This window comes from Uloborus diversus, chromosome 4, assembly GCF_026930045.1.
Source record: "Uloborus diversus isolate 005 chromosome 4, Udiv.v.3.1, whole genome shotgun sequence".
Taxonomy (NCBI): domain Eukaryota; kingdom Metazoa; phylum Arthropoda; class Arachnida; order Araneae; family Uloboridae; genus Uloborus; species Uloborus diversus.
Window position 1 is genome coordinate 80757431 of NC_072734.1, and position 288358 is coordinate 81045788.

General features: G+C 33.6%; 3 protein-coding genes across 3 annotated transcripts in view; 2 read left to right on the forward strand and 1 right to left on the reverse strand.

Annotated features, from left to right (window-relative positions):
- The first annotated feature begins 58990 nt into the window (after positions 1 to 58990).
- LOC129220309 (uncharacterized) lies at positions 58991 to 184820 on the forward strand. Its single transcript, XM_054854707.1, has 19 exons — positions 58991 to 59070; positions 106255 to 106298; positions 114881 to 115019; positions 121889 to 122097; positions 130398 to 130581; positions 133299 to 133397; positions 136450 to 136560; positions 136773 to 139397; positions 141016 to 141230; positions 142352 to 142538; positions 147575 to 147676; positions 151513 to 151623; positions 156750 to 156887; positions 158519 to 159031; positions 165634 to 165866; positions 166565 to 166751; positions 178255 to 178356; positions 183242 to 183352; positions 184552 to 184820. Exons 1-19 carry the CDS (start codon positions 58992 to 58994, stop codon positions 184638 to 184640), a joined length of 5478 nt encoding a protein of 1825 aa, XP_054710682.1. The 5' UTR covers position 58991; the 3' UTR covers positions 184641 to 184820.
- Positions 184821 to 231672: 46852 nt separating this feature from the next.
- LOC129220270 (PI-PLC X domain-containing protein 3-like) lies at positions 231673 to 242654 on the forward strand. The gene is made up of 2 exons (XM_054854654.1): positions 231673 to 231800; positions 239295 to 242654. Exons 1-2 carry the CDS (start codon positions 231674 to 231676, stop codon positions 240188 to 240190), a joined length of 1023 nt encoding a protein of 340 aa, XP_054710629.1. The 5' UTR covers position 231673; the 3' UTR covers positions 240191 to 242654.
- Positions 242655 to 244343: 1689 nt separating this feature from the next.
- The window catches only part of LOC129219988 (uncharacterized), a 101655-nt gene continuing 57640 nt past the window's right edge, over positions 244344 to 288358 (reverse strand). The window contains exons 9-23 of the mRNA XM_054854311.1: positions 286430 to 286487; positions 286252 to 286338; positions 284626 to 284702; positions 277070 to 277174; positions 276214 to 276355; positions 275707 to 275848; positions 266261 to 266391; positions 265363 to 265491; positions 260464 to 260607; positions 260301 to 260379; positions 259516 to 259613; positions 257463 to 257725; positions 253203 to 255158; positions 249835 to 250019; positions 244344 to 244476 (exon numbers count right to left, since the gene is read on the reverse strand). Of these exons, the coding sequence (XP_054710286.1) occupies positions 249854 to 250019; positions 253203 to 255158; positions 257463 to 257725; positions 259516 to 259613; positions 260301 to 260379; positions 260464 to 260607; positions 265363 to 265491; positions 266261 to 266391; positions 275707 to 275848; positions 276214 to 276355; positions 277070 to 277174; positions 284626 to 284702; positions 286252 to 286338; positions 286430 to 286487 (3577 nt within the window). The 3' untranslated portion in view covers positions 244344 to 244476; positions 249835 to 249853. The remainder of the gene's footprint in view (positions 244477 to 249834; positions 250020 to 253202; positions 255159 to 257462; positions 257726 to 259515; positions 259614 to 260300; positions 260380 to 260463; positions 260608 to 265362; positions 265492 to 266260; positions 266392 to 275706; positions 275849 to 276213; positions 276356 to 277069; positions 277175 to 284625; positions 284703 to 286251; positions 286339 to 286429; positions 286488 to 288358) is intronic.

The window sequence follows — 288358 nt, forward strand, 5'->3', positions numbered from 1 at the left end:
TGCACGGGTTTGAACGCCCACATTGAGAACATCGAAATATTTTCATCGACAACAAGTTTTCAGAAAATTTGTGCCTAAAAGCAAGCTTACCCATCACATTAATATTGTTTCTTTTTTTCACCACTTATTTTGTTTAAGGAAATTTTAGACATTTTTCTTTCTTTTATCTAAGCCTGATGGTTGTGGAACTTGCGTCATTTGACATAACTTTTATTTTCGAGATAGACCGTGCAACGCAGGGTAATGCAGCTAATAAATGAACAAATAAATACTCACCTGCAGTTCAGAAACATAAACAGCTGTCGGTGAAAACTCTCAGTGACATATAGACATAGTTATTGTAATTTTATGCTAGCGTGTTCTGCCCAAAAGTCATGATATTACCTCAGTTTTAGTTTAAATTTCAAGGTTTTTTTTTTCTAAATCGTTCTTGGTTTATGAAACTACAAGAAGTTCAAGTCTTTTCAAGTAATTCTAGAATAAGAAAGAAAACAAAAAATTAATCAAGAGCCATTTCTCAACATCACGCAAGTTTTACCTCCACTGAAAGAGTAAAATAAAAAGAGCCATGTTTAACTAAAAGTGAAGACATTTTCTTTTATTTTCGGGGAGAAAAAAAAAAAAAAAACATGACTTTGTCTGTCATTGATATTTCAGAGAATTTTCTTCACAATTATGTTCAGAAGCTTCTCATTCCTCTACCATAATTATGATTTTCTATTTTGTTTCTTATTTACCTTAATTTATATGCAGAAAAGCACGACAAGAAAATAATTTTTGAAGAACGAAAGCCCTTAGTGTTTCTACTTAATTCAAAACTTCAAAAGGCCATTCATCTTCATCTTAATTTACTTTATCCGTGAAACTAGAAGCTCGTCTTCATATGCAATTCTTCCGTTCTTCAGAACAGAATTACCTTACATGAATAGAGAATAATGATGTTGCCATCTGGTACGAACTAAATAATGGAGATTAAATAGTGGATGGGTCGTGGCGTAGCGCTAATTTGAAAGAAGCAAATCTTTTACCTAACCTTTTACGATGTAATTGAAACAGATGTTATACATTTCTGGGAAAAAAATCTACAGGGAATTATACAAATCCGAAATGTAATTAAAATTTTAGACCTCAAATGTAAGCTTTCCACCGAATTTTCTTTTTTTTTTTTTTAAACCTGTTCTCGTTTTTATAATTGTTTGAGACAATTATTATTATCCCTTATTATTTGCATATTGTCATTATCAACCTGAATAACAATTGTTTGCAGTAATTACACTTAAGACATTGTAGGTGCACAAAACAATTTTTATTCCTGAAATAAGCTTCCCCCATGGATTGTTGAAGTTGCTGCATTTATTAAGTCTAGACGTTTAAAACAACTGGAAAATAACTTCAACCAAAGAACTGATTTTTGCTCCTTTTCAGGAAGATGTACAAAAAGTTATTCAAAAGTCAGAAATCATTCGAAATTCAAATGATTTCCGAAAAATTGTGCACAACAAGAAAAAAAATGCATTTTTACTGAAATCTTAGCAAAATAATCATTCAAAATACCAAATAGATGATGAAAGTGCGATAACACTGGTAAACGCATGATTTGTCTCTGTGTAGAACTGGTAAGACATTAGTGGCTGATAGCGTTTTTAAGCATCTTTAAACATATGTTACGATTGCAATTCACATTTATAATTTTTTACGGCTTCAAACAAAACATTTCAAGCATGTATATCAGTTTCTACAATTCCAATATATATATATATATATATATATATATATATATATATATATATATATATCGTCGTTTTGTATTGTCTTAAAGAATCTCCTTTCATTTTTCCTACATTTCATTAACGTAAAAACTGCAATGAACTCATAAAACTCAAAATTAGATTATCACAATGTCATTTAGACTTTTTTCTGAAACTGTTGATTTTCTGTCTCACAAGATCACCATTACTGCAAAAAACTGCACTGAAAAAGCATTATGAGCACTATAATTACTGTCTATTTCAGAAAATTGGAAAAGTATTTATCCCTATTGGCAAAAAATTATCCGGCATAAAGCGACATACCGGCTTATGAAACACCGGTTCAAATTCAATGATGAGTCCGGAACAATATTTGCTCCTGTAATAAAAATGGAGCCGGTGTTCCATAAGCCGGTACAATGCCCATTCCGGTTATATTACCATAAACTATTCCGGTTACTCAGGTAATAAAACCTGAGCCCGAGTTTCCATTCGCCGGTACAATGCCCATTCTGGTTATTACCGGTAACTATTCCGGTTACTCCAGTAATAAGACTGTTGCCTGAGTTCCATAAGCCGAGCCGGTACAACGTCCATTCCGGTAATAACATGAGTATCTTATCAACGTTATTTTTTGTTTTTCTCTAAAGCTTCCAATTTTCTAATTCAAAAGAAAATCATTACTTAAAATACACCACCAGCTCAGTTATTCCATCCGAGGACTGCAGTTTCGTGCTTTTTAGCATTCATCAACCTGGAATAGGAATCACATGAGCTGGTGGCGAAAATCCTCTTAACTGAGCCAAGAGAGCCAAACAAACTGGTAGCTAATGCAGAATTAGCACACCAGATGAGTGACCGCAGCAATGGTGCGGTTCAACTCATAAGATTGAATGATGGCAAGGCATGGTATTTTGTAGTAAGTTACCGCCCTAAGCCAGGGCTAAGGCGGAAATGCTTAAAATACACCACCAGCTCAGTTATTCCATCCGAGGACTGCAGTTTCGTGCTTTTTAGCATTCATCAACCTGGAATAGGAATCACATGAGCTGGTGGCGAAAATTCTCTTAAGGAATGTCCTCGCATGGAATAACTGAGCTGGTGGTGTATTTTAAGTATTTCTGCCTTAGCCCTGGCTTAGGGCGGTAACTTACTACAAAATCATTACTGTTAGAAACTATGATGTTGCAAGTATTACGAATTAACAAGTATCAGCATGTTTGAAAAAGTGCAAAAAGTATTTTATCTCAATGTTACTTTGTATTTTGTCGAAAACAACTCATTTTATTCTTCAAAAGGACATACTTCATTGCTGTAAGAAACTATTGCAAACAGCTTTACGAGGTTGCAATTAGTAGTATGTTTGAGAAAAATGGAAACAATATTTCAATTTGACGTAATTTCGTCTTTTGTCCAATGCAGCTGGGTTTTTTTCATCACATGGGACTTAACTGTAAGAAAGTGCGCTACACATTACTGTACGAAAGGTTACTGTAAGAAAGTGCGCTACAAAACGTATCACCGATAATTCAATAAATATTTTATATCGACTTAACTTTGTATTTTCTCTGAGAAAGTTGATTTTTTACTCCACAAGGTCAATTCGGAATTTGAATGCATAATTTTCGGTTTTAGCAAACAAGAAATGTTAATATAGGTTACGGAGGAACATATAAAATGTCACTTCTTTAACATTTCGTTTCATTTAAAAGTCTTCTTTTAAACTGTTTCCCGTTTCTTTCTGTATACGCCCCATTCTTCCTTTCTTAATCAATAGAATTCGAACCGGATGAAATGTTTGGCGAAAATGGCAACAAAGATGGTGATGTCATCTTTAGGTTTCCAACACACCTTAAAACGCCTCAATATTTTTTAGCCTACTTTCCCAGTAAAAGTCAGAAAAAGACGAAAAAAGCATGAAAGAAGGCTTAATGCATCTTAAAAATATCGTAAAAAACAAAAAAAATTCAAAAATAAATAAAATAATTAAATAAATATTGAAAAATTAAAAATTGGAAAGTAGGGTATTGAGATGGGGAAAAATGTCTGTCGGTCTGTCGGTATGTCGGTCTGTCGGTCCAGACTTCGACTCCGAGAATTTAGGGGCACTTGACTCCGACTCCGACTCCTGTGCCCGACAATTAATCCGACTCCCCGACTTCGACTCTGACTTCGTAGCTTTGGCAAAAATTTATACACGGAGGACAAATGACTGACTCCGATTCTTAGATATTCGACTCTGACTCCTTTACCCCAAAATGAGATTGACTCCGACTCCGACTCCGCAGCTATGGTTTTGACTGTAAAATAATTTATGTTGATCTGACTTGTTTTTATTTTTACGCTAAAGATTTAATTTAGGTATTCAGTTTTCGGCGAATAAATTCGAAGTCATTTATGTTTCTACATTAAGATATGCGCAGACGATTTTTTTTTTTTTTTTTTTGACAATGAAAATTATTTCTTTAAGTTGACATTTTATTGTTTTCATTTATTTTGGTACGTGCATTAATTCATTTAAAATATTGTTTTTGGCAGCAGGGAAAAATGAAATGATTTTTTTTTTTTTTGATATGATGTATTTACTTTAATGAGCTTATTAATTTTAATTATTAGGTTTTTGTTTTGAAAGCTGTTAAAGATTTTTTAATGGAAAAAAGTGTATTAACTGCTTTGTTTGAAAGTTGCTGCTTTTCCTTTTTTTGAAAAAAATTGCGATTTTAGCTATTTTTGAGAATATTGATCAGGTACTAGAAAGTAGTATGGGTATACGGGAAAGTAGGCTCGTCTAGTTCTAGACAGAACTTCTTGTTAAGATCCTACGTACAAATCTATATAGCACAAATAGCTAAATTTCATGACAATCAGCATTTTCTTTAGTTTTTTTTAAACTCGTTATAAGATTCTGAATTTATAGGGCACGCTATAAATTCTTTTAAAAAGTTGCTCTTCCCAGGGAACCACTCGAATAGTGTGTTGTTCCTTTTCACTTAAGCAAATTCCATAAATAAATATAATTCTACACTTCAATAAATAAATTTAATTCGTACTTTAAATAAAAGAAGTTATTTAATTGCATAAAATATAAATAATGTTCTCCCCCAACACAAAGGATGAAGAAAAAAAAAACACATTCACAACTCCATCGAAAAACTAAAATGTTCTGTAGCATTTCTTTTGCTGTTGCCAGTACAAAAAAACAATACAAATTGCAGAAAATTAATAAAAATAAAATAATTTTGAATTTTGACATCTTGAATTCAAATTATGTTTTCCGCAAAAACGAGTGTGTGTATGTAGGCGTGTGTGCTTGTGTGTGGGGGTATGTGTGTTTGTGTGTAGAGGGTATGTGTATGTGTGTGTAGGCATGTGTGTTTGTGTCTGTGTGCTGGCATAAGTGTGTGGGTAATTGTGTGTATGAATGTGTGTGGAGGGGTATGTGTATGTGTGTGTAGGCATATGTGTTTGTGTCTGTGTGCAGGCATGAATGTGTGGGTAGTTGTGTGTATGTGTGTATATGTTTTGTGTGTATGTGTAGGTGTCTATATGTATGCATGAATGTGTGAGTAGTTGTGTGTATGTGTAGGTGCCTATATGTATGCATGAATGTGTGAGTCGTTGTGTGTATGTGTTTGTGTGTGTGTATGTGTGCGTGTGTAGTTGTGTATGTGTGCGTGTGTAGTTGTGTATGTATGCGCGTGTGTAGGACATGGATGCAACCTGGAGACGGCTCTCGCTACAGGAGCAGCATCGTGAGGACCCGTCGACGGTGCTGCTGCGAAGGGTGGCGGTGAGAATATAAAATGATAGGACATCAAAACACTCAAATGAAAGCAATAAGCAATCGTGATTGCTCAAAAAGTTAAAAACATTTTATAGATTGCAGACGATAGCAAAATAGCAAATGAAATTCAAAGCACAGCAGACGATAAATTAAGAAAATGTCATAACCACAGTGTAATAATGAAAAAAAAGTTTAAATAGGTAGCAATCGAAAGAACATCTTGAGATACATTTTTGACGCAAAACTTATCCGCTTTCTTCTAACGTTATCAAGATATGGGACCTTAAAGTCTGCCGAAATTCAAGAAAAGCCCTAAATTTAAAGACTTGGCGAGAAATTGTTCACGCAATTTCGCCGCCTGCATCCATCTGCAAATCGTGTGAAAAGATGTCTTCCTTTACGCACTGAAATCCGCTGAATTAGGCGACGTTTCTAAAAATTCAGGCAGACTTTAAGACCTCCTGTTTCAATAATGGGGACACGAGGACAAATGATTTATGCGTCCATGAACATGTTTTACAATTCTCTTTCGATTGCTACTTATTTACATTTTGTTTCTCATCATTACACTATCTTGTGGTTTCTGGTTAGTTTTAGGAAACTAGATTAGCAATGAATTATAGTTGGTATATGAGGCTTTGAGAAGCAAAGAATGCAAGTGGAGATTTTCAAGTTTCGAGTAAAACGCGTTTAAACTTCCGGTCCTAGGTAGGCTTTCAATGAAAAGTTTTTCTATATCACGCTCACTCTGTATAGTAACACCTACTAGGGCTACTAGTACTATCTCTTGCTCCAAAACAGAGGAGTGGTTCTCCTACCATTTGTACTGGATATCTTCAAATTTAAAATTTTGGCACTTGTATCCCTTTGCCTCTCACTGCCTCATATAGTCGTGTCTCTTAAACGCTAAGAAATATTAGAAAATTAAAATATAATTCTTCATTTTATGACCCCTTCAAAACATACAATGTCAATTGGGGTAAAATGAAACATGGGGTAAATAGAAACAAAATCTATTACCACTATTGCGGTAATTTTTGAAACTTAACTGTTGGCGAGTGAAGACTGAGCAGCATGTAGAAAAGATCCCGAGAGTTTCGCGTTTTTTCAAACAATTGGGTTGTTTCCCATTTTTCAAAAATATATTTTTCTGAAAGAGCATGGTCAAAAACGTGGGGTAAGTTACTTTTTTCTTAATTTTGACTAATTTTCACTCTTAAAAAATAATCTTAAACGACACTCAGCGATTCAGCCGTTGTTTTCATTTTCTCTGCTGACGTCAGATGTGAACAAATTGCTAGGGCTACCTAAGACCCCTACAATATACGAGCCGGCGCATCAGCTTAAGATTAGCCTTTTTGGATCGGAGCGCGTGTTTCAGAGGTTGTCTTTTCTGGCGAGTAATTGCGTTTGGTGATTCGCAACTCCAACGAACTATAGGGGGCACTGAAGTCACTGTCTAATGGCGGAATTGAAAACTAAAACAAACGCACATGGTAACGAAGAAAATGCTAAAAGTGTTGTGATTTTTGTTCGGACGTATGATTTTTTCGCTTTATTCTTTTTAAATTAATTTTCAAAGTCTTGTGGATATTCTGGCCCACGTAGAAAGAAATGAGAATTCAAGAAGCATTACTAAACGTCAAACATTAATGCAAAGTACGTAGTTCATAGTTCTAAGCAGCCATTTTCGCGATGTTGAATTCGATATTTATCAATTCTTGATAAAACTAAATAATAATTGTGGCCTGACAAGAATAACAATTAATGCTAGAAAATTTAATATGACATTACAAATTATTACCAAAAGAAGATGATACTTCTTTGCTTTGCTTTGGCTAGCACTTGTTTTCCATTTGTAGCTGAGTTATTTCTCTTGAATTCCCGAATCGGTTAATTTAAAAATTTTCTGTTTCGATTTTTCTAATTTCTGAGTTACGATTTAATTGTGTCATGTTATGCAAATCATCAACAAAATTCTCACGGATATATGGTGGTAGTTTTCTTTTCAGTTGATTGACAATTATTTCTTTTTACTTATCGAATTCTGTAATCTTACTACCATTTTATTCCACTCATGATAAAAATTGAAAATGGTTTAACTAAAAACGCGAAATCTCGCCAAGGCTACTTTGCTCGCACAATACCAAAACTATAACCCTAAACAAATTTGGCGATACCTTTCAGCTGAGAATAAAAGGAATAAAGTAAATTCTTTCTCGGTTAAACATTTTTCATTTTGTTCTATGATAATATATTCAAGAAAATATTTTGCATACTGTCCATTCCAACTAAATGCTGCTGTAAAATATGGTAAGTTTAATTAATTTAAGATTAAAAAAAACCCATATTCTTACAAATTCATACAAAACAATAAAAATTTTTACCTTGTATAACGTTATCCAAGTTTGTTAATCCAGTATTTTCGCTTTTACCAATTATTAAGGAAATAATGAAAACTAACATTATTTTGAGAAGCTCGAGAATACTACTAAGTGACGAATTAATTTCTGTAGCTGAAAGCAAACTAAGACACATCGATTGCGTTAGGGTGCGTTCGACGAACCTCACCGGTTAACCAGTAAGTAACCGGTTACTTACCGCAGCGTTCTATGATCAACCGGTTACCTCACTGGTTACCATTCTAAGCAGTTGATTGGTTGATTGGAGCACGTGATCATTAGTTGTCACGTGATTAACTAACCGGTCGCTCTCGGTCGTGCTCATCGAACGCAACCTTAATAAATACTCAGAACAAACTGCCTGTGTTTACGTCAACAGACACACGTGGAACGCTTCATTTGCAGTTTTGTAAATCACCGCAAGGTAGCGTATTCGAGCGCTGGAGTTCCGAATTGTTCATTGCGAGCGATTATTAGCGGCACGTTAATTGTTTATTAAATAAAGGGTTATTTTCGGCAAATTTGGTGAAACCCCGTGGTAATCCTATAGCAGCGCAACAATGTAAAATCCGATCCAAAATGGCTAAACTTAAGCTGATGCGTCTGCCTGTCTATATAGCGGATCTAGGGCTACCTAGAACCATTATATATACAGGCCGATGCATCAGCTTAAGTTGGCATTAATATTAGTTAATTAGTTATTTAATTATAGTTAAGCCATTTTGGATCGGACTTTTCACTGTTGCGGAGCTAGGGTTACCAGAGCAAAATTTCGGATTTTTGCCAAGTTGGCCAAAAATAATACTTCATTTAATAAACAATTCACGTGTCGCTAGCGGCCCTAGGGCTGCCTAGAGCCGCTACAGGTCGACGCATCAGCTTAAGTCTAGCCATTTTTGATCCGATTTTTCATTGTTGCGCTGCTAGGGTTACCACCGCAAAGTTTCGGATATCACCAAATTTGCCGAAAATAATATTTTTTTGAATAAACAATTCACGTGCCGCTAATAATCAATCGCAGTGAACAATCACCAAAGGGGCTACCACCTTAGGGCTACTAGAGTAAAGTTTCACGACAGTGACAAACTTTGCTAAATGAATGTTTCATTTAACTAATGATTCTCGCTAATAAATTGTTTGTGGTGAAAAGATTATAAAAGGTGATTTCTTGCTAGAAAAGACATCCACGCGCTTCGATTCAAGCTCGCTTTCATCACTTGTGATGGCACACGGTGAAACATTTTGGTTTAAAAATCTGACATTTAAAAGAAATAATTAAAAATTAAATGTTGGGAAAATAAAAGAATTTTCTAGGCCCATGTTATTTATTCTGCTTATTCTACCATTTTCATTGACTAAAAGCAGTACTTTTGGCTGAAGGAAACAACGTCATTGTGTAAGCGTCATCATTCTCTGAAGGCAAAAGTTGTATTTTTTTAAAGTTTAGTGATTTTACATTTTATTCTCCAGCATAGCTACAAATGAGAAGTAAATAGTTTTGTTTCCTAGCTTACTCCATGGCACTATTATCCTTAAACTGGCTTAAAATGAAATCATGTGATGCACATATCAGCTCGTTTTCTTAGAAGTATCTTACAGCATTTTAAGCTTTTTAAGACAACATTTGAACTGTGTACATACCAAATTGGGACACATAGCATCGTAGAAGATAATTAAAAAGTTTTTTAGGTCTCTAGACAAATACTTTACATGAGTAATGGATATTTCAGGTGGTTTAGCATTCAGTGTCTGTTGCAAGTGTGACTGTACGGTCACGTCCGCCATACGTACAAATCATTTTTTTTTAAATACAAGAAAACTTTTTAAAAAGGTAATACTTTAAATTCTGATACATATTTTAAGCCAAATATTGAAAATTCCTGCAATAAAGTGCAAATTTATGCGTAAAATTATCACACCCGTGCAAATGATTTCAGCAAAGTATCAATAACAACAATAACTGACTATAAAAAAATATAAGAGTCGAATTTTATCTTACGAAATGATGAGTAGAAAACATATCCCCAAATGGCCTCATAAATAATTAATAACAGGGAGGGAAGTTTTTCCGTAACTATTTTGACCCAAATACACATCATAACTTTGGACTTTCTCGATTTTTAAGTCTGCAATCTTGATTTTCTGCTTTACGGCCTAGGCAGAGAGCATTAGTTTTGCTCATATCTTTACTCGACAACGTGCTTGTATAAGATTGGTCATTTACCATTTCTTCTAACTCGTTAGTTCTCTGAAAATATTAAGGTCATAAATAGAAAACGGATGATAGTTGAGGGACAATATTTATTTTAATTTCCTTAGCATTTCAATCTAATATTCTCTCTTTGGGAGAACCGGATGACCTTGTTTGAAATGAATAATTAAAAATAAGAAAATTAAAGTAACAAAATCAAAATCATTCGACGATACGTATTAATAAGAGTTAAAGAACAATAAAAACACAACAATAATGATAGTAATAATGTTAATAGTAATAATAATAATAGTAACGTTAATTTCTACTATTAAGGTTACGTATTATTATCATTACGTACTGTTAAGGTAAGGCTACTTTTTTACGTATTAATAAGAGTTTAAGAGCAATGTCAACAACAACAACCATAATAATAATGATAATAATAAATGTAATCGCAATTACTACTATTAAGTTTACTTATTATTATTATTACGTAATATTAAGGTAAGGTTACTTCCCTACGTATTAATAAGAGTTAAAGAGCAATGTCAACAGCAGCAGCAATAACGATAGTAATAATAATAATAATAGTAATAATTATACAGTACTAGTAACTACTGCTATTGAGATTACGTATTATTATTATTACGTAATCTAGACCGGGGCACGTTTACGCATTGGGTACGTTTACACAGTGCCTTTTTTTCAAAACGAGTTATAAATGGAGAGCCAACAGTCATACCAGATTGATGCTACTCCCCAGCAAATATTCTCACAAGTTTTTGAGCATCCAGTCAAGCTTCGGTTTAGCATGCGGATAGCGAAATCTGTTCTCTATTTTGTGTTAAACGTTTTGAAGCTTATTGTGAATAAATAATATTTTAAAAAACAAATAAATATATAAAAAATAGCAGAATTTGATCCTTTTTTGAGAATTGTATTTATATGGATCGAAAAGTTATTAAATTTTGTTGCACATTCAAAATAAATCCAAACTTGCCAACGGGGCACAATTACGCATTTTCATCAGGGCACATTTACGCACGTTCTTACTGTGTCTTACTACTCTGTCTTACTTGTAAACGGATCCCGGACGCGTTTTTCGCTCTGTAGGTTATTTAGTTTTGAAAATCACCATTCATTTTTAATTAAATAACAGATTCGCATCTTGTAGCTTACAATCATATAGTGTTGTCTTCATGCCTGTTCAACTCTAAATTTATACACTATTCAGCCTGTAATACATTCTCCTTATCTTAAACACGGTAAGACATTACGTTCAAAATACTAACAGAACCACGTTAGATGTCAAAATAATAAAAAGGCTTGTCCGGTAATCCAAGTATTTCTCCCACTAGGCCTTCCACATCGTCATATATTGACTACTCCAACTGAGACCATTTGAAAAAGTAGGACGAAAGTTTAGGAACCAGGAAAGGATTGTGAGCATCCTCTTTTTTCCTAACTGATACTCCGATTAAAGAAGCCCTCAGAGGAGAGCATTTAGAAACTACAAAGAAGAAAACAAAATGGGCAGAACAAAACAAAAAGGAGAAATTACTTTAAAATTTAGAAGTTTCTATTGAAGCAGAAATATAGGACATCAAAGAAAAAAAGTATGAAACAAAAACCTACGACAGGGAAAAAGTACACTGTGTAAAAAGGAAATTAATGGACGATTCTGTTTACGAAGTAGAAAATTGTGCTTGCATTAATTGTTTGAAAGCATACTACCAATGGAAAAAAGGACAATACAGGGTTCAATGTCTTAGACGTCAAAACGCAGTCCTATGACAAGTATGCGAAAAGAAATACTTTTTTTTTGTTAGTAAAATCTAACAGAGATGAAGAAGATGACTAAATAGTTTCTGTTTTTTATAAGCAATAAGCCCAATGATTGTAGTTTAGCTTATAAAATGTTCTTTAATTAAATATTTGTAATTTTCTTATTTTTAAAGTGTTTTAAGAGAAATAAAACATTTAAATTTGGTTAAATATCTATATCACTTACTTCTTGGTATCATTTTTATTGTGCGTAAAGTGCCCCATTCGATGCATAAACTTGCCCCGTGTTCGGGGCAAGTTTAAGCAAACAGACTAAGACTTAAAAAAAAAAAAAAAACATTTTTTTTTACGGTTAAAAACACAAGCTGAGCAACAATTGAATATACAAATTTTGACTTCATTAACTGCTTTATAAAACCACAATGTCTACAATTTCCTGGGTTTAAACATAAAAATTGGAAAATTCATTGAAAACAATCCTCGTAAATGTGCCACGATCCACCCTACTATTAAGGTAAGGTTCCTTATTCACGTATTAATAGGACTTAAAAAGCAATGCCAACAACAACAACAACAAAAATGATAATGAAAATGAGAAAAAAAAGAAGTATTATTAGGAATAGTATGTAATTATCACTATGAAGTCTAAATTTATGCTATTTTGATTTAGTCGGCATTTTCACCGAACGTAACCCTCGCGTAAAACGAGGGTGTATTGTATTTTCCTGCATACTCTTTTTGGCTTGCAAAGAATTATCGAATTCAGATGTTAGTTCCTTAAATTATTTGAAAAAACTCAAAGATCTTAAGGTTTTCCACGTTTTTCTACGTTTTCTGGCCAGCTTCAGCATTTTTAGACGATTTATCCTCAGGATTTTGTGGTTCTGAGATATTCAGAACCCATTTTTCTGTTTGAACGGTTCTCTGAAACTTCACCTTGAAATTTGGATCAAGTAATGAAGGGGGCTAAATACGGGGCACAATATTTCATTTTCAAATTTCAACTCTTTATTTTAATTCCCATTTTTAAATTTTCATGTTCAGTTAACATAATGTAACTTTATTTGCGATATAATATGGAAATTGGTTTAAAGAAATTGGATGAAATTTTGAAAATATTTCGAGAAAATTAAGAAAATGGAGAAAAGTAAATCTTTTGTCAGAAATAAACTAGTAACTATTTCTAAAGTCGAAACTATGAAAGAAAATTTTTCTTTTGGAGAAATTGATAGTATTTAAACTAATCATAATGATTATTCAATCATTCATCGGCTCTGGTCAATTAATCAGCCAATTATCAACTATCAATCGATAATCGTCCAATTTGTTTTGTTTTCTACAGTGCTCAAAAATGAACAACATCAGCTTTCATGACAGGAAGTAATTTTTTTATCTGAAAACATATTTATCGAAAATATTGTGCTCGCGAAATTTAAATAAAATGCAAGCATTCTAAATATGTTATTTATATTTACTCTATCAAATTAAGCAAGATAATAATGCTTGAAAAACATTTACCTACAAAAAATATCCTGTGCCTAAGGCAGGGGTCAAACAGTGTCTTTTGTGCCAAATAAACAACCCTCGACCTCATATGTATACCCTCTACAGGGTGTTCCGTTTTAACCTGCAAGACCGTCATTTTTGCAACCGTTCGTTAGTCCTAGATGTATACTTCCAATTGCAAAAATGTTCAAAATCAAATGCAGAGTTAAGATATTGAATGTTTGAAGCAAAAATGAGTCAAATAATGAGTCAATAAAAATGAGTCAAAAAATACAAAATTTAACTTTTTATCCGGGCCCCAGGTCCTCTTACTTATATTTAGGGAAATAATCTCCATTGAAAAATCATTCCAACAGAAAAGGTTTGACATTAGTGCGACCAATGTTCACCGAGCTATGAAACGCAGCATTTTGTGACACACCACTTTACAATCGCCATCAATAACACAATAGCACCTTTTGGGTGAAAATATAGCAGTTAACAAGGGTTTATATAAAATTATATGTGTGCATAGAGTGTGGTTTTCAATTGATTGAGGTTTTGCAGTGTGTTTCTGCGTATCATGACATAACATTTGCATTTATTATTGAATAAAAATGAAATTTATAAATACTTTGTTATTTTACTTTGACAATCTGTCATTCTTCTGAAAGAGCGATTAGTTCCAATCTCATCTTTTGTTTGGTCCCTTAAAACTTTAAACTCGAATATCTCCTTCAGTTTTGGTCGCACAAATGTCAAGTTTTTTGTGTCAGTAGTAGTTTTCAATGGAGCTTATTTCTCTAAATATTATTTAAGGGGACCTGGGGCCCGTATAAAAAGTTAAATTTTGTATGTTTTGGCTTTTTTTTTTCTTTTTTTTTTGCTTCAAACTTTCAATATCTTAACTCTGCATCTGATTTTGATCATTTTTGCAATTGGAAGTATACATCTAGGATTAACGGTTGCGAAAATAAAGGTCTTGCAGGTTAACCCCCCTAGGATAACACCCTATATACATATGGTATAGATAATATATTTACATTGTGTACGCTTTTCACGATGACTCAAGGTGATTGAGACATTTTAAATTATGTGTAAGATCAGAGCTTAATTTCTAGGAAAAGAAGTGCAGATTACCTATAGTCCGCACATCTTATTTTTTTACGCAATAGGCTGGATTTCATCTAAAATGTTAAACTTTACATAAAATTAAAAATAAGTTCCGCTCATGTGAGCTCCCTTGCAAATTAAGCTTTGGTAATAATAAAACACAGCTATTGTAGAAATCCAGGGGAAAAAGCAGAATATACTTTTTAACGTATATTCAGACACATTCAAAGTTTTTGTACTTAAATGATTTTCCAATATACGTTAAATATGAATCATAGGAAATCATTTTTTTTTTAATTTGCGAAAACTAACACATAATACAACTAGCTATTATTACAACAGGAACTCGATGACAACGTTTTGAACAAAGTTTTGAACCACGTAACTTTTATTGATAAATTTAATTGTAATTAACATCGCTGCAAAAGAAAATTAAAAAATGATGCTATTTTTACTCGTGTGTAATGAATGGCTTTAAAAACAAACACTATTATGTCCTCTAAAAGTAGGAACAACGTCTCGACCCCATAAATAATGTTTCACATTTGGAGTGGTAACCTACATGTTGGAAAGCCCTAGTCTAAGATATCAAAGTGATCATGGAGTTACCTTTTTGTGTTTTTTCCCCCTTTACCTTAAAGTTCACTGCCGATTCTTTCATCTTAAATATTTGATAGAATGTAATTAAATTTGCAGAATGAATTATGGATATAAACTTTATTACGATTTTACGGTTTACGTTTCAAAACAATTATTTTTTTACCAACGGCGAAAAGAAAACGAAAAACCGGGAAATCAAAGAAAGAGAACTTACATTAAGAGTAGTAAAAGCGAAAGAGGGTAATAAAATCGATCTTTTGCAAAAAGTAAACAGGAAACTTTATTCACAGAAATGAATGTACAATGCGTCTTGTATTTCAATTTTATTACAAGTCAGGGGCGGACTGACCCGCCGGACCATCGGCTCACGCACGTTTGAGCCTATGCGTCTTCGGTTCTTTTTTTGCTCCCACAAACCTGTGAACAGTTCTCTCTTTTCTTTTTTTTTTTTGTTCTCGGTGTTTTTTTTTTCTTTCGGGAGTGAGAGTTGGCGCCCTCTTGAAGGATCCAGTCCACCCCTGTTACAGGTTGATCGTGACTTGATTATCTAAACTAATATACGGTCAGTTGGGATAAAAGGAAACATTCAATAAATAGAAAAAAAAATAAATAAAAATAATTTAAAAAAATGGTAAGTAAGGTTGTGAGATCATAACAGAAAAAGGTGTGTCTGTCTACTACCCCTCCCCTCAAATTAAAAAAAAAACATTTTGAATGAATAGTCCGACCCGTTCAAACTCTTTTTTTTTTGCCCAAAAGATCTCTGTGAAAACACCTCATTCTCATATTTCACTTTTTGATTTGAACAATTTTTACTTCAACTTTAATAACTTGAAAAAAATTTAACATTAGCACTTACAGGGAAATTAATCTAAGGCAAATATATATCCCGAACTTAAGACTGATTTGCATCAAGCAAACTTCGTTGAAAAAAGCTCTTGATGAATATTTTTTAAATTTAGCTATTTTAAGGTTATTTTTTAAACATTTTGAACATTAACACGTACTAGAGATTTTCAAACCTAAGAAACCAAAAACACTAAAAACAAATTTTTGGTACCAAAATATTGAAGTAATTTTGCAGATTTTAAATATCTTCTCAACTTTTGGTTTCAAGAAAGAAGAAAAAAAGTTATGAATATAAATTGAAATACAATATTTGGAAGACATAACATTGATGCATGTCAGAGATAAACATGCCTGAACCAAAATGAAATGAACCCTAAGTGCAAATGTTTTTACTAAGGATGCGGAGTCGAAGGGAAAATGTGCAACTTTCGATACCGATTGCTAATGATTGTTGGGATTATTTATTTTTATTTTCCTTCAAAAAATTTAATTAAGTAATTTCATTTTTGTCAATCTTTATCTTCTTTACTTATAATAAAGCTGAAAGTATTTCTGTCCGGAAAATCTCTGGATGTCTGTAGGATGTCTGGATCGCTGTGACGCGCATAGCGCCTAGACCGTTCGCCCGATTTTCAAGAAATTTGGCACAAAGTTTGTAGCATGGGGGTGTGCACCTCGAAGCGATTTTTTGAAAATTCGATTTTGTTTTTTTTTTTCTATTCCAATTTTAAGAAAATTTTGCCGAGCAAATTATCTCAACTTGGAATAGTAAATCACGGAATTATCATAACGTGGAACCAAAACATGGGCGAGCTATTTAACATAGCAAATTGGCGAGAAATTCATCATCTATTATTTGTAAATATACAGGAGAACCAAATGACCTTTTAATTTTCTACTACGGGCAAAGCCGTGCGGGTACCACTAGTGAGAAATAAGAGGTAATTTAGTGTGCTTTATTTTGTATCAGAAAGAAAGCGATGTGCAGACGATTTATTTATGAGGAATATTTTTAAAAGGACTTTTTATTGTTGAGTTATTCAATTTCTGAAGTATAGTTGTTTATTTACTCAATTTGTGGCAACGGATGAAAATAAAATCCAAGGCGCTTTATTTTTATCCAAAAGCGGGAGCTAAAACGAATTTTTTTTAATGGGAGAAAGAAATTAGCTGCATTGTTTTAAAGATGCCACTACCTTATTTGTTTGGAAATTCATTTTTTACGTACTCATTTATTGAGAAGAGAGAGGTATATTTTTGTTTTAGAAACCAGCTTCTTATGTTAATAAGGTAAATTTTTCATATTTTGTAGTTTTAGCGAAAGAAGAGCGTTAAGAGAAAATTGATCAGATGCTAGTAAGCCGATGTTGTTTTACTCGAAAGTAGGCTTGTTTAGTTCTATAACCGGATTTCCTTCAATATTCTTCCGAAAAGAACACAAATTCATGAAATTGACATTTCGTAGCTTTTTATGTTATTATTTGCGTAAAAATTTCGTAGAAGTTAGTAATAATTATTTATTTAGTTTAAGAAATTTATTCTAGTGGAGAGATAAAAAAAATAAATAAAATTATCAAATACTAATTTTAAAAAGACTAATTAAAAATACGTATTGAACTTTTAGTTCTCTTTTGAAAAACGGACCAAGAGAAGTTATTTGAAACAAGAATGAAAGTTTTTGAAGATGCTGATGGACTGACTCATAACATACTTTTCAAGGTGAGAGGCTTTTTGTTGACAAGCTTCAAGTTGACTTATTTAGGTGATTTATGTTTTTCTTTGTTCCCAAACCCAAATTGTAATTAATAGTATCTTTCCGTTCTCTTGAAGCTAAAACTGGACGGGTTCCCATTAATTATTTATGGCCATCATTACCAAAGACCACCTCCCGCTGAAATTCAGCCCTCATTAAGGAATCCATTACTCAACAAATAAAATCCCCCTCGCAACGGGACTCCATCAGAAAGAAACACTGAACAAAGTTTCCGACCCTTCTTACCAACTCGGAACAAAGAAAAAGAAATGACAAACACTTCAGACAAAAATTCTTTCCAGAGCCGAAGTTCGAGGTTAGAGGGAACACCAATTTATTACGTTGGTCACCTATGGAAGGAGAAGTCGAAAAAATAAAAACACTCTTCGCAGGTTTTTTATTGGGACACGTTTAACTGTCCTCGTGGTTTATCTTTCCTCTTCTTCCAGGACTAAAAGGATTATGGGTGAAAAATACGCAGTTCGAATTTTAAGTGCAAAATCTCGCGTGCGGCCGGATACTGGTGTTTGTAAAAAATGGCAGCCATCGGTCTTAAAGTATAGAATTGATATGTGATGCAAACTAAATGCCATGGCGGGCGAAACGATTTTCAGTGGTTTTTCCCAAGTTGGGGGAAAATATTTTAAACCGAACGCATTTGTTTGAAAAAAGAATGGTTTTCTCTTTGGGATTTGCAATATTTTACTTTAAGTGCACATAAAAACGTTTAATATTTATTTTATTTAAAAATTTGAAACATCTTCCAGTTTTACGGACGGTATACATTGCGTAACTGTGATACATAAACCAAGAGCCTTAAGCAAAAACTAAATTTAAAAAACCAAAAATGAAAAAGAGCAAAATATCTGTTCAGAAAGCCAGAGAACCAAGTTGTTTCTTCTAACTATAGTTAGTTTTCTTTCCTGATTGCTGATTGGCCAAAGTGATGATAACAAAAGATGAGCGGCAGCCCTGTAATCCTCAGAATTTGTTCATATGTAAATAGTTTAAAATTCGTCTAAAATGTCAAAATTTTCATCAAATTGAAAATGCAGGATCTGGGCTTTCGTGAGCTCCCCAACAAATTAAGCATCGTGTATACATGTACACGTAATATGGTCTTTCTGTAAAGCAAGTGGGAAAAGTCTCCCCACCATAGAGAAGGTCTTAGCTGTAATCAGAAATTTAAATAAATATTTTAAATTGAAAAATCAAATAAATCCATTTCAAAATTATTAACTACGAATTAGAATCCTTAGCCAAGGATCGAGTAACGCTCCTTACGTCGTCAACAATGAAACTCGCGCCATGACATGATTATTTGATAATATGTTTTGGTAATGTTTAGAATGCAAGGAAAATTGTGACAAGCCTGAACTCGATCCGGTTATTAACTGTTTTACTGTTAAGACTGTCATTTCAGAGGAATGAACAAACAAAAAAGTGGTCGACAATGAACGTTATCTACGGGAGCTTAGGGTTAAATTTTCAACTATCACCTGGCAGGCAATTGCTTCGTTTAAATGTAGGAGCAATTTTCACAGGTCATATCTTGATGGGCAATTTTCTACTTAGAATATTTAAATGAACAGAATAAAAATGACAAATACAGCAAATATACAAATTAATTTGAATAAATTATGGAAATGAAAAATATGTGTTACTCTATTTTATGATCACATTCTTAGCTAAAATATTGAAAATATTTCGAAGTTTACCGAAATGTAACAATGTCTTTAAAACCATGAAAAATATTAGTTTCAACTATTTTCTGAAGTATTCTAATATTTTTTTAGATTCATTCCTTAACTTTCAAAACTCTGAACTATCATTGCGCTGATGCAATTCCCTATCATCTTGTCGTGGACATGTCCACTGATAGAATCACAGATAGAGAAACGAATCAATAAGTAATTTTCAACGAATTCCATTTTATGTTTCAATTCCATCTTCCCCGAAGCGAGGATTACCTAACAATGTCTAAAAAAGCTTCAACAGTGTAGATTGGCAAGACTAGTGATTGATACCGAAATAAACTTCAGTCGATTCGTTCTATTCTAAAAGTCATTTTCAGGTGCTTACTTTTGTAGTAAAAATATTTTTTGATATCTTTTACGGTTGACTGTTAGACTTAAGCCTAAACGAAAATTATTTACTGTTAAGTGTTTTGAAATTAGTAAATACGGTAAGAGGAGATGGGGCACGTTGATCTGCCCTTTTACTTTTCATTTTTTAATCTCATCAAAAAATTAAATGAGCAGTTTGATTATCTACTATGAGTTTTATTAAATATTTCTTATCATCCTAGCTTTTTTGAAAATGCTCAATTCATTAACATTAATTTTTTAACAGAACTCTTTGAAGCGGAACTACGTTGGTACACATTACCAAAACTACTGCGTTAACAATTTTATTGGTAAATATTATCCAATACTTGTAACTAACTTATGTTCTTTTGCGATTAGCATGTAAAATAAAAGTTTAAGGAGCAATATAGCATGTTAAAATATTAATTTGACTAATTTCTATTTTTGCGCTTTTTATTCCAGAACCAGCTAGGGGAAGGTTGCCGTCAATGAACCACATAACAGTTTTCGGCTTTTTTAGAGAGAAAATCCAACTCAAATTTTACGTTAATTATAGGAACAAATTCTCAGCATATTTCTCTTTTAAAAATAATTTTCACTTTCATGATAAATATACACAATAAAGAATGAAAATTAAAAATAAATATGTTAGCATGTGGTCCATTCATGGCTACCGGTTGCTATGGATGGACCATTGAGTTCCCATCACTGGACCACATTCTCAAATTAAAAAATTAATGCGTAACTTACAAGTATTTATAATAGGTGATCCATAAGCACTAAAAATAACAATAAGTTAAAGACAAATAGATTTATTTTCTAAAATGTTTTATTTTTGGATAAGAGGGACATAAAGAAACCCCAGCACTCACATAATACAAAGCTGTTGGCATCACACTTCTTTCACCACTTGATCTTTTCCCAACCTTTGCAACACTGTTCTTAACCTCTTTTGAACTGTTGAGAATTTTGTTAAATCGAGTTTGAAAATGATAGTTCGACGCAAGATTGTACTTGCTCTCTAAAATGTCAGAGAGCTTACTGACCATATTATTACTGAAACCAGAAGCTGAAGTCTCAAACTACCAGAGAATATAGTACTAACAGACTTTTTGTCTTAATTAAATCTGTGAGACATGTTTTCTTTTCCTCAGCCTCATGAAAGGCCAATTCCCCCAATTTTTCGGAAGTACATAGTTCCGAAAACGTCTTCTCTAGTTTCAAAATATGATTCACCAATCATATTCCTATTTCGGAGGACTAATCTCCTAAATTTCTAATAAGTGACTAAGGTTTCAACAAACCGGTTTTGATCTTACATCCGACTGTTTAAAAATGCTTTCAGGACTCTTTATTGTCTGTAGAGTTCGTTACGGTCCCATGCCACCCTTTCTGTAAGCTACTGTAGCACGTTACATGCTCTCACTTGACCACTGGCCATATTTAACTAATTTTTGCATTTTTCTGGAGTAGCAAAAATATTTGAAACTATTAGTATGTTTTAAATTTTTAATCAATTTTATAAAAATTTTGACTTGAAATTATAATAAAGTATAACAGTTTTCATGAATTACTGAGATTATTTTTTTTATTATCATAGTTATTTTTAAACAATTGAGCAATTTTCAAAGGTAATTGAGTTGAAGTTTGAGATTTATAGTACATATATATTTGAGATTTTCCATAAATGAACCACTTTGTCAAGTGGTCCATTCGTGAAAACACCTCGTGGTCCATTGATAACAACTGCGTCATTTTGAATATTTTTATAGGTGTTACTGCTGTGACGAATCATGATGAAACATGAATTATGGGGAATGGTACCTAAAAAGGCACTCTTTTAAGTCAAAGCTCACGTTTAATTGATCAGTGATATTTAAAGCATGTTATAACTAAATTAAAATCTCAATAATTAGTAAGATAATGGTAGAAATCTTTTCTGACCGATTAACAGTAGAATAAAATAATTTTAGCTACTTGATGGCTTTGCAGTAGACTGCTTTCAGACAAAGGAAGGTACTAAAACTGATTTCGTGTCTGCGCAAACTCCAGTACGGGAAATATCTTCGCGGTCTAGTCATGGAACCGGTTCATTGAGGGCAACCTTCCCCTATATTTCCTCAAGCATCAGCACAATTTGGGGCTTCCTCAACTTCACTGTTGTTATTATGTACTAGAATTTTGCTTTTCTAATTCTTCTAAAAGTTTGCGTTTTTTATAAATTTTCTAATGGACTTACGTACCCCGGGTTCTCGGTCTGAAGAAATGCTGTCATGTTTTTTTTTTTTTTTTTTTTTTCATGACGATAAATAAACGAACTACAAATAATATTACGAACTAAAGAACTTACTTTAGTAAAAGATTTCAATTTATTACTCCATTCTCCATTTAAACTATTTGAAAAAATAAAATTGCAGACTTATGACAATTACCTAACACTGAAAAAATAGCAATAAAATTTTGTTTCTGAATTGAAATTTGTTTAATATAACTACCGTGTGATTTTGTAATATTATTTGTAGGACTATAGGAGCTTATTTGTTGATCAAAGGTTAAAATAAAAAAATACTATTAGTATTAAAATTATCGGGACCGGAAAAAGAAAGGGGTGAATTCTTAAATTTTCCAGCACCGGAATGCCAGTACAAAAACACTAAATTCTAAAAGAAGCTCAATCAGGGAGTAGCTTGGGAGATAAGCCTGCCATAGACCTTGGTTTTAATTGATATTGACAGTATTAGTATTTTAATATACAAAGATGTAAATAATGCTTTGACCAAGAGGAGCAAAATCGCTGTGGCAAAGGTTGAAAACTCTTCTGCCTAGAAAAAAAAATGTCTCCTGTTTTTATAAGAGATTATTGGACGAGTGATGCATAAATAATTTTTTTTAATACTAATAATCCTTAGCGTAATTTTAAACATTTTATTCGAAAACAAATATCCCCCCCCCCCCCAAAAAAAAACAGTCATGGAACGGCGTTGCGGTGCTTCCGGTACCAATTCAAACTTGGTATATAATATGCGTGTGTATATATACCAGGGCTGTGGAGTCGGAGTCGGACTGATTTCAGGGTAAAGGAGTCAGAGTCGGGAGTTAAAGGTTTAAAATTTCGTAAGGCGAAATCGGAGTCGGTCATTTTCTCGCAAAGTCTGTAACTCTGCCAGTGCTTGCGGAGTCGGAGTCGGTCATTTTTTAACCGACTTCAAAAAGGAGGCGGTTATCAGTTCATACCGTATGTATGTTTTTTTTTTTTGTTTGTCCACTCACAGCGTCTCACCTAGTGAACCGATTTTGATGATTCTTTTTTTAATGGATAGGGGATGGCTCAACTTAGGTCCCATTACTTTGCTTGACCATATTTGTCCTTTAGAAAAAAAGTTATGGGCAAAAAACAACAAATTTCATGCAATTTCCTTATTAAATGATTAAATATATAAAACCCATTGTTATGAAAGTTTGGTGCCATACGACAGTAACATTAATAGTAATTGTAGTGATAATTTTGAATGAAGGCTTCTCTGAAGCAAGCATCAAGTTTCTTCAGGGGGATATTTCGATAATCGGGAATCTGGCACTGTCGTCTCATTTTTGGCATAAATAATTTGATTTTGGTAATCCTGCTGATTTATAGTAAGCCTATGAGAATTATCGAAATCTTCCCTTCTTCAGTGCTATTGCTCCCTAGTGGGGGTAAAACTAACCTGGAAGCGAGGTGATGCAGTGATTAGGATCTGCTTAGCCTTCACAATGCTACCATTTGGTTTGCCTCAACTACACAGTAGTATTTTTATCGTTATCATCTACGCCAATAACAGATGATCGGGGATAAGTAAGAAAATACAGGATTGCATAACAAGAAACTTGTATGTTGTGAAATGGAAACTAGTTAGGGAAAACGTAATACTTAAATGGTTATAATTAAATTAACTACACATGAATTCTAGAGAGGAACACACATAAGTTTTTAGTGCCAATCGCCTAAAATTTAATGCGTGTTTATAGTTTTTTTTTTTTTTAGTATGGAGCATTTTTGTGAAAAAAATAAGACGAAGTTTCGTGATGGTAACTTCTTACTATTCCTGAAATACCTACATTTACACTAAAAAGAATGAAATAAAAAAATTTTGAAAAAAAAATAGAACCGACTTCAAAATTGCTCTAAAAAGTGAAAAATAATTTTATTCTTTAAACACCATCGATAATGCTTTTAAACATAATTTTTGAAGTTGGCGCAAAAACGATAGATAAGATCATTCACAGCCATAACTCAACTACAACTATAAATTTAACCAGGCATAGTTTCTTCACTACCACATACATTATGCATTGATAACAGCATATTTGAGTAACGATATAAATGTTTCATTCGTAACTTTGGATGCTTATCTGAAAAAAAATATGAACGAAGCATGCTTACACTGGATTTTACGTTTTGTTTTTGCGCCAACTTTAAAAATTATGTTTAAAAGCATTATCGATGGTGTTTAAAGAATAAAATTATTTTTCACTTTTTAGAGCAATTTTGAAGTCGGTTCTATTTTTTTTTTTTTCAAAATTTTTTTTCTCCGAATCAGCAGCCCTGATATATACTCTCAAAATTTGTTTTTTAAGCAAATTCCACGTACTGTTGTTCTTCAAGTTCGATTGCCAGCCGGACGTCATTTTAAACATTGGGATTTTTTCACACATCGAGTACCCTTGCCAAAGAATCTGATCCCTTCTTGTGATATTGAGCAATAAACCCTCCATAATATGCTAATTAGTATGAGGTGCACAGATACAAATAAAAATCGTCTTTACTTTTATCTATCACTGACGTAGTTTTAAGTTTTGGCAAAGAAAAGAAAAAGCTTTATGAAATAAAGAATTAGGTGTGATATTTTTGAGTTAAAGTTCATTAATTAAGACAAAGATCGTATCAGATCGCCCCCAAAGATTGGTAAGAATTTGATTGAGTTACTGTAACTGGATGATGTAAATAATCGAAAAAATATATATTGTTTGACTATTTATTCATATTTACTACTTTGAAACTACAACAGAAAATGACTACAACTGAAGTTGCAAGAGCTGATTGATCAACTTATTTTCTTGAGCCGTAATTTTCTCAAAAATGAAGATATAGGTGATTTCGCGAGACGAAAATTTCGGAAAATCTTTATAAACAGAGCCGAAAGTTTAAAAATCTACGCCGAATAATATTTTGCGAGGATTAAATTTTCGTGATTACGGCAAGCCGGCGAAATTCGCGAAAATAAATGCCTTAACGGTATTTTCATCCTTTTGCAGCATTTCTTCATTGGGTTGCTTTTCCGCCCTATGGATCACTTATTAAAATCGAATATTCATACATTATATGAAATTTCAGTGTGTGATATAATGATGTGAAAATATCAGTTATCTAAGTTATTCAGGGTAATTTTTAAATAATACTTTTTTATTTTCTGAGAAAAACTGAAGTTTTCGAACTGTATTAAACTGTTTTAAATTAAGAAAAAGCAAATTTTTTCCACGTTTATCAAAAATAATAATGCGTAATAATAATAATTGTAATAATTATTATATAATTGTAATAATTATTATATAATTGTAATAATTATTATATAATTGTAATAATTATTATACAATTGTAATAATTATTATATAATTGTAATAATTATTATTATTATAATGATACCACAAAAATATTTATTATGAAATGGATTATTTCGTTTTCTATTAGCATGCAAAACTTTTCCATTTGTGTTTATTCATAATATTGCATAAATCACTTTTGAGATGCTTTGTATGCTAAACTCTATTCAATACAAATAAAATTTCATTAATATTCTGAATGCATTACAGACATAAAACGCTATTTGCCTATTCTTTATTCAAAAGAAATATAATACTAGTGGGCATGATTATGATTGAACAACTTGTCATTGTCTGTGTGCGAAAATCTTTTATTATACTATCTCAATCCGTTTTCTTTAGTTTGACTTTCTTGTTCTGCAATGTGTGCCTCCATTGTGGATCCATTAAAGATAATTAGAGGACTTTTATCTTTTCGTGGAAAACATTCAAGAAATATTATTGTTTGCTTTTCAACGGTGATTGACTTTTTAGTGCAATAACTCTTCTCTCACTCTCTCTCTAACAATGATTTATTGTTGTCGGCGACTTAACTACAATAATTGAAAATTTTGAAAACCCTGTTTTGAATGCACGTGTTCTCTTTGGGGCTGTCGACAAATGTTACCAGGTTTTGAGGAGGGGTTGGTAAAATTGTGACAATTTGTGACAAGGGGTAGGGAGGGGGTAATTGTAAGTGTGACATCACACATTGTTTGAAAGAAAATGTTGATAAACAACAGCGTGGCGTGTGACAAAGGGGAGGGGAGGGGTGAAGAGTGACACTTTATGACACATGGTGTAGAGGGATTATATCTTTTGAAAAATGGTGGAAAATCATTTATGAACAGACCCTGTGATAGGTGATGTGATAGTTTACCTTTTCTGTAAGGAAAGGGCTCAATGTTTATGGTCATGGAACCTTATCAAGTTCATTTGCTGTCACTAGGAAAGATAAAGAAGAGCTTTTACCCCCTCCCCCCTAAATTAAATATTCATTTTTATGTTAATACAGTTCAAAGAATATAAAAAGTTTAGTACGCTTATCAAAAACTGGAAAAAAAAAAACCCTGTAAGGAAGTGAGTTCGTCTTTCCTTTTTTTCAACTTCATTTCAGCCGGAAGTTTCACCATACTTTTGCGTTCTTTCCCGTTGAATGTCGGTATGAAAACTTGCAGGAAGATAGGTAGGAATAACAATTTCAAGATTTGCTCCGGCTCAAAAAAATCGTTAGATCCGGCACTGGACTTCCTAGGAACCTATGCTTTACGATTGATGCGTTTTAAATAGATAGCTGTTCAGAAATGCTTATCTAAAGCCTCATCGTAAGAATGGTTCATTTTTTCTTAAACGCATCAATACCCAAATAGTAGTTCTTTTGATAAACATTTCAAAATAATTTTCAACAGTGCGACAACCATTTTAAGACGTTTTTGAAGCATGAAAACATTAACTGTTCTACCTGGGATTACTCTCTTTTCTAAAAATTTTAATTAATAATTAATTTTCCTCCTTTTCCTTACTAAAATAATTGTAATTCGTCAAATAAAAAGTTTTTCTACGCTAAAAAAGAAAGCCAATGAACATTTCTATAAGTTTATTTGTTAAGTAAAGATTCGAAGTACAAGGGCAATTCGGAAAGTAACATCCGAATCGCTGTAAATAAGACAAACCAGCACAGAGGAAAAATATTTATTTACATATCAAAGATACAACTCTCCTCTATTTTTCAACGTAGTCGGCAACATTATTTAGGGACTTGTCGTACCGTTTTACCAATTTATCAATTCCATCTGCATAAAAAGTGGCCGTCTGCGATTTAAGCCAATGTGTCACTGCGCTTTTAAGTTCTTCGTCGTCAGCGAAATTCTGTACTCCAAGCCACTTCTTCATTGCAATGAACAGATGGTAATCAGAAGGAGCCAAGTCTGGACTGTAGGGAGGATGGGGAAACATTTGAACTCTTGATCAAAAGCTCTTGCGTTCTTACAGCAGTGTGAGAGAGCGCGTTTCGTGCAGAAGCATAACCCCAGAACTCAATTGGCTGTGACGTTTGTTTTGGAAAGAAATCTTATCACTCCTCGCACCTCACATTTCGCGGGACTTTCTATGCTGGCACTCATTTTGTCACGCTATAACTAGCAAACGCTTGGTCCTACAACACTCTCGCTCTCTCACTGGAAGCGTACTGAATCACAGATTGCTCGTGCATTCGATTGAGGGCGCTCCGAGCCGCACTTCCAGTGCCATGCCCAAAGGGCGGTTATTTTCCGAAATGCCCTGGTACATTGAATTTAACATTGGATTTGTGGGCAGAGACACTGTAAAAAAAAATCTGTAAGGATTACAGGTTTGGGGGCCCGTCACAATGCATTTTTGGGTCCCTTTGTATATCATTATCATTAAAACATTTTTCACGTGCATTGTTGAATCCTTTTCGGGCCCACATGGTCGCAGGGGCCCCTCGCAGTTACGACAATTGACACATGGTAGTTCCACCTCTAGGATATATGTTAGTTTTTTGAGCAATCACGATTGCTCATTGTTCTCACTTTACCATCCTTGATGTTGTGGTTCCTTTTTCAGCTTGGACCAGGTGCCTCTGCAGCATCACAGCCCACCGACGCGGCTCCTCTGGTCCTGAGCACTGTCCCCCAGAATCCACTTCTGATGGACGGTGGCGGGCATGCCTACACACGCATGCTCAATTGCTCATACACATTCACACTTACACGCGCGCGCACACTCAACTTTACACACGTAACCAACCAGGAGGAGGTGCAGGCTTGGGGGGACAGGAGCCGTTTCTAGAAACAATAACTCCAATGAGTAGGGTTTTGTCGCAACTCGTGATTGCGAAAAACATAATTTGAATTCAAAGTTTCAGAATTCAAACTAGAGTTGATTAGGGAAAGTGGGGGTCACAGGTCTTTATTTATTTATTTATTTATTTTATTTATTTATTTTTGCGCAATTGGTACACCAACTAGAGGAACTCAAGAGCAACGCAAATCCCACACTAAACAAAAAAAAGTAAAATTTTGATCTTGCAACAACATCATTCTTACCCGTACAATATATCTTACTATTATTGCCCCAACAGAGATGCATTATTATTTCCTCCAAATGAATAATTAAACCAGTGTCAGTTTTGTACCGCCTTTACCGTCATCAGGATATGTCTGATGTTGAGTCCCAGCGGACTGTGCCACTTTATCATATTAGTCAGTCCGCTCTTGTTGAAAGATACTAAACACTTTACCCTTAATGATCAAAAAGTGACTAGATATCAATGAAGGAAAGCGTTAACTGGTCTAATTATGAAAACATAAAATATGTATTTCAAGATGAAATTGAAATTGCTTTTTTGTTGCCATAGACTTGAAAATTAATTTTATTCAGTAGCAAGTGACCAGAAATCTTTTAATTTTAGTTATATAGTTCTATTTTCATTTTTAAATGCCGCTTGATTCAAGGTTTTTATTTTTGTGAAAACAAGAAGGCAATCCTTTGACACTGCGCTAAAAGGTTGCTTGCCTATCGGTATAAAAGTGTTGGCTGGCTAAGCAGCTAAAGACTGCGTTCTTGATTTCTTAGAAAAATAAAATTCCTGCATGAAGCGGGAAACGAAAAATAAATAGAAGGATGTATTACAAAACTAAAAGTGTCTCCTGGATACTTGCTACTAAATAAAAAATTTTATATTCAAGTCTGCATTTAAATGTACAGTTCCTGAAAAACTCACATTTTTTCAAATCTCTCTAATATCTGGCACAAAAGTGGAAACTCTCTTGTCCAGTGACTGCAGTACTCATAGGTATTGATCAACAGCAAAGAAAAAAAAACAATTAATAAATAAATTTTTTGAAAAGGGCAATTTCAAAAAAATAAATAAATAAATAAATAATACAAATTGATTAAAAACTGTTAGTTTCAACAGGTTGTAGCAAAAAAAGATAAACTTATATTTTTTATAGTTACACATAGCTTTAAATGGAAAATGATTATCTTCCAAAAAAAAAAAAAAAAAGAAAAAAAAAAACGTACTTGTACACCGTTTTGACCATAAAGCAGTTTCAAAACTTTGTGCCATTTTGCACTTGCGATTTCTGACACTCTCTTTTTACACAGCTTAATATCTGCTGCCGTCTTTTTAATTTTGCTCCATCGTTACAGACCTTTCCCCTCACCTCCAATAAAATATTAAAAAAAAAAAAAATGTAACGTGTAACCCAGCTCCTCACAGCATTGCTATGCAGCGTTGCTCATGGCACATATTTTTAAAAAACTAATTATCACACGGTCTAATGGTTTCCATATAATAAAAGGTCATATTTTGCATTAATAACCACATTCAAGCTTCTCGTAACAACATATTTCTACACAATACCATGAATTGGGAAAAGATACATTCTCAAATATTATTTGCCTCCACTTGTAAACGGAACAAAGATTTCTCGGAAAACAGTTTCCATGAAGTGAATATATTAGAATGAGCTAAGGGTTTCGTATGCCAAGTAAGTGATTGATTAGGGGAGAAAATGAACGAAGATGATTGCAGAGGAATTCAAATAGATTGTTTGCACGTTAATGAGGGTTGCCCAATTCATCATGTTTTCGAAGTTTTCTGGACGTATTGAGAGAGAAAGCAGAAGAGAAAGCTTTTCGGTCTTCTTGACTTCTGCTTCAGCGAAAATGGATACGACCTTTTAACTCCGCTTTTCTGAGGAAAATTTGTTAGAGTTTGATATAATCGGCGCTGTCTGGTGTTTTAGTAAACTTTCCCGTTAAAGTAAATAATAATAAACCATGAAAAAAAAAATGTCACTTTTCGTAAAAGTATCGCGGTAAGTTAATAATAATAAAAAACTATAATAATATAAATTTATGATATTATTGTAAAAACTTATAACACTAATAATAATAGTAATAATGGTAACATCTTTACTAATAATAAAGCTGAAAGTCTCTCTGGATGTCTGGATCTCTGTGACGCGCATAGCGCCTAGACCGTTCGGCCGATTTTCATGAAATTTGGCACAAATTCAGTTTGTAGCATGGGGGTGTGCACCTCGAAGCGATTTTTCGAAAATTCGATGTGGTTCTTTTTCTATTCAATTTTAAGAACAAAAATATCATAAGATGGACGAGTAAATTACGAAATTATCATAACGTGGAACCGTAACATGGGCATAAGCCAATTGGCGAGATACGAAATAATCATAACGTGGAACTGCAACATGGGTACAAGCCAATTGGCGAGAAAATTCACCATACATTATTTACGAAATTATCATAACGTGGAACCGTAACATGGGTACAAGTCAACTGGCGAGAAAATTCACCATACATTATTTGTAAAAATGCAGGCGAACCAAAAGACCTTTTAATTTTTCTATTACGGGCAAAGCCGTGCGGGTACCACTATTAATAATATAAAAGTAACAATAATAATGGTAACATAATAATATAAAAATAACAATAATAATAATGATAATGGTAACAATAAGACTGTAAAAAATAATATGAAAATAGATATCAATAATAATAATAATAATAATAATAATGGTAATAATAAGACTATAAAAAATAATAATACGAAAATAAATATCAATAATAATAACAAATTGGCCTGTCTGTCCCTTCCATTTTAACTTTTAAGCTGATATTTTGATTTGATCGAAAAAATTTTTGTTTGAAAGTTGTCAAAGAATACCTCATAATCAAGTTTCATTTTTTGGCTGAAACATTTTTTGTTTGTCAACCTCGGCGAGTTCAAAAACCTTCAATTACATTAGGTCATATGCAAAAGTTTGAAGTACATGTAAATACTGGTGTAAGAGGCAGATTTGTTTTTACAAATTTTATCAGAAGTAACTCCTGCCGTCTAACGTGCACAAAAAAGAATATTCGCCTCTTTCAAAGGCACTTTTTCAGCAATTAAAACCTTTTTAACGTTATCTCTTACAAGAGAAATTCAAATCTTTTCATCTTCAACCATTAACGCACCTTTTTTTGTACCAAATGGCCGAGAAAATTACAGAAATTTCATATTTAGTTTTCGTTTTTTGCTTGAGGAATTTTAAGAAAAAAACTCATTTATGGAAGTCGGAAGATCTTTTTCCGAGTGCTTAACATTGACCACAGGTAAGCGATAGTTCGATTCATTCAGTGGATTAAATTAATCATAAGAAAGGTCCGCAAACTATTTCATTTTTTGTACGTAATATTTTCATAGAGATGTATGTTAGTTTCATAGAGATGTTTTGTTTTTTATTCAAATTATTTTTATGACATTTTTATTTTCGTTTGGAAAAGGGTTTAAAAAACCATATGGGAAAGAACTTTTAAAAACCTTTTTCAGTTTATCAAATGTGGTTTAATATATTTTTATACTGATATTTAAGAATTTTTCAATTCTTTAAAACTTTAATTTAGTACTTTTTGGCAGTTTTTTTAGCCTACTTTCCCAGTAAAAGTCAGAAAAAGAAGAAAAAAGCATGAAAGAAGGCTTAATGCATCTTAAAAATATTGCAAAAAACAAAAAAAAAAAAAAAAGTCAAAAATAAATAAAATAATTAAATAAATATTGAAAAATTAAAAATTGGAAAGTAGGGTATTGAGATGGGGGAAAATGTCTGTCGGTCTGTCTGTCTGTCTGTCTGTGCCCCCATAAAAACTTTTGAATGAATTGTCCGATTCGAACAAACTTTTTTTTGTTCGAAACATCTCGGCGAGGACACCTCATTCCCATGTTTCACTTTTTGATTTGAACTATTTTTTGTTCAATTTTGAACAGTTCAAAAAAATTTAACATTAGCGCCTACGGGGAAATTCAAGGCAATTCCGAACTGTGAGGCGAATTTGCTTCAAACAAACTTTTTAGGAAAAAGCGTTTGATGAAAAACTTGTATATAAAATATCTTTTTGATTTGAACATTTTTCCGTTCAATTTTGAACAGTTCAATTCCCTTAACATTAGCACCTACGGGGAAACTGAAAGTCAATGTAGATTCCGTACTTGAAGGCGGATTTACTTCAAACAAATTTTGTTGGAAATAGCTCTTGACGCCAAACTCCAGATTTCGACTCCGAGAATTTAGGGGCACTTGACTCCGACTCCGACTCCTGTGCCCGACAATTAATCGAACTCCGATTCCCCGACTTCGACTCTGACTTCGTAGCCTTAGCAAAAATTTATACACGGCGGACAAATGACTGACTCCGATTCTTAGATATTCGACTCCGACTCCTTTATCCCAAAATGAGATTGACTCCGACTCCGCAGCTATGGTTTTGACTGTGAAATAATTATTGTTGATTTGACTTGTTTTTATTTTTACGCTAAAGTTTTAACTTTGGTATTCAGTTTTCGACGAATAAACTCAAAGTCATTTATGTTTCTACATAAACATATGCGCAGACAATTTTTTTTTTTTTGACAATGAAAATTATTTCTTTAAGTTGACATTTTATTGTTTTTATTTATTTTGGTAAGTGCGTTAATTCATTTAAAAAATTGTTTTTGGCAACAGGGGAAAAAGAAACGATTTTTTTTTTGATATGATGTATTTATTTTAATGAGCTTATGAATTTTAATTATAATTTTTTCGTTTTGAAAGCTGTTAAAGATTTTTTTTTATTGGAAAAAATTGTATTAGCTGCTTTGTTTAAAAATTGCTGCCTTTTTTTTTAACGCATCTATTTTTTTTAGATGAGTGAGGAATATTTTATTCCTAGAAATCAGCTTAAAGTATTTTAAAAATATGTTTGAAAAAATTCGCGATTTTAGCTATTTTTGAGTATATTGATCAAGTACTAGAAAGTAGAATGGGTATACGGGAAAGTAGGCTCGTCTAGTTCTAGACAGAACTTCTTGTTTTGGTCTTAATTTCTGCGTGAGGTAATCCTTGCCCAGAGTTGGTCTTGTTGGGAACTCATGCTCCTTATAAGGCTAAATCGCTTTTCTTTGCTAAAACTCTTAAAAAACTTAATTGGAACTTAAATTTACTTTTGTAATTATGTTTTTATTGTTTTTATGAATTATCTGATGAATGTGCATGTGCAAAAGCTGGAACCAATTGAATCATAAATGAACAAGATATTAGATCATGAACCTTAGGGTAGCCTTATTTAGCGCACTAACCTTTGTAAACATTGAAATCTAACTGAGCAGAGTGTGTGGCACTTTGAGTGTACTAAGTACTTTAACAGTAGCTACCAGTATGTAGCCGAAAGAATAAAGTGTTTGAAGCAGAGAAATTTTTCTGAAATAAAATAATTATCCCATTTAATTAGACAAACTATTCCTTTCATGGAGCTCTGAACGAAACATTGTAATTGAAATTAACAATTTATCTTTCTTTATCTGAAAATTTGTTAACGTGAGAAAAACATAAAATGAGCAACATATTCACATAAGTTGTTCTTGTTCTAACTCAGTTTCAAAACTCATTCATTTCCTATACGAACAACCCGATTCATTAGACCGATGTGTCGAGAGAGAAGTTTTAGGTCACGGTCACAGACACATAGAACTAGCCAGCTGAGGAAAAACCTCCCGCTGGAGATTATCATCTCCACTAAGTTCGTAACAGTTTTAAATGTTTCCAAAAACGATATTTTGCAATTCGTTTCTCACCGGGTTACTTTCTTCTCACTTCTTCGATTGTTGGAGCCTCGCCTAACACCGGCTTGAGAGAAAAAAAAATGGGAGAAAGAACCTTCATTGTGTCATGAGCGTTTGTGTGGGCGTTTGGGATAATTGCGTTTTTGTTATCTCAGCTCCAAGAACTATACGAAACTATTTAATAAGTAAGTGAAGAAGGTTCTTCTCGGCACTATCGTTACCAGTAAAGATTCGCTTCCTACTAAAGTGTTTGAAATAAAACTTCTTTGTATTATTATTTTTTATTTGTATATCTTACACTGATTGAAGAACATTCCATTTAGACTGTTATTTGCAATTGTGAGTGAAGATATCATTTTGATAAATGATGTAATGATAGGTTCGTTTCAATATAATAAATGTTTGCTAATATCCTTGAAATCTTCTGCTGAAATAAACAAAACTCCAATCTGTCATTGTAGCGTGCAAACTCGGCATTGTACACGCGAGAAATTTCTAAATATTCGTTTTTTGAGCAATCACGATTGCTTATTGTTCTCATTTGACTGTTTTGAATTCCTGTCATTTTATTTTCCACCAGCACCCTCTGCTAGCACCACCGTCGCATCGACCGACCTCCCGATGCTGTTCCTCTTGCGAAAACCGTCTCCAGGTTACGTCCATATCCTATACACACACTCATGCCTGCGCACAGACACAAACACACACTCCTACACACACACATACACACACTCATGCCTGCACACAGACACAAACACACATGCCTACATACACACACGCACACGAACGCCTACACACACTCGCGCGTACACACACAGCATTGCATACACAACTCGCACACACATGCATACATACACACCCACACACCCACACATATGCGCCTACACAAACGCACACACACGCGCATTCATACACACACACGCTCGTGATTGCGAGAAACATAATTTAAATTCAAAGATGCCAAAAATTCAAAGGGGCTTAAAATACTGATTTTGCACAGGGACGAATAATCCAGAAATTATTTAGAAAGCATCGCGAACAGAAAGTAACTCTTCCTCTTAAAATTTTTCAGTTTTTTGAAAGTGTCTTTTTAGGATTTTTCAAAACCAATTACTACAATTTAAAGTACATAATATTATGTATTAATTAACATGTAAAATATGTTTTTTAGCATATTAAGTCAAAAAAATACCTGTTCATGATTTCTCCTTTTGCTGTTTATGGATTACTTCACTCTCCTTAGAGCTGTTTATCCAAAATCGAATTAGTATCATTACCCCTTGAGGTATATTTATAGACCAATTGTCTGAATCCGTAAATTACTTCTTGGGGTATAACAGATACATTCGAACACTCCCCTTGAGGAATTTGAGTACAAAATTTCGTTCGCTTTCAAGTAGTGGTAGTTTTCAGCTAGAGTGGTCACAAAAAATCAATCACACACACAGACGTTTTTCAAAAAGGTCAAAATGGATTCCCTTACAAACGTGTAAATCCGTCGAAATTTGAAAATTTTCGAATTCAATTTTTTTTTTCTTCAATATAAAAGACATAGAAAGAAGTGAAAAGGTTTGCATGCGAAAACGCAGTAAAAATATAAAAAAAAGAGAGAAGAAAAAAATTGTGACCAACGAGAAACAAAAAGCTGGAAAAGGTATGAAAAATTAGAAAAAAGAGAGGGGGAAAAAAAGAAATGCTGAAGGCTCCGCTTTCTCTTTAGTAGGTAACAATTCCAACAGGATAATCTTAACAGATTTGGGAACACGTTACGAGTCTGTTTCTCTGTCACCGAGTCCTCTCTACTTCTCTCTTTGTTGAAAAAATCGAAAATATCTCGGCTGTAATTGAAATGAATGTCGAATGGTCTGAAATTGACTGGTGTACATTGGTTGTGAGAAAGCATTAACCTGATAAATATTGCGTGATTTAAACAATACGGAAGGCAAAAGCAGTAAAGAAGGCAGGCACAAAACCTAAGAGCTTTCCAAATCTGTTATTTTCAGATACTGTTTTTTTTTTAAAACTGTTATAGCAAAATATCAATGACTATGGTAAAACTTGTTATATTATATGTAAGAAGTTATGGTCTTATGATTGGTAGTTTCAAGTATTGTAACCTACTAATAAATTTTCAAACTTTAAGTTAAGAACTTATAAAAAGAAGTTGTTACCTGATTATTTAATATCATTGGACATTGGATTATTTAAATCATTGAGTAGTTAGAAATTTCAGTCAACTTACGCTTAAAAATGGGTAGCCTTCGACGGAAAACTGATGAAAGATTATTTTTGCTAATGCATAACCTTTCAAACACTTTTTTTGTAACCGTACAGAGGATGCTGGTGTAACTTTACACATAAATCAGTGATACGTTACAAAATAGTAACATTACTATGGTATAAACATCCCAAAGCGATATGTTACTTTACACCAGTTATATAACAGTTAAATTACTCCAGAACATTGGAGGCAGTACTGCTGTCACCGTTTACATGGAATAAGATCACATGAAATTTTTTACAAGGCTCGTTAGAAAGAAAGTTATTTACTATTCCTTTTTTATACATCGTCGTTTATAGCTAAAGTATGGTATAGGCAGAATCTTTTGTGTTTTCCTTAATTAATTCTGGTTAGAACGTTACGTTATGTCTGGTATTTATTCAGTATTTTTAGTGTACGGTTCATGAAAAGTAACCATTTTCGAGCTCTTTCTAAAGAGAAATACAGTAATAAACTCAAATGTTCATTGCACAATAATTATTGCATAGAAAGCCAAAGTGTGAAAGTTCCTGTAATTGCATGTCGTGTACAAAAACGCCTTTTTCAAAACAAACAAAAAATCAATGTTTTTTCCCTCAGCAACCTCAAGCTATTAGAAAAACCACGTTCTTTATGCCTTTCAAAAACCTAGCAAATTAGGAGAATCATAAGTGAAGGTAGAATAATCATTCCATTGTTGTTTTATCTGACATCAACTGGGCATTTCTATGAATGGCGATCGGAGATAGTTCATTTCTAAACAACAAGAAAGACAATTTTCCGTTTGGTGGGAAAAGCCTTTCATCCTTTCTGCGCTTTAGAAAAAGATGTTTATGTTTACTAATGATAAATTACGCCAAGAAAAATGGGAAAAAAAGAAACTACCGGGTTATCAAAGTGATGCTATCAATGCAAGAACTTGAATCATCATGCTTGAATAGAGCCTAACGAAGTCGATGTTTTTAAGATTTTTGCGCAGATTATTTATTGAAGTTGGCTTTAAAAACCAGCAAAGCGATAAAACTTGATACCGCGCGCGTATTGCAATAGTTATAATGCAATATTGATACTTATTTTTATTGCTGACCTCATAGAAATGCATTTAGATATTTATCAGTACAGCCATTTCCTAGTTAAATTGCAAACTTTCTTGCAGTATCACTTTTTATTTGGATGGTATGTCTCCATGTAGATATCATGTTGCAAATACTCTGAGCTGATTAGATTAAGTTGAATTGGTAATTTTTATTTTCATTGTTGACCTAATAGTCCAAGAGCCCATGAGTGTCAGGCCTACATCATAGTATAAAGGCTAAAAAATTTTCTGCGTACGGACATCACAGCAGGTAAGAAAAGTTCGATATTATTTAAGCTGAGTCGCTTTGGCTTTGGCGGGAAACAGGTAGCAAAGGTGCGTAAAATTGATGCAAAAGCTAAATATAATAGATTCGCTCCATGTCATGTGACCTGGTGGTCCCCATCCACCCATTTCGATTTGAAGGACGTTCTAGAGAGGTGCTGACATGCCTTTAAAACTAACCTATGCAAAGTTTCAGCTTCCAAGACACAATTGATGAGGATCGAGGATACTTCAAAAATAAAAAATAAAATGTGGGCTCCAAAATGGCCTCCAATGGGGGAACTGTGCTAAACATGGTAATTCGTTTCACAAAGCTGATCGGATCATTTTGGAGCCCTTTTTTTTTTTTAAATTTCGATCCTTGATCCTCAGGATTTGGAACATGGGAGCTGACAATTTGTATAGGTGAGTTTCAAAGGCATGTCTTTGCACCTCAATAAAATTTCGTTCGAATCGGAGATGCTCGGGTGGAGACGACGAGGGGACGAGGTCACTTGACATGGAATGACTCAGTTTTTGACGCAACTTTTGCTTCCTGTTTCCCAGCAAAGCCAGCTCAATTCAGTTTAAGTAATAGCGAACTTTTCTTACCTGCTGTGATGTGCTTACGCAGGAAAATTTTGGCCTTTTTACTATGACGTAGGTCTGGCGCTCACGGGCTCTTCTATATACATATATAAAAATGGATGTATGTTTGTAGGTGCGTGGGTGTGTGTGTGTGTGCCGTGTATGTTCCTTATACAAATCCACAGTTTTCGTCGAATTTCTTCCAAATTTGACACAAAGGTAAATTGTTGCTCAGGAATTCATATAGGCGGATTTTTGGAATTTTAAAAAGACCCAAAGAGGTCTAATTTCATATTTTGAGTCATAAAATTGCTCTTTTCTGCACGAACGAATTTTTGTATAGTTATGAATTTAGTCTAAATGAAAAGCCCGTAAAAAACTGCCCTAGATGAAGTTGCTTCAAAGATTAACTTTAATTGTTAAATTTGTAGACCTTGGTTCAAAGCAAATGAAAACGGTTATCAACATATAACTACCAGGAGCTATTTTAAATGCAATCAACACAAAACGTATTCTGAACGATGGCCATCAATGCTGTTTAGCGACGAGCGTTAAGGTATGTTTGGCGAGAATGCCGTAGATATAAGAAATGATGCTGTACATCGTTTCTTAATCTGCAACCTACGAAGCCAAGGTATCGATGCTACTCATGGTGCTACTTAATTTGAATGGTGCCGTTTAATTATAATTTTTAAATATTGTTTAATTATAAAATCCACAACAGTAAGGTTGCGTGTAATTTTTTATCAGTATTTTTCCCGTTAATAGCAGAGAAAATACAAGCACGAGTAAGGTAATAATATTGCATTCAATATTGATGTACAATCTTCGACTGTTTCAGCATTAGACTACTTTAATTAAAACCACATCTATTTCATCCTTACAATAGAAATTTAATTTAATGTTCTATGATCCTTATGAAACCAACTTGCAATATATAAATTTTTTTAATACTATTCCTTGATTTACGTCGAATCTTTGAGTAATTCGGTTCAACTATAACAGATAACTTAATTCAATTTAATAGAAGTCGCTCCAGGCTGTCAAAGAGCAGGGGTAAAGGCACTAATAAAACGAATAAATTGCAATATAATCATAGTAATGCACAATAGCACATTCGGAATTTATCCTTCAAAGGGGAGGGATGTGGTTAAGGTTTTCTTTACACACACACACACACACACACACACACACATATATATATATATATATATATATATATATATATATATATATATATATATATATATATATATATATATATATATATATAAATGGATGTATGTTTGTGGGGTGTGTATGGGTGAGTGTCTGTATGTTCCTTATACAAATCCAGTTTTTGTCGGATTTCTTCCAAATTTGGCACAGAGGTAAATTATTGCTCAAGAATTCATATAGGCTGGTTTTTGGAATTTAAAAAAGATCCAAAGAGGTAAAAGTTTATATTTTTAATCATAAAAGGGCTGTTTTCGACATAACGAATTTTCATATTGTTATGAGTTTGGTCCAAATGAAAAGCCTGTAAAAGATGCCCTAAATGAAGTCTCTTCAAAAATTAACTGTAATCGTTAAGTTTGTGAACTTTGGTTCAAAGCAAATGAAAATTCTCAGCAACATATAACCATCAGGAGATATTTTAAATGCAATCAACACAAAAAGTATACGTAACAGTGACCGTTAAGCAGGGCTGTGGAGTCGGAGTCGATGAGTCGGAGTCGGACTGATTTTGGGGTAAAGGAGTCGGAGTCGTTAGAAAACATGCCGACTCCGACTCCGACTCCGGGCTTCTTTTTATCTTTCCTTTTCACTGACTCTCCTAGCATTTTTTAAAAACTGACTGCCAATTGGTTCGATTACATGTATAAAAAGATACTAATGAGAAAATAACTGCCATTATGGCAATCAGCTAGCTTGAATGCTTATCTCTGTAGCCGTCCCCTAGTTTGCTTGCTTTCTAACTTAACTAACAGCAACTGTCAGCAAACGGTTTTGTTGCCTAACATTTTCAAGTAATCACTTTCAAATAAAAATAGAAATATAGTGTTTTGTTCGATCTCAGTTATAAAATAGTAAAAGAAACGTAACAAATTAGTAAGTCGAGGCCCGTAGGGTGATCGGCAAATTCAAAGAAGTTCTGGCGCGAAAGCACGAATCCAAAAAATTCGATGAAATAATCTAATGTTTTTTTCTTTATTAAGACTATTTCTATAAGCTTGGTTCTCACTAAAAAGTATGGAACAAAATAAGTGTAAATGGTTTCTTGATTACAACAATCAATAATTGCAGTTAATCTTAAAATCTTCATATTAAGGTTAATTCTAAAGCAGCCAATAAAATTTAAATTAAAAATTTAGTGAACAAGAAATATAGGTATAGTAAAAGCTATTAGTATAAATTTGTATACCGCCGCATTTTGTGTAAAATTAGCTCCTGACGTATATGTGCCCTATTTTCGACGAAATTTTATTGATGATATATAATTTAAAATATATTCGCGAAAATTTTCAGAAGTGAAATATTTATATTTTTTATAAACTCTGAAATTAACTTTGGGTGTCATCTATCAGATGGGTGTAACCCGGGACAAACTACCCCCTCTCAAGAACTTGGATTTAGAAAAAAAGCTTTTTTCCTCTCAAGTTACAGCTTTCAAAAATTGAAAGTACACGATTTGATCAATATCTATCTGTTAAACATTAAAGGGGGCAAATTACAGATAATCCTTTTCAAATTTTTTAAATGGGATTTTTAAGTCATCTCACTTTTTAACTCGTAACTATTGGAAAATTTGATTTTTAAATTGAATTTCCAACGTTGTATGCGTCTTGGGTTTACAGTAAAAAACAAAATGCGAAATTTTCAGAAAAAGGAATTAATATTTCCATCTCTGTTTAGAGGTTTCCCCCCCCCCTTCCCCTGAAAGGAGAGGTGGAGTTGAAAAAATACAATTTAAAAAAATTTAAAAAATCCAAAGTCGGAGTCGGAGTTGGAGTCGGGCGTTTCAAAATCCAGTAGACGGAGTCGGTCATTTTCCTTCCGACTCCGCAGCCCTGCCGCAGTCGATTAGCGACAAGCGCAAAGCATGTTTGGCAAGAAAGCCAAACGGAAAATAAATGCTGCGGTAAAGCGTTTTTTGAATAGCGTCCTGCGAAGCAGGAATGCATTGTGGTCTCCGACGGTTGTACTTGCTTTGGTAATTCCATAGCAGTAACGGTAGAGGGAAATTATAGATCAGTAATGGGGATCAGTATAGATCATTTTCTGGGCTGTTATTCTACATGAACAGCCCAAAAAATACCAAAATTAGCTCGATATCGATAATTCATTCATTATCCATGTACAAGCTTCAACAATTTAATGTTGGATGGTCCTTAAAACCAATATGCATATGTTCTTTATACTATTCCATGATTTACGTCGGATCTTTACATAATTCGGTTCAACTAAGTTTAATCGCTGAAGGCTAACAAAGAACAGGGGTAAAAAAAATACAAATTTCTCAAATAAATTGCAAAATAATCATATTTGTGCGTAGTAGCGTATCTGGAATTTGTTTTTCAAGGGGGAGGGAAGATGGTCATGACGTTTCTTACATGCAAATAAACTACCATACTAGGATTGCCAATGTGGGCTAAAATTAAAGATTGTGCACCTTTTTTATCCGCAAAACCACACGGAAATATAATTTGGCGGAATTCATATAGTTTGGGAGGGTTAGAGTTTTAAGTTTGGAAAAAATGCAAATAAATATTAATTTAAATTTAAACTGTTTTAAACTGCAAAAAATTGTACGTTTTTTATATAAACAAATTTCTTCATTTGAAATTTTATATTGCCTTAACGTTCGAGTAATAATACACCTGATGAAGCATCTTCGCCGACTAGCAATAATTTTAAATCTGTTAGTGGGTATGATGCAACTTTTGACACAGAGATTACTATTTTAAAAGGCATGATAAAATATTGCGCCACAATATGAAGTTTTTTTCTTCATCGTGAAATAAGCTGAACAAAGCTACATTCCCAATTACAAAGCTCAGTTCGATAACTGCAATTGTAAACAATCGAAAAATATTGGAAGTTTGTAGCTACCACTAAGCATTTCAACCGTCATTGAAGAAGTGCTGTGAGATATGAATGGAAAATTATCACTGTAATAGCTTAAATTCTCCTTAACAGTATAGGGATAAGGTGAAACACTTAGTATCTCACGTGTAACCACAATTGACCTTTTTTAAACTTCAAGAGATTGCAATCTTCAGTGAGAATTCCGTCATGAACAACAAGTTATTAGAGCAGTCGATTAAGTGCTGTAAATGCACTTGAGATGTAACTATTTTCGAACATAGATAACTTTATGTTACTTGCTCGGTTGGTTTCACTCACAAAAGCAATACTTCTTGCTGTTGGGAGGGGGACTAAGAACAATATTTAGGAGAAAATTTTGAGTTAAATTTATGGAGCAGAAAAATTTAATCATTTAAGTTTGAACTTTTTAGACTACGTTTCAAAACGTGAAATGCAATTCGTTTGCTTTTAAACTGTGGATAATCCAAACAAAATGTGAAACAAGCATCTGTAAAATATAAACAAAAGATTTGTCTATGTTTACTTCAAACAAGATTTTTTTTTTAATTTCATGGCCTGCAAATAATTTATACAAAAAAAAAGTCTAACACGGATAGTGAACAAAATGCGTACGCATACTTCTTTCTCTATAACGCAGTTTAATTAACGATTTTTCAATAGTTCGTCCAATAAGTTCACGTCCACCTACTTCCATTTTTATTGTTTTACACAACTTAAAATAATAATTGTAATGTAGTCAGTTTAACCATTCCCACCTCTCACGACCACAGACTCTCTATAAATTAAAATTTCGGTGTTCTCTAAGGCTAAGGAATACTCTGTCTAAAGCAACAAAACTTAAATACGTGCTCTCTCTACCTGCATCAGTGTGAGATATCATGAATAACATTTACGGCAAGTATTAGGTTTTGAAAATTTGAACTAGAACTTAAATCTTGACGAATTTCAAATCTTTACAAGACATTAATATTACTGTCTAACTATCATTTTTACCTACGAAAATAAAAATTTGACGTCAATATAAGAAAATAAAATGTCTTTTTAGGCAAGTTACACTTATCCAATTTTACTCTATGGCGTGGCACTAAATCACCAAGGAAAGAGCGAGCAGACACATTTTGTAAAGTTTTTTTTTTATAGTAAGCAAACTTTTCTGCGATATGTATTTGCCTGAAAACATACAAAATAACCTATCACACCAAAAAATCCGCAAAACGGAGTGTTATCGTCTATTAACAACACAGACTGAATTCTTTATTTATTTATATTAAAAGGAGTATTTTAACTATGTAGTGGCACATGTAATCTATTCCAGTTCGGAAAAAATACCGCTGAAGATTAAAGCATATGATAATACAGGCAATTTTAAAAAATTGGTACCCTTATTGAAATATTTGTTGTTCGTCGAAAATTTTTTTGGTGTAATATAATGACTAAGTTCTTGTAATTAACGTTTGAAATAGAAATTGAGGCCTCCTAATATTCAGTGATGTATTTTAGTTAATATTGAACTTATTTTTATTTTAAATATTTTGTACAATTACCCAAGTACACGTGGGACAAAGTGAATGGGTCAAAGTGGAATAGCTTACTTCGTTTACTCATTCATTCATCTACTAAATCACTTGCGTATTCATTTATTAATTCATCCATTTACATTCTTTCATTTAGTAAGTCACTTATATTTATTCATTCATTCACTTATTTTTTTATTCATTCACTCTTTTACTCCTTTATTTATTTTTCTTCCTACATTAATTATTATTTTATTTAATTATTCAATTATCGTTTCATTATCTCTTTATTTATTCATTCAAACTTTTATTTACTGATTCATTTGATCAAAAATATTTTTTATAATCAAACAGAAAATTTTTCATTTAGAAAAATATTTTATTTTTCACTTTGCCTCATTAAAAAAAAGGGCGCAAAACTTCCAAATATTAAAAATTATGCTTCAATGCAAGTTTTATTACAAAATACAATTTTCTTTATATACTATTATTTTCAAAACAAATTTCCTCTTTGTTCATTCTGAAAAAGCTCAGTCATCTTAACTATATCACTTTGCCCCACATTTCCCTATATCTAATTAAAGAGGACACTGGAGCCCTAAAAAATTACATTATTGCAAATATGTCTCCAAATTTGCCGAATCGCCAGAATTTTGTTTCAGAATAAGTGGTTTTTCGGGAGGTCACAGAGATTTTCCGTGACTTCTCATCGGACTGCCCCTGACTAGGACTGGAAATTTAATTTAAAACCAAGCGTTCTGAGAAGAGAGTTAACCTTCAATCTATTTCCCTCCTTGCGCCCCTGATTTACGACTGAGTACATACAATAGTTCATACCGTGTCTCTAACACCGGGGATGCGCAAGGGGGGGGGGGTTATGGCGCAAGTTAACACTGTCACAATTATTGAGGAGGATTTGACTTTTTTTAAATTCATTTATCGATTTCTTTTTTATTTGAATTATTTATTTTATTTTCTTCTGTTTATATTTTATTTCATTTATTTTTTCAGTTTGTGATGTGTATGTGCTATGTCATTGGCGTCGCACATACTTTTCTAATAAAATAATAATAATAATAATTGTAAAGAAAAAATATTTCTTAAAAATTAAAACAAAAAAAAAAGGACCAAAAAAATATCAATAAATAAAAATGGGAAAGACGATTGAGATTTTTTTTTTTTGGGGGGGGGGGGGAGATTTGCGCCATTGAACTTGAGGGGGGGCACCCCTGTCTAACACTTTCAGTACAACCTCCACCTGCCTTTTAAAACCGTTAAATATACGGGATTTGTTTTTTAAGTGTATAGGTAAAAAACACGATAGCAAAAGTCTGGAAATCATTAGATTTTAAATCTTTAATTTGAAAAGAATGTTTTTCTGCAAATAATTATCCAGATAAAAAAGCTTAAGCGCCAAATTGTGATACACACAACTGCTTAAGGTTGATTTTAGTTCTGAAATTGGAAGTACAACCAGAATGGAAACTTATGGGAGTTCAGCTCCTACACTTCTTCTCTTTTTTTCCCGCGAATTTTTAGGACTTAAAGGGTAAGCAGCGGAGGCCATCAATACTGCCCTCCGAAATCCACCTTTATATCAATTCCGACAAAAAAAAAAAAAAAAAAAAAAGTAATAACTGGTCATTTTCATCCATTAGAGAAATAATTACACACACGATTTAACCGAGAGCAAAACTTGGCTTCTCTTTCTACTAGTGGTGCAATATCGATGTCGATAATTTCCAAACATTCATGTTTCTATAATTGGTGTTTGAGGGCCGGTGTTTTTTCTAACATTGAGGCTTTATTTCATGTTTGGTATTTTTTCGATGATGATGTTTTATATTTGAACCAAAACTAACCTGTAAAAATGTGAATATGTTTGCAGTTTACAGTTACGATAAAAACTTTATTATTAATTAGTTGTTGTGAAATCTATCACATCGGAAAAGGTGTTCTATTGTTAGTTGTCTATAGAAGTAAATTAATATCGCAGAAAAGTTAATAATCCTTTTTTCGAATCAACAGAAAAATTTTACGAAGTTCTCTGTCTGATTCACATTAATAATTAAATAACTTATTTTCAGGTAGTGGAAATTGAAAAGATGTTACGAAATTATTTCAATTTGTACTCAGATTTCAAATTTCTGCAATTGAAATGTATAACTTATTTATACCTTTACATTAAGAGGAAAAGGTGTAAATATGGGCACCGTCTTTTCGTTTTGTTTTAAAGTTACTTTAAATTCGAAAAATTCTAGATTTTTTTGTCTTTTATTAACAACTATAACAAGTATTCTAAATGCGGGAAAGCAAAACAATGATCAATATCAGCGATTTCATTTCAGAAACGACGATTTACAAAAAGTTTTTTAAAAAAAAGCAAGTAAAAAAATAGCTCTTTTATAATTAAAAATATTTTGACATCTTCCGAAATAGGGTTGCTTCCAAAAATTTAAAGGGATTTTTTTTCTGAAAGAGCATGCTTAAAAACATAGGATTTAATCATTTAAAAAATAATTTGATAAATCTTCTTAACGATTTTTTTTAAATCGTTGAGCAGATTTAAATTCATTTTTTACGCTTCTGCACATGACGTCACAAATGATGAAATAAAATACACTGATGCCATTAGCGCACAACGTAAATTACCATAACTTGACAACGCGGTAGACAGTAAGCGTGAACATTTAGCGTGACAATGGAGTTGTGCACCAAAGTACACCACTTCTAACGTCAGACAGACCACGCTTTATTTTCAAAATCGGACATTAAAAAAATGAAATAAAAAATCACTTTTGCGAAAATAAGAATTATTTCTTGCTCAAGTTATTTATTTATTTATTTTTTGCGTATTCAATAAATTTCAGTGACTAAAAGTAACACTTTTGATTGAAGGAAGCAACCCCATTACACCCACTTAAACAAAATTAAAACAATAATACTCGGATGATATTTGCAACCAAAGCCCTATTTTTCGAACTGAAAAAAAATTAAAACTTAAACATTAATTCGATTCCAGTATATATTTGGTTTCTTTTGGAGCATCAAGTATGATCTTCCAAAAAAAAAAATCTTTCACATTCACGTAAGGAGTTACATTGAAATAGTTCTTAGGAAGAGAGAAGGCTCAACCCGAGATAGGAAGCTTTACTTGATATTTAATTTGGTTAACATTGCCCTTAATCGCATTTAGCTTTGGTATTTAGTCTTCTTTAATTTTATACCACTTTTAATGTTTTTTTTCCATCATTATTATTTGCTTTATTTCTTCCTTGTCCTTTCCATCTTATTTTCTAGTAGCGAAATGTTTTAGTTGTGTACAAAACTGCAAATGATATAACTTTGAAGTTAACTTTTATTACTAGATAGAAGAGATGATTTTCAATCTTTAGAAGCGGATATAAAAGCACATGAAGCAATTTTCATGGGGTAAATATCATTCAACATGAACGGTTTATGGTTTTCTTAATGTTTTACTTCAGTTTTTTTAAAGTGCAAGTGGTAAGTGAAAAGTAAAATTAATTTGGTTTGAATTCTTGAAGTATTCAAGAATTTTTTTTTTCTTTTTGAAAATTCAGTAAATTATCTTCGATGTTAAACGGACTTTGTTTTGGAATTTATCTGATGATGCACTTTGTTTTACGCTTAACAGAAGCTACAGTTCATGAGATTAAACTCAGCTGAAAAACCCAAAGCATTTATTTCAAACTATCAAATTAACTTTTGAGAATTTTTGATTTTTTAAGGCCACACCGGTGTGCCATATTGCATGACCATAAATGTAATACATAATGATCAGAAACACTGCAGCGTTTCTATTAATGCTTTAAGCAAAATGGACGTACTTAGTCGAAATTTTTAAAGAAACTCCACTCTTCCGGTTTTTATTACATATTGCTTAACATATCTTATGCAATGAAATTGATTTTAATTCCCCAACCTTTTTCGTTTTCAAAGTGAAATTTTTATCTTTCCAATGAAATGGAAACTTTCGGTTTTTTACTAGAATGTAATTACCATTGTTATCTTTTCATGCTTACGGCAGTAGTAAAAAGTGCTCAAGTGCATGAAATCAATATTAAAATTTTCGTTCGTGTACTGTTACATGTTACCTTCAAGTTGGAAAGCAAAAATAATAATTTTATTAAAAATTCTCATATCTGAATATTGTTTCTTTACTTCAGTTAATGGTTTTCCGTTTCGTATTCTGGTGATTTTGTATCCTTTGTTTCCCACGATTTTTTTTTTTTTTTCAATCCCTTCGCACAATTTTGTTTCCTATTTCTGGCCGCTTGCATACAAACGTAGATAAAGAAGAAAAAAAAAAAGGTTTTTGAACTTTAAATATTGAAGCTTAAAAATGAATAAATGTTGGGAGTAATTGGAACATATAATACCTAACAGTGTGCTCGAATAAATCCTTATCCATTTTATATGAACTCGTTTGTTTTTAACAGTATAGTTGGAACAAACCTAACCTGGTAGCGTCGTAGGCGTGATAGGCTCCGCGTAGCCTTCAGAGTGCTTCCAGGTTAGGTTTGCTCCAACTATAGTCGTATTTTGCTTTTAAAAATTGTTTAAGTGAAGCTCCATCTTACATAAAAAGTCTCAGAAGGACACTGTCTTTGCTGCATTTAAGGAACTACGAATGTTTGCAATATGTGCAGGTATTCCTAGTGCAGTAACCGAACATGAAGCCGTGGTGGCCTAATCGATAAGGTATCGGACAGGTGACCGGAGGAGCCTGGATTTGATCCTAGCCGGTCAAAGATCCACCGTCTTCATTAATGGTGACTGGGGAACATTAAATATGTTCGTGGTCGCAAAATCCTCCAAGTGAAACGATACCTCTGGGGGTGCTGGACCAGGGATTTCTCGGTTTCTGGTCTAGATCAAAAAATCAGAGCTGTTTTCATGGCCCCAACCGGTGAAACCATAAATAATGGTAGGTACGAGGGACCGTGCTAGAGTGTGAAACATGAAGTAAAAGAACACGATATTGGTTCTGTTAAACCGAAAATCCTTTAAAGAATAAGGACCAAAAATGAAATTGAGAATGAGGACCATTAAAAAAATGGCTGCTCCATGATTTTATTCATGATTAAAAGCGTTTGAACTGGCAGCACCAGCACCAACAGTTGCGGGCTGAAGAGCCACTGTTGGGGATTGTAGCAACTAATTTTTATTATTCCATTCTTCTCCTGCCTTCCTAATTAGTGAACATTCCGATTTTTGTTTCTGTTAGATTGTTCCTTGAAGCTAGACAGCTCTAGCGATACTTATTTTATAACCACCCGGTATATGGATAACTTTAATGTATACATAACATCTCCGCATTATTTAACTTTTTGGTGATTGACATTTTTCGTGACAATCTTTATCTTTATTAATAATAAAGCTGAAAGTCTCTCTGTCCGGAGGATGTCTGGATCTCTGCGACGCGCATAGCGCCTAGACCGTTCGGCCAATTTTCATGAAATTTGGCAAAGTTAGTTTGTAGCATTGGGGTGTGCACCTCGAAGAAATTTTTCGAAAATTCAATGTGGTTCTTTTTCTATTCCAATTTTAAGAACAAAAATATCATAGGATGCACGAGTAAATTACGAAATTATCATAACGTGGAACCGTAACATGGGCACAAGCCAATTGGCGAGAAAATTCACCATACATTATTTGTAAATATACAAGCGAACCAAAAGACCTTTTAATTTTTCTATTACGGGCAAAGCCGTGCGGGTACCACTAGTATGAAATACAATGCGTTACCTTCGCAAGGCAGATCGCATTTAATTTCAAACAAGTCAATACATAAGATAGATAAGATAAGATTTATTAACAAAACAAAATACACATACATAACAGTAAGCAAAATAAAATAAAGCAAAGTTAAAAAACTTACAAATTATAAAACATAAATTACAAACGTCATAACAAAACATTAAGAAAATCTTGACTATAGTTCTCCATGAGTTAGTAGTAAATTCAACACTAAAGAGCGCCAAAGGCACTGTCCGCAGTTCTTTTTAATTGGTTTAGTATGGAGTACAAACACAAATATGTATTAACAATAATATTTACAAATTAATTTTACACAAGTAATAAAAATTTTACACAGAACAATTATTGGACTGTTTCACACCAGAAAAAAAAAACACACACACACACACACACAATAATTCGTATTGAAACATTCAATAGTATAAAAAATACAATACAAAATTCCCCCCCGGTTGGCAAGTCAGTATATTTTATCAGCTAAAAGTTAATTATTGTGATAGAATGTCGTTATTTTGCATATATTCATTGATCCCTTGTTTATATTTTTTGAAGTTCTTCTCATTCCTAACATCTTCCGTTAGTTCATTAAACAGCGGCGGTGCCAAGTAAAAGAATTGCTTTTTAATAATCGTTTTATTTGGTTTTATAACTTTATATTGTTTACCTGAAATTCGAGTATTATACTGTTTTTCATTAATTTCAAACCAGTTATTGTTGTTATGCAAAAAATACAATATTCTCTGTGCATATATTTCTCTGATATTATAGATTTTCTCTGACTTTTGTAAAATAGTATCGTTTTTATTAAGTTCTTGTTTAAATCCATAAATAATTTTCAAAATTTTTGCATAAGTTCTATTTAAATTGGTAAGATTTGTTTCATAATCACCTCCCCATGCACAAATACCATACGTAATTATTGAGTTTATCCAAGCATAAAATAAACATCTAAGAAACTTTTTCCCAACTATATTTCTCAATAGATAAAGCCAATGTATTCTACCTCTTAATTTCTTCACAAGTTTATCAGTATGGCATTTCCATTTTAAATTTTCACTAATAGTTATACCTAAATAATTTATATTTTCGACTCTTTCTATGGTAGGGCAGTTACAGTTATTTGTGCAGTCACATGTTGGTTCGTGATATTTTATGCCTAAATCAATTTTATTAATTCCTTTCTTTTTTAAATCAAACTTCATATATTTTGTTTTATTTATATTAAGAGATAACATATTGTCAGTTAACCATTTATTTATAGCAGTTAAATCAAGCTCTATTTGGTTTTTTATATAATTAATGCTTCTTGCAGAACATGTTAATGCTGTATCATCTGCATATAGAGTAATTGTACAGTATAATTTAATGTATGACATGTCATTAATAGGACTCGACCGATGCATCGGCACCGAGGGTTCAACAATAGGGAAGTATTCGATTTTCTAATTTTATTTTTATTTGATAGAGTAACATACATGAACATCATCTGCGAAAAAATTTTTACGATACGACTAATACTTTTTTTTTTAAATAATTTTTTAAAGTTCACGCGCGAGTGACGTCATTTGCTTGTAAGTCCTTTGACTGACGTCACTGCCGCGCTGCGAGGCGGCGGGGTTGGCTAGGACAAAGAAGTGCTTGGCGATCTTTGGGGGAAGGCGTGGGAAAACAAGAGCCTTCTAACAGCAGCGCGCATAAGAGGCTAGTGAAAATCCTTTGCTGTCTGTAGGGTTTAATGCATTCTACGATTGTTTTTAATTTGATTTTCTTTGTCATGGCTAGTAGAATCAATTACAAGTATTGCTTCGTTCCTGGATGCGTATCTACATCTAAAAAAAAACTCCTCACAAGCGATTTGTTATTGTTCCGTCCCAGCAGGATCTTCGAAAGAAGTGTTTTCAAGTGTGTTTATTAATTAAAATTTGAAAATGAAAATTTGCACTTCATTTTAATTAAAAACTATGTCAAGTGAGAAATACGGTTTGAAATATATGTTCACAACTGTTCATAAATAAATGTTTAATAAGCATATGAGATATTTTTAAAAAAAATGCAAGTAAACAAAGGAATTTAAACCCTGCACAATAAACTTAAATAGAAAGTAATAGATGCATTACTATTTCCAGTTTAATAACAATGCAAAAACTATTAATACTTTCTTTTTAACATTCAAACTATCTTCAAATTTTAACTATTACAAATTGATAATTTAAAAATACATTTTCAGTTTATCACCAGAAGCGTTTCTATATATACAAGACCTTTCTCACCTGCAAAAAGGTACTTATTTTATGAAATGAACACCATTTTCAAATTTATTATTTTTATCAAAAGAGCAAAAAAATATATTTTTCCTTTTTTTGCTTAGTTGCACAAAAACTCAAGGATAATTAACATGTATTAGTGGATTTAAAACAATTTTCCACAAAAAAAAAAGCAGATCAACTTTTATTGCCAACAAAGCGAAAAATTTTCATGCAAAAACTGCTCTAAAACTTAGTACTGGAATCACTTGCAGTAGGGTTGTTACAAAATGCGCGCCTCATTAAAAGCCGCCAAGTAAGAACTGGAATAGCGCTCTTACATTGTAATTTATATATTCAGATAAAAAAAACATCGACACACAAATGGAAATGATCAATCTTGATAAGGGAAACTAATGCGAATAATATTAACTGCAAACATAGACGGATATGTACGTACAATTTTAAAGAATAACAATGGTGAAACTTTGTTGTCTCACTCCCCGTACTTCTAGGACATTAAATCTCTCGTCCTTTCGAAAAAAGTCAAACACCATGAATGACTTTACTTGAGGAAGGTTATTGGATTGACCTTTCGTGAATCCTAGCCCCATGATGGAAAAAATGCTGGTTAAATGCTTTAAAAAGGCTAAAAAAGACAGTGCTATTCACCTCCTGGTAGGCGCAACACGGCATGGAAATGGAGCTCTGATCGGAACAGGGAAATGACGTCAGCTGCTGACGTTTTAGGCCACACCTCTTTTTTGCGCATCGCTCTTTAAAAAATTCATAAAAAATCAATCGTTGGTTTTAAAAATCCGGCCATGGTGAATTTTTGTGTTTTGTAAGCCTGTCAACATTGTGCAATAGTTAAAATTGGAATATTTGATAGGTTGATACTTCCCTATTTAGCCGTCGGCATCGGCGGCCGATGCTAACTTGCAGGAAACATCGGCCCATCGGCCTTAAAAAACATTGAAAAGCCGATGGAATTGGCCGATGTTTTTGAAAAAAAAAAAAAAGACCTTTGTTGTTTTACTTTTCAATACAAAGTAAATTGAGTTACCGTTTTCATATAAAATCGTTTACTTAAATTTCAGTATGAATTTCTATTTTAGTCACCCCTGAAAGAGTTTTTAATACTGCATTCAGGTACCGAACAAGTTAATTGTTGTGTTGTTTCTTGCAGCTGGATGTACGTATGTACCTCTCATAAGTCATAACTCAAAAATGGTAAGCTGTAGAATGCTAAATTTTCGCATGTGGGGTGTGCGTAAGTTCCAGTTGTGCACTTCCCTTTTTGTTTTCGATCGGGTGTTCTAAAAAGCCTATTTACTTATTTTTTGTAGCTATTAATTACTTATTTCAATGCAAAACTAATTTAGCTTCTCAGACTGACGATCATTTGGCGATATTTTGCCGCATTGGAGACCATGGAAACAAATATGAGATGGCGAAACCGGTTTTGTTTCATTTTGTTAGATTCCCGTTGAACCGGCGGTAATTTTTTATTTTTCGATGTATGTAATATGGATCACAGTAATGCAGTTTTTACTGTATCGCTTCGGCGGAGCTACAAGTTTAAGGCCCGTCGAAATACATTCTGGGGCCCTATTTCTCTATCACAGATTTAGTAAAATATTTATCATAGGCATTTTTGTAATTCCTACGGTTCCCCTATGGTTATGGGACCTCTCGCGCAATTGCAACATTTGCTATATTTTAAATCTGCCACTGCACATCAAAACAAACTCGGGTGCAAGTATTAAAAGGGTTTTTCTGCTCAATGTTTATGATTATTTTGAACTCTATTTTTTACGACTATTTTTTTTATTTCCGAGAACACTTATGTGCCCCTCCTCCCACTGCCTCAGTTTCTGAATCTAAACTCTAGTTGTACTTCTGAGTTGTTTAAAACTAATACCATTCACAAAATTAGAGATTTTTTTTTTCAAGCTTTATCTATTGTTTAGGACGAATTTCGAGCATTAATGTAAGAAATTGATTAAAGACGTTTTGAATGGTGACATAATTCGGAATTCAAAGGGACTTTTGAATTTTTTTTTCGGAAGTGCTGAAGTAGATTCAGAAACTCTTCCGAGACGTTGGTGGTAGCGGTTGTGTACTATAAAAAGGGGGCCGAAGTTGGGGCCAAAGTTTAATGCTGTGAATTACTCCAAAATCAGAGGTTGACCCCCCTAACCCACCCTCGTCGTTTCAAGCATTTCTTAAATATTTAACGATAATTTATTTTGGTCAAGAAATGTCATTTTGCATATTTCTTATACTTGTTTCACCTATATTTCGTAATGAGCCATCTTTTTTGCATCATTAATAGCGATCGATTTTTTTTTTCTGTTGTAAGTAACTATTTTTCTGTATTTATGTAAAATCAATGAATAAGTTATTTTTGTTTTCATCATAATTTTAATAATATGTTGTAGAAAAGTTTCAAGGATTTTCTATTATGCATTTTTTTTTAATTTCAGAAAATTATTGTTAAATTGAAAAATTTAATTTGAACTTGTTTCTAATGCTTCAATAAAGATTAAACAATCAAATTGTTCAATATTACGAGTGCAAACATCAGATCAAGTAGTATATGTATTCAGTGATTAACTTGGTGTAAATATTGAGTTTGTTTATTTTGGCTGCGTTTTAAGAACCTCGCTCTTTTTATGGCTATTTCTTTTTTCCCTAAAATTTGTGTCACTGTTATAGCTTTTATAAAAAATGCAAACTTTTCTGTTCATAAACTTTAAATAAGTATAAAAATACTCCTGTTAGGATTTAATATTGTAATTTATCTATTACCTTTTTCGTTTAATTTGATGACTAAAAAATGTCTACGTGCACTCTTTCCACTTTAATTGCGTAATTTGTTGACGGTTTCATAGTTTTATTCTTATTATTTTTTGGATGATTAAACAACACAATTTAATATTTTTTAACTATCTTTAGTGTACCTAAATCCATACATTATTACAATATTACTAAAATCTTAGTTATATGTTCAATTAAAAAAGAAAACAAATCAATTGGTTATTAAACAGTCTCGTTGTTTTTCTTTCTTTTTTTTTTCTTTTTTTTTGAGCAATCACGATTGCTTATTGTTCTCACTTGACAGTCCTTGATGTTCCGGTTCCTTTTTCAGCTTGGACCAGGCCTGCCCGCGGCGGCCGGTCCTGAGCACTGTCCCCCGGAATCCACTTTTGCTGGGCGGTGACGTCCATGTCCTACACACGCATGCTCATACACCGTTGCCTACGCGCGCACGCCTTTACACACATACACACGCCTACGTGCACACACGTAAGCCTACACGCACACAACTATATACACGTAAGCACCCAGGAGGAGGGACATGCTTGGGCGGGGGAGCCATTTCTAGAAACAATAACTCTAAGCAGTAGAGTCTTGTCGCAACTCGTGATTGCGAAAAACATAATTTGAATTCAAAGTTTCGGAATTCAAATTAAAGTTTTTTTTTTTTTTTTTTGACTGTTGTTTTTTGTCTTCCATCATACAGCAGTCAAAAAAGGAGAAGCATAACTACACCCTGTACAGATTGTACATAGTACGATCCAAAAGTTCGAGGGACAAGCTGTACCATCAAACCTTACCCAGAATAGTTCACATTACCGAAGCACATCCACCTTCAAAAGGTCACCTTGGGGGACTATGTATTTCAGCCAGTGTTCATATAACTTTTAGAAACACTCCTGGAAGCCACTTTTTTGCTACCTTCTGTGATTCAGTTTTATCTTCTCCAGACGGAAGAAAGCGGCGCCCATGCAAATGTTTTTTTTGCTGAGAACAGGTAAAAGTCACACGGAGCTAAGTCCGACGAAACTTTATGTTATTTGTTTGTCATATCAGAGTATTGACCAATCGAACAGTGCATCCTCAACATGAAAGTCGATTTCTTCCCCATGATGAAGTTAAAGCAGCAGCGCAAGAGGCCTTACAGAAGGTTGCGACAAATGTGTTCCAGGAGTCCTTTTAAAAGCTATACGAATGTTGGCATAAGTGCATAGTCGTCCAAGGTGACTATTTTCTAGATATATGTACTTCGGTAATGTGAACTATTCAGGGTAAGGTTTTATACAACTTGTCCTCGAACTCTTAGATCTACGTGCGTATGAGTTTTCAACTTACTATTTCATAACGTTTTTGAGTGACGCAAGTTTTCGCGCATAAAGACATCACAAAAGAATTTGCGATTATTGACTAAGGAGGTGTTAAAAATGGATATTTTGGTAATCTATATGTTCTTAGGTACATATGCATGTACACATGTGCCGAAAAAACTTGTGAAGTTTAAATTGGGTAATCGTAAAATAGAAATTTAGGTCGAAATTTGATTTTTTTTTTTTTTTTTTTTTTGTGATTACAATTCCTTATTTGGAGCAAGGAAGCAAAGTGAAAAGTCCTAATTCATTTTATTGATGCTGCTTGTGTAATTTTGCTGACAGAGAGAAAAATGGCTTCCTTAGCGCTGTTCCTGAAAGTATCATTTCTGCAGGCAGAAAGTGGAAAATCGATGCAAGGGGAGTTCCGAAGGGAGGTAAGCTAATGAAGAAAAACGATGCTTACTCTCCAGGTAATTTCTCAAACAGCGAAAGATTCCAGCTGACAAACGTCTTCATGTAAAGTTCTTAAATTTTTCAAATTTATTCATTGTTTCGCATTCAAGATAAAAACTGTTCTTGCTTTTGTCAAAAGACCGGTACTGTGCCTGTGTTTTGGCATGAGAAATTCTCATTAAGGCTAAATGAAGGGATACCTGTTATATTATTTTCAGCCATATTTCCATTATAGAAATAATCCATTCGTTTTCGCAACGCCATGCTCGTATATCCAAAAGTACTGCTAGTACAACGATTAGGAATATATGAAAACAACCACAATCACATTCAGATTTTAAATTGCATTAACCAGGTGGTGATGCGAGTGCAGTACTTTTAAAATGGTAACAAAACTTGAAAAGTATGTGTCTGTCTGTCTCGTGTGTGTGTGTTACAATGTGCGTGAGGTTGTTTTGTTCTTGCAGTACTCTGGGGGCACATTAATAACCTACTTTATGTACCTCCCATTACCGAAAGCGTAGAAGAATTCAAGGAGAGAGCATCCATGCACAGCAGTGATTGCCATTGCCATGACGACGCCACAAAATATATGAGGCGAGTTACTCATATGATGGTCATAACTGTCGCATGGGTAATATATGTCAGTTCTTCTGACGCTTTTCATAGTAGGTGTGCATAAACGTGGTGATTAATGTGTCTCCAAAGCATTAGATGATGGCAGATGAACTTCACGTAACACAAAAAACCCGTTTGTAGTCTTGTCGCCATTTTAAAATTATCGCACTCGTATCACCACCTGACAAGAACGGAACCAGAAATTTTTCAAGGGAGGGGAGATTAATTTTTATTACTTAATTTTTACTATGTATACTGATTTTAAAATATTGATCACAAAGGTTTTGGACTTCCGAAACAGTTCCGATATTGAGTCCCAAACCAAAATCTCCCTTCTCCGAAAATCAATGAAACTTGTCTAAATTTGCCTTTTGTGAACTTCGTTTTTGAAAAATTACCGGTGGAGAGTCCCTCAAAGGATCGCCCCTCTCTTGTATCTGTCACTGCCACCTGATTAACGAACTCCAAGTCTTGATGAGTTTGTGTTTATTTTAATTGTATTCTCCATCGTCTTACGGACAAATCTTTTCGTGAGCGCTTCGAAAACGAGTGATTCAACTGTATTATTATTATTATTATTATTATTTGTATTACCATAAATTGTATATTAGATCATTTTTAGGTCCCTTATCAATTCTTGAATGACAATATTATGTGGCAAATTAGAAAATTTGATAAAGTCAGTTTTAAAGATTTTAGAATATACCCTTTCCCTATCTAAAACAAGCAGCCCTTTTCTCGTGTAGTGTTGTCGCATTCATATGTTTAACTGCCTGACACAAATGCGAAATTTTGGTAAAAAAATCAAAAACATTCGAGGTTAGCACTACATTCATGACTTTCAAATGGTGTATTACATTTTTGATGTAGAAATTATTTACCTTAGAGCAGTATGCGATGCATAGAGCTCAATGCAGAGGTGCAGTTAGGTGATCATTCCCCATCCTTGGTTATCAGTCACATTACCAATCTTAGTACGGTATTTTGTACACCAGTAAATCTCCCCTTACACAGGAAGTAAAATGTGACTGTGCTAGTGATCTTATGCTGTGCTAATAATCCCAATGAGAGTGGTGACACTTAAACCACTCTCAATCTTTTCGCTTCGCAGTCATTTTTGGTCCTTTTTTACTCAAAAATCCCTATTACGCAAGAAATACTAATCCTTGATATTACATCCAAAGCTGATAGAGGATTAATTTTTTTTTTCTGTTTTCATCTTCCAGTAGGTGTCAGAAATCTTTTCTAACGCAATTCTTAAACTTTGCCTAATACTGTCGCACCTTTGAAAATAGCTTTTACCCTAAACATCCGATTCCTGTAACTGATAGGCGTTGTTGCGCCACTGAAAATGAATTAACACTAAAGACCCAGTTATGATGTCATCCCCCCTCCCCCCGACTGAGCCCTTGTTGGAATCGTGTTTCTTTGAGAAAATGGCAGTATTTAACCGTTATTTTTAATGATTTCTGTTGAAGATTTGAGGGAAAGCGATGACTTTTTTGGATCATAGATTCTCTTCCATCCATTTCCAAACCGCACCAGACCTCAGTTCACACTTCAATTCCGTATCTCCCAATTAAGATACTCTTTCACACCCCAGTTCTTCTTTTCCATTCAGAACAAATGAACTTGAGGTAACGGAAAACGAATACAGAACCAAAGACAGCGTGAAAAAAAAGGAACTTTCTCTGCTGTTCTACTCGAAGAGAACAACTCTCTCATCCTGCCGGGTCGTGTCACCTCTGACCCTAACCTATCCAAGGACGCGGATGGAACAAGAAAAAAGGAACACTCTGGAGGAAGGGGGTCGATCGGAGACAAGAGAACCTGTTTCGGAGAAAGTTGTTAAAAAGCAACGTGTGCTGGGATCTGGGCTTCGAATCTTCAGTCGCATCCGTCGGCTGCTGACTGACTAGGTGAAGAACATGGGGACGATGATGCTGACGATACTGACTGGGGTGGCATTGCTGTCGGGTTCGGTGCTTGCGCAACACAATCAGAAAGGTGAGGTTTTGCTAATGTTTTGACAACCTCCGCCTCTATGTATATCGCTCCATCAAAAAAGTCACTTTGCCGTGTGTCCATGAATGAACTTTCGTGTCCATAAATGAACTTTTCGTTTCAAAAACTGATAAATCGGGAAAATTTATATGTCTTTAGCAATTAAACCGTTTATTTCAGAAAAAAAAAAAAAAAAAAATCAAGCACCAGTTCGAAAATTTCGAAAAATCAATTTTTATTATCAAATTAAAAATTTTTGATACGGATTATAATTTTTAAACTCAAATGAATGAACGTTCAGGTATATTTCTTTCCGTAAATAGTATCCTAATTCTTGATAAATAATTTAATACGATTAATTTTTCTTTCTGAAATTAGAAATTTTTCGTTTGACGGGTTTCTGAAGTAAAATATTCAATTAAATCAGTGATGCCCAGCCTATTGACCGCGAGCCACATTCGACCCGTTGAAGCTGATCCGTAAGGCACATTGTTTTGTTCAATGTTGCAAATCGAAAAGCACGACAGCTGACAATGTTACAAATTTGATGCCAAATATTCAGCAATTGGTTTTTGAAAAATAGATGCATTTAATAAGGAAAAGAAAAACAATTAGAACAAAAAAAATATTGGTTTTAATTTTTTCCCCCCATATCTTCCCTTGTCATTTAGAAATTTTTTTTAAATATTTTGAAATTTTATATTTGTTCTGGACTGCGAGAATCAGTTTAATATGATGTGTGGCCCTCGGGAAGAAAATTGTTTTGTACCACTGAATTAAATGACATAATCTTCGAGAATCTTCTGAATACTTTTCAGCAATTACTTTTTTCCGTTTGCTTTTTTTCTTTTCTTTTCCACCTTTCCTTTTCTTGTGTTTCCAATTTTTCATTAAATTTTCGCCTTTTCACAGCTTTTTTTTTTTTTTTTTTTTTTTTTTTTGACATCTGAACCTACAGAAAAGATAGCACTGTAAAGCTGGCGGTACAGAAAATAAGTACTTGTTACTTTTCTAAATTCTCCTACTTAAAACTGTCATAACTTTTATATAAATAAGTGTTTCTGTGAAAGACCGATGCCTGGGAAATGTCAACATTCACAGAGCAAAAACATTGGTTGAAGAATATATTTCCGGTGAATGTTGACGTTCTTCAATTTCGGTCTTTTAATGCAACATAAGCACTTTGTTCTGCTTATCTACACTTTATAGCTTGTTTATCTCTAAAATACTTATCTATTTCTCTACAATTACATATAAGGATAGCATTTAATAATTATAGGGAGGAATGTATATGTTACCATCATCTACAATATTTATCTTTTCTTCTTCCATCTTCGTACTTGCCAATTCATTTATCGTACTTAAAAGTGTCCTCTAAACCTATATATCTATTTACTTAATCCTAAGACTTGATACACATCACTCTATATTTTTATTTATCTAGCGGAAGATTCTTCTAATATCAATATACGAGAAACTGGGAAATATTGCTCTGTTTTAAGTACACACTACTCCTATTCCCACCCCAACACTTGCTGCTAACAATGTAGTGATTCTTTTTAAAGATAAAAATGTTATTTTTCACTCCTTTTGATATGATTTCACAGAGTCAAACTACTAATAATGGCTGCTAGTTTATTATTAGTTTAATTACGGTGTAGTGCTACATTTCGTGGATTTGTTCAAGATGAAAACACGATGAAACGCCTCCATGGCTATTTATTGCTGAAAAATATTTAAACATTTTTCAAGTTTTAAAACAATATGACATGAGTTTTTCGTTTGTTTCATACCAGTTCGAAAATTCTCCCATTGAGGTGAAATAAAATATTTTAAATGAATATTAATATTCTTATTGGTAATATCCATTCTTTTAATTAGCACTGTGTACGGGGTGGCTGGTACATACGCTGCCTGGTTTGTGTTTTACCCAGCTCATCAATTTTTGATCTTCGTGATTTTCAAGTTCTTTAAGCAAACAACAACTTGTTGGGCAAAGTTAAATAGTTAAGATAACTAACTTTTTCAAAATTAACAAATTCAAAGTTTGTTTTAAAAATTACTGTACATAAAGAAAGAAAATATTTTTTTGTTATAAACTTGCATTGAAACGTTATTTTTCATTTTTGGCACTAAATTGGTAGATTCAAAAAGAAAGTTGAGAAATTTTCACATTTTTTTTTAATGGGGCAAAGACAAAAATAAAACATTTTTGTAATAAAATATTTTTTAGTCGATTAAAAATATTTTTGATTGAATGAATGAGTAAATAAAAGAACGAATGAATAAAAGAAACATAATGAAACAATACGCGAATGAATAAATAAATTAATTAGTTAAAATATGAGAATTGATAAATGAGTGAATAAAATAGTGAATGAATTAGAAAACAGGGGAATGAATGAATAAATAAATGAATTTTTAAATGATGGAATTCAAATGAATTAATTGGTAAACAAATACAGAAGTTATTTAAAAATAATTGAAAAATGAAACAAAATGAACTAATTCACTTTGCCCCATCCACTTTGGCCCACATGCATTTGACTAATTGGATAAAACATTTAAAGTATATTAATTAAATAAATGCTGCACAGAACATTAATATAGGTCTCAATTAATATTGCAAATAGTGATTTTAAAAACTTAAATCTTTTTTAATAACAAAAATAAACTTTTACTTACAAAAATATAGTAAAATATTAGTATCAATTTTTGAAAATTGCTTGCATTATCAAATACTTTAATCTTAAGAGATAACTTTTTCCTGACCAAAAAAACCCTACATATATTACTACTATATAGCTAAAATATTACAAGACAGGGGGTGATAAAAACAGGGTAAATATTTCACCATTTCACTTTGCACCATATTCTTGCACTGTTATAATTTGAGCCTACCTCTCTTTTTAATGTGAAAGAATTTATCACTATATTTTTCCCGTTAGCATTTTCCTTCATTCTTTCAACATGTTGCAGCCATTGCATGATAACATGATTAAAAAAATCTGTAAGCCTTTTGTTATCAGAAATTCAAATGTTTTGTCATGGAAAACATGTTTCCTTTTTATTTGCTAATCTGTATTCTTGTTGAATACAGCATTATGATTCGAGATTCATTTTATGCTAATAAATTGAACCACTTCTTTAAATTTTAAGTAAACGCATAAGTAGGCACTTGGACTAAAAACTTGGAACTTTTGTATAATTTATTTTGCTTATTTTGTAGTGGAAAAACTAAATTTTTTTTTTTTTTTTAAACTTTCAAACAAAATTTAAGAAAGATGTCGTTTTTGACTTCCCCTACAAATTTGTTAAGAACACGATCGATTGCTTTCCCTTCTTGGTTTCTCTTGATGCGTTATTCTCGATAGAAGAAAAAATAAATTACAACTCATTTTTTCAGCTCTTAACAATATGAGAAAACTTTTCGAGGTAATGGTCAGGATTTGAAAGAAAATATACTCAAATCTGCAGTGTTTTCTTTTTTATAAATATTTTTTTTCTCACTGCGCAAAACTTTATAAATCTCCAGTCGTTCAATCTTTCATTAATAACCATTTTGAAAGAGCATTTTTCCCATTTGCGGTTAGCTTGCTCTCCTGTACTACTTTCTGACAATTTTTTTCTTTCTTACTTTTCAAAACATATTGACGATTTTATAACGGTAAACTAAAATCATTACTTTTACCACCATTTTTTCAGATAAACGGGGTGTCACTACAAGCAAAAATACCCAAGCTTAAGAGAGCAATTCTAGAAACAAATAACTGCGGGAAAAGCGACAGTGTTTACTTTTGGATGGGTAGGTTATTGCCGAGAAAGTCGGTCATGTGACTGATGGAAACGAAGAGGGATTGGTCCCGCGGGTGATGGATGGGCGCTCTTTACATTCTTTTCCTTTCGGAATTGTCTTTCTCGCCAGCCGAAAACTTAAAGCGCAATCTCCCAAGAACAACTAAACCTTTTAGTGTTTTCCCCAAGTGATGGACTGATGGTGGAAATTACGTCTAAACCAGACGTGATGTGTTAGAATAAATCTTTATATTTCCAGGTTTCGTTCCCAGACGCATAAAGATAATTTAAAAGGAAATTACACGATGGATCATTGGAATTTTAAAAGTTGCATAGTATTTTTAAAGACGTGCTGAGTAAACGATTTTGGCTTAAATTGGATATATAATTTTAGAATTAGGATTCATACTTTAGTACGAATGATTTCGTTTAAATTATTCTTTTCCCTAAACAAGGAAGAGAGATTAAACTTTTCTATGTTTTTTAATGCTCCCCCCCCCCTTTTTTTTTTGCCTTGACAACACTTCGTTAAAATTAATAACACGTATGTGCCATACGTGAATACTTTGGTTATAAGGCACTGAAATACGTATGAAGCATTATCCGAATTTTCTGTCTTTAAAACCGAAATTGTTTATTATTCGCAACTCCAGAGCTCTAATACGCTACCTTAAGGTGATTAACAATACAACCGAAAAAGGTAAAACATTCCATTCCACGTTTTTTCCTTGGGGTAAATGACAGGCTTCAGACAGTTTATGGTGAAATGTAATTTCAGAAGAATAGAAAAGAAAGCTTCCCACAAACACGATGAAAAATTACTCTCATTCACTTAGCGTCAAAGCAAGTTATAAGTTACGGCATGTGTTTGTTTTACCTTTTTCATCCGCCATTAGACAATGGCTGCAGCACCCCCTATAGTTCATTGGAGTTGCGAATTAAGACACGCAGCTTGTTGGGTTCTAATTTTGGTCATATATTTTCTTTTTCAAGAATGATCATTTTCTAGAACGGATTTTCATGTTTGAAAATTTTTAAGTGAACATTATTTTATGTTTTAAATATCATAACCAAACATTATTTTACATTTTAAATATCATAGCTAAAGATTATTTTACACTTTAAAAACTTCGCTGGAACGAATTAATATAGTTATCGTCTGCAGTATTGAGTGTTTAAAATTAATTTGTTTTTATTTCAGTTGCAGCTTCTTTAGTGGCAACCCTTGATTTCGCTTTTTTCGTTTGTTGTTAAAATTTACGAGTTTAAATTATTCTAAGAAAGATAAATTATCGTATGCGAAAACGGTTAAGTTGAATAAAATTGATTTTTTTTTTTTTTTTTTTGACGACCTAATTCTTTTTTTTTTTTTTTTTCTTTTTTGTCGAATTATTTACATTTTAAAGCAAGTTTTGAAGGAATTACCGGAACTTGGAACATACCAAATCGGCGATAAATTTCCCATCCGGCAATCATTAAGAATTTTTTACTGTGTGACTCAACTTTTGACCAAATTGTTTTCAACCAAAACGCAAGAAGAAATACATTTCTTACGAAAAAATAATCAAAAAAGAGAAGAAATCTACTACATGTCAAGTGAGAACAATAAGCAATTCGTGATTGCTCAAAAAAAAAAAAAAAAAAAAAAAAAACACATTATTTTCACTATCGGAGTGAAGTTTGAATTTCTTGTCCGTTGTGAGGTGCATTGGAAATCTGTCTTCACAGCCACGGCATTAACACGTGCAAGTAAAAGGAGCGACTCTTCGGTAAGCTATACTACAGTGGCTCCCAAAAGTGTTCGTACACTTTGAAATTTTTTAGTAAAACCAAAATAACTCAAAACTGAATTCGAATATAAAGTCCAAAATTTTTTCACATCATTCCTATGTCATTCTAAATATGACCCATTGATTTTTTTCAAAATATCGACGGATCTTCTTTTTGAAATGGGTCAGAAAACGAAGAGACAGAGAAATAACACGCCACAAAAGTCATCGTACACTCAAATATTTTCGAATAAATTCATAATTAAAATTATCATATGCCGTTTTATTAATATTTTTGCATTGTGTTGACCCTAATAAGTCATTTGGCTTTAATTTTTTGTTTATTTATTCCTTAATATATTGCTTATTACTGTAAAATGGCTGGTATTCGTAAAAAAACCGCAAAAGTCATTCAAAATTTGAATTTTTTTCCCACAGTAGGGGTAAATTGGTTAGAAATGTCTCTAAATTAGTTAATTTATTTGTTTGTGCAGTAAAGTGCTTGATAAAATGCTTTAAAGAAAGGAATCGGACCGAAAACAAAGTAAGAAAAAGTCAACCGGCAAAGTTCAAAAAACGTGATCGTAGATTTAAAGTAAAAAAAATTATGAAAAATACACATTTGAGTACTGTAAAAGTTTCTGCAGAGTTAAATGAAACATTTTACATTTAATTTTCACCTAAAATTGTTCGCCAAGTTCTTTGATTAGCTGGATTAAATGGAACCTCTTTCCGCAGAAATTTTCTTGGTCGTGCGAAAAACAGAAAGCTTACGCTTTTCGTCCAAAAATCAATGATAAATAAGCTAAAAACAGTTTAAAATAATGTTTTACTTACAGATAAAAATTAATTCAACATTTTTGGTTAAATTGTTGTATAACTGTAAGTAGAAGAAAAAATTAGGAACTTAATCTTAAGAACTTAGTTGGATCAGTTAATTAGGACGGTGAAGGTGTTTTAGTGTGAGGGTGCATATCAGCATCAGGACTTGGTAGTTTGTAATTTTTTGATGAAATAATGAATCATGTTGTTCCTTTTAATATTTTAAAAACAAATTTTGAAGTCTTAGCCAAAAATTTGGTTATTGGAAACAACTTTGTTTTTTTATCAAAATAACGATAAGAAGCACACGGTTTTCAACGTTTGCCTCTAGTGCCTTAAAAACTGTACTAAAGTTTAGAAAATACCCCTTCAATCTCCAGATTTGAACTTAATGTAACGTATTTAGAGATATCTGTAGGCTAGATTACGAAAATACGGCTTTGAAATGAAAATAGAGCTAGAAACAGTAAGATTCGAAGTGTGGTTGAACACTTACTCAGAAATTACGCAAAAAAAAAGAAAGAAAAAATAATGAAATCTATTCCCAAGCGTTCAAAAGGTGTTATGAATATTGTATGTTATTCTACTAATTAATAACTTAATCAAAAGTTAGATTATTCAATAATATATAGACATTTTATAAAGTGTACGAAGACTTTTGTGAGATAAAATTTCCGGCACTTTTCGGTTTTTGATTTAAAAAAAATTAAGTTTTAATATTTTTTAAAAACTTTTCATGCAGTTTTGTTAAAAATTGATCAGAGATCTTATAATTAAATACCTATTCCGAAATATTAATTCTAGCCAATGATTTCGGGCCGATTTCGTTGAAAGTCATAGGTGTACGAAGACTTTTGGGAGCCACTGTATAATTAAGTTTCTTGTAATTTAAGCTGACTTAATATGCATTTTATTTCCACTAGGCTCTTTTCCAGCGGTTTGTTGATAGGGATTCATGAATATTTCGACCATCGTTACATTAATTTACACGATTTTTTCGTTAGCGGAATTCAAAAGAACATAATACAACACACTAGTAAGAATTAAAAATTCCTTGCTAAATTATTAAAATAATTTATGCAACTGAGACGATGTTCTGCTACTTTTAGTGGGATTTCTGGTGGCATTAGCTGATTTAATTGTAGAAAATATAAAATTTGCATAAGGGGCCGTCTACAAGTGACATCAGGCTTTGAGGGGAAGAAAGGGGATTCGTAAAATTGTCAGTTTGTGACAAGGGGAGGGAGCAGGTGATAGGAAGTGGGACATCACACATTGTTTTGAAGGATTTGTTCATGAAAAATAGCGTGATATGTGACAAAGGAGAGGAGAGGGTAAGATGAAGCGTGACCCTTTATGACATGACAAAAAGGGAAGAGGGGTCAAAGTGTTTTTTAAAAAAGTATGACGTCATTTATGGACAGTCACTTATGATATTTTTTCCCTTTTAAAATATATCAAATTACTATAAACTGGATACATACATAGCTGCTAATGGTGAACATCGAATTGAGAAATGTGTAGAAAATTCTTTTAACGGAATTATCATTTTTAAATTTTTCTAACTCAGTGAAGTTCTTAAAAGTTTTCAGAATTTCTTGAAATAAAACTAATAATCTTCATTTTTACCACATGTTATATAACTATAGTACCACCCTATATAAATGCTATAACCATTTTTTTGTTCATCAATGATGGCAATTTTTATAATAATAATAGTTTGAAGAAGATGAAGTAGAATTTTCCAACAACAAGAAAAACATTAATAATAATAATAACAAAATAGTTTAAGAACAAAAAATCGTTTTAACAAAAATGATAATAATAACAATAATAATTTTAGTAATAATTATCACAATAATGATTTCAATAATAATAATAATAACTAAAGTTTCAGTAATAATAATATTATTATTATTAAATTGATAAAAAAATGAAATTAATAGTTAAAATAAAATATATGCAGCTGTGCATCTTTTCTTTTTAATAAAAAGCTTTCTTATTCTCACAGAAAAGCGCAGGATATAAATTCTCGAATTTCAAATGCCGTGTCGTTAGTATCCTTGAACCGTAAGAACATGGTGGATAGTCCTTACTGGGGCTTCACACCAATGGTAACAGCAACGAAATATTGGTCTTAGATTTCTGGCGCACTTCTTTATTCCTCCTAATTTATACCCCTATCTCGTGATGCCACTGACATATTTTTATATCATCATTTAAGAATATTTTCACTCTTGATGTGTTGATTGTTTGACGTCATTTGGAACATATAAATCTTCATTGTTAAACCATTATTTCATTGTTCTGTGTTCACCACAGCATTCAATTACGACAGATGCATTTTGTTGCCATCCCAATCGGCAAGAATCTACTGTAATCAGAACTTAGTTTGCATGGAAACTCAGCTCCTTCTCTTCTGTTCCCTCAGCGATTTTTTGGAAATTAAACAGTTTGCAGCAGAGTTCATCGATATTGCGCTCCGGAGCCCACCAGTATATCAATACCAAAACTGATAAATGAGGAGTTTACTTTCAAAACGGATTATATCCACTTTTGGAAAAAAAATTTTTTTTTTTTTTTCGTTTTCAGAATCTCTAGTATAAGCCCTATCGACTCATTAATTTCTTTCATCTCGAAGTGGTTTATATTTACTGTTAAAAAATACGCAAACATTGGTTTTACCACCTAAACCGTGTATAATCTATCCCGTTATTTCTCGCCAGGTCTTTCACAGCAAAGTGGAACTTCGGCTCCCTTATTTACCGGTATCCACTCATTCAGTTTCATATCAAAAGGACACATATATCCAAATTTGAATTTGGCACTTCTAATTCAGAAGCACAATAGACCTTCGTTTTCCACGGATTTATTTTACATGGTTTCGATTATACGCGGTTTAAGATTTGACACCTTTATTTTATTTTACGCGTATGAGTTTCGGTTTTACGCGGATGCAGCAATGCAAACAGACAACATTTTCCTCTCTTTCAAATTCCAAACTCCTAAAGATTGCAGATTACACGCAATAAACTGCATTTTGGCGCACTCATAACCGAACTTGGGCCCCTGAAGACATTTTATGCGATTGGTTCAGAGCTCTTTCCAGAAGTGAGATTATTAAACTCACACAATTCAGAACTTAGTGGAAGAAGAGCTTTTAGGAGTGACAAAGGAGGCGAAACCAACGAGGATACTGACGTCGATGACGCACAACCAAAAACATTCAGATTGAAAATTTTGAGCCATTCCTAGACAATAGAAATGATCTTTCTGATTTGATAGCAAAGGAAGATTCTATTTATGGAGATGACGCAAGTGATCATGGATGCGTTAATACTCTACAAAGAATTACGGAGAAAAATTCTTAATGACTGCCAAAAGACTATCATAGCCAGCTCCTCTTTATAAACAGAATACAAAATTAATTTAGGTTCATTTTATATATGTTGTGCATAAAAGTCGATATAAGTACACATTAAACTTATTATACAATTAGTCATCACTAGAATGAAGTATTTTGTTAGCTACGGAACCAAGCCCCTATTTTAACACTACTATTAGGCCTCAATTTACGCGGCATCAGGCTCGCGCCAAGCTTGATCGGCGCCATCGTGCAAATGTCTTTTGAGCGAGTTTATGCAGTGGCGTTCTGGGAAAATATAGCTAATACTTGGAGCGAGGTTCTGCAGACAAATATGATATGGAAAAAAGTACGTTTGACATTTAATTTCTTTAAAAAAAAAAGTAAATATTTAATTTTGGATTAAAAGTGTACGTTTTTACTTCACATCTCGATGTTATTTCCAGTTCAGTAGCTCCTCTGATGTGATAATGAGTTTTGGAAAAAGAAAATATTTTAAATATCAAAGTTAACGCTGCTCTAAATGTCACTCTCTAATCGCTAATTGGTGGATAATCAATCAAACCTTTCTGCCTGTCAAAATATGACAACAGGGTACTGATTACATTTCTAAATCGAAAATCATTTTCTGGTAAAATCAACAATTCTCAAATCGGAATCAATAACGAAATCGTTAAAAAGGCTTTGAATTTTTTTAAAACAAATAAATTGTGCAGAACTTTTTTTAATTTCATACGCAAATAGGGGAGGAGGGAGAATCGAGAAACTAAGATTGCAAAGCTTTCATTTCAGCACTAAAAATTTAACTTAATATATTGTGTACAATATACGCAAAAGTAAATTCACTGCAAGAACCAAAACGGGAAACAACAGTTTTTGCTCCTCGTATGCTTATAGACGTACCGAAGGAGCAAAACGCCTCTACATTTAGAAGAAAAATGCTAATGTATGCACTAATTAGAATCACGTGTTTTCAGTATAAGAGATTGCGCTTTTGAATAGCATGTTTAGAAACAAGGCAATAATTTCACTGCCACCATAAGATGAAATGAAAAGTTCAATTTTATTTTTTTGGTTGGAGATTTTTTCCCCCATTTGGAGAATAATTTTTATTGGTAAAGATTGGCGCCTTTTTGACTATGGTGCCGCCGTGTACCGCACGACCTTGCACATAGGGATGGCGCGGCTCTGCGCGGCATTTCCGTGGAACGTAACCCCCGCATAAAAGGAGGGTCTACTGTAGTTCACAAATAAAATAGTGGAGTGAGGCACTGGCTGAGCATTTCCAATCAAGCATGATACCCCTCCGTATTAAGATATCGCAGCACCTTGCGCCTTGTGCAAGTCTGTTATCAGTTAAACAAAAGCAACCTTAAATTATGATTACTAAATTAATATTAAATAATTGGTATTACTATTAAATTGTGATTAATTATTGATTAAATTGTGATTGATTGTGATAAAAATTGTGATCTATTAATACCTACAACGTTGTTATTTTAATCGGCATTGGTGGTTTCATTGTTCATACTTAAATTGGATCGAATGTCCCTTATTTTTAAATGTTCAATGAAAAGAATGAAGTAAGTAACTAGGAATAAAGTAGAGTAAAAAAAAATTATATTAACAAATGTTGAATATTTTGTTTCAGTTTGAAAGTTTATTTCTGAAGAAAATGCGTGTTTTTTTTTTTTTTTTTTTTTTTTTTGCTAAAGGGAAGATATATAATACTGTTTTACACCAAAATGGAACATATCCAAAATAAAATTACCAACTTAGGAATTCGTAGACTTATGCTAATAGTCACTTGTAATTCTACCAAAACATTGTAAAAAATTCGAAATTCTAACATTTAGTGTTTGTGCGTAAAACATGTTTTTTTTCGTTTTGTCAAAAATAAATAAATAAATAAATAAATAAATAAAAAACAAAACAAAACTGGACATAATCCGTTTTAAAAGTAAACTAGAAATTGTGTGTTTATTTGCAAAAGGGAAGATATCCACTGTTTTACACCAAAAGGGAATATATCCAAAATAAAATTGGCAGTTTAGGTCTGATAAATTGAGGAAAAATTCCTAGACTTAAGCCAATAGTCATTTGTTATTCTACCAAAACGTGAAAAATTCGAAATTCCAACAGTTAATGTTTGTGCGTAAAACGTTTTTTCGTTTTTCCAAATATATATATATATATATATATATATATATATATATATATATATATATATATATATATATATATATATATATATATATATATATATATATATATATATATATATAAACTAGATATAATCCGTTTTGAAAGTAAACTTCTCAAATAGTAATTTTCTTTCCCAAGAGAAGTTTTTACGTTTTTGGTATCATTTGCAACATAACTAACAGCTTTCCATTACCTAATAGACAGAGCTAACTGTTAAAAACTCAGGAAACTTTTCAAGTAATTTCTGCTGCAAAATAGAGTGTTTACAGTGCAGAGAAAATTTTACAGCAAATTGTACCAGAAAAAGCAAACGATTGCAGTACCAATTGGTATACCACGTGATTTACGGAGCGAAACATTCATTTTGCCTTTCCAGTGACCCTATTCAGTGTAGTGGTTAAGACGGCTGCCTTCGTCAAAGAGATCTAGGTTCGAACCCCGCTTCTCGTATTTCGTCTTTTTTGTTCAGCACAACTAGCCGTAGCGTTCTTGCTTTCTTATCAGAAAATTTTGCAATAAAATATGATTTTATGGTAAAAAATTCTGGCAACATGGATACCAATATTTCTTATCGTAAAATTTCAGGAAAATATTAACAGCATAACAGTGACAACGCATACGAGACATTTGGTAACAAACGTTCCGGTAGTGAAAACTTCGAGTACTTCCTTTTTTTTTTTTTGTCAGAACTCTGACTAATTTCATAAAATATTTAACGTTTAAATATATATTCTAATGAATATACGGCTCCTGCACCTTTTTTGATTGGAATTAAAGTCTGACCCTATAATTCATTTTCTCTTTCCTTTGTTCTTTTTTTTCTTTCTTATCATCATCTTCTTCTTCTCCCCCCCTTTTTTTTTGCAATCGACAATGAAGGGGATAAATACTCTCATGCTTTGCTATCCTTTCTTATTCCAGAGTTAAACTTTTTTGGAATTTTTCCCCTTACTGATTGGTATAATCAAGTTTAACTTAGGGTGGATTTTAAACCGCAACAAGAAGTCTTGCAACTTAGGAGAAAAAAAAATAGCCCATGTTGGACAACTTCTAAACAAAAGAAAGGTGCCGCTACCTTATACAACTATTGAACGTACTCAAAGGAACAATACCAGCTGCTAAAGGAAAAAAGTGGAATTCCTCAACGGGAAGTAATTATGATTAATAACACAAGCATCGTGACACTGTTATATAATTACTGTTACAGTAGATTCGACAACAAAAGAGACCCGCCAAGCAGAAAAAAGTACTGATAACAAACTAATTGCTACAGATTCCATATCACGCATGAAACGATTAATTTTATTTTTGTGATGAGGAAGAATTCGCGGGCGTAAGGCGGCTTAAAATCCAACCTCAAATTGATGTTTATTCTCTAATGTCACAACAATGGTGGCTTCGCATAATTGCTTTTGAAAGACAGATACAGATTTAATATGATATAACTTCTAATAAATGGTGAAATAAATTTAAGAATTTTTTTCAAAAGTAAAACAAACTCCTTGTGCGGGTATGAGAAAGAGAATCCGCAAACTTCTCTGCATTTGAGGTGACCGTTGGTCTTAGCAATGGCACTATGTATAGGCCACGCATGCTGCGTGGCTAACCAAAGAGTTTTTGACTGATTTACTTCGAACATGATGCAATAATATTCTTAAACACAGTACAATGCATTTCAATGATTTCTTGAATTATGCATTTGTCATTTCTCTGTTATAAATAGAGTTTTTTTTAATAACTTCATTTAAATGTAATCCTAGGAAATTTTGCAAGTTTTCAAAATTTTTGCTCCATTTTTAAGCATTGCTTTTCGGAGGAAAACTGTAGTTTTTTCGCCTAAAATACTGTTGTGTTCTTTGTCAATTGCAAATAAAATATGTAAAAAAATTTTCGAAATGGGACCTGAAAAAAGTGAAAACGTTGCACATTTTTAATTTCTACACCATTTCAAACCCCTTAATAATTCAAACAAGATAAACTCATTTGCCAATTAGAGCGCTTGAAAATTACTTTAAATAAAACTTTCGGCAACTTGTGATTATCAAATAAAATAGACATGCTTCCTTAATGCCAAATAACCTTGAAGACATGACCTTTAACTCATATTTCTTTGTTTTCGTTGTCATAGTATTTTTCAAAGGCATCAAATAATACGATTTTCCTTCATATGCAAGCTTCTTCTCTTAGATCTACTTGAACCTGTTCTGCGATAACCGAGAACAATTGTGCATCATCATTTAATTAGTATTATTTCGAGAAATTCATAAACTATGATGTCAGACACCAAAATACGAAGAAATTTCATGAAAAAAGAGAGAAGTGTGCGTGGACGGAAAGAAGAAAGACAGGCTGAAAAATTCAAAAGCAATTTAGTAAATTACATATTTATAACAGTTTAGTGAGAGTTGCAGATAAGCATACAAAACATTCCATTAAGAGCATTCAACGCAAATCGTTTTGTTCATTTTATTCCCTAATTAGCGAAATATATACCTCAAAACAGGATTATTCCTTTTTTAATCAACGACAATAATAATAGTGATTACAATATTTTTCACTCCAGGGTACAGAATGAAAATTTTACCTCAAAAAGTAAATAGATTTTTTATCGCTTACATTATCTTTTTGTGTTTTTACATTTTCGTAACTTGTAAAATTAACCTGATATGTTTAAATATGGTGTAAATCCTATTTAAAAATCGGCGTTTTAGCAAATATGAATGGCATCTTCATGGGTCTGAAAAAAAAAAAAAAAAACTAAACCAAACATATTAAGTAAAAGCAAACTAATAAATTGATTGGATAGGGGAGACTGGGGATACTTGATCCCCACTTTAGTTTTCAATTTTTCTGCTGCAAGTTATCAGTTTGTTTCAAAAAAAGTACGTGAAGAAAGATAATTTTTTCCTCTATCTGATAGTATTTTTTTAGTTGAAACTAAACAGATAGTTTTGGTAAAAAATGTTTTTCAATAACTTTATAAAGGGATCATGTATCCCCATATCAAGGGATACATGATCCCTTCATGGGGATTCACTTGATCCGACTGAGAAAATATGTAAACCTTTCGTTAAATCAGCTTTTTTTATGGATTTTACATACATAACTATTTATTTTACATAGCTAACATAACGTTTACTACATAATATTTCTAAAAAATAACTCTAGTTCTATTTTTTTATTAAATTATAATAAAGTGAACACAAAATAACATTGTTTTAAATTCCACAAGGACATTTGTAAAAAAAAAATGTACACAACTTAAATTAGCTTATGATGCTTTTGATCCGTAACTTATTCTCTAATACAGTTGTGAACAAGATATTTCATAAATAAAGCTAACAATTTTTTTTAAAGCAGTGCAATGAAACTAAAATTACAACAAATAAAAAAAGAAAAAGGATGACAAGCACAAAAATCAACTTATTTGCTTTTTGTCATGAAATAGTAAAATTAAAGAGTTTTATCAATTGCACAATTTTAAAATAGAAGGATGAAAAGTGTAAGCATCAGCATACTTATAGAAAAGAATGGAAAGCCTAGCATATGTTTTCAAAACCTGAAAAGTCAAATGAACAATTCGTTTGTTGTAGTTCTTAAAGTTCTGCTCAACACATCTGGATGTGTGCAACTTAACACATTCACTACAATTTACTACACTTTTGTCAAGTTTTCAGGAAAAACAGATTGATTAAGCATGTTACCTTTTTAAACTCTAGAAATCCAACTTAGCATTCTATTCGCTAATGAGTCTACATAATAGGCAACTAACGTTTTTGATGAAATCTAAGAATAGCAAAATCATTTTTTTTTTTCATTCAAACAAGGATTTGACATTTGTTTCAACTTGTTCAAGCTCATTTGGGTGATCAAAACACAACTCATCAGTCGAGTTAGTTTATGTTTAGATATTTGAGGTGTTATGTGGGTTACAAGTGCGAACTGATATTTTTATTGTTTACCCTATTTACTGCAGTGGCTATGTAAATCTATCACTCATACTATAATAAATTTTATTATGTTAATATGGTTTTGAATGTTTAAAGTTAATGTCAACTAAGTAAACAACAATTATATTGTTTTCAGTGTGTTTATATTGTCATTATGGATACTTGATCCCTGGGATTATGTATCCCTCTAAAGAAAGGGATCAAGTATCCCTAATATGCGATTTTTACAAACATACTTGTTATACTATTAACAATCAGTGGCAATTTACTAAAAATATGTCTCAGTTATAAAAGACTGTCTATACTTTAACATCACACTTCAATATTTTTTTTAAATTGTATATATTGAATAATGTAAACTTCAGAATGTTTTCCTAAAAAAAGTTTCCCTTGACACATTCTGACAGTCATTCCTTGAACACAAACAAAATGATTAAGGTGAAAAAACAACGTAAATAAAGCACAAATAGTCGAGAAAAATTTTCTCGAATATTTGTGCTTTATTTACGTTGTTTTTTCACCTTAATCATATTGTAGCACAAAGCTTATATGATAATTTTTCACAAACAAAATGGCTGAAAAAAACAAAGTGTTGCCAGATTTTATGTACAAGTATAACTTTAACGTAATTCTCAGGTTTCAAATCTCTATTTAATGATTTTGGTACATTTTTGGCTATGGAATCATGTATCCCCAGAGATCAAATGTCCCCAGTATTCTCTACTATTATTTTAAATGCAGTAAATTGTGTGCCGTTAACACTTTGAAATGAAGAAAACAGAACTTTGCGCCGGATATATACACCTCGCAACGACTCAAACCTAGACGAGAAATATGAAAAGCACATTGCGTCAAAAATGTGACATTATTGAAGAAATATTTTGTGTGTTTGATGAGACTTGTTAAATATCTTTCATGTTTCTTCTTACGTCAAATTCTTCTATCTATTCGCAACTAGGGTAGACCGACCAGTGAGTGAACACCACCCAGTGAATGAACAGTGCGTCATTTTTTTAAAAAAATAAGCTACCAAAATTTTTTTTCTGAATAAATTCACCACAAAAGCGTTCTTTATTGATATTCTAAGCTATCTGACACCTGATTGGTTACTTTGGATGCGCATTTTTTTCCTGAAAAAAACTTGAAATTTTTACTGCCGTGAATCGTTCTTTCTCTCTTTCAAAATAATAAGGCTGGTTTCGTGCTAGCAATTATTTTGATACTTATTATTTTTATCGATAAATTTTATTTTTTAACTCTACGAAACACAAATTAAGCATACATATTTAGGCTATGGATTTAAATTGTTTCAGTCAATGCAGAATGCGTAGATTTTCAGGTAGAGGGGTGTTCAGTCACTGGGTACGAAAAATTGCGAAAACCCAGTGAATGAACAATGGCAAAATTTCTTTTGATTTAAAAAGAAATTTGAAGTTTCTTTGAGATAATTTCATATTTGTACTTTTTTGTAATGTAGATAAGTTTTATATGCTTATTTATTTATGTATTTCATTATATATTTTATAATTTACTTATTTTTGTTTTTCCAAACAATGCACTTTTTACCGAGTTTTATTTTTTATCTATCTATATCTCTATCTGTATATTAACCTACCTACCTACATCTCATTTTCTATCTCTTTATCTCTCTTGATAGATAGACAGGTAGATAGAGAGATAGAGAAATAGAAATATATATACACACACAAAGAGAGAGAATAGATAGGTAGATATGTATGTATGTTTGTATATAGATAGATAAATAGATAGAGGAAGATATAGGAGATAGATATATAAAAAATAAGAGGTAATAGATATATAGGTAGATAAATATAGAGATAGAATAGGTAGGTAGATAGGTAGATAGAGAGGCTAATATAGAGATAGATAGCTAGGTAGAGAGACTGATATAGAGATAGATAGTAGATATATAGACAAGTAGATATATTGATAAGGAGATAGATAGGTAGATAGATAGACAGGTAAAAAAGCAGGTAGATAGATAGATAAATAGATTGATTAGGATAATAGATTGGTAGATATTTAGATGTACATACAGATAAATAGGTAGATAGTTGGGTAGATAGACATATAGCTGATAGATAAGTATATAGATAGGTAGATAGATAGACAGGTAAAAAAGCAGGTAGATAGATAGATAAATAGATTGATTAGGAGAATAGATTGGTAGATATTTAGATGTACCGACAGATAAATAGGTAGATAGTTGGGTAGATAGACATATAGCAGATAGATGAGTATATAGATAAGTAGATAAGTGGACAGATAAGTATACATATATATATATATAGATAGAGAAGTAGATATATAGATAGATCGATAGATAAGATATATAAATAGATAGATTGATAGATAAATATATAGATAGTTAGATACAGATAAGTAGATAGATAGAAAAATAGATAGAAATGTATATTGATAGATGGATAGAGACATAAAAAGATAGATATAGATAGGTAGATAGATATAGATAGTTATATAAATAGATAGATAGATAAATAGATATAGATAGTTATATAGATAGATAGAGAGATCTCAAAGAAACTTAGTTTTTCTTTTGAATCAAAATTTATCATGTTCATTCACTGGACAAATTTGTGTTCATTTACTGGTTCAAGGTGTTCATTCATTGGGTCGTTGTGCCATTTTTTCTTTAAACACCTAAAAAAGTCGGAAGCGGTACCATTTAAGTTCCCGCGATTTTTTAGAGATATTTACATAGATCAATTAAAATGTTTTAACTATCACGATCTATATAGTATAGAATTTAAAATTACTAGGATTTTTAAAAAATGAAATTGTGCTTAACTGTTTATTCACTGGTCGGTCTACCCTATATTATTTTCTGTTGCTGGTTTAAACACAACCACACAGAATTTTTCAGCTTTAAATGAAAAGGTATTTTTTCACGAAAATTCCATGAATCGAAAATGTTTCAAGTTTCCCTGTGTTCTCAGAACAACTCTTAGCAGTTTTATCATCAACATTATTTGCACTTTTAGTTCAAGACCTGCAACTTTTCTGAAATTAATTAATGATAGTCATGACTATAAAAGCCGTAAAAATTAGGTGAAGTATTCTTTCAATATACACTGGTGTGCAAAAATTAAGGACGAAGTCGAAAAATTAGCCTATCAGCTGAACGAAGAGGCAGACCGGACAGAAAGACCAATCAGGAGATTAAGTAAGGTGGTGTACGGTAGCACATGCGCAGATATAAAGGCAGACGTAATGGGGGAGTGTCTGAGTAGTATAAAGCATGTTGTCGGTGTAAGATCAGTATTTCTGGCAAAGAGATTGCACGCCGTATAGCAGTTAAAATCACACCGAGTTGCTGCCTCAGCGAGAAATGGCGAATAATCAATCTGTTAGACGACATCTGGATGCTTTTACCCGAGGTCGAATCATTGGGAAGTTGGAGGAAGGCCGCAGTGTGACAAGTGTGGCTGCAGAGTTCGGAATTGCTCACAGCATCGTTTCACGACTTTGGAGATAATTTCAAACTACAGGAACAGCTATCCGGGGGTTCAGTAGTGGTCGTCCACGAGGAACCACACCCGCAGATGACCGGTATATTGTCTTACAGGCTAGAAGAAACATGCGGCAGACAGCGGGAGAAATCGCTAGACACACGACACAGGCGACTGGACGACCGATATCGCGTTTTACCGTGGCCAGAAGATTGCACGGTGGTGGTCTGTTTGCACGACGCCCTATACGGTGTGTACCTCTAACGCCGGCTCATCGGAGAAGGCGTTCTCTGTGGTGCCGGGAACACCGGAATTGGAGAGACAATGAATGGGGACGAGTACTCTTTACAGATGAGAGCAGATTCAGTATGAGTAGCGATTTTCATCGCATACTCATCTGGAGAGAGCGGGGAAGCCGCAATCATCCCTCGAACATCATTGAAAGGGACAGGTATGGAGGTCGCGGTGTTCTCGTTTGGGGAGGCATCATGCTTGGTAGTCGTACAGACCTTCACATCTTTGACACAGGTTCAGTCAAGAGGACCCGTTATTGTATCGAGATTCTTCTTCCATATGTGCGTCCTTTTAGAGGCGCTATGGGTCCGCAGTTCCTTTTCATGGACGACAATACACCATGGTCATCGCACAGTAGCTGCCGAACCGCTCTTAGAGAGTGAGGATATTGAACGTATGGATTGGCCGGCACGATCTCCGGATCTGAATCCCATCGAGCATATATGGGATTTTCTAGGCAGACGCTTGGCAGCTCGTACCTTACCACCAGTAACGATTCGGGAGCTTCGATTGGCGCTGCAAGACGAATGGGCAACAATGCGTCAACAACTCATTGACACCCTCATTCTCAGCATGGGCAGACGCTGTGAAACCTGCCTAGCAGTCGGGGGAGATCATTTCCCCTACTAAAGACCGGATGTTTCTTGCTGGACACCCATCACAGGGATGTTTCGGCCTTCAGTCGCATTGCGCTCCATGCTACTTTTTCAATAAAGCTTCTTTTTATCCCTCTGATTTCTCTTTTAGTAAGTGTTGCTTACATTACACATGTCCTTACATATTGGGGATCTTACGGTATTAAATGTGTTGATTTGGAAAGCTTTTGTACAAAGTTATATTGAAAAAACCGTCTCGTCCTTAATTTTTGCACACCAGTGTATATTTCAACACTACAATTAACCGTGTTTTCATCTCATTGCTTCCATTAAAATTTTACAATTTACAAGAAATTAAACAAGAATTTATTTAATTATTTTACATTTCAACGCTTGCAGTTAATGATGCTTTATAATTTCATTTTTCCAAATAACACAAAATTGCGAAATTGCTTTCCCGCCTCTCTTTAAAGTACAAATATGAATAAACTTGGCTATTTTGAAAAGCCAAGTTTATTCATATTTGGAAAGTTCATCTTCTCTGTGACAGCTCTTCTATATCGATGCTTGCAAAAGGTCGCTCTTTTCGTTTAACCTTTACTCATTTTTTTCTCAAAATTGCTACAAGAGGAAACACACTTTCGCATTTACAATTCTGTAAAACTTAACGTGTTTATTATCTCATATTTTGATTTTAATATCTGGGTCAAAGGTTGAACAAACAGGCGGAGTTTGAAAACAACCGTTTCTCTTTACCGTAATTGTGCAGATGTTTAAAAAGTGTTTAAAGTGTTATTGTTCCTCAAAATTATTGTAATAAACCAACGACGAAATCGAAATTTCGGCTCTTGTGTAAATAAAATGCATATTTAACGCCCATACACATGTGACTTCATTAAGCAGTCATTGTTGTAAAGGCTGGCGAATAAAATAATATTAACTGCGACGGAAATTATACGTTTGTTAAAATAACCTAGAAAATACATATTCCGACAACGAATGAATACCGCTTCTATTCAATGCCTAGACATTCTATAAATAATGCCGGCTATCTACTATATAGGCATTATATTTAAAGCTGTCATTTCATACCTGACATTCTATTTAATGCCGGCATTTCGTATAAAAAAATTCCATTATTGCCGACTTTTGGTATCAGACATTCTGTTTAAGGCCGGCTTTGCATATGAAGCATTGTATTTAATGCCGGCTTTGGATATCAGACATTCTATTTTTTTTCCGGCTTTTCACATAAGACATTCCATTTAATGCCAGCTTTTCAAATCAGGCACTCTATGTAGTGTCGACTTTTCGTATCAGGCCTTTTATACAATGCCTTCTGCATTAACATTCTTAAAATGCCGACACGTCTCATATTAGGCATTTTATAGAATGCTTGTGACATATTCACAACAATTAAGATAACAGCACATAAACAAATACGGTTGGGAGAAAAAGAATTCGTGGGCTAAATTGGGTATATGTTGTTTAGAAATATAGAAATAGTTCTTATTGAACTACAGGATTTTATTTAATTGTATAGTGCAGCTTGCGCATAATAACTTACTTAACTCGAAAGCATGAAAATCACAACAGTGTTACACACAGTCTCTTTCTTTTTTTTAAAAGAAATCTTTTCTTTTCTAATGTTATTAACGTTTAAAACTTCATCTTTTGCTTGCGTAAGTACAAGGAATTCATAACAAGATAGCTCTTCCGTTTTAATGTTGATTATTCTTTTTATGTTACGATAGAAGGACATATTACTAGCAACAAAAGTATTTAATAATGACTAGGCAGAACAACGTACTACTTTATCAAATAAATAATAACTTTCTTATTTATTTTGACATTTTTTCAGGAGAAATAGATAATGCTCATCTAGCCAAAAATCTTCGTCACTTTCGTTATCTAGGTGTATGTGTGTGACAAATTGGTACATCCCTATTTCTAAATACACATGTACTTATTTGCACAATTTTGAGATTTCAGCGACATGATGGTTATAACGTGATCATCTTTGATCTTCTCTGAAGCTTCCAAATCTTATGAGGAAAACCCTCCGACAACCCTTTCACTTGCCCTTTAACTCCCAAAACTAACGGCCCTGCAATTATGCCTCACCTGTTGGAAATCGTGTCGGCTGGGAAGCACCAATCCGTGCCGCCAAATTGGCATAATGGAGGTACATAAAAGTTTCGTGAGCATGCAACTCGGGAATAAAAGCTCAAGTTGTACGTTGTGGCGAAATGTGTTTTAGCCTTTGTTATGGGATCGGAAACATGTGTTTTATGTCTTTGTTGTGCTATTGTGTTTTTAACTTTTTTTTAGACCGTTATTTTGTTCTATTTTCTGCTACGCCATTCTTTTTCCTCAAATTCTTAGGGTGAAATTCGAAAGATGGAAATTTTTGTGATTAATTACGGATTGTAGTTTATATATAAATTTCTAATAAAAGTGTCTGTTATCAGGAGGGGTTAATTTTTTTGTTGGGGGAGGGGGTGGATTCCCAGTGAATCAAATGAAGCTCCAATATTTTTCCGAATCATGACATACAAGCAGGGGAGTATAGAGACTAGCATTTTATGGGGGGGGGGATAAGGCGCCTAGCATGGCATAAATATTTTAGACTAATGTCAGAAGCAGTGAAAGGAAGCATTATTTCAAATATTTACTTAAATAAACAAGTAATTGATTTAAAAAAGTACGGAAACACTTACACTTTATTCATAACTAGTCGTACATGCACGGCTTTGCCCTTAGTTGAAAATTAAAAGGTCTTTCGGTTCGCCTGTATATTTACAAATAATGGATGACGAATTTCTCGCCAATTGGCTATGTTCATTCGCTCTCCCATTCCACGTCATGATAATTTCGTAATTTACTCGTCCATCTTATGATAATTTTGCTCTGGAAAATCTTATAATTGAAATAGAAAAAGAACAAAATCGAATTTTCAAAAAATCGCTTCGTGGTGCATACCCCCATGCTACAAACTAACTTTGCGACAAATTTCATGAAAATTGGCCGAACGGTCTACTAGGCGTTATGCGTGTCACAGACATCCTACAGACATTCAGACAGAGAGACTTTCCGCTTTATTATTAGTAAAGAAGTATTTGAACGCATTGTGTAACAATATATTTTCACTATATTCTACATCCATCCATCTCGTATGCAATTATTAAATTATGACCACATACAGTGATGATGAATGGAAAATATTGTCGACGGTTTAAGGGGTTATTACCTGCACGACTCCCCCCCCCCCCCCCGTATCAGCCCACGCATACGAACTTGGACATATACCTACATTTAATCAGAACGAACATTAAGCATTATTTTTAAAAAGTTGTAACATTGCAATGCCGTGTCCAAATTTTCCGAATAGGGACATTTTTGAGAAATCACAGTAACCTCTCAAGGGAACAAACACTCCAAGCAGGGCCGGCTGTAGTAGTTCTGCCGCTCTAGGCGATAGTGACAAGTGCCGCCCCGCCCCCCACATTGAATAATATAATATATAAAATAATAAAAAATTAATAAAATCGAAATAATAGTAAAATATTCAAAATTAAAGTGAGTTTCTAGTTAAATTCCAAACTGGGTTTTGCATAACCAAGCACTGGTATACACCTTGAATTATCTTTTTTAACATTAAAGTAGTGCATCTTATGACACTGAAACATATTAATATTTTCAAAAGACTTCTTTAAATCTGCAATTTGCTGCCTCCAAAATTGAATTCCAAACTGCTTTTCATGTAGGTACACTATCTATTTTTTTTTCTTTAGCATTGAATATCTTATCGCGAAACAGATATTCATACTTTTAAAAAAATGTTTCAACTTCGAAATTTGCCGCCCCTAAAGTCTGCCACCCTAGGCAACCACCAAGGTCGCCTCCCCCTAGAGCCGGGCCTGACTCCAAGCTGTATTCTTATACATTTTATTAATTTAATCAATAGATAAATTTTAAATTTCCGTTTTCTAAAAATCTGGATTGAATATTCGTGCTAAGCAGGGCTTAATTTCCGACAGAAGAAGTGCAGGAGCCCTGCAACCATCAAAACCTATTTTAATGCATAAATACTAGTCAGAATCCCGTTCAACATGTTAAAAGTTACCTAAAATTGAAAAGAAGTGTAGGAATTGAACTCCCGTAAGTTCCATTGCAAACTAAACCCTGATTCTAAATTTAACTTTTTGTATTTAACATTGTAGTAAATTTTCAGGTGTGAAATTCAGTACATTGAAACTGCAATTCCTGTAAATTTAACTGATCATCAGAAATTTGGTTTTTAAATATTTTTCATAAAGTGCCGCTTGTTGAAATTGTTGGAAATATTTTGCTATTTTTAAAAATGATGAAAATAAAGGAAACTATATTAGATGATCTTAAAAAAAAAAAAAAACAAAAAAAAAAAAAAAAAAAAAAACGAAAAACAAACCCATAATAATAATATAATTTATCATCGTCATGTTAAAAGAATGAGTGATGAAAGACTTCCAACATTGCAATTTTAATTATGAAACAAATCAAAAAAGGAAACGAAGAAGACCTGAAAAGAATTTGATAGATGATTCTAAAAACGCGATGATGGATAGAGATCTAGAGGAGGAATGGACCCTTGACCGGATGAACTGGAATAGACTCATGTGGATTTGTTGGAACGTGACATTTGACGCAATGAACCGAGTCGATACAAATACTAGAACAATGTGTTATTATTATATCTATTTATTTAGCTGTACTTATTTGATTATTTCAGCTTTATTCTAAGATAGTAAATCAACAAATGGATATAAGAAATATAGAATCCTAACTAACACGATGAGAATTAAAAACTAGGAACATTCAAGCATGGTTAAGGGCAGTTAGGTCAAGTTAGATCAGAGAGCTGCGTCTAGGCAAACTGAACTCTTTTTATATCAAGTGAAAGTGATGTGGTTCTTTGGCTCTTGCGTAAGACTTGCTTTACAGCATTGTGGCACAAACTTCGAGACTCTTTTTATCTTTTTAGCTGACAAAAAAAAAAAAAAAAAAAAATAGGGCGACACGGGAACCGCGGATAGTTAGCAAATTAAGTAAGTCTGCAACGAGCGCATGTGCCTATCGTTGCTTAAGTAACGAAAGAACTATTTTTATAAATTCTACTATTTAACCATTTTAGTTTATGAGTTACTGTGAATGTGTGAAGTAAATAAAGAATTGTGCTGTCAGCGTTATTTTCAGGGCCACCGAGAGCCAAGGCAGGCCTCTTGTCAATTTAGTGCCCCCCCCCCACCCCATAAAACTTGTTAAATTTATACTACTGCAATTCCGAACCGAACTGGGTCCTCTGAAGGGAACGGTCCCTAATTTCCTATCAGACTGACTTGACATCTCGTGGGCCCTGGTTGTTTGCTGCATTTTGTACGTTCTGTACCAAGTAGTCGGGTTTTAATTTGCATTTTTCAAATTTTCGAAACACTTCTCTGTTTAAAAAACTGCATCGACCATTTTAATAATCTCTGCTTTAAAATATTTTGAAATATTACAATTATATTTCTGATCAGTATAATTGTAATATTTCTGATCTATATAAATATAATATTTCTGATCAATGAATACTATTTCAGATCCATGGCCAACATTATGCAGAATTATTTCAGAGAAATGAAGCGGTATTATTTCCTTAGCATAAGTTACGATAATTAGCTGTCTGAAAAATAATTTTTCCTCTTATCGCTTTTTGTTGGTATAAAGCCTTTTCATTATTGGAAAAGCCATTTGCTTTTAAGCTTCTGCATTGCAGCATTACAATATGTCACAGAGTGCTATCGATTCTACCATTTTTGTGACATATGCACATTTTGCGACAATGCATTGTGATAGCAAAACTGAAAGTATTTGAAAATGAGAAAAAACGATTTTATAATTACTCAATGAAAATAACTTTTTGACGTGTTAAATATTTAAAATAGAATGAACATCAAAGCAGAAGTTATTTCGTAGAATATTAAGAACATTTTATTATACTAAAATCATTCTAATTTGTATGCTTGGGAAAATAATTTTCCTTCATTAATTAAATTGTTGTAAAAATTGTAATCTGTTTTTAATTTAGTATTGCTTCAATTCTCGGTTCTCTAATCAAGTTAAGTGAAAAGTTGTTTTTCAGTCAATTTCATATCTGTCTTGTATTTTACTTGGAGAATGAAGTGAAAAAACATAATAGCTTTTACTACTCTCTGTTAATTACTGGGACAATTCCAGTCCCTATATTCCTTTGGGTTTTAAAAAAGATTTTTTCTTTTTACGATGTCACAGACGTCGTTATAAGTCAGGGCTGTCCAACTGCTAAGAGCCCACGGGCCAGAATTCCGGTCACTGATCACCTGGCGGGCCGCAGTTTGAAAAAGTTGAACAATAACTTCTTACCAGGGTCGCGCCGTCCCTATGTGCAAGGTCGTGTGGCGCACGACGGCGCCAGAGCCAAAACGGCGACGAGCTCTACCAATCAAAAATGCTCCAAATAGGAGGGGAGGGGGGAATCTTCAACCAAATAAATAAAATTGAATTTTTCATTTTTCTATTAAAGTACCTGTCAAATTATTCTGCTCATTAAAACAAACAATCCTCCTTGCTGCCTATCTATAAGGGGAAAAAAATGGCCTTGTGTCTGAATATGCTATTTAAAAGCGCAATCTTTTACACTGAAAACACATGATGCTAATTAATGCACACATTGGCATTTTTCTTCATATGTGGAGCCATGAATGTTCTTTCGGTATGTTTATAATTTCGCAGGGTTGAGCATACGAAGCAGAGCAAGAAATTTGCTATTCCCTATTTTGGTTCTTGCGGTGAACATGTTATATTATAATTTGTGCAATATGTCTTTTTGTGATTTTTAACTACTGTCTCTGTTAATTCCAGTGAATTATGTCATCATATATTAAAAAATACGGTAAGCACATTTGCATCTTATTTACTTGTGCGTAATATGCATTTTATGTAGACAATAATTTAGATTAACTTTTTAGTTCTGAAAAGCAACGACTTGACCATAATTACTCAATTCCTCCATTCCCTTTTTCTTCAACTATTTGTGTATTAAATTAAAGTTTAGCGGCAAGTTTCAGTTTCAGATTTTAAGGCGGAATATCCTCTGCAATGTCATCCTTTAATTCAAAAATATAATCAGTAACCTCCTGTTCCGTGGCGCAACCAGAGGGGGGGGTAAGGGTCCAGAGGACACCCCTTTGGTTCCACCGCCCCGTACCCCCTCCCCTCCAGAATGCTTAGTTGAATGTTTTTCAAAAATATTTACTTCTGAAAGGGGGGGGGGGAACGCGTCCAACAAAGTGATTATAATAAGGAAAAAATTATGATGTTGGGCTAAAACTTTAATTGCTACAAATCGGTCAGTTACTCCCCCTCCGTCCCATTTCTTTTTTTTCCCCTAGTTCGCCTGAAAATGAGAAAGTTTTCAAAATGTTACTCTGCTGAATCGACCCCCCCCTCCCCGGTAAATGCATTACGGAGCATCTGAAACTTCGTTTCCAGATCTTCAATTTCGAGAAAGCTTGAAAGCTTCCGAATACGAAACAACATCGCTTGAAGCTCCGTTCGAAAATCACTTAAATTGCGTTTTTAGAGCTTCAATTTCGAAAGATTTCCAGCCCTAATGTTACCAAATATGGACTTACAATTACGTTTTTAAGATTCATTTTCAGAAAATACTCGGACAAGGGCCTCCGAACCTAATTCCTGAAATAACATCTAAAAGTAGGTTTTTCAAAAGACTTATAAAAAATTTAAGTTAGAATAGCCTCTGAACCACTTCTCCTAATATCATAAAATACTGTTTAGGGTTTTAGGACTCTAATTTTGAAAAAAAAAATCAGGGGGGGGGGGAGCTCCAGAATTCCCTTCTTGTAAAAATCTTCAAAGTTGTCTTTAATTGCGTTTTTGTTAAATTTCGAAAAATTGGAGGGGAGAAAAGGGGAATTGATTTCTATCTATTTTTCAAAGAAAAAAACGATCGGGTAGAATCCCAGAGTTCCATTCCTTATTCTAACGTCAATAAATATGACCTGTACAATCATGTTTTGAGGCTTCAACTTCTATAAACCGCAGAGCGCCTTGTACCTTTTTTCCCCATAACACCACCAAAGACCGTCTAAAATTGCGCTTTTCAAACTACAAATTTCAAAATTTTTCCGGGGAGAGTCGCTGGACCCCTCTTATTAAAAGAGATTTTTTTTTTTCAATTTATGCCCTCTAAAACTGTTTTTTAGTTGCGCCACATGCTCCTGTTGTTATGTTTTGACAAGTGTAAAAGTTTTATTAATTATTCATCTAACTCACTTAGAGATTAGATAGATATTCAAAGTGGTTTTAAATTAGATATTGAAATATTTTCTTCTTCCAAAACGCATTATTAGCAAAACTCAAAATAATGAACTCAAAATAATTTCGAGATATGAAGTAAAAACGTACACAAAATTGCGAAATTAAATATCGACACATTATTTTTTGTATAAACTAAATGCCAAAAGTATTTTTTTCCACTTTATATTTGTCTACAAACCTCCCAGCAGGTGTCAACTATATTTTCCTTGAACGCCAGAGCATAAAGGCGCTCAAAAGACATTTGCACGACGGCGCCGATCAGGCTTGGCGCGGCCCTGCTTCCTACCTCTTATACAATAACAATTAATAGTAATTAATTATTAATTATAAAACAATGAAACAGAAGGATTATAAAACAATTTTAAATTTCAATGAGAAAACTGAGGCCGGGTTCGCCTTCTTTACAAAGGCAGGAATGTGAACATCGATGTATGTCAAAATCTATACGGGTCGCACAATTTGTGTTGGTGGGCCGCATGTTGGACAGCCCTGTTATAAGTGATAATGTTAGTAAAGATCAATATTGCAAATTCTGCAAAATTTTTGCATTATGAACGCTGTTTTTACTGTTTACATTTTCAGCAAATGCACTCTTCCTTATGTGTTAATGTATGAAAAGAGCAATTTTTTAATTAGTCGAATTAATTGTTGGTTATTTAAAATTTGCATAATTGATTATTTTTTACCTGATATCATGTTTACTAAAAAAAAAAAAGCAGTGAAAAGTTTTTTAGTTTAATTTATTGGTGAAGTGAAAAACTCGATTTCATATGCTCATTTGGTTAGGTAATTTTTTACAAACATGTAATTGTGGGTCATCATTTTTATTTCTTTCAGAAACGAGTTAATGAAGATTTTTTTTTATTTTATTATTGTCGTCGCGCTTTGTTCAACGCTAGAAAGGGGAGGGGATTGATCAAATCCTATACAATATGATTGAAAAGCGATAGCTTTGTGAAAGGTAAATTAGCTAAAAATAGAACAACGTTTAAAAGTACAAAAAGGATAAAAAGTTTAAAAACGCCGACATGTTTCGGAGGCAATAGCCTCCTTCCTCAGTGCGAAATGAACATGTGGATGAATATGTATTGATGTACAATATGATTGTGTAAAACGGCTATACATTAATATTACTTTTGACGCTTATGTTCTAAAAAATTATGCATTATTTATTGGTTACTATTATAGAAAGTAAAAAACAGTACCAAACACCTAACAAACTCGAGGGCACATAACCTCCTATTGGGTTACCCTGGTTTTTTTATTCCTATGCATTTTAATAATTTAATTATTAAATGAATTTCTAAATTTCCATTTTTTCGAGAGCTAATGAAGTCATACTTTCACCGTACATGCGTAGTAAAAGAACATTGTGCAAAAAATGTTTGAAATATACTTATTTTAGGGAAGATTAAGTTTTACACTGAGTGAAATCCATCTTCTTTAGAGAAACATCAGGATTTTTAAATAAAAAAAATAGGGGTAATGCTGAAAATAACATTCCGTAATGGAGCGGCGTTCCGTCTAGTAGCAAAATACACACATAATATCGTTCCGGCGGTTTCCGGTCCCACTACATCCTTGGGCAATATCTTAATATCGGTAATGGGTCAAAACTTTGCGGCCGAAACCTAGCCGGACAATACTTCGCGGCCAAAACTTTGCGCGATCAGAACTTCGCGTGGACAAAATTTCGCGGTCAAAACTTCACGTGAACAAAACTTCGCGCGATCAAAACTTCACGTGGACAAAATTTTGCGTGGACAAAACTTCGCGTGGACAAAACTTCACGCGGTCAAAACTTCGCGGGGACAAAACTTCGCGGGGACAAAACTTCGCCTGGACAAAACTTCGCCTGGACAAAACTTCGAGCGGTCAAAACTTCGCCTGAGCAAAACTTCACGCAGTCGAGCATGTATTACTTTTCGCATCTGAAATAAAACTTCTTAAAATTAAATTATTTTTTTTTTAATGTGAAAAACATCTTTAAATTACATAAACAATCGACACTCGTTGTAACGACCACAGATTATAAAGACCATTCCATTATAACGACTAGTGGTAAAAGGCCCAACTTTATCCCTATATACTGTATGTTAAAATTTATTTAAGATTACTTTTGCTAAAAAAACTTAAATTTCTAAAATTCATCTCTCTTGTGGCAGTTCTTAACTTAAATATTTTATTTTTTGTTTTATTTTTTTCATGTATCCATATATCATACAACATCTTCTCCGCATAATTAGGATTTAAAATTTCGAAAAAAAAATTTTCGATCATTCAATTTCTCTCTTGAATGGAGAGACGAGCGAATAATGAGTAACACCGCGGAAAGCAAGTTGGGAAGGAAAGGGGGGGGGGGGATTACTTTGGAATATTACTCACAAATTTTGAAAAACTAGTTTTAAAATAGGATTAAAAGTAAATGATGAAAAAATTAAAATGAAATACAAAATTTTTAACCAACAAAAATTTTTCAGTTAGTTAGCTATAGAACATTAAATTGTTATTATAAAACCAATTAATCGTTTTTGGAAAAGTGATCAATTAATCTCAATTCAATCTTCAAATTTATATCAATTTATTACTTCATTAACTTGATATACTTAAATTCATTTAGGATTTACGCAATTAAATTGCAATCAAGTAATTCCTCATGAAAAATTAGGTTTTTGTATAGTGTGTGTCTAATGCGTTCCTGGAAATCATTTATCAATCCCCCCCTCCCCCCAATAACACAAAAAAGACACATTCCTATTGTGTGCTAAGTTTGTATGATATGTTTCTGGAAGTTCATTGTTATAAATGCGCTAAGTTCTATTCACGCGAAGTTCTGGATAGGCGAAGTTCTAGACACGCAAGTTATGAATTGGCGAAGTTTTGTCCACCCGAAGTTTTGCCCGCGCAAAGTTTTGTTCACGCGAAGTTTTCTCCACGCGAAGTTTTGGTCACGCGGAGTTTTGACCGCGCGAAGTTTTGTCCATGCGAAGTTTTGACCACACGAAATAATGGATTAGCTAAGTTTTGACCCTAAACCTTTAATATCTAATAATTTTATGAGTTACATTTTATCTCTGTTCCATAGTTAATGAAGGTGTCCTTCATTTTTTTGGTACAGCAAATGGTTCTTAGAATATTTATATTTCACTGAATTGCTGTTTTAAAAAAATCATATAGTTCGCATATTCATCAGACATATATATTAAATCTCAGAGAAGGAAAGAAATCTTGCATTTCAAGAACAATTTTATACATTTTTAATGTCGGTATAGTCTTCGACGGACAAGGGATTAAACAATTCCTCTTGTTGAAATAAAGGTTAAAGAAGCCGGTTTGCTTCGCTAATAACGTGCTATGTGAATTACTGGTCTTGCACCATATAAAAATTCCTCGTTTTTCTCCTATAAGTAGGAATGAACTCTCTCAAGGCCGTGCATCTCCTTACAGGATTTATATAGAAGACTCATAGTTTCTTTCTTTCTATTGCGTCAAAGAACAGATCCTTTTACTTTTTTACTTGTGTCATATGCATTCAAATTTATGTTTGCTGTCTGTTAAAATTCCAATAATGGTAGAGTTCCAAATGCATTTTAAACTTAATAGGATTACGGCGGCAAATCCTGTAATGGTATATTTCCGAATTCCTATCAATCTCAATTTGTCTTTTAATGAAAGAAAAAAAAACTCCAAAAAACCCCGCGTGCATTAATTCTTCAAAATACATACAATAGCAAATGTATTACTTGCATTATTAAAAGTATAGCGAAACGATAGATCATTAGGGAACAGCAACAGAATTAATTATAAAAGTAGTACGAAAATAAAACGGAGACAACGTAGGTGGAGGAGAGACATGGCCGGGGGCGAACCTATTTGATACAATTTATCCAAATACTGCATTTTCCCTAAAGCTGCCGTGATTAACTGCCATTTAAAGCAACAGAATAAAATTAGAATAATGTTTCTCAAAAATGATCAGTTTTAAGGAAATAATGCAGCATTCGTCTGACATTTTCCCTGTTATTTCCGCAACAGCGCACGGTTAACGCAGTACCCCTATCCTTTGATAGTGCATTACAATTTTTGTGGGTTATTTAAAACACAGACGAGCGATTTATATCGAACAGATGAAAACAATCATCTTGATGTTTAGACGGAACAGGTTTACAAGTTTCGTTTTCATTTTGTGGCAATACCCAAAAGCCGGTAAATCCCGCCGCTCGGAAAGCGGACTTGAACTTCGACCTCTGGTGGCCATCAGCTGAACCTAGATTCCAGGTGTAAGGATCTTGTGCGCAGTGTTTTGATTTTTGGGTAACAGATTATTGACTTTGAACGTTGTTCTTGGAGTTGTGCGCTGCGTTTCGTTTTGACAAGGAAATAATATTAGGATGAGAGATAATCATCAATGCGAGGATTGTTGTAAATGTGATGAGGTGTTCTATTGACTTTGATTTCTTCGAGGAGAGACTTTTGTTAACAAGGAAAGAGCAATTTTTTAAATAGGAGGTCGCTTATTTTATTTATTTTCAGGGCTATCCAACTAAGGCGGGGAGGGGTGGTACAGACCCGTCATTTCGAATTTTTCCGGAGGAGAGGGGGGGGGGGAGCGAGGTTGTGTCAAAGGAAAAATAATCAATGCATATGAAACCAAAAAACAGAAAAAACCTAGCCCACTTCCAGGCTCTTACGGGGGGTGGGGGGGAAGGGTCAATCGCCTGCTTATGACCTGTGCCGTAATGATGAGCCGGGGAAGGGGGGGGGGTCCATTGAAAGTTTTAGGGAGCTGTTTTTCGGGATAATCTCTTATTGAGGGGACTCTCGCTCGTCTTGTATTTGGAGAGGTGCGTCCTTACTCTGGGAGGGGGGGGAGGAGAACCGTGCCACTTTTCAGAACTTCTGAAAAGCTACACCTCATCTCATCAGTGTTATTTTAAGTGTTTCATCTTTTTCTACTTGTCTAACCGTTTTCAGTAAAACGTCGTTGTATCGCGCATCGGTATAAGCGGAATCGGTTATCCGGCGTATCCTATCATGTCCCCGATATTTTAAGAAACAGAAAAGTCCCGTTTTATTGCATTCATAGTTCTTTGTATTCTCGCACGTCCAACTTCAGTTTTGAACGATGTCTACTTCTGCATTTCATTCCAAGCTCCTTGTGCTCAAACAAAAGGCTTCATCCTTTAGTGTGTCATCGTTCAGTGTCAAACAAAATCCTTCAATGTGAATATTATTCATATTTACGCTATAACCACTGTTTTTTTTCCGTCGGTTCATTTTCATTCAATGTCAGTTTAATTATATACTCTGTAAAGAGTAAATGTTGACAGCATTTCAGTTTATTCCAGATCTGTAATTTTCCGAACATGCATCAGCAATAAAAATGCTGAATTGTTAATTAACAATCCTTATATATATAAGAGCTAATGATCGAGTAACGCGTAATCACCAACAGTGAAACTTGCGCCACGGCATGATAATTTCATAATATTTTTTGGCAATGTTTGACCATGCAGGGAAATGCTTTATTGTGACAAGGCTGAACTGGATTCGGAAACTTAACTGTTTTACTGGTAAGACTGTCATTTAAGGGGAATGATGATACGAAAAAGTGGTCAACAGCTTAACGCTATCTACTGGAGTTTTGAGGTTGATCCATTGGAGTTACGGTTAAAATTTCAACTATCAAAATATCACCAAACAGGCAATTGCTTCGTTCAAATGTAGAAACAATTTTCACCCCTCATACCATGACGGGTGATTTTCTAGCATTAAAATAATTGAAGTGATCAACTATATTTTATGGAATCAAATGCAAAGAATGCTTCAGATACAAACAATTTAAATCTTGTCATATTTGATGGAAAGGGGTTAATACCAAAATTGAAGTTTCAGTATTGTATTTAATGCTAAATTTTCCTCACAAATATTCACAAATAAAAGAAATATTAAATTAACAAATGAATCCAAATTCAATAATAATCGTTACTAATGTATGTTTCTTTTATATTTTCCATGAAAATTTGTGAAAAAAATTAATATTGAATTTGAGGATGTGAAAATTCGAATTCCGGACTTAGACCCTTCTGATATGGAAGCAATATATTTCGATGTATTTTTGCCGCACCTTAGTCGAACTAATACCAAGCACACTTTCCTATAAAAACAAAGTTAACCTTTTAAAACTCTGACCTCTGTTTAGATTTTTTCTTTATGACTAACACCTGCTATAAAACAAACGAAAAGGAATCGATGGCACAATATAACCTGCGGCACAGCAAGTGGCTTCAAAAACTTAGCCGAAGTTATTAACTTCAGTTTCGCTATAATATCTTTCAATTCCTGAAGTGTATAAAATCGGTGAAGTATTTTTTCCTGTTCGAAGTCTTTCATTTGATAAAATCATATTTTAAGTTCTTTCTCGAAGGATAAATAAAGAAAATAAGGTCAATTTCGAAGTATCGGGCATGTGTTATTAACTACAAATTAAAAACTGAATTGTGAAATTAGTTTTTCATATTGTGTTAAAACGCTTGTGCACAAACATGTAAAATTGATTATTCATTTTGTGAAAAAAAAAAAAAAGTTTAAGTACAAACATAATTTAGGATCGAAAACAAATCTTTGCCTATGATTAAATCTTTTGAAGAAAAGGTTATGAAACTTAATAATTTTTAGAAATTGTAACTATAAGCATGCACTGCTTTTGACATTTACTATGAAATACTTCCTCCTCAAGTTTTAATTTAGAAACTTTAAGTCAAAATGCAAAGTTAAGTGCAAAGTTTGTCATTCTCAAGATAACTTGTCATTTTGGGTGAAATATATAAAAGTCATTACATTTAAACATCTTGTCCTTCTCTTGATTCAGATCACACAGAGAAAAATAAGGTATGCAGTCTAGTATTAATTAGCTCATGTACTAGAGTACACGAAATTGGGTGGCACAGGTATCACGGATAACACGAAAAAAGGTCTAAAATAGAGGTAAAGAAGACAGGGCCGTATGGAGGGATCTTAGGGTTCAACCCCTTCCCCCGCCGAAAAGTTCGGTTTGACATTTAAATAACGTTAAATTTAAAAATTTCGAAAATTATTGTTCCAAAACTCAAATGTCTTTCATATGTATATCAATTGCATTAAAACGCTTTCATAATAGATAACCCGACAACTTGAACATTAGCACAAATAGCGCTAAGCTCCGCATGAAAATTTTTAAACCATCTCCGAAATTATTTTCTGGTTATACGGCCCTGAAAGAAAATAAAAATGGTCTTTCGCTTGAAAATTATTATTTTGCACATAAAATGTGATGAAATAGTGAAAATAGGTGCGGTGATAAAACTGATTGCTAGCGAATGCATAAAGGCATGGAAAGAGCAATAACACTCGCAAACATTTAAACTATAGCTAAATCAATAACAGTGTATGTAAAAACTGAGCGTATAAACTAAAAAAGGATCGCGCATTATTACAAACGAATTACACACCTGCTCGAACAAAGCGTACCAACAGATTAAATGCAGTAGGTTACAGCAAAGACAGGGGAGAAGAAAAAAAATTTTCAAGACTAGTACGGTCACTCGTTTACGCGTGTAAGTAGTGTATATTTCAGTAAGTACGATACATCTAAAAGCCAGTAAGTAGTGTAGATCTGAAGCAGTAAGAGGGGTAGATTTAAAAATCAGGTTTCAAGATGTCAGATGTTGGTGACACTTTGAAGGTTTGATGTCATTGCAAGGGTTGAAGAAGAAAGAAACTGGGAATGTTTAAAAATAGATTTTGCACTCATAAAGCTAAAATGTGTGCATTTATCTTCATAGCATTTATATTATCTTATGATCTATGTGTATCATTTATCGTATCATTATCTGCATTTATCTTATCTTCTTATCTTTATTATTTATCGAAATTTATCCAAAAAAATCAGTTAATCATTCACTGAATTTTTTTTTTCTTTTTTTTTAAGGGTGAAAGGCCGCGGAGAACCCAGCCGTGAATAATCGAGAGTTTATTGCAAATGCATATTTTGTATTATAATCTTAATAGTTTAGAAGCATCTCAAAAAATTGCATGACTTTCCAAGCAAAACGAAGGCACAAACTGATTCTTAAAAATGATTAAGAAATATGTCTGAAAATGACGGTTGATCTTCTTATATAGTTTCAAATCCCAAAACAGACTCTTCTAGAATAGTCGGAAATGGTCGAGATGGATCTTGAAATAACGAGGCTTGGTGAAAGATTTGGCTATATCTAACCAAAAAACTGAGATTCCAAAGTTATTGGTGACATTTGGCGAGATTAAACAATCTCTGTAAAACTGTCTTTGCTGCCCACGTTCTAGGCACTGCAGGACTCGTACTTCAGAAGCGATTGTTATTTTACAATTTTTAGTGTGTAATTGTTTTTTTTTTAAATGTTTTTTTACAAACTACTGGGTTAAACAGAGTGAACATTCAAAATATTTACACATAGATTTTATTTTACAATATTTTCTTGGTTTTTTGAGCAATCACGATTGCTTATTGTCCTCACTTGACCGTCTTTGATGTCCGGTTCCTTTTTCAACTTGGACCAGGGGCCTCTGCAGCACCACCGCCCACCGTCCTCTGCAGGCGCAGCTCCTCCGGTCCTGAGATATCCGCTTCTCCTGGTTGGAGGCTTCCGTGTCCTACACACACGCACGCTTACACACTCACACACTCCTATGTGCATACACACAGGTCTACGCACATACACAAGCCTGCACACACACAACTATGCACACGTAACCGCCCAGGAGGAGGGGCAGGCTACAAAAGTACAAAGGTAATAGAAAAACATCAATTGGACATCTCTTTCATTTTTAGCCTACTTTCCCAGTAAAAATCAGAGAAAGAAGAAAAAAGCATGAAAGGAGGCTTAATGCATCTTAAAAATATCCCGAAAAACAAAGAAAAAAAAATCAAAAATAAATAAAATAGTTAGATAAATATTGAAAAATTAAAAATTGGGAAGTAGGGTATTGAGATGGGAGAAAATGTCTGTCGGTCTGTCTGTCGGTCTGTCTGTCTGTCCCCCCTAATAACTTTTGAATGAATAGTCCGATTCAAACAATTTTTTTTGTTAGAAAGATCTCGGTGAGGACATCTCATTCCCATAATTCATTTTTTGATTTGAGCAATTTTTCGTTCAATTTTGAACAGTTCAAGAAAACTTAACATTAGCGCCTACGGGGAAATTCAAGGTAAAAATAAATCTTTAACTTAGAGGCGAAGTGGCTCCAAACAAACTTTGTAGGCAAAAGCTTTTGATGAAAAACATGTATCGAAAATGTCTTTTTGATTTGAACAAGTTTTCGTTCAATTTTGAACAGTTCAAATCTCTTAACGCCTACGGGGAAACTGAAAGTCAATATAAATTCCGAACTTAAAGGCGGATTTACTTCAAACAAACTTTGTTGGAAATAGCTCTTGACGACCTACTCCCGACTCCGACTCCAATAGTTTTGTTTCTCCCGACTCCGACTCTGAGTCCTGTACCCGAAAATTACTCGGACTCCGACTTCCCGACTTTGAATCTGACTTCGTAGCTTTGGCAAAAATTTATGCACGGAAAAAAAATTGCTGACTCCGACTCTTGGAAATTCGACTCTGACTCCAACTCCTGTATCAGATAATAAGTCCTACTCCGTCTCTGCAAATATTGGCAGACTTGCGAACTTTTTGGGGAAATGACCGATTTCAACTCCGAGTCTTTGAACTTAAAACTTTCGGCTCTCGAATCTTAACTCTTTTGTCCCAAAATCAGATGGACTCGGACTCTGACTCTACAGCCATGATTTTTACTGTGAAATAATTGTTTTAAATATGTTTTGATTTTATTTTCAAGCTAAAGTTTTAATTTATGTATTCCGTTTTTGGCGGAGAAATTCAGAGTCCTTTATGTTTCTACATAAAGATATGCGCAGACGATTTTTTTTTCCGACAATGAAAATTATTTCTTAAAGTTGACATTTTATTGTTTTTATTTATTTTTGAAAGTACATTAATTAATTCTTAAAAAAATTTTTTGGCAACAGGGGAAAAACAAACGATTTTTTTTATATGATTATTTTAATGAGCTTTTAATTTGAGTTCTTTTTTCTTTTTCCTTTTTGAAAGCGGTTGAAGATTGGTTTTTTGATGGAAAAAATTTAATTAGCTGCTTTGTTTAAAAGGTGCTGCTATTTTATTTGTTCTTTTATTAATGTTTTTCGTATCTAATTCTTTAGATGAGCGAGGCATACTTTATTTCTCGAAATCAGCTTAAAATATTAAAAAAAATATGTTTGAAATAATTTAAAATTTTAGCTAATTTTGAGAATACTGATCAGATACTAGAAATTCGATATTGGTATATCGGAAAGTAGGCTCGTTTAGTTCTAGACAGAACTTCTTGTTTAAGTATCCCGTGCAACGCCGGGCACGCAGCTAGTTTAAATTAAAAACTTGTGGGTTTGGCGGGATTTTTTTCGGTTTTTTTTTTTTTTTTTTTTTTTTGAGCAATCACGATTGCTTATTGTTCTCACTTGACTGTTTTGAATTCCTATCCTTTTATTTTCCCACCAGCACCTTCTGCCAGCACCACCGTCGCGTCGACTGGCCTGACGATGCTGCTCCTCTTGCGAAAACCATCTCCAGGTTGCGTCCACGCACACACGCATACACACACTCATGCCTGCGCACAGACACAAACACACACTCCTACACACACACATACGCATACACACACTCATGCCTGCACACAGACAGAAACACATATGCCTACATACACACACACACACACGCACCCACACACATGCGCCTACACAAACACACACGCTCGTGATTGCGAAAAACATAATTTGAATTCAAGACGCCAAAAATTCAAATTAATATATATATATATATATATATATATATATATATATATATATATATATATATATATATATATATATATATATATATATATATATATATATATTTTTTTTTTTTGAAGAGAGTTAAATTTGCTTTTCTTTTATAAGTGCTCATGACAAAAAGTTTTTGATTTTCAAAAAATATCTCCAGCAGTTTCAAATCAATAAATCTTTTTATTTTTATCGGCACCTCAGAGCATCAGTAAGACTTCACGAGTAACAGTTCGATATCCCACTCTTGCTCCGGGGCGTGCATGTGGTCTACGTCATAAACGTTTTCTGATATGTAGTTCTGGGACAGTAGGCTTAACCAAATTTAAAAATTTGAATTGCGCCAGTTTTAGGATAAAACAGTTGGTAAAGCAAAGGCACTAAACTCTAAAGGAAATATAGTCGCTTTCAAAACACCAATTTAAAGAATTGCTTTGAATTGATTTTTTAACGTAATGCGGAAGTTTATTTCTTCTTTGAATCTATTTTTATACCTGTTACACTTTTTTCATCTTTTCCATTCGAAATTTGTTTGCCAAGCGAAACGAACCAGCGAAAGCAAAGAAAGAAGTTAAACTATTTGTTTGCTGTAGGATAATTTTAACAAGCCAACAATGAAACTGAATTCTTTTTTCGGAATCGTGATGCTGAAAGAAGATCTTTGGAATGTACTTTAACTATTTGCATGCGAGAGTAACTACATAAGTCATCAAGGATCATTTTAATGACTCTATTCTTTTATTCTTTCTCTTCCCGCACGGCTTTTTGTTTCCTAAAGGCGTCTTGATATTGAATAAAATTGCAATAAAAAGAAAGAATAAGCAATCGAAGTACTCCGATCGAACCGTAAGAATTAAGCCTAATCCTGAACAACGGAATACCTGGAGATTCATTTATCTCTTTTTTTTTTTTTCATCTCTTCACTTCATTTCTCCCATTCATTGTATTCGTAAGTGTTCTCTCTTCCGGGGTCAGGGCGTTAAAGCATAGGAAAAAAAATGGAAATGTTTTTGTTAAAAATGTGTGCGCAAAAGGGTGTCAGGAGAACAAATATTGGGCGGGAGAGCAGCTCTACGTGGAACAATATGCGGATACATTTTAGCTCCCGTGGCGTTAGTTTGCAGGGTAGATTATTGCTCTCTGCGACAGTTTAATTAAATACATTTGATTTCCGTTAATTTTAAAATCGAAAAATGTGGCAAGTGGTATACCTTATCACTCGTTCACTCGTAAATCGTTTTTTTTTTTTTTAAATCTCATTTTCAGTATTTTTTTACAGTCTTTTTTTTTACACCCCAAATTATGTGACAATTCCCGGCTCTAAAACGTTTCTTCTAGAGGGTTTTACATGACTAACTTTCCAAAGTAAGGGTAGCAAAATTTTTATTTATGCTTTTGTTATGCAAAACTAAACCTATTGATTTCAACAATGAAATATTTCTTACGATAGAACTAAGATGCTAAGATAAATGGATGCCTCTCTTTCCAAATCGACTAACTCCATAAAACAAAAAGTCGATCAGAAATGTACTGAACCAAAACTTTAATATAAATTCACATGCTAAGCATTGATAAAGCACTATTAAAGCAGAAACGATGATTTTTTTAAAAAGTTGAGTTAATCGATTTGGCAACTGAGGCATCCAAATCAGAATAGTAATAATAAAAATAAATAAATAAATAAATAAAATACGATAACGATTTGGTCCAAAAATAAAAAATAAATAAATGATTGTTTTTGTGTTGTATCACTGATAACATTTCCTCATTAAACGTTACAATTTGAGGACTAAATCTGCCGCTATACATTTAAATTACATCATAACAAACGACACCATGTTTTAATTTAATAAGAGTATCGTTTCGGTAGGTAAAGAAAACTATATGTTATTGTCTCCCCCCCCCCCAGAGAAACAGGTGAAAAATCTTCAATTACGCATGTGCTTTACTTAAATAACTACTACTGAATAGAAATTTTAACGGAAAGCTAAATATTTTTGAAAAGAGACGGCTGAAATCAAAACAGAGAGGCGATTCTTTTTCTTTATCAGCATCATTCAAGCGTTGGAGATTTATAGGCTTTTGAGCCCTTCGCAATGTATTTTTGCAAGTTCCTAAGTCTATTACAGAACTATGTAAAATATTATCATGTGCAGTTTGAGCCCCCTTCAGGGCTCTTATGGTACGGTTCCCCTCATCCGCTGATTTCCCATGTACTGCTCAGAAAAATTCCACCTCAATTTCATACTTATTAATATACCAATTCATACCGATTTATATTAATATACTACAGTTCCATGCCTATTTATATACGCTAGTAATATACTGATAGGTAGAAGATATGGTTCAGAACGGTAGCGTTTTTTTTTTTTTTTGCACTTCCCAATAGTACGTAGTTCAACATTATTCCTATGTAGGAAATGCACTATGTTCTTAAAATATGAAAAATTTTTGAAGCATTCCCCCCGCCCCCTAAACATACTTTTTTTTTTTTTTTTTTTTTTTTTTTAAGGTCTGTAACAAATTATCAACAAACCTGTTTTGCATTGTATTGCTTATGGGAAGAAAAATAGTAATTGAACTTTCATTGTATATTCGATAAATAAATGAAAGAAAACAGTGTTATCAACTTAACTTCAATAGTAAAAACCGTAGAAAAGCTTTAGGGACTGGTATACCAAGCTCCTTAAGAGAAAATTAACATATAATTTGTATTTCAGCTAAAATAAACTGTTTTGAAAAAAATTTTAAGAGCACTTCTTTCGTTAAAATTAATGGTGATCTCAACTCATACAATCTGCACTGCATCAACAGTTCAATGCAATAAAATGATAGGGACGCCAAAATTTGGATCCGTTTCAGCAAAAGAAGTTGACGGTCTTACACCCAATCATTCTACTCCTATTGGGAGAGCCCAACCACATCCTATCATTGTTCATTCCATTCAAGCGACAATCTTCCAAACATTCAAGAAGATCTTTTGAAACAGGTATAATTTTACGGTGGCACAATGCTGCTAATGGAACAGGAATTAGGTGCAAGAAACACTAAGCAACAATTGAAGGCGGCAACAAAACGCTATAAAGCATCACTCTCTTAAAAGCTGAAGCCTTTTGTTTTGTCAGCGAGGAAATGTTTTACAATATTACCAGCCCACTGCAATTGACATTTCAGGAACAAAATATTAAAAGCAAAATCGATTTCAGGTTCTCTAATACGTTACTTGCTCGACACCATGAACTCCAAATTGCTAGTTTCTTTATCGGTACTTGAAAAGCAATTTGTAAATTTATGTACGCCCTTCAACAGTTCCTCTTGAAACCAAATTTGCTGGTTTGAAAACATTTTGCATGTTAAAGAAATATTTATGTAAAAAAATTTAACTTTACAGACAAACAGAAACTATTCCGAATTTGAATTTAAATACGTAATCTAGATGGTTACTGTCAACACTTTTTGTTCATTATCAGTAAATTTAACGACAAAAATTATGACTTTCATATCAACTGAAGCATTACATGATTTTACCAGTTTCAAAGCAGAGTTGTAATTGTAAAAATTCGTACAATTGAATGGAAAGTAAGTCAAAACCAAGTACCGTTACCGCAAACACATATTGGGTTTTCAAATTATTGTGGGTACTCCAAAAAAAAAAAAAAAAATCATAATCGAATATATAACTGATGAAATTTGTTCAAATTAAAATCTTATCTTTTATGCACAATTCTCTTTGATTAACTCCCAGATACATTGAACTTCTTTCTCAAGTCATTTTTTGACACGCATTTGCGTTTAATTTAAATTTCAATGGAGTCGTTTCCATTATTTTAAAAGTATTTTTTTCTGAAAGAGCATGCTAAAAAACATAGAATCTGACCATTTTTTAAATAAATTATTTAAGTTTAATATTTTTAAGAAAATTCTTAAATCGGTGCTCTTTCATCGTTTAACGCTTCTGCCGATGACATCACAAACGATGAAATGCCATTCAGTGTTGCCATTCACGGTCCAAAATATTAAATTCGCATTTTCATTCACGTGCATTGGCAACAATATGGTTGATAGCAAGCGTAGAAGGCAATTGTAATTCGCTTTTTGATTATCATAACGTGGAAATGCGGTAGAAAGATGCGCCATAGTGCATCATTTGTGACGTCATATAGACCACGCCTTGTTTGAAGAATCGGACATTTTAAAAACGAATTAAAAAAATAACTATTGGGAAAATGAAAGTATTTTCTGAGTCCATGTTATTATTATTATTATTTTTTTTTTGCTTATTCTATCAATTTCAGTGACAAAAAGTACTACTTTTGACTGAAGGAAACAACCCCATTGCATTGCACACAAAGCAATGTAAATATCGTTTTACTACTTAGGTATTGTTCACATTCAAAATTTTCTCTCAGTACACTTTTTCACAAGATAGTGTTATCCAGTTTTTTTACTCTTGTACATTATAAAACGTATTTGCATGCATAAAAAACGTTTTTGAATTTAAGTATACTACATGTAGTTTCATGTCAAAATTTATACTTTTTTTTTTCATTGCAAACTGTTTCAAAAATAAATTAACGGTTGCATACTTTCCAGAAAAAGAAATTTTTTACTAAACACAAATGAAATTAATAACCTGAAAATTAGACTTCGTTTTTATTTTAACACACAAAGAAATGAAGTGTTGACAACTCATTTCGAATAAAATAGAGAAATTATTTTTCATGATAGTATATTGCAGAGGTTAACTATTTGAACTAACAATTTATGCCCTGGATTTAATCATTATTGAGGATGGCAAGTTAAAAGCTACTTTCAATGGGGTTTTTAAATTTCTTTTACCCGTGGATCTAACTGGTGAGCTGTGGGTTCCACAGTTAGCATTCTACTAGTGCAGGGAATCCCAAACTTTTCCGGTTTGTGGTAACGTTTGAAGAATTAGAATTATCTCACGGCAACCAAGTCTAGTTCTATTATATACACATTATTGTTATTATGGAGACTTCGTAGCACTCCTCGTCTCATCTTTCGGCACTCAGTTTGAGAATCCTTGTATGTACTAGTGTAACTATTCGGTTTGTGCATATTTTTTATAGAGTCATCAACATGGTCAATATATAATTGTAAACTGTTATAATAACTAAATTTACTACTTGATTTGAAAGCAATAAAAGTAAGTCTCATTTTTAAAGGAAAAACAATTTCGAAAAACACAGAAAATGGGACATTTTTGTGACCCAATTGAGTGTGGGAAAAAAAGAAAAAAAAAAAGAAAAACAAGGACCGTGTGCTAGTATCTCTACCAGTAGACAAATCAATGTGCAGTCCTTCCTTTTCGCCGGACAGAGCTAACAAATCAACACGCGAGCCATGAAAAAGAAGAATTCTGCATCACCCCTCCAAATACCCCCCCCATTTTGGCCCCCTAAAAATAGAAAAATATCTTATAAACACCCCCCCCCCTAGAAATTTCAATGGCGCAGTCTGCGCCATGCCCCCTTCCCCCTCCTAGGTGGGCACCCCTGGTATGTGTTACTGTGAAAGATCGAACCCTGTTTGATTCACGCAGCAAAGACCGAATCACAAAGGACCGAATATTTCCGATGAAGCATCAGTCAGTGTTGACATTCTCCAATTTTTGACTTTCATAATAACATGTAAAATACATAAAAATAGAATAAAACGCCAAATAAGGCCAACCCGCCAATCTAAGGGCCTAAATGACTCATAAAAAAAATAAGAGAAAAATCATTGCATGTGAAAGCTCAAGTTTAATTTATGTTTTTCAATAGTTAAACAAAAACATAGTGAATCGGACTTAAGCAGGAATAGAAGTCCCTAACAAGGCCAACTCTAAAAAATGCTAAAATGGTCTATCAAGCTAAAAAGAACTGAAAAAGTCTTTGTTAGTAAACCACAGTTGATAACTCAAAATTCCATATTTACATAAATGGAAAGAAGAAAAATCAACCATCACATTCGGGGAACTGATAAGTCATTTTTTTTTTTTTTTTTTTTTTTTGGTCACTCCTGCGGACTGTGCGAGCTGCGTTTCATATCGGCGAATAATGGCTGTACTAATGTGAAAAAATCTGGGCTCGAATTTTTTCTCATGCTTCTGATTTCCTTGAGGACCTGAAGATCATGTAAAAAGTTAGATTGCGTATTTTTACCCTTCTAACTTTTAATAATTACCTCAATTCTGCATATTATTTTGACAATTTTTGCAACTGGGAGTGTTCATCTAGAACTAATGGTTGCGAAAATAGTGATCACGCAAGTTAAACGTGAGCACGCTGTATTAATGATCAATTTATTATTTGACTTTAAACGAATTAAAATTTTAACTGAATACCTCGTAAGAGTTTATTAATTATATAAAAATTTTAGTTGAAACGAATAGTGGCATTCTTTTACGAAACTTTTACTAAGCAGCACAGAATGATGAAACACGGCAATGAAGTTTAAAATAAGGTTGATAATATCTGTGAAAAAGTTCGCGTGGTAAAAATAAACAAGCCTTTGTATGATGATACCTACTTTGTTTTATTAATCTCATCGAAAATAGAATAAGCCTGAAATAACTTGAAAAAACAGCGACAACGCCCATGTATTTAGAAAACAAACGTACTTGAAGTTATGAACGTTGTGATGAAATGATTCTGCTATATCGGTTACTTTTTGCCCTGTGATGGAAAAAAATAAAAATTTTTGCCTGCTAATCTTATTTTCTTTGCTTTATTTTTTTATTTACTCATTGTTTTTCTATATTCTGTTCAATTTTCGTATTTTGAGCACAGACAATTTATGTGCAGAAGATTATTTCAGATTACCTCAAAATGATCAAAATTTTAATTTACAGCCTTATTATACGGCTTTTTTTTAAATTTTTTTTTTAACATTTGGAATCGCACATTTTTCGAGATAGTCTGCTCAATTCATACGCTTAAAATTGAAAATTTTTCGTGGCAGCAACTTCAGATTGTTTTTGTACCATTCCTTTTGTTATAAATACATAACCAATGTAGCTAATGTTTTGAAATTACGGTACTTTTAAATACATTAAGGACTTTGATTAAAAATAGCTATACAAATATAATACATTTATTGTCATGAAGTGTATTACGTATGTAGAAAAATTTCCATTATTTTCTGAATAGTTGAAGAAATGATTTGATATTAGTTCACATGATATAGAAAAATTCGTAAAAGAGTTTGTGAGGTGGATGGCTGTGATGTACATAGAGTTTTGATTTAAAAAAAACTGAAAATTGTTTATTGAAAAGACATTTAGTTTTTAAAAGCAGAATTTAAACTTAGTTTTGTTTTGCATATGAATTAATTTGTGCTTAGTTGGTAAAAAAAGAGAACTCTTTTTATGTGTTGATTTCTAGCAAACCTTTAATATAACTGTTATTATTGCATTAAGCAATTAATTTTATTACTAAAAGGAAGCGAAAAATAGTTTCAATGAAATTTTCTATTTCTAAAAAGCATTGTGTTTGATAATTCAGTTTAATGTGTCAATATACTTAATTACTGAGTTAAATGCTTTTAAATTTGTATTTTAATGTATTTAATTTTATTTAGGTTCCTATGTGCAGTCACAAAACGACGATTTTCAAGCTGAAGAAGTAAGGAACTACTTTTCATCAAATTATATTTGTAATCATTAATTGTAATTTCCATATCATTTCTATTTCTACCGGTTTTTCCAAAATTTTAGTATTTATATTTAATTCATTTCGCACACCTCTGTTTTAGTTTTAGAGACCCTTAAATTACTCTTAGAGTTACCTATAGATCCCCCAGTTAATGTAACAATTTAAAGGTTAAGGGCTTTATATTTTTGTATTAACTGAAAATAATTCTATATCGCTAGTTACTGTTTTAACAAGTAAAGCTTATCATTGAAAGTGACAAGCTGACGTTCGTTGGTTTTTCTGTATATCTCGTTTATAAAGTCTTTTATATTAATATCTTTATTCATTATTTTTTCCAGAGGAATTCTCTTGTAATAATTTTGAGAACACTTTTACTTAAACTCTGCTGTATGTCACAATGGAAAAGATAGCACAGCTTATTGGTCAAAAATGGAAATTATACTTCTTTTCCCACACCTTACCACATCTGATTCACTGCGACAGGCTTACAATGTTTTTCACCCATGGGTGAAACAATTAATAATAACGTTGTTGAGTAAATAACAATAAATGCAATCATACAATAATAATATAAATAAACTACTATAAATAAATAATACAATACAAAAAAACTGCACAAAGCAAAAAAGTTGTACACTATCTTTATTAAACTTTCGGTTTTCACACTACGTGATTTACTATGCTATTCAAAATTCTAAATCAAACATTTTCCAGCTTATGAAGTATCTCTTTCATTTTAATGATAAGTAAACGCTGGTTAAAAAAAATTTCACAAAATCTGTCAACACTTGCGTGAACGTTTCTAGCAATAATAAAAAAAGTTAATGGATATTTCGTGTACAAAACCATTTTGAAGGGCTATGAAATATTTGAGTTGCATGAAAAGACAAAGCTTTTCAAACTAACTATATTAAATAGATTTTTAACTTCATCGTCAGTTTTTATTTTGCACTCCGTTATGGGGAAGCTGCCACTTTCCCAGCAATATATTCATATTTATAAACTTAATCAGCTTCCTTAAAAAAATATTAAAATGAAATAAAAAAACTGTTTTCTTAGAGCAAATTCCATTCACAAGAACACATATGGAGAAGAGGTCCTTCACTGTGAGCTGTTGGGTAGAGGATCTAATATTAGTCATCTTGCGACAAAGATCATCAAAAGAACGGTTCTTTTGACAATACTATTGTAATTTGCCGAAATGCGGTAATTTGCCGATACAGTAATATATACAGTGGACGGACAAAAAATGTGTATCATTTGCAAAAATTCAAATTTTAAAGAATTTCTTGAGAAATCGGGGAATAATAATTGTTTTATAACATTTGTCACATAAAAAGTATGCTTCAACTGACATGTTTAAAAAAATAAACTCCGAGTGCATTTAGAGGACTCTCAGCAAATCGAAGAAACCACAACCGTTTTTTGATAATCCTTCATCATAAATAGCTGGGAATAAACTGTAATTTTCAGAAATCAGTTTACTTACAATAATTTCATAAATTTTCGTGAAAGTATCACTCATATTCACGAAGATATAAGCACTTCTTTCAAAATATCAATTTTGTTCTTATGTTTTTACATCATAACACTTAGAGTTTTTCGTCCTACTCCTGATTTACCAAACTTTCAGAAAACTTAACACAGCATGCTAGGCAAATCACTACGCTGCAATTTGAAGCAGAAATTTTGGAAATATGAGGAAATGGGAACATTTAAAGTAGTTAATTTCTCACCGCGCATGCGCGAAAGCTAAAGATTTATGACTCAAAATTACGTGGCAGATAACATTTGATAACTTATATATATATATACTAGCTTACTTCCCGGCGTTGCCCGGGTGCTTTTCAATGCAACATATTTTTTGGATAATCAAATGAATGAATTCTATCTAAATGAGCGCAAATAATTGCATTCACACCGCTCTCTAGGCTCAAATCTTCAAAAGACTTTACATAGTAGAAAATCAAGCATTTGCCGAAAAAGTAGCATCAACTTAAAGCAAAAAATTATGAGGCCTGTTGTCTAGACTCTATAGTGTCCACTGGTACGTTGTCTGATGTTAAATCAGACGGGCGGTACATAAATTGTCTTAATGGGGGACAAATGATTGTATTTTGCACATCTTGTGGGACAACCTTTTACGTGATGCTTCGAAAGAAGCATCTCGTAAAAGGTTGTGAAGAAAAGCGTCGTGCCTCCTTTGTGGAATTAGCTTTCCCCAAGACGTTAAAAAATGCAACAGTATTTTTCACGTACATTTTATTCGGAAATAAAATCATTGAATGTTTCTTTAGAAAGAGTCGTGAGCTTACCAAAAAAAGAAGTCAATCCCTATTATCAGGCGCAAATATATACAGTCTTCTTGGACACAGTTACAATATTTTCAGATTAATTTAAAATCATCCACAATGTCCAAAAATTAACAGATAGTCCACCGTATAGAAAATAAAGAATTCAGCCAGTGTTGTTAATAGACGATAACGGATTTTTCGGCGGTGTTTTTCGAATGAAGGTATCAAGTGATACGTTATTTTGTATGTTTTCAGGCAAGCACATATCGCAGAAAAAGTTTACTTACTATAAAAAAAAACTTTACAAAATGTGTCTGCTCGCTCGTAACATGGTGATTTATTGCCATACAGTAGAGTAAAATTGGATAAGTGTAACTTTCCCAAAAATACCCACATCAGCTCCATTTTATTTTCTTATATTGACGTCAAATTTCTATTTTCGTAGGTAAAAAGGATACTTAGACAGTAATATTAATGTCTTGTAATGGTTTGAAATTGGTCGAGATTTAAGTTCTAGTTCAAATTTTTAAAGTCTAATACTCGCCGTAAATGTTATACATGATATCTCACACTGATGCAAGTAGAGAGAGCACGTATTTAAGTTTGCTGCTTTAGACAGATTATTCTTTAGAGAACAACAAAATTTTAATTTATTGAGACACAGTCGTCGTGAGAGGTGGGAATGGGTCCACTGACTACATTACAGTTATTATTTTAAGTTATGTAAAACTTTAAATATGGAAGTAGGTTGACGTGAACTTATTAAACGAACTATTTAAAAACCGTCAATTAAACTGCGTTATAAGAGAAAGAAGTAGGCGTGCGCATTTCGTCACTATCCGTGTTAGATTTTTTTTAAAATTATTTGCAGGCCAAAAATTTAAAAATAAACGTCTTGCTTGTTCTTACAACTGCATAATAGACAAATCTTTTGTTTATATTTTACAGAATCGTGTTGCATATTTTCTTGTTTATGTTCTTGTTCCCCATATCTACAGTTTAAAAGCAAACGAAATGTATTTCGTTTCATATTATTATTTCGTTAACATAAATTTAATACTGAAATGATTCAAATTTTTCAGATCCATAAATTTAACCCAAAACTTTCTCCAAACTATTGTTCTTAGTCCCCCGTCCAGCAGCAAGAAGAATTACATTTGTGAGTGAAACCAACCGAGCAAGTAACATAGAGCTATCTATATCGAAAATAGTTACATCTCAAATGCATTTACAACACTTAATCGATTACTCTTATAACTTGTTGTTCGTGATGGAAAACGGAAATCTCCCTGAAGATTCCAATCTTCTTGGAGTTTAAAAAAGGTCCATTGTGGTTACATATGAGATACAAAGTGTTTCACATTATCCCTATACTGTTACAGAGAGTTTAAGCTATTAAATAGCTCAAACTGTGAAAATTTTCTATTCATATCTCACAGCACTTCTTCAATGACGGTTTAAATGCTTAGTGGTAGCTACAAACTTACAATAATTTTCGATTGTTTACAATAGCAGTTATCGAACTGAGCTTTGTAATTGGGAATGTAGCTTTGTTCAGCTTATTTCACGATGGAGAAAAGACTTCATATTGTGGCGCAATATTCCATCATGCCTTTTTCAAAAGAAATATCTGTGTCAAAAGTTGCATCATACCCGCTAACAGATTTAAAATTATTGCTAGTTGGTGAAGATGCTTCATCAGGTGTATTATTACTCGAGCGTTAAGGAAATATAAAATTTCAAATGAAGAAATTTGTTTATATAAAAAACGTAGCAATTTTTTGCAGGTTAAAACAGTTTAATCTTAAATTAATATTTATTTGCATTTTTTCCAACCTTTAAACTCCAACATTCGCTAACTGTATGAATTCTGCCAAATTATATTTCCGTGTGGTTTTGCGGATAAAAAAGGAGCACAACCTGTAATTTTAGCACACATTGGAAATCCTGGTATGGTAGTTTATGTGCATGTAAGAAACGTCATGATCATCCCCCCTCCTCCTTGAAAAACAAATTCTAGATACGCTACTACGCACAAATATGATTGCTTTGCAATTATTTGAGAAATTAGTATTCTTACCCCTGTTCTTTGTTGGCCTTCAGCGATTAAACATAGTTGAATCCAATTAGATAAAGATCTGACATAAGACATGTATAAAGAACATATGCATGTTGGTTTTATGGACCATACAGCATTAAATTATTGAAGCTTGTACATGGATAATGAATGAATTATTGATACCGAACTAATTTTGGTATTTTCTGGGCTGTTCATGCGGAAAATACCGATCTATACTTTCGTTTTACCATTCTGCTACGGAAACACCAAAGCAAGTAGACCGCAATGCATTTCTGCTTTGGAGGATGCTACTCGAAGAACGCTAGACGGCAGCTCGACACTTGTCGCAAATAGACATTAATGGCCGACGTTGCGAATACCTTTAGTGTTTATTGCATTTAAAATATCCCCTGGTGGTTATAAGTTGCTAATCATTCTCATTTGCTTCGAACCAAGGTTCACAAATTTAACGATTACAGTTTATCTTTCAAGTGATTTCACTTAGGGCATTTTTTACAGACTTTACATTCAGACCAAACTCATAACAATATGAATATTTGTTATGTCGAAAACAGCCCTTTTATGATTAAAAATATAAATTTTAACCTCTTTGGATCTTTTTTAAATTTTAAAAACCAGCCTATATGAATTCTTGAGCAATAATTTACATCTGTGCCAAATTTGGAAGAAATCCGACTAAAAATGTGGATTTGTATGAAGAACATACACACATACCCACACACCCACAAACATACATCCATTTTTATCTATATAGATATATATAGATACATGTAAGGAAAGCCTTGACCACATCCTTCCCTTTTGAAAGGTAAATTCCGAATGTGCTATTGTGCATTACTATGATTAATTTGCAATTTATTTGCTTTATTAGTACCTTTACTCCTGCTCTTTGAGAGCCTGAAGCGACTTCTATTAAACCGAATTAGGTTTTCGGTTATAGTTGAACCGAATTACTTAAAGATTGGACGTAAATCAAGGAATAATATAAAGAAAATTTACATATTGCAAATTGGTTTGATAAGGATCATAGGACATTAAATTGAATTTCTGTTCCAAGGTTGAAATAGACATGGTTTTAATAAAAGTAGTCTAATGCTGAAACAGTCGAAGATTGTACGTCAATATTGAATGCAATATTATTACCTTACTCATGTTTGTATTTTCTCTGCTATTAACCGGAAAAACACCGATCAAAAATTACACGAAACCTTACTGTTGTGGATTTTATAATTAAACAATATTTAAAAATTATAATTAAACGGTTGCATTCAAATTAACTAGCACCAACAGTAGCATCAATGGACCCCTTGAGTATCGTAGGTCGCAGTTAAAGGAACGATGTACAGCACCGTTTCTTATATCTACGGCTTTCTCGCCAAACATGCTTTAACGCTTGTCGTTAAAAGGCATCGACGGTCATTGTTCAGGATACGTTTTGTGTTGATTGCATTTAAAATAGCTCCTGGTGGTTATATGTTGATAACCGTTCTCATTTGCATCGAACCAAGGTTCACAAATTTAACGATTAAAGTTAATCTTTGAAGAGACTTCATCTAGTGCAGTTTTTTACGGGCTTTTCATTTAGACTAAATTCATAACTATCTATATATATAATTCTCTTACGTGCCGGCAAATGAAGGGGTGAATTTCTAAACCTCTGTTGGCAACACTTCGCCGATAAATCATGTAAACAAACTTCTACGTTGTTTTGAAATCTTGAATCACAGAATACTCAACGAACTTTTTTTTTTTTTGAGATGAGTTTGAGTCGGGCTGTGGCCCATTTCAACCTTAATCAGCAAAGAAAAGCTCAAAGAAGGCAGGAAACCGTTCTTGAATCCAATTTAAGACGAGCCATTTCCAGAGTTGTATTCTCTGATTCGCTGCCGATAATTTTTAGCGGCTGGGGAATTTTCAGTCAGCAGTTCCTTCAACAGATCAGGTGCGTCACACAATGCCGGTAACCGCACCTTTCCGTCATGGCAACATTTAGTATATTTATTTGCAGTATTACGCTCTTTCTGCCAATAAAGAGCACCACAAAATTCGCATTCTTCACACATTGCTCCACAATCATGTTCATCGGCAATGTTGTTTTGAACGCGTAGGCGCTTTGAGCGTCGTCTATTCTCTGCTTCAGTACGACAGTTCAGTTCAAAATGAATAACCGAGAAAGAATTTACTTTATTCCTTTTATTCTCAGCTGAAAGGTTTCGCCAAATTTGTTTAGGGTTATAGTAGTTTTAGTATTGTGCAAGCAAAGTAGCCTTGGCGAGTTTTCGCGTTTTTAGTTAAACCATTTTTTGTTCGTGACGTGGCAAGGATTCAGAATAACAACAAGAAGGACAAACGTTTGAGAAAATATGTTTGGTGCTCTCTGAGCCTGTTTTTAGTCATGGCCAGCTCTATGTGGCATTATCAAGAACAAGATCTTTTGAAGCAGTGTCAGTTGTGGCTCCCAAACGGGACATTTTTAATTGTGTATATGAGGAAGTTTTCTCAGATTAGAATATATAAGAGTGTAAATATGTAAATATATATAAGAGTGTAAATAATGTAAATACATCCCTCGGGGGAGCCTGTAACCCCTAGAGGGCGCGTCCCCAGGTGGCGGATAGGGGAATGCCTTCATTGGTTTTCCAATGGGTGGTAGAAGGGAAATAAAATACCTTCCGCGGACCAACAGGTAGAAGTGCAATCTCTCCAAAGCAATGACAGACACTTTTGTATCTATAATGGTAAAGTTGTGCACATTGCCAAGGCAGTCATCTTACATACAGCAAAGTTAAACTGTCGAAAATCTGGCTAAAGCAGACAAATTAACATTATGAACGTAATTTTCATATTGGTTAAATGGATGGTGACCTAAATGCAATTACCAACTTTAATTTTTACGGAAAATTTTAGCTAGGCTAATGTATTGGCATACAGCGAGCGAGCGAAGCGAGCATGGATCGCGAAGCGATCCACAGGGAACTGCGTAAGCAGTTCCGGGGGTTGGCGAGCGATAGCGAGCAGGGGGCGATAGCCCCCTAGTACAAAAATTAATTCGGCAGGAAAGAGCGATTTTATGACTCAAAATATGAAATTAGACCTCTTTGGATCTTTTTAAAATTCCAAAAACCCGCCTATATGAATTCCTGGGCAACAATTTACCTTTGTGCCAAATTTGGAAGAAATCCGACGAAAACTGTGGATTTGTATAAGGAACATACACACATATCCACAAACATCCATCCATATATATATATATATATATATATATATATATATATATATATATATATATATATATATATATATATATATATATATATATATATATATATATATATATATATATATATATATATATATATAAAGAAACACTATCATATTTTGTATTTATAATCTGGACAAGTCAACCAAAATGAACTTCACTACTCAGTTCAATAGGCGCCACAGGCTGCTCTATGATACTGCTAGACAACACATTTGATAGCAATATAATGATTGAACAAGATCGAAAAATTCTTTTAAAAGAAGGAAAAAATGAAAAAAATGAAAGAATCCCAAAATACCCTGGGGCCTCATCAGGGGGTACTCCCGAAGGGTAGGGTAAAAACCATGAGATGTTTCGTGAGTGCTGCTGGCGAAATTTGCCTAAAAAAGCAGCACTAGTCCCCGACATCTCACAAAACAAGCAATTGGGTTACTGAAAGTCCAGAATATCAGCATGACATGAAATTACAAACATTGAACCTTTTAAAAACGAAAAATACTAGTGGAGGACTAGCGATAGTCAATTGACAGTTCCTTGATTTTTCTGTTCCATGAATTTGATGGATTTACGTTCTTTCTTTTGATTTTGAGTTCAGGTATGAAATTTGTTTTTCTTGTGGTTTAAATGTTCTATTTTCTTTATATAAACCTTGTAGCTTAAATATTGTTCTATTTTCTTTAGATAAAACTTGTATTTTTATCATATGTATATATATATATATATATATATATATATATATATATATATATATATATATATATATATATATATATATATATATACCAGTTGAATATCATGAAAGCTCAAAAGGATATCGGACAATGTAACCTATATTTTTATTAATTTGCTTTACTTCTTTACTGAAATGCTTTTGGTGACTTTAAACTAATGATTTTTTTTTCCTTTTTGTGTACAGAGTGTAACAGCAAGTGAAGTGGAATACGTGAATGGTCCGCTTGCTCCTCTCTATGACTTCCTCATACAAAAACGCTTACAGCAGTTCTGCAAATTACTTAGGGATGCAAAATTGGAGCAAATTATTCAAGACTTGGGCGGTAAGTTCGCATTTCATTTAGTGTTATTTGGTATTTGCACATGAAACTTCGTTTTTGAAACTTCACGTTTTGGACTTTTTAAAACTCAAGAGGTCACTCCAATAGGTTTCAATATAGGTTTTGAAAACCAAATTCTCATCTTGAAGCTCTAATGAAGCGGACCCTAAAATATTTCATCCTTCCTTTCTGGTTTGTGAACATATTGAAAGCGGCAGGGGAAGGGGGATCTGAACTTAATGGAACAAAATCAAACCCAAATTCAACTTGTTCTTCAGTTAACTACAGAAACTTGGATTTTATAATTTAATTTTTGCACTGATAAGGACTTATTCCTTCCACTTTATTATTTTTATATACAGTTATTATGGTGCTGCAATGAAACGAAAAAAATTTAACCATTTTCATTATGATTACTCTTAATAATAATGTTTTTTAGTACTTTCTTTCACTATGGGTAAAGAAAATACATACCTTTGTTTTATGGCATGTTTTTTAACAATCGGTTGTATGTTTAATCGTTTGTGAGGGAAATTGCATGAAATCTATTGTTTTTTACTCATAACTTTTCTCCTAAGAACAAATAAGGTAAATCAAAGATTTGCAACCTTAAAATAAAGTTATACCACCCCCTATCCACTAAACAAAAAAAAAAAAAAAAAAAAAAAAAAGATAAAAACCGGTTCACTAAGTGAGACGATATACAAAGTTAATAAAGTACAAATCGTTTTAAATCTGAGTACAATATTTAATGAGTTCCTTCAGTTTCATCAAAAAAATGTTCATTTTCATGAACATCAATCATTCAGTTTCATCATACCGTTTCAAAAAAAAAAAAAAATCCTAATCGGTACAGGCAGGGACGTGCACAGAAATTTTGGGTCCCGTCACAAATGACTTTTCCAGGCCCTTCTCCATATTGTTTAACCCCTATAGTTCACCCCTAGTTTTAAAAATATTGGGTCCCCTTCATTTTCAGGCCCGGGCCAACAGGTGCTCTTTCTCCCCCCCCCCCTGTACACGCCTCTGTGGGTACAGGTTTCTTCGAGTATTTATGGAACATTGTACAAAGAAAAAACAAATCCGACGAGTTTAGACCCTTTTCCTTTTTTTGAAGCCTGCTAATTAGTATAACTCTAATTTCAAATTAAACTGGCAGAATTGTGCAATAGTAATTATTGGTCAAACTTGGGAAATCAAACAGAAGTTACAACATATTATTAAAGAATATAAATTGAAACATCGGGAGAGGGGTGTTCTGTATTCAATCCCCCTTGGATTGAACACTAAATATGTTTAAAAACTGAAATATAGTTTTAAAAAATATATTTTAGTGGCTAAATAAAGTTTTCTTAGTTAAAATAAATGGTTATTAAGGTTTCATTAAGGTAATTGATTCAGCTATTAAAGTTGCAAAATATATTTAATTTACTGCTTTGCTACGTAGTAAAACATTAGTAACACCTATAAGTAAAAATTAACACGGCGAAAATTAATCATCCATATGCCAAGTTCGTTCAAGACGAAGGCAAAACCTTTGCTGTGACAATACACCGGTCACGGAAAAACCACGTGACCTGTGACGTATACCACCCGCTGACGTAAGCTGGATTACGTATCCACAACGTGTGAAATTCAAAGTTTCTTGGATTTCTCCGGGATCCCTTATCCAATCGAGACCAAATTACCATGGGACCATCTGAGAAGTATACCCTTCTAAATAAAAAAAAATTATTTTTCAAATCGGTCCAGTAGTCTTGGAATAATACAAAAACATGCATAAAATGCCGCAAGACGAAATCATAACCTCTTTTTTTTTTTTTTTTTGAAGTCTGTTAAAAATACAGTTGAAAAGGAGCAAAGCTTTACACATTCTATTAGCTTTTACTACACATTTTTAACTTTCAAAAAAATAATATAATACCAAAGCGTCTTCATCAGTGAATAATATTACAGAACAATATATTCAGCCAACAGTGATGAAATATCGACTGGTATTGAGTACTAACCATTGATTTGAAATCTAAATTTAATGCTCTGTCTTGTGACAAAACTCACACAAGTTTAGCTTACATAACTAGCGCGTGGTGGCGTAGAAATGATATAATCAATAGTGACAGATCATTTATTTTCATAATTTTGAAGAAAACTTTCGAACTTTTAAAATACATTATTAATTTAAACAACAAAAACTATCCAGTAAACATTACACTATAAATTGTTTGCTCGTATTGTAATATTTGAACCCAAATCGCTTAAAATTTGCGTAAAACCTTGATTTTCTTCATTGCTATTTCTTTTCTTTTCCTTGCCGAGGTGCGATAAATGTGCTATTAGGGTTCGAATGTAGAACAAACGCCTCAAAAAAAATGCAATCAGATTAAATTGGAGTAAATTAAAGTGCGTATATGGCAGTGATTTGTTCGAATTTGTTCAAAAAAGAAATGTAACTTAATTAAACAGTACAACTAGCTTAAAATTAGTGAAATGTCAAATTCACATTTTCATCAACATTGAGAGTTTGTTAGGTAAATAATGCATATAAGTTTCAGCAGAAACCTTTACGAAGCAAAAACCCCACCATTTAATAAGCAAATTTATTCTTTATGAAATATACAAACTGTCACTAAATTTATTGCTCACATAAGACGGATAGTCCATGTATCGGTTTCTCTTAATAAAAATCTGTCGTTTTCATCAAGCTTTATTAGATTTAACTTTTCTTCTGTCATATTTGGAAGAGAAAGATATCGATTAAAGCAATTGATTGCCATGGCAACCACTCTTTTCTTAATATCAGATAGGATTCCATACAAATACATACCTTGTTAGCTGGACCTGTATTTCATTATTCATGAGACTGAAAGTAATCTCTATGTTTGGTATTTTTTATTGAACAAAGCCAAAATCAGAAAGACATCAAAACTAGACATATTAATGATTCCTACTAATTTCATTTGCTTTTTTTTTTAATTAAACGAAGTTTTTTTTATTCGTGCACATAAAATATATCACAAATTTTCAAAATAATTTCGATGCGCAATAATTGCCTTTTCAAAAGATAACTTCTACTTTATTCAGAACTAGCTATAACCAGGGATGCGGAGTCGGAAGAAAAATTGCTGACTCCGAACTCCAACTCCTGGATTTTGAAATGTCCGACTCCAACTCCGACTCCGTCTTTTTTATTATTTATTTATTTATTTTTCCAGGGGGCGGTCTTCCCCCCTCTCGGGTGACACCCATCTGGTGGGTACCACCTCAGTAATCTCAGAGTTTATAAAAAATAAAATACTTTAATTCTAAACAAATTCCCTAATAATGTCCCCCTAAATCTTAAATTTCATCTTAAAAATTTCAACGAAAATACTGCACTATATTGCGGGGATTGCACTATATTATATAAAAAAAAAAAGTGGTACGTATAGGTTCAAAACGGAGGTCATATTCGGAGGGGGTCATTTTACATAAAAATCTTCCGACGAAATGTCAGAAGCATTTTGAAGGTTTTCTTTTTTTTTTTTTTTGCCGAACAGTGATAATTAATGACTGCCAAAGAATATCATACCCAGCTCTTTTTCATAAACACTAAGTTACTATAAACGCGGGCTACTTTGGCCCAGATTTTGGAACTTTCCTCATTCTTTTCTCAATATTTTTGTAACTATTCATATTTCCAAGCTGTGAAAACTTGTTTTACACATCTAAGGATCTCTTAATTTAGTTTTTGAATAGTGATCAGTTTATTTAAAAGTATTTTTATCCTTTTTAATTGTTTTTTATTTGGTCTAATGTTACCCTTGTGTTTGGGTTACTTTTGCCCAAAGTGGTTTTCCATATTTAAAATCAGAGCCAAAGAAAGATATGTGATCAAAGGGAAAAATATTTATTTGAAAGAAAAATAGATTTTACAAGAATTTTTAGTCACACATATTTGTTTTAAAGAAAATTGATGTTTTTTAAAACATACGCAGCATTTTCCCGAAACGTTTTCCCCTTGTAAAATGATGGTCTACTGTAAAACATAAAACCTTTGTTAAAAGAAATTAAAGTTCAAACCTAACGTCTAAAGTACAAATTAGCAATGAAATTGCTGACATAGGGTTCAAGGTTACAACTTTCGATACAAAAGATGTGAGATCCTTCAAAAGTACTTTGCAGTTCTTAAGCTTTAAAGTTTCCTACATAATTAGAAGAACGTCATTTGAATTGATGAGACTCTTATTGTGCAGTAGATGCATTGACTAACAAGAACTTATTCATCATTGGATCATCTTGAGTCACTTTATGAAACAAGAATCAGGCTTTTCTTTAACTTCCAAGTTTTATAGGTCAGAGTATTGGAAAGAAACTTCTTCCAACAAGTTATTGCGAAGCCTGTGACATATTCAACGCGTTATAATCTTTCAATCGAGCTTTGAACTTTTATTCATTTTCTTAATTGCTTTGCGATGTAAAAAGAAGTTATCAGACGACTGTGCTCTTTGAATTCACTTTTGAATTTATAATACAGAACACCTTCGTTTATCCGGACTAACTGGAACCAAAGGCAATCCGGATAAAGGAAAATCCGGATAATTCGGGTAAGTGGGTAACAAGCAAAACAAATTCTTGAATGAGTCAACACTGCCGTGGGCTGGTAAAAGGTAATATCTGCAAAAATAAGTTTTTAACTCCCGACACAAAAAGGAAGGGGGTTATAAGTTTGACGTGTCTGTGTATCTGAGTGTGTCTGTCTGCCTGTGGCACTCTAGCGCCTAAACGGATGGACCGATTTTGAAAAAAAAAAATGTGTTCGAAAGGAGAGTTAATCGAGGATTCATAGATAGGTTTGAATTTTTGAATGACATTAATTAACGAAGACATTAATTAAAAGCCTCTGAAATATTTTTCGTGATTTTTGCAATATAGTTACAAATTTTTAAATTTAATACCAAAATAAATAGAATTTTTTCCCGCGTCTGATAGAGTGTGTTTAGAGCTTCCATGTTCCATAGAATTCGAATTATAACGTTTTTTACAGCAGATTTTAAAACGGCTAAGCCTTTATTCACACGATTAATAACCGAATTCATTGTTAGCCGACAAGGAAATAAAACGCAATGATTTAAAATTTTTATCTGTTGCCAGTTTCTATTTAATAGCAAATAAAATACTTGACATTGGTTTTTAATAATATAAGGCTTTTAAAAGAGATTTTCAATTTTCCCTCTTGATTCTACAGTTGCGACTTGGGAGTTTTTTAAATTTTTAATTTTATCGTTGCTTGTCGAGATATTTGAAGAAACGCGTTTTGGATTCAATGCTGATAAAAGGGAAATGTTGGAAAAAGACGTATTTTTTGCGTCCCCCCCCCCCAACGGAAACCAAATAAGCAAGATTGTACAATAAAGCACATGTCAATGCAATACATGGCAAAAATGAAAAAGAAAGAAAAATTTGCAGTTACTGCCCTTCTCTTGTCCATATCAGAACGTATCTTTTATTACAGCAAAAACAATGATTTTCAACCAAATAACACAAGGTCGTTTTGCGCTAGCACTTTATCATTAATATTTCGGTTGCAGTGGTGTCGGACTGATGCTTTAAAGCACGCCGTCATGTCAGTCAGCATGCTATAATGCTCTGTACGGAAATTTTACATTTAATCAAAATAATATACGAACGTTTAGCATGGTTTTAGTTCTGTTCCTGTTACCGTAATTAAAAATTATGATGTAAGTGATTTTTTTAGCTACAAATTCGATCCGGCTAAACCGAAGATCCGGATAAATGGAGGCTGGATAAACGAAACTTTACTGTATTCTGACAAATCAATACATCTGAAGCCAGCATACTTTTTGAGTTTAGTAAAGAGAGCTACACAGTTATTTGTGCGACAGAGTCATTCATGCCCTATGAGGGAATAAGGAAATGAGCATACTACTTTAGTACTTTTCTACCCAACTCCCTACTTGTTCGCGTAAAACTAAAAAACAAAGGATTAACGAGATGGTGGTTTAACCTAAGACTTTCAAGAGAATTCACCCCTTTTCTCATCCTGTTAAAATGATTGCGATCACAGAAATCCTATTTTCACGTAGATCTTGAATAAACCTAAAGCAGGGTCTGAGGGCGGTCATTCCAAGCTCGTCAACTTGTGAGATCGAGATTCTCGCTCACGTGATCGGTTGGGACGTATAAATGTCGCAAAGTAGCATTCTAATCTACTCGTACCTAGTCGCAAGATAAGTTCGTTCACAACCGATCACGTAAGCGAGAATCTCGATCTCGTAAGTTGACGAGCTTGGAATGACCGCAGTTCAACATAAAAGTTATTGTAACTGCTAATGATGTTCATGTGATATAGCGTGATGGGTGAGGAGGAGAGAGGGTACGGTAAAGTGTGACACTTTGGGATAAAAGGGAAGGAGATAGGCTAATATGTTGCGAAAAAATTGTAACTTCATTTATGGACAGCCCTTTACATTGTGTGAACAATGTCAAATATCACGAAAAATGATGGGGAGTTCATTTTATAGTTTCATCTTTTAAGTCAGACAATTTGACAAATATGAAGCATTTAATACTAGACTTCCATCAGAACTTTGCTGTTTTTGTTCCATCTTTTGCTCAAAACTTCATAATAAAACATTTTTACTATGTAATTTGTACTCTAAAAATACTCTAGCATGATTTTCTTCTTGCTAGAGTATTTTTAAATGTTTACCTTCCACATACTTTATTTATTTACCCAACCTCTCTAGAATTCTTCGAAAAGCTTTCATGCATGAAGTAATAAAACTTTATGTTATAATTTTATTGCTATCAACTTCTAATCGATAATAATATAATGTAATCATGACGTAAATGTTTCTAAAATTCATTCCCAGGTTCATGGACGCTGTTCGCCCCCACGGACGCTTCTTTCATCTTCCTCCCAGGTGGAACTCTGGAGGAGTTGCAAAGGAACCCCGAGACGCTGCGAGATTTCATCTTGTACCATTTCGTGGCGAGCGATCTGCCTTCGTCGCAGATACAAAATGAATTGCTCGTCAATTCAGTGCAAGGATCTCCCCTCAGGTTCAATATCTACGACCAGGTAAAAACACATCTCATCTTCGGAAAGAATTTCTCAGATATGAGTAAGAGCAGTCGGGGCTCGTGGGCGCCCATATGCAAAATTTTAGGTGTGGCTCAGATATTTTCCCCATGGTTTAGTTTAGAAGGATACTTACCCCATGGAAACCGATTTTAGTACAGATTAGTTATTAAAATTTGATATTTTTAATAACTTATTCATTAATGGCTGGAGAAGAAATGTTTTTACATTTTCAGAGAAAAAAGTACTAAAAGCAAGGAAACTCTAATTTCTAATGGGGAGCTTCAACCCCCACTTCTCCTCCCCCCCCATATGGACGGGAGCCCATGGTCGGAGCTCGTGGGACCTAGGGGCACGTTGGACCAGTCGCAATTATTTTAATATTTTGTACTTTAATTTATGACCAACAAAAAGCACCTGTAATAGGGTGGTTCAAAAATACATAAATACATGTAAAAGAAAATGTTTCTCCTAGATAACGGGACAACCTCGATATTTTTAGACTTGTAGATAGCAGCATACTGATAAAATTTTAGCTCCCTATTTCATCTGAAAGAGGTTGCTCTACCCCCTCCCCCAAACTTCATAGGTATGAGTAGGGGGGATAAAAAATACATTGAACTGAAAAAATAATGTTGCATATTATGATATAGACTTGTAATATGCATATACATTGCAATAAAATAATTATTTACAAAAAAAAAAAACCATCTGGGGAAATTAAATTTTTCTAAATTTGTGTAAATTTCTATGCTATGGCTAATGTTAAATTAAGTCATTGAGCACCCTCTTAAAATTTGAGTAAGAAGCTAAAACTTTTACTGCATAATACTATTAGTAATTCTAAAAAAAATAGGGGGTGTCCTGGACTCTAGCTGAAAAAAAGTTTTCTTGAACCACCCTAGCTTGTAATCATATAAATCCTATAGTGAAATACTATGGTACAGTTATATTGAACAAATTTTATTTCAGAAAGTGTTATTTCAGCAGTGTAGCCCCAGTAGGCGAATAATCTAGTCATCCTGGCGACTCCACTCTGTTCACGGAAAAGATAGAGCGAAAGTAGTTCAAAAAGGAAAACCAAGTCCCCGAGGCTGCTATCCCACTTTTTGGAACTTTCTTTGGAATAAAAAAATGTTAACCAATATGATTTGCACTCTCCGTCTGCTTGGCACACCAATTAGTTCTTTTCAAAGCCGAACACGTGATTCACGTCGCCAAATAGCGCAATACTTTGTTTACATCTAGTCTATCTTTCCCGTGAACGCAGTGTACTTATAAAACCGTTTGTCCTGACTAATTTATCAGCACCCAGTCAAATCTGCTATGTCAAAAAAAGTGAAATTTGAAACATAGGTTTATTTTACGACGTAAGCAAAGTAAGTATCCGCTAGGAGAGGATTTTTGAAAATTTCAACATCTTCGTAGGAAGCTAATTAACAGTGATATTATTTTTAAACGCATTTTTGCTGCCTAAATATCTCTTTCTATGCAAAGATATTGCCCGTTTTTTTTTAATTTAAAAAAAAAATTAATTTTTTAAATTTGGTATCGTTGGAGAGCCCGAAAAAATACATTCCATTGAAAGAATTTCTCTGCATTCCGAAGCTCTAAGGACTCTATTATGTGTTCTATAAAGATATCTCATACCATTATAAAATTAGACACGACCGTGAGAACATGAGTGCTGAAGTTCATTCACAGCACTGTATGTAGTTAAACTGTGTGAATAAAGAAAACCAGCAAACTTAAGCCTAAAAAATAATTTTCTCAAGTTCATTAATTTATTACAGTGGACTCTATGTATCTGAATACTCCCTAAATGTGAACACCCCGATGTTCTGAACACATTTTGATGGTCCCGGCGAACCTCCATTGGTTTAACATAAGCTGATCGCTCTGTATTCTGAACACCCTGTAAAATGAACACCCCAGTATTATGAACACTTTTTTCAACTCCGTTCAATAATTACCTCTCTATATACTGAACATGTTCACAGTAGGCACTCGAGAATTCTTATGAATCAAATTGTAAAACCTGAAGTACCTTCTCAATTTTATCACAATGGTTGAAGAAGAGAGGAAGAAGAAAGATATTACTTTCGTGGATATAGCTGCACTTCATTAAATCATTCAGGTAAGCAATGTGAGCCTGAAGTTTCTTCTACTAGACTGCGTATTTTAAGAATCCAAACATTCAAAGCCTTTAAAGTACTATTACCAACAAGCAATATGCGGTTGAAAATCACCCGGAAACCTTTATAGTTAAACAATTGGATGATAACAACGTACCTTGCATGAGAATACACAATGCAAAACCCTTTTAAATTGAAATTATTTCTTTTTTAGAGAAATTGTACCGATAACTGTGTGGCGAAAATTCATAGTTGTTTGTAACGTAAAGAGTTTCAAATTAAAACAGAAAATAATGCTAGAGTTTACATCCTACTGAGTTTCATTAGATATTGTACTTGCTGCCAATCCAAAATTCGGCCCCTCTAGCTTAAAAACTGGTATAGCTCATTTAGCTAAGTACTGAACACAGTCCATTACCGCAATTGAACACATATGCATGCAGTTCTAGTTCCCTATGTAATGAACACCCTAGAATCTGAACACTTTTGTTCGGTGCCATGAGTGTTTAGAATAGATAGAGTCCACACTTGACTTTTTCACCAACTAATCGATTTCAACTTTTACAAAACCATATTCTATCAGTTAAAATGTATCCATCAGCGACTCTATTCAAGAGCTCTGAGACCAATACATGTTCGTAACATAGAAATTTTCCCATAAAAATCTTCAACGGTAAAAAAAAAAGAAAGAATAATAATAATAACGTCATAAAAGATGTCATCCAAAATAACTTTCCCAAAATGTATTCCATCCAGATAACTTTCCCCAATAAATTGCCATTCTAACTTTCGCGCGTCGGAAGTTTAACTTGTAATAATGTCCTCTTCGAATCGCATAATTACCCGTCCTCTCGTCATAATTCAACGTGACATGGGAAAACACTTTGTTCCGCACAGGAGGACCATTATCGCTTGACAAAGATCATAAACTGCGTTTGGCGTTTGACAGGGTTTTGAATAAAATCGCCGAATTCATTGATAAGCTATGTCATACATTTTGAAAAATAATTTTGTCTTTCCTTGATGTCATAAATGAATGCATAAAACGCATAAATAACCATCTGACTAATCAAACATTAGCAATTTTTTTTAAATAGTTTTTGAAACATACATAAATTCTTTTTTTTGTTATCTACTGGTACTAAATCTTTGATGACCAAGAGCTTTCAATAGCTATTGCTGAAATAAGTGTTCGAGTATAAAGAAACTCAACTACTATTTATAAACTAGCTGCGTGCCCGGCGTTGCACGGGCTACCTAAAAAATGTAAGAGCAGTCCAGTTGATGCTTTTGTAGTACACTGACACTAGTTTCTAACGCGTTAAGGAATAAATAAATGCGCGTAAAGCAAGGTTTGCAAAACACCAGTAAAACATATTTTTGCCAAAACACCTCATCAACGTTAATAATCGTTATCAATGATACAAGTTATGAGTACATTTTCAGTCAGCACAAAAGGGGAAAATACATGCATTATCAACTATAATCTTTACTCACGTTAAACTGAATTACATCTGATAGACTATATCGGAAATATTTATGCACAATAACAATCCGCTTTTTACATAAAATAGTCTACTACCCGGCGTTGCCCGGGTGTTTATTAATGCAACATACCACTCAGATAAATATTTGGATGGATTCTATCCACATGGTACAAGAATTACATCAATCCGTTTTCCAGGTACAAACCCTCAAAGAACTCAAATAACTTGTAAATCACTCATTTACTTTACGACGTGCACGGTCCTCCTCGAAAATGAAAGTTATGTCATGTGACGCGTATTTAACAATCAGGCTTGAACAAAAAAAAAAAAAAAACAGCAAAATTTTGCTGCAGATTACGGCAAAATAATCGAAAAGTAAACAACTTAAACACCCTGATTACAGGAAAAGCCTTAAAACAAAAGCCTAATTTTATTTCTTTATATTCGAGAAAAAGAAATGGCAACAGATCTTTCATCTCAATGATTTTCTTCACGCTGTAAATTTTAATAAAAGCGTTCATCCGGAAAGTTGAGTTGAAGCACTGAATAATAATTTGAATGGAGGAAAGCCTTCGAAAAATATGGATTTTATTTTGAAATCTAAGAGTCATAATTAATAATTTTTAATTGATATCTCCGCTAATTATTATCGGAGGATTATGTTAAATAGCTAAACATGAAGACGGGAAGATGACGAATCCATCGATACCTGGTTCGATGGTCAGTTCACTGTCGTTCGGGAGAAGAAGCTTGGACATAGATAGATAGATAGATAGATAGATACTCAGATTTTATATGTATAAGATCTTTCCATTCCTCACTCAATAAACTGATTAATTCAATTGTTTTTGTCCTCTAACGAAATTTTACTGCTATACTTAATTTTCATTCCTTCAATAACTTTATTTCTCTTTTTTGGACGTTTTTTTTTTTTTTTTTTGAAACGTCCAAAACGATCGCGTTTGAACGATTTTTATCGTTATACACTGCTCAAAACAATTAGGGAAACACATGGTTTTAACAACATTTCGCAAATATGTTTACCAATAAGTAACATAAAATGAATCATCCATCATTTAAAGTCTACCAGGAAACGGAAGAAAACTGTATATGCAAATCAGTGTTCATGATGTAAAAACCACAAAAAGGAGATAAGGGTAGAAATCGGGAAGTTGCAGAAACGTCTTGTTTTATTGCCATAATTGTAAAATTCAATTGCGCGCAGTATTTTTTTTTTTTTTTTTTTTTTTTTGACAAGTTTACTTGAGAATGTCTCAACAACTTGATTTACCGGAATCCATGACATGGCGTGTTATAGGCAGACTGGAATCCGAGCAAACACAATGTAGTGTCGCGGACGCTGTTTTAGTCGCCAGAAGTGTTGTTGCAAGGCTGTGGGATCGATTTCAAGAAACAGGAAATGTTAGACGTCGACCAGGGCAAAGTCGGCCACACGTCACTACAGCGACTGATGACCGGTATATACTGGTAACAGCCTGTCGAAATAGAACAGAAAATGCTACGCAGCTGCATAGACAATTGCTCTTGGCAACAGGACGAAGGGTGTCCTGCTAAACAGTACGTAATCGGCTAAATAAGGAAGGGCTCTATGCACGTAGGTCAGTGGTCTCCATTCCGTTGATCCCACGCCACTATGCGGCCCGAAGAAGATATGGCTGCTGAACATCGAGATTGGGAGCAACATGATTGGAGCCAAGTGCTGTTTACAGACGAGTCTCAATTCAGTCTGGAGTGTGACACTCGACGCGTTCTGGTATGGAGGGACAGGGGCACTCGAAATAACCCTGCATTCATTCGTGAAAGGTCACAATACAGATGAGTAGGTTGGATGGTATGGGGTGGAATCAGCATAGGCGGACGTACAGATCTGCATATCATTCGAAATGGCCCTTTGACGGGCCGAAGGTATGCATTCGAGATACTGCGACCTCATGTTATCCCTTACGCTTGAGCCATTGGAGATTCCTCTGCTTTCCAGGATGATATTTCCCTACCGCATAGAGCTCGTCTGGTAGAGAATATGCTTGAAACTGAAACAATACAGCATATGGAATGGCCAGCGTGCTCTCCTGACCTGAATCCAATCGAGCATGTTTGGGACTTGCTCGGACGACGCATTGCTGCGTGACCAAGACCGCCTGTTACTCTTCGAAACTTGAGGAGTGGAACCGTATTCCCCAAAGTCAGATCGATAACCTCATCGCATCCATAGCAAACAGGTGTGCAGCAGTCTTAGCTGTTCGAGGAAACCACACGCCCTATTAAAACGCATGCATCATGTCTAAACAGTACCTTTTTTTTTATCGTTTACATGTGACCAAATTGCTGCCCTAAATCATCTTTTCATGATTTTTCCATATTTTCAAAGAATTAAAACTTAATTCTGAATTTTTTTACGTCTTTTTTATGTATTGCGAATTGATACGCGTGTACTATCCATTGTATGCCAATAGGTGGCTGTTTCGCACGGTTTTCTTCACTTTATTTCTTGCTCCCCTAATTGTTTTGAGCAGTGTAGTTCATTTCACTATTCGTTTACGTAACTCTAAATTTACGTATCCTTTGTTTAACCCTCTCGTGACAGAATCTATACATATAATAAAATAAGATGCTTGTGTGTGTGTGTGTGGCGCGCATCCCGGGAAAACGGTAAGGCCTAGAAAGATCAAATTTGGTATACTGGTGCAGTTTTTGCCGAGGATGTGCACCTCGGGCTTCGATTTTTGATATTTTAATTAGAAAAAAAGTTATTTAATGTTTTATGTGTTTTTTTTTTTTTGCACTTTTTAGTACTTTTTACCTCACAGACCCCGAACTAATCGTACCATACAAATATTTTTTTAACTATAGTGTAGAAAATTTAATTTTAAATATGATGAATGAAAAAATTTTGAAGATTGAGCAATATTTATATTTTTTATGAATTTTTGAAAAAACCTTTAATTTGCATTTTTTCCAGGGCTTTATTTTTTTCTAATATCATCCTGCGAGAAGAATCAAAGCCTCATTTATAAATTTTAAGTTGGTAATAGTAAAAACATTTCGCCCTCTTCAGAAAAAAAAAGTTCTTAAAAATACGGAATAGTTTGTTTTTTTTTACATTTTTTTTAATGCTGAACACATCATGTCTTTTCACGCATCGGTCGAAAAAAGCGTTCTTCACTCTTTTATACTTGTGACGTCACTACTTGGATTACGATTCGATATTTACGATGGAATCTTAATCGCAAGCAATGTTAATCTTTTTTTTACTATATAGCTTTCTTCTACATTTTATGACGTGATGACTACGTGTTTTTCCGGCAGATCTTGCTTTTTTTCTTTATTTTTTTTTTTTTTGTTTTATTTAGGGATTGCATTTATTTCTTTTTGCATTCCCCCCCCCCAACTGGACCTTTTGCTGTATCTATATTACGTTGCATTTCGCGAATTTAATTGGTTGTGCGAATTTAATTCAATAAAAACAGCGAGATTTTTTTATGTTTCTCAAACACTACTTTTTGCACTACTACGGAGAATTTGAGATTTTTTTTTTTTTTTTTTGCTTTTTCTTTACTTAAATAAAAAAAGCTGTTTTTTTGAAAGATCTTTGTTTTTATTAGGAAATGGGCGGGGAGGTTAAAATAAATAGAGATAGATAACAAAATTTAGAGATAGATCGTAAAGGTAAATAGCCGCCGAAGGCTTATCTAATTAATTAATCTTGGCGGAAAAATGTGAATGGCACAAAAAAAAAAGAGATGGATTGATTGATACTGCTGAATGACAAGTTCACCAAACAGCCGCCGTAGGTGGCTGCTTGCACAGAAAGGCGAATTGCGAAAGAAGGCAAACCAGCTGGTCGCCACAGGCGGCTAGTTAAGAATAAAATAAGAAAAATACATCTATTTACCATTTAATTGGTACAAAAATGCCACTGTAAATCAAGTGCAAAAAGAATTCTTTTTTCTTCTAAAATCATATTTTCTACATTTTTATGAGCTTCATATGACGCCCAATTGTATTATTATTTTTCAAGTGTTTAGGAAATCCATTTTAAATACAAAAGCATGCACATAATATGTCCAAGTAATATTTACTTCTATACATACTACTAATTCTATAGGACACTAATATTCCTGCACTAATCTTCTGAATATATTTTTAGGAATTAGTATTAAAACCGAATAATGAAGAAAATTTTTTTTAAATGATGCATTTTCTGCAGATAATGTCTTTTATGAAACAATTGCATAAATGAATTTATATCATCACACAGAAACGGGGAACTTGTTGCTATACTAGTTGCTGAAATATATGAGGAAGAAATTTCAACAGCTTGAAATACTGCCTCCATTGGAAGCTATTTTTGGCTTCCAAGAGGAAAATCTGACTTTGAAATTTTTATTTCTCTGGATACCGTTGTTCCACGGAGATATGGTGGATGAACTTGAAGCGCAAACAGAACGTTTTCTAATAGGTAGGAACCACGAGAACGTGCTAGTAGTAATGTTTTTACTGCTCTCGCGTTTTTCCTGAACCTAACTACTACAAAATGAACTGTTCTATATTTATCGATTAAAGAACTTATTTTGACAACTTTATACATATATACCCACGTATGTTGCAACAAATGTTTAATTTTATGTTTTATTTATTTGACTGTAATATATTTCAGGTTTTGACAGTGTCGGGAGCTCAGATCGTGGAGCCCGATCTGCAGTTTGAACTAGGTCGTATTCACATCATCGACCATCCCCTGTATCCCATCCCTACGACGGACATCGTCAGTTATCTCCAACAGAATTACAGAGAAATATACAGGCTTCTCTTAGATACAGGCTTGACTGATTATATTTCCAGTGAGCTAACTCTTTTCTCCTTACTAGACAATTGCAAATATAGGTCCGACAGGACTTCGCTAAAAACGCAACAGATTCAGTCAGAACTCAGAAACAATCAAAACAAAGTGAATTTGATTCATCCAAGACTTAAAACGAAACTATTGATTTCTTTTTTTGACATGAGAGGAATCTGAACGTGTATCAAATATTTCGGTATTTGTACTTCAAGGATTATTGTTCTATCAATCTGGTAGGAGTATCAGAGTTTTTTTTTTTTTTTTTAAATACATTTTAGACAACTTCTTTATCAGGAATCAAAATCAGCCGTCATCCAAATAAATGTCAATCTGACTTTCTAAGATTCATTTTAGAATACAATAAAAAGCGAGAATATCATTTCCTATGCACAAAGTTTCGGCCAAAATTATTCATTTATCTATTACTTTCAGTTATTTATAACAAAATTTTCCTTCATGAATGAATCAACTGCAACCATCACGCTGAATAAATGTGGAGCAGTAAATTTGCAACCGTAGAAAATTAGTGGAATGCGATATAAACTTATGGAAGGACTTCATAATCACTAATCTAGTTCCAATCCATGTTCACATTGTTTCAGTTTTATTAAATATTGATTAGAGGTAAAATTATTTTACCTGTACCGCAACTGAAGGGATTTGCATGAAATTTGAAATCTATGCTTTGTAGAACGCGCGGAAGAAAATTTCAACAAAATAAGTAGTTTGAAATTTCATTAAATATTTTATTTATTTATGCACCTATGTGTTCTGTATTCTTACCTTGTCATTCAATTATCAATAGCATATACAGGGTGTCCAAAAGTAACATATCATATATACGAAGCCCTAGCGGCCTATTCGCTGAACCAATCGTGCTTAAATTTCAGATATGGTCATTGCACTCGGGATTGTGATAACTTTAAACAATGTACTATTCATGGTTACGGATACAGTGAATGAATTTCACGCACCCACTTTTAGCTTGCGCAAATTGTTTTGCTCATTGAAAGACTACAATTAGCGTTGGAACAATTGGCATTTGACGAAAACTGTTTGCTGGCAAATTCGAGTACCAGACTGAAGAAACACTCCTCCCACAACACTTCATTTTAAATTCGAGCACCGGACTGAAAAAACACTCCTACCGCACTTCATTTTAAATTCGATCACCTGACTGAAGAAACACTCTTCCCGAATTCCATTTTAAATTCGAGCACCGGTCTGAAGAAACACTTCTCCCACACTTCATTTTAAATTCGATCACCTGACTGAAGAAACACTCTTCCCACACTTCATTTTAAATTCGAGCACCGGTCTGAAGAAACACTCCTCCCACACTTTATTGTAAGTTCGAGCACCGGACTTAAGAAACACTTCTCCCACACTTCATTTTAAATTCGAGTACTGGACTGTAGAAATATGCCTACCACACTTCATTTTAAAGGTTTTTCACACAAGCAATGCTTTATACTAGGTGTTTAAAGATTGATGCTTTTACTACTATCTAGCCATTTGAGTTAACCTAAATGCGTCAAAAATCCGCCTCTTTTGTGTTGTTAGTAAGCCTAAAATTCTCTTCTTTGGAAATGCTTCAAGCTGGCAGTTTATGTCACTTGTCAATCGTTCCTTAGCCATTCGCAACTCCAGAGCTCAAATACGCTACCTTGCGGTGATTAACAATACTATCGAAAAAGGTAAAACATTCCATTCTACGTGTTTTCTTTGGGGTAAATTACAGGCTTTAGACAGTTTGTGGTGTAATGTGATTTCAGAAGAGAAGAAAATAAAGCTTCCTAGAAACACGATAAAAAATTACTGTTCACTAAGCTTCAAAGCAAGTAATGAGTTACGGCATTTTTTGTTTTACCTTTTTCATCCACCATTAGACAGTGGTTACAGCGCCCCCTATAGTTTACTGGAGTTGCGAATTAGTTGTTTTTCAATACCCTGATCAATTTGCGTAAGGGAAGATGATAATTACTGTAATCGTAACCCTGAGCACAGCGTTGTCTAAAACCATCACAATCTCGAACGCGTACTTTCAAATACTCATATCTAAAATTCTAGTTCATTTGGTGCAGTGGATAGGTGGCAAGGGCTTCGTATGTAGAGGAAGTTACTTTTAGACCGCCCTATTTTTAAATCTTCTTGAAACTCTTTTTTTTTCCACTTAAAAGAATCAAAAACTGCAATTAAAAAAGATATGTGAAACAACCACTTAAAAAGGTGCTTCTAGCCTAAAGTTCACGTTCCTTGATATAACTTTTTCGCATTCAATGTATCGTCATTCAGGTCATCACATCTAGAGACTGCAGTTTCGTCTTTGTCGTAGACTCATCAGTCTGGAATAGTGAATTACCGAGCTGGTGGGAGAGGTTATGTCATTGAAGCAGAGAGTGCCAACAAATTGGTGGCAAAAGTATACTTGGTTCACCAGCTAGAGTCCGTAGTCATGGTGCGGTTCAACTCGTAAACTGAAGGCAAAGCCTGGGTTTTAAGCAGTGAGTTACCGCTCTTAAGCCAGGGCTAAGACAGATCTACATGCAATGTACCGTTAGCCCGGTCATGATGCCTCCAGTCTGGTTATTCACTATTCCATCCCGATGAGTCCACAACAAGAACGAAACCACTCTCTGTATGTGATGATCGGACTGCCAGACAACAGAAGCAACTTCGTGAATTCCATTCATAGCTGAAAACTCATTCTCTTTACAGGTGGTACTTTTACTTTCCTGGTCCCGGATGACGAAGCGTTCAATTTTCTCACTATTGAGCTGAAGGAGGCTCTGGCTTCAAATGCAAGTCTTGCGGAGAGTAAGTTGTCCCTTTCTATTCCTTTTTCAGTCAGCCAACTTTTTTAAGAAATAGTGTGGTAACAAGTGTATTTTTGTCTTGGTGGAAAAATTGAGCCATTAAATCAAACTTATAAAATTAAATTTGTAGAAATATTGAATACACGAAGCTTCGCAGCGACTACTGCTTGGCATCCTGAAACACAAAAACTTTTCACAATAATTCATACCCTCAAAATTTTCCACTCCCTTAAATTTTCTGCCCCCACCCCCTCCCCCGTACAAGTGTCTACTCTTGTCTATGCTTATCTCCGTCCGTGTAAATGTCTTGTAATTTATTCAAAAATGATTTTAGGGTGTCCGTGTGGAAAATATTCATGAATAGTTAGCCTTCTTGATTCTGCTTGAAAGCAAGCGGGAGCGCATATTTGTACCTAGTTAAACTTTTTGTCATTTTTCGTTATTATTTCGTATATGAAACATGTAGATCTGATCTGGTTAATTTTTATTTGGTCACTAATTTATAGATAGTTTATTGAGAAAAAGGATTTCTAAATGTTAACTGCTAACAAACTTAGAGTCAGTATCTTTTGCGGGAACCATTTTGAATTTAGTTTTTCGTTCATTATTTTACGTCAGTGCTCATGCCTGTGCATATATTTTTGTTTTCAAGGCACTACTTATAAATCATTTGTGTGTTTTTGTTCGAGAAAGAGAGAGAGAGAGAAAGAGAGTAAAACAATGAGCACAAACCTCACTTTTCTCAGTTATAGAAACAACAAAAGTAATTAACTCACTAAAATGGCTGAACCACATTAGCCCTCTCCTCCCCTAAGAAAAAAACCAGTTAGTTTTTTTCATAGCTCAGTACTTTTTCTATAGCTTCATGAGATATCTCCAGCTAAAGTGAATTCGATTTTATATAATAAAAAAAAGAAAAGAAAAGAAATAAGCCATTAAGAAAGAAAACATTTGAAGAAATTTTTTTTTTAATCTTCCGAAAAAAATTGTGGTATGGGTCGAAACATTCTTTCAGCTGACCCTACAACTGTAATCGCTTGAGCGGCGTAATGGAAATACCAAAATCAGGAAATCCAAGTTTCAAAATAGAAAGATATCGTAAGAGGAAAGTGCTAAAATGTTTTAGGATTTACTGTGGCTCATATCTTCTTCAGATAAATTTTAAAAATGTGTTGCAATTCGTATCGCAACGCTTTAAAGTACTTCCCTTTCAACTGTGCTTTCTCCAGAGTTAATGATTGAAACTGGTCACGCTGGCGAATAATTGGTCACGTAGAGAGAAAACGAAATCTCTTATTTGTAAAAGAGATTATTCGTCTGTCTGGCAATGAAAATTCCTTGTTCGGATTCAATGTTAAGATCGTCTTTTATTTTTATCTTGTATTTCAGTTTCACTGTTAAAATTTCAAATTTCGATAACTATGTAGGGCAGTGATTTACAAATTTTTTGTACCTGTTGCCCTCTTTTCTTCATACAACTACCCCTTTTCGGTTTTTATAATAATCTGATTTCATAAATGCTATGCTCGCGTTATAATTAATTTAAAAAGTTAGAAAAACAATACCAACCGTAGTGTCATTGAAATGATATCCTCAAGCCATAGTTATGACGTTTTATTGGTTCTTATTTTTCAACGCTTAACTGAATTTTTTTGCAGAAAATTTTGGCAACAGCTGCTAGCCTCCCTCATAAAAGTCTATGCCTCCTTACAGAGGCGCACCCTATAGATCGGAAAATACTGATGTAGAACTACGAAAACTTTGGAAATCATTCTGTCTCTTTAGGTTTTCTTAGAGTCTAACAAGAACATTTTGGCATAACTAACTCAGTGCCCAAAAGTTTCAGCAAAGTTGTTTAAAAATCATAACGATCCTTATTCTCTGTTGTGATTTTGCAATATCTTAATCTAAACGTATGACATCACTTTGAATTCAACGGCAACTTAGAAAATGCGATTGTTACAGCCATGTTTACGATTTCAGGTGCATTGTGGATGCAAGTTTGTTCTTGTGATTCGAACTTTTTTTTTTAGTAGTCCGAGCACCATACTCGTGTCTCTGCGAAAACTGACTTGCTCAACACCCGTTCTGGTATTTGTGCAGCTACTGCGAATTTTCTAGGTCAAAAAACTAAATTGTAAAATGTCTATCTAACAAAGCAGGATAATGGCTTTCCGTTCTTCAGATTTCATCCCTAATATTACATTGTATACAAACGGGACAACTTTGAATTTTGCATGGTTATCTTCACATAAACACTGTAAAAAAATTCAGAAACGTTACTGGTTATTTCCGTGGATCGTTTCGGGATTTCAGATGTTTTCACCTATTTCCCCGCAAAATTATGTATCTTCGCAAAAAAGTTTCCTGGATTGCAAAAAGATGCACGAATGCAGACTTTGCACTGGTGTGAAAAATATTTTATGCTGCCAGTTCAGAGATTGACTGAGTGTGTTTATTAAGTTTATCGGCTTCAGTTAGATTACGGCCCGTCTGGATTGACTAAGTTCCCAATGGGAGCAAATAAATCACTGGATAGCTGCAGCTTTGCGAGGCAGGTAATTGCAGGCAAGGATTATGCTTTGTTCTTGCTTGCAATTTTCGCATAGCTTTGGCCATGGTTGCTTTGATGCTTCTGGAGCTTTTTTGATAAATCAGGAAGGTTCTAATCAAATACATTAAACCTATTTAATTTTTCTAGAAGTTTCAAAAGGACTGGCTTTGAAAGGGGAGATTTCCCAATATTTCAGAAAGGTTACTGATTTTTATCGGAAAACGTTCCTGGTTTTTGTAAGATATGTTACTGGTTGAAGTTGGGCACATCAGCTGCCTGTTATTTTCCAGAAACGTTTCTGAACCGTTTTTACAGTGAACCTGTCAGCTCTGTTTATCCTGCAAATTGCATGTTCTGCCCATTCCATGAGACAATTTCACTACCACATACTATAAAACTTTTAAGTCGCCTTCCTCTGGTTTACACAGATATCATGTGTATGTATGGATAAATGTGAATAGATATAATGTACTGTATAAAACTATTTTCGTCTTTTCAGGAATCTTGTTCAACCACATTCTACATGGTAGTGTATTTGTTGGCGGAATAACCGATGGAATGACATGGGAAACTATTGGAGGACATGTGATTACCTTTACAATCAGAAGAGGTAATTTTGAAAAAGTTCCCCCCCCCCAAAAAAAAACTATTCTGCTCCGTTATTGGTTTTCTTAGAAACGGAGAAAGTCTCAAATAAGTGTCGATTCACTGAAATCACACATTTTTTAATCTCAAATGATAGCAAATATAATCAAATAAATGAACATATAATGTGTGTGTTTGTATCGCTGTGTGTTTGACAAATTATTTTCTTTCTTCCAGGCTTAACATTTGCAAATGGAATTCCTATAATACTTTCGGACGTTCCCCTTACGAATGGTGTGATTCATGTTCTGAACAGGGTGATACTTCCTGAAGGAATCGAAGCCGATTGTCAGTGCAAACCCTCCACTGAGTCTTCACAAAATCAACCAAAAGATGTTCATGGGAGATTCGCGCAGACTCAAAGACCACCTTTCAGCCAAACAACTACTACACGAAAACCTGTCGGGTCATTTCAAAGACAAACACAAAAACCGTTTGTACGGCCACCTGCAAGAACTGTTGATCGTACAATAAGTTCCCAAACTTCACCTCCGTTCACACCTCAAAGACAAAACCAGCTAGCTCCTGGACGAACGCCTTTTGTTCCATCTAGAACACGGCAACCTCCATCTGCATTTAATCAAATCACACAACCTCCTTATCAAGATCCAGCTAATCAAGTTCAACCAGAAGATGACGTAAATGCTGTTTTTGGACCTGGTGAACAAACTCTTGCTCCTCAGAAGAGACCAACCACAAGATTTGTACCAAGACCAACGCAACCTCCTCATCATAGTAGATTTTCCACGCCTGCCATTGTAAGCAACAATGAGCCTGGTGCACATGACATTGACACAAACCAACCAGGAATAGATCACCCTCCTAGACAGGTAAACAGATGGTCTAATCGTCAACCAACTCCACCGCCTAGATATCCGACTCCTGGCCGAAGTCCATATCGAACGCAAGCTACAACGAGATCTCAACACACAACCAGATCGTGGGGGAATGCTATTGTCACTCAACCGTCATTTGCTCCACAACCTGGGTCAGACGTAAATATCGACACATTACATACCACTGAAAGCCCAAACCAATTTCGTACTGATGCTCCAAGGGATAGAACAACTAACTGGCAACAACGTAAACAAGTTACTGTCGCTCCAAGGTCGCCAGCACAACAAGTAACTACGCAGCGTCCAGCTAGAGTACCCCCACCACAAAGAAGGCCACTCCAGCCAAGACCAACAGTTCGTCCTACTTCATCCTCAACAAATGCACCATTTGAATCAAATCGGCAGAGACCGTCTTGCCGTTTGCAAACAGATAGAGTGACTCATATAAATCAGCATCTCCCGTTATGTTCTGATGAGCCAACGGAAGAATGCCAGCCTTCCCCTTTCAACCCTGCAGATCCAAGACCTTTATGCCCGATTGAAATGTCTACCACTGATTGCCGTTCACATGAGCGGTTCAGTCCGTCTGATAATAGACCTTTATGTCCAAATCTTGTAGGTCAAAATGCTCAAAACTGTCGAGTTCTGGGCAACCCTACATATGTTGGTGATCGAAGACCAATTTGTCCACCTTCTACTACGGTGCAACAAGGATGTCGTGATGCATCAGAACCGTTTAATCCTTTAGATAATAGGCCTTTGTGCAGTACATCTGGAACTGAAGATGTATTTCAGCCTCCAAACGTGGATAACGTTCCTACACAGCAATGTAGACGTTCCAATGATCCAACATATCCTCAAGACACTAGACCTCTCTGCCCAGAAGAGCCCCAACAAGACTGCCGGCCATTCTTAGAGCGACCTAAACCTGGGGATAGACGTCCAGTGTGTCAAGTTAACAGGCAGCAACCTCCACAAAGACAGAAACCTGTCAACCCAACAAAAGACACTACTAAACCCACAAAAGTAAATCAATCTCCAAGGCAGAATACTTATCCTCCAAGAGGAAGGTATCCTACTTCTCAGACAACTCAAAGGCAATCTTGGCAAACCACAACTCAAACCCCACAAAGTCAGTTTAGTACAGAAATTACGACAAATAAACCTCCATTAGGCAAACAACCTCAAAGAGGTACATCTACGAGACCTACAGCCTTTCAGCCATCAAATCGCCCTTTCCAGTCACGACCACAGCCTGGATTGCGACAGCCACAGCCGCCTCCTAGACTTAATCCAACAACGCCCCAAACTGGAACTTTTCAAAACCAGCCTCAATCTGGGTTTCAGCCTCAAACTGGGGCTCATACACCGCAGCATTCACCTGGATCACAACCGATTCTTCCACAATCCGATCCCTACCCTGCTGCACCACAAAGTGGTGTAAATCCTTCTGAACAACAACAACCTCCTAGCTCAAACCAACCTCAGTCTCAATATCCACCACGACCTACATCAAGTCCTGGGCAATGGACTAGACCTCGGGTAACTTTAAATCCTCGCCGACCTGAACCACCTATTTCACAACCGCAATCAGGATTAGTCAGACCACCAGTATCTCCCCTAGCCCCACCATCAGGGACGTATCCTTCTTCAGAAGAATGCGTACGGTGTCCTAATCAACAAGGTGGACCAGTTGGTTCCCCAGGTTTCCAATTAAGAGGTCAAAACACACCTTCAAACAGATCACCTGTTCAAGGTCAAGCTACCCCAACTCGCGGGTCAACTGCTCCCCAAGTGCCTATTTCTGTAACAGGGACATCTACAACGCCAGGAGAAGATTCAAGAAGAACTCTTTATGAAATTGTCGAAGATCCAGCTTTACTAATTAGAAATCACCCTGTCAAGTTATCGAAAATATTTTCACTGTTTCACAAAGCTGGAATCGAAGACCTTCTAACTGGACCAGGTAATTTATTATTATATTTTACATTAAAATCATAGATAGATATGTTTTTCTTTCTTTTTTTTTAGAGTTTAGACCATTACTTAAATTCTTCTCAAATGTTCGCACAGAAAATCTAATCCTAATACGATTTCGTGTTACATTACAGACTAGTTCACTGACTTCCAAAAGTTAAGGTACGACATGTTTTCCGAAACTCACCACAAAAATGGCAGTAGCAATAAAATTTATAGTTGATATGAATGATATTAACGAACTTGAAAAAAAACTGATGGCAAAAGCGATAGTATTCACTTATTTTTTAGAAAACAACAAGTGTAGTGAGTGAGAAAGAAAATATATGTAACTATAAAGCTTTCTAAATTTCGTGAGTGAATGTCGTTGATTTTCCACTGCTGTTATCATTTGTCTTGGGAAAAGTCGTTTATCGATTTGTTTGGTTTGCGAGCTGAATAGATGAAAATGAGATAATCAGAATCTGATGATGCTTGACGTCTCAATGTGTCTCGTAGTGTAGTCCAATGACTTTGGGATCAATATCAATCCGGAGATTCTGTGATCAAAAGAAATATTCCAGGCTAACCACGAACTAACACATCTGCAGAAAATAGTTTATTAACATTTTTGTGTCGAAGGATGAGAACGACTACTGTGCTCCAGCTAGTTGCTGACCTCTTTGTAGCATCAAAGAGAAGAATCTTTGCTAATACTGTGCGAAAAGGCTTGCAGTTCTCTAAGCAAGAAGAACAGTTTCTCTCACCTCCCCCTCAACGGACAACAGAGGGTCCGTTTGTTGTGGGCAAGAGAACACAATTTTGGACCAAATAATAATGGGCTTCTTTACTCTTCACATTCGAGACCAGATTCACATTGGAGCGCATTTCAGGGCTTTTTCTCATTTGTAGTGGGACAACGCACCTGTTACCATCATTCCTACACTGTTGAAAGACACAGTTATAAGGGTGGTGGAATTTGGTTTGGGCAGGAATTTCGCTGACCTGCATGTATTCCATGGAGGAACTGTGACCGGTATGAGATATCTGGTTGAGGTCCTTGACACATAAGTCCGCTCATACGCTGGTGTTATCAATAGCAATGTCATTCTGATAGATGACAAGGAAATACCGCAGTTATTGAGAGCTTCTTGAGAGTCATGGTTGGGAGCGAATGAAATAACTATATCAATCTCTAGGCCTGGATCCGATAGAACAAGTTCGAGACTAGCTTGACAGATAGGTTGTTGCTTTAAGTACTCCTCCAAAGTCGTTTCATGAGCTGGTACAAGGCTTACTCCGTGTCTACTCCTCACTACCTATCTCGGTGCCCGACAACGTAATTAGCAGCCCGGATATCGCCGGTGCATTTGAGTTAGAGGAGACACATACCTCGTTAAACCGGTTTTTTTTAGACCGCGATTACTTAAAATTAAGAGGCCGCGGCCGACCCTTAAAATTAAGCGACTATTTTAATAGGAACTAGTGTAAAACATTTAAAATTCTGGTGACTTTCATTAAGCACTCAATAGTATCGTATGTAATAAATATTTATCAAACTTATCATCGTGACATCTAGTGTATACGTTTTGTCTTTTGCCTTTAATCATCATTAAATTTTTTAACAGGCCCGACTACCGTATTCTTGCCTTCAGACGATGCTTTTGCATCATTGCCACGTGGCGTAATTGACCAATTAGAAGAAAACCCAGAGCAGCTAAGGAAAGTTCTCCTTTATCATGTGGTTAATGCCGATGTCCTGCCCAGTTCTGGTGGAGAGAGTTACACTTTGCCATCCTTGGAAGGAACCCAGCTGTTGATCACGATGCTTAACGGCGGCAGGGTGAGACACTCATTTTCAATGTTTCAATAAATAAGTTTAAAAATAGAGAAATAAATTATGTGGTCCTCGATTTATCGAGTTTATAAACTGAAGACCACTCCACGTAGATGGGCTCAGCGTTTCGTTTGTGTCTTTATACAGTTGAAGCGATAGGAAATCCTCGTATCTTCGTTCAAGAAGGAATTTGATTTCTGGTAATTTTAGTTTGCAAAAAGTTCGAAATCATTCCTCAGTAGAAATAGTACAAAAACATTTTCCGTCGGCCTTTTTGCTGTATCAGTATTTATCCGTCAATGTCATATTGCAATGCAATCACTCGGAGAACATGTATATTGCTAAATATTTTAAATTTGAATCTTTATTTTTACTTAATCGTTTATTCACTAAAAATTCGCTGGAAAACAAATTGATTATGCGTATGTCTTTGTTTTGTGCGCATCAGTATTTTTGTTACCCGACAAAGCCCGAACGACTGAAAAAGACCTTGGCGACTGATTATTAAGCCATCTCATGCGGAAGTTATTTTGCTGGAACCTAAAAATTTTATCTGGCTCCTAAAATTTAAATTTTTGTCAGACCCTATCGCTTTTTCTAGTAATCTATCTATATACGTATATATAAGTATGTGTCTTGATTATGTAACAAGAAAGTTTTGTTTGATAAAAGAAAAATACCTTTTTTATTTCGTCCCTTTCATTAAAAGAAAAAAGAAAAAACTTGTAATCAATCAGCGATACCTGCTCTTCTATCTTTAAGATTAAGTACGTTTAAAGATGAATAAGTTGAAATCTCCTCCGCACATTAAGTGTGTTTCCACTTGCAAGGACATGATCCGAAAGGAGTAAGAGATTAATAGATTCTATTTAGTCTGAACTTATCAACAGAGTATAGTACAACACTGATATCAAGACTTGGACAAGTTTATTTCTTCTCGGAAAAAGAGGTAGTCTTATGTGGCGTAAACCAACTTTCCTCACTGTTGTTTTAACAAATGAAGCCATTTGGGCATTCGTCCATCGCATTATCAGAGCCCAACTATCAAGTGAGAAAACCAGCGAAAGTCTTTATTTAAGCGTCATGCCCAAGATGAGTGGCATTTATTTGCTTATGTCTCTTTCCAGCTCATCTTGATTAGCGGCGCAAAGGCTATTGCTGTGACGAGAGCTAGCAATGGTATCTTCTACGTCATCAATCAACTTTTGTATCCTCTGCCTCATGAAAACATTATTGGTGCAGTACAGTCGAGACCGGATTTGACTACCTTAGCTTGGCTGCTTCCTCAGAGTGGTTTACAAGATCTTCTTCAAGGTACAGCATCTTATGTCATATTTTGCTTCGTATTTTTGCTCCGCTCAATGCTTTAGACAAGGAATGTCAAACCAGCGGCCGACATTTCAACAATTTAATAAAAGCAAAACCGAAATAAATTTCTTTTTCTAATGAATATTCATCTTCAAACAGCATTTCTCGACCTTTTGGGGGACACAATCCCGTTTTGTGTCCTGTGGACGGTAAAATTTTTCAAACACATTTCGCAAATTGTTTTTTTCTTTTCTTTCTTTTCTTTTCTTTTCTTTTTTTTTTTTTAACAAAAAAACTAGACTACGTAGTAAGAAAAAATACTGCAGTAACTACGAGAAATCTCTTGGAAACTGGGATTCCATAAAATTTTGAGTTATCGATACTCAGTAATATAGTAACTTTACTTATGAAGAGTCTATGGGTCACTAGAAAATTTCATGGAGCTCCAGTTTTCGAGAGATTTTCTGTAGCACTGCAGTTTTTTCTTTTACAGTGCATATGATAATGTAAGAATAAGTAATTACTGCAATTATTACATAAATAAGTAAACTTTTGAAAAACAAAATACAGTGGAAAAAATAAAATCATTACAAAATCCAATCCAGTTTAAAAAATAATAAAGCAAGATTTTAGAATCAAACGCGAATATTACCACCTTTCGAAGACAAAATTTTGGTTTCTAGATCCGTAAATTAGGACATTTGTAGAAAAACAACAAACAATATTTTATAAGTTCTGTTTTTAAAAAATAAAAGTACGCATTTTGAACGCGGAAGCGTAAAATTGTCCAAGAAGCAGACAAGTTTGTCCGTGGACCAGTGCCGTTTCGCCTGACCAGTGGTCCGGCATGCAAGTCTTAAAGGAATCGAATTTTTGAATAAATATTGATCGTACGTTGTATTTAGAAGAAAGTAGTGAACAGTTTAAAAATAATAATGATAAAAATCGCTTAAACCCTTGACTTAGTTCTTTTTTTTTTCTTTTTTCTTTTCTTTCTTTTTTTTTTTTAATATTTCAAAAAAAAAAAAAAAAAAAAACGAGCTGATCTGTGCATCACATGATTTCCTTTTACTCCAATTTTATGTCATTTTCCCATTACTGGCAATTTTTATGTGATTCATTAGTTTACTCTCTAAATATCACCAATAGTGGCCAAATTGAAACAAAAAAAATAATCCGTCAAATTTATAGCCAAATTGGCGAGAAAACTTGCCGACCAAAAAACTGGCGATATATCGCTAAGTGTCTGACAAATTATAACACCACTTGAGTTTACATCGAAATTAACAATGATTCCCCCCCCCCAAAGGGGCAAAAGACCCCTTTAGAAACACCCGAATGCAACCAAAGGGGGAGGTGCGCAACTAAACCCCACTAGGAGTCCACGTACCAAATTTCAACTTTCTTGGACATGCCGTTCTTGAGTTATGCACATACATACGCACGTACGCACATCCGCACATGCATACGTCACGAGAAAATTCGTTGTAATTAACTCGGGAATCGTCATTACGGATATTTCGCGTATCTATACGTTCTTAGGTACTTATCCACGTCTGGTCGAGTCGACAAAAAAAAAAAAAAAAAAAAAAACTCAATATTCATTGGGGGGGGGGGGGGGGGTGAGTAAAATGGAAATTAAGGTCGATTTTTGAGTGAAAATTTTTTCGCGAATACAATACTTCCTTTTTTGCAAAAGGAAGTAAAAAGAAAGGGAAAAAAAAGAACAGGACAAAATGGGGAAAATAATTTTTTGTCCGGATGGCTTTTTCCAGGTTTTTTCTACCCTGAAAACTCAAGCAACCAAAGATTACCAAACTTCACAGATGCTTTCGAGGCGTATGTTTTTAAGCATGGCAGCCTCTGAAATAAACAAATTTTCCCAACAGATGGTTATTCGCCGAAATTTGAACATTCTAACCTCGATCTTTCCATTTCCCTATTACTGAAACTAATATCCGGGTGTTAATTAGCTAAAGGTTTTCTTATTAGCAGGTAATTTAGATTGTATAAGATGATAAAATAATACGTAAAAAAGAGTACATTATGCAACAATGCACATTTTTAAAGCAACCATGAAAAACTGACGCTTTATGTGTTAAGGATGAGATTTCGAATCACTTTTTATGCGCATAGCTTTTGTTGTAATTCATGTTTTAAATTTAATTTACGCTTTGCTAAATTTCATTCATTAAGTAATAATTAGTGGATATATGTATATATATATTTGTGCTCATTAAAATGCTACTTATGTTTGACGCACACTATATTCCATGATCGCTTTTTGCTCAAAACCATTAGTGAAAGTCTTACAGAAGTTTTAACTAATCATTAATATTGTCAAATATATACGATAAAGCATCGAAGCATAAAGTCTTTAAAACGAAGTTATTAATTACAAATATTCCCTTTTCAGTAAAAGTAAGATAAAATTTTGTCAAGCAGTACCCTTACTCGATCGCAACAGTCATTATAAAATGTAAGTTTGCGCCATTTCGCTTTCCTTAAAAAAACATCATTAAGAGCATTCGGAAAACTCCAAGAAACGTTTCCTGCTAATTGGCATACGTCTTCCAGAGTCTAAATCCTTTTCTCGATGTAATTAAAGTTGGATTAATTCCGGTAACAAAGCCCTTAGACGGGCAAAACTTCAAGGATTATGTTAACTTAATAAGTGTACAAGAGAAGAAAATTGGAGATTCATTTTGGCTTCTATGAATTTTTATGGTTTAACCGAAAAAAAAAAATGTGCAGAGCTATTAAACGTTAATTCAAGACGTCGTTTTCTGTATTGATACAACGTAAAAAGCATAATAACTTTGAAAAGAATGTCATCTACAGAAGGAGGAATACAATTACAGTCTGGTTCTGGTAACTTGATGCCTGACCTTGGGAGAGCTCAATTATGTTTGGGTTGAAAAAGAGATTCTTAGCTTGGTACAACGCCAACAATCATTATTATAAAGCAAACCAGTTTTCCTCACCCTTATTTTAAAAAATAGAATCATTTAAGTTGCAGCGGATCGGAAATCAGCTATCTAAGCCAAACTATAATGCATTTCTGTAAACGCAAAAACATTGAAATATTGGTGAAATAAAGTGCTAATAAATAGTATTATACTAAATGTAGTTAAGATATATAACAGTTCTAACATGAAAAATATTTTTAATCTATGTGAATAAATTTGTGTCTTTTCTTTTGTCAGTCACCTCCTGATCAATTTTAAAAGTTCAGAAGTACGAAGCATTAGTTATAAGTACCTTTGAATCAGCCCTGTGAACCTCGAGGCGTTTTTCTCAAAATTCAAATTTATTCTTTTTTCATTCCAGTTTTGAGAACTATAATTTTTAACAAAGGCTTTTTTTCATTGTCTGCGCAAGTTTGAATCAGGATGAAAAAATGCTCAAAAACTACATAATTTTTTCTAACACTTTCGCAATAAACTATCGTCTGTTTTTTTTTTTTTTAAATAGTTTTGATGAATAAATATTAGAGACGTACCGAGTACTCGGTAACTACTCGGTACTCGGCATACTCGGCCAATTCGTCGAGTACTCGGCCAAATTTTGATCAGATACTCGGCCAATACCGAGTAGTTGCAAAAAATTGAATATTGTCCAAGACAGATATTAAAATTTATAAAAAAGCGCAAGCATATTAAATATTCTGCAATCATTTTACAAGTCAATTTTAAATTTTGAGAATAATGAAGTTTTTAATGCTTTAATGAAATAAATCTTTATTTTAATGTCCCCAAAGTTAATAAAACTTATTTATTAAAAATTGTGCAAAAAAGGTAAGTATAGAAAATATGAAATTTTTACATAAAAAATAGATTTTTGCTACAAACAAAAATTAGTTATAAGAAATATAAAAATTCCTTTGCTTAAAAAAAGGGAAATAAAACAGCATTAAAAGCATAGTGCAGGAACATTGCAGACACGTGTTTTGGCGTTACAGGAAATTCCTTTTTCAATGCACAAAATGTGAGCTTGTAGATTTAAAGGCATCCGACAAAAGTCGGATTTTTTTGTCGAATGTCTTAACATTTGTTAGCTCACATTTTATGCACCGATAAAGACGTACCTTCTAACGCAGAAACACATGTGTGCAGTGTTCCTGCACATTTGCTTTTAAAAATTATTTATGTTTGGCGGACTAGAACTAAAATAGATTGGTATAGGTTGTCTTAATTCCAACTTGATCAATCATACCTTTTATTTATTTATTTTTAATTTTAAAAATAATTTTTTTGTAAAATTTTTGACGTAAACAAAATTTTTTAAATAATGTGAAATTAAATTTCAGCAGGAATTTAGTTTTAAAAACTTTTATATGGACAAAGAGGTCTATACTACTATTCCAATAAGTTCAAAATTGATCACGTGTGTGTCAGTGGTTCTTCTTAAAACATAATTGGTACTTGTTAACTCGGCCGAGTAGTGAAATGCCGAGTACTCGGTAACTCGGTACTCGGCCGAGTAGTGAAAGGCCGAGTACTCGGTACTCGGCCAAAGTGCTACTCGGTACGTCTCTAATAAATATAAATCCATCTTTTGAGAGTTTTTGCAAGTTTTATCATGAAAAGAAAAAATCCTTTCATTATTTGACAATGAGGCTGAAGTCTTGGAAGAATTAAAACTCCTTATGGAAAAAAAATTATAACCTGCGATTTTTTTTCGGTATTTTGTATTCTACGCAAAGTCAATACGTCAATCAAGATGTTGACCAAATTATGGAAGTAAACATACTGATTTATCATTTCCTTTTGAAAAACAAGTATTCTGTGTGTGAACTCGTGGTCAGAAAATTTAGTCAATATATTTATTACATTGTTAAACCACACCTGCTAAATTGTTACAATGTAGCATATACTGAGCAAACGCAGCGAGCTTGAACCCCAAAGATAAACGGATTTCTGTCATAACCCATTTTTCTTTGTTAATCGAAATGGTTTGTGCCAAAATTTCTAATTAATAATTTCATACAGCTCTTTTCAGGCTAATAAAATTCTGGGTTTAATACTTATCGTATTTCATAGGACAAACTCCATATACAATTTTAGCGCCGACAGACACTGCTTTTGCTCAGCTGAGTCCAACGGCATACGAAGAAATTACAAGGAATACTACTGCTTTACAAGGTAAATTTATCTTAGATACTCTTTACACTTGAATTTTAATAATTATCTATTTATGTTTTTATGGTCACTTGAATTTCTCGCGAACATCAGACAATATAAGACTGAACCAGATATTGATAGATTCGTAATTTTTTGGAGATCATGTTTAAGCAGGTTTCGCATTTAAAACGCCAATCTTCAATAACGCTTGCACCGATCGAAGCAAAGCAGGAACTAGTGGCCTGCCATTTCCCTCCGAGGTCCTTCTTTCACAAAGTCAAGTTCCCTTTATCTAAGTGAAATTTCTTATTAAAAAAAAATTGCAAAACAGCCGTTCAAAACATTTCTGTTTCAGGTTTATCAATTTCATTTGAAATGATATTTTGTTTGAAAAAATCCAGTTTGTAAAATAAAATTCATTAATACAAATTACGTACATGTAAGAAATAAATATGTAAATACTACCTTTGTGCAGAAAAGTAAAAGAAAATATAACAACGCTAAGTCGCACAAATTTACAGATAATAGCAGATGGGTCATTCTACAAAAAAGTCAATCGCTTGTCCCGAACGTGACGGTTCATATATTTCATTAAAAAGTAATAGTTTTAAAGGGTGATGACGAAATTTTTTGCTTAAAAATCACACATAAGTTTGAAAAATGTCAAGTAGAAAAAAAATTGTTCATTAATATGCGAAATTATTACAGTAGTACCTCCTGTAAGGGACACCTCTATTTAAGGGACATTTTTTTCTGGTCCCAGTCCCTTTGAATTGGGACCTCCATGTATTTGCCTCTGAATAAGGGACACTCTATTTAAGGGACAGTTACAGAGAAAACTTACAACAATAAATGTATAAATGCATCATACAAAATATTGAATTTACTGGAATTTACTAATCTAAAATTCAGCTGATATAAGTTTGACATTAACGTGTACAAATATGATGTACTGGGAACTTTTTGTTAAAATTTGCATACATGTTTTCCCCTCTTAGTATTTTTTTCAAGTAGGCTAACACCCGAAGGATAATCAACGGCTCATGAATAGCTTCGTGAAAAATCTTGAAATGTCAACTCTAACTGAAATTTATATCATATTAAATTTTAAATGCATGAAATCGAACAAGTTCATATACATTCATGCTCAGTCATGGAAATACTTCGAAATAATTCATGTATTTAACTATATACCATAAACTATACCATTGCAAAAATTTTTATTAAATTTTAATTATTTAAAGAACAACATTTGAAATTTAATTATTTTTGAATTGCATTCAGTATAGATCATGTTCAGCATTTTATCTTAAATGCGAATAGTTTATATACGATTATCGTTATAGTACGAAGTTATACTGAGTCAATATACACTCAAGAGCCTAAACATTATGACCACCTGTCAATAATGAGTTGGCTCACCTTTGGCACGCAACACAGCTTCAACCCGCCTTGGCATGGACGCCACAAGTCCTTGGTAGATGGCCGGAGACAGATTGTACCAGATGTTTAAGCAATTGTTGCGTAAATCCGATATATTGCGAATTGGTGGTCTTTGAACTCTGAGCTGCCGTCCCATGACATCCCAAATGTGTCCTATTGGATTGAGATCCGGTGAGTTAGGCGGCCAGGACATTAACTGGAATTCAGCATCATGTTCCTCGAGCTATTCCAACACAATTTTAGCTTTGTGACACGGGGCGTTGTCCTGTTGGAACATTCCATTTCCAGCTGGAAAAACAGAGGCCATGTAAGGGTGCAACTGGTCCGCAATGATGTTCAGATACCCTGTGGCATTCAGGTCTGCTGTACCACAACCATGGGTCCCAGAGACGCCCAAGAGCATAATACCGCCACCACCAGCCTGTGTATGACCTACTGTACATTGAGGGAGCAACTGTTCGCCCGGAAGATGGCGTATCCTGACACGGCCATCGCCGTGATGCATGACAAAACGTGATTCATCTGACCAGGCAACTCTCTCCAACTGATCCATGGACCAGTCGCGATGTTCCCGGGCCCAGCGCAAGCGCAGTTGGCGGCGATCTTGGTCAGCAAAAGCACGCGAGTGGGACGTTTGCTGCGTAGCCCCATATCTAATAGTGTCCGCTGAACTGTGTGCTTCGAGACTATTCTACTTGGCCCTGCATTGTATTGGGCTGTCAGCTGAGCCACTGTCTGGCTCTGGTTTTGCTTCACCATGCGAGACAGTCTCCGACGACCTTTTTCTTCGATAGAGTGTGGACGTCCAATATCACGTCGTCTACTGCTGGTTTCACCGTCATTCATCCACTTTGTACAAGTACTAACAACTGTATGTTGCGAACAACCCACGAGTCGTGCAGTTTCTGAAATACGTGTTCCGAGCCTTCGAGCCATTACAATCTGCCCTCTATCAAAGTCGCTTAGATCCGCAGCCTTTCCCGTCACACACAGAAGTAAGTGAAAGAATGATTCTTCAGACCCTCCAGAGCAGTTAAATACCACTTCCACCTGATCACGTGCCTTCCACGTCATCCAGGCGAGTTCATTGCAAAATGTAGGGGTGGTCATAATGTTTTGGCTCTTGAGTGTATACTGCATGCATAATTTCATGTACCTCCGAAGAAGGGACACCTCTATTAAAGGGACGAAATTTCCGGTCCCTTTAGTGTCCCTTATTGAGAGGTTCTACTGTATTTTTAATGACACATATGAGGAGTCACGCGCGGGACAAAATGATCGTTTTCCGTGGAATCGCCCAAATACGTCTTTCGGGGCTTTCTTCAACTCAAGGACAATTTCTTCAATGCAAAAAAAGTTGGATGTAAAGACAGCTGATAAAAGTCAATTTGTTCCGACAAAAACATTACGATAAAAGCAAGTCTTTCATCGGATGTCTTTGCATCCAAAAGCTAACTTTCTGAATTGAAAAAGAGATTCCATGAACCCCCAAAACACGTGTCTGTAAGTATCTGCTGATTTGAACGATTTAGCGTTGTTATATTTTCTTCTTCTTTTACGCAAATGTGTTTCGTATAACAAGAAACCAATGTGTGTGACCAGTCCATAACCAAAATTTGACGCATGTATGCTGTTTTTTTATGCAACGTTTTTTCTATAAACAATCGGCGAGAAAAAAAAAATCATTTACATGTTTTTGTTTGCTTTCTTCCCTTATTGGTAATTTAATCAGATATTTACTATCCGTTTTCGGTTCTTTTTTAAATCCGTTTTTGTTCTAATACCTTAATATATTTTACTCTGAAATGTTGCAAAAAAATTCTGTACTTAGTCCCTATTTCTTTTAATTTTCAATACAGCACTTTAAAGTATGAGATTCAAGTTTCATTTCGAAAGAAAGGAAGCCAACTATTCTGTTTTATTTGCGTTTTTTAGGGGTGATTCAAAATGTTATTTCTTGAGAAGTTAACGGTTCCAATGCTAGGAGTTTACTTAAAACGTTACTTAAAAATATGTTTTTGATGAGATTCATATTCTAATTATGTCACCCATATTACTACATCTCTTTAACATAAAGTAATAAAAAGTCGGCGTTTACTCCACATACATCATATTCGTCATAAACTCGACGTATCTCCTGTTTGTAGCTAGGATTAAAAAAAAAAATACTTATATTCATACAGAACTTCGTGAAAAGCTGTTGTCCAAAATATTATTCTTCAATGGTACTTTCCTTTCAAAACACCGTTTCACATTCTCATTTCAGTAGTTCAGGAATATTCAAACTTAGTAGTACTTAGTAGTAGAAGTACTTATAAAATCATTTTGGGTTATAATTGCTATAGTACAGTTTGCTCTGTTCTATGATGTTACTCTTACTCAGATAAGTCTAATTCTTTTGTTTCCTTTTTTAGAAATATTACTCAATCATGTCATAGAGGGGGCTCATTATGGACGAGAATTTCTAACTGGTGCAACTTTCCCCAGCGCTCGAGGTGGAAAGCTGAAATTCCAAGTCGTTAGTTGTAAGTCAAATAATAATTAAAGCAAGGACAATAAAAGAAAGTCATAAACTGGATATTTTAAAAAAAGCCAGTAAGATCATCTATGCTGTTTTAATCAAAAACAGCATCATGTTTGTCAAAGTTTTATTTTTTAAGAATTTAATGGTTCTATAGCTTGTTTCATTTGCGTAGTAATAATAGTTTTTAAGACATTCTAATAACATGATTACAGTTTAAAAAGACCAAATTATATTTTAAGAAGAATTTCATGCTTCAGTGAACTGAAGAAGAAAGGATATGATTTTTGGAATCATATCACACAATACAGGGAGAACATAAAAGAATATCCCAGTTTTGAAAGTTTATATTTCATGACCTATTACTCTTACCACTATAAATGATGCATTATAATCAAGATAAATATTCCAAGTTTTTTTTTTTGTTGAAAGTATGCGATTACTTAAACGTGCACGTTCCACACTAGCGCAGTTAGAATTTCCTTCTGGAGGGGTTTTTTCGGTCACAATAGTCCTTACACGTGTATTGTTTTATGATTGGCAATTAGGGTAAATCAAGACGTCTGGGACTGTCCCCCTCCCCCTACACACACTTTTGCGCCACTGACGTTCCGTAACGATGCATTGGTCGTGCAAGTGATGATGATTTTCCATTTATGCGTTGGCCAGTCAGATCCTCAAACCTAACCCCATGCGATTTTTGAAGTGATAAATTCTTATGGAAGGGTAAACCGATTTGTGACAAAACGCGCGTAACGGCGCAACTCTCTTCTGGCATTCCTTTCGTTCGCGCATACGACAGAAGCGCGCATGGTCGGGTAAATTTTGTTTCTTTACTCTTTGGGTCACAGCTTTAAGCGTTAAGTGATAGTAGAGAAAGTAATGAAACTAACAGAAGATGGATGATCGTTGCAATATAACGCAATCTCCTAACGAAAGGTGAGTTTAATAATACAATATAATATCAATAACATTGTAAACAATATATATTCAAAACAGCATTTAATCTTTAAATTTATTTTCAAAACAAAAATATTTTTGCGATTAGTTTTACTAAAAATATCTCGCTTCATTTAGGATTTTGAACTGTGATTTGGTGTACATATTTTAAACGAACTTCCTCCCCGCCGACTCCGCAGCGTGGGGGTTGGGGACAGCCGAGAAAACAAAAATAGTAAATAAACATTTAATTTGTTCATCACAGAGTAAAATCTAAAATGTTTCGCAAGTTTGAGTGTTTTTTCTGATAAACGAAATATTTAGAAACGACGCATCATTTAATCTGTTGTTTTTGCGCCGACATCAAAACCAACAAGAGCAGTTTTAAAGTCGGTTCTTTTTTTTTTTTTTTTTCAAAATTAAAAAAAAATCTAACCACCTTTTCCTCTCTCTTACGTATTCAAATGTTTAATATTTATTTAGAAATCATTATTTTAGGGTTGTTCAAATGGAAGTCGTTGCAGGTGTGCATCAACATCAGCAACAGACGCAACAACACTCGCAACGAAATATACAATCAACCCAAACACGATCTTCAAATGCTGAACGCCAAAGAAGACACAGAGAAAAAAAAAGCTGATAAAATGAATGCCGTTTACCTACAACAAGAACAACATGATTTTAAAATAAATAAACGCCAACCACAATCTCATGCTGAACGCCAAAGAAAATATAGAAAATTATTACTTGAACGACAACAGCAACAACAACAAATGGAAGATATTGATGCAACTACAGTGGTGAGTAATACACCACATAGATTATTAATTTGAACGACAACAGCAACAACAACAAATGGAAGACATTGATGCAACTGCAGTGCTGAGTAATACACCACATAGATCTAGATTGCATGTTAATAATGTTACAAGCTTTAATACGGCTACACAAAACGATATTGGTGAAATGTGTATAGTGGAATGTCTCAATGAAGCAAAACAACAAATTATTTTATTGCCAACATATATATATATATCTCCAAACAAAAGTATTTCAAGTATTATTCAATTTATTCATAAACAGCTTATAAATTATACACAAAAAGGTTCTGCTTTAGTTAATGAAGATTATTATACAATTCCTTCAATTTTAACCGGAGATTTTAACGTTAACTTTGCTTCTGAGCGAGCTAAAAATTTACTATCGTTTCTACAATCCAAATTACAATTACAATTGATTAATAAGCCAGAAGAAGCCACTACAAGTCACGGAACTGTACTCGATGCAGTCTTCGCAAGATTTTTAGATAACATACAATGCAAAAATTTCGTTGCTTATTATAGCTACCATAAGCCAATTGTTACTTTCATAGGTTTAAATAATCATAATAATTTAATCCTATGACAGTCATCACTTCTGCCGAGCGTCCTGTGACGCACATTTAATTAATTAATTTTTTTATGAGGTTTCGTCAAAGACAGCGTTTGCACACCAAAATTACCTACAACGTTACAAGAACTGAAATATGGCATATGTATAGCATTACGAAAAATTGATATTGAAACACTTCAAAATGTATGTTAGATGATATGTGTCGCGTAACGAAAAGCTCACACACGAACATTTGTGAGTGAAAAGAAACTTGGAATGTTTATCTTTATTTTTACGTATCATTTATAGTGATAAGTGTAATTGTTAATGAAATATAAATTTTTAAAACAGGGATATTCTTTTATACTAACCCTACATTATTAACCGTTCTGATGATGGCGTAAAAAATCCCGGAACTAAGTAAACATTTTACATGATATTACGTTTATATGATACTTTCTAAAAAAAGCTTTCTTTCTGTAATGCTACCGTGAGCAAGTAAACGGCAGTATCTGCAGAAACGGGTTTTCAAGATATTTGAAGAAGCGCGTTTTGGATTCAATACTAACGGAAAAATGTTGGAATTTGACATTTTTTTTTCTTTTTTTTTTTTAGTGGAAACCAAATAAGCAAGCTCGTACAATAAAGTTAACGTACACTTGATGACAAAAAAAAAAAAAAAAAAGAAAAAAGAAAAAATTGCAGTTCTTTTACCTGCCTTCGGCAGAATGCAGCAGGCTATTTCGACATTTTCCTAATGCCGTACAGAGGTTAAATACATTGATTAAACTTAGGTGCCCGTCCCCGAAAGCGCGATAATGCACCCCCTCAAATGCTACCAAGAACCTCCGAACCGAAGAACGATACCTCTAAAATGAAATTAAAAACCATCAAAAATTACTCTCCCTCCATAAAAATTTCAAAAGCGCAGTGTATGCCATAAATCCTTCTCCTCCCGGGCACCCATGGATTAAAAACCGAAAAGAACATGGAACGGTCTAACCAGAAATCAAAATAAAACAAAAATTAAGAAGTCTAAGAGTTTGAGAGGTCTCTACCATCCTAATATGGGGAGTAGATATAGTTTTCCGTAAAAGTTAGGTCCTGCGTAAAAAATTTAATTTCGTTACCTTTTATTTAAAAAAAAATGAAGTAAAATTTGTGTATGTGCTAAGTAAACTTCAATCCAAACTATTTGAACAGGAAGCAACCTCACGATATGACAGCAAGTCCTAATACTTTTAATGGAAAATAGATTTAGTTTCTATTTTACATTAGGAAAATTTGTTTATTTTTTAAGCTATTCAACGATCGCTTCAATTTCCTGACATAATGATCCTGATTTATATACAGTATGTAAGACGACAAATGAGGGTTACAGCAACAGAATTAGTGAAGGTAATGCGTAATCATCTAACTTAAAACTGTTTCTAAAATGATACAGTGCGGCAAACATTTGCTTCAATCAAGCTGGAAATTTGGTGAAAATTCCTCACATTATCATTTATTTGAATGGTTTTTGATTAAAGAAATTTCACTTTCTCAGTAACAGTCCGGAAAGAGAAATTAATATCAAAAAATAAGATTCAGTTATGTAGCTAACAAATTTTACAGAATAGCAAAATACTCATGATAAGAAATTGAAATTTAGTTTACCAAGTGAAAGCTGTTACTTTGATTTTATGTTGATTCGTCACTTTCTGGCAAATGAAATAAAATTACCGAACAGGAGAAATTCAATCCTTCTTTAATATCCGAAGTTTTAACCATATGTTCTTTCCAATCGCGCTAGTTATATAGTAATCACGTTTAATGAAATCATGTTGAACTGATATAGTTATTTTTCTCTCTCAGACGGTTACGCGTTTTACAAAACGTTGTCGTAGCATTGAAAGTTTCACAGTTATATCACTGAAATCAGTGAAGGAATCTTAAATAACAAAATGACTGAAGTAAAATATCAATCATTTCTTTTTTTTTTTCCTCGAACATCCCGCCCCTTAATTTGAATAATCTAAGAAATCTATTGTACAACATCCTTCTAACGTTCCATATATAATTTTATCTATTCATCAGGATGTGAGTAGTTTTAGACTCATTTTGAATAACTATGCAATTTCTTTACATTGTCTCTGTAGTATGTAATATATATATATATATATATATATATATATATATATATATATATATATATATATATATATATATATATATATAGCAATCCCATAACTTATTGGTAACAATGCGTGAGTCAAAGAGGATGCAGGGATCATATTGAGTAACCTTAGAGTTCATAGAAAGCGTTTCCATGTTGGAAAGCTTAAAATATACAAAAAATTACTTTTTCATGAACAAAAATCATCGAACACTAATTTTTTGGCACAAAAGCAATTCATGAAAGTGAACAACTTAATTACAGCTGCGGGCACTCGCTGGTGAGATAAATTCAATTTATCTACTAGTTTGTTGGCACTCTCAGCTTCAATGAGATAACATCTGCCTCCGGTTCGATTATTCACTATTCCAGGCTGAGGAGTTCCAATATGAACGAAACTGCAGTCTGGATGTGACAACCGGGCAGTTTGGTATGTTGCATGCAGTTCTGGGGCTTTAGTCCTGACTTAGGGGCGATGACTTGCCCTATAAAAACTTAAATCAGTTTAATTCATCCAATTGCTGATGACTTGCTTCAGAGGTTGTTGTGAAAAAAAAAAAGTATTTCTCTCGCCCTATCACTGGATGTAACGCAAGACAAATATTGATGTATTTTATTGACTTGGTTTGAATTAGGCTTTCAAAACTTTTTTTTTCTACTTTCAGATGGTTATCAAGTGAACGACATCAACATCAAGACCCCTGAAATTGTCACTGGAACAGGCGTCATTCATCTGATCGATCAAGTGATATTGGAACCACGGGATTTACAATTCTTCATAAACATTGAAAATGCAGTTGCCGGTGAGTGCAGATTTTTAGTATTGGTAATAAAAAATGTTGATGCTTCTGATACGGTACACAAGCTCTGAAATTATCTTACTGGTGTGATTGGAATTTAGATTGGACAAAAAAAAAAAAGAGAAGAAAAAAAATCTCCCCTGTCGAGAATGGACGAAATGATTCTGTCTTATGTGTAAAGCCATGAATATAGTATTTGAATATGGATTTCTCGGGGTGTACAATAATTGATATTTCTTGCATACTAACTACAAACTTATGACTACCGAAAAATATAAGAAATTAGCTAGATGAAAACTAACTAGTACACAAGTAATTAGCTCGCTTTCAATGCATGTAGCGATTATAAAGAAGATGTTGGTAAATAGCGTCAAGTTTGCTTTCGTTGCTCTTCCAGACCATATTTGTAACAGTTTGGCAGGGGTGCCCACTTAGGAAGAGTCGTGGCGCAAACTGCACCATTGAAATTTTTAGGGGGGGGGGTGTTTTGAGTAGTATTTTTTTCATTTGTGGAGGGCTCTTGCTTTTGGGGGAGGCCTCCGCGATGTTGATAGGGGGTGTACACCCCTGAGTTTAGTAAAGCATTGTTTACGGCACGCCGTAGATGCATAAAAATGATGGTAGCTGTTCAGAGATTGCAATGAATAAAGTAGTACGGAATTTTGAAAAGAAAAAAAATGAACTCACAATTACATAAAAAAACCTGCGTCATTTTGATAGAAATCATCACTTGTGATTCGTATTTAGTTGTTTCTTCAAAAGAATAATCAGTTACAACTCACGAGTATCGTGTCCTGAGCGTTAATTTGTGCTGGATTCTTAGTTTTTGGTCCGTAATGTTTTGGTAATACCAGCACTGCTCAGCTGTTTTCTTTCTTCATAGTTGTATTTCCTCTTTTTCCGCCAGATATTGCACCCCAGCTAAGAAAGTGATACAACTCAAAATTTGAGAAAAACGTACTAGCTATTGATTTTAAAATCTAAATTTAATGCTTTTTTTTTGCCAAAAAAATTCGTACAAAGTTAACTTACATAACTGGTTTGTGGTGGCTTAAAAACGATATAATCAATAGTGAGAAATCATTAAAATTTCATAATTCAGAAGAAAAAATTTCGAACTTTAAATATGCGTTAATTTAGACAACAAAAAGCAACCAGTAAACTATAAAATAGGAATGCATTTCCTTTTTTAGAGAAACTGAATAAGATTTGCATTATTACTCCCTTAAGTTTTGGATACTGCAATTGAAACTAAATTTAGTACTAAGTGGTTTGTGCTCTCATTTGTCTGCATTGAACATACCCTCCCCCTCTTTTTTTTTCTGTATGTGTGTGTGTGTTTGCTCTTAAGCTTTTTGTAAGGTCAATACCACATCCAAAAATTCCATGAGGGAGATTGTTTGGTACCTCTGGCATAGAATCTGCTCCTAAGCACTTATTTGAAAAAATTAACTGCAATTTTATGAACAGATGCCATTAAAGTCAGTCTTTAAGTTAAAATTTTGTTGTTATAGCTTTTTTTTTTTTTTTTTTGAGAAAAAAGTCGATTTCTCAGAAGTTTTGATGTTGAAAAAAGAGTATGAGTTTCACTTTGCCATCATACATATACTTGTTTAAAATTTCTTTCCTGATAGGGCAAGACAGTCCAACTGATAGCATTATCCAACAACCACCAACAGCTAATCCACGAACAGGAAACCGACCAGCGTCAGTTCAACCACAAGTGGGTGGTTTGCAACCACCTGGTGCACAAGTATCAGTCGGTGGACGGAGACCCACAACTGGTGGATCAACTACCTCAGGACAGCGTCCAGTACCAGGTCAAAATCCTACTCACGGCCAACGACAGCAATCTGGGCAGAGCCAACCTCAAGCATCACCTCCCGGTCACGGGCAACGGCAGTCTTTCACGCAGCCTGGACAGCAACAGAACGTGAACCAGCGCGGTCCTGGAGTCGGGCAACAGCAACCGTTCTCTGGAGGAAGGAGGCAGCAGCAACCTTCTCGAGGTCAACTTAATGGTCCGTCCCAGACTCAGGCTGGAGGACAACCCAATGATGTTGCAGAACTTGCGAGGTCGATGGGATTGAACCATTTTGCGAACTGGATTTCCAACACAGGACTGCTGGAAAAAGTTCATGATGGAGGTAAATGGAAACTGCTTGAATACAAAATCAACTAGTTTAAACACGTACAAATTACTTATCACATGTAACGATCTATTTCAACTCTGCTATGCTAAGCGCAAAAGTCGCATCTGCAGCTGAGATCAAAATGAGAAATTGCCGTTTCAAGTTGTGTGAGTCCATGCATTTGATGCGGATGCAACTTTTTAAAAAATATTTCCCATTCAAAAATGACCATAAAACATAGTATTTAATTAAAATATGTGACTAAGAATCACTTGGTAACCTAATACCTAACACGAGGAGACACATAACCCTTTTCAGGCAAACTTTAACATTTATGTTAACAAAATTTACCGCTTTTTAAAGTCTACGAAAATAGATCAATCCAAGAGTGGAAGCTTATGCGAGCAATGCAGAGGCATTACTAGCAAAGAGATTTTATTTTCTTTAAAAAAATTCAATTTATAATGTGCAAATGTGTGCAATAGTTATCCAGCTCCAGCAAGACTCGATTCGTTGGGATAGATATCGCACTAGATACAGAGCCGTAACTCAATAAACCGTAATTCAATTTTGATACAAAGTACAGATGGGTCATTTCACGGTGTTTTTGACATTTATGTAGAGTCCGTAACGTCACCATTTTTTTGCCATCACTTTTTAATTTACTGTTTGATTAAAAAGTTATGGCAAAAAAAGGTCATGTTACGGACTCTACATAAATTTCTAAATTACCATGAAATGACCCAGTAACGACTTTGTGCTTAGCACGACAGAGCTGGGCGGTCATTCCAAGCTCGTCAGCTTGTGAGATCGAGATTCTCGCTCACGTGATTGATTGTGACTTAGAAATGTCGCAAAGTATTATTCTAATCTACTCGAACCTAGCCGCAAGCTAAGTTCGAGTAGATTAGAATACTACTTTGCGACATTTCTACATCACAATCAATCACGTGAGCGAGAATCTCGATCTCGCAAGCTGACGAGCTTGGAATGACCGCCCTGTGTTCAGCACTCCATTTAAATATTTTCATTGCTTCGTATTTTTCTTAATCTATTAATAAATTTATGTGGTACAAGGTAAACGTATCATTATTCGGACGAATTTTTAACAGCGCCTAATTTCTGTACATATTAACTGTACATATTTCCGATGTCTTAATAAAATAGTAATCCTCCAACCCCCTTTTTTTACTACTACGTATTTGCTTAACTTTTTTAAGATGACTTAAACAAGATATGAACCAGGCATGTATAAATAAGTAAACTTCTTGTAAATAAGTCGAATAGACATTTAATTCATGCATCAGGGAGACATGTTTTTCGGAACAAAATGAGAAGAATAATTTTCCAACGTTGAGTAGACTGATTATGGTTGTGACAAAATTTTCATTTGCACATTTAACTTTACTGTGGAATGTTTATGCACAGAGCTCTATTTTAGAACAATTTCTTTGAACTTTTGCTGCAGTTTACAATTTTCCTTTCTTTACTAAGGCTGCCCATCTATAGGGAGAAGGGCGTTATGGCACAGGCTGCGCCATTGAAATTTTTTAAGGAATGCTTTTAAGGGTATTTTTCTCTTTTTTTTTTTTTGGTGATCTTTGTGGTATTTAGGAGGGTGCGCCCTTGCTTTTGGGGACAGTGCTCCCCTCCCTTTACGAATTGAAATCACATTTTGGGAAAAGCAGTGGTGGCAGATCTACCAAATGGTCTGACAATAAAGCATGCACTGCAGAATGATTGCTTCTTATGGGGAGGTTAATCGGGCATTTTGCAAAAAGAGAAGAATGTTGTTGCAATTAAAATGCATAGTGTTGGTAATATAATTTCCGTCTTCAATAGCCTATTTTCTGTTTAGTTTATTAAGTGCTATTTCTTTGTACAAAAACTGATACAGATAACATGATATAAAGGAATTTCGTGTACAATTTTCACTATACTCCACTAGATAAAAAGATTTGGTTCGAAAGAAGCTGTAAAGTAAATGAGCACTGTTGTAAAGTGAGGACATTAAACCGAAAAGGATTGTTTGATACACTTATGTTTTCCTGACAATGCGGACAAATGTGTAAAAACAGTTAAACTTTTCCCTTTGTTAAACGATCCTGGTGTTCATGCTATCTAGCTGGAGCTGGGAGAAAGGTGCTTTTTAAGGTAAAACTGCACATTTTAATTCTCATAACTAGTAGAATGTTGTCCCTACAAGTACAATGATTAACTCATAGGATCCAACCAGACAAAAAAGAAAAAGCATGTCAAAACAGGCCCCAGCAGCTAAAGGACGGTTATGCCAGTGCTTGGACCTAAGGAGTGAGGTGATAGGCTGACAAGATCAAAAGTACACCAAAATGGTCTAAAACTACTTTCATCGCAAGTAATACCTAACACGAGGAGACACACAGCCCTTTTCAGGCAAACTTACGTTAACAAAATCAAAATTTACCGCTTTTTAAAGTCTACGAAAATAGATCAATCCAAAAGCTGAAGTTTATGCGAGCAATGCGGAGGAATTGTTAGCAAATAGATTTAATTTTCGTCAAAAAAATAAAATAAAAACTCAATGTATAAGGTGCAATTGTGAGCAATATATCCAGCTCCAGCAAGACTCGATTCGTTGGGATAGATATCGCACTAGATACAGAGCAGCAGAAAGCCAAGGCGGGCTCCTTATCAGTTATGTCGCCAGGCCCCTTCCGCTCCCCCCCCCCCCAAAAAAAAAGAAAAAAGAGGAAGAAGGAAAAAAGGGGAAAAGGAAAATCAAAGGGAAAAAGAATTTTAAAAAGGGGAAAAATTTATCCCCCCCCCCGATCAAAACTACTTATTAGAAAACAAATAACTCTATTTGAAGTGCCACAACAATAAATACCAAAAGAGTAAATTTTACTTAATCTCTACGTTTTCTCTTATTCGTAGTCCCCCCCCCCTTTCCTTTTTTTTTTAATTTCCTTCTTTTTTTGCGTCAGTGTCGCAAGGCCTCCCAAGGCTCGAGCCCTAGTTTCTGACTGGGCTGACATAGCCTCTCGTCGGGCCTGACTTTATAACTTCTTAAAATGTACGAGAAATACTAAAAACGATATATCTTACATCCAGTCTGCTGTAACTGCAATTTAAACTGATCGACTGAAAAAAGAAATTATGTCTTGATGTTTTTATTTACATTATTTCAGTATTTCGATATAATTCAATACTGTTTGCCTGAAGTATGTGTGTGCGTGAGAGAGACATATTCTTTCAAACTTCAATTTCTAAGATCATGATTTCTTTTCCCGAAAATGACGTTATTAACACTACCGTGTGTGACATATTCATTTTGCTCTGTTCGAATATTTAAATCGAATTCCAATTTCATTACCGAAATTTCAAAGGTATCATGGCGTGCGCCTTTAAAAAATTCAAATAAAATTTGGCAGATTTTTTTGAGAGTTTGAAAACAAAGACTTAGCGACATTTTTTTATTCTTTGTAGCTTCTGATTGGAAAAAAAAATCAATTATGCTCCGTGGGGAAGGAAATAATCTATTTCCAATGATGATATTTCTCAGACACTTTTCCACTTAGAAGAATATTATCCCGTCTTTAAAAAGTGCGATTTGAAAGTAAGAGAAGTGGTCTTTTATAGCTTATTTTGCGGAAATTAAAACCGTCTTCCCATATTCATAATAAATTTTGCTTGCAAGTTCTGTAAATTTGCCACTTTTTCTCCGTTGACTTTTTACAAATAAAGACAGTTTAAAAATACGAGCATTTTCATTTTACTCTAATAATTTAGATGTCTTATTAAAGATGTGATTTTAATTTCAGTTTAAATTGTTGCACATTTTTGTAAATAAGCTTTTTTTTTTGAAATCCGAGCCCGAGTAGCGATTGCTAGTCGATTTAAGTCAGTGAGGGATGGTTTCCGTTTTATCGAGAAAGTCTGAGTTGATTAAGACAGCACATGATATAGATGGAAGAACCATCTATCAACATTTCGATAATTTTGAACCGGACAACTCCTGGTTCAGCGACCCTAGAGGTACACAATGAGGGACCTGCGCCCTGCCCTACCATCTAGGGTTTCTCAGGGTACGGACCTTTTGACCGGGGACCCCTCTCGTCCTTCAGGAACAGTTCAATCCACTTACGACTTTAGGCACCGTGGACCCAGGAACAGACCTGACTCTGGTGGCATACATTGCATACTCACTGTTCCACTCAGTTAGCCATTGTGCAGATATAAATCTGCTCATACGTAAGTAAGAGTGGTAACACCCCTAGAGGTATTGACTCACGTAGAGGACTTTATGACCACGGTATATTGAGCGTGCCTCAGTCATCATCAGCGAACACGGAGGATTTTCGACCGACTTGCATTGAACCTGTAAGTCTCCAATGTTCCCGGTATGGAACAACTAATGATAGGAGGGTCCTTCTTTTGAAGGGTGCATAAAAACCTACACTCCAATGTGAGAAAAATAGAAAAGCTCTCATACAAAGTGCAAAATAAAACAACTAAAAACTCTTTATCTACTACTTTTCTTAGTGCGCTAGACCGTTAGAGTACATTGCAACTCTAATCTTTTCAGATGACATCATGAAACATTAATTCTTATACCATTAAAACATTTGCTTTCAGATTGCACTGGGTTTCTTGTTTATCACACAGGATAAATATATGAGAATTATATAGTATTTCCCAAATATTTATTCAGTAAGAATCCATCTAAAAGCTGACCATGGGAGCCCCGGTGAGAGGTCGCGAGAAGTCACTGTGACCTCCCAAAAACTTCCTTATTCGGCAAATTTTGTCTGACTATTCTGCAAAATATCATAATTTCGCAAAATTTGGAGTTCTGTTCGGCAGAATCATCGTCATTCGGAGAAATTAGGAGTTCTATTCAGCAAAATTATTATCATTTGGCAAAATTTGGAGTTCCATTCGGAAAATTGAGAATTTCTGCCCTCCCCAAAATGTAAGTTTGGGTGGTGGTTCACTGTGGTTAACTTTCAGAGACATTAACTACTATTAATTGAAACAGTCCTCGATAACTGTTACTGACTGAGTCAATACGGAATAAGTTTTGCTTTATATCAAGTGGAACATAGAAATTTTAGATTTTGGTGTCAAAACAAAAATGTATAACAATTTTTTTTTTTTTTTTGGTCATTTTAGGATATATGTCGAAAAAGTACTACTTCTAGAGTATAAAGGTTTTTCAGGACTGAAAAATTTTGATTTCACCCGTCATTTTGAATGGAAACTCGCATAGAAAATTCGGGGACTTTGTAGGGGTTTTTCTGCACGTTGTGAGGAACTAACTGAAAATATTATTAAAACTAGCTGGGTGCCCGGCGTTGCACGGGCTACTTAAAAAATGAAAGAGATGTTCAATTGATGTTTTTGTATTACTCTGACATCAGTTTCTAAAGCGCTAAGGAGTAAATAATTACGCGTAATGCAAGGTTTGCAAAACACCAGTAGAGCATATTTCTGGCAAAAATCTCTTTAACGTTAATCATAGTTATCAATGATACAAGTTATGAGCATTTTCAATTAACACAAAAGATGAAAATATATGCAATATATCAATTATAATCTGTGCTTACGTTAAAATGAATTACATTTGATAGACTAAATCTGAAATATTTATGTACAATTACAATCAACTTTTTCATAAAATGACACACACTTTTTGGTTGATTACGTGAAACTAAACCAAGACTTAATAATTTCCAATAAGCAAAAATTTAATACCAAATCATCAGATTCCAATTAAGCTTTAGTTAAAATCCTTAAAAAAAATCTTTTTTGCTATACTCTGTTTCACTTAAAGAAATCCAAACAATCTTAATTTAACATGTTCTTTTAACGATACAAACTTTATTTCAAAAATAGAAACAGTAAGGAAAAATAGAGTTATTACAGTTCAAAAACTCGTAACGGGAAAAAGTCCAACAAAATAAACATAATTAGTCGCACAGCCTAAATGTACCAAAATATGACGCCGGTGAATGATAAACTTACACTACAATCAATAAACATAGCTAAAGAAACAACTTTCACATGCTGAAAAGAGTTAAGAACGTTGAATGTAAAAAATAAAAAAAGGACAGACGATAAAATAAAGGCTATGTCCGAATAGGGCAACCAATTTTAAAATAATTTAAAATGAAATTCTAGATGGAAACGTTGTTTTAAGATTTGGACAGCAGCCAAAAAAATCTCTTTTAAAATAATTATTAGAATTTTACTTGCTCACCCATAAGCAAAATGGCAACAGGAAAGAAATAAAAATTTCTGAATAACGTTATATTAACTAACGCTTTAATTAATATCTCCGCTAATTAAAGTCGCACAATTACGAGATTGGTCCTATTGTTTTCTTTGGAAAATTTTGAATTGATCGGTATCCCATTTGACTCTCGATTCGCAGCGGTTCTCCAAAAGATCGATCTTCAGACAGACAGACAGACGGACGCGAACAGATTTTAATATGTAGTAGAGTAGATATAAATGTGTAATTTAAATAAATCCTACATTTACTGGACTATTGTTATATTTCTTTCGGACAAATAAGCCTTAGATAATGTAGCCGTCAAACAGATTTCTTTATTCCTGTCATTCGAAATGTTTTTCAGGTGTCTATACAGTTTTTGCTCCTACTGACGATGCTGTCAATGCTCTACCCCAGGAGATGTCTTACTCTATTGATTCGAATCCAAACCAGATGAAATCCGTGCTTCAGTACCACATCATCCCTCAAAGGATCAATTTGAACTCTCTTAGCAACGAAGAAACTGCTTCTACGCTGCTTCAAGGGAAAAAGATCCGTTTCAATGTGTACGGAAACGGACAACCTAATTGCAGACAGGTATTTAAATCTTCTTGGAGACAATTAGATTGGTTTAATAAAAATTTATTATAGCTTTAACCCTATCGGAAGTTTATTCATGGCTATGAGCAGAATGTCTCCAGGAACCAAATTGAAATATTTAACAAGTGCGTTGTCTAACTTGACAAGCATTGCCAACACATTTTACGAGCTTTTGAGAGTATTTTTTAAGTTGAATATTTATGTGTAAAGTTTAGGATTCGAGAATCAACTGTTATTATTAGCAATTGACATTAACTGGTAAAGTAAGCAAAAACCTTAATATCTAATAATTTTAGGAAAAAATAAACACCCAACTTTGACTCAGTTTCATAAAGTGAGAAAATGGCAAATGTTTAAGTAATTCAGTAAAGCAGGATATTAGATATAGGGTTATTTGATGTTGGTCTTTGATGGAACAGTTATCTAACTTGAAGTAAAGTAGGCTTGAAACAACTTTCACCAAACTTTCAAACTTCGTTTTTTGGCCAGTTTTTTGATCAAACACTCCTATATGTGCATCGTTTCAATTACGCTTTTTGTTATGAACTTTGGAACAATTTAACTATTAATTATATGTTTCAAAGTACCCCCAGCCCTGACACGCTAGTACAAGTTTCATGTTATTACATCAGATGAATCAGGTTTTCTGACGTATAGAGCACATTCGAAGATATATCACAATTCTTTCATCCTAGATGGTGACTGCTTCGGGCACACCTATTGATGGATCTTTGGCTACCATGGGATCAGTGCAGCTCATTCCTGTCACCCAAGTTCTTTATCAACCTGCTGGAAACGTGTTGACGATTATCGACTCTTCCCCGATTCTCACAAATCTTTCTAGCGCTGTGAAAAACGCTCGCCTTTCTTGGGTACTATCTGGTAAGTCCATTTTTTACGAATCTTGTTTTTTAAATTGTCGGATTTCTGTTCGGAAAGCAACTTCTTAGCAGACATTTAGTCACTTTCAAAAAACTGATGACGGAAATGATTATAATTCTAAGATGTGAGATTGGTATTTTATCACAGTTCCTTTTAGTTTAAGAGTTGGGTTTATAGTTTTTCCCCAAAAAAACCGACTTGGCAACCGAACCGGAGAGTTTTGCTTGCAAAAGGCATATAATACATCCCTTAATGTCCCTGCGCATTATCCAACACCTTTCCGGGGCCGTTAGGCGTGGGCGGACTCGTGAACATGACTTTTTGCAATAATTTAAAACCAGTAACGAACTGCACGACATTTAAGTAACTATATCGAAATAGTTTTATAAACACGTAGGAAAATTGTCAGAGGCCTTTCCGGGGCGGTTAAGCGAGGGTGCGTGAACATGACTTTTTTGTCATTTTTAAAAACCAGTAACCGAACTGCACGACATTTTAGCACAAGGTTCATAATAGTTTTTTAAACACGTAACCAAATTGTCAGACACCTTTCTGGGGCCGACCGGACGATATGGTTTTTTTTTCGCCTATCAATTCAACACAGCGCACTCCATTTGTTAATTGCAAAACCGACAACCGAAATGCACGACATTTTGGCAACTGATTCAAAATAGTTTTATAAACGTGTAGAGAAATTGTCAGACACCTTTATAAGGCCGTTAAGCGAGGATGGACGTGCGAACATGACTTTTTTGCAATCTTTAAAAACCAGTAACCGAACTGCACGACATTTTGGCACAAGGTTCAAAATAGTTTTTTTAAACGCGTAACCCGGCCCCCCGCAAGGTGTCTGACAATTTGGTTACGCGTTTAAAAAACTCTTTTGAACTTTGTGCCAAAATGTCGTGCAGTTCGGTTACAGGTTTTTTAAGATTGCAAAAAGTCATGTTCGCGCACCCATCCTCGCTTAACGGCCCCGGAAAAGTGTCTGACAGTTTTGCTACGCGTTTATAAAACTTATTCGAATCGGCTGCAAAATGTCGTGCAATTCGGTTTTCAGTTTTGCAATCTAAAAAAATATATAGTGCGTGGTGCTGAATTGATAGGTGAAAAAAAAAACATATCGTCCGATCGGCCCCGGAAAGGTGTCTGACAATTTGGTTACCCGTTTAAAAAACTATTTTGAACCTTGTGCCAAAATGTCGTGCAGTTCGGTTACTGGTTTTTTAAGATTGCAAAAAAGTCATGTTCGCGCGTCCACCCTCGCTTAACGGCCCTGTAAAGTTGTTTCACAATTTCTCTACGCGTTTATAAAACTACTAGTGGCACCCGCACGGCTTTGCCCGTAATAGAAAAATTAAAAAATCTTTTGGTTCGCCTTATATTTACAAAAAATGTATGGTGAATTTTCTCGCCAATTGGCTTCTACCCATGTTACGGTTCCACGTCATGATTATTTCGTATCTCGCCAATTTACTTGTGCCCATGTTACGGTTCCACGTTATGATAATTTCGTAATTTACTCGTCCATCTTATGATAATTTTATTCTTAAAATTGGAATAGATAGAAAAAGAACCACATCGAATTTTAGAAAAATCGCTTCGAGGTGCACACCCCTATGCTACAAACTAACTTTGTGCCAAATTTCATGAAAATCGGCCGAACGGTCTAGGTGCTATGCGCGTCACAGAGATCCTGACAGACAGAGAGACTTTCAGCTTTATTATTAGTAAAGATTTCGAATCAGTTGCCAAAATGTCGTACAGTTCGATTACTAGTTTTAAATTATTGCAAAAAGTCATGTTCACGAGTCCGCCCACGCCTAACGGCCCTGGAATTGTGTCGGAAAATGCGCAGAGACATTAAGGGATGTACTACGAGCCTTTTGCAAGGAAAACTCTCCGGGTCGATTTTTTTGGAGCTAGCTCTTAAACTATTTTTGTTAGAGTTAACGAGCTAACTCTTTGCTGCACGGGAGGGGGGGGGAGGACAACATATCAAAGAGAAAACAGAAGCAAAATATCAAGACCCGAACCAGCCGTGTTCTATATTTTTCCTAATAGTCAGTGGAGTTTGTGCAAAAACATTTCACTTCCGGATACCAGTATGAAATTTTGTACAGCACTTATGTTCATATAAGAGAGCAAAAAAACGCCGGGAGGCAATTGATTGGAGGTCAAAACTCCCTTGTGGTGACGTCATCAAAATGGTCGCCATGTATCGGTTAGTACGTTGGTTCAACTGCTTAGAACTACATAATAGGTCATAATTTTGTAAAATTCAAATACATTATCTGAAAGCCATTTAAAAAAGCTCTTCTACAGTGCTTAGTTTTATTTTCTACTAGCGGTACCCGCACGGTTTTGCTCGCAGTAAAAAAATTAAAATGTAATTTGATTCGCTTGTATATTTACACACAATGGAAGATGAATTTTTCGCCAATTTGCTATGTTAATTTGCTCGGCCATTTTATGGCTCCTTCCTTCTTTCCTTAGTTGGAAGACAGCCCTGGATGGATCATGGATTTTTCAACAATTTTTTTTTGTGTTACGGTTCCACGTTATGATGATTTGGTAATTTACTCGTCCACGTTATGATAGTTTGCTCGGTAAAATGTTCTTAAAATTGAAATAGCAAAAGAATAAAATCGAATTTTTGAAAAATCGCTTCGAGATGCAACTCCCATGCTACAAACTAATTTTGTGCCAAATTTCGTGAAAATAGGCCAAACGGTTTAGGCGCTATGCTCGTCACAGAGAGACATCCGGACAGACATCCCGACAGATATCCAGGCGAACTTTGAGCTTTATTATTAGTAAAGAAGACAAATAGTTTAATAATTATGACAAAAACAACATGAAAATTGATAGGAAAACAATGACTTTCTTGTATGCGCCGATATTGGAGTAAAATTTTTACTGTTGTACCTGCATTATAAAATAACCTTTCCAGTTTCATTAAATTTAAATTTGTACTTCATGTTTTAACACCTTTTGTCAGTATTTTGCCTGTATACTGAATGAAAGGGAGGTTAAAATGCAGAAATATTCAAAGACACCGCCCAAATGAATCGAGGACTTAACTATTAATGCTAGCGTATAATAAAGCAATTTTGTTAAACATGCTTACGATTTAAACATTTAAGAGAAATGGATGAAAATTACACGTTTTAATACAAAGAAAAAGTACCTGTTATAACGAAAACTGTAATAAGTTTTTTTAAGGAACGTTTTACGTATTGCCCTGACCCTCACAACTACAAAGAAGTGTACAATTCACACCTGATCTGACGCATCGACAGCGTGTAGACTTGCACTAGCTCTCTTGCATCTCTTTGCACGTGCATGATATAAGTTCCTGTAATTTCTCAATTGTTATTTTTGGGTGTGCATACCAAAGAGGTTCATACTGTTCACCAATTTTTTCCCATCCCCACTCACATGGATCCAAGAGCTGAAAACTTTGCTGAAGACATTTTGTCCATAGTGAATATCGCAACATTGCTCTCTTTAGGTGATGCAGAAGAACGTTGCTAGATGGTGGAAAACATTCAACTGGTCTGTTTGCTGGGTGAAGAAAATTCTCCTAGCAGCATTTACGGTTTCCACCGATCTTGATGAATGATACGTCAGGACGACGAAGCGCTGAATAAGTAGGAAATGCTTATTGTCATCATTGATGCTTTTGGTTACTTTAGAATAGTACAAAAAAACTTTGTCAACATCTCTAAACGCCATCCACATTTGCCATGCAGTACCTAGTTTTACCAATGCTGGCAAAATTAGACACCGGATCAATTCATGTAAAGGCACGGGAAAAGGGCAGAAGATCTGGTACACCTTGTGGAACTTTGCGGTTCAAAACGTGGATGGAAAGATACCACAGATATTCTCTACTTCCATACTCATAGCTCTTGCAGTTTCGGAACTCGGAATATAGCAATCACTACATCATCCCTGTCAACAGTTTTCACGGTGATATTAGCATGACCCGAGTATTCTAAGTGCCGTCAGACTTCAGGCTCTGATTTTCTTCGAACTCCCCAATCATGCGCAAAACTTTAGTCCAGCAACGATCCATTGTATTAATGAAGCTCCTATGACTTAAACTTAATAGATTAATTGATGATTTTTAAATTAATTTGTTGTTTTGCTCATGCATATGGTCGTGTGCCATCCTGGAAAATTTCCTCTCAGTTTTGGAGCCAGATATATTTCCCCAATGAAACTCCTGGAAAATAGCTGAATGCATCTCTGGTAACGGCTTCCAATTGAACAGAAATACTGAAGGCCATTGGGCACAATTTGTATGATCAAGAGCAAACATCTATGGACATATGTTCTCAAGAGTGACAGTAAAACCTGAGAAATTTTCTTGACGAATAGTGCGCACCAGATTTAAAAGTATACATTCTAGCTCTATAGTGATCTTCCAGTACTTAAACTGAGGCGATTCTTCTGATCTTCGCTTAACCCAATCTGTAAATGTTTCGTCTATATCTCTTTTCGATTTTGATACGCTTTCTCTAACAGAACTTGGAGAGTGGTTACTGCAAAATCGTGAGCGAATCGACTTCTCTTCACATGCGAAACTTTCAGTGTTTCTTCTGCTCTTCCCGATGTTGTTACATGAGTTTCTACTAGGAGTTCAGTTCATCCACTTCCTTCAAGCCATGTACCTATTGCAGATGAAACAGCCATTTCTTTGTGAAGACCACCTAACATGACCAACTTTTTATTTTCGCCACACTCATTCGGCATAGCCCACTAAATAGATTTTAGCAGGGCACGTAGATTTGACCTAGATTACAAGCACTTAATTCATTAAATATTTTACTTTTTCAAAAGCACATTTAACAAATGACTGCAAGCTATGTTAGTATTTTGAGGTCACATGGAACAAATGAAGGAGAAAAATTTATTCCAAAAAATATTTCGAGTTTTTAATACGTTTTGCTTATTGAAAATGACGTAAAGAAATAAATACAAGCTATATGATAATTTCAATACTAGATGGAACGAACAGTCGATGTTATCGATTTCAAACCGTAATTGAATTATATGACTCACCTTTATTCGATATTATTTGCTACAGCATTAACTAATCAAATATTCAGCTATTGAAAATTATATCTGAATAATAAACATATCACTATGGAATTAATTGCTGCTGAGAACAGCAGAACTGGAAATAAACGAGCTAAGCGAACTGCAATCCAAAGTTACAGCTTGTTGGCAGGAAAAATTCAAATAGTCGTTCTGATTCTTGTCGCTAGACGGCAGTCTTTCGCACTTGCAAAAGAAGTGAATTATTATGGGACAATACATATGTGTATTTAATCCGGTAAGGAATTTTTAATTAAAAGTTTCACTGCGGGTTAGATGCGGCGGAACAGTTGGAACAGTTCAATGAGAATCCCCCCCCCCCTCCCGCTCCATGTAGTAAGGTTATTGCAGTGCAGTTTTTAAAACTATTTACTGGGGGGAGGGGGAACAAATGCATATTTTTCTAGTTTATTTCAGAGCTTTTATTTAGTGCCCCTAATTTTTTACGGAAGAATGATTTCTAATGGCGTTTTTAGCAGTCAAACGAAACTTTTCACCTTTTCACGACATCCATTTTGATAACAGAAGTTTTAATAACTCTAACTACTACTTGTCTTCGGAGAAAAAATCAGTCTCTGTTAAATAGCTCTTTTAAAGCTCTTTCAGATGATACACATTAATACTACAATATAAAGATCTGTGATGTAATGCTAAGCAGTTAAACGTACGTACTTACCTTTCCAGGCAGCCATTTTGATGACGTTAACTGCAATAATTCTTAAACTATTTATGATGGGGAAAAAATTCAATCACTATTAAATAGCTCTTTTAAAGCGCTTTTAAATGATATACTTTAATATCACAATATTAAGATCCAGAATAGAGTTCTAAGCAGTTAAACGAAAGTACTATTCTTTAAAAGGTGACCACTTTGATGACGCCATCACAGGGGGTTCATGACCTCTGATCAAATGCCTCCCGGCGGATTTTTGTTCTTAGATATATACATAAGCATTGTGCAAAATTTCAGACTGGTATCCGGAAGTGAAATGTTTTGGGTATTTTTGTCACAAACTCCACGGACTATAAGATTACTTGTTGATGATAGCTATTTCGCACGGCGACACAGGTCGCAATATCAGAATGAATGAAAATTTTTGTATTGCAACAGGCTACCTGTTCTTTGATAAAATGGCTGAAATCGTCGAGAAAACGAATTTTTTAAGGGCCTAGTCCAGTTTGAAACTTCTTTCGAAAATATTGAATTACAAGTTTTTTTGTAAGCAGTTTATTTATTTATTTATTTATTTATTTATTTATTTTTTTTTTTTTTTTTTGAAGATTTTACTTGAAAGTCATTATTTTTATACATAAATGACTATTTTTGTGTGTATGTATGTCCGGAGTAATCTTCAAATTTACTGGACCGATTTTAACCATTTTTTCACCGTAGATAGCTACATATCAGGGAGCAACATAGGCTATAATTTATTTCTAAAAAAACTCAGTTTAAAAAAGTTATGATGGAAAACAGTAAATGTCATGTAGTTTCTCCATTAAATGATTGAATATGAAACGAAATGTTACGAAAATTCGTTGCCTTACAACAGCAATGTTAATAGTAATCATTAATTTAAAGTCAAATATTAATTTAAAGGCATTTAAATGTTTGGAAACACTTATGGAACAACTTTTTACACACTGAAGCATAGTAGAGAACTTTTTTTTGTGTGTGCGTGCGTGTGTGTGTGTGTGTGTGTGTGTGTGTGTGTGTGTGTGTGTGTACTATTTAGTTAAATGAATAACGCGCACAGTTTTTTTTTTAGTGATCTTCGTTTTAGTTAGTTCATATTTTGGAAATTCTTCAAATTTTTACATGCTTAAATGTCGTCCTTTCAGTTCTAACTGAATACTATTTCGTTCTTTATACTTATTGCTATTTTATTTTTATGGGTAAGGAAGAAGCTCGATCTTTAATCACGTCAAAGCGGTGTGTTTTGAGTTCTTTCAGTTAAAACAGAAAGCGAATGAAAATAGCGATTGTTTCTCGCAATTATTACTGACCCAGGCAACGCCATGTATTTTCGCTAGTTATTCAAATAAATGGCTGGATTATTTAGTTACCGAGGTGACTGATGGCTGTTCTCTATTGCAGATCTTTAACTTTAGCCATGGTTAGCCATCCCAGCATTAGCAATACCCCCCTCCCCTTTCCTCCCCGCAATTTTACCGAGCCCTCCCTTCCCCCCTCCTTACCAAAAAAAAACGCGACCTCCGAACAAAAAGACTGAAATCCTCTTAAAATAACTTCTCTAAAATTTTCCAACTGTATAGTCTGCGTCATGCTCCCCCCCCCCTTCGCATAGGATAGGTGCCCAATGATTAGTATTAGAGTAAATGAGGCTGGATATTTGTTCACAGATACATAAAATAAATCCGGTCAGTTCCCATCTGTGTGTTCTCTGTAACATCTCACCTGTGACTGGGGAACATCCCTTTTTGACAGTTGTTCCAGTGATGACTTTCGAGCTCTTACGCCGTCTATGGTCACTTCAATTCTGTACTGGGCTGCAAGACACCTCAAGTCCGAAAAGACAATGGCCGGCGTAATTTAAAAATTATAAATATTTATTTGAAGAGAGTGCTGATGACTATTCTCTATTGCAGATACTTTACCTATGTAATGTGCGTTGAATATATATCATTTGCTCTTAAGCCTCCTCCCGTAAAGTGTTGAATTCATGAGCCTAAATCTATTGATATATAGAGAGCGAAAGATCGCGGTGTTAAAATTCTGATATCGCTCAGCCGTAGACTTCATAAATTATGATACTTTTAGAAAGAGTGCAAAGATTTGTGTGTGTGGCAGAGGGAGGGGGTAGAGAGAGAAAAAAAAGAGATGATTTTAACTCACTTCAGAACTCTCGTTCAATAGCACTATCCATTTTTTACTCCTTTATTCCATTTGTCTTTGTTATTTTTATTCTGACGCACTCAGATCAAAAAAGTCTTATCGTGGAAGATCGAAGTTACATGCAAATTTCGTTCTGTCCACAAAACGGTAAAATTTGAATTTCAATTTTAGTGCCTTATGGCGCGAAAAGAATATATTTTATTCCAACTCAGTTGGAAATTTTATTAATGCTGTCTGAAAAGGAATACTGAGCATGGCGTATCTTTGCAGTCGAAAATTTTTGTTAAAATGCTTATGTGTACTTATTCCGTTTTCAAAGTCATGTTTGATGAATAGATGCTGTTGACCAAAAAGTCCCTTAAAGTTTAGGTGCTTTTATTTCATTCAGAGCATTTGCATCATTTACGGAACTTGAAATTATATCCTTTGAAACGTTAAGAACCGCCTCAGTGTGACAAAATAAACTCGTTTGTAAATTTTTCAATTCCCCCCCCCCCCCTCCTCCTTTTTTTCCAGATTTTCCCAAGAAAACCAGTAAAATATTGATTTATTTATTTATTTATTTTTATTATTATTTTCACGTTATTTACAGAAAAACAAAGACTATAAGTAAAATTTAGTTACGATTTTCAAGTAACTGTTGAAATTTGGAATAATTGGCCTTGTTGCAGTTAAAAAAAATGAAAGAGCTGCTAAATTTGAAAAATAAAGAAAAGGTTAAAAGTTGGTTTTACTCTTTCACCATAATTAAGTGATCCCTAAAAATGCATGTAATTATTCGTAAAAGCTATTTTTAGAGGAAAGAGATTATCTAGCAATCATCCATAGAATTCTAATAGATTGTGGCTGTAAATCTTGATTAGGGTATTCTTCTGAAACAGTTGCTTTGAAACGACAAAATAGTAACTGTACCAATATTTCTTACCGATCTTGTGAAAACAATTTCATTTTTAAAAAACTTTGTGACCGATAAATTTTATCTACTGTTTCAATCAGATTTATTAATTCCTCTTGCACAGTTTTTTTTTTTTTAATTTAATTCTGTTGATTTGAGTTATACACACGGTAGCGGAAGCAGCGCGACTTAACGACGTCAACTGTCTCTTCATACAGGAGGGTATCAGACTTTCACTTTCCTCCTTCAAGTCATCAAAGATAGTTTAAAATTACATTTGTGAGACTTTAATATCGAAAAATTTCGGGAGGAGAGCCGCTTACCTGTCTTTTCCTCCTCGTTTGACGAAAAATAGCCTAAAATGGAATTTTTGAGATTTTAATTTTAAACAAGTTCTGGAATGTGCCATCACTCCCTTTCCGAACGTCTCAATGAAATTAGCGTTAAATTGCGTTTTTGTAACTTCAATATCAAAAAAAAATTCTGGAACAGAATCAGAATTTTGACAATGTTTCTAATATCATTAAGGATGTCCAGAAATGTGTTTTTAGGATTTCATTCCCAAAAACATTCCGAAGAAAGCATCTGAACCCTCTTCATTTCCTAAACATCACAAATCACCAAAGATAGTCTAAAATAACGTTTTTAAAACTGTAATTAGTAAGTGGAAAAGCATTGGAAGACCCCGAAGATAACTTAAAATTGGCTTCATATTTGAGAAATTGTTTTGGGGGAGAGAATCGCAACCCGTCCTTTCCACAATTTTACGAAGATTGCCTCAAAATGCGAGTTTTGATGTGAGTTTTCAAAAATTTCTCCGCGGGTAGGACTCTAAAACCTATCTTCTGATCATCTCTAACACCTCCAAAGATCGGTTAAAACTGTGTTTTTAAGGCTTCAAGTTAGAAAATTCTCCCCAACTCCGTTCTTCTTCTGATTCAAAGACATCATAAACATTTTAAGGACCTATAGCTATTGGTATCTATATTTTCTCCAAAGCAATATATTGCACATAAAGTACTGCATTTTTTTTTTTTTTTAATTTCCCTCACCCCTATTTAAATACATTAAACTAACTTTAATATGGGAGTTTGAAGAAAGATGGTAGAGGGCGATAGCGTCAAGTCCGCGTCACCTCCCAAAAAAAAAAAAAAAAAAACGAAGATGTAGCCCTGACGGGGGGGGGGGGGGGGTAGCTAAAAACTACTTTTCTCGTTGCGGCTCGGCGTGCATCTCCGTAACGTGAATCCTGACTATGTCCATGCCACTATTGAGCGCAAATTTAAAAAATAAATTTAAAAAAGCTATGGGCAAGTTGGGGAGAGGGGGGACAAAACTATCTGAACTGAGATATTGTTGGATATTTGACCCGCCTCGCTTCCAAAAGTTTACAATGTGGCCCCTGAGTGAAAAGGGTTGAAGACCCCTGGCATAGACCATCGATCTTAGACCTATAGACCTTAAAGAGATTGGGGCAAACCTAACCCGGCAGCACCGTAATGCTGTGATTTCGATCTGCGAAGCCTTCACATTGCTATCAGGTTAGGTTTTCCCCAACTATAGACCCAGAAGGTAGGTAGAAGCAAAAGTCACGTGAGCAAGACCTCGAAAACTAACATCTGTACAAAACTTGACTAAGAGTTACCAGAGCGAACGGCAAGCGTTTCAGCAGCTCTTTTCTACCGCTTTCAATTGATCAAAGCTAAAAAGTCCTTACCATGTGGTCTGATCCCTTGTGAAAAGAAGTCGAAATGTGGCAGTGGTACCTCCGTCGAGTCTGTAAGTTAACTTGAAATAGAATAAATAGCCCGGTCCACGGCTGGAATAGTGTTATACAAATACAAATGTGACTACCAGCAACAGGCTCTGGGCCCAGCTAGGCTGGTCCTAGTGAATTAATTAGTCCTAATGAAGATAAATGGTCCTCTTAAAGCTATCCACCCCCTTGTTCATTACCGCCTCTTCTGGTAAGCTGTTTAAAGTGACCACGACCGACGACCATACTAAAGTAGTAGCTTTTCCTGATTTCCTAGTTAGCCTGAGATTTAAATAGCTTAAAACAATAACCCCTCGTTCTGCTTTCGAGCAAAAATTTAATCCATTAACATCGTTCATTTTGGTAAATTTAAATAACTGAATCATGTCCCCTCTGAATCTCCTTTGCTCCAGGCTATACATATTAAGCCTATTAAGTCTAGTATCATAATCTAAATCTGAAAGTCCCCTTACTAGTCTAGTTACCCTTCTTTGAACCCTTTCCAATACAGAAATATCTTTCTTCAGATAAGGCGAGCAAAACTGAATAGCATATTTCACAAAACTTCAATACATACGTCACATACTCTCAGGGGCGTGCACAGAGGGGGAGAAAGGACACCTGTTGGCCCGGCGACTGAGCCTGAAGGGGGCCCGAGATTTTTAAAATGAGGAGTGAAATATATGTAGGAACGTAGGGGTGAACAGTATGGAGGGGAGCCCGTAAAAGTCATTTGTGACGGGCCCCGAAATTTCTGTGCACGCCCCTGCATACTCTGATATCCATCAGTTGACTTTTCTTGTAAAAAATATTAGTTTTTTATGTATGCATTTCCCTTGAGTTATTGCATGAAACAGTCATCGAAGTTACTACAAACAGAATTTGATTCCAGGAAATGGTCCGGTGACGCTTTTTGCGCCAAGTGATACTGCATTCCAGAACCTTTCCGAGGAGGATAGGCGAAGATTTGTAGAAGACAAGCAAGCGTTTTCGGGTAAGTTGAAATTGAGATTATTTTCTTTTTGCGTTTCACAGTATATTTTGAGTGAAGTTCTTTCGAAACTATAATTTTTCCACTTTGTAGAATTATTGCATCATCGTCAATTTTTCAGGGCAAGATTTCTGCGATAAATAAATTTCTTGTACAAATAGACATTTGATGTCAGTAATGACATCGTCAAGTTCTCCAAATGCTTAAAGGGAAGTTTATTCTTGATCCTTTGAGAAATTTATTAAAGGGTCTTAATATGTTCAAGGAAAATGCTAACCCGTACTTGCTAACTAGCATTATTACTATAATATATATATTTTTTAAGATCATTCCATGAAACGATTCATGAACAGAATGATTATGGCTCAACTTCCTACTCTCAGTGAGGGGGGGGGGGGAACTATTTTGAACTTTGTACAGAGAGCAATTTTGATGCAGAAAAAAGGGAATTTCTATAAGACCCGCTTACATCGCAATCTGCAGTTAGCCAATACTGTCTGAATATTACCTGCTTTCTACCTCAAAAGGAGTCTTCAGGAAAATTCTAATTGCAAGTACCCCCCCCCCCCTTTTTTTCCCCCTACCACGAAGAATTTTCTTATCGAGGTTTGACAATGCCTCCAATGAGCTAGATATGTGGTCCATGGAAAGGAGCTTGGTATCGAAAATCTACTAAATTTCTGTGTCTGGTCAATTATATTGATAAACAAGCCATAGATATCTGGTATGATGTTTATTTTTTTCTAATGCAGTTTTTCTAATGCACCTCTGCAATGACGAAAAAATGTGCGTTTGAGCACGTTCTTCGATTGTGCGATTTAAGGGGACCCCACAGGGTTGTTGTGCTTACAGTCCTAAAATTTCTAAATCGGGCTCTGGTGATGGAACCACGCTATCAGGGTCGATGGAGTGCAACAATGTTGGCTGACTACTGTTGGAAACTTCAGCGCAACTTGCCAAATACTCAGCACAAACGCAAGTCTACAGCAATGAAATTCAAACCGAACTAATTTTAAATTAAAAACCTTTATGTTATAACTATGTACTTTATATGTGTATTATACACTGGTGTAAGAAATAAAGAGAATTTTCAGATGTAGTCAATTATCTCCAGAACTACTGCGCCGATTTTAATGAAATTTAGTATGTACATACATTGAAACAACGCAAAACAAATAACCGTCCAAGATTTGAAATGCACACGCATGATCGAAGACTCGTTAGTGTTAGATGGTATGAAACAGTGGTTGCAAAATTGAACAACAAAATGGGTTAATGAGGGTATGGCCCCTTCTAACAAACCTATAGACCCTGTAGTGTGACTCCATACTTGAAATGAAGTAGTTTATGGGATCCTGGGGTAACTGTTTCCACTCGTTCAACAACGTTGTTCTCAGACTATGGATGGTCTCCGGAGAGGTGTTGCGAGTTGCTATTGCTCTCCCGAGAGCGTCCCAGACATGCTCTATAGGATTGGAGTCTAGAGATCTGCTTGGCTAAATCCTCCAGTGAATATCCTCCCCTTTCAGAAATTCGTCGACCAGAAGAGCTGTGTGTGGCCTTGCGTTAACATCCATTAAAATTACCCCAGGACTAACAGTACCTCTCAAGAGGTGATCACAGGGCTCAAAGTCAACATCTCTATTCCTCGCAACTGTCAAAGAGCTTCTATCAAAGACATGGAGGGGTGTGCGGTCACCCAACATGATGCCTATTTACACCGTCAAACCACCACCGTCATAATGGTCGATTTCGCGCATATTGGAGGGCAGGTAGTGGGTTCCTGCTTCTGTCCAATGAACGTAGGACAATAATAGTCGGTTAAGCTGAACCGGGAGCCAATACCTGCCCTCCAATAACCGCAAAATCAACCATTATGGATGAGGAGGTTTCACGGTCTGGGCAGGCATCGTGTTAGATAGCTGCAGCCCCTCCATGTCTTTGAGAGAGGCTATGTTACACTTGTGAGGTATAGGGATGTGGTTTTTGAGCCCTCCGCTCACCTATTGAGGGGTCCTGTTAGCCCTGAGTTAATTTTAATGGATGTTTACGCAAGACCACATACAGTTCTTCTGGTCGACAAATTTCCTAAACGGGAGGATATTCACAGGATAGATTGGCCAAGCAGATCTCTAACTCCAATCCTATAGAGCATGTCTTGGACGCTCTCGGGAGGGCAATAGCAACTCGCAATACCCCTCTGGGGACCCTCTACAGCCTGAGTATAGCGTTGTTGAACGAGTGAAAAAAATTGCCCCAGGATCCCATAAACTGCTTGATTTCAAGTAAGGAGTCACACATTGTGAGGCCTATATGTCTGTTACAGGGGATCATATCCCCTACTAACCCATTTTTTTGTTCAATTTTGCATCCGCTGTTTTATACCGTCCGACTATAACGAGCGTTTTTTATGACCATGCTTGTGTATTTTAAATTTTAGATAGCTATTTGGTTTGTATTGTTTCAATGTATGTATATACCGAATTTCATTGAAATCGACACAGTAGTTCTGGAAATAATTGACCAAATCAGAAAATTCTCTTAATTTCTTACACCAGTGTACCTTAAACTAGATGATGCTATATAGTTAATGTTAGTACTCTATTCAGCAATATGTTCTTTACTGTAACTTGTCTACGAGTTGTTTGCCTTGATACAATGTTAAACATGTACAAGATCTGGCTATTAATTTCCAGGACTGACGTAACTGTAGGAGAACAAAAAGCTGGAAGATGGCGCTAATAATTGCATATTGAAGAGCGTTTTCTTTCGCATGTGCGATGCAATCGACGTCATTCTAAAGTAAGTGGTTCTTGTGGAATAGCGTATTAAAACGTAGCTCTCAAACTCCTGTCATCGAAGTGAAAACGGAGCAAAGAATTAACATTAAATTTTCCTTCAAATTGGGCAGAATAGCTGCAGAAACATACGAAATGTTGAAACAAGTCCACTTGAACTTTTGAATGGTTGAAACACTTTCGGGACGGGCGCAAAAAGGTCGATGATGATCCACACACAGGTCGACCGCAATCCGCACGCACGCTGGAAACAATTGAAAAAGTTCACATTATAGTGACAGCAGGAATTGAAGAGTTACATTTTACTTGCACTTTCCACGAGAATCACTTACTTCGGAATGGCGCCGATTGCACTACACATGCGCAAGAAAACGCTCTTCAATCTGCAATCATAATCGCCATCTTCTGACTTTTCGTTCTCTTACGGTTACGTCAGTCCTGGAAATTAAAAGCCGGACCTTGTATAGACGGTTAATGTCAGATATCTCAAAAACGGTGGGTGCTAGAAACAAATGATTTTCATATTTTTGATCAACATGTCTAGATTGTCTTAAAACAAGTGTTCGATACCAAGATATCCTCCGAAACTTTTTTTTTTTTTTTGTTTATCAGTGTTATTAAGAAAACACACAGTTGAGGACTTTCCAATTGCTAATTCACAGTTGCAAATTTCACTTTGATTTTGTTTGAGCCTTTAGAAACATTTGGATTGCTTCAACTTTGTGGAGAAAATAGTCGGTCAGACGATTCCCAATCCCCTGAGCAACTTCTAGACTTGAATCTCTGTATCTAGCGACGGCGACGCCATCATTTTCTTTTAAATATTTTTTTCGAGCATCCCATTAGGCTTCGTTTCTTGGGACATAAGTTCTTTTATCTCATCCTTGCCCCTTAATAAAGACCTCGTCCCTATGAGTAATGTTAAAATACAGTATAATTTTTAGGGTGTATAAACATATGCAAAAATATGACTCATGTAAAAGTAGATGAATTTAGCCATTAAGTATGCATATGACCTATTCCTAGCAATACATCTGAGCGTTGCAGGTCTTCAGAACAGTTTGATTTCGGTAGGAAGAGTTCTACCCTTGAGAGAGTCCTTTCCCTTCTTTGGGACATAAATGAGAGAAGGAATTGTTGTTGCTTTGAAGTTATGTTGGGTTTAAGCATCGTCATAAGACGTATAGTGTCTCGTTGAGTGCAAGTCATACTACAGTGCAAGTCGTACTTCGTTATCACGACACTCCGAACGTCACGTCATTTTTTCAAAGTCCCGTACTTATGGCATATAATCATCATGTTAAGTGGCTCCGGATTCCCCGACAGTGTTTTATTTTGAAACTCCAATTACCGCGATTACAGGTTGGGCTGCTTAGACAGGATCGAAGTTTTCTTTGCAAGTGGAATTTTTTCCATGAAAAATTAAAGTTAATTGGGAACGTTTATTGCAGGCATTTTGGGCTAACGACAATCTCCTATGACAGATAGATATACTATTTATCCCTTGGATTGAAGAAACACTCAACCTAAAAGTTTAGAAAAGAATTAGAAAGCGTTCTTTTCATAATCGAAATGTGTGGATTAGAATGTGAAATGTGTGGATTAGAAGTCACAATCTGATCAAATTGTGGTTAAAAAAACAGTGTCCTTTCATTGACAGAAAAAAACTCTTCTTTAGTTGAAATTCAACCTTATAAGAATTGTTTAAATGTTTATTCAAAAAGAAAGCATATCTTTGTAGGAAAGCATTTTTGATTGAAATTAAAAAAGAAAGTAAGCAAAGTATTTTTTTTTTTTTTGTCTTTAGCCTTGTCTATCAATAATTTGAAACTACGTTAATTAAATACAGTAGTTAATAACATTAAATTATTAACTAATATATTAAATCTTTCATCATTAAATATTGTTAAATTATTTACTTTTAATTTATTCCGGTTCAGGGGGCTCCGGTTATTAGAACATTTTTAGACAGTCCAAAAGGTGATAACGAGGTTCGACCCCTGTATTTAACATGTTGAAATTTTTGCAACCAGGCGAGAGAAAAAATATACGCCTTCTAAATAATACTCTTCTTGCTTTTTTCAATACAGATCTTCTGAAAAAACATATGGTACGTGGAACGTTTTTCTCCAGCGGTATCCAAGATGATTTGGAGAAGAAGAGTGATAATGGACAACCAATAGTTATTTCCTTGAATCAAGGTAATATCAACTGAATTTGTCATCAAGGGCTCTTTCGTGAACGTGGCGGTGGAGTTCGCCATTTTTGTACCTTTTTCTTTTTCCTTTTTAGCTTTATCTCTTCTGTTTTTCCCATTTATTTACGGCACCAGCATTTGCTTAGTAATGGCTCGTCTGCAGGCCGAATACTTAAGGCTAGGGTGGGGTGACTTGATGGGCCCATCGGCCCAAGAAATTGATAGAAAAAAATGGGGGAAAAAAACTAGCACTAAGATTTATTAACGTTGTAAATGTACACTGCTGTCCTCTGGAAAGGGGCCCTACTGATTGTGTTGCAGGGGGGCTCAAAACTTATAGATCCGGGCCTGCTCAGCTGCCACTACCTATTAGATTTTTCCAATAGTTTAGCCCATGAAAATTTCAGCTCATTTAAACATCAGAAAGAAAAGAAAATTCATAAATCTTACTTTACATCTGCAAAATCTTAATCTTATTTACCCAGAATAGATGTAATAATTTTAATTTTTAAGAAACCCTCACAACTGCTAAAACAAACCATTTACGAAATCGCACTATCAAAATCGAATCGTATTATACCAAAATCGCGACCGCAAACACTACTCGATCTCAAAATCAAGACCAAAAACGTATCTTAATCCTTTCCGAAATGTTTTCTTCCACCATTCGTTTTGGTTTAAAACATCAGGTTATCAAAATAGTATAGTATTTAAAATAAAAGTTTATTTTCCGACAAATTTAATAAATTTATATGACAGTCCACAGGTAAATATCAAGAGTAATACTGCTGTATTTAATAATGCCTTAAGAAAGAAAAGAAAATCCATAAACCTTAATCTTTCAGAAAAGAAGAAAATTAAATGTAAAAAAAAAAATCTTGAAAACAATTTCTTCACAAAATTCGCGATCGTAGAAATGCGCTGATTTTTTACGTACATCTTACAACCACTCAAATTTACATTTTGCCCTAAAAGCTTTTAATTTCTAAATTAAATCCGGTTATAGAGTTGTAATATCATTTCGTTGAATGTCCTTTCAATATTAAAAAATATATATATTACAGACTGTTCATGTTCCTACCGCCCATAAAAAAAGGTACTTTCAGAGGTGCACAATCAAAAAATTTTATGGCTTTACCGAAAACCTAAAATATTCCTTCACTGTCCCAATACCCATTTTATGGCTTTTTCGTTTCCTTTTAGGCATCATGACGGTCAACTCCATTCCAGTGGCGTATTCCGACATCACAGCAACGAACGGCGTCCTTCATGTTATCGATCAATTCCTATAAGGGGCCGGAAGCCATCACCTCATCTCGAGAGCATACGTCATCTCGGTGGAACTTGCTGATTTGCCAAATTCGTTGTGTTGTTCTAACTAATAGCGTGCATTCAAAGTGTATGTTGAATTTTTGTAAGCTCCTAAATGCCATTCTCAATGTTGCTCACGTTTATGTAATAAAGAATAAAAAGATGAATTTTTGTTTTTTCTATTGATATTTTAAGAAACATGGGAACAAAGAAGGATGGGGAATGCTCTCACTTATTTCAGCGTTGAAAATAATTTCAATGAAACATCACAAACTTTTGAACCTATTTCTTATCAGTTTTAAAAAGATACAGACATAGAGTAATAATGGAACTAGAGCGCGCTGAGGTTATTTTTTGGCTGTAAGGCTGAAAGCGGTTTTGACTAAAGCCCTGTATATCACGCATACAGGGCTTTAGTTTTGACTACTACCGTTTGGCGAGCCAACTTTTAGCCAAACGATCAAGCTTAGTTAAACATTAGGGATGTGTCGTTCGCGAATTGACTCCTTCAAATGAATGGTGCATTATGATCTCTAAAAAAATGACCGACGATATTTATATTTTATAGTTCACTCCCTCCCATTTATTCATTTATTTTTATTTTTTGTCTAGCAAGCTTTGCATTCTTTATTGCAACCCAACTTTCGCAAATTTTCAATTCAAATTAACTATAGGAGGCGTTGTTGTCTTTGACCATTGGTTGCTGAAAGAGGTAAAACCAAGACCCACCCACTTACTGAGAATATTAGCTGCTGAATGAGACATCCGCCTTGCACACGAGAAATTTAAATGTTCTACCTCTTTACATAATTTCCTAAATCCCCGAAAGGTGACGTATTCAACATCAAGAACTGCGAATTCCGTTTTTCAATTTTCCTTGCATATTCCACCTTCATGGAAATGGACGCTTCTTGAAATAAAGCGTAGTCTTTGGCCAAGTGCCATTTCTTGACAGTCAATGCACCAATTTTATTCCTAAATTGTGTTTCTAATGTGTTGATTTTCAGTTAAATTTATTCATTAGCAATCGAAGCATCAAAACAATAAATTAATGATAAGTAGTTTTGTCCTTCGTAGGAATATTAGTTCCACTATTCAAGAAGCTGAACACTTTCACATACAACGGATGAATGATAGCGCCTTGTCTCCGAAAAATACTCATGAAAGATTAACAAGAACAGAAGGAAATAAGAATCGAGGTATCAGTGGGAATCGAACCCACTACCTCCTTTACTGCGCTCAGGCAGCTGGCACGGCAAGCGCTTTCTGCCCCTCGGCCACGCCCCCCCCCTCTCCTCATTTGAATATTTATATTAGTAAAAAAAACATGTTTAGACAACGTGTTAAAAAAAATTCTGAAATACATTTAAAAACTCTACAGTAACAAAAGCCAAAGAACTTCTTGACTAGTAGCCATAGAATATGTTGAACATGAACATTTCAGCATAAAATATATTGAAAAGTCATAGAATATGGTGAACACTCATTATAATTTTAATTTTTTGTTGGCATCAACATAGAACAGTTTGTTGATGTTTGATTTCTACAGGCGTTATTACTGAAATGGAACGCAGGCTCTATTCGAATCGTTTTCTACTCAGCAGCTTAGAACAGTTTTTATTGAACAAAACAAGTTAAAATTGAACGTTTGTAACTCGGAATATGAAATTTTATTTCGCAGTCCTACGAATTTCTTAAAATATAACTCTAACAAGAACATTTTGTTTGTGCCTCCACTGCGGGATCTTTGAATGCATCAAATTTCTGGATATTTGAACCTTGGATGAAAAAGTGTAAGTAAACTCCCTTTTTTCAATATTAGGGCTAAGTTTTGGTCACATAAAGAGTAAAAATGAAATATATTCCTGCTCGCATAATTAGTAGCTGATTATAGATTTGAAGTTAAAACCACTAGTTAGTTGTATTTAACCTATATTTAAAATGATAATCTTTTATAATTTAGTAGCAATTTAAAAGCTAATTTGTTGTTTAGCATAGGGGTCATTCCATATCAAATCATCCAGGAATTTCCAAAAATGACACCCACCATCTCCGATTTTATTCAAATTTGGTGTAGGAGACTTGACCCAATTTTTGGTTTTTTATTTTCCATTTTTTCTTTTGAAAAATAGTTAAAACAAAATAAAAAATATACATAAATAGTTTGTCATTTTGCGCATTATTATGGCTAAAAAATAGCATAATTCTAAGTAGAAATGGTACAAAAAAAGTTATATTCATCAAGTCTGTAAATGGGTCAAGTGTCCCCAGAGCTAGGGAGATTTGACCCAACACCTAGGGAGACATGACCCCCCTCATGAATGTAAGAAGACTCATAGATATTAAAATCAAAAACGTAGCTTTGATGGTGTTTTTTTGTTTAAGGGCAGTTCTCAAAAGGTGGGAGCAAACACAGACCTCAACTTTGAAGCTTCAACACCAAATAACTTTCATTTTAATTAACTCAAAAATTTTTGAGTTAAATTATAATACTGTATAGAGACAAGAATTGACATAAATTATGGAAAAAATGCTCTTTAAATGCCCTTAAAAAAATATTTTCTTTGCTAAAAGGCGCAATTTTGGACATACCAAAACGTTAACTGAGCAAATGTATCATTAAAGAAAATTTTTTTTAAATTATTTCCATACGTTTCAAAAAAAATTTAAAGGAATGAATCTTACACTGAATAATTTTTTGTTAATATTTTACACAAATAACAAAAGTAAAGACAGATTATTCACTTTGTAAACGATTTTAGAAAATAGTAAGTTTGAAATTTGATGCATGTCCAAAATTTACGATCTTTACAATGCTATTTTTTGAGAATTAAGTATATGATGTTTTCATTTTAAAGGTGTTTATCGAGCCTCGGAATCAATTTTTAATTGTTTAAAAGTGTTTTCATAAGCTTTTATGCAGTATCTTAGAAGAAAAATAATTTTTTTTAAACGTACATGTGAGATGTCCAAATGGCGTTACGATTTTGAAGCCGATAATTCTGTCCATTTATTCATAATTTTTGATGATCTACTGTCTTCTAACCTCAATAAAAAACGTTATTATAATGTTATCTTCTTTATTCCATTGGTATTCTGCATAATTAATATGTTACACATTGAACAATACATAAATTACAGTAGAAACATGGCTGCTTATGATCGAACCGAAAGCCATTTTGCGCTAAAATCGCCAAGCAAATCTCCGTTAGCGACAACACAGTATACGATAAGCTAAAGGTTACCAGAGGGGAATTCCAATTTGACAAATGTAGTTTATCGTCAGCTGTACCAGTTTTGGCGACTTTATCACCTGCGCTAGCAATTTTTTTTTTTTTCCGCTTTTATTATTTTAGAATTCTTTTTCTCTTCTTTCTTTTGGAAACATAATTTAACGATCTCCAAATAGAAATACGAATTTCTTTCTTCAATAATTTTTTAGACATCATTTTAATTCTTATGACATTAGAAAAAATATTCATTATTAAAACTGATGTCACTTTTTACAATTGTATTATTTTTAATTTGAAGCTTTTTTTTAACCTTGCATCAATTTCTTCAAAATCATTCCAAAACTTTATTAAATGTAAGGAGCAGCATGTATAGCCATTCAAGTATTTCATTAATATCCTCTTTATTATTAAATTGCAAAATTTAAAAAGTAGTAAATAAAATTTTCATTGGAAAAGTTAAAAATCAGATTAACAATTGTCAAAAATGGTGAAACTTACGTTATGATGATGTCCAAAATCCGTTACCTACAGGAAAACAATGTCCAAAATCTGTTACCTACAGATTGCTGATTTAATTTGCTAATTAACAATTTTTACAAATACCTGCTGTCTTTTCATGTTCATATATTGTGTTCTAGGTATGCATACTATGGAATAAAATCAAAATTGATGTCAAATTCGAAAATTTTTGAAATTGCTCAAAGTTAACTTTTTTGTTCCCACCTTTTGAGAACTGCCCTTAAATAAGTGTTGAATTTTTAAAATGTTCACTCTTTAGGTGAAGTGTTACTTATTTTATGATTATTACTCGATATCAGCAGGAGAGCAGAAGTCGAATTCAAAACTTTATCAGATCAGACCTAAGCAATACTGTCCAACCACAGATTGTATGGAATTTTCAAACGTCCAGATGAGACGAATCTATCTGAATGAGGGGGGAAAGTAAAAAATTGATGCGCGTATTCCGCTCATTTGAAGGAGACTCTGCTTCTGCAAAAGCTGGAATCGCTAAAAATAATAGATTTGTCCATTTCCAGCTGTAAAACGGATGTTTGTCTTTCCATACAATCCGTGGTCAGACAGTATTTCAGTTATTTTACTAAGTAGCAACTCGTTGGGCTCAAAGATTATTAGTATTTTAGTTACTTATCAAAAGAAAAAATTTTTTATACCAAAACATTAGTTGATCACACAAAAAAAAAAAAGAAAGAAACAAAATCTGGCTTTTATATTCACAATATTAGAGTGTTTGCTTGAATTAAATTAAACCATTAGGCCTAAACCACAATATTTTATCTATTCAAAAATAAAAACTCATTGAAAAAACATCAAATTAAACAAAAACTTTAAATTAGTCTTTGGGTCAGGTCTCCCTAGTTAGCTTTCTTTTGTTTACCTTAACTTTTTAACAACTTAAATTAAAGTTATATAAAACTACTGTACATCAATAAATAGCTATATATATATATAGAAAAGTGACTAAAACATGAAAACTTTTAAATTCATTTCTCTCAAAACTGGAGGTTAAAATCTAAAAAAAATCCCAAAAGTTAAAACTTTACTTTCAAGGTGCAATATCATTTAACACGGGATTTCTTGAAAACCACTAGTAATTCTGAAATGGCTTGTTCCTGCAAAATGCTGTTGTGTGACTGGTCAATCAATAATATGACTAAAAATTTCCCTAAATATCTTTTTCATGGAAAAAATCCTCATGGGTCAAGTCTCCTTATGGGTCCAACCAGGGCCCCACTAGAGGGCGCAGGCGCTTAATGGACCTTGACAATTTATGACTTTTCTGTGTTAAACCGATGCATCTCATGCATCCACAAATCAATGACAACGTTTCAAAGTTTGTTTATTTTTGATTGGACGTCGCCCATTTTGACAGCAAGAGGCGTTAAAAGGAACCCCTGCATCCTCCAATCAATGGCAACGTAATGGAAACACAGTTAGTGGAAACACCATGTAGCGCCCTCTTTGTTGCCGTGAGTTTCAGCGATTGTCACGGTCTATAAGAAATAAGTGGGTCCATCATGGTCAAACCTCCCTCGTTTCCCCCTACTTCTTGTAAACTTTTTGATGCTGATTATGAGCATTTTGAATTACATTGGGATTGATAAAGGTGTTAAAAAGTTACGTGCCTTTAAATATTTGCCATAACTGGAACTCCGCCTTAATCGTTGAGCAGTTATTTTGCTAACGATTAAAAGTAATTAATAGTAATCATTTATTTTATCAATAGTCGTAAATTCTGCTCTAGGGGGTCGGCAAAGCGGGAGACTTCAAATAGGCGTTCTTGTGATAATACTAGTTGGGAAGAGAACACTTTTGTCTTGATTGAAATGGAATACGCGTATTAGCGACTTGCATATAGTGATTGCAATACCGGTTTACCGGCATACCAAATTCGAGCTATTTTGCAATTTCGTAGTACCGGTATTTGCTGAGGTACCAGCATTTTCGGCATTAACTGAAAATAATACATATACACTGGCGTAAAAAATTAAGAGAATTTTCAGATTTGGTGAATTATTTCCAGTAGTGGACCGATTTCAGTGAAATTTGGTATGTACATACAATGAAACAATACAAAATAAAGAACCATCTAAAATTTAAAATGCACAAGCATGATCATAAATAACACTCGTTAGAGTCGGATGGTGTGAAACAGCGGTTGCAAAATTGAACAAATTAATGGGTTAATAAGGGGTATGGTTCCCTCGAACAGACATATAGACCTTGCAGTGTGACTCCATACTTGAAATGAAGCAGCTTATGGGATCCTGGGGCAAATGTCTCCATTCGTTTAATAACACTATCAGGCTATGGAGGGGTGTTGCTAGTTGCTATTGCCCTCCCGAGAGCTTCCAGACATGCTCTATAGGATTGGAGTCTAGAGATCTGTTTGGCCAACGCATCCAGTAAATATCCTCCCCTTCAGGGAATTCGTCGACCAGACGAGCTCTATGTGACATTGTGTCAACATTCATTAAGACTGACTCAGGGCTAACAGCGCCCTTTAAAAGGTGAGCATAGGGCTATAAAACCACATTTCTTTACCTTGCAATTGTCGCAGAGCCTCTCTCAAAGACATGGAGGGGTGTGCGGCCATCCAACATGATGCCTGCCCAGACCGTCAAACATCCTCCTCCATAATGAATGAAGAGTTTGTTTTCGAATAGTTGGTTTTGAGTGTGAAAAGTTCTGAATTTTTACAAAAAAAAAAAAAAAAAAAAAACTTCAATTGGACGAGATCTATTCAATTTTCTTTTTTGTTCTGATATTTGGCTTAAGTAATAAGTATTAATCGTTTTCTTGGTCTTATCGATATGTGTTTTCTATTCTGTAGTACTCTAAGGCGAAACAAACCTAAATTATTTCAATTTTTGATCCGGTACATCGCTTTAAGTCCTTAAAGGCGTAGGGCCACATAACCCCAAAAATGACCAAACTATTCGATTTTTTTTAATTGTTTATTTTAAAACTACAAATTGTTTCAAACTTTATGAAGAGAGTTTCAACGCTCTAGTTTAATTAATTAAAAAGTTATTGGCTTTAGGTCACTCACATTAGGTGCGCTTTTTCTCGATTTCAAATGGGGTGGGTATCTTGTCTTTAAATTTAAATTGTTTACCTTGAATTTTCAAAAAATGCCCAAGTGGATATTTTTCTAAAACAATTTCAACTTTGAAGTGGAAGAGAAGTTCAAAATGAAGCAACTGCAATAAGGACTATTTTATATTGTTCAGCATTACTAACTGCAGTCCTCTCCACTGTATCTGTATAAATATTTTTGAGAAAACTTTATACAGCGGAGCCCACCCGCTAAATTAAGGCACGAGCCGCCACTGACCGAATACAACCAAAAGGGGAGGTGCACAGCTAGACCCCCACTAGGAGTCTACGTACCAAATTTCAACTTTCTAGGACATACCGTTCTTGAGTTATGCGAGATACATACGCACATACATACGTACAGTGGCTCCCAAAAGTCTTCGTACACCTACGACTTTCAACGAAATAGACCACAATCCATTGATTAGAATTAATATTTCGGAAAGGGTATTTAATTATAAGATCTGTGATAAATTTTTAACAAAACTACCTTTAATTTTTTTAAAAAATATTAAAACTTAAATTTTTAAAAATCAAAAACCAAAAAGTGCCGGAAATTTTATCTCACAAAAGTCTTCGTACACTTTATAAAATGTCTATATATTATTGAATAATTTAACTTTTGATTAAGTTATTACTTAGTAGAATATCATACAGTATTCATAACACCTTTTAAACGTCTGGGAATAGATTTCATTCTTTTCCTTTCTTTTTTTTTTTTTTTTTTTTTTTTTTTGCGTAATTTCTGAGTAAGTGTTCTACCACTTTGAGTCTCATTGTTTCTAGCTCTATTTTCGTTTTAAAGCCCTATTTTCGTAATCTAGCCTCCAGATATCTCTAAATACATTACATCAAGTTAAAATCTGGAATTTGAGGGGGTATTTTCTAAACTTTAGGACAATTTTCGAGGCACTAGACGCAAACGTTGAAAACCGAGTGCTTCTTATCGTTATCTTGATAAAAAACAAAGTTGTTTACAATAACCAAATTTTTGTCTAAGAGTTCAAAATTGGTTTTTAAAATATTTAAAGGAACACCATAATTCATTATTTCATCAAAAAATTAAAAACTACCAAGTCCTGATGCTGATATGCACATTCACACTAAAACACCTCCACCGTCCTGATTAACTGATCCAACTAAGTTCTTAAGATTAAGTTCCTATTTTTTTCTTCTACTTACAGTTATACAACAATTTAACCAAAAATGTTGAATTAATTTTTATCTGTAAGTAAGACGTGATTCTAAAACGTTTTTAGCTTATTTATCATTGATTTTGCGACGAAAAGCATAAGCTTTCTGTTTTTCGCACGACCAAGAAAATTTCTGCTGGAAGAGATCCCATTTAATACAGCTAATCAGAGAACTTGTCAAACAATTTTAGGTGAACATTAAATGTAAAATGTTTCATTTAACTCGGCAGAAACTTTTACAGTACTCAAATGTGTATTTTTCATAAATTTTTTAACTTTAAATCTATGATCACGTTTTGTTAACTTTGCCGGTTGACCTTTTCTTACCTTGTTTTCGGTCCGATTCCTTTTTTTAAAGCATTTTATCAAGCACTTTACTATACAAACGAATAAATTAACTAATTTAGAGACATTTCAAACCAATTTACCACTACTGTGGGAAAAAAATTCAAATTTTTAATGGTGTTTGCGGTTTTTTACGAATACCAGCCATTTTACAGTAATAAGCACAATATTAAGGAATAAATAAACAAAAAATTAAAGCCAAATGACTTATAAGGGTCAACACAATGCAAAAATATCAATAAAACGGCATATGATAATTTTAATCATGAATTTATTCGAAAATATTTAAGTGTACGATGACTTTTGTGGCGTGTTATTTCTCTGTCTCTTCGTTTTCTGACTCATTTCAAAAAGAAGATCCGTCAATATTTTGAAAAAAACCAATGGGTTATATTTAGAATGACATAGGAATGATGTGAAAAAATATTGGACTTGATATTCGAATTCAGTTTCGAGTTATTTTGGTTTTACTAAAAAATTTCAAAGTGTACGAACACTTTTGGGAGCCACTGTACATAGAGACGTCACAAGAAAACTCGTTGTAATTAATTCGGGGATCGTCAAAATGGATATTTCTGGTGTCTATACGTTCTTAGACATGATCCACGTGTGGTCGGGTTGAAAAAAAAAACTCAACATTCATTCGGGTGCGAGCAAAATGGAAATTAAGGCCTATTTTTGGGTTAAAACTTTTTCGTGAGTACAATACTTCCTTTACTTTGCAAAAGGAAGTAACAATAGTTTCAAATGTATTATACAGAGTGTCCGAAAAGTCTTGACACATTTAAAAAAATTCATAGAAAACCAACAAATTGTCGTGTGAATTTGCAGTTTGCACCATAATACTTCACAGCCTCTGATTTCTGTCGGAGGTTTCTTTTTTTTTCTGAGCTAAATGGGCAAATTATTTGAAAGCACACACACACATAAAAACTAATTTATCTTACATTTATTTCTTATTAGAATGTTAACTAGTATGTTGTGGCCATCACGAAACTTTCTTCTATATTTTTCTTTTTTTTTTCTGATCCCTCCCCATGCTTGATGAGGAAGCAATATTCCCAACAAAAACAAAATTACACATGCAAAAACTTGACTACCATCCCAATGTCTGAATTATTGCAAAAGCAAAGCAAAAAGCGAAAATTGAAAGTTATTTTAAAAGCCTTGCTTGAATTAATTACAAATATTTTATTTGTTAACAAACATAAGTTAAAAATTTTAAATCATTGAGATAATATTTCCGATCATTTCCATTCAATTAAAATCACGAGAAATACGCAGACGACAATCTATTACGATTTATCTTTCTTATTGTTGCATTAATAAAGCTATTTTTATTCAAAAAAAAAAAAAATAAAAAATCAACACCTCTTGGAGCGATTGGCGTCAAAATTGAACCAAAGCCTGTTTACATATGGATTCACATATATTCCAAATTTCAACCAGAACGTAGCATTACTTCTTGAGATAGGGCACTCACAATGAAAAAAAAGAACGGGCGATTGCGCTACCCCCCTTTTCAGCTGTTGACACCAAAATAAAATCAGCTCTTATACCCACTAAGGACTACTTGCCGATAAATTTTTCTTTCATTCTGTTCATTATTTCTTGAGATACAGCAGTCACAATTGACGACAAAAAACGTTCTATAGCTCAACCCCTGTTTGAGATATTGACACCAAAATTGAATCAGCACCTGTTCCTGTTAATGGCAACATATGGACCAAATTTTGTCTGATTCCGCCAGTTACTTCCTGAGGAATAGCAAGCACGCGTAACTCAAAAAACGTCCCATTGCTCCACCCCCCTTGGAGGAATTCGCGCCAAAAACCAATGGGCACAAGTTCACATAGGGGCACATATGTGTACCAAATTTCGTTCGATTTCATGCAGTAGTTTTTGCTGTAGAGCGGCCACAAAAAACTGGTCACACACAGACGTGACACACACACATACACACACACAGACAGACAGACATTTTCCAAAAATAGTCGAAATGGACTCAGCACACCTCAAAACGTTCGAATCCATCAAAATTCGAAATTCGAAAATTTGCACGAATCCAATACTTTCTTCTATGTATTAGATATAGAAGAAAGTAAAAATATGATAGTAAGAAGAAACAACAGCCTTTAGTACAAAGTTTCAAAAAAAAAAAAACTTTTTTTTTACAGAAATTGTGTGAAACTGAACCGTTTAAAGTGCCGTGCTAAAAACACATTCAGGCGTTTTAGATGGAACTATATGTTTGACTTAAAAAAAAAAAAAAAAAAAAAAAAAATCAACATAATAACATTGAAAATGCTGATTAAATTACTTTGCACTAAAATATGCATATTTTAAATGTTCTTACTGTCTTATGTTAAGTTAAATGAATGCCAAAAATATCATATATGTGTCACAGAACAATAAAACATCAATTTATATGGCAAACTATATTATTAGAATACCAAAAATTCAGGCAAATAGTATGAAGAAAGAAAAATCCATGACGACAAAAATAGGCAAAGTTATTATTTTTTTAAAAATAATTAGAGCTTCTAAAGTTGAAAGAAAACTCAAATTTCTCCCAATTTGTTCCATATTCACCCCCGAAATGTCGGCTATATGGTGCACAGCTAAATTTTTACTATTTCACAGTCACCTAGCTATTATTATTTATGATAGTCTGAATGCACTAAAGGCATTGAATAATCCTAAACATGACGAAGATCTCTAATTACCTCAACTCGATCTCATTTACAACGTTTCGGAAAGTTCAACCCATCTTTACTAATATTATAAAGAGAGAGGGAGGATTTTTGTGTGTTTATATGTTCGAGGTAATCTCCGGAACCACTGTCCCTATTGGAAAAATTCTTTCAGTAAATGAAAGGTGCTTTCTTACTGAGTAACACAGGCTATAATTCGAAAAAAATCCGATGAATAGTTCTTTTTTTATTCACATTTAGGCCCAAAATTCAAGTAAATTGCCTATTATTGGCTATTAAAGGCAGGGGCGGATCTAGAGGGGGGCCATGGGGGCCATGGCTCCTCCCAAAGCCTTGTGATTGTACAATTTTTTTTAAGGAAAAAAAGAAAAAAATATTATGAGAAGATAACAAAATTTAACACACGTATTTTACTGAAAAAGAAGTATAGGCCTTAATTGGGAGATAAATTATATTCCTATCCTCAAAACAAAACTTTTATTTCCAAAATTTTTCTCCATCTTTTACATAATTTCTTGATTCCAACTACAGACACTTGAGCGATCTCTAAATGTTGCGGTTCTCAGAGTATCCCTATATTGTTCACAAGACCAAAGAGAGCCTGAATATTCGTTTTTATGGCTTTAATTTCGAAACTAGGAGGAGAACCCCTTTTCCCATGTCCTTTCACAAATGCCTTGATATGTAGCAAAAAATTGCATTTTAAGTCTTTTATTTGGAAAAAATGTCAACGGAAACTAGCTTATCCAGCCGTTATCACTTAACTTGCTTAACAGCAACTTATTTTTTTTTTGAACTTCAATTACAAACGAGTTTTGATAGGACCCCCTCCCTTCCAAGTTTATATCGTGATGATAGCTCTAAAAGGAGGTTTTTTGGAGGAGTTCACGAATCTTCCACTCCTTTCTAAAATATGTATAAATATAGTTAAAAATCGAATTTTTGGAGCCTCAAAAGAAAAATTTTTCCAAGAAGGAAGGATTCTAAGCACCTTCACACTTCCTTTAACGTAAGCAAACATTACCTAAAGGTGCATTTTTAGGCTGGACAGCTGAAGAGCTAGAAGAGCACCCTTCATCTTCTAATTTCTCAATGTATAATGACAGAATATTTTGATTTCTAAGCTTTATTTTCAAAAAGTATTTTGGGGCCAGCGCCCGAAACCTGACCTTTCTCCGTACATCATCAAAAATAGATAAAATGCGTTTTTAGTTTCCTAATTTTCAAAAATTGCTCGGAAATTTAAATTTTGAAACATTTTCGAGGGAGATTCTTAAATCCACCCCCTTACCTAATGTCTCGATACCCCGAAAATTGATTTTTTAAAACTTCATTTTAATAAAGTTTCTGGGGAGTTATCAGGGCCCAATTTCCCAATAGGCAGATGGCAGCTACCTAGGCCGGCAAACTTTTCAGGGGCGGCAAATTTGCTATTTTTAACACATTCTTTTTAATTAAATTGTTATTCTTGAAAGTAAAATATTAGCATTCTTTCGTTTTCCACAGAGACAATTTTTTCTTGTAATTTAATAATGATTACTTTCACATATCTTATGAAAGTCAAATGTTTTTCAATCATGGTATTTGCCTAATAAAAAATTTTTTGAGAGATCACTGTGATCATTTCATCGGGGCGCCTCAGAATGTGAAACGCCATCATTTCTTCAAAAGTTTGACAGTTTGAATCTGGGGAACACTTTTTTACGTTTTTTTTTTTTTTTTTTTTTTTGAGTCAAGGATATTTTGCTTCTTTTAGGGGGGAGAGGGGGCGGCAGATTTCAAATTTGCCTAGAGGTGGCACGGAGCTAAATTCGGCCCTGAGGAGTTTGTTCAAAAATTTCGGATGGCCCCTCCCAAAACAATCGGCTGGATCCGCCACTGATTAAAGGGGTGAAAAATTACTTGCACATATTAATATTACTGTCTAACCACGGATTGTATGGAAAGGCAAACATCCGGTTTACACGCGGAAATGGAAGCATCTATTAGTTTTCAGGGATGTCAGATTTTCCAGATGCATGTTAGCCCCTAAATTAAGCAGAGTCACATTCAAATGAGCGGAATACGAGCATATATTTTCCCCTTTTTCAGATGGAGTCGCCTTAACTGGATGTTTGCCAATTCCATACAATTCATCAATAAAAAGTGAAGGAATCGTCCCACAGTTTTCTTTTTGATAGCATTGGAAAAAGCGACATTTTTTACTCCAGATCTCTCTCGACCTTTGGTCGAAAAATTAGCTTCTATCTTCAAAGGAAAAAAAGTTACAAGCGTTTTTAAATTAATTTCGAAATACGTCATTTTGATTCAGGTTTTCAACCATTTTATTTTCGCGTTTCCATAGTTACGCTTTTTGAATCAATTTTATTTTGCATCTGATATCTAAAACTTATTTTATTTCATGTTTCCATGGTTACGCTTTTAAAATCCATCTTTCGCACTTTAATTTGGGCCGAGGTTAATTATAATATCTGTAGTCGGTATAACTTTGATATACCCCCCCCCCCAAAAAAAAAATTACGCGCCAAATCTGACACTCCCTACGAACTTTTTAGGGTTGCTGTTTCTTATTTTGGTGTTGCCAATTTAGGTTTTTTCAGCTTTTAGGTTTTTGCTGTTGCCAAATTTAGTATTTTCTTGTATTTTGTACAATTTTTTTGAGTGATTTTTTTTTTTTTTTTTTTGAAAGTTTTGTGGCAACAATTATTGAATTTCATATATGTTTTAGCGCCATTTCATTTATTCGCCATTTCTTTGTGAAGTGATTAAGCAGATTCTGACTTGCTGTATTTTGCCGCAAATCTGGTTGTATTTTCCAATTATATTTTTTTTCTATTAATTATTTTTATCTTTTAGCGGTATAACTTTGATATACCCCCCCAAAAATTACGCGCCAAATCTGGCACTCCCTACGGACTTTTTAGGGTTGCTGTTTCTTATTTTGGTGTTGCCAATTTAGGATTTTTCAGCTTTTAGGTTTTTGCTGTTGCCAAATTTAGTATTTTCTTGTATTTTGTACCATTTTTTGAGTTTTTTTGAAGTTTTGTTGAAAGTTTTGTGGCAACAATTTTTGGATTTCATAATGTTTTAGCGCCATTTCATTCATTCGCTATTTCTTTGTGAAGTGATCAAGCAGATTTCTGACTTGCTGTATTTTTCCGCAAATCTGGTTGTATTTTCCAATTATATTTTTTTTCTATTAATTATTTTTATCTTTTAGCTTTCATTATGCCTACTGTATATGTTGTTATTGAAAACCAGGTATTTTGCGCCAACGCCAAAAACAGGTATTTTGCTTGGCGAGAAAAAAAGTCGCCAAATTTCCGATTTGGGGGGGGTATATCAAAGTAGTTCCCTTTTAGCTTTCAACATGCCTACTGTATATAGTGTTGTTGAAAACCAGGTATTTTGCGCCAACGCCAAAAACAGGTATTTTGCTTTGCGAGGAAAAAAAGTCGGGTAGAATTACGGTAACCGGGTCGCGTTGATAAATATTTCATTCTATCAACCCGCTACCTTACCTTGGTGACAGATCAATGTTGGTAACCCTACACCAAATCTTATTCGCTCTTAGTTTGGCCAATCAACCATTGCAGAGTTCACTACACAAAATTGCAATGTATTTGTTTAATAAATCTTTTTTTTTTAATTCCATAGAATAAGATTTTTAATTTTCTCAAAGTTTTTTTTTAAAGAAAATGGCAACATATATTGCGTTTCTTCAATTTTTAGATCTTCGAAACATTTTACAAAAATTTACAACGCAGAATGTTTGTCACTATTTTAAGTTGGATTTAAAAATCAGTTATTCATATCTTTGGATACGTTTTTGGAATTTGTTCGCAGTGAGTAATTTCCTTTGTGTTTTACTGTTCCATCTTTGATTTAATCCATTACTTGGTGCGAGTCTGGAATCACCCCCTGCTTGGCGCAATTTCCAAAAATCGCCAACTCTTCACGCTGGCGCGTGACGAGTTGGCGCGATTTCAACCAATCACACGCCTCAGACGGAAGAATCCCAAAAAAAGCTCGATTTCAACCAATCACTAGATTTGGCGCACTCTCGCCATTTGGTGAATAAGTGGGCGATTCCAGGAATCAACCCATTGCAATAACTTAGTCAGTAAGTTTGAACTAAAATGTTAGTTATGATAATGTTCTCTGAATGGATCTTTTGATATGATTTAACTTATTTAGTAGATCGTTTTAAATTTTAGTTGAACATTGAATCCACGTAAGGGCTTTTTCTATTAACTTAACAAACTATTACAGACTAATGTCGTTTTTTATCAAACTATAAATGTTGTTGAATTTGGTAGAAATGTATACAAATACAAATACAAATGTGACGACCAGCAACAGGCTCTGGGCCCAGCTAGGCTAGTCCTAGTCAATTAATTAGTCCCCAATGTAGATCAATGGCCCTCTTAAAGCTATCCACTCCCTTGTTCATTACCGCCTCTTCCGGTAAGCTATTCCAAGTGCCCACGACCCTGCTAAAGTAGTAGTTTTTCCTTATTTCCAAGTTAGCCTGAGATTTAAATAGCTTAAAACAATGACCCCTTGTCCTGCTTTCCCCGCAAAAATTTAATCCATTTACATCTTTCATTTAGATAAATTTAAATAACTGAATCATGTCCCCTCTGACTCTCCTTTGCTCCAGGCTATACATGTTAAGCCTATTAAGTCTGTTATCATAATCTAAATCTGAGAGTCCCCTTACTAATTTAGTTACCCTTCTTTGAACCCTTTCCAATACAAAAATATCTTTCTTCAGATAAGGCGACCAAAACTGAACAGCATACTCCAAATGAGGTCTTACTAAACTCCTATATAAAGGCAGAAGAACTTTCTTAGATTTGTTAGAAATAGATCTATTGATGAACCCAAGCATTTTGTTGGCTTTGTTACTAGCAATACTGCACTGTTGACTAAACTTGAAGTCCTGATTTATAAAGATACCCAGATCCATAACATTTTCTGCCTGATTTATGACTGAACCCTGTAAACGATATCTCATACGCTTATTTCCATGACCTAAGTGTAGCACTTGACATTTCCCTACATTAACTGCCATACCCCATTTATCTGCCCACTTAGTAATATGATCTAAATCCTCTTGCAGCTGTTTTACTTGTTCTTCATTTTCGACAATCCCCATAACTTTTACATCGTCAGCAAAACAATTCATGCTTCCAGAAATATTTTCATTGATGTCATTCATAAATATAATAAACAAAAGAGGCCCTAAAACTGATCCCTGAGGTTCCCCACTTAAAACATCACTCCAATTAGAATGATTTCCTCTCACAACTACTCTTTGCTTCCTACCAGTAAGCCAATTCCTAACCCAAAGTAAAGTTTTTCCTCCTATTCCAATGTCGGCTAACTTGCTGAGAAGAGCAACATGTGGTACCTTGTCAAAAGCTTTTTGAAAATCAATATAAACAACATCCACACATTTTTTGTTATCTAAAGCTGAGGTAACCTTGTCGTAGAAATGCAATAAATTAGTAGTACAGGAATTACCTTTCCTGAAACCATACTGCAAACTAGTCAACAGACTATTAGTCTCTAAGAACTTCATGATCTTAATTTTGATCAATGTTTCGAAAATCTTACAAATCACCGAAGTCAAACTTACAGGTCTATAATTCCCAGTAATACCTTTAGACCCCTTCTTGAAGAGTGGCGTTATGTTAGCCAGCTTCCAGTCCTCTGGCACCGTCCCCGAGTTATAAGAAGCGTTGAAAATATTCAAAATAACATCCACTAATTCCTCTGCACATTCAACTAAAATTTTTGGATAAATATTATCTGGTCCCGGAGCTTTAGTTGCTTTAATTTTTTTCAAATGAAATAAAACCTCCCCCCCCCCCTGGAAAATACAAAATCTTCAAGCTGTATAATAGCTTGTGTCTTGTTAGTGTCAACTGTTGAGATACAGTTATCGTTAAACACACTGGAAAAAAAGTTATTTAGAACATTTGCAATATCCCTATCGTTTTGGATTAAATTTCCATACTCATCAACCAAAGGCCCAATTTGACTGTTTCGAGCTTTCCCAGAATTAGCGTAAGCAAAAAACCTCTTAGGGTTCCCATCAATGTCATCTGCCAGCCTTTGCTCCAATTCCCTTTTCTGAATCCGTACCAAATACTTAAAATTTCGCCTTGCCTTACCATACTGGAGCCTCTCCGCACTCTGACCAGTTTCTTTAAACTTACGAAAAGTGGCTTGCTTATAATTAAGAGCTTCTTTAGTCTCCCTGGAGAACCACATGGGCCAAATTTTGGTACTAACACCTTTTCTCCTAAATGGAACATAGTCCCCAACCGTTTTAGCAAGTTTATCCTTAAATTCCGTCCACTGCTGATCTACGTCGCTATTTTCCAATCCTGACGAAAAACCTCTTTCAAGCTCTGCCTAAGTGCAACAAAATCAGTGTTTCTGAAATTGGGCACAAACCTAAAATTATCATCTTTGCACACTTCAAATTTAACCCGGAATCTAATGCTGTTATGATCACTATCTCCAATAGGCTCCCCTATACACAACCCCTGAACAAAACTACCTACAGTGGCTCCCAAAAGTGTTCGTACACTTTGAAATTTTTTAGTAAAACCAAAATAACGCGAAACTGAATTCGAATATGGAGTCCAATATTTTTTCACATCATTCCCATGTCATTCTAAATACAACCCATAGGTTTTTTCAAAATATTAACGGATCTACTTTTTGAAATGGGTCAGAAAACGAAGAGACAGAGAAATAACACGCCACAAAAGTCATCGTACACTCAAATATTTTCGAATAAATTTATGATTAAAATTATCATATGCCGTTTTATTATTATTATTGCATTGTGTTGACCCTTATAAGTCATTTGGCTTTAATTTTTTGTTTATTTATTTCTTAATATTGTGCTTATTGCTATAAAATCGCTATAAAATCGCTGGTATTCGTAAAAAACTCAAACGCCATTCAAAATTCGAATTTGTTTCCCAAAGTTGCGGTAAATTGGTTTGAAATGACTCTAAATTAGTTAATTTATTTGTTTGTATAGTAGATTGCTTGATAAAATGCTTTAAGCAAAGGAATCGGACCGAAAACAAGGTAAGAAAAGGTCAACCGGCAAAGTTTGCAAAACGTGATCAGAAATTTAAAGTTGAAAAAATTATAAAAAATACACATTTGAGTGCTGTAAAAGTTTCTACAGAGTTAAGAAAAAAAAAATTACGTTTAATTTTCACCTAAAATTTTTCGCCAAGTTCTCTGATTAGCTGGATTAAATGGGGCCTCTTCCCGCAGAAATTTTCTTGTTCGCACGAAAAACACAAAATTACGCTTTTCGTCGCAAAATCAAGGATAAATGAGCTAAAAACGTTTAAGAATTACGTCTTGTTTACAGATAAAAATGAATTCAACATTTTTGGTTAAATATTTGCATAATTGTAAGTAGAAGAAAAAATTAGGAACTTAATCTTAAGAACTTAGTTGGATCAGTAAATCACGACGGTGGAGGTGTTCTAGTGTGAGGGTGCATATCAGTATTAGGACTTTATAGTTTGGAATTTTTTGATGAAATAATGAATCATACTTTTCCTTTAAATATTTTAAAAACCAATTTTGAACTCTTAACCAAAAATTTGGTTATTGGAAACAACTTTGTTTTTTATCAAGATAACGATATGAAGCACTCGGTTTTCAACGTTTGCGTCTAGTTCCTCAAAAATCGTCCTAAAATTCAGAAAAAACCCCTAAATCTCCAGATTTGAACTTAATGTAACGTATTTAGAGATAGCTATGGGCTAGATTACGAAAATACGGCTTTAAAACGAAAATAGAGCTAGAAACAGTAAGACTCGAAGTGTGATTGAACACTTATTTAGAAATTACGCAAAAAAAAAGAAAGAAAAAGAATAAAATTTATTCCCAGACGTTTAAAAGGTGTTATGAATATTGTATGATATTCTACCAATTAATAACTTAATAAAAAGTTAGATTATTCAAAAATAAATAGACATTTTATAAAGTGTACGAAGACTTTTGTGACATAGAATTTCCGGCACTTTTTGGTTTTTAATTTTTTAAAAATTAAGTTTTAATATTTTTTTAAAACTTTTCATGTAGTTTTGGTAAAAATTAATCATAGATCTTATAATTAAATACCTATTCCGAAATATTAATTTTAACCAATGGACTGGGGCCTATTTCGTTGAAAGTCGTAGGTGTACGAAGACTTTTGGGAGCCACTGTATGTCACAAAAAACTAGATCCAAAATCGCCTCCTCTCGAGTTCCCTGAGTTACAACTTGATCTAAGAAACAGTCACCAATTACTATTAAAAATTCCTCTTCTTTGTCATTACCAGGATAAAAATTATTCCAATCAATACCCAGAAAATTGAAATCCCCCATTATGATAACGGATCCCTTACTGGACATGTCACTAATAATACGGTACATCTGTTCATCTTGTCCCTGGTTTGAATTAGGTGGCCTATAAATGTTTCCAAAGCATAGCTTTTTGCCCTTACTGCTCATCAACTCCAGCCAAACCATATCAATATCAGTAGGCTTATCATTTATGACTAATTCATTGCAAATAAAATTGTCTCTAACATAAAATAAAACCCCACCACCTCTTTTACCTACTCTATCCTGTCTGAACAAATTATACCCAGCAATATGTAATAACTCTGCATCAGATTCGGTAGCCCATGTCTCTGTAATTCCAATAACACCCAACTTCTCATCCATAACTATGCTTTTCAATTCATCCATCTTGTTCCTAATACTGCGAGCATTGGTATAGAAAACTTTAAGCATACCTAAGTTGCTTTTATTTAACAATCTGAAATTTCCTAAATTACAATTGTTAACATTACTACTCTTGTTCGTCACTTTATTTCCATTTCTAGCAATACCCAAAAAAATTTCATTCTCTCGATACCTGATGCTTGAACCATGCCCCCCATTCCAACTTAGTTTTTTGACTCCGAAGCCCTTAAAATTAATCCACTAACCATTTTGACCCCTGTAGAGCTCAGATGCAGGCCATCCCTAGCAATCCAATCCCGTTTACAATGACTCCATACATCAATGAACCTGATACTGCGCTTTTCGCAAATTGACTTCAGTAGCAAGTTCATACACCTCGCACGTTGATTTAGCCAGCTCCTATGCACTCCATACCCGGGAAGCAAACCAACCACTTGGACATTCGTCGAAAAGCTGGTTGCTTTATCCAACAGGGATGCCCATTCCCTAGAAAACTCCTCATTTTTACTGTGGCCTACATCATTTGTTCCCACCGACAAAGTAACCATGTCCTCCTTATTCAATACTCCCTTCTTTTCAGCAACCATATTAACGTCTTTTACCCGAGCCCCTGGTAAACAACACCTAGCCACCTTACGCTTTACTCTCCCAACTGTGTTACCCACCTCCCTTACCATAGAGTCCCCCAAAATTACACCCTTAGTTTCCCAATCTAACTCCTCATTTGAAACTTCCCCCTGAATCTCTGGAACATTTATACCCTCTACAACAGGAAATTAAACGTAAAAAGTGTAACATTTTTGTCATGAACCATTTCGTTTTATGCGCTTTATATTCCCACGCACATTATGTTAACATGTTGGGAAACGTTACATCTCACTTCTCTTTTCTGCAAACTTTATTTTAAAATAAGAAAAGCAATAAAATTCTATAAAAAAAAATAGGCTTAACAATATATTTCTGCATATTTTCATCAATTACAAAAGGAAATGTTTTATTACTTTTTTTTGCTTCCTTATAGTCCAAGAGCTAGCAACGTCGAAAAAACAAGAATTTTAGGAAAGCTGGTTCTTTAATATATCTTTCCCGAAGACGTTTCGAACAGCGTGCGGGTTGTCTGGCGGCCGGTAAACGTTGTGTTTTTTAGTGCGCATCACATCTTTAGAAGTAAAAATATGGATTTTGAAATCATTTTAGTAAGAATCTTTTCTTTTTCAGTGAATTCTAAACACTTTTCGAAACACGAATTTAATATTGCCAGACAATTTTGTTGTTGCGAATATCGTGCCAGATTCAATTTTTTACGAAAAAAAAATTTAAAAAAAAAACTATTTTAGTATGTCTGTCATTTTAACATTATTTTACCTACATATGAATAAGTACAAAATTAATTTGACAGACATGAATTCGGTTGCGTACTCGACAGACAGACCGTTTTATTGCTGTAGAGTAGCGCAGCATTATGCCTCTGAATATGAGAAAAATGAAACATTATTATTTAAATTCGTGCCAAAATGATATAAAATAGCTGGATATATATTTTGTTTAATAACAGGAGAAATATGTCACTTATAAGTATCAAAATTAGAATATTTACAGATTATATTTAAATCATAAAAATCCAATTGTAACTAGATTACATTATTTTTGTAAAAGATACAGGAAAAAGAACTTTAATTTAGAGCCAAAGTTCTCACTACTTAAATATTATACTTAAAAAATTACAATCCATTTTTAACTAAAATAGGTATGTTCATTCTATAATTGTATCGCAAAAAAGTGATGTATCTCCATAGTCATCATCGTCGTCACTGCTCTCATCATAATCATTGTAATCATCGTCATCTTGCGTAGAGTTTTCGTTGGATAATACTTCACTTTCAATAACGATGTCAGCAACTGATGATGGAAACTGCTCCCCAGCAAACCAGAGAAAATCGTATTTATCATCATTGATGACCCAACCGGAAGTTAACGGCGATAAAGATGACGGATTTTTTAAATTAGCGTTTCTCCAAATTTTTGTCACATACCGCACTCGCAATAAATGCTGATATAATTCAGCTTTGCATGGGGGTAAGCTCGATGCATCAAAATTTCGAATTTTTTTTTCAAAGTTATCACTACATTTTTTCGATTCATAAGTTTTTGAAAACAGATAAAAGCGAACATCGTTAACATTTGAAGGATTAGTCACCCCATACATGTGACATATAAAGTTTTCTAACCTGTCAAATGTGCGTTCTAGTACACGCTCATCGTCTGTTGTAATCTCTTGACATGTCAACTGGTACTCAACAAATTTCTCTAGCAACTTGAAGGGCCTTAGTTTACCTTTCCGGAAAAAAGCTGGGGTGTAATCACATCCTGTTATTGCGTGGAAACATGGTAGAGCTTTTGATAAGGAAATACCAAGAGCTTGATATAACTCATTGACGTTTATTAGACGTTCATGGTTTCCTACTCCCCATTGAATCCAAAGCTTTAAAGGTGCATTCAGGTGATCCATATTGCCTAGAAGTATAATAAGAATATCAGAGTCTGAGCAACGTACAAGAACTTGAGAGTCAAAATTTATCTGGCAAATATGGTATATGATACGAGTATCAGCTTCTTCATGTTCTTCACATGATAATGATTCTTCAACGATTCTAATAACTTGATTATTTACAACCTGATACGAGTAACACTTATCAAAACTCAGGTAAATAGTTTTATTCCCAATAAAAGGAAACATGTCATCATTTGCCCAATGATCAATAAAAAACCTTACAAGAGCTTCCTTGAACTGCGAGTTTCTGAGTTCACCAGCAAAATGATGAGGCCGAATTTGACTAGGTTTGATGAAAACTGTACTGGTTAATTCACTGCGACGTAAACGCTCACAATCTTTTATGGAAGGTTTGAAGTACTGATCAAAAACAATGTCAATGCGAGATGATTTAAATTGTGAAATCATTTTGAGGAATTTTTTCGATATGCCATCGAAAGTTTGTGGTATTTCTTTCATAAGGTGTAACATGAAGAATCCGTCCAAAATACTGATATCAAAACATAACAATTGCTGATTGACACTGCTAACTTTCTTTTCGAATACTTTGACTAATTGTGCTTTATCCGTTTTACAAATACTACCATCGGCATGGCACATTGATGTTGGTACTGGTGTTAGTGGAAATCCTAATACTTTTTCAATATCAACCTTGCTCATAGATATCCCCAACATTCTACCGAATAGATCTTTTTGCATTCTTAGCTCAACAATTTTGTTACCAAGAGTTAGTTTTTTCTTCTTTGGAGCACAAGCAAAATTAAGCACTTGATTTTTTTTTTATTGGTTTGTCAAATCTCTCCTGATCTTCAGCGCATTCATTTATAAACTGCTTTCGCAAATCGTCACCCTTTTTTTCAATATTCAGCAAAAAGTCAGCTGTATTTTCAGGAGCGGGTTTCGCAGTAGCAATATTGTACAAACTATTTTTGTCCAAATTTTGATCAAATGGATTGTTATTTTTCTGAAAGATTTCTATAAAATCGGTGATTTGTTTGTTGTAAATTTTGATTCTATTAGGTTGTAAATCGGCAGACACGTCTTGTAATTGCCTCAATCCACAAACATCGAGAACGTGAGAAATTAAAGCAGCTCTAATGCTGTGACTCTTTGACCAGCGCTGACGGGCAGCTATGGAATTGGTAAAATGTGCAATACCGCTAAGACGTCTAGCCGCTTCGGCATTTATAGTCTGCTCCAGTGTAAGGTCAATTGGTATCCTTGAGAATGGTTTGTCGGTTCTTTTTATTCCAAAACATCCGTTTGTGAAATCATCTTTGAGTCCTGGATGTGTTTCATCAACATTATTCAAACTGTCTAAATATTTAACACACCATCGAGCATAATTCGGTTGATTTACAATGAAAAACAAATTTGTTATTTTTGGAATTACATACTTAAACATTTCGAAATCACCCATTCGTATACTTCTTGATAGGGTAATGTAATAGTTTACAAGCTGGATGTAAATCATATAGAATTGAGCAGTTTTCCCATGTTTACCTTGTCTTGTTTCTGCTACGAATTTTTCATAAGCAGATATTATAGTCTCGATAATACATTATTTGATAATTCTATCGTCGTAGATGTACAAGTAACTTTAACCTCCTGGTAATGTAAGAGATCGTCAGAAACTTGCTCTTTCATAAAATAGTATTCCATTTTGTCCATCTTTAAAAATGTATCAAAATGCAACATTTGCAAGCCAAGAGCCATCAACGGATGCAGACGTTTGCAACGATTAAAATGCTTTCCTTCAACTATCCCATTTACTGAGCCAGGAGCAATAATATGGCTCTCAATCATCATATGCGATAGACCACATTCATTAATAAAAACGCCTATAGCTTTGAAGAAAGCCATCATTAAATGGAATGAGCCACGATGGATGAAGATATTATCAAATTGGGGCTTTGATGTTGATTGAATTTTATATGCTATTTTAGCTATTGCCAGATCATAAGTAACTTGCACGTACCTTTGATTACATTCTTCTCCAACGATTTGGGCCTGTTCCAGTGTATGGTTAACCACCGCTGCATTTGTTGGTGAAAAATTAATAGGCGTAAGATACGATACTTTTTGTTTGGGGCTAGTATCTTCAATGATTTTACAATTAAAACCAGTCCACATTGGAGTATTTGGCACATGAAAGACGTGTGAAAGTAAGTATAGCATATCTATTGTTTCTATCAAAGGTAAGTTTACGGGCCGAGTTAATGCATTGTCTTCAACTGGTGTTAAATGTTCTAATATCTGCAATCGATTTCCATACGAAGGGAGTTCAGGAATTTCTTCGTTAAACGTCCGTCTTCTTTTTGCTGGTGGTGGTGACATATCAAAACTACTATCTATATTGCTTGGGTTTAATTCTACATCGTAATCATCACTTACAATTTGGTAGATGATCCCTACGGTGTCATGCAGTGTATCTTTTCCATTTAAAGTGTCAACGTATCTATCGAAATTATCGAATGCTACACCTGTGCATAATGACGGACTTCGAATGATGTCAGGAGGACAAATTTCAGAACGTGTTACGGATGAGATCGTAGCTTCAGTTTCTAATTCTTCCAACGTATTGTAGTTGCAACAATGTCCAAGTCTATTCAAAATATTTATCATCTTTCGACTACTCGTAAGACTTTTGACAGTCATACCCAGAGTTATATGTTTTGATGGTTTCACAGTACCGTTGCTTACACAAAAAACAGCATCAGAAGCCAATGAGTTGCTCAATCTATGACAATTAACTCCATCTCTGCGACGAATATCTTTACCTCCAATCAATGCTTTAAAAAAACGATCTAATTTTTCAGGAATTGTGCATTCACCATTTATCAAATCCTTTGTTTTCATTGCAGCAGGTAATTTTGTTTTCTCCATTTTCAAAATTGTAGTTCTTAGAATCGAAGCAACTTTATCGATGAGATCATTTTCTTCGAGCATCATAAAGTCTTCTTCTTCTAATAAGTTACTATCAGTATGCATAATAATCTTTTTTTTTTTTTGTATTTTGTTTAATCTTTATTTGCTTGAACTGTTTTAATATTTTTTCTTCAAGCTGATGATTTTTCATCATATTTATTTCTGATTCAGGATGAAGTACTAATTCCTGTTGTAATTCATAATTATAAGTGTCACAAAGAGAATTTAATAGCAAATAACTTTTTTTTAATTATGTCTTCCTGAATTATTGACACAATTTTATCGAAAACAGTGTTGTGAATATCTCTTACGCAATGCCAAGAGGTTCGTGCAGTATCAGTAATTATTCTTTTGTAATGATTGAAATATTCCAATTCACATGAATGATGATAGAATATTGGACCATTTGAGGTTTTCAGATAACTAATTTTTTTGTATCAAACTCTTGATTTTGGCATTTTTCAACCCACTGCGTTACTTTTTCAAGCATCTTGACATCATTGGAAGAATGTAAATTTTGTTGCTTACCTTTGACTTGTTTTCGATCCTTTTCACAGAAAAAAGACTCTTTCATTACTAAGACTTGAACAGGCATCACTACATGACAAAGTCTCTCTTGCATCTACTGGATTATTCGGTAATGTTGAAGAAGAACTTGATGTGCCAGGAAGAGTTATTGATGAATCATAATTATCATCAGATATATTCCGATACTTCGCCATCAAGGATGCAAAGGATTTGTAACATCGTGTGTGGTATCCATCAGAAGTATTTAGTTGTTGGGGTAACTTTATATTACTATATTTCAAGTTGAATGTAACACGAACACTCAAAACTTCTTCACATTTTTTCAATTTTCCTTCGTCAAATGCTATTATTTTTTCATTTATTCCATTGCAAAATACACATTTCATTTTATTTGCCATTATTCTCTCATAATTTTCACGATAATTTTGAATACATTTTTAAAAATAATATTTAAGAATAATCATATTGATGAGAAAATTTACAGTAACATTTTTCGTCAAAGACGCGTAAGAAAAACAAAGTTTACATACCAGCAAAACATTTCCACTGTTCTATCTAATTTCTGTTTTCGCTGATATTACAAAGAAAATAAGAAAAAGCAGACGATATTTAAGTTAAATAACGCAAAGACACATAAACATTGCAGACGATAGTTTAATTAAATAAAACAAAGAAGTATAAGCATTTCAGACTATTATCGTATGCAATGTTCTTTTTTCTTTGCATTATTTAATTTAAATATCGTTTGTAATGTTTGATAAATATTAAATGTTCAAATCGGAACTCCAGCGCTCGAATACGCTACCTTGCGGTGATTTATAAAACTGCGAATGCAACTAAAACTTTGCCACGTTGCGTTCCATGTGTGTCTTGACGTAAACACAGGCAGTTTGTTCTGAGTATTTATTAACGCAATCGATGTGTCTTAGTTTGCTTTCAGCTACAGAAATTAATTCGTCCCTTAGTAGTATTCTCGAGCTCCTCAAAATAATGTTAGTTTTCATTATTTCCTTAATAATAGGTGAAAGCGAAAATTCTGGATTAACAAACTTGGATAACGTTCTACAAGGTAAAAAATTTTATTGTTTTGTATGAATTTGTAAGAATATGGGAGTTTTTTTAATCTTAAATTAATTAAACTTACCATATTTTACAGCAGCATTTAGTTGGAATGGACAGTATGCAAAATATTTTCTTGAATATATTATCGTAGAACAAAATGAATAACCGAGAAAGAATTTACTTTATTCCTTTTATTCTCAGCTGAAAGGTATCGCCAAATTTGTTTAGGGTTATAATTTTGGCATTGTGCGAGCAAAGTAGCCTTGGCGAGATTTCGCGTTTTTAGTTAAACCATTTTCAATTTTATCATGAGTGGAATAAAATGGTAGTAAGATTACAGAATTCGATAAGTAAAAAGAAATAATTGTCAATCAACTGAAAAGAAAACTACCACTATATATCCGTGAGAATTTTGTTGATGATTTGCATAACATGACACAATTAAATCGTAACTCAGAAATTAGAAAAATCGAAACAGAAAATTTTTAAATTAACCGATTTGGGAATTCAAGAGAAATAACTCAGCTACAAATGGAAAACAAGCGCTAACCAAAGCAAGGCAAAGAAGTATCATCTTCTTTTGGTAATAATTTGTAATGTCATATTAAATTTTCTAGCATTAATTGTTATTCTTGTCAGGCCACAATTATTATTTAGTTTTATCAAGAATTGATAAATATCGAATTCAACATCGTGAAAATGGCTGCTTAGAACTACGAACTACGTACTTTGCATTAATGTTTGACGTTTAGTAATGCTTCTTGAATTCTCATTTCTTTCTACGTGGGTCAGAATATCAACAAGACTTTGAAAATTAATTTAAAAAGAATAAAGCGAAACAATCATACGTACAAACAAAAATCACAACACTTTTAGCATTTTCTTCGTTACCATGTGCGTTTGTTTTAGTTTTCGATTCCGCCATTAGACAGTGACTTCAGTGCCCCCTATAGTTCGTTGGAGTTGCGAAATGTAAAACACGGCAGACGAGGAAGGGAAAAAAGGAGTCAGAAAAGAGTCTTCAAAAGATCTTGAGTAAGCAATTCACTATTATAGACCTTTACAAATATATATATATATATATATATGTATTTAAAAAAAAATAAAAAAAAAGCTTTAACTGAAGATTTAAATTACAATTTTGTAATTTTTATCTCAGCTCTATGATTGCGCCACCACAATCGTTATTATCTTCCTGTTTCAGTAAGTGATCAACAAGAGTTACATCACAGTGCGCAAATTGAAAATGGATGTGGTTCTCTGCGCGGCACGCTCGCAAAATGGAAAATACTTAACTTTTTACATAAATTTTAACAAAAAATAGGCAACATGTGTGTGAATTCAACAAGCAATTCTTAATTTTAAAGCGAGGTGACTAATTTGACCTAAAACTTGGGCACCACGCTAGGAATACTTCTTTCGTTTGGTCTCAGCTTATCGGTCTGTCTGTCGAGTACGCAACCGAATTCATGTCTGTCAAATTAATTTTGTACTTATTCATATGTAGGTAAAATAATATTAAAATGACAGACATACTAAAATAGTTTTTTTTTAATTATTTTTTTCGTAAAAAATATCATCTGGCATGATATTGGCAACAGCAAAAATGTCTGGCAATATTAAATTCGTGTTTCGAAAAGTGTTTAGAATTCCCTGAAAAAGAAAAGATTCTTACTAAAATGATTTCAAAATCCATATTTTTACCTCTAAAGATGTGATGCGCAGTAATAAACGCAGCGTTTAACGGTCGCCAGACAGCATGCACGCTGTTCGATACGTCACAGGGAAAAATATATAGAGAAATCAGCTTTCCTAAAATTCTATCTCGAAAATGTTGCTAGCTCTTAGACTATTACGGCTATAATAAGAAAGGAAAAAGTTAATAAACAGTTCTAGTTACCAAGGTGATAGTTGGAGCCATTCAAAGCTCCACCCCTTTTCTTTAAGTCAATTCCCATTGGATGATTAGATCTTTGTTTACAATGTAGTACTTTAATATTTGTGCTTTACGTTGTTTTTTCACCTTAATCAAATGTAGTACTTTGTTTACATTGAGTCTTAGGTGCCAAATTTGACTGTTTTTGAAAACATACGCCAACGCGACCCGGTTACCGTAATTTTACCAAAAGTCGCCAAATTTCCGATTTGGGGGGGGGGGTATATCAAAGTAGTTCCCTGTAGTCATTGGAAGGGTAATTTTGCATGGTGTCTTTTTTTCTTTTATTTAAGTTATTCTTTAAGTTATTAAGTTATTCTTTTAATCAATTATTGAATATATGTCACTTCACACAATTTTTGTTCTCAAGGTAGACCGGGCAAAGCCGGGCAACGCAGCTCTTAATATATAAAGATTTGAAAGCTACTGTTAATGTGATTTTGTACCTTATTGTTTGTTTGGCGAAACATTTATAATTGCCAAAGAAAAAACATCCGCTTCACTCGCAAAAGGACTGGGTTCCTGTAGCGTGGTCGCTTGGCAAGTTAGGCGCTGAGCAGTTCAATCTAGGATTATTGTTTTAAAGCAACCGTTAATGTAATTCGTTGTTTTGGCGATTTGTTTTAAAAGAAAAGAAACTTTTGATTTGTTTTTATCCGAGTGAAATGTACGACATTTTTCTGACTTCTTCTTCTTTTCTGACGATGATTTTAAAATGTTCCACGGGATTTTTTTTTTTTTTTTTTGACTGATGGATTATGATAGCGTGGTTGCTGGGTAAGTTTGGCGATAAACAATAGAGGTGCGGAATTATTTTTACATTTGAAAGATATTATTTGATGTCTTTTTTTTTTGTTTATTAGGCGAAATATTTTAAGTTGCAGTAAAAACCGCTTCGGTAGAATTACGGTAACCGGGTCGCGTTGGCGTATTTTTTCAAAAACTGCCAAATTTGGCACCTACGACTCAATGTAAGCAAAGTACTACAATGTAAACAAAATAAATCATCCAATGAGAGTTGACCCAAAGAAAAGGGGTGGAGCTTCGGATTGCTCAAACTATCACCTTGGTAACTACAACTTTTATTAACCTCTTTCTTTCTCTGATCGCAACCGTAAAGAAAAAAAAACATTAAAATTCTTTTTCTCTTTTTAAAATATTGCAAAATACGGAAAGAAACAAATGATTAAGCCTATTTTTCTTTACAGAACTATATTATTTTTCTTACTTTTTAAATTAAGTTTGCAGAAAAAACAAATGAGAGGTAACTTTTTTCAAGATGTTAACATAAACGTGGGAAGATAAAGCGCAGTATCAAGAGAGATGAATTTTTGAGACAGTAAAAGAAACGTGGATTCGATACTAACAATAGCGAAATGATGGAATTTGACTTTTTTTTTCAGTGGAAAGCAAATAAGCAAGCTTGTACAAGAAAGCTAAAGAACAACGCATGACAAAAATGCGACAAAAATTTTTAAATAAAAATTTGCCGATACTGCTTTTTACGTTCCCATTGCAGTTATTAAACTCATTTTTTCTTTCAATTTTATGAACTTTTTAAATAAAAAAAAAATCTAGAAGTGGAGGCGTAGGAAAAGAAATAAAATATTATGATGTATGTAAACGAAAAGGTTCATGACGTATTGGTTGTTACACTTTTTATCAACAGGTTTAATTTTCTAAGGAACATTAAAATGAAACATAAATTACTATCGAAATTTAACAATAGTAAAAGATGGATAGAGAACGACATTGATTTGAAATAATTTGAGAAAAAGTCACTAGAAATACTTACTGTTTAATTAAGACTTAAAACGATCTACTAAATAAGTTAAATCACATCAAAAGATCCATTTAGAGGACGTTATCATAACTAAAATTATAATTCTAACTTACTGAATAAGTTATTACACGATAAGTAATAAATTTTAAATTAATATATATATATATATATATATATATATATATATATATATATATATATATATATATATATATATATATATATATATATATATATATATATATATATATATACTAGCTTTTACCCGCGGCTTCGCTCACGTTGATGTAGTTTTTTTTCAATTGATTCAAGTTCATGATCATTACAGGCAGAGGTCAAATAGTTACCAAAAAATTGTTTGTCTCTAGTTTCGTTGACATTTCAAATTGCCTGCCTTAAATGTATCAAAAGGTATGATTAAAACTGAAAATCAGGGGGAAGGGTGGTAAATGAAATGTCGGTGAAACTTCGAAGACACTCAAAAAATCACACAGAATAAATCTTGAAAATGTTCAGGAGTTGTAAAGAAGTTAGTTTGGGTAATTCTCAAATATTCCAATTCGAGTGAGGTGAAAAAATTCTTAAATAAAGTCAATCATTTCCCTTATACCCCATCCCCGTCAAATGGGGTCCAGCGCTACACCTGCTATATAAATTATTGTATAGCTTCTTATCGTAGAAATCGTCCCAAAAAAGGGTCAACAATCACTACAAATCCTGATTCTAATAATGTCCCTTTAGAGTCAGAACATCAAACCTTTAAAATTCCCACCAGAAAGAAATCAACTGTTTCTAAACAACGTAAACGGTCCTGATTTCAATACGAAAAAGTTCAGAGTAAAAATACCATTAAAATCAGAGTAAGTATAACAGTTTTTTTTTTTTTAAGTTCTCATTTAAATGAGGATAATAGTACAAAAAACTTCTCATTTCGCAAAGAGAAAAATTCCCTAAAGTCTCTATTAGAATGGTCTCTATCAGCGTTTTCAAATAACATTTCCCTCTGATTTTTTCAGTTATGATTATTTCCAAAAATCTTCATCAGTATAGGTCTCATTGGATAAAAAACAAATAAAAAACAAAAACAAAATAAAAGAAAAAAAGAAAGAAAGAACAATATTCTCCATTGTCGCTATTAAAATAGGGACATTAACTCCCCAAAATCCTAATTAGCATCATTAACCCTTAAAAATACACACACAAAAAAGGAAAAAGAAAATGAAAAGTTTCATAAACGTTTTAAATAATTCGCCAATGCACTAAAGTAGTCGCCTGAAAAGACTGGAGATAAAAAATGGATTTAGTGGATTAATTTACATTTTAATATTAGTTTTAATGTTATTTAAGAGTGTTGTTTCACTAATTTGGCGGATTAATTTTAACTTCAATACCTCATAGTACTTAATGATATTTTTACCAAAATCAATTTGGTGGAATTTTTACATTTTAATGCAACTTTTGTAATGGCTGTAGCGCCAAAATTTTTGAACACTTGTCTCGAACACGTTATCATAACTCTGCCTATCAAATAAGTTTTTAAAATGTCATTTCATATTTCTTGCAATTAAAAGCAACGTTAAGATGTAAAATAATAAATCCTAATCCATTATTTATCGCCAAAGGACCAATGTACCATACATTCGGCAGAGACTTGCCAAGTTTATGTAACTGCGTAAAATGTTTGGTTAATCTATATTCATAAGATATGATTTTTAATTCCGAACAGAAGATGCTATAAAGAAAATGTTTTGCATGTATTTGGCCGTTTCTGGCCAAAAATAAATCTTTCTTCGACGGTAACTGGGGGTAGGGGACAGACGCTATTTCATGACTTTATTTAGTTACCAGATAATTGTACGTAGCAAAAATATCCGGCGTTGCCTGGGTCTGTAATAATTATAAGAAACAACCGCTACTTTTATTCGTTCTCTGCTGTAACTGAAGTAACTCAAAACTCACCGCTTTGACGTGATTAAAAAAAGAGCTTCTTCCTTACCCATAAAAGTAAAATTGCAATAAGTATGAAGAACAAAATAGTACTCTTTTAGAAACGGAAAAACGATATTTAAGCATATACAAATTTGAGGAATTTCCAAATTATAAAATTAAACTTCACTTGTTGAAAAAGATTTATCTTTTTTTTCTTTCTTTTTTAACATAGTCTAAAACCTTTTCTATATTGCTATTTGAAGTACAAACTTTTAAAAAGTGTAGCTGCTCGTAATCTCTTACTGCGATTTAAAATGTTATTAAATTTGCGTTAATCGTTTTGGGATACCTTAAATGAGACTCCTCCTCCCTACTTTGTAAAACTGTGTGTTACTTATTTTCATCGAAGAAATAGAGTCGCCAAATACAGAGATACTTCTGGTGATTATAAAATGGTGCTACTCGAAATGTTTCCAATAAACAGTAAAAATTAGGCAATTGTATGAAATTGTGTGCAAAGAAATTAATGGAAGTTTTTGTGCTGTTTATGGATTCGCTTAATTTAGTTGACGAATTATTTTACGTGTTAACAAATTCAAAGAAAGAAATATTAAAGAAATGGCGATATTTGGTTACATGGTGAAAACCGAGAAAGAGTATTGCGTAGTCTTTAGCTTCAAAAAGAGCGACAGTTGAAAAAAATGCCAAATGCCTTAGCTATTGAAATGATTCCACGAAAAACGTTTGGCTAGATTGCTGCTGATCAATTAAATACCCAGTCAACACAAATAAATAAAAAAAACCTATTCGCAACTCCAACGAACTATAGGGGGCACTGCAGTCACTGTCTAATGGCCGACTTAAAAACTAAAACAAACGCATGTGGTAACGAAGAAAATGCTAAAAGTGTTGTGATTTTTGTTTGTATGTATGATATTTTTCGCTTTATTCTTTTTAAATTAATTTTCAAAGTCTTGTGGATATTCTGGCCCACGTAGAAAGAAATGAGAATTCAAGAAGCCTTACTAAACGTCAAAGATTAATGCAAACTACGTAGTTCGTAGTTCTAAGCAGCTATTTCCACGATGTTGAATTCGATATTTATCAATCTTAATATATAAAAATCAATGTCCTGAGATAACATATATACATATATATATACATATATATATATATATATATATATCAACGCACAGCCGAAACCGCTGAAGCTTCAGACTTGAAATTTGGCAGGCATGTCCGCATAATTACGAAAGTAACCACTAAGAAAGGATTTTCTGAAATCTCAATTCGCAACTCCAACGAACTATAGGGGGCACTGAAGTCACTGTCTAATGGCGGAATTGAAAAAATAAAACAAACGCACATGGTAACGAAGAAAATGCTAAAAGTGTTGTGATTTTTGTTCGTACGTATGATTGTTTCGCTTTATTCTTTTTAAATTAATTTTCAAAGTCTTGTTGATATTCTGACCCACGTAGAAAGAAATGAGAATTCAAGAAGCATTACTAAACGTCAAACATTAATGCAAAGTACGTAGTTCGTAGTTCTAAGCAGCCATTTTCACGATGTTGAATTCGATATTTATCAATTCTTGATAAAACTAAATAATAATTGTGGCCTGACAAGAATAACAATTAATGCTAGAAAATTTAATATGACATTACAAATTATTACCAAAAGAAGATGATACTTCTTTGCTTTGCTTTGGCTAGCGCTTGTTTTCCGTTTGTAGCTGAGTTATTTCTCTTGAATTCCCGAATCGGTTAATTTAAAAATTTTCTGTTTCGATTTTTCTAATTTCTGAGTTACGATTTAATTGTGTCATGTTATGCAAATCATCAACAAAATTCTCACGGATATATGGTGGTAGTTTTCTTTTCAGTTGATTGACAATTATTTCTTTTTACTTATCGAATTCTGTAATCTTACTACCATTTTATTCCACTCATGATAAAAATTGAAAATGGTTTAACTAAAAACGCGAAATCTCGCCAAGGCTACTTTGCTCGCACAATGCCAAAATTATAACCCTAAACAAATTTGGCGATACCTTTCAGCTGAGAATAAAAGGAATAAAGTAAATTCTTTCTCGGTTATTCATTTTGTTCTACGATAATATATTCAAGAAAATATTTTGCATACTGTCCATTCCAACTAAATGCTGCTGTAAAATATGGTAAGTTTAATTAATTTAAGATTAAAAAAACTCCCATATTCTTACAAATTCATACAAAACAATAAAATTTTTTACCTTGTATAACGTTATCCAAGTTTGTTAATCCAGAATTTTCGCTTTCACCTATTATTAAGGAAATAATGAAAACTAACATTATTTTGAGGAGCTCGAGAATACTACTAAGGGACGAATTAATTTCTGTAGCTGAAAGCAAACTAAGACACATCGATTGCGTTAATAAATACTCAGAACAAACTGCCTGTGTTTACGTCAACAGACACACATGGAACGCAACGTGGCAAAGTTTTAGTTGCATTCGCAGTTTTATAAATCACCGCAAGGTAGCGTATTCGAGCGCTGGAGTTCCGAATTAGTTCAGGAGAAATTAATTAAAACCTCTTAATTTCTGCGAAATTAAAGCCTATCATTGAAATTCAAATTCCTTATTTTCGAAGGCTTTCCTATATTCAAATCATTATTCAGTACTTCATCTCAACTTTCGGTCGATAGCGAACTATAAATTTGATATTGTTTTTGTTTCTCACGTGATTCTTCGAGGCTTTTCTCAAGTCAAATCATAATATTTCTGTCTTTTGCTTTTATTTTTTCAAAACTAGAAACGTAGTTTTTAAGAACATCATCACAGGCGGACTATCCTTTTGAAGTTAGAAGAGTGCAGTTTCCTGTTAAAGTTTGCTTTGCAATAACCATTAATAAGTCACAAGGACATACATTAAAAGTAGCAGGGATCGATTTAAGAGAAGACTTTTTTCACACGGCCAATGTTATAGCACCAGGAAAAAAAACTAAAAATGTTATATACAAAGAAGTTCTTGCTTAAACATAGGTATAACAATAAAATGTGGATGGTCTGTGTTTGCAAAGATAATCAATACTTTAAAAGGATCGTTAATAACAGTTAAAGATCGGTTACGGACAAGGGCATATATATAAGGAGTCCAGGGACCCCGGGATCCTCCCAAAATTAGGAAAAATTATAGGTAACGAGAGGACCCGACAGACGTTGTTCTGTTCAAACTTTGTAAATTGAAAAGTAAAAAAATTTCAATAAACTATCAAGTGTTTGAAGTAGTTTTGTTGAAAAAAATAAGTAAAAAGAAAAGGTTTTAAGCTGCTTGGTGTCAGAATGCGTATATTTATTACAACTTGATTTATCTAATGCCCACTGAGCAGTTGTTTTATTAACTATTTTTTCTCCCGTACTTCATGGTTTGTTCTTTCAGCCATACTCAAAGGATAAAAAGCGTCCTCAGATATTAAGTGTAAAAAACTAACTACCCATCTAAAACAAACGGGAAATCCCGTTGCAACATCCCCCATATGAAAAAGAAGAAAACAATGAAAAAGATATCGTATAAAAAATGATAAAGGTAAAAACAGTTCTCTGAATAAGCGAAAATCACTCATCCCTCCCCCACCCCTAACGATGTAAAACAAACGCTTTCTTCAACTAAAATGACTAAAAACTCTTTAAAAACGAAAAGCAACTCTTTGCAATTGGAAATAATTCGCCAAATAAACAAAATATACAATAAATTACATTAACAGTAGCTTTAAATTGTAAACAAATGATCACACAACTGTATTGTTCACAGCCAAAGTCGCCAAGCCACCACGTTACTGTAATCCAGCCGATAAGTGAGCGAAGCCAATTCCGATCGATTAGCGCTCCGATCTTTTGAACGAAAACTTTTTAAACTTCATATATTGCCTAATTTGTTCTTTCCACCAAAGATAAAGATCGTCCACTGCACTGATCTTTTGTGTACAGAACTAGCCTGTTGTAATTTATCTGGACGAAAATAAAAATTTGTTTCGGCTTTAAATTCCATCATTTTATCCTTTAATAATGTACTGATTAAATAGATAATCCTTAAAGTATTTTTGACATTGGTGCCAAAACTCAGATGGATTTGAGCCGAGAAACAAATGTTGCTAGGTACGGTACTTTCTGATCATTTGGTTAAGAAAACCTAAAGCACCGATCCGGTCACATGGTTCAACTACGACGACAGAACACACGTTTTGCGTGAACCATCCAGTACTTTACTTTAAAATATATCACGGGACCTAAAATCGTTGCTTTTAAGAAATGGAAGGCTTCACTCTCTCTCTACGTTTTATCTATTCTCAATTGACATATCACAGTAGGAAATTTCATTCCAAAAAGCAGAACTGGCTTTCTTATTGTCCTTTGGCAACAGGTTAAATATTTATTTCAGTTCTCGCTCAACAATAGGTTAAAATAAATATTAATCATTTGGGAGGTATAACCATCCAATGTTCAAATTAATTAATTAATTAACAAAAACGTTTCCGATTCGATCCATCGCGCTTCGAAACCATGCTTGCACACAAAAAATTTGATCAAAATTGATCTAGCCGTTTAAAAGCCTTATGGTGACAAACGTCCGCACAGAAGATTTTTCTATATTAAAATAAATAATTATTATTACAGGGGATTTTCGAAACTAGGTGCACCAAGCACTGTTAACCCCAGCTAATTCCACTACCCGAGCAATGCCGGGTACGGGAATGCTAGTTCTTGATAAAACTAAATAATAATTGTGGCCTGACAAGAATAACAATTAATGCTAGAAAATTCAATATGACATTACAAATTGTTATCGAAAGAAGATGATACTTTTTTGCCTTGCTTGGGTAGCGCTTATTGTTTTCCATTGGTAGCTGAGTTATTTCTCTCGAATTCCCGAATCGGTCAATTTAAAAATTTTCTGTTTCGATTTTTCTAATTTCTGAGTTACGATTTAATTGTGTCATGTAATGCAAATCATCAACAAAATTCTCACGGATATATGGTGGTAGTTTTCTCTTCAGTTGATTGACCATTATTTATTTTCACTTATCGAATTCTGTAATCTTACTACCATTTTATTCCACTCATGATAAAAATTAAAAATGGTTTAACTAAAAACAGCGAAATCTCGCCAAGGCTACTTTGCTCAGACTATACTAAAACTATAACCCTAAACAAATTTGGCGAAACCTTTCAGCTGAGAATAAAAGGAATAAAGTAAATTCTTTCTCGGTTATTCATTTTGTTCTACGATAATATATTCAAGAAAATATTTTGCATACTGTCCATTCCAACTAAATGCTGCTGTAAAATATGGTAAGTTTAATTAATTTAAGATTAAAAAAAAAAACCATATTCTTACAAATTCATACAAAACAATAAATTTTTTTACCTTGTATTACGTTATCCAAGTTTGTTAATCCAGAATTTTCGCTTTCACCAATTATTAAGGAAATAATGAAAACTAACATTATTTTGAGAAGCTCGACAATACTACTAAGGGACGAATTAATTTCTGTAGCTGAAAGCAAACTAAGACACATCGATTGCGTTAATAAATATTCAGAACAAACTGCCTGTGTTTATGTCAACAGACACACGTGGAACGCAACGTGGCAATGTTTTAGTTTCATTTGCAGTTTTGTAAATCACCGCAAGGTAGCGTATTCGAGCGCTGGATTTCCGAATAGTCGCTATCGACAGGGAGTTGAGGTGATGCACTAAATATTGTATCGAGTTGAGGAAAGCCTTCGAACATGGAGCTAAAAAGCTCATAACTCGTTTTGCATTCTATTTAGAAATTTCGAACAGGTGCCATCTTCAGCAGAAAAATCAGAGCTTTCGATGGACATATAATGTTAATATGTGCAAGTATTTTTTCATCCCCATATTAGAGAATTTATACGAAAATTGTGTTTTATTGCCCCCCATAACGGGACGAAAACTACCCTATGTGTTATTCTGACGCATAAGCTATATTATTGTAAAGTTTCATCAAAATCCATTCAGTAGTTTTTGCGTGAAAGAGTAACAAACATCTATACATCCATACAGACAAACTTCCGCATATATAATAGTAGTAAGATATATATATATATATATATATATATATATATATATATATATATATATATATATATATATATATATATATATATATATATATCTTAATATATAAAAATCAATGTCCTGGGATAACATATATACATATATATATATACATATATATATCAACGCACAGCCGAAACCGCTGAAGCTTCAGACTTGAAATTTGGCAGGCATGTCCGCATGATTACGAAAGTAACCACTAAGAAAGGATTTTTCGAAATCTCAATTAGTTCGGGAGAAATTAATTAATACCTCTTAATTTCTGCGAAATTAAAACCTGTCATTGAAATTCAAATCCCTTATTTTCGAAGGCTTTCCTACATTCAAATCATTATTCAGTACTTCATCTCAACTTTTGGTCGATAGCGAACTATAAATTTAATATTGTTTTTGTTTCTCGCGTGATTTTTCGAGGCTTTTCTCAAGTCAAATCATAATGTTTCCGTCTTTTGCTTTCATATTTTTCAAAACTAGAAACGAAGTTTTAAGAACATCATCACAGGCGGACTATCCTTTTGAAGTTAGAAGAGTGCAGTCTCCTGTAAAAGTTTGCTTTGCAATAACCGTTAATAAGTCACAAGGACAGACATTAAAAGTAGCGGGGATCGATTTAAGAGAAGACTTTTTTTTCACACGGCCAATTTTATGTAGCTTGCTCCGAAGTCAGTTCATCAAGCAGCTTAATAATTTTAGCACCAGAAAAAAAACTAAAAATGTTGTATACAAAGAAGTTCTTGCTTAAACATAGGTATAACAATAAAATGTAGATGGCCTGTGTTTGCAAAGATAATCAGTACTTTAAAAGGATCGTTAGTAACAGTTAAAGATCGGTTAAGGACAAGGGCATATATATAAGGAGCCCAGGGGCCCCGGGATCCTCCCCAAACTAGAAAAAGTTATAGGTAATAAGTACTTATTATAGGGGATTTTCGAAACTAGGTGCACCAAGCACTGTTAACCTCTTTTAATTCCATTACCCGAGCAATGCCGGGTACGGGAATGCTAGTATATATATATATATATATATAAATCAATGTCCTGAGATAACATATATATATATATATATATATATATATATATATATATATATATATATATATATATATATATATATATATATATATATATATCAACGCACAGCCGAAACCGCTGAAGCTTCAGACTTGAAATTTGGCAGGCATGTCTGCATGATTACAAAAGTAACCACTAAGAAAGGATTTTTCGAAATCTCAATTAGTTCGGGAGAAATTAATTAAAACCCCTTAATTTCTGCGAAATTAAAAACCTGTCATTGAAATTCAAATCCCTTATTTTCGAAGGCTTTCCTCCATTCAAATAATTATTCAGTACTTCATCTCAACTTTTGGTCCATAGCGAACTATAAATTTGATATTGTTTTTTTTTCTCACGTGATTCTTCGAGGCTTTTCTCAAGTCAAATCATAATGTTTCTGTCTTTTGCTTTTATTTTTTCAAAACTAGAAACGAAGTTTTTAAGAACATCATCATAGGCGAACTATCCTTTTGAATTTAGAAGAGTGCAGTTTCCTGTTAAAGTTTGCTTTGCAATAACCATTAATAAGTCACAGGGACAGACATTAAAAGTAGCAGGGATCGATTTAATAGAAGACTTTTTTTCACACGACCAATGTTATGTAGCTTGCTCCAAAGCCAGTTCATCAAGCAGTTTAATAATTTTAGCACCAGAAAAAAAAACTAAAAATGTTGTATACAAAGAAGTTCTAGCTTAAACATAGGTATAACAATAAAATGTGGATGACCTGTGTTTGCAAAGATGATCAATACTTTAAAAGGATCGTTAATAACAGTTAAAGATCGGTTAAGGACAAGGACATATATATATAAGGAGTCCAGGGTCCCCGGGATCCTCCCCAAATTAGAAAAAGTTATAGGTAATAAGTAATTATTACAGGGGATTTTCGAAACTAGGTGCACCAAAGCACTGTTAACCCCTGCTAATTCCATTACCCGAGCAATGCCGGGTACGGGAATGCTAGTATATATATATATATATTTGACACAGTTAAATATATTTCTTAATACATAACTAGTATGTTGTGGCCATCACGAAACTTTCTTCTATATTTTTCCTTTTTCTGATCCCTCCTCATGCTTGACGAGGAAGCAATATTCCTAACAAAAACAAAATTACACATGCAAAAACTTGACGACCATCCCAATGTCTGAATTATTGTAAAAACAAAACAAAGAGCGAAAATTGAAAGTTACTTTAAAAGCCTTACTTCAATTAATTACAAATATTTTATTTATTAACAAACATAAGATGGCAACAGTTAAAAATTTTAAATCATTGAGATAATATTTCCGATCATTTCCATACAATTCAAATCACGAGAAATACGCAGACGACAATCTATTACGATTTATCTTTCTTATTGTTGCATTAATAAAACTATTTTTATTCGCAAAAAAAAAAAAAAAAAAAAAAAAAAAAAGAAATACACCTCTTGGAGCGATTGGAGTCAAAATTGAACCAAAGCCTGTTTACGTATGAATTCACATATATTCCAAATTTCAACCAGAACGTAGCATTACTTCTTGAGATAGGGCACTCACAATGGAAAACTAGTATGTTGTGGCCATTACGAAACTTTCTTCTATATTTTTCTTTTTTTTTTTTCTGATCCCTCCCCATGCTTGACGAGGAAGCAATATTCCCAACAAAAACAAAATTACACATGCAAAAACTTGACGACTATCCCAATGTCTGAATTATTGCAAGAGCAAAGCAAAGAGCGAAAATTAAAACTTATTTTAAAAGCCTTGCTTGAATTAATTACAAATATTTTATTTGTTAACAAACATAAGACGGCAACAGTTAAAAATTTTAAATCATTGAGATAATATTTCCGATCATTTCCATACAATTCAAATCACGAGAAATATGCAGACGACAATCTATTACGATTTATCTTTCTTATTGTTGCATTAATAAAAATATTTTTATTCGCAAAAAAAAAAAAAAAAAAAAAAAAAAACACCTCTTGGAGCGATCGGCGTCAAAATTGAACCAAAGCCTGTTTACATATAGATTCACATATATTCCAAATTTCAACCTGAACGTAGCATTACTTCTTGAGATAGGGCACTCAAAATGGAAAAAAAAGAACGGGTGATTGCGCTACCCCCTTTTTAGCTGTTGACACCAAAATAAAATCAGCTCTTATACCCACTAAGGGCTACTTGCCGATAAATTTTTCTTTCATTCCGTTCATTATTTCTTGAGATACAGCAGTCACAATTGACGACAAAAAAACGTTCTATAGCTCAACCCCCGTTTGAGTTATTGACACCAAAATTGAATCAGCACCTGTTCCTGTTAATGGCAACATATGGACCAAATTTTGTTTGATTCCGCCAGTTACTTCCTGAGGAATGGCAAGCACGCGTAACTCAAAAAACGTCCCATTGCTCCACCCCCCTTGGAGGAATTCGCGCCAAAAACCAATGGGCACAAGTTCACATACGGGCACATATGTGTACCAAATTTCGTTCGATTTCATGCGGTAGTTTTTGCTGTAGAGCGGCCACAAAAAACTGGTCACACACAGACGTGACACATACATACACACACACACATATACATACATACACACACACACATACATACATACCCACACACACAGACAGACAGACATTTTCCAAAAATAGTCGAAATGAACTCAGCACACCTCAAAACGTTCAAATCCGTCAAAATTCGAAATTCGAAAATTTGCACGAATCCAATACTTTCTTCTATATATTAGATATAGAAGAAAGTAAAAAGAACGGGCGATTGCGCTACCCCCCTTTTAGCTGTTGACACCAAAATAAAATCAGCTCTTACACCCACTAAGGGCTACTTGTCAAAAAAGTTTTGTTTGATTCCGTTCGTTATTTCTTGAGATACAGCAGTCACAATTGACGATAAAAAACGTTCTATAACTCAACCCCCGTTTGAGCTATTGACACCAAAATTGAATCAGCACCTGCTTCTGTTAGGGGCAACATATGGACTAAATTTTGTTTGATTCCGCCAGTTACTTCCTGAGGAATAGCAAGCACGCGTAACTCAAAAAACGTCCCATTGCTCCAACCCCCTTGGAGGAATTCGCGCCAAAAACTAATGGGCACAAGTTCACATAGGGGCACATATGTGTACCAAATTTCGGTCAATTTCATGCGGTAGTTTTTGCTGTAGAGCGGCCACAAAAAACTGGTCACACACAGACGTGACACACACACATACACACACACATACATACACACACACATACATACACACACACAGACAGACAGACATTTTCCAAAAATAGTCGAAATGGACTCAGCACACCTCAAAACATTCGAATCCGTCAAAATTCGAAATTCGAAAATTTGCACGAATCCAATACTTTCTTCTATGTATTAGATATAGAAGAAAGTAAAAATCTTCTGTGCGGACGTCTGTCACCATAAGGCTTTTAAACAGCTGGACCGATTTTGATCAAATTTTTTATGCGTAATTAGGTTGTGGCAAGCATGGTTTCGAAGCACGATGGATTGAATCAGAAATGTTTTTGTTAATTAATTAATTAATTTAAACATTGAATGGTTATATCTCCCAAATGATTAATATTTATTTTAACCTATTGTTGAGTGAGAACTGAAATAAATATTTAACCCGTTGCCAGAGGACAATAAGAAAGCCAGCTCTGCTTTTTGTAATGAAATTTCCTATTGTGATATGTCAATTGAGAACAGATAAAACGTTGAGAGAGAGTCAAGCCTTCATTTCTTGAAAGCAACGATTTTAGGTCCCGAGATAACTTTTAAAGTAAAGTACTGGAAGATTTACGCAAAACGTGTGTTCTGTCGTCGTATTTTAACCATGTGACCGGCTCGGTGCTTTAGGTTTTCCTAACCAAATGATCAGAAAGTACCGTACCTAGCAACATTTGTTTCTAGGCTGAAATCCATCTGAGTTTTGGCACCAATGTCAAGAATATTTGAAGGATTATCAAACTAATCAATACACTATTCAAGGAAAAGATGATGGAATTTAAAGACGAAACAAATTTTATTTTCGTTCAGACAAATTACAACAGGGTAGTTTTGTACACAAAAGATCAGTGACGTGGAAGATCTTTATTTTTGGTGGAAAGAACAAATTAGGCAAGTTTTAAAAGTTTTCGTTCAAAAGATCGGATCGCTAATCGGTCGGAGTTAGCTTCGCTCACTGATCGGCTGGATTACAGTAACGTGGTGGCTTGGCGACATTGGCTATAAACAATAGAGTTACGTGATCATTTGTTTACATTTTAAAGCTATTTTAAATGTTATTTATTGTATTTTTTGTTTGTTAAGCGAAATATTTTTAATTGCAAGTAATTGTTTTTCGTTTTTGAAGAGTTTTTAGTCATTTTAGTTGAAGAATGTGTTTATTTTACACCGAGAAGGGGGGGGGGAGGGATTTTCGCTTGTTCAGGGAACTGTTTTTACCTTTATCATTTTTTTTAAACGATATCCTTTCGATTGTTTTATTCTTTTTCATGTGGGGGATGTTGCAGCGGAATTTCCCGTTTGTTCTAGATGGGTAGTTAGTTTTTTACACTTAATATCTGAGGACTGTTTTTATCCTTTGAGTAAGGTTGAAGGAGTAAACCATGCAATCTATGAAGATCTTTCTTGTTACGCGATAAAAAAAAAAAGTCAATAAAAGAACTGCTCAATGGGCAATAGATAAATCAAGTTGTAATAAATATACGCATTCTGACATCAAGCAGCTTAAAACATTTTCTTTTTACTTATTTTTGTCAACAAAAAGGTTCAAACACTTGATAGTTTATTGAAATTTTTCAACTTTTCAATTTACAAAGTTTGAACGGAACAACATCTGTCGGGTCCTCTAGTTTTTCTAATATATTTTTTAGCTTTTTTCCCTTTAAATTTATTTGTTTATTGTTCTGTAGCTATCAGAGCTGTTGTTTGGTTTTAATTTCTTACATTATTATTTTGAGTTATGGAAGTAAAATTCTATTTGAAATTCAATTAGGAATAAAAATGTTAGTCCTGGGGGGGGGGGAGCTGCTGCATCCTGCATGCACTTAAGCGAGGACATTTTTTATCCCTCATAAATGTGCTTTCCTTTTGATTTAGAATATCGTCCTTCAATCTCAATTATATTTAACGTGGAAAGCACCGCAGACCCCCTGGCATGGATACTCGTGGACCCCCAGGGGTCCGCCGACCACAGTTTGGGAAACTCTGCTATAGGTGACTCTAGGTAAAAGTACTGAGAATAGTGCGTCAACTTATATTATCCCTAGAACGTTTATACAAAGACATAAGGAATTATCTAAATTATCTAAAATCGGAAATTTAAACCGAACAAAACACAAAATGGCAAAATTTCCAAGTACCATGATAAATTTAAATATAGGTTAATTTAAATATAATCTGCATTAATTTTAATTCGCAACTCCAATGAACTATAGGGGGCACTGAAGTCACTGTCTAATGGCGGACATAAAAACTAAAACAAACGCACATGGTAACGAAGAAAATGCTAAAAGTGTTGTGATTTTTGTTCGTACGTATGATTTTTTCGCTTTATTCTTTTTAAATTAATTTTCAAAGTCTTGTGCATATTCTGGCCCACGTAGAAAGAAATGAGAATTCAAGAAGCATTACTAAACGTCAAAGATTAATGAAAACTACGTAGTTCGTAGTTCTAAGCAGCTATTTCCACGATGTTGAATTCGATATTTATCAATTCTTGATAAAACTAAATAATAATTGTGGCCTGACAAGAATAACAATTAATGCTAGAAAATTCAATATGACATTACAAATTGTTATCGAAAGAAGATGATACTTTTTTGCCTTGCTTGGCTAGCGTTTATTGTTTTCCATTTGTAGCTGAGTTATTTCTCTCGAATTCCCGAATCGGTTAGTTTAAAAATTTTCTGTTTCGATTTTTCTAATTTCTGAGTTACGATTTCATTGTGTCATGTTATGCAAATCATCGAAAAAATTCTCACGGATATATAGTGGTAGTTTTCTTTTCAGTTGATTGACCGTTATTTCCTTTAACTTATCGAATTCTGTAATCTTACTACCATTTTATTCCACTCATGATAAAAATTAAAAATGGTTTAACTAAAAACGCGAAATCTCGCCAAGGCTACTTTGCTCGCACTATACTAAAACTATAACCCTAAACAAATTTGGCGAAACCTTTCAGGAATAAAAGGAATAAAGTAAATTCTTTCTCGGTTATTCATTTTGTTCTACTATAATATATTCAAGAAAATATTTTGCATACTGTCCATTCCAACTAAATGCTGCTGTAAAATATGGTAAGTTTAATTAGTTTAAGATTAAAAAAAAAACCCATATTCTTACAAATTCATACAAAACAATAAAAAAATTTACCTTGTATAACGTTATCCAAGTTTGTTAATCCAGAATTTTCGCTTTCACCAATTATTAAGGAAATAATGAAAACTAACATTATTTTGAGAAGCTCGAGAATACTACTAAGGGATGAATTAATTTCTGTAGCTGAAAGCAAACTAAGACACATCAATTGCGTTAATAAATACTCAGAACAAACTGCCTGTGTTTCCGTCAACAGACTCACGTGGCAATGTTTTAGTTTCATTTGCAGTTTTGTAAATCACCGCAAGGTAGCGTATTCGAACGCTGGAGTTCCGAATACAGATAATTAAATCTTTTTAAATATAACTGTAGCCTATGTAAAACATACGAAAATTTTTGTCACCTCCTTTACAACTGCTTCTAAGCATACTTCTCAACGAGATTTCATTACCCCTTTCCTTATAGCAACTATGCCAGGGTTGCCAACCCTTCTAAGGGCAAGAAAACCATCCCTCAAAAAAAGCCCCTAAAATGTAAAAAATACCCCTCAAAACAACCCCTTTAAAAAGTTCAATGGTGCAGTCTGTTCTACGCTCCCCCCTCCCCCCCTCCTAACTGGGCACCTCTGACTATTCAAATCTAATCAAGGCTTTCTTTAACAGCGATTTACATCAAAATCCTCATTACGTTCCTCATTGTGTTGCCTATTTCAATTTGTTATTTTATTGTTTTCTTGATACTTTTTGTTTCAAATCAACTCCTACTTTGTCCTTTTTCCACATCATCTGGAGAGTAGGGACTCTGTTTCCAGTCTCTCATTTCATCATCGCGCCTAGGCGTCTAAAGAAAAAAAGATATGGCAGATGGCAACAAAACACTCGCCGTCATTGATCGGTTTGACAACATGGATTCCACAGACTTGGTCGAAGTGGATTTGCAATTTGATAAAAATAAAAAATGTTTGGATCGCTGGATGGAAAATTTGCCGGAAGAAGCACATTCTTTACCCTTGCATTGCCTAGCAATACCTGGTTAGTACTTTTCCTTATTTATGCGTACTGCACTGCGTATTGTTTGTAAACAATATTCATGTATTAAAGGTGTAAAATGGACCTGCGTTTGACGTTTGGCCTGCGCAGATACTTGACATTTATAGAACTGAATTTTCCTTTAAACTGTTGCTACGTGCTTTAACTAGGAGACCAGGCTATCGAAAAAGGGTGTAAAAAGATATTGTTGTTTACTAAAGTATCATTTTATGAAACTAATTATTCAACAATTATTGAGGATTGATTCCTTAAGATTTAAAGATGTTCATAAAATTCCCAAAATAAGTTAGATGTAATTTCTTGTAAAAAAAAAATTAAAAAAGCTTTGACTAAGAAATGGTAGGATAAAATTATTTTTTAAATATGACCAGCTAAAAATCAAACGTGATTACAACACATACAAGAGAGTAATTATTTTTATGCATTCCAGAATTATTTTCAAACCATTTAAAATTCAACTGGCTGTCAAATTGTATTTATTTACTTTTTCCATAAAGAAAAAATGCTGTTCTTTTCCATGTATAAAATATTGTCTTATATGGAACATTTTCTAATTTTTAAAACATTTCAATGAAATTTTGTCAATCTGACTTGAATACTTTTTCTCCTTTACATGAACTAAGTACATTTCATTGTTAACTTGCATTCTTATTTTAGTCTTTCAGTTGTGGTATCAGTTTGTCTATTGTTTTCATGTTCATTTATGCAAAAAGTACAATCAGTTTAAATGTTATGATCAATCAACAGTTGCTTCTAGCTTCTATGTATCGATTCATAGAAATTGAGACAAGTTATTTGAGATTAAGAATAAAGAACTACATGGATAAATTATATTGTTTACATTCGTTGAACTTCATAAACTACCTGCTACTTTTTGTTAATTTTTTTTACAATTTGTGAAAAAATTCGTCTGCTTTTAAATTTTTCTAAAGAATTTTTGTCATTGGTACCAATTTGTTTTAGGTTTTTCACAATTTTTAGCAAATTTCGGCATTTTTTTCCGAAACTTTTAATGCTGAAATCGTCCCAAAACTAACGATTTTTATCGAATTTCTGCAAAATTTTTCTAAAAGTTTTGATGACTAAACAATGGAGATTTCAATAAAGAACAATGACTGGCCTTTAGACTTAGATCAGGGGTCTCCAACCTTTTTTTACTTAAGGGCTACATTGTAAATTTTGGAAGGTGCGGCGGGCCAGCAATTCACCAATATTGGTTCAAATGATTTTGTTTGTGTTTGTTCCTCTCCCTCAACTTTTTGATTAAGCGCTCAGTAGCATGGGCGCAGTCAGCAATTCACGTTTAAAAAAAGGCAAACCAGGGCTAAACAAGATGGCGGTTTTTAGCTGCCTCCTTATGCCAAAAGATAGATATAAAAACTTATAAGTCCTTAAAAGTTTTAGACTGTCTTTTAATCAGAAGAGAGGTGGATCAAATGATATCTCCCAGAAAATTTTCCGAATTGAAGTCTTAGAAATAGCTTTAGTCAATCTTTGCAAGTGTTGGAGATAGTCGGAGGACAAGTTTCATAGTCCACATTAACAGACATTTTCAAAATTAATTCACATCAAAATTTGCATTTTTAGATAATTTTAGTAAAATGAAGGAAAAGAGAGGTAGCAATTAACTCCCTCAATTATGTGTCAAAAATGAAATCAACTTCAGGTTTTCTTTGGAGACGTCAAAGGCTTTTTCCCTTTCAAATTAGTTTTAAAAATTCCATTTTAGACTACCTTTGGCGATTTGTGGGCTTAAAGAAATAAAAATTTAGATGCTCTCTTCAGAAACTTTTTGGGAATGATGTTCTAGAAACATATTTCTGAACATTTCTAATGATGTTAGAGGAACATTCAGAATTTTGCAGCTGTCCCGGAAATGTTTTGATACCGCAGTTTCAAAAACACAATTTTAAGTAATGTACTTGTATGTTAATACGTTCGGAAAGGGAGTGGTGGCTTATCCCGGCAATTGTTCGGGATTCATCCAGAAATTTTTGAAATTCAAGTTCCAGAAATTGCTTGCATTCAATCTAGAAATGCAAGTTCCAGAAATGCTATCTTTGGTGACTTTAGGGAGGAAAGTGAAATTTGCACTCTCCTCAAAGGAAAGACAGCTGCCCCTCGCCTCTGGCTATGCTCATGCGTAGCTCAGTAGTGGTTTTTTAGATTTTCTGAGCGCAGTTTTCTTTCAAATTGTTTGAAAGAAAATATATTGTCAAATTCAACAAAAAAAACTTTTTTTCCCAGTTTGTGAGCTTCTCGCTGGCCCATTAAAATCTGCTCGTGAGCCAGATTTGGCCTGCGGGCCGTAGGTTGGGGACCCCTGACTTAGATGATACTGACTTGCTTTTTAAACAGTACTTAGAAAGTAAATAAAATGGTCTGTTCCTTCAAAGTAAAAAAAAAAAAAAATCCGTACATTCCTGTTTTCAGTCTAAAGCATGCAAATTTCCATTTCATTTCGTTAAACAGATTTTGTGATCTTGCGATAGTATACATCCAAACCATTTTTTGTGCGGTGTATGAAAATTTCAATCAGATTGGGACTCAATTGACAATAGTATTTATGAAACGGACGAAGTTATTTATAAAACGAATGAACTTTTTTTATGCGGTCCCTATCTACCACACAAAAAGAGGTTTTAGGTGTACCTGCTAACTTCTGAAATTTAAAAACAAAAGCATCAATACTCTATAAAAAAAAAAGAAAACCCAAACAAATCTTTCTGCTCAAATCATTCATTTGTAAGCTGGTAACACTTGCCTGCCGTCATTCAGTGTGATTCGTGATAAAAACAGATTATTTGCGAACGATCCCTCACGAATCATTGCCTATCAAAGAATTATTGAAATTCAACTCATTTGATCGCTGAAATTTTTTTGAATTTTTAAGATATCGAGCTAGAATTTTATCACAAGGTGTAGAACCTATCTGGGCTTTTGATTATGAAGGTTATAAATTGATATCTTTCGCGCATACGCAGGGAAAACTCAACTACTTCAAATGTTCAAATTTTCCATATTTTAACTTTAATTTTATCATTACGTGTCTCTTGTATGCTGTCAAATATTCTGAAACTTTAGTAATGGTTGATGGAAAACTTTGAGTGCTATGAGCCAAAAACCTTAAAATAAAATTTGCATTTTTGAAAGAAATGCTTATATCTCTGCGAGTATAAGAGATACTTTCACAAAAGTATAAAAATAAATTCTACATAGTTTGTACAGTGCTGGAAAAAAAAATCTTTACATTTGGTTCGCAATTAAAAATTTTACTTACCTTTTTCTTGTCGTTATTTTACTAGGCATGCTCCCTTGTGAATTGGATGAAAACCAAATATTCGTCCAGAATCTGGACGAATATTCAGTACAGTAGAAGACCATTATAACGCACATCTTGGGACCAGAGCTTTTGCGTTATACAGGTTTTGGCGTTATATAGGTTGTTTCACAAATTTTGAAACTAATATTCAGAATATATCTATATTAGCACTTCAGAGTGGGTTTTATCAGCAATGAGTAGTAAAGCACTGATTATAGAATTAGTTATTCACAAATAAATATGTTTCATAATCAAATGAAAGTGAATTATCTTGTACTTCTGGTAGCTTCATGGTTTGCGTAACAGCTGCATTTTCAAGAGCCATCTGGTATTTTCTTTTTACTATGAATAATAATTTTCATTTAAAAGCTTTGAATTATGATGGGAAGATAAAAAACTGTTTCGAAATTCGATTTGCCTAACAAATTTTATGTTTGTAATGCAAAACAGAGGGATTTTTTGAACTTCAAAACCTATTGTTGACTTCTGAGAAGTTGTGCGGTTTATAGAGAATTGCGTTATATAGGTCAGCGTTATAAAGGTATTCTATTGTATTCCACCAAATAAATTTCCAACCAAATGTAAAGATTTTTTTTTGCCGGCACTGTACATTTCTATTCTTCACAAGGGCGCCCATACAGGGGGGCAAGGGGGGGGGGCTCGTGCCCCCCCCCCTTTGAAATTAGAACTTTCTTGCTTTAATACTTTTTTCTTTGCAAAAATGTAAAAACATTTCTTCTCCAGCAATTATTTAATAAGTTATTAAAAATGTCAAATTTTAATGACTAGTCTAGCCTGAAAATATATAAGCCCAGTAGTTTAGAATGTAATAAGTACCACTGAATAACTACACCGTTGAAATAGTTTTATAACCGTACACAGATAAGACAAATCTTAAATTCAAAAGCAGAATAGAAGGATCAACACTCGGGGCCCATTCCTTTCTCATTCAAGTAACCCCTTAAAATTTGAATGGGCCCCGACTGTTGATCCTTCTATTCTGCTTTTGAATTTATGATTTGTCTTATCTGTGTACGGTTATAAAACGATTTCAACGGTGTAGTTATTCAGTGGTACTTATTACATTCTAAACTACTGGGCTTATATATTTTTCTTTTTAGTTTTCTTGGTTTTTACGCAGTCGGGTTTTTGTTTTTATTTAATAATTTTTTATTTTCCACTTTTTAGTTAATTTTCATTGACTTAATTATTATGATTATAAGATGGTACATTTCGCAACCTTGTCATTTCATTGAGAGAGTTTGTATCGTGAGATTTATTAAGTAACTTGTGGTGGTCTAAACTACTGATAATTAGTCCCTCTAGGGACCTAACTAGGCTTAAAGCTACATGTACTTGACCTTCGGCAAAAATGCGCGAACTTAAATCAACCTCAGCACAGCTATATAAACAGTCTGCATAACTCATGATGACGCGAAATCGGAAGCGTCCCCCCCCCCCCCCCATCAGTCAAATCTTTCTCGCAAAACTAAAAAAGCCTCTCCAGAAAGTACACGTCGCAAAATTCAATCCTTTGAATCAGGGCAAAAACAAATGCAACATATGATAACGATAAAAATTTAATTAGTAGACTTTCTGTTTTTTTGGTACTTGTTGCATGGGTTTATTTTGATGAGGACTACAATCTGAGTGTCTTGCCTTCGTAACGCATAATATATTTTTTATTACAGTACAGATTACATATAAAGAACACATGAAAGAATTTACATCAGAAAGAGGGGAAAGTACATCCGGAGCAAAGTGTCTTGACCCACCGCCTCAAGTGGGAGAAGCAATCGCTTAGACCACTCGTCCACTGAGACCCCAATTAGTAGACTTAGTAGATAAAAAATTCAGGCAGTGAAAATACCTGTACTTGTCGCACGCAGGTAGCGTGCGCCGATCCCTAACTGACAAAATGGCAACTGGTTTTTTAAATGGTACTTTTGACTACTGTCATGTGTTTAGTGACACTCCCAAGGTTAAGGCAAATCGATTGACGTAAGAATTACTAAAATTGGTCAAGGCGTTTAGCCTGTAGAACGCCACATAGAAACGGACATACATACATAGACTGATAAACACATTACCCTCCTTTGCGTCGCGCACGCGCAGTCAGGTAAAAAAGACCTATCCGAAAAATTTTCTGAATGCATTAAATACAGCTCTAACTATTAGTTCTGTTTACATATTTTTTACCTTTAAGAAAAAAAAAGTAAACACACTTTTTAAGAAAAAAACATTTCATCAGGTAGTAAAGCAATCTGACAAGAAATGTGTATAAATTCCCTGCCAGAAATAAATCTCCCTCACTTTTTCTTTTACTCGGACATTTTATCTGCAATCTACAATGCATGATTCTTGAAACTATGAAATTTTGTTTTGAACTGCTGGGATTGAAAAGCCTATTATTTTCCTAACACTACAAGTTAACTTTCTGTTTGTTTTGTGCAATGGTTGCATTACTTTTCTAGTTTTGTGTTTAACTGTTACATAAATTCGTTGAGTATGGTGTTAACTATTACATTTAACAGTATTTTGCTGTACAAGTCTTTTAACCCTTCAAGCGGCCGTGACGTAAAATTCCTTCACCCAGCGATGTATTGAAGAGCGGCCGTGTCGAAAAATTTGGCCTTGAATATTCTGCTTCGAGAACGGCTGCGGCGTAAAATTCTATGGAAGAATATTCATGGCGAAATTTTTCGACACGGCCGCTCTTCGATACATCGCTGGGTGAAGGAATTTTACGTCACGGCCTCTTGAAGGGTTAACCCTGTACTTTTGCAATAGCATTCATTTCAAATCAGCCAATTTTGTTTATGAAATTGGACATTTATAACAAGGTTCCCCAAAAGGGTGTGCCATGGCACCCTGGGGTGCCGTAGAGAAAAGCGAAGAATGCCACTAAGTGCTCATGGTAAATATCAATTATGTATAGTTCAGATAGACTAGGTTGCCGCCAAAAACTTAGAATTCTTCAAGAGGTGAGGTGACTCAGAAAAGTTTGGGAATCCCTTAGTTAAAAAGCCCAAAATATCTCGCTTTACTGAAATCCCACAAATTGTAAACATTCTGAAAAGAAGAAAACAAATAGCTATGTTCTAGTATGTTAGTGCAAAGAAGAGGGGGAGAGTTTTTTTTTTTTGGCTTCTAATTTGTTAACACAACTGTCCTCGATTCTTTTAAGTATTGCAGCTGAATGCATAGCTCGTTTAGCTTCTATTTTTGTTTATATATTTGTGTGTGTGCTTGCACTGATAGTTTTTGCTTCAAATAGTAATTTTAGACTAAATTTTTAGCACTCCCAGTGACAGCTTTGTTATTTTGTACTTCATGTACACTTTTTTTTATTCATTCTTTTCTTTCCTTCCATCAGAAAAAAACATTCATTATTCTTTTCATTTTCAAAAAGGAAAAGAAAATCATGATTTTTTGTTTTATGATTTTGGAAGGTGTGTTGTTACTATTTATGCTTAGATTTTTAAATATTTTATTTATATATTTGGATTAATTCTCTACGTTTGCCGTTAGATGTAGTTTCTTTGGAGATGAAATCGGTTTAATAGTTCAAGTATTAAATTGATGTTAATTGATAACATTAGCAAATTTCATGAAAATAAATATGAGCAAAAATTCTTTTTTGTGATGAAACATATTCCATGTTAAACTAGAACCAGTGGATTAGTCACATTGTCTGTAATGAAACTTTTTCTTATACTCACTGGTCCTGTAGCTTTATTTTTACGATTTCTAATGCTGTGTAATTCTAATGCTTTGGTAGTGCTTACTTAATAGTATGATTTTACAATAAACAAAACCAATCGTCATTTTTATCCCTCATAAACTGGAACTGGTTTCCTTTAAATGTAAATGAGCTGAAAATATTTTACTTATTTCTTATTTTTTGTGTTTATTATTATTATTAATTGTTCAAAAAGATTTTTTAAATAAATTTTAAATAAGTTTTTTTTTTCATTCTGTTCTTAAATTAGTGGACCTAAAATCAGTATTTAATTAGTTCATTGTTGTGTAATTGATATCAATATTTGTTGTAAAAAAAAATCTAAAAATTCTATTTTGTTTATGCATTTACTTTTTCAGTGTGAAAATATTAACAAAATTATTAAAATTGCATTCAAAAATTTGGTCCACAGGTTCACATGACTCTTTGAGTTGTTCAATCACTCCTCATTCTGAAATATCTCCAGACGACCCAGAGCTGTACAATTCCTTCCTCATCCGTGCAACCAGCTGTCTGTCAAAACGCATTATTTACAATTGGTGCTGCACACAGTCTTTTGATTGCAAACAGCAGTTAGAAGCAGGTATTCGATACTTTGACCTGAGAGTTGCCAAGAGAGCCGAAGATGGATTATTGTACATCGTGCATGGTTTGTATGGGGCAGAAACAAAGAATGTTTTGAAATCAATGCAAGAGTTTCTTGCAACACATTCCAAGGAAGTCGTTCTCCTCGATTTCCAGCATCTCTACGAGATGAACCACTTTGACCATCACAAATTGCTGCACCAACTTACAGAAACCTTTGGTCCAATGTTATGTCCGTACGTCGCAGACCTTACCGAATTCACTCTGTCTTGGCTTTGGGAAAGGGGGTTTCAGGTAGTTGTATTCTATCGGGATACTATTGCACAGTACCATCCTTTCTTGTGGCCTGCAGAATCCATTCCAAATCCATGGCCAAATACAAGAAGCATCAAGAACCTGCTTGCTTTTTTGACGAGAGGCTACGAGAAGAGAAGAGAGGCCGGGAAGTTCTTTGTTTCTCAGTCGATTCTTACGCCAAACCTGTTCTTGATTTTAAGAAATTTGTTGGGTAATCTGAAAAGTGTTCTAGTGACAGAAAGCAATAGACAGCTTCTGAAATGGTTGGAGGATAAGCATCCTGGTCCTCATGGGTTAAATATTATCATTTGTGACTTCATTGACTATAATGATTGTGCTGTTCCTCAAAGCATTGTCAATTTGAATTATAAATCACCTATCATGTCTAGCACACATGTGCGAGAAAGCAGTTACGAGGTGGTTTAGGTTTATTTTTCTTTTAAATAAACATTATACCAGGACTGGGCAAGACATAAATGATAGGTTTCCTTCGTTAGATTCTTGATGCTAACATTTTATAACGTCAATGTTAAGCATTTTGCAAATGTGTATATTGCTTTGCGTATTTGTGTGTGGTGCCATTGAAACAAATTTATATTAACAAAGATAATTCCATTTGTTAAAATGTAAACAGCCATTAAACTACTTTAAAATTAAATGGTGTTAGGTACAACAAAGCTGACATTTGAAATCTTGCAGTTAGAGCAACTGTTACATCAGACTTCCTTATTCCTACTAGTAAGAGTTGGAAAGTCCTAACAAAAAAAAAACAAGAAATATGTTGATATAAGTTAGATTAACTTGCATATTTTGCTGCTGTTTTATCTAACATCTAATTGGAAGCAGCATGCGTCATCACTGTATTTATTTTAGAAGAAGGTTTTTCTTTACAAAAATATGAATATATTTTGTAGAAAAAATTTAAAATTAGATAACTTACTAATATTCCTTTATTTAACAAATATAATTTAAAAATATTTGTCACATTTTATTACTATAATGAGTAGGTGCTAGTATAAATGTGCTATAATTGAAAAATCAAATCGTTTTTGAACACTAATCTTCTGATTTGGGTTCAGAACTATGAATTATCAAGTAAAATGCTTTACAGAAGTAGGCAAACTTGATTAGAACATAAGTATTCAAGATAGAGAATTGTACTTAATATATTTTTTTTAATGAAGATACATTTATGTCTTGGAAAAGTTTTGTGTTAAGGATATTATGGGTACTTTTTTAAAGGGGTTAAAGTTATTTTTTAAGTAGCTTGTGATGCGATACATAATTTCCAAAAAGAGAGATCAATTTATATCTTCCTTCCAATCAAATAACATTCAATGCTGATTATCATATTGCAAGTGTTTAAAACATTTGTGCATAATCATTGTCTGATCATTGCCCAGGCCTGGAACGTTTGACTCATCTTTTATTAATAGACCTCTGCATAAGTTATTTGCCCAAGCAGGGTTGCATTTGATTTTTAATAATGTGGATGTGCTTTTTATTCATGTAATATTTATCATGAAAATGCTGACTTTTTTTTTTTTCTTTTTTTCTATTTTAGCTGCAATGCCATTTTTATTATTTTGGGACCAATAAAATGTTTGCAAGAAAATTCAATATTAGAAATTATAAATTTTAGGTACATTAATAATTTAAGATAAATTTTTGTTATTCAATTCTGACACAAAAAAAGTCATTATGAAAACATTTAAATTATTTGATCATCAAATGAGTGCAAGAACAATGATAACTTGAGTGTTTTCCAAATATTTCTCTAAGTTATCTTCGAGACTTCGGCTTACATCAGTGGTGCCCAACCTTTTTCTGCCCAAGGGATGCATATTAAAATCATTCTCGCAGGCCAGAACACATATTATAAAATGTCAAGGTAGTTCATTCCTTTCTAGATATCAAGGGAAAATAAGAAAAAGAAAAAGTCACAAAGAAATAATTGTCATTGTCATTACTTGATGCTTTAATTAAATCCATGCTTTTGAGAAACCAATTTCTGAATATTTGACTTTAAGTTTGTAGCTTTAATTGTGCTTTTCGATTCATAACCATTGAACAAGTCTGTGGGTCACATGGATCAGCTTTTCGACCGTAGGTTTGGGCACTACTGGCTTATGGGAAATTCTACTCTTCAACTTATAAAAATTCAGATGTCATGATGATGTATATATATATGTAAATTTTTTTAATGGACAATTCTGTACCTCAAAGCCAGAAGGTCGTAAGTCACATTATGATAATCTTACGGTAGAGAGGAAAAACTTTTTTTCTGGCACACACACGTGCAAAAGATGGGACGCACGCTATTTTAACCCTGGTAAAAAATTGCAAAGGATTTCTTTTTTTTTAAAAGAACTGCGTTCACATGGCTTGATGCAGAATAGGCTTCTGCATACAATTTTTTGGACTTACGTCACTCTGGCTCTGATGTAGAGAATTTCAAACTTGAATCTGCAAAAAGAAAGTCAGCTTATGAACCATTATTGCTCCGGCATACTCTAGTGCATATTTTAATGTATTTAAAATAAAAAAAAACAGTGCAATGTGAAAGCGTAGCTGTGATTGTATATAAGTTATTGAAACAAAATTTTCATTTTGCACTCTTAAGCAGGGCTGTGGAGTCGGAGTCGAAGAGTCGGAGTCGGACTGATTTTGGGGTAAAGGAGTTGGAGTCGGAGTCGTTAGAAAACATGCCGACTCCGACTCCGGGTTTCTTTTTTTCTTTCCTTTTCCCTGACTCTCCTTGCATTTTTTAAAAACGGACTACCAATTGGTTCGATTACATGTATAAAAAGATACTAATAAGGAAATAACTGCCACTATGGCAATCAGCTAGCTTGAGTGCTTATCGAACTTTCTGTAGCTGTCCCCTAGTTTGCTTGCTTTTTAACTTAACTAATAGCAACTGTCAGCAAACGGTTTTGTTGCCTAACATTTTCAAGTAATCACTGTCAAATAAAAATAGAAATATAGTGTTTTGTTCGATCTCAATTATAAAATAGTAAAAGAAACGTAACAAATTAGTAAATTGAGGCCAGTAGCTAAGGTTGAAGCGTTTAAGGGTAAACGGCAAATTTAAAGAAGTTCTGGCGCGAAAGTACGAATCCAAAAGATTCGATGAAATAATCTAATGTTTTTTTCTTTATTAAGACTATTTCTATAAGCTTGGTTCTCACTAAAAAGTATGGAACAAAATAAGTGTAAATGATTTCTTGATTACAACACTCAATAATTGCAGTTAATCTTAAAATCTTCATATTAAGGTTAATTCAAAGCAGCCAATAAAATTTAAATTAAAAATTTAGCGAAGAAGAAATATAGGTATAGTAATCGCTATTCGTACAAATTTATATACCGCCGCATTTTGTGTAAAATTAGCTCCTGACGTATATGTGCCCTATTTTCGTTGAAATTTTATTGATAAAATATAATTTAAAATATATTCGCAAAAATTTTCAGAATTAAAGTATTTGTATTTTTTATAAACTCTGAAATTAACTTTGGGTGTCATCTACCAGATGGGTGTCACCCGGGGCGAACCACCCCCTCTCAAGAACTTGGATTTAGAAAAAAAGCTTTTTTTCTCTCAAGTTACAGCTTTAAAAAATTGAAAGCACACGATTTGATCAATATCTATTTGCTAAACATTAAAGGGGGGGCAAATTACAGATAATCCTTTTCAAATTTTTTAAAGGGGATTTTTAAGTCATCTCACTTTTTAACTCGTAACTATTGGAAAATTTGATCTTTAAATTGAATTTCTAACGTTGTATGCGTCTTAGGTTTACAATAAAAAACAAAATGCGAAATTTTCATAAAAAGGAATTAATATTTCAATCTCTGTTTAGAGGTTTTCCCCCTTCCCCTGAAGAGAGCGAGGGAGTTGAAAAAATACAATTATTTTTTTTTAATCCGGAGTCGGAGTTGGAGTCGGAGTCGGGCGTTTCAAAATCCAGGAGTCGGGGTCGGAGTCGGTCATTTTCCTTCCGACTCCGCAGCCCTGCTCTTAAGTGATACAAATCATTGCAAAATTTAGAAGTATAAATCCCGGTTAAAATATATCCAGTGAGATTTTATGTAAATTTACCATCTAATTGTGTGATAATGTTCGATATAATTGTGATTTTTACAAAAAAAAAAAGTTTCATGCACAGATCGTGCATAAATTTATTCTGAAGATTGCATTAAAATGTGCATCTATATTTATGTGGTTTTTTTTTTTTTTTAACTCTGAAGGGCTACATTACATGTAAATATTATTACAGTGACATCTAAATATGCATGTTCATCCATGAATGCTTTAATCTTACATTTCTTTGCAAAAAAAAAACTATATCAGCATTTTTATTTATTTGTTTATAATGGGCTCTAGATGTTTAATATGTTTAAGCTGAAATATATTGATGTTGAAACAGTATTCCAAAACAGTCAATTAGGTAAAATATAGATCAGAAACATAGTGTTAAATGTTTTACTGTAGATTATAGATAAATGTTAAGGTCTACTTATGTGTTAATGTATACTTGTGATAAGTTAATAAAACTATTACATTGGTCTACAAAAATTGTTGTGAAATATATTTATTTTTTTCTATTGCCACTTTTGTAAATATATTATATACAAAATTCTCAAATAAATATTCAATCATATGTACATACATAGTTATATCTTCACCGCAATCATTTGAAAAATCCAACCTGAAATTAAACCAAAACACTTTGAATTAAAATTAAATTTACCATTTTAAAACATTTGAGAATTTTGAAATCAAAGATTGCATACAATTTAGTTTCAAATAAAAAAATATAATAATAATAAAAGAGCAATTACTTTAAATTTCATACAAAAAGAAACCTTCTAATAATTTATGTGGTGAGCAAATTTGGAGTAACAGTTCATTCAACCTTAAATGGTGTGATAAGTGGATGAGAGTTCACATTTCAATTTCCTTTGCTCATTACTGTAAGGGCTACTGTCATAATCTTTATCATGAATAAGCATGAATGATACCATGCCAAAGATAACACCTCAGTGTTTGCCTTCACTCACCACAATAAGTGCATGAAAATAAAGGGCTACTGTCAATATCCTCATTATGAAAGCATAACTATTGAGTAAAATCAACTACACATATGAAGAAATTCTAGCTTCAATATTTTTCTATTATAATTGATTTATGAACAGTTTTATTCAAAAGAATTTATCATCAACATCAGGAAAGAAATCCATAAAACAGTGCGTCCAAAATCAACTTGCACTTGGGGAGGGAGGGATACAAGGGAAGGGTCATGACACCCCCACTCTAAACCGTCCACAATAGTATCTGTCCACATTGTGTTCAAACACTTTTATGAATAAGAATGTAAACGATTTCAGAAGTCCTTTTAGTTTAATAATTATTTTTGAAAGAAAATATTTAATAAATGCTACTTCTTTTCATAGCTTATGAAATTAATGATTAAGGCTTACGCCCTAATTGGTGCCTTGATTCTGGCTGAGTTGGTGCTTTTTATTTACACCCAAGCACATTTTCAGAAAATCCCCCCCCCCCCCTCAAAACAGCATGTTCGTTCTTGGTGGGTGGATCATTCTTCAGCATGACCTAAAAGCAGCATTGACCTTTAGGGGGGGGGGCCCCTTAAAGTAGTCTTCTGTATCCGCCCTGCTTATGCTTCTGTTAGACTCATACAGGGTATCTTTGAATTAGTTTGAACTGTTAACCAGGCCAACTCAAATTTTTTAGTACAGTATAACTTTGATTTAACAATCCCGATTTAACACTTTTCTCAATTTAAATACATTTCACTAGTTCGGATTTGACTGCATTAAATGTCTATGCTCCTCGCTTTAACAATAACTCTTTCCAGTCTCCTGACAATTGTTAAATCGGGATTATACTGTGTATTCAAAAATAAAAAAGAAACTTGAATGCAGAATGCTGCACTCGGCTGACAAGGTTATTAAATCGATCTTCAGCTTTTAATTTTAGGAAAAAGTTTGCAAGATTTTACACAGCAAATTTTAAAAGAGAAATCTAAAGCTCACTATTTGGAAGCTATATTGTAATATAGCTTTTAAAATTGTCAATTTGAAGTCCTACTAATCTTTAAAGTCAGTAACATTTATACTCATTCATTAGATATTTCATTTCCTATATATATAGTGAATTAACAGCTTATACAGTAATATTTAGTAAAACGACAAAAAAGTAAGGCAATATCGTTTTCAGGCTAACTATGAGCCACCTCCCCATTGGGCTTAGCGTTATTATTTATCTACTATAGTTACATGTATACAAACAAAAATGTTCATTTTTCAACATTTATTTCCCACTAGCGGTACCCGCACTGCTTTGCCCGTAATAGAAAAATTAAAAGGTCTTTTGGTTCGCCTGTATATTTACAAGTAATGTATGATGAATTTCCTCGCCAATTGGCTTGTACCCATGTTGCGGTTCCACGTTATGATATTTCGTATCTCGCCGATTGGCTTGTGCCCAGGGGCGGCAAATAGGGGGGTCAAGAAGGGGCGGTCGTAGCCCCAAATTTTTTGAGCCGAATGATAGAAAATGGGTGAATTCAATTAATGTAAGTCAGAAATCAATGTTCATTAAAGGAAATCTCGCTGGTTCTCAGCAACAATTTGACGAACCTCGACACATTCTCAGACTAGAAAAAGTGTTTTTCGTTATTTGGATGATGACTTAGAAATTCATGAAGTATTTTCGGCTTTTTCAGAACATAGAAAACTGATAGAGAACCATGGTTAATATTAACTAAAGAAGACATTGCCTCATATAGTCTAAAAATTTCACACTTGTGTGCCCAGTGTAACAATGGTATGTCCAATATGAGAGGCTCGTGAAAAGTGGTGTGACAGCATGGTTTTCACAAGAAAATTCCTTGATATTTTACATTCACTTTTACGCTCATTTTTTAAGTGTACATTTATTTAATGAGTGTTCATCGCTTTCTTCTGCTAGAAACACGTTTCAGCTGCTCAATACATTATAGTACTTTCACAGAAACTTGCACAGAAAAATGCATGTGATTATTGAATAAAAAAGACATATCAACCAAATACCTTTTATGGGGCTCTATGATTATGCAATCACGGAGTGACACAAGATAATTTTCAAGAGTTAAAACGATAAAAAACATTTCTCTATAACTTCAAAGCAGTGATTTGACAACTGGAAGAATTATTGCAAAACAATTCTTTCAATGGTGAAAAAGCTCATGCCCTTTAGCATGTATGACTTCGTTGGAATTTTTATCCAATTTGTTTGCATCGGGAAAAGGTTTTTGAAAAATGCTTTACTCTATCAAAATCTATATCTTCAATTAGCTACTCGACTATTCAAACCACAGTTCAATCTACAATTGAAACTGAAAATAAATTTTTTATAGATGTATATTTCAATCAATCATGAAATATTTCAAAACAATTCTTCCTCCGAGTCAATTTTAAAGAGGCGCAAAAAAAAAAAAAAAAGGACAAAAATTCACATGATGATGTGAAGTCAAACATTGATTTTTGAATATTTTGCATGAAGTAATAGATTCAGTTCTGAATGAAATTAACAGTAATAGATTCAGTTTCGAATGAAATTAACACAAGATTTGATGATAATTATTTTTCTTATTGGTTGGCTGGGATCATGGTTATTTGGATTGGATTTTGAAAACGAAAAATAAAATGTTTCAAATGTGAGTAAAATTTTTAGCATGAGGTAAGAAAAATTACAAGCAATATACCGACAGAATGGTTTTCACATCCAGACTGCAGTTTCTTCCTTGTTATGGACTCATCAGTCTGGAATAGTGAATAACAGAGCTGGAGACAGATGATGTCTCATTAAAGCTGAGAGCGCCGACATGACTAGATTATTCAATGATGAAAAGTTTAAGCCCCTCATAGTTTTTGAAGTAGCCTGGGTGATTTCGAAGAGCAAGATATAAAAAGGTTTTCATACATAACTTTGTGTTACTTCAATTATTTTTTAACTATTACAATCAGCTCAGCTAATAGAGAAAGTTTTTTTTTTTTTATGTCTCAGGAGGTTAGAGAAATATTTTCGAAGCACAAAGGGGGAAAAAATACCTTTTCCATTTAGCTAAACTGGCAAAACAACACGACATTGGGCACTGATAGATTAGTAACACGATTCCCTGCTCTTCCGAATTCCAAAAATCATGCATTATAAATTTTCCAAAAGTTGTAAAAACTTTAGTAGCGAGATGTTTTTTATGATAACTTTTTAGTCAATGAATCAAAATTTTAATTGTTTCTAAACACTAATTTTATTTATGTAAACCGATTTTATGACAACTTCTTGTTAGCTAATGTGTGTTTGGTTTCGCTTTGAGGTTATACATATTTCAGAAACTTGACCCACCAAATGAAATGGTGAAATGCCGCCCCTGCTTGTGTCCATGTTACGGCTCCACGTTATGATAATTTTGTAATTTACTCGTCCATCTTATGATATTTTTGTTCTTAAAATTGGAATAGAAAAAGAACCACATCGAATTTTTAAAAAATCGCTTCGAGGTGCACACCCCCATGCTACAAACTAACTTTGTGCCAAATTTCATGAAAATTGGCCAAATGATCTAGGCGCTATGCATGTCACAGAGATCCTGACAGACAGACAGAGAGACTTTCAGCTTTATTATTAGTAAAGATAACTTTCCTTCTTTACATCATTAAAGAACAAACACAGCTAAAACATTTTTGAAAATATAAGTATAAAAGCACATAAAAGAATTCTAGACATAGTAACGCAAACTATAAATATGCTTTGATAAATGGCATAGAACTTTGAAGTTATTAAATTTCAACATTAAAGTTGTTACATGATGATTTTTTTTTTTTTTTTTTTTTTTTTTTTTTAAATTCTTTTATCGGAACTTCTCTAATATAACTCTGCAAAAAGAGGTATTTTTCAGTTTAATATATAATTAAAATTTATTTTCTTCTCCCTTTTAATTTCCTACGTAAATAATCAACAAATTTTTCCTCTAAATATTGATCTTTCTTCACTCTTCTTACATGTTATGCATTGCGTAAGATGTTATAACATTTATGCAATAAATTTATATAAAGCATGTGAGGCTACCAAACAACAATAGGGATTTCTGAAATGTTTATAAATAATGTTTTTCTGATTTATAGTTCTGCAACTACAATATTTTTTTTACCAACTCATTTCTCACGTGGCTCAAACTCATTCTGAGTGTCAGGCTAGATTATTGGCCAGGTTAGTAATTCATTTTAAATGGTTCCAAATATAATTATTTTCTAAATTAGGATTAGGACACAGTTATACTAAGAGTTTTTCTTCAGTTTTATGACAATAGACAGGGGTAGAAGTAATCCTATATATCTAATATTTTCAAAAAAAAAAGCATCAAAAGTGTCCTATATTTCCTATATTCCCAAAGTTTGTTATAAAAAATTGTAGAAAGTGACCATTTAATTAGGGTTGCATCTATTGAAATAGATGCGACAACCATAATTAAATAAACTGGGCTAATTAAAAGTAGAGATAGAGAAAATGTGGCACAAAGTTACCCTCAATGACTATTATTTACTATTTTCTGTGGTAGTTTTTTTAATTTTTTTTATAATTGTGATGAGTTTTAGCCTATGCGTGCTGTAAGTAATAAATTTTGAGTATCATTCAAGAAACTATCTTCTTATCACTGGTGAACTTGGCATTGTTCAAGCGTTTTAGAAATTCAAAATGCTTTAAGTATTTTAGCATTTTTAATCAACGCTTTAGTCACCGAACGTCTGCTAATTGCTTGACTAACATTAAAATATTTTTAAAGATTATGTTTTTACTTCAAAATGTCATTTCCCTTGCAGAAGTACATAAAATGATTGGGTAAAAATTTTACATACGCCTACTTTTCAGGCGAAAAATTTGTTATTCATGATCAATGTACTCTTACCTGTATTCAAACAACATTATGAACCTTCCAGTATAAAAGTTTTGAATAAAAAGACTTATTTCACACTGAAAAAATATCACACAAAACAAAACTTACTCATATTTAATACTCCAAATCAAACTAAAGTTGCTTTTTTAACGTTATCCTGTTTCTGATACCATGCCACCATTTCCTCATGAAAAGTGTCAGCTAGTGAAATACCAAGTCCCAGTTCTCCAAAGGATAGACTTTTATCTGGTTCTCCATGGTTTGGTGAGGTTGATGTGCAATTACCATCATAGCTGTAAAAACATTTACAAAAACACGTTTAATTTCTTAAATATTTAAATCATATTTATTTCAATTAATAAGAAAATAAATCTATAAATAATAGATAAAATAAATTTTAACTAATGCTTAAATTAATTAAGCTAGTAATCTTACTAATATTATATATGCGAAAGTTTGTATGGATGTATGGATGTTTGTTACTCTTTCACTCAAAAACTACTGAACGGATTTTGATAAAACTTTACAATAATATGCTTATGCATCAGAATAACACATAGGGTAGTTTTCATCCCGTTATGGGGGGCAAAACCCCCTTAGGGGGCAATAAAACACAATTTTTGTATAAATTCTCTAATATTGGGATGAAAAAATACTTGCACATATTTACATTATATGTCCATCGAAAGCTCTGATTTTTCTGCTGAAGATGGCACCTGTTCGAAATTTCTAAGTAGAATAAAAAACGAGTTATGAGCTTTTTAGATCCATGTTCGAAGGCTTTCCTCAACTCAATACAGTATTTAGTGTATCATCTCAACTCCCTGTCGATAGCGACAATTGTTGTATTGTCGCTATCGACGATATCGATAAGGGGACTCGACTCGATAAGGGGATTACGAGCGCAGCTACTTTTTTTTTAATCACTTCGTACTTCATTAACCATACAGAGAAGGTTTTAGACTCCATGTTAAAAAAAAGTATCAACAGATTAATCTTTTTAAACATGAGAAGATTAATTTCATGTTTTTTAAATTTGTATATGCTTAAATATAGTGCTTTCGTTTCTAAATCAATACTACTTTGTTCTTTATACTTATTGCTATTTTAGTTTTATGGGTAAGGAAGAAACTCGATTTTTAATCACATCAAAAAGATGTGTTTTAAATTCTTTCACTTAAAGCAGAAAACAAAAGCAAGTAACGATTTTTTCTAATAATTATTACTGACCCAGGCAACGCCGGGTATTTTTGCTAGTCTATGTAAATAAAGCACAAATAGTGAAGAAAATACTGCAAGTATGCATGATCAATGAACATAACTTATTTCTAAAATACTTCATTTGATAAGTAAAAACACCTTTGAAACTAAGCATGATCAATAAAAAGGAACAAGTAGAAATAAAATCTTTAATTTTTCAGCAACAATGTACTGAATTCAAACCATCCATGCTCAGCAGCTCAATGAGTGAGCTTAAAGATTTTTCAGTAATGTCAAAGAAAGTGAGTGAATTCGTAGCTAGAAACTTTATTGCATAAAACATAACCAGAATATTACAATGCTTTTTTTTTCACTAGTCCTTGAAGCTCAAATGCTAAAAGTTAAGAAATTTGTTTTGATATTCAACATTTTTATTCAAAATATATGAACAGCTTCAAATGACGGATCCAGAAAGTATTCCAAGGAGGGGGCGATTGATTTCAGAAATTTACCCTTTCATAAATTCTCAAACCTCCGCCCCCTGACATCATGGAAGATCTTTTCAATTTAAGTTTTTTTTTCGGAATTTCCATTTTTTAAAAATTTTGAAGGAGAGCATACTAAACCACATCCCTTACCTTAATGTCATCAAACGTGTCCTATAATCACTGTTTTTTGGATTTCAATTTAAAATACTTTCCAAGAAAAAGTCCACAAAACCCATCTAAGATCGTCTAAAATTGACTTTCTGGAACTTCGAAAGTTTCCTATACTAAGCTCTTATCTTAGAGTGTAAAGAAATGTTCAACAATTATGATTTCAAGGCTACAACTCGGAAATAATTCCAAGGGAGGGAGTCTAATATTACGTTTTTGGAACTTTAGTATCGAAAGTATGCTGTAGTATGCAGGAGAGTTCCTGCATCTCGGTTTAATGAGGGGGCGATCACCCCTCCCTTGTATTTGACCTTGACAGATTCTTTTAAGTAAAAATACAGTTGAATCCTGTTTTAATGAAGTCTAAGGGTCCAGCAAACCATTTCACTGTCATGAATGTTTATTATACTGAATTTTCGAATGTTGGCATAGTTCTTATGCAGTTTGAGTGGGGGATTACCAAAGTCTTCCCTCACTAAAAAGATTTTCACTGCACTAAAACGGGACTTGACTGCAGTGACATAATTAGTTTTATATTTAGATTAAATAGTTAACAAAAACACGGCACGAATATAAGTACTTTTATATGCAGTGTCGGGCCCCAAATCCCGAATGCTCGAAACCTCCACCCCCTATCTGAATTTTGGAATTTTCCAGATTTTACATCCCCGCTTAAAAAAGAACAAAAACAATCATATAATGCAGTATTAGGCACATTTCTCCAGGTTTCGTCAATTTGTGCACCAAACTTCTTTGACTTGTTGATCAATCTTAATGAAAGCATTCCCTAGTATGCTAAAAAAGCAGGAGATAATTTGCAGTGCCATATGATCTGATGATTTGCGGGTGTTATGTTTATTGTTATACAAAGTGCCAGTTGTTACAATAAATAAAACATTTTCATACTAAAATTAGCTTTATTATTTTCCATTAATGGGCTTTGTGTTGTACGTTTATGAGAAACAAAGAACTATCATTAACTAAAGAGGATGGTAAAAGATAGCTGCACAATTGCAACAAAACGCTAATTTTTGCATGATACGTGGTTTTAAAGAAACTTTTTAAAAAATAAGTGGTAAGTACTGTGTTTTCAACAAATAATAGCAAAATGTAAACATTATTGAGCATTTATTTATTTTTTAATTAAAAAAATATTAATGATAAATAAAAAAAAGTTTTGGTTTCCGGGCCTTTCAGATTTTGAAATTCTATGCTGCAACATTAAATTGATCTCAAAGGGAAAAAACTGGTAAATCATAAAAGTTAGAAACTATGTATTTGATTACTAAATAATTTCTATAATGCAAAGTAAAATAAGGACGGGAAAGCTGAAACTAGATTCAGCTCATACAAGGAATAGCATACATTGACAAGCACCTGCCATATTAATGAAGCATTCAAAACAAAATCTTATTGAAAAATCAGTAGAGTAGAACTACGACTTAATGTTTTTCGTGGGAGTGACAGGTGGGGGGGGAACGAACTTAAATATACGGGAAGAAATAACACAAACAGCATCAAAGAAAATTGGGACCTACAAGAAAGAACTTTAATAGCGGGAAAACATTTAGTGCAAGTAACGTTAAATCAAGGTTCAACTGTAATTCAAAATAAACTTACAATTTCACTGGAGATTCAAGCTGCTCTGCATTGCCAAAAACTGGAACATGATTTGTGACCAGTTCAGGCTGGTTGTGATTTATTGGATGAACAGGAAGATTATAATCATTGTACATGCTACTATTTTCTGATTGTGCATGATCATGATAAAGATTTGATTTCTTATCACTAGACTGTTTTACGTTGGATGGACTCTGAACTTGATTTGCTTCACTAGTTACAACTGTTTGCTGTTTCCTGTGCTTAGTGCTGTACTTATAAAAATCGGACAATTCATACGGTTTTGTTTCTTCCCAATAGGGTTGGAAGTGACCCACAGAAACTACATTAACTTCTACTGTGGGAGAAAAGCTAGCGTTTTGAGATACAGAGGAAGGAGAGTTCTCAGCAACTGTTGATGTTGGAGAAAACTGTGGCCAGCTTTGACCCTGATCTTCGGTGGCAGTGTCATAATTATCACATAATTCTTGAGGTACTGAATGGTGTGGAAGATCTTGATGATACTGATGATTTGGTTCAGGGATATCACAGTGGATTTCGGGGAATGTTGTGCAATGAGGTGTAGCTCTGTAATTTGAGGATTCAAAATGATGATTCATAGGTACATTTTGATAATCTGGTTCATCTGGCAGCGAGATGCTTTCGTCGACATATACATCAGACATGTTTATTCGTCGATTCGGATGTTTGGGTGGTTGTTGAGGTTCAGCAATAGTTCTTGTAAAAAGAGGTGAATCCTCATATTGCTCGGAGCCAGGATGCTCAATCAGTGTTTCATTGCTACCCGTATTCACAGATAATAAGTTGCTCTCATTTAAATTTGAGTCCTTCTGAACAGTTTCATAAAATGAGCTAGGAGACAAAGTGTGATAATTATCGGTGCTCCTAGCTATTTCAGAAGCATTTTCATAATGATGATATTGATTTCTGTTGGGCAAATGTCCATTTGAATCCAACGTGGAATGTTCGGACGGAATGTGAGATGGAAAAATAGAAGAGTGCCGATAACTGGGAGGGCAAGCAACTCGATTGTGCATGGAATGTGGTACAGGAGAATTCCTTAGTACTACATTAGATGGTAATTCATTATTATCATAAAACTGTGTCTGATATGGAACAAGCAAATCATTAACGTACACAGCTGGCAATCCATTTTCCAGCCACTCCGGTGCTGGTTGAACATGGTCAACAGAATGAATAACTTCAGGTGGTTTAGGCTTTCGTTTCTTTGTCAATACTGGAGAATCCAGAGAAGTTTCGACCCACTCTTTTGTTTTGGTTTTGGGGGAACAGTGTTGCAGAGAACTAGAAGACATAGTTCTTTTGCAGTTCTGTAAGAGGACGGAAGCTTGAACTAAATCAGCAACTTGGTTAATGCTTTGCTCAGTGACACCAACAGAATCTAAGGAGTTCACATATGCAGTAGCACGTGGTGGACGGTTGTTTCGTAGCATAGGCACACTGTAAACATGAGGAATGTTTTCTTTTTCAGAACTATCTACATGTAAGTCAGGCTCACTTATGTGCATTTGGTCAAGCTTTTGAAGCACGGAGTTGGCTCTAACTCGATGTAATGAATTTTCTGAATGAGAATGATTGAAATTTTCGACTCTTGAAAGTTCGTAGGGTACAGCTAACTTAAAGCTTGAGTCGTTGTAATTCGAAGTATTTTCACTATAACCTTGATCAAAGTTACTTTCAGCTATAGAAGCATTGTCGGGAATTACAGAAAATCCTCCAGGGTGATTGTATGATAATCGTTCATCATAAGATGATGACAATGCAGGTGCATTTGCATAAATGTTGGTAACATTGTCATTGACATAACATCTGTCTAAAGTATCTTGACTCCTGTTGTCTAGAAGCAAGTCATCAGGATCATTGAAAGCTTGACTAGCACGACGATTTGGAACACTGTAGTGGTTTGTACCTTCAATGTCTAGGTTTGCTTCAAACCTAAAAATATTATGAAAAAGGATATTTAGAATCAAACATCAAATTAACTTTGTTGCATAATCTAAATACATATAAATAATACCAGTGCATGATAAATGTATTAAGTTACAAAAATGAAACATTTTTATTTGAAAATTTGGTAACTGGGAAGGTTTTATGCAAATATTCGAAACAATATTATCCTAACAATCATGCATTCATATCTTTTGGAAATTTATTTTTAAAAGTGTTGTGCATGTGATAAACAGTAAAACAAGTCTAAATCATAAGCAATATTTCCCCATATTACGCTAAAATGAAATGAATTTCAACAAACGGGGGGAGAATATCTCTTTAATTTGTTGATTGGTATGACATTTTCAAGTTAATTTTTTACTTTCTTGTAAAAATACAAAACAACAAAACATATTCAAAAGCTGCACAAATGATGTGAGGGAACTTCAACTCTTATTAACAAGAGGGGGGGAGGGGATTGTAAGCAACTCAGACTATTTGCTGCCTAAAAATAGTAAGGACAGTGAATTGATATAATGCTTCGAAGAATTATGGCAACTATTTTCACAGCAGGATCAAAAGCTCAGAATCTATTCAAACTGTGCAAATACGTTTATGTCAGAAAATAATTCAGTTCAACCAAGAAGATTAGCATTTGTATTAGGAGTTTCTTCTATGTCTGGCAGTTTGAAGAGTCGACTTTTTTTTATATATACAGGGTGTTCGGTTTTAACCTGCAAGACCTTTATTTTCGCAACCATTAATACTAGATGCATACTTAAAATTGCAAAAATGTTCAAAATCAGATACAGAGCTAAGATAAATTGAAAGTTTGAAGCAAAAATAAAAATGAGTCAAAAAATACAAAATTTAACTTTTTATACGGGCCCCAAGTCCCCTTACTTATATTTAAGGAAATTTTATCCATTGAAAAATCATTCTAACAAAAAAAATTTGACATTAGTACTACCAATATTCACCGAGCTATGAAATGCAGTGTTTTGTGACTTACACCACTTTACACTCGTCATCAATTACACCTTTTGACGGAAAATATAGCGGTTAACAAGAGTTTTAAATCAAATGTGTGCATATAGTGTGATTTTTCAAATTGTTCAAGGTTGCTTAGTGTGCTTTTGCGTATCATGGCATAGCATTTGCATTCATTTTGGAATAGAAATGAAAAATATAAATACTTATTTACTTCGAGAACCTGACATTCTTCTGAAAGGGCGATAAGTTCCAATCTCATATTTTGTATGGTCCCTTAAAGCTTTAAACTCTAATATCACCTTGAGTTTTGGTCGCACAAATGTCAAGTTTTTTTGTGTCAGTAATAGTTTTCAGTGGAGATTATTTTTCTAAATATTAGTTAGGGGATCCGGGGCCCGTATAAAAAGTTAAATTTTGTATTTTTTGGCTCATTTTCATTTTTGCTTCAAACTTTCAATACCTTAACTCTCCATCTGATTTTTAACATTTTTGCAAGTGGAAGTATACATCTAGGACTAACAGTTGCGAAAATAAAGGCCTTTCAGGTTAAAACGGAACACCTTGTAAAACTTCAATGAGCATGGAAGGAAACTTAGCAATAGCAATAAAAAAAATAAGAAAAAAAATTTTTTTTTTGTTAAAATAAGTAATATTCACAGTGAATAATATGGAACAACCTGTATTAAGAGTGGGTCCTGATGAAATGTCGGCTTATTAGAAGTGTCTGCAATTTGAGAGTGTTAAGGAAGGATTTACTGTACAGCATCAAATAGTTAATGGGGGGGGGGAGTCTGTCAAAAAAGGGTTTAATATAGGAAACATTACAATAGGATGTATTTTACTTTGCTAACAAACAAATAATAAATTTTTTGCACATTTATTAAAAAGTATTTAATAAAACTGTACCTCAGAGATAGAAGGACGTATGTCACATAATGATACTTTTATAGGGAGAGGTCAAACTTTTTGCGAAGGATGGGGCGTGCGATCTTTCAACCCTGGTTAAAAAATTAAAAGGATTCTTTCTTCAGAATTGCGTTCACATGGCTCAATGCAGAATAGGCTTTTACGTACAATGCACTAATCGACGAAAAATCACAATTTTTGAACTTACGTCAGCCTGGCTCTAAGGTACAGAAATGGGCATTATAAGTGTCTCTATTTGAGAATTCATTTAAAGGATGACTTACTGTGCATCATCAAATAGTTGTGGGGGAGGGGGGGAGGGGAGTCTGCTAACAAAGGGTTTAATATAGGAAACATTACGATAGGGTGTATATATTTTACTTGGTTAACAAATAATGTTTTGCACATTACCTATTTCGATAGGGTAGGCCCATAGACGCTATACTACTACTTCCACAGCTGATAGTGTCATATTCCGAAGCAGCAGAATGTGTGGATGAATTCCGCCTGGCCTGTACATTGAAAGGTAAAGTTACATCCTCGTAAACGTCAGTTGTGATCACATGTTGAAGAGATTGGTGCCTTTGTCGACACTTGGCAGGACTTGCAGGAGCAGAAACGCAAGCACCTTCAGTTAACTGAGGAAGTGAAGATGAAGGAGGAACAGAAGAGCACTACACATACCAAAAAGCAAAAATCAAGATACCTTTAACTACAAAATATTATTTCATACACATTAACTCAAAAGGTACAAAAAGGTTAAAGCTATAATTATCTGGGATGGTCTTCAGCAGTTTTAAAACGGACAAATGCAGAAAAATGTGCCGTTTTTAATATTTGTGCTAAGAACTTAGAAAGAATTCTGAAATGTTATTATAGCATGCCTACAGATGAATTGGAAGCAGAAACAGATTGCTTCATTTCATAATAGAAAGGATTAGCGAGCACGGGCAATTGGTAAAGTTTTCGAGGTTGTGTGATCTCACCCATCCTTTTACAAAATGAAGCAATGTGTTTCCATTTCTAGTTCATCTGCCATCTCTCTGTATTCAAGCTATAACAAGTATTCGATTGCAGGTATACAATTTAATCTATTAGGGGCCATTCATTAATTATGTAACGATGATTTTGGCAAGTTTTGATCCCTCCCCCCCCCCTGTAAGGATACGTAAGATTTTTCAAACCAACCTCCCCCTATCCTTACGTAAGATTCCATTTCGATTTCCAAAATAATAAAATAACGAATCTTACCTCACTGGAATCTAAATAAAATTCACTATTATTAAATTAAACCATTTTGTGTAAAGAAATATTTACTAAAAAATTGGAATCTAGAGTAATTTTTTTTTTGTATATGATGGGATACTAATTGAAAAATAAAACATGCCATACATAGTGTGATTCTTTTATTGTAGCTTACATTATTCATTCTTTGTAAAATAAATAAAAAAACAGCTCATCCTAATATGTTTTTTACCTTTCAGACTCAAATGAAATACAATCCCTGTCAAACAATTTGACTGAGCGATTTCAACTGTAAAATATAGAATTAGAAAAATTATGTAAGAATGAACTTGAACCCCACCCCCCAAAGTAAAGGTTTGTAGAGAATTTTCCAGCCCCCTCCCCCTTGGGACCCTTATGTAATTAATGAATGTCCCCTTACATGCATCATGGATGGCATTCAAAACTTTTTTAAATCCCTTTTCTTTTAGTGTAATGTTGAGTGCTTCGTGCGCAAAATAAAATGCTTGCACAAATTAAACTTGGTAAAGCATTGCATTGCTATGACTACAATGAGATATATCATTTTAAAAACTTCCAAGCAAATTTTTACAGTAAATTAATTTTCACATACAGTAGTATTCAATCATAATGAGTCAGTATTTGACCCTACAAGTGTGAAAGACAAATTGACTTAAGGCAAGAGATTTGTTTACAGCACAAAGACTTGATTTAGGAAAAAATGCTTTCAAAATTTGACAGCTTTATATTTAGTGGCCATTTATATAAAGTCAATAACCAAGCTGTTTATTTATTCTTGTTGACATAGTAATGAAGTCTCTTCTTAATTTAACTTTGGTAAATTCACTATGCAGCACAGAAAAAAATTCTGGATCCAAAAATATACCTATCTGAAGTGCTTAAGAAAATGCTGCATCATTTAAAGGAGAATTTTTAATTCAAGCATTTGCCTATTGTGAATAATAGCAACAAAATAGTAAATATACAGAGAAAATTTAGAACCGTTTTGGCTTGACAATACAAGCTCTCAAATTCAAGTAACTCTGCTAATAACAAGAAAATAACACAAATGATGGATATTTAAGATAGTCTCTATTATAAATAACAATATTCAACAAATCTATCACTTGATTACACATAATTCATCCCTCAATGCAATTTATTGTAATAACCACATTACTTGCAAACAATTTAGCATATTGTGTGCTAAAAAACTTACACTTAAAGATGAACTTGATTGGTTTCTCTCTAATATTGAATTTTCTGATGAAGAATTTGGAAGTCCTACCAAATTTAATCTACTGGCATCAACTGTATCTAAAAAGAAGAAACATTTTGTCAAAATAAAACCCATCATGAAATTTTTCCAAAATATAAATCAAAATAGAGGAAATTGTTTTACAAAACAGAAATTTTATTACAATTTAGATTTATAACATATAGTTCACAAACGTACAAAATTTTGCTTCTGTATGCAAATCAAATATTTACAATAACATGCCTACAATTGATACAAAAGAGTGTGTTTTATTCAGATTTCCAAGCTCAACGTTTAAAAATTTTACTTAAATTGTAAGAAAAAAAAGGGCAAACTAAGTTTATTTAATTAATATTTTTAAATTGTGTACAAAAAGAAGAACATTTTATTATATTAGATACTAGCATGTTTAACAAAAATTATAACAATTGGATCATTCAAAAAATGCTTTAGTTTTGAAACTCCTTGAAAAAAGTGAAAAGTTAGATTTTAATAATCTTAATGAAAAACCATCCTGTCCCCCCTGCACATAATATCAGATAAATGCATCAATGTGCCTTATTCAATTTTTATTTGCATGAGAATAAAGCAAAACAGAATTTACAAAACAAGAAATAGTCTTTTCCAAATCAATTAGATTTTACACTCAGCAGTTTTGTTACAAAGAACATATTCGTTTTTCCCAGGAGAAAACTACATGATTAAGTTGCATTACAGATTAACTAGGAATATAAATGAAAATTTACCATTGCTGGAAGTATCTTGATCTTGTTGACAACTTTTCTCTCTTTTTAAAGTACATATTTTTTCTTCTATGTCTTTCAGCTTTGAAAATAATTTACAAATTTAATACATAAGTTATTCTACAATATTGTATAACTTAGTATTTAACTTCAATAAAAAATGTACCTTGGTTGTAGCTTGTTGATATGATATCTTCCTCAACTTACGAACACTTTTGCGAGCAGTTACATCATTGGCAAGTCTAAATGCAGCTGAAGTAATTTTACTTTGAATTTCGTAATCCAATTCTAAATTATTAATAGTTTCCCTCTGAAAATATCAAATATAAAAACAATGAAAGCATAATTCTGATTATGCAACTATACAAATAAAATCATGCTGTAATTAATAATGAACAAATAGCATTTTCAAACAGGGTTCATACACTTGTTGTAAAAAATTCCCCGACTTTTCCAGGTCGTCTTTTAGAAAATTACAGGTTACTTACTCGCATTATTCAAATTTGTGTAACAAAATTGTTTAAAGTAGCAATGGGGAAGACCCAAAACTTTTCCCCTAAAATAAAAAAAAAAATTCCTTGGAGATTTTTTTTTTCTCCTTCAAAATTTGTTAAGAAATAATTGTTTTGACAGGGTTTGTATGCTCAGGGAAAACTTCAAAATGTCAGGAGAAAAATTTCTCAAAAAAATCCTTGGATCTTTTTTTTTCTCTCTCAAAATTTTAAGTTTTTTTCTATGCTTTAAAAGTTCAAAATTTTAAATTTTCATTTATTACTTGTCGAAAGCAAAATACTTTCAACTTATTCGAACATTTCTTCGATGTCACCTGTCATGCGTAACATTAGCATTTTGCTGCAATTGTGTAGCAATCTTTAAGCATCTGCTTTCGGTTTACAATTCTTCTCTTTATTTTTTTATTAAAATGCAACACAAAACATATTAAGCAAAATACAAAACTATTTTTTAGTATAATTATGGCTGATTTATTGTATCTATCAGCATACCATATAATGCATAATAAAAATTAACATTAGTCGATCATAGGCCGATGCCAATTATCACCAGTTTTTTTTTTCTTCAGCATACTAAAGGATGCTTTCATTCAAGGAATTGGAAATTTCCCTGACATTTTTCACTATGTCATTTTCGCTGACATTTTCAAGTTTTCCCAGAGCATACGAACCCTGTCAAAGATTTCAGTTTAATTTGTTTAATAGCTGTACTTGCACTGCGATGCCCATGCTAATTATTAACAGAAACCCCTATGTATTAATAAAAATCTCCTCCCAAAATTTATTTTTAAAAAAATCCTTTTCTTTGACTAAAATGCATACAACTTTCAACCTAAGATCCAATCATATTTTGTGTAGCATTAAAATTTCCCATTAGAATAACGACAGCTGCCCCTCAAAGGACCTTATCCCCTATCCCAAAGAAAAGAGAATTTAATAAAAAGATACACTGAAATTAGAACAAAAAAAAAATGTGTCTACCATAGAAAAAAAATTATAAAAATTGACATTGCAATTAGAGCATAATAAACTACTTTCTTCCATCACAAAAATTCCCATTTCAAAAAAAGAGCAGTCCCTAGCAACTAGCAACAAAGTCTCTTCTTGGTAGTGATATAGCCTTTCAATGTAAAAAATGGCCTAAGTTCAATCTGAAAAGTCCTTTACCAAATTCGTGGCCTCCAAACACGGAACAATAACATAATGATCAGTAGCTCAGTTATTTAATTTAGCTTAACACAGTACGATTTAATTTTGTACTGAATTTCAAGACTGAAGGAGCTGTACATAGAGAAAAGAAATGATTTCCTTACTCTATGGAGCTATAGGATCTACTGACATGTACAAACAAACAGACATCCTCTATTTTATTTATAGGTGATTGAAAGGGATGGATTTCTTATTGTCCTTTGGCAATGGGAGACATATTTATTTCCATTCTTTCTTAATAATAAATACAGTAGATCCTCGTTTTACGTGGAGGTTACGTTACACGGAAACACTGCGTAAATCGAAACTGCATAAATGAACACCTAATACTAGTGCTAAAATATGGGTTTGGTTCCATAGATAACAAAATATTTCATTCTAGCGATGACTTATTGTATAATAAGTTTAATGTGTACTTATATTGACTTTTATGCACAACATTCATAAAGAAAACATAAATAAATTTCGTGTCCTGTTTAAAAAAAAGGAGCTGGCTATGAAAGTCTTTTGGCAGTCATTAAGAATTTTTCTCTGTAATTCTTTTCAGAGCATTAACGCATTCATGATCACTTGCGTCATTTCCATGATAGAATCTTTCTTCACTAACAAATCAGAGAGACTTTTTCTATTGTCTAGGAATTGCTCAAAATTTTCAATGTGAACGTTTTTGGTTGTGTGTCACCAATGTCAGTATCCTCTTTGGTTTTGTCCTCCTTTGTCACTCCTAAAAGCTTTTCTTGCAGTGAGTTCTGAATTTGTGATTTTAATAACTTTACTTCTGGAAAGAGCTTTGAACCAATCCCATAAAATGTCTGCAGTGGTCCAAGCTTGATTATTAGCATGCCAAAATGCAGTTCATTACATGTAATATGCAATCTTTAGGAGTTTGAATTTTGAAAGAGGGAAAAATTTTATCTGTTTGCATTGCCAATTGCTCGTAAAACCGAAACTCATCCACGTAAAATAAAATAAAGGTAAAACGAGGGTCTACTGTAGTACAGTAGACCCTCGTTTTACGCGGGTTTATTTTAAGCGGTTTCGATTATGCGCTAGGGTGGAACGAAAAAAAACAAAAGTTTTTATTTTCGAATTGTAATAGTGCAGAAAAGTTGCGATTGGTGAAGACTTACAAAACAAAACAAAAATTTTTAGAATCGGATAATATCTTCTGATCCCGCAACGAGCCTAAAAATTTGAAAAAATGGAAAATTTCATGTGTTCTTAGAGATTTTTTAAAAAAATTTCTCCAACGTTTCTTTTTAATACTCTAAGACGGAAAAGTTACGATTGGTGAAGCCTTCAGAAATTTTAAAAAACATATTGAAATCAAATAATACCTTCTGATCCAGGAACAAGCATGAAAAGTAAAAAAAGGGAGAATTTCATCTTTTCTTAGTGATTAAAAATAAAATTGTTCTTGTTGTTTTTTCCCCCCGGTGTTACAGGGAAAAGTCTTTTTAAAAACCCTATATTACACATAAACATTAATTTATTTCTTGACTATGCAAAACTACCATTCTTTACAACAATGAAACATTTTCAAATAATAGAATGTTATAAAATATTTACCAAATTTACAATCCAGTATACAAGTCTTATTGTTTTAAGTGTTAGTTGTTGAAGCTAATTTATAATCGGATTTTTTGGAAAATTCGGGCACAATTGATCTGGATTTCAATGTTGCTCTTATGTAGCCATCTTTTGATTTAAATCCACACACTTTGAGTGAAGCCTCCGTCACTAGCTTCACACATCTTTCGACAGCTTGCGTATGGCAGGGGAATAGTTTTATATCCCAGTCGGGTATAGTGCCTGTTGCAATAAAATTTTCAATGTCTTTGTTAGGAACTTTTCGAAGAAAAGGTGGCGAGGATAGCTTTGTCGTGTTCCAATTAATAATCTCTGTGTAACCTTCTGCTTCGAAATTTAGAGATGGAATGACAAAGTTTCTAATGCTTTTGCCTTTAGAAACAGATTCCCTGGCTTTTAAGACGTTTTTAAAGTTCTCTTATGTGCCTCCTTTCATCAAACACTATTGCCATTAATAAGTTTTCGGGATGCGCATAGAAAGAGTTTCTTTCAATGACAGGGTAAATTACTTGTTTTAGATTGTCATTTAAGTATCGACAGGTTTGAGTTGATCTGTAAACATGAATGGCACCGTCTGTGAAATTTTTGCGGTTCTTTATTTTGCCAGTGAGGCGTATTAGATGCATACACTGTACTAAGCGGCATAAACAAATATGAGTATCGCGGGATTAAAGGGCCATGTGAACAATTTACAGGCAGGCTCTAGTACTAAAATATCACATTTGTTTTATATACAAACGTTCTTAAATTAGTATTTCATACCGAACTTATGAGGATCGTTAAACTAAAAGAAAAAAAAGCTGAAAAAGGGCTTAAAGTTTACATTTTTTCAAACATGTAGGTTCGTTGCGCGATCGGAAGATATTGTTTTATTTCAAAAAGATATTTTTTTTTTCGCTTTGAAGTCTTTACTAAACGTAACTTCTCCGGTCTGTAGCCTAAAAAAGTACATCGATCAAAAAATGTTAAAAATTCAGAAAAATCTGAAATTCCCAACTTTTTCGATTTTTTAAGCTTGGTTCTGGATCAGAAGGTATTATTCGATTTCAATTTTTTTTTTTTTTTATTTCTGAAGGTTTCACCAATCGTAACTTTTCCGTCTTAGAGCCTTAAAAAGAAACATAAAACAAAATTTTTGAAAAATCACTAAGAAAACACGAAATTTTCCATTTTTTCAAATATTCAGGCTCGTTGCGGGATCGGAAGATATTATCCGATTTTAAAAATCTTTGTTTTGTTTCGTAAGTCTTCACCAATCACAACTTTTCCGCACTATTACGATTCGAAAATAAAAACTTTGTTTTTTTCGTTCCACCCTATTATGCGCGGTTTAAGATTTGACACCTTTATTTTATAAACAAAAATGAAATTTCTCAGAAGCAATTGTTTTTAATTAACCCTCAAGAAATGCTTAAAAGGTTTTGGGCATAAAAAAGCACTTTTATATAGAAAAAGATATATGTGAAATTGTAAAGCCGATCCAATACTACTTTGAGTTTTGGGGTTTCAAAGATACAGATACTGCATTTTAATATATAAGATACTTCAAATTAATAACTGCCAGTAGATTTTGATTCAATTAATAGAAGCAGTCTTGGAGACATTTTTTAATTTTACATGTGGTTCTAGTTCCTGTTTGGCTGTTGGTTACTGACAAAAAAAAAAAACTTTTGCTTGAGTAGCCTTAACAGAGTTGCATCACCATTATTTATCACTAAAATATGATATATGAATACATGTATGAATCAACGTACATCTTTATTCTTTGCTCTGCAAATTATTTTATCACTAAGAGTGAAGGAAGTACCAATACGTCTTCTAACTTGAGGTTGAGGATCACCTGGCTGGAAAGGTGTCTCTGGTGGAAGCTCACCTATAATCTCCTAAGAAAATAAATCTTTTACTCAAGAATAATATTATTCATAGTCATTTCCAAAATGCACTTCTGAAATTAAATATGAAACATATCTAAATCTGAAACATACTTTTAAAAAAAAACTTTTTTTTATGATTAATGTACTAAAAATAGGGACGATAAAATGACTCCATTGAAAGTTACCGCACTAAGCGGGAGCTAAGGCAGAACTACAAACATATAGCGACAGCTCCGTTATGACATCCAGATACTGCAGTTTTACCCCTCTCATGTGGGTTCATCAATCTGGAATGATCATATAACCGAGCTAGACGCAGATGTCCTCTCATTGAAGCTGAGATTACCTTCACACAAGTAACCAAAATTAATATAGAACATCAGTGAGAATCCACAACAAGGTGCAGCCCAACTTGTAAAGCCTCTTTGGGTGTCGTAACCTGATTGTCAGGATATGCTTGTAATAAAATCACTTCTTTGAAAGTAAATGGAACAATAAAAAATAATGTTGATAGAAAATATATTACTAATAAAGCATTAAATACGACTAAAATAGACATTCATGAAGAAAAGAAACATGTAGATGTAGACGATACTTCATGAATTCAAAAAAAGTTTGACATTTCACGCCAAGCTGTTGAAATCAATTTAGTGTCACCCTCTGTGGGGGTGAGAGCATTACAATTAGCTTCTGTTTGTGTAGCCAGCATATAATTTTATCAAGAAATTCATGCTTATTACAATATTTAACAGTTGGCTGATTTAATATAAGTGCTTACCCCCTCTTTTAAGCAAAGAGCTTTGAGTTCTTCAGTTTTCTTTTTAAGAGCATCCTCTAGAGCATCTTTTCTGGACTGAAGAGCATTTAACATTTCGACAGTAGCTGCTTTACTTTCTTCACTTAATTCTCCTAATTGAATGAAACAAGGATTGAATATTTAGGTATAAATTGAACACAACATATTTTATTGCCCATAGTTTCAAATGCATATTATTCATCAGCGGAACATAGATTTAGATGGGATAAAAAATCCTTTAAAATGCCCGAAAAATACAAAACAAAAAGGCCTAAAAGAATAAAATGTCCTTAATTCCTCCACTACAATCATAGACGGCCAAGTGATCAGGCTCCCTTTCCCGACTGATGAACTTTTTTCTTTCTTTTCTGAACTTTGAGTTACAAGAGATACTTGTAACTCATCATAAAAGCTTGGTTCAAAGAAGGGATACTGCACAATGATTAACAACTTTTATGAAACGTTTGCTTTTCCTAGCTTTTGGCTCACGAGTTTCACAAAAATGTCTAAAACAAAATATTGGTCAACAGACTAACTAACCAGTAATGATGTATGCAAACAACTTTTCTCTGTTCTTTTAAAAACAAATTGATATAAAAATAAACTAGTAACGAGTTTATTTTTATAAAAGATTTGCCCATAAACGAAAAAATTGATGCTGTCAACCTTTTGATTGCCAAATTTATTAAGAGATGATGTTTTATTTGTCAAAATACTAAAGTACATAAATAACGGTATTACCGTGTTACCCGCATTAACTGGCATGCCGGAAAAAAGCAATGTTGACCAGCATGCCGGGAAATTCGAATTTTCTGGCATGCCTGATAATTCAAGGTTTATTTTTGCAACAAAACAAAGGTAAATTACCCCATTCAGCAAGCCACTGTAAGGGGAAAATAAATAAATAAATCCAGAAAGTTACCTTCTTTCAAAAAAATGTGAGTTGCAAAAATATGGGCTTGTTGTTTACGGCTAGTCATAATAAACGGATTTAATTATATGCGAATAAAGTACAGTAGATCCTCGTTTTAAGCGGGTTTATTTTACGCGATTTTGATAAACCGCGGTTTAAGATTTGACACCTTCATTTTATTTCACGTGGATGAGTTTCGGTTTTAAGCGGATGCGGTAATGCAAATAGATAAAATTCTCTCTTTCAAAATCTAAACTCCTAAAGACAGCAGATTACGTGTAATCAACTGCTTTTTGGCATGCTAATAATTGAGCTTGGGCCACTGGAGGTGTACTCAGGCAGTTCAGTACTCAGTTGTACTCACTGAAAGAAGAGCTTTTAGGAGCGACAAAGGAGGCAAAAATCAACGAGGATACCGACGTCAGTAATTAGACCGGGATCTGAAGGGGGTTCAGCATGCATGGAAAGGCTGACGCAATATTATTTCTGATTATTGTTACAGGCACGATGGTGATTATGAAACCACATGTCGTTGCCCCCTTGAGTGGTCGACAACCCCCGGGGGAGGGGGAAAGCAGTGGCGGAGTCGTTTGCTAAAACACTCAAAACTCGCGAACTATTTGAGATAAAACACTGAAAAAAGTGGCAATCGACGCAACAAAACAAGGGCTTCATGAAAGCTAAATATGATTATTGACCTATCTTTGTTGGTTTCTTAGTAAAATTCCATTTTTCGCAAACAAGCAAAAATTTCGAATAAAACACGCATTTTTTTTTTTTTCAAATTATCAAAATTATTTAACAGTTTAGGGAACCAATAAAATCTTAAATGTCATTATCCAGTTTGTTTAAAACTTGTTACTTAATTATTATCAAAGCATTGAAAAGTGAAATAAAAGCAAGCTCAAAAAGCATTTGAGGTAATTCACAAGAAAAACCAAGTTTGCGGAATGTACCTTGAAGACTCGACATAAACCAAAGTAAATTTTGTGGCTCTCCTGTTTTGGCGGTTTTATTTCGTAATATTATCAAAACAATGTCCCAGTTACATAATTACTTAATAATTTAACCTTTAACACATTATAGCTGCTTAGTATGGGTCACAATGGCACTTTTCAAAAAATTAAAACATGCATGTTTGCAAGTACGAAGTAATTACGGAAAAGGATAAATGATCAGGATAACCCTTTTGCACATTTTACACCTGAGTTATGAAACATAGTGAGCGAGGCTATTGCCACTATTGCCACATAAGCAGCATCAAAATTTCAGTGGAACGTTAAAGAAAATGTGAATAGTCTCTAATCCAGAGAAGTCCTGCAATGGCAATGTCTTCCACAGCGACTGCAAAACAGCAAAAGAAACAGCAAAAAGTCATTCCCATACAATAAGCTCAATGCTAAGTTAGGTTCATCAGAATGGTTCACTGAAGCAAAGCGATTGGTCCGATTTCGTGAATGTAATTGAAAATGATACTTTTCTTGCAGCAAAACTCTAGAAGAAGCACCCTATTTTAAGAACAAAGTTTAAGTTATTGATGGAATGACTCTGGTCTATAATGTCCCAAACACTACTTTCAAATGCAGCAAAGATTTTGCAGGTCTCCAAATAAAAAATAAAATAAAATTTTCTCTCCAATAGTCAAACTACACGAGTGGACCTTAAACACGATTGGTACATTTCACTGTCGTTTTCATAACTTGAAAACCAGAAATTCAGGAAAGTCTCCTTCGCTTATAAAAAAAAACATCACTACGTACCAAACGAGTGGTTTCGTGTCATAGCCACACATTCCTGAAAATAAAAAGAAACCTTTAAAAGTACATTTCAGAGTATGTAATATGTAACATATCCGTTCCTGCATCCAATCAGCTTTTGGTGTCTGGTAACTCTGAAAACGAAAATGAATATTATTTAAAATCTGAGAGTCAAGTAATAAATTTCTCTGAAATGCTCGAGTTCAACCAGGACGAAGCACGCAAAATCCAGCTTCTTGCATATGATTCAGTGCAAAATAGGGGAGAAAGTAACTAATAGTTTATAGATCAGAAACTAATGAATTCTTATTAGCAATCTTTGTTAAAGGACAGAGGTTGCCATATCATGTGCTGGTTTGTAGAAAGGAAAAGAGCTTTAGAATGGCATCTTTCAGGAGCACTTACGGAAAAAACATCTAAAATTTTACAAGCTTTTGATGCATTTTCCGACTGCGATTCAACAAGTAAAATAGGAACAAAAAAGTATGCTTTCTCTACCAAAAAAGTCGGAAACTGTTTTTTGTACACTAGAGTTATCATTAAAACAATATCTGAGTGCTTTAGAATTACAACTGTTAGAAGCTGTATTATAAAAAAATTGTCAAGAAAATAGGTATTTCTTGCGAATGCAACCATTACACACACTAATTTCTAGTCATTTCCATCAGAAATAAATATAATATCATTTCTACCATACTTCTGCAATTCTTTCCAACATGTGCTAAGAAGTATTGCTCACCTTTACTCTATTGAATCAATTCCCTTTTACCTTAGCAGTGCCTTTAGATGTACCAAGTTTGGGTTTCACTTGAATGAAAATAAAACAATAAAGTCCCACACCTTATGATGCAGCCAGTGTTACCAGAGAGTTTAATTCCACCCTGCACAGGCAAGAACTAAATAATCTTGTAAATGTTTTATTAGTAATTCATCTTGCTGTTAATACTGTGCTATTAAGGTTAAAGCAAAAACCCATAAACTACAAAATACTCGAAAGAGAACGATTCAACAGAACACTTACAAGTCAATAAAAAAGAGTATGATCCAGCTTTCAGAATTCCTGATATATTTAATGCTTTATGTATGCATATTGATATTCTGCAATTATTTTTTAATATGCATTATTTTACTAATTTTATTGAATTAGTCTTTTTAGAACTCTAGTGTATAATTTTATATTTATATTCGTTTTCATAAAAGCTCAAAGATGTTTCTCATTTTTTTATATTTAATTAGAACATATTATTTCTTGTATCATTGTTCTTTGTTGGGTAAATTATAAAAAACAATATCCGCAAAACAATACCCGCAATATTATTTTGTGCAAATTGAAAATATAAATTAATAGAAATAAATTAAAATTATATTTGAATTTAAACTACTGTGGGCCTGGTTCCCTAGTTCCTCTCAAATTTAAAGTAGTATATAACAAAATTAAAGCCATAATTGAATAATAAAAATATACATTGCAATTAGAGCATAATGAACTACTTTCTTCCATTACAAAAATTCCCATTTCAAAACAGATAGCAGTCCCTAGCAACTAGCAACAAAGTCTCTTCTTGGTAGTGATATAGCCTTTCAATATAGAAAAATGGCCTAAGCTCAATCTGAAAAGTCCTTTACCAAATTCGTGGCCTCCAAACACGGACCAATAACATAGTAATCAGTAGCTCAGTTATTTAATTTAGCTTAACACAGTACGATTCAATTGAATACTTTGCAATTAGAATACGTTTGTAAACTAAAGAATGAATAGTTCGTCATAAGGATAAGGCGGCTATTTTTTTCTCCTTAGCATACTGCCGTTTTATTCAGTGCTTACATTTTCTATTTCGCTTTTTAACGCTCACGTTGGCAATAATTAAGTAGTTTTAAACAAACTGAATGATGAAGTTTCAGATTTTGCTGATTCCCTAAACGGTTGCATAATTTTTAAAAAGAACTTATCTTTGGAAAAAAAGCTTTTCGTATTTTATTCAAAGTTTTTGCATGGCTGCTAAAAAAGGAATTTTACTTATAAACCAACAGAGATAGAACTATAAACATATTTAGGTTTTTCAAGCCCTTGTTCTGTTGCATCCTTTTGCCACATTTTTAGTGCTTTACCTCCTACGGTTCGCAAGTTATGAGTGTTTCAGTAAACGGCATCCCCCTACTGCTTTCCCCCTCCCCCGGGGACGACGACATGTGTTTTCATAATCACTATAGTGCCTGTAACAATAATCAGAAATAATTTTGCGTCAGGTCTTCCATTCATGCTCAAAACCACCCTTCAGATCCTGAACTATACTACGAATAATGTTCGAGCTTGCTACTGTCATTTTGTTTTTCAACGCGTTAACAGTACTTATATAGTTTTAACAAACTGAATAATGATATTTAGGACTTTATTTGAAAAAAAATCAAACAATTTTGATTTGGAATTTATTTTGGTCAAAAAAACGTTTGTTTTGTGCATTTTATTCAAAAAATTTTCTTGTTTGCGAAAAATGGAATTTTACTCAGAAACCAACAAAGATAGGTCCATAATCATATTTAGCTTTTATGAAGTCCTCGTTTTGTTGCGTCGATTGCCACTTTTTTCAGTGTTTTATCTTAAATAATTCGCGAGTTATGAGTGTTTTAGCAAACGACATAGACGAATAATAAGAGTAGACCGAGCTTTCTCAGACTTGCTGATGAAAAAATTGGTTCATGGATACATCATGTGACTGGTGGAAGGCTTGGCAAAAACTTTGGCAGCATGGTTGCTAGATGGCAACGTTATCTATACTTTGGCACTCGACATGTATTTTAAGACGCAATGTATTTTCATTGTAATTTTTTTTCCAGGTGCAGAGATTGAACTGTTTTTCTTTTAGTTATGCATTATTTTGTCATTAGTTTTTGATCACAGTTTTCGGTAACTTTTATTTCATTTGGAACTGCTAGGTCAGCGTTGGCGTGAACGTAATGGCGTAAACGTTTTGCTTTAACGCAAAAATGTACTAATCGGTATCCTAAATTGAATATGTAGGTAAAAATCTTACCGTTTGCTGATTCTTTTTGGGCACTTGCATCTTTAATTGCTTAGAGAGTTATTAAAATTGACTACAAAAAATACACAATACTATCTAAATGAAAAATTCACTATATTAACAAAATATTTACAATTTAGAATAACAAATTTACAAATTGGACTCCATAAAATATCATTCTTCCGTGTTCCATCAATTCTATTTATTTTATTTCTCGCGGACCTTGATCGTCTGCTACGATCAACGCCCGCTGTTGCTAGGATATCCACCAGTCACATGGTTTGGTTTATGAGCAGCAAAAGGGTTGCCATAGCTCAGTCTACTCTTATTATTAGTCTATGGCAAACGGCACCCCACATAGCTTTCCCCCCTTCCCCTGGGTTGTCCCCGGGGGGTGACGACATGTGGTTTCATAATCACCATCGTGCCTGTAACAATAATCAGAAATAATATTGCGTCAGTCTTTCCATGCATGCTCAACCCCCTTCAGATCCTGGACTAAATGTACAATAAAAAACATTCACATTGAAAATTTTGAGCCATTCCTAGACAATAGAAATGATCTTTGATTTGTTAGGAAGATTCTATAATGGAAACGTAAGTGATCAGGGATGCATTAATGCTCTGCAAAGAATTACAGAGAAAAATTCTTAATGACTGCCAAAAGAATATCATAACCAGCTCCTCTTTATAAACAGAACTTGAAATTAATTTATGTTTTCTTTATGCATGTTGTGCATTAAAGTCAATATAAGTACACATTTAACTTATTATACTATTAGTCATCACTAGAATGAAATATTTTGTTATCTACGGAACCAAACCCCTATTTTAACACCAATATTAGGTCTCAATTTATGCGGCATTTCTGTGGAACATAACCTCCGCATAAAACAAGGGTCTACTGCAATCAATTCAGAAGCAAACAAAGTTACTGCGATTTGTTCATAATTTTTTAAATAAATTATTTTAGGTTACTTTTAGAGAGGTAAGTTTAATTTTTATTTCTTGAATAGCTATGGTAAATTCTTTAGCACTAGTTTAAGGGCGGTAACTTACTGCTTAAATAAATGCTTAGTTTTAATTCAATTTTTATAAAATTATTCGTTATTAAACAATATTTTCCTTGTTAAAATAACAAATGACATTGTCAGTAAATGTTTTACAAAATGAAACTTTTTGTTAATACTAATAAGATATGTATAGAACTCATATTCACTTTTTAGCTGAAAATATATTTTTTATAATATTTTTTCCCTCTATATTTGATTTTTCTGGCATGGCGGAAAGGACCAGGCAAGTGTTATTGAAAACCTGGTGACCTCTGAATTTTGCATCATGCCGGATAATGTGGGATAATACAGTAGATGGTTTTAGCAAAAGCTCCAGAGAATGTGAAATATGTAAATTGTGTCTGAGCATTTCATTCTTTTTCCTTTATTTACAAAATATAAGAAACTCCAAACCTCTAGCTTTAATGTAAGAATGAAACTCTAAAATTGATATTATGAAATGAAGAAAAGATAACAATAACTCTTGGAAAAAATAACAAAACACAGATGTTATATAAATCCCTCAAGATATTATCAAAAGTTTATAAATTTATCATTCAAGCCTTAAATCTTAGTGCAAACTTTAAAAATAAATCAACATATCATTTACATTGAATTAAATTCAAATTTAAATTTAAACTAAGTAAATTTGGGTGCACATGGCTAGAACACTGATACAGTTGACTCCCAAAACAACACGATCCAACTTAAGCGAAATGGCTATAAAAGGAGTTTTTAAGGCACAACAAATTTTAGAGCTAAAGCGAATTTCTCGCTCCCAACATAAAAATATTTGGAAAGGAATGTGCTGCCAAGTTTTGGCTTTGTTGTTGACTACTAATGATTGACTTCGTGAATGTACTTTCATTCCTTCAGCATCACTGACTGCGGAAGTTCCCGCTCAATGCACTATAAACATGGCTTTATTGGTGAGTATATATATCAACACTCCTCACTTTGTATTCATTTATTCTAAATATAAAAGGTGATGAAATATTGTGGCAGCTAGGCACCCTGTTTCATCTAAAGTTTGAAGATGGAAACAAAAAGCAAAAATTTGCGAAATGGTAATTCTTGATACACTTGAACAACTAGAAAGTGAGTCGAAGGTAGCACCACAATTAGGTATGAGTGAATCTTTAATACGTACAATTAAAAGTCAAGAAAAGGCAATCCATATAAGTCTAGACCATAGTTTTAATATGAAGCTTGTAGAATAGTGTTTAAGCAAAATGTAAACAATATGAAATTGGAATCTGCTCTCGCATTGTAGATTATAGATACCCATAGAAAGATAGAAAGAGGGGTGTTACCATAGAATTAAATGTCATAAAAGTAAATGCGAAACTTATGTATTTAAAATATATTAGAATGACTATCAGATTGCGCAGCATAAATCATAATCTTCAATTCTAAAGTTATAAATGTAAATTATTATATCTACTGTATAGAACTCTTACAGTGCAGTGCTTCCCCGTAGCAAAAAGTTTTGTAGCTCTCTGCGACAAGCTTTTAGAACTTCATAATCTGTCTGGGCGATATATCTCCAAGTGTCGCCAAATTATAACACCACTTGAGTTTACATCGAAATAAACCATGATTTCCCCCCAAAAAGGGGCAAAAGACCCTACAATTTAGAAAAATCCGAATGCAATCAAAATGGGAGGTGCACAACTAGACCCCACTAGGAATCTACATAACCAAATTTCAACTTTCTAGGACATACCGTTCTTGAGTAATGCGACATACATACGAACATGATACATATATAAGTACATACAGATGTCACGAGAAAACTCGCTGTAACTAGCTCGGGTATCGTCAAAATGAATATTTCGCATGTCTATACGTTCTTAGGAACTTATCCACAAGTCGAAAAAACTCAGCATTCATTCAGGGGTGAGTAAAATGGAAATTGATGCCAATCTTTGAGTGAAAATTTTTTTGCAAATACAATACTTCCTTTTTGTAAAAGGGAGTAAAAAAAGAAAAAAAAAACAGACTATGAATTACTGAACCGCTAGATTTGTCAAAAGTTTCAATAAAGAATTGTTGCTATTGATTCAGTCCATTAAAAATTCAACAGAAGCATTTTCTGTGAACTGAAGCCGAGGACGTATCGTTTCAAACGCCTTTTGTATTTCGCTTTTTGATGGATAGAAAATTCTTGTAGATTTTCACTGAAATTAAGCAGATTTGGGAGTGAGGATATAAAAGGGATAACTAAAAGAATACCATCAGATAAAAGGAATAACTTGAAAAAAAAATTTTATAGGGCAGGCTACAACCAAAATTTGAAAACATCTTACAGAAATTTATAAATTCCAGAACGAAACAACCACTTGTTTGTCTATTCCTCAATTTGAAATGATTTGCAGGGTTTGTAGTGACCCTACTGATCTTCCTTTTTCTTCTGACTTTACTTTTTGTCACGCAAACAATCTAAAGTGGAATAAAATCTCCCTATGTGTCTTGAAAACTATTTCGATATATAGGATTTTCTCAATATAAAATTTTTCTAGGAAATGAACATGACAATTGGCTAAAATTTGGATATAGGTACAGAAAATATCGATGTGATGCAATTCGATGTATGGGGGTTCGACTGTATTTATAAATACACTAAACGTATTATTTGTAAATCAAGCCCAAAAATATTTCATTCAACATTTTAACTGAATATTACCTTCAATTATTATTGTTGGCAGGCTGGCAGAACTGGTACTCCTACTAATATTTGATTGTGAGCTGGCCGGTGATAAAGATTGTACACTGCGACTAAGTTCAGATGCTATCTGGCTCAAATTTCTCACAGCACAATTACGGCTCTAAAAAAATTACATCTGTTTTAATCACAACAATTTTCATAATATAAACACATAATAAAAAGCATACTTAAATATATTTCAAAACTTATGTTGGGTTAAGGTAAGTACTGAAAGATTAATAATTGATTTAACAGTTTTTTTAATAATACCGAACTGAAAAAAGATATTCCTTGCTTTATTTTGTTAAAATGAGGAAAGTATTAACTACATTCAGGTTAGATATTTTAGAATATATTATGTTTTCAAATTAAACTTTGATGTTTAAAAGAACCCAAATTTTTACTTTTTTATTTTAATTACAACAAATTTCATAATACATATATACTACAGACAAAAGCATACTAAATATATGTTAAAACTCATACTTTTCGATGGTTACGATCCAAATAAAACTGGTGTTGAGCAATTGCCATAGACCAAATGCATTTTGCAATGTTTGGGGATGCAGCATACCACACATAAACAGTTACATTGGCTGGAGCAAGAGCTCTTCTACTGACTGACACTCTAAAAAAAATTACATTTTTACTATGGTTTTATTTTACCTCCCTTTTAACAGTGAACAATTGAACAAGTTTTATATTATAGAATCACGTTCTTTTTGTGTGAGTGTAGAGATACACAGGACACACAGGAAATAACAGGATAAAATCCTTCATAATTCAATTTTAATATCTTAAAGATTGAATAAGTAATGATATATCTCTTGTTCTAAGTTTAGATCTCAAATAGCAAAATAAAGAGTATGTGTACAGAACATGACATATACATTGTAAATAAAGACATAAGGTATCTATCTGTTCACTCAACTCAAAACAATCTGCAAGTATGAAAAACAGATACAGTGAGCAGATAACTTTTTAGTTATCTAATGTTTTCTGCTTTTAAATATGTATTTATAAATGCAAGAGGTGAAGTTCATTCATTAATTTATCTGCAAACTTCGAAAAGAGCCAATTTTAATTAATGATTATCAGATAGTGTTTGCAGCAAATGTTATGCAAATGCAGAAAATATTAAGGTTTACTCTAAACATAAAAATAAGTACTTTTACTGCCACTTTTGTAATAGAAATACCTTGAAAAACATGTAAAAAGATATCAATTAAAATTTTCCCTCATCCAATAAGCAAAATGACAACTAAGATAAATTTCGGTATAACATTTTTTTGATTGTAGCCTAATTACATTTGCAGAGAAAACAGAATTTTATATTTCTTACTGTGTAGTAGGATCACAGATTGCACTAGATAAGTCATCAAATTCTTCTACAGGCTCTTCTATGGCATCTTCATAAAGGTTAAAGCTGCTGAGGGTATGAACAACTCTGTATAAAGGAAAAAAATGGTTTTGAAAATGCATAATGAAAAAATGTATTTCACTTCAGTTATGGATGATTACAGCAATAAATCTAAGGAATTACATGATTAAAGAAGAATACAGAAGGGTTGATTCAACCAATTTTCATTTTATTGAAGTTTGAAATTTTCAACTAAATAAACATTCCTATATAGCATAGCTGCCAACCTCAAGATACAAAAAATAGGAGCACTTAAGGGAAAAAATAGGAGCACTGAGGGCTAAAATAGGAGCATGAAATCGTGGCCTGCGCAAAACCTTCCTTCTGTACCATAAGTTTCCATAAATTCTAAGCACTTATAAAATGCTTTTCTAAATTTTTATGTTAGATTTTCAACAAAACTACAACCAAGTTTAAAACAAAATTATTTTACATTAAAAAAGCAACATTACATAGAAACATATTGAAAAGTTTTAAAAAAACACGATTACTGTTTGATTTAATAAAACTGCAATCCTTTTTAAAAATATGCTTTTATACATATTCTACATGCATAAGAACATATTGAAGATTTAAAAAAACAATTATTTCTTATACTTGGAAGTAAAGCAACTTCATAGTAAAGGTCAAGACTCTGAAATTTTGAAAGTGGCCAGTGGCACTTGACTCCAAAAACTTAGTGGCCACCAATGTCATTAAGTTTTGAAATACAAACTGGAGAGGGGGAGGCAGTTTTTACAACTTCCCTTTAAAAAAAAAAAAAAAAAAAAAAAAAAAAAAAAGAGAGAGAGATAAAATTTCCCCTTCAAGAAAATTATTGAAAAAAAAAAAACATAACTTTTTGCCTTCTGTTACTTTTAATAGTTTGTATTGAGACAAACAACTAATTCTGTTTTCGGGAACTTAGGCTATTAATAGTCTTGTCTACTTCATGTTGCAAATGACAAAACATGGCAACAACGCGAAAAAGTCAAGACAATAGATTTTTGAGTTTGTTGCATTAAAAGTAATTATAAATAATTAATGAGCCTTAAAAAAACTAAAATTTAGACGAAATACGAGTTTTTAGCACATTAGAGTCTAAACCAATGAAGATAGAATAATATTCTGAAGAAAAAATTTAGAATTTTCCGAAAAAAAAAAGCCTATTTTGCATTATTTTCAATAGTTTGCATTCCAATAAACAACTAATTCCAATTATGAAAACTTGGCCACTTAAGAGTCTTGTGTACTAAAATCTCGCAAATGACCAAATATGGCGACTAAGTCAAAAATTCAGATATAAAATTTTGAATTTATAGCATGAAAATAATTCAAAAATAAAAAATCCCCATGAAACTACAAATTAATTGCGAATTTTTAGCACATTCGTGTCCAAAGCAATAAGGATAAAATGAAATTTTAAATGTTATAACTGTTTTCATATTTCTCAATAAAATTATTTAAACTAACCAAAAAAAAACATCTTGCAGCACATTTTGCTTATTTTCATTAGTTTGCAGTTAAAAGAAACACCCAATTCTGCTTTGTCTTTGAAAACAAAGGCGCTTAAGTATCGTCTGCTAACTTCCATCTTGTGAATGACCAAACATGGCGGCTACGTTTTACAAGTAGCTGAAATGCTCGATGAAAAAACGACGATCTCCAATCGGCGCTCCCCCTCAGTGTTTATCCTGACACTAAGCTTCCAAAGCATCAAATTGTCTTCTCTTTTGTTGAGTTTGCGCACAATTCCTGCCTTCGAGGATAGGGAATCTTCTTTTAGAGGATCTTCATTTTCCTCAAAAATCGAAAAGTGTACAAGCAAAATTTAAAAAAAAACGGAGTTTTTTGGTAAAAATCGGATTTTCGGAGTACGCAATAAAAATCGGAGAAACTCCGGGAAAAACGGAGCACTTGGCAGCTATGATATAGTGATGTAAAATACCCGGGTATTTATTTTTAGGGGTAAATACCCAGGGTATATATACCTGGGTATTTATTTCAAAAATTTATATTCAACTAAAATACTTTTCTGTATATATTTCACTATGTATATATATAACCAACTATATACAAAACAATAAATGTTTGCCTAAAAATTGTATTTTGATCACATATTTAAAAAATTATTGTGTGAAACAACTTAGCAATCTAATATGATATTCACATTAAATGTGTTGTATATGCCTAATCAATGTTGATAGCGAAATTTCAGATATAAAAAGTCATTCTACAAAAAGTAAAAAGCTTTACTGGTTACAAAAAAAAAAGCGAACATTAATTTTTATGTCATGCATGACATCAAAATGTAATGAAATGTCGCTCAATTTATTATTACTATTTATTTATCTATATGTTTTGCAGAAATTTCCTCCAAATCAAAAATGTTCAAAATCAGACGTAGGGTTTAGATATTAAAAGTTTGAAGTAAAAATAAAAATGAGTCAAAAATTACAAAATTTAACTTTTTATACGAGCCCCAGGTCCCCTAAGGTAATCATCTCCATATGTTTTAAGAAAAAAAATCATCACCTTTTGATACAACCTAAATTTTTTTTGAAAAATGTGCAATTACTAGGGGATTTACTCTGCCTTCGGATAAATACCCCAAAAAAATATTTATCTTCCCATCCTTCATCACTAATTGCGTGTATTAAAAATAGTTGGAATAAATTTTCATCATGAAGCACCAGGGAGAAAATGCAACTGAGCAAGCCAACAGAAAACAATATTTTGATTTCTATTTCTTTTGCTGATTAATTTAAAAACTGTTTCTACATTTGCCACATTATCACTTAAACAGCGATAAAATAAATAAATGAGATCAGAGTCTTATTTATTTCTCAGATTATACTTCCAAACATCCATCATGCTTTTTTTCCCCCCATTTTGGATATGAGTAACTTAAATTGTGATTTTGAAATCCTGAAGTTCATCATTGAATTGTTTATACTTCTCCAATTATGACATTGAAAAGAAAGATTCTTTGGTTCATGATATGTTTCTTTCTTAATTTCATCAAGTCTTTCAATAAAAAATATTATAAACTGTGTTAATACATATGTATTTATCAGTTTCACCAATTATTTCATATTTAGATTTTTAAAAAAAATACCATTCACTTTCTGCATTTTTTTGTAAAATACCCAGTTTTTGGGTATTTACCCAGGTCTTGAGTAAATACCCAAAAAATATTTACCTACCTGCTGGGTATTTACCGGATCCACATCACTATTCCTATACAGCCTTGATTTGAAACAAAATAATTTAAACTGTTAAGTTTTCAATAAAAATACAAAAAAAAAATTTTTTTCGCAACTTTAAGGTGCTAACAAAACCCAATTCATTGACATTGGAAGCCACACATTGTTGCTCAGTAATGAGGAATTTCCACAAAAAAGACAAAGGGTAGGGCTGCTTAGGTGAGTCGAGTAATAGAAAAAGTTAAGAGCTACCTAACTTTCTCAATGCTGATAAGGATGTCATGATTACCAGTTATCCTAAGCACAAACTAACATCTCTTGTAAAGTGTCAGGAAATATGAAGTCACAACAGTGAGTGCTAACGATGGTATGCCTGCTGATTTCTCAGGTGCAAAAAACAAGAACAGATCAGGCAAAAAAAAAAAAATGATTTTTTATCATAATGTATTTGCACTGAAAGCATGTTTTTCAGATGCAAAACAATTAAACTTTTAGCAGCAACAAACAAAATTTAGTAAAAATAGGTTTTTCAAAGATATAAGAACAACACAAAGTCTAGACACTCTAGAACTGCCTAGTTTTTAGTAAACCTATACACAATCATAACAAACACTTTATACACTTCAGAATATTTAGTAAAATCGGTAAATAGATAGTTAAGTTTCAATCTCTTGTTACTTCCTTTTACAAAAAAGTAAATACTGTATTCTCGAAAAAATTCACTCAAAAATTGGCCTTAATTTTCAATTTGCTCATCCACGAATGAATGTTGAGATTTATTTTTGATGCAACCACACGTGGCCTAAGGACGTATAGAACAGCGAAATATTCATTTCGACGATTCCCGAATTGATTACAACGAGTTTTCTCGTGACATCTGTAAGTATGTGCGGATGTATGTGGCATAACTACATATGAAAACAATTGGGAAAAAAACGGAAAATTTCTGAAAAAAAAACGAACGTTTTTTTCCGAAGGAATAAATTTCCACTTCGGAAAAATTAAAAAAAAAAAATTTCAACTTTTCACAGTTTTAGTTGAAATTTTCAGCAAAAAGTGATTAGAAATTTCTCACACTTAAATTCTGATGCAATTTCTGACCCCCCCCCCCCCCCTTTTTATGTTAAAATACTGTCTAAATACATTGCAAGTTGTTGTATGGCAATATAATTTGCAGATAGATAAAAAATTGTTTAATAAAACTTTTTACAAAAAAGCTTAACCTTAGTGAAGAATTTATTTTCCTTCTTCATAAAACAAACAAGCATAACTTTAATCACAAAACTATGTTTCTGCTAATTGCGAACCAAATGTACAGGGTGCGGCAAAAAAAACCGGGGCAAGCAATTTTCTAAGAAACTTTATTAAAAATAAATAAACTAACGAAACACAAAAAATAATATGAGAAGACCTTTAGAAATCATTAAATTTAATTAGTTTCAAACTAGCAGTCTTTTGCAGTAACACAGAGATGCAACTGCTTATTGAAATTTTCAATTAAGGGCAGCAAGTCCTTTTATCAATCCTGTTCTCTATAAAGCAATTGGTTTAGAGAGTTCAATTTTCTGTGTAGTTTAGGGTAGACATTTGACTCTAAACTAGGCCATACAGTGCAATAAATGGGATTGAGGTCGAGCGAGTAGAGCATCCACTCAAAAGATATCTTGTCAAAAACAATGCGCTAGGCACCACTCTTGTCTTTTTGGCCATATGAATCGGCGTGGAGTTAAATTAAAATGTCCGGTCTACAATGCTGAAGTGCTCTGAGGCCCACAGAAGTACAATAACTTCTAAAATGTCCTTCTGGTTCACATTTTGATTCATTTTACGGCCCTCATCCACAAAAAACTAGAGATTTTTTGTCGCTTGTCCTGATTCCATCTTAGTTCAGATTTTGGCGATATCTAACACTTTCTAAGGTGCTTGGAGTGTCTACCAAGGGCGCCCATATGCAAAATTTTAAGGGGTTGGGGCTCTGATATTTTCCTCATGGTTTAGCAGGATATTTTTCCCATGGAAACCGACTTTAGTACAGATTAGAGCTAACAAAATTTAACATTTTTGATAACTAATTCATTAATGGCTGGAGAAAAAATGTTTTTTATATTTTTACAAAGAAAAACAGTATTAAAAGGAAGGATGTTCTCATTTCCAAAGGGGAGGGGCTTTGAACCCCCACTTTCCCCCCATATGGGAACCTATGGTGTCTACAGACCAAATCCTATGGTTCTGGAGGACATGAACCGGTTGAACGGTAAATCTTGAAAGGTATCTCTTCCAGCGTGGACTTGCAGGTCCATCTCAAACGTTTCTGGCATCTTTAGAGTCATACCAATGCCTGAATTTTTGGAACTTGCAAAACTTCTGTTTGAGCCATTTTTTCCCTTAGTCGCACTTATCTTCACAAATTCCCACAAACAACTGCTCTCGTGGAAACCAGAGGATTACATTGAACTCACTTTTGGATGACCTGACGATTAACTGAAATGTTCACTGTTCGTTTTTGTACACTTTCCGGACATCGACTATCATTTTCAAGCCACTTGAAATGGCATAATGGTTTCAAATACTGTTTGTCGCGGCAAAACAAGCAAATGAACTGTCGTTCTACTTGGTTAAACAACTTAAAATAGCAGTTATTTCGCTTAAAATTGTAAGAAAACCGAAAAACAATACATAAACTAGGTAATATATTGTAAATTATTTCCTAATCAAGTGAGAAACAAAAATAAAATGGGTACTCATTAAAATGGAATTGCCTTTCTTCCATTCGATGATACAATTTTTGTCCGATATTTTTTTTACCGCACCCTGTATACTGCCGTGCTAAGCAAAAAAGGGGACTTTACAGTTGGGCTCAAGCTGAGATATTGTATTTTAAAGTGTGGCTCTTCCATATATTTGATTCAGATGTCTTTTTTTCAAGAATTTTTCAAAACAATAGCTCTTGATCAAATTACCCTAAAACATTTTATTTATTAAGTAAAATACGAAACAGAGATCAACTTGGTTATAATAACTCAAATTTGTTCAAAAGGGCTGGTATGACTACTTTTACTACTGTGCTTAGCCGTATGAATCAACTTAAACTCCAGTTTAATTTTGGTTCAGTTTAGGAAAACCAATTTAGTTTCGATTTGGACTTCGACTGGATTGGAAAAAATCAAAACTCAATAGCTTACATTTTCAGACAGTAACATTGTATTATTTTTTTTCCAAAAAAAAAAAAAAAATCAATCATATTTGAAAGTTTCAAAGGCAATCTAAAATAGAAAATAATTGTTATGATTAGACACACATTACCCAATATTATTGGTTGAGTGACGACTTGACTTATTTCTGAGTTTGACCATGAAAGCCCTCTACTCTATAAAACAAAAAGGTTTTTTCTTCTAATTAATCTTACCTTTATGTGTATTTCTGTCAAGCAGAACAAGAAGATGTGCGGATAGCATATATTTTTTAATGCTTAATCCTTTATATGTTACAAGAGACACAGAGCTATTAATAAACCCAAAATTTATTCATAAAGAAATCAAATTTTCCATTTTTTCCAATTTCCCCCGAAAAAAACAGGTAAAAAACCATTTTTTTTCCACCACTTCAAAATTTCTGGAAATTTTACATCTCTAGGCATAACTCAATAACGGTATGTCCTAGAAAGATGAAATTTGGTACGTAGACTCATAGTGAGATCCAGTTGTGCACCTCCCTTTTTGGTTGCATTCAAATGTTCCAAAGGGGTTTTTTTACACCTTTTTTTTGGGGGGGGGGATCATTGTAATTATTTTAATGCAAACTCAAGTGGTGTTATAATTTAGCAAACACTTGGCGATATAACGCCAAGCTTTTGGTCATCAAGTTTGGTCATCCAACTTGGCGACAAATTTGGAGTTTTTTTTTTTTTTTTTTTTTAATCTGGTTTCAATTTTTCCACTATTGGCGATATTTTGACAGTTAACCATTAAATCACATTAAAATTGCCAACATTGGAAAAATTAATCTGAATGAAACGTTTTTATTTTTGCTTCGGTTTGCAACAAACTTGGGGTGAAAACATGTAAAGTGTTTCTTTGCTTACTCCAAGTCCAAGGCACTATTATCATTAAATTAGCGTAAAAGGAAGTCATGTGATGCACACATTAGCTCGTTTTCATAAGAATTTTGCTATTTTTTTATTGGTTAATTTCTTTTTTGTTTTTAATTTAGAAAAGTTTTATATCATAAAGCTTCCGAAACTTTAGACACAACTGACATTTAATTTTCAAAAAAATAATGAATATGAGAACTTGCCTTCTTGCTTCATGTACTTCAACAGTAAACTTTCTGTCACGAAAATATAAATTTTCAAGCTGTTTCCATAGAAAAACCTATGACAAAACAATAATTAATTCAGACAGTAGAGACGGTGTATAATATATGTTTAATTGTTTCCAAATACAAACCGAGATTTCTAAAGTAACTGCACTTTGAATTTCAATATTACTTTTGCACTTAAAGCTTGTGTTTAACAATATGATTCACTATATCAAAGAAACCTCCATTAAGCAACCACCTCTTTTAAAGACTGATTTTTGCAGGAACTATAGACTACCACTTTAGGGATCTTTTACTGTATAAAGAAATTAACTGCTGCAGCCAAATATAATCCTTGCATTATTTAAAAGTTTCAAACGAAAGAACAAAGTAATATCCTACTGAAACATAAACTCATGAAAGAACAATTGTTTGGGGAAAATATGTATGCAGATGAAAAAGAATACTGCAACTTTTTTTTAAACAGCTAAAACTGAAATATTTTAAGAGACAATTATGTCAAATCTTGGTTAATTCTTCAACATGTGAAACTTAAAACTCAAAACCGTAATCTCTGCTTAACGTGATCATTTCGGGGCACTATGATTTTGATTACAATTGCCAATTGATAACAATAAACAAATCACAAAATTTAATAACTCAATTTAGTAACCAATTTAAGCCCACATAATGCATTCAAAATAAAATGAAAACCCATCTTATACTATCACTAAATACTACTGTATATTTCCATGAAAACATAAAAGTTGTGTATAGTTTTTAAAAATCCAATGCTAATCATCTACAATTTTTCAGAATCTTGTTAGTGAATTGCTCGTAATCAATGTTTTTTAAAGTCATCAGAGGGTGCAGTGCAAAACACCATGTTTTAACACTTTTAATGCATTCATTCTTCAGTTCAACATCAATGCATTCAGCTAATTCATTCATTATCTGTCTGTTTTACTGATTTACAATCTGATAATCTTGCATCCAGGACTCGGGACTCTCAAAACGTCATATCCGAGGGATTTTCTACCTATTTCAGGTTCCTCGTAAACAATTCAGCAAAATCTTGAGTAGGCGAAACAGTTTCTAATTGTTTTATACCTGGTCCCTGATTTCGAAACTGATAATACTAAACGATGTAATGATCACATAAAGCAATAATTTTAACTTAAAAATCATAAGAGAAAATCGACAGAATGATTTTGATAACAATAAGTAATTGATAATATAAACTGCGTAAATAAAGAAAACTTTTTTTCTTTTTTCTAAAATATTTTCTTGAAAATATTTTTTAAAGTAAAACAAAATAACAGATTATTTAAATTTACAAAGAAGAAAATGAGATTTCAAGAATCTATTGATGAATTCTTAAGACAGACTTTACACGTACAGTTTAGCAAAACATTTGAAATTCATTACGGCACAGAAAACTTACGGGAAGATTTATCTCAATGGTAAACAATGATCTCGGTAAACAAGATAAATTTATATATAAAATTTAAAACACTGCAAATTTTGCTTTGAGATTTTAAAGCTATTTCAAACAACTCCAGTTTAATATTCAAATTTATAGTTCTATATTTGGAATAAGAATGAAACAAAGAAATAACTAACCCGTTTTGGATTACGTCGATCATTCTTATCATACTGACTGATGCCTCGGTAACTCAAGCCTAACCAGCAAGGATTCCCAGATTTGTCCTGTAATTGATTAACCAATTAATGTATCAAATGGTGACATAGAAAAAACCTAAATAATAGACAAGATTGCTTTGGTGAGATGTATACATACCTTTAATTCATAATAATGTTGCCCATAAGTTGGTAAGCTTTCCAATATGCTTAGATAACTTTAAAAAGAGAAAAAGGTGATTGTTAATACATTTTAAAATCATTCAAAAAAAAATTATTTTGCATTCACTACAATCATTTTTTTAACAAAATGTTAGCTCTGTTCAGAAGAGAAATATGAAAATGAGCTCCATATATTCCAATACTAAACAGACAATGCAGCTTAAAGTTTTAGGGTTGCCATCCAAATTTTGCTTCAAAATAGTTGCTTTAGTAGCCTAATTTGTAAAAAAAGTCGCCTAAATAGTCTCCTCAGCACAATGATTAAGTTGCATTTTTCACCCATTTAGTTGCTTTTTCCAATTTCTTTTAACTATTTACTAACTCAAAAAATACTTAGTGTAACAAAATCACACAACAGAAAATCTTAAAACATAGCTATTTATAGTAAATGCCAAAAAAGAAAAAAATCAAAACTTAATTTCTCAGATCTAACATGTGTTTTAACATCATTCAACATTTTTTACTGGAACTACTACTTCAAAAAAGCAACTCTCAGAATAGTAATGAAGTTGGTATTTAAATTTTTTTTTAAATACTTACAAATTCAAAAAATACATTGTGTCACACAATCAAAAGATGACTACCTATAGTAACTACAAGAAAATAAAAACTTATTTTCCCAAACATAATATTTTTTTTCAATATTAACTTGGTTCATTCAGCATTTTTTAATGGTACTAATAATAATAGAATTTAATGAAGATCTTTTTTTTAAAGTCAAGACAAAGGAATTATAAATTGAGTTTGAACTTGTAAAACATATTCATGAGTCTTCAAAGTATTTAAGTTAGGAGACAGTATTGACACTTTCCCATGCATTTTAAATTTTAAATTGTCAATACATTTAAATGTTGATTTTTTTTTTCAATGCTGATCGTTGATTTGTGTATTTCAAAGTCTAGTCGTTTTTAAAAATTAAGAACTGTGAACTAAAATGAGACAGTTTTTCCATACTACTATTTAAATGTAATAATTAAGCAATAGCTGTATAGGGAAAGTAATTAATGTAATAGGTAAAATGGCTTCTGAAATAAGCCAAGTAAACAACAAACTAGTATAGGGGAGGGGGGGCACATGTGAACATGGCACCATGACAACGTCAAGCAAAACATCTTAAAAAATTCTTAAATAATGGCAGGGCCAGTTCTACTTCTTAGCCTAACTTTTAGGGCAAGGACCCAGTTTATGTTCCTGTAGTGACAGGTTTTTTGTTTTAGCAGATGCTGATGTAATGTTATCAGACTTCTACATGTGAAACATATTTTAAATTACCTAATAAGCTAAACTTAATTATTGCAAACCAATACATGAACATTCAAGTAAATTTATGAGTTGTTAATTGTTAAATCAATTTTCATTTCATTTTTTTATATTTTATATTTTAGTGCTATTAGTGATCACTTGAAGCAGTTTCCAGCTAAAAGGAGTCAAATTTTCATTTTCATATGAATTTCTCCTAGAGTTCAATTTTTAGTTACGTTCATTTCTATGTGAACTTCAAAAAACAAGAAAATTAAATTAGAGTAGCTTTGAAAATATTTATTTTGGGAATAAATTTGAAGATAAACAAGTTTGCTAGTTTGAAATTTCGTTTTTGTCCGAAAATACGTAACTAATAACAACTTAAGAACAAAGCTTTAAAAAAATAAGAAATTATTGAAATAAAAATCAAAATAAATTACTTTAAGATGGCATAAGTTAAAACATTTAAGACCATTTAAAAATATTAAAACACTAACTGGATGCTAAAAGATTTAAATTTCGAGCGCGGCAAGACATTTTCGGCGAAGCACGTGTTCAACGCTTGAGTGTTTGTTCTCTATATTTTCATTTCTATGTGAACTTAAAAACAGGAAAATTCAGTTCA

Excerpts from the sequence above, each read along its gene's own strand:
- LOC129220309 (XM_054854707.1), top strand. The coding sequence starts at position 58,992 with ATGGGGACGATGATGCTGACGATACTGACTGGGGTGGCATTGCTGTCG. Across the intron at positions 106,299-114,880 it reads ACGATTTTCAAGCTGAAGAA|AGTGTAACAGCAAGTGAAGT; the intron begins GTAAGGAACTAC and ends TTTTGTGTACAG. Across the intron at positions 122,098-130,397 it reads GGTTCAATATCTACGACCAG|GTTTTGACAGTGTCGGGAGC; the intron begins GTAAAAACACAT and ends AATATATTTCAG.
- LOC129220270 (XM_054854654.1), top strand. The coding sequence starts at position 231,674 with ATGGATTCCACAGACTTGGTCGAAGTGGATTTGCAATTTGATAAAAAT. Across the intron at positions 231,801-239,294 it reads GCATTGCCTAGCAATACCTG|GTTCACATGACTCTTTGAGT; the intron begins GTTAGTACTTTT and ends TTTGGTCCACAG.